This window comes from Pelobates fuscus, chromosome 6, assembly GCF_036172605.1.
Source record: "Pelobates fuscus isolate aPelFus1 chromosome 6, aPelFus1.pri, whole genome shotgun sequence".
NCBI lineage: Eukaryota > Metazoa > Chordata > Amphibia > Anura > Pelobatidae > Pelobates > Pelobates fuscus.
Genome location: NC_086322.1, coordinates 268,893,713 through 269,123,373, shown reverse-complemented (window position 1 = coordinate 269,123,373; position 229,661 = coordinate 268,893,713). Strand labels below are relative to the sequence as shown.

Genomic DNA, 229,661 nt, shown 5'->3' with positions numbered 1-229,661 from the left:
CCCCCGGCTAGCTGTGACAAAATATAGTATAGGGTGGGCGGGAGGGAAGCTGTTTGCTGGCCCGAATCCCAAGTGGCACTGAGGTAAGACCTCCCCCACACTGTCTTACACAGAACATAATCACACCCACAGACTCTTCCCAACCAATCCCATGCATCTATCCCCACACTCCTACATGTGCCCTTGTCCGCTTAGCTGCGCTATCTCCCCAGGGCCTTGTATGTACGTAGTGGGGAATCGCGATGCAGCCTAGAACAAATTCTAACCCCATTAAACCCCCCAATAACGACAGACCACTTAGTATGGATGAAACAGGCCACAGCATTTATTATCACAACTAAATTACTGCATAACACATCCATAACTTTATTTATTGAATCTCTTCTTTTCTGTAACCAAAACATTAGACATAAATAAGCATAAATTAACATATATACATATATAACTCCACCCATAGTGTTATACAGTGACCCAACCGTCCTTGCCAATAAAAACATGGAGTGGTTCCTAATCACCACTCCCTCTCACCTCCCCCCTCGTCATAAAAAATCCTTCCAATGCCTGCCATCAGCCGACCTTATCCACGCTCGATGGGCACGAGACCTCAGGCAACCTAAAGTTAAACCTTTAGAGCAGGGGAGGTTTGAGACCTTAAAAAACTTGTTCATCTCATTCCATCTACTTAAACGTAACCTCAAACTCAATTGGCAAGGACATACCCCCGCCACAACCCCGCTGTTTTACGCCTAAATCAGCGGGGACCCCACCACAACCAGCCATGGCCTGTTCCACCACTTCACGCAGCGCTAGAGTAACAGAGGTCAAGTCCGACCTCCAGCAAGCGCACCCCTCCCTTCAAGATACCCAGGCCACCTTTGGCCAAACCCAAAAGGCGAACTGGAAGTGTTCATGTTGTAGTTGTTCATTTTGTCCGTTATACGTGTAGTCATTTTTGTTATGGCCATGACAAACCCAGAAACCCATCCATTCTGATGACCGACGGCAGCGCACCAGGGCACTCACATTGCGGAGTGCACTGCCAACAGGAAAGGGCGATAGGCGCAGCCTAGCCCCTGGGAACCTCAGGGAAGAAACAGAATGCGTAACATGTCCCGATCGAAGAGCACCCAAGTCCTAAACCCCCACCGACCCACGTCATTCCACCCAGGGATGACAAAAACCCCTGGACCCCATGAGGCGGGGCAGCAGACCCCGTATGTGGAGGAGCCACACCCCCTTCACGTAGCCGGAGCCAGACCACCGAACCTCCGCCATTCGAGCCCTCTGAACCATCGGCGCAGGCACGCCCAGCCTGGCGGTGTCTGTAGCCGCCCCCAACCAAAATAAATGCCCTTTGAATTCCCCACCATCCCTATCCAGGAAGTCGAGCCCCCAAGAGGAACACCCCAACTAGATGGACGGGGGGGTGAAAAAACCCATCTCCGAGAAACAAACCGGGGAGGAGGCCGAACAATCCCAGGGACGGAACAGTACTCCCAACGAAAACAGGCAAATGACGGAACCCTGCACCGCCCCCGATCGGAACGGTATAATACAGACCATCCTGGAAACCCATTACAGCTTGCCAGGACAAAATACAAACAGTATATCTACATATGATACCTCCAAATTAGTGACAATGGCATCTAGATATACCCACACTTATCTGGAGTAGTTACAACAGCCTCTCAAGGTCGTGGCCCAGTTCCCGACCTTTTACAACATATACTTAGACACAGAGGGGAATGAGATACGGCTGTACATAATCTAAAACAGGAACAGAAAAAATAAATAAATAAATTACCTAGTGTAATACCGCAAAAGAAAAGATAATGCGCTGAAACAAGATTGCACTCACAATATCACAGTGAATAAATCACCAGAACATGTGCCTGCCCGGATAAGCTTGGGCGGCTGGACGTCTCCACTCTCCACTGGAACTCCAAGTGGACCAAAAATGGAATGAGACTTCAATAGAGGTAGGTAGAGACTTCCACAGCTTGGTAGGAGCCCAACCATAACCCCGTGCATCCCACCTACCCCAGGAGGATGCAGAAAGTCAACCCTGCAACATCCAAGAATTGCACAGATTCTATCGATGAAACAGCCAAGCTCAACCAACTTACCCTTCCCAATGACAACAGCCATCGAGCTGCGAAACCTGAAGGAAGTCCATTCCAACGCTTACTCAACGGAACCAAACATGTATATTAGCAGTCAAATACCGGAACCCAAAAACGAAACGTACCCACGAGTACGCTCTATAATGAACAAGACAGAGCATCGGCCATCATATCGGCAACCACCGGACAAACCCTGACCAGCCTCCCCTAGCCTCAAACAGCACCGAGCCAGAGTACCAGAGTACCTCCGGGGTATAGGGTACTGTAACATGTGAAAGACAGCCAGCATCACCCCACGATGGTCCCCAGGGAAAACCCACCCCCTTGCTCGTGAACTGGGTACCACATGCCTACCATGCCACCAGAAAGGGGGACCTCCAAGAACACCAGCGTCCGCCAGAGCCAGCGTATTGGCAAGAGGCAGCACACTCCCGAGAGCCCAAATGGCCCAAAACCTGCTGCGGCGGCGAAACAGGTGGAAGCCAGCAGAAAAGGACACAGGGGGCCAGATTGCACAAGCCAGCATTAGAGGAGGCCCAGCAGGAACCCCATACAGTCCCAAGGGCAACCCCAACAGGCAAAGCCCAGCGTACCCCGGAGAGCCCACGGGTAGCGCAGCCGAAACCCACAACGCCCCTCCAAGCCCCCGACGCCTCCTGCCTGATGCCCCAAACCGCAGCCAGGGGCACCGGCGTTTCCCTCACAGGAATTGATCCCACTATCCAGGAGACAAGAGCACACATCCCGACCCACGAATAAGGCCTTGGCCATGGAACTCAGAAACTCCAAAACACTATCCCAAGAAAACCACTGCAACAGCAGAGTGCGTACATGCGACACTGACGGCCCCACATAAGCGACATCGGGAGCAACTTACGTGGAGGCACATAGCCACCCACTTCTGACTATCAGAACACAGCCCAGAAACAACAACTCGACGGGCGTACCGGCAGCAGCCGGAAGACCAATTCCACCGCCGCCTTCGTCAGCAAGGCCCCAGGCCCCGCAGCCCCACCCACGCATACCGCTGCGCCGAGCCACCAACTCAAACCCAGCCCCCGGAAGGAAACGGGCACCTATAACGATTGGGAAGTAAGCTAATCGAGCGGTCTTGGGAAACTGGACCCACACCACTTGAAGGAGCTCTCCCATGGACTGGGGGTCCAGCACCGAGAGCACCCACGTCCCCATCCCGACAGATCGCAGAGAGGACGAAAAAACGCACCGTGCGGAGGCACCAGGTGAAACCTAAGCAAAACCAGAGACCGGAGCCCATCCGGCCCCAGGCCAAGAAGGGTTGCACCGCCAACTAAAGTGCAAAACGTACCTCCACCAACCCAGCTCCTCCCACGGACGATACACGTCCGGAAAGTGTCCTGACCACAGAACCACGCAGCGCATGCCCGGGGAGCCCTCTCCCCGACCATGCAAACCAGAACACAGGGTGCATTTGAACATGTGCCATGGGGTGTAACCGACCAGAGCATGCTCCCCACGACCCTCCTGGAGCCCCTAATGTCCCTCTTAGTCAAGGGACCCCCGTGGCAGGAGGGAACGTCCCTGCAATAAAAGCCCCTCCCCACCATCTGCTCCCTAGCATTGCGCGCAAGCCAAGCGGGCCATATAAGCCCAGCAACACCCAGAGTCACACGAACTCGGGACGCTGCAGGAAAGCGCACTGAAACATACGATGCATACTGAAATTCAAGGGGGAGGGGGAAGCGGCGGCCATGCACCTAAGTACTTGTATTCTATTTCAGTTGTTTACTTCCGCTTCGTTCTTTTTTTATTTTTTTTTTTTTTATTTTTTTTTATAATTGTTGTTTTGCTGTTCTTGTATATATGTTTTGTTTTTATTTCTCTTCAGTGTTCTTATTCTTTTTTTTTTTTTTTTTGTGAACGATCAATCTTCATGTATAAGTCATAGCACTTTTGTCGTATGCACTTTACTTTTCTCTTTTTTTTTTTTTTTTTTTTTTTTGATAATTTATTCCAGTTGGCAATTTACAGTGCATTCTTTTTTTTTTTTTTTTTTTTTTTTTTTTGAGTGTGCAAGAGGACCAGACTGAATAAAGGAAGGAACAACGTATGCACGCGAAGCGCGAAAAGGAGGGGGGAAGCGTACTCACCGGTCGCAGCCTGGCGATCCAAGCCCGGCACTGCGCTCACAGAAGGCTGAGGCGAAGAATCAGCAGTCCCAGCATCCACAGAAGACATCGGCTGTGATCCAAGCGCCACCTGCTGGACGGTCCCTGAACAGCAGCAGTATCCTGAGAAGAAGCAGCAGAGAAGATGAGAGCCCACGCCCCAGAGGAGATGGCCGAGGTAAGTGACCTACACAGGGGTGGTGGGGTGGTGGTGGGGGGGGGGGGCAGGCTAGGAAGAGGGGGGGCAGGATAGGAAGGGGGGGGGGGCAGGATAGGAAGAGGGGGGGGGGACAAAGGGAAGGCAGACAGGGAGGGACAGGGGGGGGGGATAGAGCAGGAAGGGGGAAACAGGAGGGGAAAGGGAGGAAAGCAGAGCAGGGGGGGGGACCACCAGAGAGAGAGGGGAAGAGGACACCGGGCAAGAGGAGGGGGGACCAGCCAAGGCAAGCTGGGCCCCCCCAAACAGAACGGACAGAGCCAACAGGGGAAAGGGGGAGGGGGGACACAGGTGAGACAGCCCTGGGAGCCTTCCTCACTGGCAGAGGAGGCTCCCGACGGGCAAGGGGACCCCCCCTGGACTCCCAACGGCGGTACCCATGTACCCCGCGCGGCCCGCAAGGGCCTACTCACCACCACACCTCCCCGCGGGCCGCGGGGGGACCTGGACCGTCGCCGGGCGGCCGTCTGCCGCCCGGATGGCTGTATCCGCCGCCCACCGCCCCCGGACCGCAATCCAGCACAGGCGGCCGGGGCGGATGGTGTGGAGGGAGACCAGCGTGTAGGCCGCGCGGCAGCCGCACCAGGAGGCCGCGCGGCGGTAGCAGGCCGCATCCCCGGCCTTATAGTAATAGGCCGCGCGGCCTGCTGCTTCCGCCGTACTAGGCAGTACTTCCGCGGTACTAGGCCGCATCCCCGGCCTGGGAGTACCAGGCCGTGCGGGAATGGAGGCGGCTGGCCGCGCGGCAGTAGCAGGCCTCGTGCAGAAGGCCGTGCCACGCGCGCGGCCGCAGAAGGCCGCAAATCACAGGCACTGGAGGTAGGCCGCGTGTCTGGAGCCCCCAGACACGCGGTCCTGGCGTTGCCACGGGCTCGGGCTCCCAGTCCTCAACCGGGCCCGAGGAGTGGGATCAGGGAAGAGCCTGGCAGGCGGTTGGGAATGCCTGCCAGTGCTGGTGCGGCCCCCAGGGGCAGGGACCGCACGGGAGGCAGCAGGGGAGACCGCAGGGGGTGCTCCAGGGGGAGGTAGGCCGCGGGGGGGGGCCCACACCGGTAGCCATACCTTCAGTAATGCCTGCCAATTGCTCCCATAGGTGCCGGCCACCATCCACGCTGCAGCAGCCCTGAGGGAAGCTAGAAGCCTCAACCATCAGGCTGTGTAAACCTGCAGGCCCAGGCAAACAGGAGCTGGAGGACAGGAAGCTGTTTGCTGGCCCGAATCCCAAGTGGCACTGAGGTAAGACCTCCCCCACACTGTCTTACACAGAACATAATCACACCCACAGACTCTTCCCAACCAATCCCATGCATCTATCCCCACACTCCTACATGTGCCCTTGTCCGCTTAGCTGCGCTATCTCCCCAGGGCCTTACCCTTCATTTTGAATGGGTATATAGATTACATGGCTGTAATTTTATTTATTTAATTCTAACACAGCTTCAGAAGTAAAAGGCCAGCATGACGGAAAATTTCCATCGTATCCTTAAGGGGTTAAGAAAGCATTCCTGGGTTTTTAATCCTTTGCTCTTCTTTTGGCTTGTTTGTTTGTTATGGAGAGATTCCAATTTAGAAGCTGGCCATAAGACTACAGTGTCATTCTTGGGTGTAGCAGTTTAATCAGCAAGTACATTAGCATTCATTAAAGTGAGAACTGACCGGAATTCAAACTGAATTTCGGATTAAAGGCCAAAATAGTTGAACTGGAAAAATTATTTGGCATTAAAGTTGAAATTCATTATATACACATGTTCTGGGTTCATCCTCATGAGTCTATCAATATTATTGCTCTCTATTATACTGATTCACACTATGTACTTATGTGTATTATGGGTTTTGGGGGTGTTGTATGTTAAAGCAGGAGCACATTGGAATTATCAAAACTACTTTTAAAATTAAGCAAGCACTGTTTCCTTTTTTTTAAGGTACAATTCAAGCACCATAACTCCTATAGCTTTTTAGTGATCATAGTGAAAAATACTTTCCATGAAAAACCATACTACTTTCTTGATAGATTCTAAAATATTCTGTAACTCGACCCCCTCTATCCGGACATTATTTGAGGAAGAATGTCTTCTGTGCCGGGAAGGTATGCATGAGATATTCTCACAATTTAGATGCTCCAGTGTAGCCGTAGAGCACCAGAAAAGCTCCAAGTAAAGCATAATGACCAATTCAAATAAAAAAATTAAAAAAAATAAAAAAAATTACTGCCTAGTCTCTCAAGGGTTAATTTTAAGCAGTTTTTTTATTGGAACAAGTGCAAAATTTCGATCTCAAAGAAATCTTTCTCAAGTTTCTCTTTGAGATCGTAACGTTGCACTTGTTCCAATAAAAAAAAAACTGCTGCAAAATCAACCGTTGAGTGCCTGGACCCATTGGCGGATCCAGAACCTGATCTCGGGAGGGGCACTTGTAGATTATTTAAATAAATAATCCAGACACAATACCCACTACAGCTCAGTGTAGTGGTATTGGTGTCAATAGTGCCGGGACCCCCTCCCAGAGTAAGTAGTCAAACCGTTTAAGAACAGTATGACAACTTACCTGAGGTCTGCTGGGAAATGGGGCCATAGTAGGGCATTGGAGAAGTGGTGTGTGTGAGTGGTGCAATGTGTAAGGGGTGCAGTTTGTGTGTGAGAGGGGGACAGTGTGTGAGCAGTGTGTGTGTGTGAAGGTTGTAGAGTGTGAGTGAGGGCGGCAGTGTATGTCAAGGATGCAGTGTATGTGTGGGACAGTATGTGTGTGTAACAGTTGCAGTGTGTGTGTGTGAGGATTGCAGTGTATGAGTGAGTGTCGGCAATGTATGTGTATGGGGCGGCAGTGTATGTGTAGGGCAATGTGTGTATGGGGAGCAGTGAGAGTGTGTATTGGGGTAGTGTATGTGTGTAGAGTGTGTGTGTACGAGGGGCAGTGTATGTATATGGGAGCAGTGTATGTGTATGGTGGCAGTGTGTGTGTATGGGGGCAGTGTGTGTGTGTGGGGGGCAGTATGTGTATGGGGGCAGTATGTGTATGGGGCAGTGTGTGTGTATGGGGGGCAGTGTATGTGTATGGGGGCAGTTTATGTGTATGGGGGCAGTTTATGTGTATGGGGCAATTTATGTGTATGGGGCAGTGTGTGTGTATGGGGGGCAGTATGTGTGTATGGGGGGCAGTGTGTGTCTTTATTTAGGAGGAGGGGGGACATTTCTTAGTCCCTGGTGGTCCCAGTGGGATTCCCTGGTGGTCCCAGTGGGATTCCCTGGTGGCCCAGTAGGGAGAGTGAACTCTAGCCTGCGATCCAGTGCTAGAGTTCACTCTCGCGAGATTTGGAGTGTTGCCGTGGTAACCGCGGCAACGCTCCTTGCTCGTGAGAGAAGGACCCGGAGGAGCTGCAGCTCCCGGGTCCTCTCTAATCATAAGTAAAGGCAAACTGCTTGGTAAGTGGCAGGGATTCTGCCGGCAAAATAAAGTGTAAATGGAATCCCTGCTTTTGTGTAACAAATAGTTACCAGAAGCAGAATGCAAAGTATGTGAAAAATATGTTTCGGCGATAAATTACGCCTTTCTCAAGGGCTCATGACGATAAGGGTAGTCCAGCCACATTGTTTAACATACTTTGCATTCTGCTTCTGGTAACTATTTGTTACACAATAGCAGGGATTAAATTTACACTTTATTTTGACGGCAGAATCCCTGCCACTTACCAAGCAGTTTGCCTTTACTTATGATTATCTATCTTCATTTCATCCTTTTGTTTCCAATATACTTACCTCTTCCTGTCCTTTCGATTTCTTACAGCTTGAGACATTTTTTAGGGATAGTTTGAACTGGTATAATCTATACCTAGGTGTATGATCCTTGTCGGTACCTTAGGATCACGCCTCACCAGGGGAACTTTAGGTTTTTATACGTTTCTTTCCACCTATTTGGAAAGCTTGATATACACACCGGACTGTTTTCTATAGATATTTGTTGATGCAGTTGGCTGTTTTTTGCTGTTAACTTTTGATCATACTATGGCCACTATCACTACTTTTCAAGACCCACTGTATCAATTTGTCTAGTATACGCAATTTGAGGCTGGAGTCTATATCTCTAACTGTGTTTTTTGTCCATATTGACTGCTTGATCAGTCCAATGTACCTAGGCAAGTGGTGCTACCTTTACTAATTACCTATTAAACTTGTTTATTATTTTTCTTGTGGTTTGCACCGTGTCAGAGAGACATTTTTAATGTGATTTATATATATTGCTCCACTGGGGTATTGGTTATGTAGGGATTTACTCTCTGGTTAGGAGAGTTTTTCTCCCTCATTTCCTTTATTTTGTATTCTGTGTAGTATTTAGGGCTAAGCCCTGTTTGTACCCCTGTAGCCCGCCCTTGTGTATTCTTTACCTGATTCTTTCAGGTTATGTAAATACACTTTTTTCTCTTTAACTTACACCTACATCATAAGCAGCTCAGAGGTACTGTTTCTCTAAAACACTATATTATTATTATTATTATTATTATTATTATTATTATTATTGAATTTAAGAGAGAACGCTATCCCAGACTTTATGCAGAGGCAACATAACTACTACCATGCACTTAATTGGTTAAGTCCAAATCAGCATTCTTCTTTAATACCTTCATTTTTACATTTCTCTAGTGCTGCTTGTATTTCAGCTGTTCTATATTGAAGCCAGTGTGCAAAACCACAGGCAGCTTACTTGTGAAATATGGACGGAAAATAAATTATATTTCCGTGGTGTGTGAATTTTCACAACTATGTTAGAAATATTTGCTTTTTTTTTAAATTTTATTCTGACATTCCTTTCATCCTTCCAGACTGGTCACTCTTGATTTCGGCAACATGTTTTATTACTGAAAAATATGTTTTCAAAACGCTTCAGGCACTATAAGAATTTTGTACATATTTACAGTCAGAATGGAATATCCAGAAATTGTGAGGGATCCTCTTAGCAGATTGGGCCAGTGTTATTTAATAAAGTGTGAATTATTGAGAATTTGAAGTGAATTTTAAATTTAAGGCTAAAGTATCCAGACTGGAAAAACAGCTGACGTGGAGACATTTTCTAATTCTGCTATTTTGGCCTTAGATATGGAATTGACTGAGTTTGCCGCTACTCACACTTTTGTGAATAAACCCCCATGAGCATTTACTCTGCATACTGAATAGCAATTCTTACATTGATGTCTATGGGAAAATTATTAAGTAAGAAGAGTAAACCCTTAAAGTCCATAATAAATCTCTTAATCCAATTCAAGCTGCATTATTAACTCAAGAAAAAGAGACTAAATATACACCTTGGAAATAAATAGCTTCTTGCTGCTGGCTTGTTTGGTCCTCCATGCCGGTCTCGAGGCTCCATGCCAGCATCCAGTATAGCGGATTTGTGGGAGAGACACTCCAGGCAGGCTTAACAGTGTAAACACTGCCTTTACTAACTAAAAGCTAGTGTTTACAATGCTGCCTACTGCCACCTCTAGTGACTGTCACCCGGTCTTCATGACTGGGGTCCTGCAAAGATTAGAGGACTGATGTTCTGCTTCTCCATGCTCTGCATGGAGATGCTGAATGCTCCCGATAGAGATGCATTGAGTGAATGCATTTCTGCGAGGATTGGCGCAGCATGGACGTTTCTGCGCATGCACACTAGCCTTCAATTGAGTTTTACTGAGTAAATCTGCACGATGCTAAGAAAATCCATCCATAATGATTTATAAATCCATAAATTATAAACACTTTTCAGATATTCAATGATATACTTTTTTTTAATTTAGATATATTACACTTTTTTCCTACAGTGAGAGTAATGACTGAGTAAATATGACTGGAGGTGACTGGGAAATTGCCTATGAATTGCCCTAGTGTTCTGCAGAGAGATCTGACATTGCAATTTAGTTAGAGAATGGGACTGCTTAGAGGGTAGTGTTGTGGTGGAATCTCGGTAAAAATAAATTTAGTAGGTTGAGATTACCACGTGGCATGTGTACGTGCATATGCTGACGTATCGATCAGTTGGTTGCACGAGGCAAGATACGATCAGTAGTGTACGGAGCATGTGCAAGAATACAGGATATAGTATTCCCCTCCTCCATTGTGCTGGACAGGCCATGCGGTCAAGCAGGAAGTTAATTCTTATTTGTATTTGATTGGTCAAGAGAATGTGCGGGTGGAGCTTAATATGGGAGGAGTTATGTGCTTATATAAGGAGCCTGCACTATTGTCCGGGGCTCAGAACTTGCTGTATTTTGGTGACATTAGTCCCTCTGAGTCCCGATCGGTGATCCAATAAAGAATCTCTTCCTTCCTGAAGAAACCTGTGTCCATCTCTCTGTGCTTGGCTTCCGTCAGTTTCTCCGGTATCATTTGGTGCATTGGCCGGGAAGCTCATCGTTCAACGGTAGCTGAGAGGCAGAGGCGTGAGACGGTCTATCTTTGCCCACGTTCTCTACGGCTGCACCCCTGAACTTCTGCGTGGACCTCCCTTCGTCTCGGCGCCACTGGTCTGTTGTCCAGGAGATCATCGGCCTCTATGTAAGAAGTGCTGGGGTGTCCCCGTCGATGAGTGTGAACTCAGGCTCAGGAACGAGGAGGTAAGACAACTGCTGTTTTAGACGGCAGACCCACTAGGGGTATACCGATTGTGCGGTAGGCCCATAAGGGGTTTGAATTGTGTATGGAATCTGCCCCCTCTGTCGGAGGGAAGGAGCGAAGGCGCACCGCTCAATCGAACGCTCTTTAGTAAGACCGTTTGATTTGGTTTGGAGTCAGGCGGGGTTCTGTGTAAATAGCCCTAGCCGGACACCGGTGTCTTGTCTAGACTAGCGTTCTAGGGTGTATATTTTGTTCGCTAGGTCGGAGGGACCGGGAGACTAAGCGGCGTCTGTGTAAATTCGGTTCGCTAGCTCTCAACCTATCTTGGCTAAGTGGGAAGGCGTGTAAATTTGGAACCCACTAGATTTTTGATAGAGTAATCGACTAAGAGGCGTCTGTGTAAATTCGGTCCTCTAGTTCGCTATATGTGGTGCTTGGGCAGTGTGGCTAACCAAAACGGATGTAGATAGTTTTAGGTAGTCCATTCAAGGTACTGGCCAATAGTTTAGTTGGGAATTGTAAATGTGTTAAAGATTGTTAGTAAAGTGTATATCTTGTTAGATAGCGCGAGCTCAGCCGTCTAGCGAGAGTGTTAATAGTGTGTTGCTGTATCATAGTGCACGGTACCATAACCCTGTATATTTACTGACACTGTATATAAGTACTAATCATTGTCGTCTATTGCATGTTTAACACCATAACCACTAATAATTGTATTGTGACCTTAAATTGTGCTTTGACCTATGCTAACCGTACTGTAACCGCTATTTGTAAAAGACTATGTTACTGGGGTGTGTTATAGACGGGTAATTCATACATAGAGAATTATAGCGTGGGTGACTGTATAGTTTCGCCAACGGGCATAATATTGATTATCTAGTGACTGGTGTAACAGCTGTGTGTGTACGGGAATTCCCTGAGTGTTTATTGTGTTATTGTGTACGTTTCACTTGGTAACCGTACCACGTGGTGCTGTTGCCAGAGGAAACGGGTGTGACTGTTGAATAGTACGCGTGCATAGTATTCGTTGTCAACAACGTTCCATTGATAAGTATGGGCGCGTCGGAGTCAACGATTCCGAATCCCTTAGGTTGTATGGTAAAGAATTTTAAAAAGGGATTCAAAACATGTGATTTTGGGGTTAAAATGTCTCCTGTACGTTTGGTCACTTTGTGCACTAGGGAGTGGCCTACTTTGGTTGCGGCATGGCCGCCACGTGGTAGTTTGGATCCAACCCTGATACAGCGTGTACACGTGGCTGTATCGGGTAGGCCTGAACTTTACGGGCAGTTTCCATATATTGATTGTTGGAGACAGGCCGTAAACGACTCGCCAAAATGGATTCAGATATGCCACGAGGAGCAATGTCGCCTCATGGTGGCCAGGACTTGTTTGTCCACTAGGACTGTGGTTAGGCCCATTTTGGACACGCCCCCTGAGTCCGAGATCCCTTTGCCGCCCCCTTACTTCCCTACAGGAAGAGGTGACGCGAGTGCAGGAAGTTCTATACCCCTCCCCTCATTGCCCTCATCCACTTCCGCTTCCTCCTCCAGTACAGAATCCACCCCCCCTCGTATTAAACCTCCCCTTCCGGAACCAGAACCAACCCCCGTTAGATCTAAATATCCTGATTTGGCGCCACTTCAAACTTCCGGTCAAGCTTCTTCTAGCTCGGCTGGGAGTATTCTATTTACCAACTTTTCCCAAAATCAAGCTCCCACATCCTCATGCCCTATTACCCCCCGACTGGAACCCATAACTGACGCCCCTCCACGTAGCCCTATACTAACCCGACAACTGACCGGTACCCAACAACTTAGACATTATCAGATGCCTCTTCGTCTGAATCCCGGGTCAGCCTATCTCGATGCCGCAGGTCAAATGGCACATGCTGACCCAGTCTTCGTATATGTCCCGTTCACTACTACCGATCTCTTGAATTGGAAGACCCACAATTCCTCGTACACTGAGAAACCACAAGCTATGACCGATCTGTTCACCTCGATAGTTCAGACACATAATCCGACATGGGCTGATTGCCAGCAGTTATGAATGACTTTGTTTAATAATGAGGAAAGGACAAGGATTAACCAAGCGGCCATTAAAGCGCTAGAGGATAGAGCCCGTGCTTTAAATCAAGCCAATCCGGCAGCATGGGCCGCAACACATTATCCTAACACCGATGCCGACTGGAATGTTAATGGCGCAGATATGGTTCAACTCAAAGCCTATAGAGACGCTATAATTGCTGGCATGAAAGCCGGAGGGAAGAAAGCCATTAATATGTCGAAGACAGTTGAGGTGATTCAGAAAAGTGATGAAGCGCCCAGTGTCTTTTATGACCGATTATTGGAGGCATACCGCTTGTATACCCCCTTTAATCCGGAAGACGCAGATAATTCCCGAATGGTAAACTCCGCCTTTGTCAGCCAAGCTTACGGAGATATTAAGCGCAAGCTACAAAAGTTAGAAGGGTTTGCAGGAATGTCTATCACCCAACTAATGGAGGTAGCAAATAAAGTATACATGAATAGGGAAACAGAGACAAAGAAAGAGGAAGAGCGCAAGATGCGTAGAAAGGCTGATATGCTAGCGGTAGCGATCGCAGGCGTAGATAGACGGGGCCCAGATAGAGGCGATAGTAAGTGGAATGAGGAACCTCTGAGTAGAAATCAGTGCGCATACTGTAGGGAAGAAGGGCATTGGAGAAGTGAGTGTCCGCGAAGAGAACAGTATGAGAGAGACAGACCCAGGGCAGGTTACGGAAACTTTAGAGGCAGAGCGAGAGGTAGAGGAGGCCCCGGAGGGAGCAATGGTAATAGAGGGAGTAATGGGAACAGAGGAAGTGTAAGGGAAGATAGGTATTATCCAGCAGCGCAAAGGTCCCGCGATAGAGAAGGTAGGGACTTTGTAGGATTGGCTGACACGGTCATGGAGGACTATTGATACCGACCGGGCTCCATCCCCCTTGGTCGAGCGGAGCCTATGGTCGATGTATCAATAGGGGGAAAAAGGAGTGCGTTCATGATCGACACTGGTGCTGAACATTCGGTGGTGACTGACATAGTTGCTCCTCCATCTGGAAGAACTATTACTGTAATAGGAGCAACTGGAAGAAGTGCTGCAAAACCGGTTCTTAAAAGTCGACTCTGTACATTGGGAGGCCACGTAGTAAAACATCAATTCCTTTATATGCCTGAATGTCCAGTCCAATTGCTGGGACGTGATATGCTATCTAAGTTACAAGCGCAGATTACGTTCCTACCAAATGGAACAACATCCTTAAAGTTTAATGGACCTTCAGGTATTATGACATTATCCGTACCAAAGGAAGAAGAGTGGTGACTTTATACAGCGTTGACTAGCCAAAACCCTAGGAGTGATGAATCCTTATTCAACATACCAGGAGTTTGGGCAGAGAACAACCCACCAGGACTGGCCCGCAATATTCCACCTATTAAAATCGAACTAAAACTTGGGGTTTATCCAGTGAGCCTAAGACAATATCACATCCCGCAGAAGGCTAAGAAGAACATCCAATCTTATCTGGATAAGTTCATACGGTATGGTATCCTAAAATTCTGTACTTCCCCCTGGAACACCCCATTGCTGCCTGTTCAAAAGCCCGGTACAGATGAGTATCGACCTGTGCAGGACTTGAGAGCAGTCAATGATGCGGTTGTTAGTATACATCCAGTTGTGCCCAATCCATATAACCTGCTTGCTTTAATTCCGGGCGGGGCTACTTATTTTACAGTCTTAGACCTCAAAGATGCCTTCTTTTGCCTCCGAATTGCCGCAGAAAGTCAATGTATCTTCGCTTTCCAATGGGAAAACGCTGTAACGGGCTCAAAATGCCAAATGACCTGGACAAGACTGCCCCAAGGGTTTAAAAATTCACCTACCCTATTTGGTTCAGCTCTAAGTCAAGATTTATTGGATTTCGAGTCCATCCCAGGAGAGTGTGTATTGTTACAATATGTAGATGACTTGTTGATAGCAGCAGTTACAAAGGAAATATGTCAGCAAGCAATGCACGATCTACTACACATTCTCTGGAAGGCAGGATACAAGGTGTCTAGAAAGAAGGCTCAGTTGTGTTTGCCAACTGTCAAATATCTGGGATTCCATATCTCTGAAGGTCAAAGAATTATGGGGCCAGAGAGAAAAGAAGCTGTGTGCCAAATACCGATACCCAAGAATAGAAGACAAGTGCGAGAATTCTTGGGGGCAGCAGGCTTCTGTAGGATATGGATTCCCAGCTACGCGATACTGGCAAAACCTCTGTATGCAGCTATCAAAGGTACAGAGCACGACCCCTTCTTATGGACTCAAGAACAGCAAACGGCATTTGAAGATGTGAAGAAGGCTTTGATGAGTGCCCCAGCATTAGGTCTACCTGATCACACACGACCATTCTACCTGTATGTACATGAGCAAAGAAGAATGGCTGTGGGAGTATTGACACAGTACTTGGGATCATGGCAAAGACCTGTCGCCTACATGTCTAAGCAACTGGATGCAGTGGCCAGAGGACTTCCACCTTGTCTAAGAGCCGTAGCTGCAGCCGCCCTGCTAGTAGCTGAAGCCGATAAACTCACTCTGGGTCAAGAACTTTATGTACGAGTCCCACATGCAGTACAGACGTTGTTGGATTACAAAGGAAATCATTGGTTTAGTAACAGCCGTATGACCAAGTATCAAGCAATGTTGTGTGAAAACCCAAGAGTGCATTTAGAGACTGTTAATACCTTAAATCCAGCTACCCTTTTGCCACAACCTACTGAAAGTCAACATGATTGTTTGGAAGTAATGGATGAAGTATTTTCAAGTAGACCAGATCTTCGTGATTTTCCCATCCAGAACCCCGATGTTCAATATTACACCGACGGCAGTAGTTATGTGAAAGAAGGGATCCGCTATGCGGGATATGCAGTAACAACGATAGACAAGGTGATAGAAGCTCGGCCACTGGCAAAAGGAACATCAGCACAAAAGGCAGAATTGACACGAGCGTTACAATTGGCTGAAGGTTTAAGAGTGAACATCTACACGGACTCCAAGTATGTGTTTTTAACCACTCATGCCCACGGAGCTTTGTATAAAGAAAGAGGACTATTGAATTCAGAAGGCAAAGAAATCAAGTACGCAGCTGAAATCCTACAACTATTGGAAGCAGTGTGGGAGCCGAAAGAAGTCGGTATTATACATTGTCGAGCGCATCTTAGAGGAGATGGTGATGTAACCAAAGGAAATCGGATGGCAGACAGTACAGCTAAGCATGCCGCTGAATCGGGAAGACAGGAGTATGTGGGGCATATAGCTGCTCTTATACCAACTCCACTGTCTCAATGGACTCCAGTTTATACAGCTCAAGAAGAGGAATGGTTAAAGACTGAACCTGGAAAGTATTTGGAGAACAAATGGTATCAGTTAGAAGATGGAAGAATAGTCATTCCAGCATCACTAGCGGTAGAAAATGTCCAAAACTATCACAACGGGACACATTCTGGGAGAGACAGCACAGAAGAATCTCTCAGAAAACATTTCTACATACCAAGATTGTCCAACTTGACTCAGGCCATTGTACGCAGATGTGTAACGTGTGCTAAAAATAATGCAAGGCAAGGACCAGTAAAGCCACCAGGAGTCCAGTTTATGGGGGGACTCCCCATATCCGATTTACAAATTGACTATACAGTGATGCCTAAATCTGGTGGACATCGCTACCTGCTGGTAGTTGTGTGTACCTATTCAGGCTGGGTAGAAGCATGTCCTACTCGTACGGAGAAAGCAGGAGAAGTTGTGAGATTCCTGCTACGAGAAATAATACCCCGATATGGACTACCCTGCTCTATAGGATCGGACAATGGTCCAGCTTTTGTTCATCAGTGCCTACAACAACTGACTCATATGCTTGGTATAAAGTGGAGGCTTCATACGGCATATAGACCCCAGAGTTCTGGTAAGGTAGAGAGAATGATTAGAACTATTAAGAATCAGTTGGCTAAAATGTGTCAGGAAACCCAACTTAAGTGGAACGTTCTCTTGCCCATAGCTCTATTGCGAATCCGCAGTACACCTACCAGAAGGATGGGCCTCTCTCCTTTTGAAATCATGTATGGGCGACCACCTCCCGTACTTGGTAACTTAAGGGGGGATTTGAGTCAGTTGGGAGAAGGAATTACCCGGTAGCAGGTTGTAGAGTTGGGTAAGACTATGGAGGAGGTACAGAAATGGGTACAAGATAGATTACCTGTGAATATTTATCCCCCAGTTCATAGTTACCACCCAGGAGACCAAGTGTGGATTAAAGAGTGGAATAATGTACCGTTAGGGCCCAAGTGGAGAGGTCCTTATGTTGTTCTTTTGTCTACCCCTACAGCGATAAAAGTAGCCGAAGTGACTCCGTGGATACATCACTCCAGGGTTAAACCAGCAGCAGTCGATTCTTGGCAAGTTACAGCAGATCCAGAGAATCCCTGCAAGATCCGATTAAAGCGCACGACTCAGTCGGAGTGACGAGGAACTTTGTGGATTACAAAATTTTATTGTTTCAGAGATTTGGTAAGTGAGTGAGAAGGCCATAATAAAGCCTGTCCGCTCACCGGCGTATAGTGTATAAGCCAGGAAAAGTCCCGAAGGGACCCCTGTGAAGACGAGCAGAACTCCATTCCCTGCAGCCCTTACATCCTGGAAGCTGAGGTGCCTTCGCACGGACGAAGACTGAGGATGACGACGAAAGATGTGTTCTTAATAATGTTTTTATATGTGTATTTTTATATTCAGGAAGGTAGAGGTACCGACACTCCTAGCTGTGAGGTATGCATTAAGACTACAAGAACAGGTAACCATATTTCCCAAACCCTAATTTGGCATTCACAATACGAGTGTAAAGGAGATGTATCAAGATGTAGATACCTAAATATAGAATATAGTGTGTGCCATTTAGGAGTAGGAGAACCTAAGTGCTTCAGTCCAGAGTATCAACCTCGTACAATTTGGTTGACTCTCAGGAATGGAGATCCTCAGGGGACCCTAATTAATAAGACGGTATTAGAATCCGTACATTCTTCGGGTGTTCTGCTATTTGATGCGTGTAAGGCGATATCAAGTGGTAGAAAGCCGTGGAATGTATGTGGGGATCTTAGATGGGAGAGGACGTATGGGTCTAACGATAAATATATTTGTCCCAGTAGTAAAAATAAATATGTGAGTCCTAGATGCCCAAATAGAGATTATAACTTTTGCCCATATTGGTCTTGTGTGGGGTGGGCAACTTGGGGACAGACAGTAGACAAGGACATGATTGTGACTAAGTTGCCTACCAGCCCATATTGTAAGTCTATGGAATGCAATCCAGTCCATATACTTATAAATAACCCCGACAAGTTCTTAGATAAATATGGTAATTTATTTGGGTTTCAAATATATGGGACGGGTTTAGATCCTGGGACAGTATTGTTTATAGGGATAGAGACTGATACGGTATCCTCCCAGACTCACCAAGTATACCATTCCTTTTATGAAGAGATGAGCATAGATAATAAGATCCCCCATAATGCTAAAAACCTGTTTATTGATTTAGCCGAAAGTATTGCCGGTAGTCTTAATGTTACCAACTGCTATGTGTGTGGAGGTACTAACATGGGAGACCAATGGCCTTGGGAAGCAAAGGAGGTAATGTCCGGTTCTGAGGCAGTTGACCAATTAATATCTACACAAGCCGATTATCATATGAGTGTTAGAGGTAAATCTGAGTGGAGATTAAAGACCTCCATCATAGGTTATGTTTGCATAGCAAGGAAAGGAATGATGTATAATACTTCTGTAGGAGAATTAACTTGTCTAGGGCAAAAAGCTTATGATGATGATACAAAGAATACAACTTGGTGGTCGGCTTCAAATGTCTCAGAACCATCTAACCCGTTTGCTAGATACGCCAATTTAAAGGATGTGTGGTTTGATCTATCCATCACATCTACCTGGAGAGCCCCAGCAAATTTGTACTGGATCTGTGGTAAGAAAGCCTATTCGGAGTTGCCACAGGACTGGGAAGGGGCATGTGTGTTGGGTATGCTCAAACCATCCTTCTTCTTGTTACCTATTGAAACAGGTGAGACTTTAGGTGTTAAAGTGTATGATGTGAATCATAGGAAGAAAAGGGGACCCATAGAGATAGGCGCCTGGGAAGATAATGAATGGCCTCCCCAGCGTATTATAGATTACTATGGGCCAGCCACGTGGGCAGAGGACGGTACCTTTGGTTATAGAACCCCAATTTATATGCTCAACCGTATTATAAGGTTACAGGCAGTGGTTGAGATCATTACTAACGAGACATCACAAGCGCTCAATCTTCTAGCGAAGCATAATACCAGGATGAGGACAGCAGTATACCAAAATAGATTAGCCTTGGATTACCTTTTGGCAGTAGAGGGAGGTGTATGTGGGAAGTTTAACCTGAGCAATTGCTGTCTTCAAATAGATGACGAAGGGCAAGCAATAGCTGAGCTTACTAGCCATATGGTTAAACTAGCGCATGTGCCTACTCAGGTATGGAAAGGGTATAATCCAAGTAGTTGGTTTGGTAGCTGGTATGAGTGGTTTGGAGGGCTTAAGGCAGTGGTAGGTGGAGTCCTACTGATTTTAATGTTGTGTCTACTCCTGCCGTGTCTTATACCCTTAGTAGTTAGGTCTGTGCAAAGCCTGATAGAAAATATAGCAGAAAGGAAGGCTGCTGCACAGATAATGGCAATTTATAAATATAAGGCTCTAGATCAGGGAGAACCAATGCAGGAAGATGAGTGTTGAAGATTCACATCATAAGATAAGTCTGGTCTGGTTCAAGGTAACTTGCGGTGTATGCAAACCAAGGTTAAGTGATGCCTCAAGTAATTGTGAAATATCAAGAGGCATCAAAGGGGGGAATGTGGTGGAATCTCGGTAAAAATAAATTTAGTAGGCCGAGATTACCACGTGGCATGTGTACGTGCATATGCTGACGTATCGATCAGTTGGTTGCACGAGGCAAGATACGATCAGTAGTGTACGGAGCATGTGCAAGAATACCGGATATAGTATTCCCCTCCTCCATTGTGCTGGACAGGCCATGCGGTCAAGCAGGAAGTTAATTCTTATTTGTATTTGATTGGTCAAGAGAATGCGCGGGTGGAGCTTAATATGGGAGGAGTTATGTGCTTATATAAGGAGCCTGCACTATTGTCCGGGGCTCAGAACTTGCTGTATTTTGGTGACATTAGTCCCTCTGAGTCCCGATCGGTGATCCAATAAAGAATCTCTTCCTTCCTGAAGAAACCTGTGTCCATCTCTCTGTGCTTGGCTTCCGTCAGTTTCTCCGGTATCAGTGTTAACAGGAGGGATGTCATATAGAGAGGTCTAGAAGAACAACTAGGACGGCAGGGTTTTTTGTAGATAGAAAGGAAAATAAATTGAGTACCTGGGCCTCTGGCCCCACAGTGACAGGCTCACGATAAAGAGAAGAAATGACAGTGGGGCATGGTAAGAATTTGGAGGACTATAATCACTGTAAGTAGGGCCCATGTAAGAAGTCCTGCTCTAAAACGGTTTCACTACTTACAATGTCTGGATGCCAGGGCTCCTGTGGCACCATAACCACCACAGTGTGCTGTATTATCTATAGTACTTAGCGTTTTCCTTTAAAAAAAGATGGGTCAAGTGAGTCTACGCATCAAAGCAACAGAAGGAGGAATACAATCTCTTATCTTCATGGATTTAGTAGAATTCAAACCTTACATCGAGTGGGACCTTCCAAATCTTCCTCAATATCATTCTTATAATGCTCTATCCAATAGTGATGTACCGAACTGTTCGCCAGCGAATAGTTCCTGGGGAAAATAACGTGTTCGTGTTCGCAATGGCGGGCGAACACATACGCAGTTCGATCCGCCCCCTATTCGTCATCATTGAGTAAACTTTGACCCTGTGCCTCACAGTCAGCAGACACATTCCAGCCAATCAGCAGCAGCCCCTCCCTTCCAGCCCCTCCCACCTCCTGTACAGCATCCATTTTAGATTCATTCTGAAGCTGCATTCTTAGATAGAGGAGGGAAAGTGTAGCTGCTGCTCATTTGATAGGGAAATGTATAGCTAGGCTAGTGTATTCAGTGTCCACTACAGTCCTGAAGGACTCATCTGATTTTTAGGGCTAGAACATCAGTCTTCTTTTTTTTTTCCTGTGTAATCTAATTGCAGTTGCCTGCCTGCCAGCTTCTGTGTCAGGCTCACAGTGGATACTGTGCATACTTGCCCAGTGCCACCACTCATATCTGGTGTCACAATAGCTTACATTTAAAAACAAAAAAATGTTTTTCACTGTAATAGATTGAATAGCAGTTAGTTGTCTGCAAGCGTCTGTGTGTCAGGCCTACAGCATGTACTCTGCCAACCTCTGCCAGTGCACAGTGCCACTCATATCTGGTGCCACAATAGCGTGCATTTAAAAACCCCAAAACTTTTTTTCACTGTAATAGATTGAATAGCAGTTAGTTGTCTTCAAGCGGGTGTCAGGCCTACAGCGTGTACTCTGCCAACCTCTGCCAGTGCACATTGCCACTCATATCTGGTGTCACAATAGCGTGCATTTAAAACCAAAAAACATTTTTCACTGTTATAGATTGAATAGCAGTTATTTGTCTGCAAGCGGGTGTCAATCCTACAGCGTGTACTCAGCCAACCTCTGCCAGTGCACATTGCCACTCATATCTGGTGTCACAATAGCGTGCATTTAAAACCCAAAAACTTTTTTCACTGTTATAGATTGGATAGCAGTTAGTTGTCTTCAAGCGGGTGTGTCAGGCCTACAGCGTGTACTCTGAAAAACCTCTGCCAGTGCACATTGCCACTCATATCTGGTGTCACAATAGCGTGCATTTAAAACCAAAAAACATTTTTCACTATTATAGATTGAATAGCAGTTAGTTGTCTGGAAGCGGGTGTAAGGTCTACAGCGTGTACTCTGCCAACCTCTGCCAGTGCACATTGCCACTCATATCTGGTGTCACAATAGAGTGCATTTAAAACCCAAAAACTTTTTTCACTGTTATAGATTGAATAGCAGTTAGTTGTCTTCAAGCGGGTGTCAGGCCAACAGCGTGTACTCTGCCAACCTCTGCCAGTGCACATTGCCACTCATATCTGGTGTCACAATAGCGTGCATTTAAAACCCAAAAACTTTTTTCACTGTTATAGATTGAATAGCAGTTAGTTGTCTTCAAGCGGGTGTGTCAGGCCTACAGCGCGTACTCTGCCAACCTCTGCCAGGGCACATTGCCACTCATATCTGGTGTCACAATAGCGTGCATTTAAAACCCAAAAACGTTTTTCACTGTTATAGATTGAATAGCAGTTAGTTGTCTTCAAGTGGGTGTGTCAGGCCTACAGCGTGTACTCTGCCAACCTCTGCCAGTGCACATTGCCACTCATATCTGGTGTCACCATAGCGTGCATTTAAAACCAAAAAACTTTTTTTCACTGTTATAGATTGAATAGCAGTTACTTGTCTTTAAGCGGGTGTGGCAGGCCTACAGCGTGTACCCTGCCAACCTCTGCCAGTGCACATTGCCACTCATATCTGGTGTCACAATAGCGTGCATTTAAAACCAAAAAACAGTTTTCACTGTTATAGCTTGAATAGCTTTTAGTTGTCTGCAAGTGGGTGACAGGCCTACAGTGTGTACTCTGCCAACCTCTGCCAGTGCACATTGCCACTCATATCTGGTGTCACAATAGAGTGCATTGAAAACCAAAAAAAGTTTTTCACTGTTGTAGATTGAATAGCAGTTAGTTGTCTTCAAGCGGGTGTGTCAGGCCTACAGCACGTACTCTGCCAACCTCTGCCAGGGCACATTGCCACTCATATCTGGTGTCACAATAGCGTGCATTTAAAACAAAAAAACTGTTTTCACTGTTATATATTGAATAGCAGTTAGTTGTCTGCAAGCGGGTGTCAATCCTACAGCGTGTACTCAGCCAACCTCTGCCAGTGCACATTGCCACTCATATCTGGTGTCACAATAGCGTGCATTTAAAACCCAAAAACTTTTTTCACTGTTATAGATTGAATAGCAGTTAGTTGTCTTCAAGCGGGTGTGTCAGGCCTACAGCGCGTACTCTGCCAACCTCTGCCAGGGCACATTGCCACTCATATCTGGTGTCACAATAGCGTGCATTTAAAACCCAAAAACGTTTTTCACTGTTATAGATTGAATAGCAGTTAGTTGTCTTCAAGTGGGTGTGTCAGGCCTACAACGTGTACTCTGCCAACCTCTGCCAGTGCACATTGCCACTCATATCTGGTGTCACCATAGCGTGCATTTAAAACCAAAAAACTTTTTTTCACTGTTATAGATTGAATAGCAGTTACTTGTCTTTAAGCGGGTGTGGCAGGCCTACAGCGTGTTCTCTGCCAACCTCTGCCAGTGCACATTGCCACTCTTATCTGGTCGCAATAGATTGCATTTAAAACCCAAAAACTTTTTTCACTGTTGTAGATTGAATAGCAGTTAGTTGTCTTCAAGCGGGTGTCAGGCCTACAGCGTGTACTCTGCCAACCTCTGCCACTGCACAGTCCCACTCATATCTGGTCTAACAGTAGCTTGCATGCATAGTACCACTAATCCCCCCCAAAAAATGACAGGCTGAGGCAGGCCATCCCGCAGGGGCCGTAGTGGTCATGGTGCTGTGATTCCCTTTTGCCCTAGAATAATGCCCAATTTTCAGAGGCCACGTGCCCTAAACTTGAAAAGTTCTGAGGACATAGTTGACTGGTTAACACAGGACACCCAATCTTCTACAGCTTCCGCTCGGAACCTTGACCCACCATCCTCCACCAGCTTAGCTTCGGGCACCTCTCAAGATACCACTCACCCGCCTGCCGCCACCACCAACACTAGCACCACAGCCGCTTCACTTTATCTGTCAGAGGAGTTATTTACACATCCGTTTGAAGAAATGAGTGATGCGCAACCATTATTGCCAGAGGATGTAGATAACAGGGATATGTCTCAGTCAGGCAGCATTAAACACATGGACGTACGGTGTGATGATGATGATGTTGTACCCGCTGCTGCTTCCTTTGCTGAGTTGTCAGATACAAGTGAAGCGGTTGATGATGATGATGCGTCCATGGATGTCACGTGGGTGCCCGCTCGGCAAGACAGAGAGGAGGAGGAGACGAGTTGGAAGCAGGGGGAGGTCCTCACAAGGAGCTAGTGGCACAGTCAGACAGCATGCATCGGCACCCGGGGTCAGCCCGACAGCACGCCAATCAACGCATGCTGTGGCCACCACCAGAATGCCGTCATTGCAGAGCTCAGCAGTGTGGCATTTTTTGTGTGTGTCTGCCTCTGACAACAGCGATGCCATTTGCAACCTGTGCCAAAAGAAACTGAGTTGTGGGAAGTCCAACACCCACCTAGGTACAACTGCTTTGAGTAGGCACACGATCGCACATCACAAACGCCTATGGGATCAACACATGAGTACAAGCAGCACGCAAACTCAAAGCCGCCATCCTCCTCCTGGTCCAGCATCTTCAGCCACATCAACCACTGCTGTCCTCCTTGCCCCCTCTCAACCATCTGCCACTCCGTCTCTCGCCTTGAGCAGTTCCCGCTCATCTGCCCACAGTCAGGTGTCTGTCAAGGACATGTTTGAGCGTAAGAAGCCAATGTCAGAAAGTCACCCCCTTGCCCAGCATCTGACAGCTGGCTTGTCTGAACTATTAGCCCGCCAGCTTTTACCATACAAGCTGGTGGAGTCTGAGGCGTTCAAAAAATGTGTAGCTATTGGGACACCGCAGTGGAAGGTACCCGGACAAAATTTATTTTCACAAAAGGCAATCCCCAACCTGTACTCGATTGTGCAAAAGGAAGTAATGGCATGTCTGGTACACAGTGTTGGGGCAAGGGTCCATCTGACCACTGATGCCTGGTCTGCAAAGCACGGTCAGGGCAGGTATATCACCTACACTGCGCATTGGGTAAACCTGCTGATGGCTGCCAAGCATGTGGCTCTGCAGAGGAGTTGGTGACACCGCCACAACTTGCAGGCAGGCCTGCTGCCACCTCCTCTACTCCTCCTACTCCATCCTCTTCTATAACCTCCTCGGCTGAGTCCTTTTCTGTTGCTGCGTCTTGCTCCACATCAACGGCACCCCCCCAGCTCCCCAGGTACTATTCCACATCCCGGATACGGCAGTGTCACGCCGTCTTGGGTTTGACTTGCTTGAAAGCAGAGAGTCACACCGGACAAGCACTCCTGTCTGCCTGAACGCACAGGTGGAAAAGTGGCTGACTCCGCAGCAACTGGATATCGGCAAAGTGGTTTGTGACAACGGAACAAATTTGTTGGCGGCATTGAAGTTGGGCAAGTTGACACATGTGCCGTGCATGGCACATGTGTGTAATCTGATCGTACAACGCTTTGTGCATAAGTACACAGGCTTACAGGACGTCCTGAAGCAGGCCAGGATGGTGTGTCGTCATTTCAGGCATTCCTACACAGCCGTGGCGCACTTTGCAGATATCCAGTGGCGAAACAACATGCCAGTGAGGCGCTTGATTTGCGACAGACCGACACGTTGGAATTCAACACTCCTAATGTTCGACCGCCTGCTCCAACAAGAAAAAGCCGCTAATGAATATTTGTATGACCCGGGTGCTAGGACAGCCTCTGGGGAGCTGGGATTTTTTTTGCCACGTTGCTGGACGCTCATGCGCAATGCCTTTAGGCTCATGCGTCCTTTTGAGGAGGTGACAAACCTAGTCAGTCGCACCGAAGGCACCATCAGCGACATCATACCATTTGTTTTCTTCCTGGAGCATGCCCTGCAAAGACTGCTGAATCAGGCCATAGATGAGCGTGAAGAGGAAGAGGACGAGTTGTGGTCACCATCACCACCAGAAACAGCCTTATCAGCATCGCTTGCTGGACCTGCGGCAACGCTGGAAGAGGATTGTGAGGAAGAGGAGTCAGAGCAGGAATGTGGCTTTGAGGAGGAGGAGGAAGACCAACCACAACAGGCATCCCAGGGTGCTCGTTGTCACCTATCTGGTATCCGTGGTGTTGTACGTGGCTGGAGGGAAGAACATACCTTCATTGAGATCACTGAGGAGGAGGAACGGGAAATGAGTAGCTCGGCATCCAACCTTGTGCAAATGGGGTCTTTCATGCTGTCGTACCTGTTGAGGGACCCTCGTATAAAAAGGCTGAAGGAGAACGACCTGTACTGGGTGTCCACGCTACTAGAACCCCGGTATAAGCAGAAAGTGGATGAAATGTTACCAAATTACAACAAGTCGGAAAGGATGCAGCATTTGCAAAATAAATTAAAAAGTATGCTTTACACAGCATATAAGGGTGATGTCACAGCACAACGGGAATCTAACAGGGGAAGAGGTGAAAGTAATCCTCCTCCTCCCACGACTACGCCGGCAAGGACAGGACGCTTTAAAGACGTGTTGTTGATGGAGGACATGCGGAGCTTTTTAAGTCCTACGCATCGCCACAGCCCTTCGGGTTCCACCCTCAGAGAATGACTCGACCGACAGGTAGCAGACTACCTCGCCTTAACTGCAGACACTCTGAGGAGCGATGAACCCCTTGACTACTGGGTGTGCAAGCTTGACCTGTGGCCTGAGCAATCCCAATTTGCGATAGAACTTCTGGCCTGCCCTGCTTCAAGTGTCCTGTCAGAAAGGACCTTCAGTGCAGCAGGAGGTATTGTCACTGAGAAGAGAAGTCGCCTAGGTCAAAAAAGTCTAGATTACCTCACCTTTATTAAGATGAATGAGGGATGGATCCCGAAGGGACTGACAGTGGGCGATACATTCGACTAAAAAAGGCCTGATGAGATGAGCTGCCTTGGGCTAAAAATGGTGACCCTATGTAGGAGGAACAGTCCCTATTCTGCTCTGTGTCAGTGTGTATCAGGGTCCCTGAGGACAGGTGTCAATCCATATCTGCCAAGTGACCCTATGTAGGGGGAACAGTCCCTATTCTGCTCTGTGTCAGTGTGTATCAGGGTCCCTGAGGACAGGTGTCAATCCATATCTGCCAAGTGACCCTATGTAGGGGGAACAGTCCCTATTCTGCTCTGTGTCAGTGTGTATCAGGGTCTCTGAGGACAGGTGTCAATCTATATGTCAAGGTTTCAATCCATATGACAAGGTGTCAATATGTCATATGCCAGGTGTCAATCCATATCCATTGTGATTTAGGAATGTTAGGTGATTTATGCCCTTTATGGATTAAAACCAGACTCTGCATCAATTGTGTAATTTTCCATGGGAGTTCTGCCATGGATCCCCCTCCGGCATGCCACAGTCCAGGTGTTAGTCCCCTTGAAACAACTTTTCCATCACTATTGTGGCCAGAAAGAGTCCCTGTGGGTTTTAAAATTTGCCTGCCCATTGAAGTCTATGGTGGTTCGCCCGGTTCGCCGGTTCGCGAACGTTTGTGGAAGTTCGCGATCGCCGTTCGCGAACTGAAAATGTTATGTTCGCACAATCACTACTATCCAACTCTTTATGTGTCTATATTGTGAAATTGTATTAACTAGCTCAAAATAAGGGCAACGTTAGTGTTACATTTATATCTCTTGCATAATTTAATTTAGGTTATCTTCATAAGTATGACAAAGGTCAAGTATAATTAAGTGTTAATGTCATCATTACGGGAAGTAATAGTGTAATACTGTGCTAAAATTGAGGAAGCAAATAGGTTTAACAGGAATTAAAATGAATTTACTTGATCACTGTTGTCATAGAGCCCACACACAATGGAGTGATACAAACACACAAGTTGCAAGACAACTGGCACTTATCCACATTAAATGTCAGTTGCCACAACTCTGACCATTTTTCTAGTTTACCTAGATCCTTTGCCATTTGGCTTATCCCTCCTGGAACTGAGCGCAATGTCAATGTATTTTTTTTTTTTTTTTTTTTTTATTGTATTGAAATCTTCACCTGCAATTCCAATGTCTTTCTTTAAGAAAGTGCACTCAGATTTAATGCAATTTATATGGAAAAAAAATATGCAGAGTCAAGTTTACAACTTTACAATTGACAAAGAACGGTGGAGGTCTTAGGGTGCCAGACTTCAAGAGGTATTATTATGCTACCAATGCCGCAGCAGCTATAAAATTTAATTTAGATCATAACAAACCAAAATGGTAAAAAATGAAAATTGATAAGCTGCATTCCTATTCAACTAAAGAACTTATCTGGCTAACCAAAAATAAAATTCCCAAAATTCAGGAGCTGTTTCCCTCAACTGTAAAATCATGTGATTTTTTTATTTTCTCAAATAAAGCCCACTTTAAATTTGGTCAAGAGCTATATCTATCTTAAAATGTTATCAACCAGAAATAGAACCGACAGATTGGAATTCGGAATCCATATATACCATTGATAATTTCTTTGATAATAACTTCCTAATGTTGTTTAAAAAATAAATTTGACGTAATGGATGACATTACAATTACTGAAATGTTACAAGAGAAATTTTATATTGAACACTTAGACCAAAAACATGACAAATTAACTAACTCAAACCTAGAAACAACTTTTTTGTATCACCCAAACAAAAAAAAATGCCCAATTTCTTTGTGCTATGATTCTCTCTTTGTATCCAATGATCTTAAACAAAATGTTATGCTAACATGGGAGTGTGAATTGGGGATGCAACTGGATTTAAAAGAATAGTCGAAAATATTTACGTCTCTTAAAGGGATAACTCAATGTTCAACTCATATAAAAAAAAACATTATAAAATAATATATTTTTATTAATTAATTAATGGGATTTATATGATACATGTCATTATTTGAAAGGTTTTGATTGGTTTATTATATAGGGTGGGTGGCCATACTTGAATTGGACGGCTACTTTCAGGGGAGTCTGCCAGCGATGCAGGTGTGACACATGGGGTGTGTGCCCCCTTCATTCTATTAATAGCATGCTCTCCAAAGCTATCACTGCTTACTAATACCATGCTCCTTGTCCTAACAACTTGAACTCATGTTGCTTTGAGTTTCCTGTACCGTTTATATGGTATCTGACCTTTGGCCTGACCTCTGTTTACAAACCTGCACCGTCTGACATGACCCTTTGCTATTCTGACCTTGGGTCTGCATCATACTTATCGGTATTTTGCCTTGGTTTTTCTCCCTAGTTTATTACCACATTGTGTGCTCTGTCTACTAAACCCTGACATCCAATAAGATCTATGTCAAGGGTACTTACATTTTTGCAGAAAATAACTTACCCTTTTTAATCATTAAATTAGCTTCCTGGACCATTTAGGATCCAACTGAAACTGCTAACAATTACCCCACCATCGATAACTGCACTACTCACTGTATTTCAAACAAATACAACCCATCACATTCCCTTTGCTCTGTGAGTGGCCTTCATTTGACATCTGCTCGTTCTCACACTGCCACTTCTCATCTGCTGTGTGATGGACCGGCTGCCACCTCCGTTAATCGATGCTCCTAGTGCTCACCGAGTACTCCAAGCACTCCAAGCACTCCACCAGACACCATCAGCACTGTAGCCCCCTAGCTGCTGTAGCTTGGCTGGGGGTCTTGCCATCCCTTCCCACCCTGGAGCAGAACTCCTGGAACCAGCTCCCAGTGGAAAGGTCTCTCCTCCAAGAGAGTATAGTTGATATAGCTGTGAAGCTCTTACAAGAGCTAGTGGTTATAACGTGTATAGCAGGTCCCTACAAACACGAGGTGAGGCTCTATGTTGAGGTTAAAGCAGGACTGAATTTTAATGGTGCTATACTGGCCTTTTATGTCAATACCCATGCAAGAGGTACGCCCACATGGACCTTGTTGGGGACAGGGACACAAAATTATACACCAATGATAACACGTTTACAATGTAAGGCACTCCCACATATGGCATACAATCCCTCCCCTCTGCCTAGAAGATAATTGAGTTAGATACTGTACTAACACAATTATTTCCAGGCAGGAAAAACACATGTTTTGCAAAACCTCAAAAGTACACCAAAAACACATAAAATCCCCACAAGAGTTACATCCCCTGATAGTCCTGATCTGGGTGATGAACATTTTAAAAAATCACCCAGATTAGGGTTCAGAAATTCTATGGAAGTCTTATTTTGACCGACCGCAAGCATGGTTTCATGCCCAAAACTGTTCCAGAGAATCAGGCTGTGCGGGTAGTCTACTTCGAGGATTCGAAAGAATGTTCGAAATACCAAACATAGCCGTTCGTGGATAAAGTCATTATATGTTTCTTGTTTGTGGGTTTCTCTTTACCGAACGCTAGTGATGTCCCGAACAGTTTGCCAGGAACCGTTCGCTGGTGAACGCGCGATGTTCGGTCCACCCCCTATTCGACATGGAGGTGGGAGGGTCTGGGAGGGAGGGTCTGCTGATGATTGGCTGGAATGTGTCTGCTGACTGTGAGGTACAGGGTCAAAGTTTACTCAATGATGACGAATAGGGGGCAGACCGAACATCGCGTGTGTCCGCGACTGCGGACACGCTATGTTCGCCAGCAAATGGTTCCTGGCGAACTGTTCGGGACATCACTACCGAACGCCATTCGACTCCCGTTCGAATAGCCGAACATCCTGGGAGGGTAAAGTTTAGCGGTGTTTTTTTTTCCATGAACTCGACAACCAAACACCGCTCATTGTACTCGTGACTTACGATGGCCGCTGCCACGTAGTCGAATTGCACGAATAGCCAAACATCATGGGAGGGTAAAGTTTAGTGGTGTTCACGCCACCGAGGGTCCGATTTGAGTTCCATGAACTCGATAACCAAACACTGCTCATTGTACTCGCGGCTTAAGATGGTCGCTGCCACGTGGTCGAATGGCACTTCGAATGGCTTCAAGAGTTCGGGAATTAGAAGTGCCACTTTGAAAGTTAGAATGGATCCTGTTGCCATTCCCAACAGGCACAAACAGTGATTTAAAACAAGTTTTATCACAGGGGCCATAGTCACAGGGTAAGAGGGTAGCAATTATGCCCCTCCAAGAACCCGTTACAAGGTCCAGTTCGTCATATGCTGGATTTATCAAGGGCTGTCCTGTTCTGGAATACACTACCCACGTCTTCAGACTCTTCCCTAGCACCCAGTCCTTTGAGAAGTCACTGAAAACACACCAATATAGGATAGCATGCCATCTTCCTGGGAGACACTCTTTTTATGACAATTGACCTCCTCAGTTCCTCCGCCTACATAGCCCAGTGTACTCTCCCTCCTCCAATGGTTTTTCCACACACCACTCCTACGAGCTTATTTCGATCCAGGCATAATATTCATCAGTCCTTTGTGTGTCTTTGCCTTACTCAATATTCTGACTTTAGTAAATAGACAAGTCAATATTAACACAACATTAAATTGCTAGATTGCTTTAGTATCAGAAAGACACAATTTTTAATGAATGTATGTTTTAAATTTTTTTTGCAAAGTATGTGTATTGCTAACAAATCAACTCAGGGAACTATACAATTGCTGCTTAATTCAGAAAGTAGCATAGTTAGATAATGATTGTAACAGGTAATGCAACAAGTATGTAAGTAAACAGATCTGCCCAATAATTATGTTTATTAGAACAAATGATGAAAGATATTTTTCAAATTACTTTAATAGTTCCCCAGAAGGGATTTCAAAAGCTAGAGCATTATTTTCACTAATTTGTTAATCTGAATTGAAAGTAATGTAGACAATGTAAAAAAAAACAAGAGTCTTGGAGATATAATAAGATTTCAGAATCTTTATTTTGCGAAGACATGTTAATATACTTGTTCCCATTATAATAATAAATTATAGCGTTTCAGGATAAAATAAATTAATATTTAATTTGACAGCGATTTAAGTGCTTGCTGCCGATGTATTTCAGATTCCTAAAGTTTGCGATGATTGATAAAATTATTATTCTCGCATCGTTGATTATTCTCTTATCATTGATGTAACATTTCTTGAGCACCATGTTTGACCTCCAGTCATGACCAATCCACAATGTTCCCAGTCTGACAGAAATAGGTTGGCATAATGGGGGGAAACTTGGTGCCCATAGCTGTCAACTCAAATTCTCTTTAAGTGAGTTTAATGTTAAACAATTAATTAGTCCCATCACATTAAATTAGTTGTTGAAAATATTGGAAAGAAAATCAAACCTGGATAAAGCTTAACAAAAATTGGAACACTGAAATTAAAAACTAATTCAGATCATCAAACCAACTTGTGATCATTTGTTCAAGGATACTATCATCGTATGGCACTCTATATTCTTTAAGGCAGTTACCAAACATTAACTTTCAGAGCCGGACTGGGACAATTTGGTCCAGGCATTTAAAGATAGAGCATGGATGGGATGGGAACAGAGAGGGGTTGTGAACATGTTAGTTTGCTGACCCTCATAGGGATGGGAACAGAGAGGGGTTGTGAACATGTTAGTTTGCTGACCCTCCAGGGCATCTCATGCTGAAGAGCTCTTGCATGAAAGCAATGCCCTGTGTTTTACACAGCACAAGTAAATCTAATCACACGATTGCAGTGTGTTTGCTGGTGACTATGTGTTAGCTTAGCGGTGATTGTTTGTGGTGTAGTGTGTGTCTTTTTGTGGTGCACTATGTGTGGTTAGGAATTGTATTGTGTATGCGTTTCCAGTGGCTGTAAAGTGTGTGCGTCTAGAGACTGTAAAGATTGTGTGTGTGTGTGTGTGTGTCTGTCTGTCTAATGGTTGTGAAGAGAGAGTGGATGTGTGTGCATTTGTCTATGGGGTTAGTGTATGTAGAGGGTGTACTGTATCTGTATGTATATGGGGCTTTAGTGTGTTTGTGTGAGTACAGGGAAAGTAGTGTGCATGTTAATGAATATGGGCTGTAGTTTGTGTGTACCGGGAAGTGTGTTTGCATAGTGACTGTATTTTGTTTGTGTGTGCATATATATATATGAGAAAGACCCGAATGGGTCGAAACGTTGTCTATTTTTTTATGTTATACCTATTGGAATAAACGACCCCTTTTTTCATTTATTAAGTCCTTGGAGTGCATCTCTTTATTCTTGTTTATATATTCTCAACGTGGGATTGCACCCAGGCAAAATTTAACTATATATATGAAAGGGTGAGTGCCAAGAAACATTTTGTGTATGTATATATATATATATATATATATATATATATATATATATATATATAAAGGGGCTGTTGTACGTTTGTGTATAGGGTCTTCAGTCTGTGTATGTTTCTAGAGGCTGTAGAGAGTGTTTGTGTCAGGGAAATGTAGTGTATATATTTGTCTATGGGGTGTAGTGTGTGACTAGCTGGTGTGTGCATCTAGTGGCTGTAGTGTGCATATATGTTTATAGGGGCTGTAGTATGCATAAGCATGTATTTAGGGGCTGTCATATGCATATATATGGGCTATATCATGCATGTATATGAATATAGGCTGTACTGTGTGTGTACACTACATGGGATTTAGTGTGTGTGTGGCTTTAGTGGGCCTGGGGGTACAGGGGCTGGTGTGTGTGTGTTTATGGGACTTTAGTGGGTATGTACATGGGCTGTTTATGTGTGTAGAGGTTGTATTTATAAGGAGACTGGGGCTTCAGGGTGCTGGTGGGGATATTAAATATACTGGTAGGGGGAGATTTCTAATCTCCTTACTGGCCCATCAAGGGACTTTGTTACACATCTGGGCCACACTCACTGAGCGCTGGCCCTGCATTTACCAGTTGGGGAAATCTTTTGATCTCCCTGGGCGGCCTCGGCCCTTGGCCATCCTGGCCCGCCGGGCCTTTGCCAGATGGGTAGTCCAGGCCTGTTAACCTTTCTTCTATATACAAACACAACTAGAAAGATATGTTTGTCAGAAGACTATACTTGGTCTCTCCACAAGAGAAACTCTACCAATCTAAACTTGCAACTTGTTAAAAGAACACTAAAAAAAACATAAAGCACTTCAGCAGAGTGTATGTGTGTAGTAAACCTCTTTGTTGTTTATTTTATAAAAGTGGTGATGTCAATAGAAAATTGTAATGTTATAAATAAACACTAGCACATCTCCCTGGCTGTCAATGTGGCATCTTGGAGGTGGTTCTTCATAACAGTTTAGCTCTGTGGGGCTAAACCTAAGGGCAGGCACTTACACAGATTGCCTGCCTTTGAAATACTGCCCAGAGAGTTGTGATACAGCTCATTGAATAGTCTGCAACTGGATAGCGATGTACACATGGCTTCTGATTGGTTATTGCCCAGCATAGTTCGGGGAAAGCCAAGATTCCACATACCCACAAAGGAAACATGCAAAAATAAAGAGAGAGAACCTATATCATTTGCATGTCAAATTGATCCCATCCATGAGGGCAGTCCAGATCCAATATGCTGGCAAGTTCCCTCTGCATAATAGATACATCATTTCAGGCAATCATTCTGACCTTATTTGGGTCTTTTGGGCTAGTTGTAGATGATACTCCTCTAGCACTGTGAGCATATGGTCCATGTCTGGGTTACCTTTTTAACTCAGGGATTCCCTAGGCAAATGCACTAAAGTAAAAACAAGGAAGACCAGTACTCCGATAATGGACACAAATGCAAAAAACTCAACAAATTCCCCTTTGGTTAGTCCCCTTTGGTTCTCACCCACTGTGAAATCACAATTATGTGTAGGTTAATTTTTTTTTCCTGACTAGAGATTTTATCAGTTTGTATTTTTCTGCAAACTACTCTAATCCTCAGATTTAATTTAAAAAAATATATATAAATAAATAATAAAATAGGTATGCCACCTGAGCCAGATCTTATGATATGTAAGTTATACCTAGATACCAATATAAAAGCTTGTTTAAAAGAAGGCATTCTCATGATTAGGACAAATATCAATTGTTTCCTAAATGTTGGTCCTTTAAGTGTTTTTTTTTTTAACACAACCCAGCTATTGCTCATCGCTAAGTATCTTTCTTCTGACCTGTGTGTCTGTGAATGCTGAATGTTGAAAATGCAATGACATGATATCCATTGTGACATGAACATAGTCATCCCAGGACGTTGGGTAAAATGATCAGCTTTCTAAACGTGGTCCTTATAAAACACCCAACACGTGCCTTTGTGTTAAGCTCAGACTGGGAGTGGAGTTCCTTACAGACACGCATATGTTCTCGATTTACATGTATTTATGTTCATTATAGGAATTAGCAAGGATGGGCAGCATTCCAAAGCACCTCTGACTGCCACAGGCAGAATATTGCTTAAGAAAAGTAAACAGGTGACAACTTGGCAAACAGCCAGAGAAAAATCCATCTGCCAAGTTTTACAAGTTGTTGGGGCAATTGCTGAGGTCTTCCATCCCATGTTTTTTTGCTTATTTTATTTTTTAATTCTGTTTTAACAGTAATTAACAAGGGTAAAAAAATAGTTCAATAAATTTAACAGGACAAGTAACTAAGAAACTTAGCAGAATGACATTAGCACAGTATACATCCAAATCCTACATCATCAGACAGTATGAGACAAATAGGAAGGTGGAGCCTGTGTCACAAACTTACCTGTAGCCGGTGCCGGCGCCACTCCTCTCCTCGGAACACGCGGGCAGAACACACCACGTGGCCACACTACTGAAGTCCTGAATGCTCCATGTGGCCGTGCGGCCGGAATAGTATACTCACCTTCGGTCCCGTGAACAACTCTCTCTGCTGGTTAGCGGGCCAAACTGCAGCTCCTTAAATAAATTATTCCCATAATGTCACGACTTTAAAGGTACCACGTCATCTGGGCAATGCTGTTTGGGGTCGCAGAGATGAAGTGGACCATTGGGAGCTCTTCTGAACCTATTTAAGGCATGTTCTAGACTTTACTCATTGCCCCGCTGTGTTTTTTTTTCTTTAGTTTAGTTTAGTGCTCCTAGAGATTCCCTTGTGATTTCCAGTGTTTGACCTCAGCTTCGTATTTGACTTGTGATTACTGCTATCCTGACCTCGGCTTCGTATTTGACTCGTGGTTTCTGGTATCCTGACCTCAGCTTCGTATTCGACTCGTGATTTTTGGTATCCTGACCTTGACCTATCTTGACCCTGTTCCTCATTGTATTAATACATTAAGTCCGGCCATTCTAAGGCTTGGTAATACTATTTTAGAGCACTTAATATAATTGAGTAATTTAGAAGATATCATGGTTATCATTATATACATCGGACTTCATGGTGCAAAATGTGGTTATACACTTCACATTTTGCACACCATTCACATTGCATTTTCCTGTTCACTGCACTTATTACCTTTCACTTAGTCACTCACTTGCAGCTTTTCCTTGGCTCTCCTTTATAGGCTCATGTCCTTGAATAACATTTTTGTCTATTATCCTCCATGTACATAGCTGGTTTTTACCTTTACTGTTATTCACTTTATTCACTAGCTTTTGATGCTATTCACTTTGTAGGCATCACACCGGCACTGTATAGTTGTGTATTGGCTTCCTAGTAACCACGCAATTTCCCGCTGATGTCACATGCGGATTCCTGACAATTTCGTGTGGTATCGGTCTGCGGGACATCACTGTATTGTTTAGTAAGTGTATTTGGTATTTTAGTATATATTCACATGATTTTATACACTCTGTAATCTTGAAAAAGACCTGCCCGGGTCAAAATGTCGATTTTTTTCTCAGATGTAATCATATTTCAATAAATCACATTATCTCACTGGAAGACCCGTGAGTGCACCCTTGTTTATAATTTTGCATTTATATATATAATATATATATATATATATATATATATATATATATATATATATATATATATATATATAATTGATATTCTCCTGGGTGCTGTATATTCCTCATTCAAGGCTTGTGAGTCTGAGGGTTCAGCGAGTAGGTCAGCTTTTCCTAGAACAGCACTCTTCTGGATAGCGATCTCAGAAGTCCTACCTGGATCACAGCCCCAAGTGCTCTTATCACAACTGGGATTACTACTGCTTTCACTTTCCACATCATTTCCAACTCTTCTTTCAGCCCTTGGTATGTGTCCATCTTCTCATGATCTTTCTTCCTGATGTTATAATTGCTGGGTATTGCCACATCCACCACCACTGCAGTCTTCCATTCCCTATCTATCACCACAATTTTAGGTTTGTTGGCCATTAATTGCTTGTCTGTCTGTATCTGAATTCATAATTCCATTCTTAGTAAGTTGTTTCCAAGTCTTGACATCCATGGTTACCAGTTCTTCTCTTTGTCAGGTTATTAATTCAGCTGGGTACCAGATGACTTGTAGAGCATATGTATTGATAGCTTTGATCTTATTTTTGCCATTGAGCAGGGAATTCTGGACCAGTCTGACTCTCTGGAGGTATTTGGATGTTGCTGTGCTCATTGCCTATTCCTCATGGTTGCCATATGATTGTGGTAGCCACATGTATTTGTAGCTGTTCTTTACAACTCTAATTTGAGGTTTTGTAGTTAGTTATACACAGAATCGACTAAGACAGCCAGTAAGGGCAGTAAAGACAGCCAGGTCCCCCCTTGTTGCATTACCGACTGGGCAGCAATAGCTGCCTAGTGACTGGTAGTTTTAAATGACAGGGAGCAGCCACTGACTGCTCGCTGTTTAGGTGACATGCCCCTAGTCGCGGCATGCCGTGTGTAGGGGCATGCGGGAGGATTTAACCTCCATTTCATTAATATGTGACCCCCATAGGTTTTAATGCGGGGTGGGGGTGTAGGAATTGTTCATATTTATCACAAGGAGGGAGCTGGTAGCGCTGCCGGCTCCCTCCTTGCTTTTTTTTGTGCCGTGTTATTTTCATCCTAATGGACGAAAACAAATAATTTTTTACAAAACTTTGTCTGAAAAACTAATGTTTTACATACGAAATTCTGAATGGACTAATTTTTATTTAGTACGAATTAATTTGTGTGAAACGAAAATTCCACTGGTGCACATATCTAGTTCACTTGTGTTGTTGTCCTGGAATTGGCTTCTAGAATTGTTTTCCACTTGCCCATCCAGTTCTTGATGAATGGTCTTATTGTCTTGTTGAACTTGTATAGAGCCAAGCATTCCACTACCCATGTGTGTGACATTGTTTCATAGGCTTTCTTGTAGTCAAACCAGGCCGTGCACACATGAATCTGTCTGATCTTAGAATCCTGCGTGACTGCTTGGTCTACCAGTAGTTGATATTTTATTCTTCTGGTTTTGTTTCCAATCCTCTTCTGAGCATTGTTCATGTATTGACTCATTTGCCCATCGATCTTGGAGGCTATGATGCCTGGCAGGACCTTCCATGTTGTAGGGAGAAAGGTTATTGGTCGGTAGGTAGATGGTGTTGTTCCCTTTTGAGGGTCCTTCATGATCAGTATAGTTCTGCCTTGTTTTAGCCAGTTAAGCTGGGGGCATGTTGCTAGTAGCTGGTTCATTTGTGCTGCTAGACGTTCATGCAGTGTTAATTTCTATATCCAGTAGGTGTCCAGTAGGTGTGGATCAGGTCACAGGAAGCTGTAAGACAGTTCATGAATGGTTTAACTTCTTAAAATAAGATGGGGCTCGGGACCTCCAAGCACCATAGCCATTTCATTGAGATAACATTATTGTGAAGTGTGTAGTGAACAAATAAAAATACAGCTGTCCAAAAAAAAGACACAACAAGTTATGCTGTTTAGAGTATCCCTTTAAAGATTGAGAAACTGATATAGCAACTTTGTTCAGGCACAGCCAGGCTAATTATTGCATTGAAGTTAAAAAGAAAAGAAAGGCGTAAACATTGCTTTATTCTCAACAACAACAAATAAATGGTGTAGTGAAGAAGTTAGCATTTACAAGCATTATAAAAACAAAGAAAACATTTTTAACTAATGTGTCTATAAAATAATATCTAGTAATAAAGCTTGCAATAATAAATCCTTAACTAACGTGTGACTTAATACTGTTTGTGTACTGCAATTATTATTAATCGTTTATTATATACTATGAACACAAATGCTGGTAAGCAGCTTCTTGAGGCAGTATATGTTCTTTAAAAGTTGTGTAATTTGTATGCAGAACAAATTGTATTTTGTTCAAATTATAAAACTGAAAGTATAAGCGAAACCACAAAAAATCAAAGCCACTCATCCATCACAGTATAACCAACAAAGGTGTGCACAGCCCATTTCATTAGGGTGTGAACTGGGAAATAATCCCCTATGCTATTAGTTAATGTTATGTCATGTAAAAATGTATTAAAATGATCAGTGGACATGTGGTGTGGGTGTCTGTAAGTGTTGTAGCTGTGTGTGAGAGGTGTGTGTTGTGGCTTTCTAAATGTGTTGTATATTGCTGGCTGTGTGTAATGTTTGTATAACTGTGAGTGGTATGTTTAGCTGTTAGTGATTGGTGGGTAGCTGTGAGTAATGCAAATAGCTGTGTGTGGGTAGCTGTGAGTGATGTGTATGTGGCTGTGATTGAGTAACTGTCAGGGCTGACCTTAGAGCTTAAATAAACCTAAGCATTTTATTGCACCGCAGCCAACTTTCACATTTTACACTTGCACATTTTTCATTTGGATTCACAAGTACCGTATTTTCCGGCGTATAAGATGACTGGGCGTATAAGACGACCCCCAACTTTTCCAGTTAAAATATAGAGTTTGGGATATACTTGCCGTTTCTGTGTATGTGTGCAAAGGATGCATTGTCTTTATGTGTAAGGGTTGCATTGTGTGTGTGTGTGTGTGTGTAATGGATGCATTTTGTGTTTCTCTGTGTGTATGGGAAGCATGTTGTGGTTCTGTGTGTGTAGGGATGCATTGCTTGTTTCTGTATATGTATAGAGATGCATTCTATGTGTGTTTGTGTGTGCGTAGTGTGAAAGAGCTCCCTGTCTTATAGAGCTCTCTCTTCCGTCCCTTAGAGCTCTCCCCTGCCCCTTAGTGGTCTTTCCTCTCCCCCACCCTCCCTGTGTTCTTCTCACTCCCCCCTCCCTGTGTTCTTCTCACTCCCCCCACCTGTGTTCTCCTCATGCCACCCCTCCCTGTGTTCTCCTCATGCCACCACTCCCTGTGTTCTCATCTCCCCTTCTCCCCTTCTCCACGTCCCCCTCCCTGTGTTCTCCTATCCCCCTCCTTGTGTTCTTGTCACTCCCCCACCCTCCCTGTGTTCTTCTCACCCCCCCGTGTTTTTCTCACTCCCCCCCTTGTTCTTCTCACTCCCCCCCGTGTTCTTCTTACTTCCCTCCTCCCTCCCTCCCCATGTTCTTTTTACTCCACCTCCCCAACCCTTCCTATGTTCTCCTCACCTCCTCTTCCCTGTGTAGCGTGGCCGAGCTCCTCTTCCTCCTGTCAGTCCAGTCGGGAACAGGAAACTGAATCTCCTGTACCGCACGGTACCCGGCCGGACTGACAGGAGGAAGAGGAGCCCGGCCACGCTACACAGGGACTCAGGTACTCTATAGAGCACTCAGGCGGCTGCAGTGCCTGCACCCGGCGTATAAGACGATACCCGGCGTATAAGATGACCCCCCACTTTTGACAAGATTTTCATCGGTTAAAAAGTAGTCTTATACGCCAGAAAATACAGTATATACATATAGAGACTGCAATCAGTCACAGAAGTGTTCAATTGGAGATACAGGCACTCAGACATGCACACATACATACAAACACGCACATATACATTATGCAGTGACACACGCATTCACACTGATGCATACATACACACACACACAAATACATATATATATAGTAACATACTCACATATACAGAATACAGACACAAATGATTGCATATTCATGGATATCTACATCAAGACACACACAAATACACATATACACTCAGGGTTATATTTATATGTACGCATGAAGAGATGCAGATACACATACACACATATAAATATACACTTACAGACACATTATTATTATTATTTATGAAGCCCCAACAAATTCTGCAGCGCTGTACAATGGGTGGACGCACAAACACATAGTTGTAACCAGTTCATTTGGACACACAGGAACAGAAGGGTTGAGGGCCTTGGTCAATGAGCTTAAACGCTAGAAGATACACAAGTACACATGATACCGGAGAAACTGACGGAAGCCAAGCACAGAGAGATGGACACAGGTTTCTTCAGGAAGGAAGAGATTCTTTATTCGATTCACCGAACGGGACTCAGAGGGACTAATGTTGTTCAGGCACAGCCAGGCTAATTATTGCATTGAAGTTAAAAAAAAAAGAAAGGCGTAAACATTGCTTTATTCTCAACAACAACAAATAAACGGTGTAGTGAAGAAGTTAGCATTTACAAGCATTATAAAAACAAAGAAAACATTTTTAACTAATGTGTCTATAAAATAATATCTAGTAATAAAACTTGTAATAATAAATCCTTAACTAACGTGTGACTTAATACTGTTTGTGTACTGCAATTATTATTAATCGTTTATTATATACTATGAACACAAATGCTGGTAAGCAGCTTCTTGAGGCAGTATATGTTCTTTAAAAGTTGTGTAATTTGTATGCAGAACAAATTGTATTTTGTTCAAATTATAAAACTGAAAGTATAAGCGAAACCACAAAAAATCAAAGCCACTCATCCATCACAGTATAACCAACAAAGGTGTGCACAGCCCATTTCATTAGGGTGTGAACTGGGAAATAATCCCCTATGCTATTAGTTAATGTTATGTCATGTAAAAATGTATTAAAATGATCAGTGGACATGTGGTGTGGGTGTCTGTAAGTGTTGTAGCTGTGTGTGAGAGGTGTGTGTTGTGGCTTTCTAAATGTGTTGTATATTGCTGGCTGTGTGTAATGTTTGTATAACTGTGAGTGGTATGTTTAGCTGTTAGTGATTGGTGGGTAGCTGTGAGTAATGCAAATAGCTGTGTGTGGGTAGCTGTGAGTGATGTGTATGTGGCTGTGATTGAGTAACTGTCAGGGCTGACCTTAGAGCTTAAATAAACCTAAGCATTTTATTGCACCGCAGCCAACTTTCACATTTTACACTTGCACATTTTTCATTTGGATTCACAAGTACCGTATTTTCCGGCGTATAAGATGACTGGGCGTATAAGACGACCCCCAACTTTTCCAGTTAAAATATAGAGTTTGGGATATACTCGCCGTTTCTGTGTATGTGTGCAAAGGATGCATTGTCTTTATGTGTAAGGGTTGCATTGTGTGTGTGTGTGTGTGTGTAATGGATGCATTTTGTGTTTCTCTGTGTGTATGGGAAGCATGTTGTGGTTCTGTGTGTGTAGGGATGCATTGCTTGTTTCTGTATATGTATAGAGATGCATTCTATGTGTGTTTGTGTGTGCGTAGTGTGAAAGAGCTCCCTGTCTTATAGAGCTCTCTCTTCCGTCCCTTAGAGCTCTCCCCTGCCCCTTAGTGGTCTTTCCTCTCCCCCACCCTCCCTGTGTTCTTCTCACTCCCCCCTCCCTGTGTTCTTCTCACTCCCCCCACCTGTGTTCTCCTCATGCCACCCCTCCCTGTGTTCTCCTCATGCCACCACTCCCTGTGTTCTCATCTCCCCTTCTCCCCTTCTCCACGTCCCCCCTCCCTGTGTTCTCATATCCCCCTCCTTGTGTTCTTGTCATTCCCCCACCCTCCCTGTGTTCTTCTCACCCCCCCGTGTTTTTCTCACTCCCCCCCGTGTTCTTCTCACTCCCCCCCGTGTTCTTCTTACTTCCCTCCTCCCTCCCTCCCCATGTTCTTTTTACTCCACCTCCCCAACCCTTCCTATGTTCTCCTCACCTCCCCTTCCCTGTGTAGCGTGGCCGAGCTCCTCTTCCTCCTGTCAGTCCAGCCGGGAACAGGAAACTGAATCTCCTGTACCGCACGGTACCCGGCCGGACTGACAGGAGGAAGAGGAGCCCGGCCACGCTACACAGGGACTCAGGTACTCTATAGAGCACTCAGGCGGCTGCAGTGCCTGCACCCGGCGTATAAGACGATACCCGGCGTATAAGACGACCCCCCACTTTTGACAAGATTTTCATCGGTTAAAAAGTAGTCTTATACGCCAGAAAATACAGTATATACATATAGAGACTGCAATCAGTCACAGAAGTGTTCAATTGGAGATACAGGCACTCAGACATGCACACATACATACAAACACACACATATACATAATGCAGTGACACACGTATTAACACTGATGCATACATACACACACACACAAATACATATATCTATAGTAACATACTCACATATACAGAATACAGACACAAATGATTGCATATTCATGGATATCTACATCAAGACACACACAAATACACATATACACTCAGGGTTATATTTATATGTACGCATGAAGAGATGCAGATACACATACACACATATAAATATACACTTACAGACACATTATTATTATTATTTATAAAGCCCCAACAAATTCTGCAGTGCTGTACAATGGGTGGACGCACAAACACATAGTTGTAACCAGTTCATTTGGACACACAGGAACAGAAGGGTTGAGGGCCTTGGTCAATGAGCTTAAACGCTAGAAGATACACAAGTACACATGATACCGGAGAAACTGACGGAAGCCAAGCACAGAGAGATGGACACAGGTTTCTTCAGGAAGGAAGAGATTCTTTATTCGATTCACCGAACGGGACTCAGAGGGACTAATGTCACCAAAATACAACAAGATCTGAGCCCCGGACAATAGTGTAGGTTCCTTATATAGGCATGTAACTCTTCCCATAATAAGCTCCACCCACACATACTCTTACCCAATCAATCGAACAAGAACTAACTTCCTGTTTGACCGCATGGCTTGCCCAGCACAATGGAGGAGGGGAATACTACATCCGGTATTCTCGCACATGCTCCGTACACTACTGATTGTATCTTTGCCACGTGCAACCAACCGACCGATACACCAGTATATGCACGTACACATGCCACGTGGTAATCTCGGCCTACTAAATTTATTTTTACCGAGATTCCACCACACACACACTGACAGATACACCACATTAACAGATGAATGTTAGCAGAGTTTAAAAAATAACAGGTCCTGGGCTACTAGCAAGTTTTTAAACCTTTTCGCCCGTAAATTAGCCCTATTTAAATATCACACCACTAGGAAAGAGCATAAAGCACAGAACCTAGGGTTGACGGTCAAAGATTTAGAATTGTCAGGATCGGGACAGGGATCCAACACGCAAAGTACAAACAGGACAGGGTACGTATACCGGACCTTAGAATGGCCAGACTAACGTACGAGAGTAAAGAGAATGGTCAGAGACAAGCCGAGGTCGGGGGAACGAGAGGACAGGTAAGCGAGGAACAAGCCGGGTCAAGGATACCAGAGGAAAACAGAGTAAGTCAAACTAGCCGGATCGGAACCAAAGGAATAACTGAAAACACCAGAGCACTGTGTGACTAGACAGGCTAGAACCACGACAGGGCAATGAGTGAATGGGAGAGACAGGTTTAAATACCCTGGTTATCGTGAGTAGATCCGCCTCCGACGAGTCCTGAGTGGCTCCCAGTCACTTGAGTGACAGTTCGGTCCGGACTGACGTCATGACGTCGGGCAGCGTGCGTGACGTCATAAAATGAGACGGATCCCTCGCGGCCGGCGTGAGAGTGACTAGAAGAGCCGCGAGGGATGGAGGAAGCCGACCTGCTGGAGGGATAAACTACTAAGTCTCTACCTCTTTCGGAGGTAGAGACTTCAGGTAACCTGACAGTACCCCCCCTCTCAGATACGCCCACCGGGCGGAAGGAACCGGGATGAGACGGAAAGCGTGAGTGAAACGCCCTGCGAAGGCGAGGAGCATGAACATCCTCTTGTGGTACCCAACTCCTCTCCTCAGGACCATATCCCTTCCAGTCGACCAAATATTGTACTCTCCCCCGAGAGATACGAGAATCAATGATGGAGTTAACCTCATACTCCTCCTGACCCTCCACCTGAACAGAGCGAGGAGGGGCGATCGTGGAGGAGAACCTGTTGCAGACTAAGGGTTTCAGCAATGAAATGTGAAAGGAGTTAGGGATGCGTAAGGCAGCTGGGAGAGCTAGACGATACGCCACTGGGTTAATTCGAGTCAAGATCCTGTAAGGACCAATATATCGAGGAGCGAATTTCATGGAAGGAACTTTAAGCCGAATATTCCTAGTGCTTAACCATACTCTATCGCCTGGAACGAAAATCGGAGCCGCCCTTCTACGTTTATCGGCGTGTTTCTTAACCAGCATAGAATTGTGTAGTAGAATTTGTCGAGTCTGGTCCCACAACTTCCTCAAATTGGCAACATGTACATCAACCGACGGTACACCTTGGGAAGGAGAGACCGAGGGAAGAATAGATGGATGAAAGCCATAGTTCATGAAGAAGGGGCTAGAATGAGTAGAGTCACAAACGAGATTGTTGTGCGCAAACTCCGCCCCAGGAATCAAACCGACCCAATCATCCTGGTGTTCGGAAACAAAACAACGTAAATATTGCTCAATTTTTTGGTTAGTGCGTTCAGCAGCTCCGTTAGACTGGGGATGATAGGCAGAAGAGAAATTTAATTTAATACCTAGTTGAGAACAAAAGGATTTCCAAAAACGGGAAACAAATTGGGACCCTCTGTCAGATACAATTTGAGAAGGTATCCCATGTAAGCGAAAAATCTCCCTTGCGAATATCTCTGCCAACTCTGGGGAGGATGGAAGTTTAGGCAAGGGGATGAAGTGAGCCATCTTGGTGAATCTGTCAACCACGGTGAGGATAACAGTCTGTTTCTTAGATACAGGTAGATCGACAATAAAGTCCATGGCCAAACAAGACCATGGTTTCTCTGGTACCTCTAAGGGATGCAGGAATCCACTTGGGAGCGTATGAGGTTGTTTGGTCTTAGTACACACCTCACACGCAGCGATGAAATCTTTAATATCCTTACGTAAAGTAGGCCACCAGAAGTCTTTAGAAATCAAAGCATACGTCTTACGGATACCAGGATGTCCCGCCATCTTGCTGTTATGGAGGCATTGCAACAGCTCCAGTTGAAGAGTAGGGGGGACGAAATGTCGACCCTCAGGGGTCTGATTAGGTGCTAGATGTTGCAGCTTAATGATCTCGGCCAGTAACGGAGAATGAATCCTAAGATTCGTATTAGCAACAATCTTGCATTTCGGAACTATAGAAGAAAGAGTCGGTTCAGATACAGTGCAAGGTTCATATTGTCGAGACAAAGCATCGGCTTTAGAGTTCTTAGAACCAGGTCTGTAAGTAAGCACATAATTGAAATGAGTCAGGAATAAGGACCAACGGGCTTGCCTAGAGGACAAACGCTTGGCCTCCCCAATATAGGACAAGTTCTTGTGGTCCGTCAAAATAGTAACCGGATGTAAGGTACCCTCCAATAGATGTCTCCACTCTTTCAAGGCTTTAATGACTGCTAACAGTTCCCTGTCTCCGATGTCATACCTGCTTTCAGGCCCAGAAAGTTTCTTGGAAAAAAACCACAAGGATGTAATGGTTTATCCACCCCCAGCCTTTGTGAGAGAACGGCACCCACTCCTGTCTCAGAGGCATCGACCTCAAGTAGGAACGGCAAGGACGTATCAGGATGGACTAATATTGGAGCGGAGGCAAAAAGTTATTTGAGATTTTTGAAAGCAGTAAGAGCTTCAGTAGACCAAGTCTTAGTATCAGCCCCTTGTTTGGTCATATTGGTAATGGGTGCAATAATGGAAGAGTAACCCTTAATGAAGCGCCTATAATAATTGGAGAACCCAATAAACCTCTGGATAGCTTTGAGTCCCTTAGGCAATGGCCAATCTAGAATAGACTGGAGTTTGTCAGGATCCATCTTAAAGCCTTCACCAGAAATCACGTATCCAAGAAAATCTATCTGGGTCTGGTCAAAACTGCATTTCTCCAATTTACAGTATAAGCCGTGTTGTAGAAGCTTGTGTAATACCTTTCTGACTTGTCTATGGTGGGTCTCAATCTCTCTAGAGTGTATGAGAATGTCATCAAGGTACACAATAACACAATCCTGTTGAAATTCCCTAAGAACTTCGTTAATCAGATCCTGGAATACTGCCGGTGCGTTACAAAGACCAAAAGGCATGACCGTGTACTCATAATGCCCGTAGCGGGTATTAAACGCAGTTTTCCATTCGTGAACTTGTTGAATTCTCACCAAGTTATATGCCCCTCTGAGGTCCAACTTGGTGAAAATCCTAGAACCTTTAAGCCGATCAAAGAGCTCGGTAATCAAGGGAATCGGGTAGGCATTCCTGATGGTGATTTTATTCAAACCTCGGTAATCAATACATGGTCTGAGTGAACCATCCTTCTTTTTAACAAAAAAAAATCCAGCCCCGGCGGGAGAAGAGGATCTCCTAATGAATCCCTTGTCTAAATTCTCCTGAATATACTCCTCTAAAACAGAATTCTCTTTAATGGATAGAGGATATACATTACCCCTGGGGGGCATGGTGCCGGGCAATAGATTAATTTTACAATCAAAGGTCCTGTGTGGGGGTAGTGTATCAGCGTTCTTCTTATCGAACACTGCTTTTAAGTCTATGTACAGATGAGGTATCTGTCTCCCTGTAGACTGGGTAGAACTATCTGGTGTGTTAATCACAGCCAATGGAGACACTCTGCGTAAACATCTCTCCTGACAACCCTGGCCCCATGAGAGTATCTCCCCTAATTCCCAATCGATAATAGGGTTATGTCTCTTTAACCATGGGTAGCCCAGGACTATGGGAACAGAAGGAGATGAAATGAGCATAAATGATAAGTTCTCCTCGTGTAAGATACCAACAGTTAAGTTAATGGGTATAGTCTCACGAGAGATAACAGGCTCAAGTAAAGGTCTACCATCTATGGCCTCAACGGCCAAGGGTGTATCCCTTAACTGGGATGGGATAGTGTGTTTACTAGCAAAGACTTGGTCGATAAAATTCTCAGCAGCTCCGGAATCTATCAAGGCCATGGTCTTTAGCATTCCCTTCTCCCACGTTAAAGAAACTGGTAGCAGAAGCCTGTGATCTTTATAATTATGCGTAGAGGACAAAATAGAAACACCCAAGGCCTGTCCTCTAGAGAAACTTAGGTGCGGGCGTTTCCCGAGCGAATAGGGCAATTCAGACGCAAATGACCTCTGACTCCACAATACATACATAAACCCTCCCTTCTCCTGTACTGTCTCTCCTCCTCAGAGAGGCGAGTATTGCCTATCTGCATAGGTTCAGGATACAGTGAGGTATTGGAATCAGGACTTTGAAATGTAGGGGCTAATTTAAAGGCAGGTCTAAAGTTCCTCTCTCTAGTGTTCTGTCTCTCTCTTAAACGCTCATCAATACGAGAAATGAACGAAATTAAGTCCTCTAAATTCTCAGGAAGCTCCCTAGTAGCAACCTCATCAAGGATAATATCTGATAGCCCGTTCAAAAATACATCTATATAAGCCTGCTCATTCCACTTGACTTCTGCCGCCAGAGACCTGAACTCTAGTGCATAATCCACAAGTGTTCGGTTCTCCTGTCTCAGGCGCAACAGTAATCTGGCTGCATTGACCTTCCTACCAGGAGGGTCAAAAGTTCTTCTAAATGCAGCTTCAAAGGCGTTATAATTATATACCAACGGGTTATCGTTCTCCCATAGTGGGTTGGCCCATCTCAGAGCTTTCTCAATGAGTAAGGTGATAATAAATCCAACTTTCGCCCTATCTGTAGGATAGGAGCGGGGTTGTAGTTCGAAGTGGATACTAATCTGGTTTAAAAAACCACGACACTTCTCCGGTGAACCACCATAACGTACAGGTGGAGTAATACGGGAAGAGGCACCTACAGTGGCTACCTCTAGGCCAGAACTTACAGGAGAGATGGAAGTAGTACGGATCTCTTCTGGTGGGTTATTGGCACGAGATAATAGCGCCTGTAGTGCTAGTGCCATCTGGTCCATTCTGTGATCCATGGCGTCAAACCTGGAATCAGAGGAACCAACCTGACTGTTTGTACCCGCAGGATCCATTGGCCCTGTCGTAATGTCAGGATCGGGACAGGGATCCAACACGCAAAGTACAAACAGGACAGGGTACGTATACCGGACCTTAGAATGGCCGGACTAACGTACGAGAGTAAAGAGAATGGTCAGAGACAAGCCGAGGTCGGGGGAACGAGAGGACAGGTAAGCGAGGAACAAGCCGGGTCAAGGATACCAGAGGAAAACAGAGTAAGTCAAACTAGCCGGATCGGAACCAAAGGAATAACTGAAAACACCAGAGCACTGTGTGACTAGACAGGCTAGAACCACGACAGGGCAATGAGTGAATGGGAGAGACAGGTTTAAATACCCTGGTTATCGTGAGTAGATCCGCCTCCGACGAGTCCTGAGTGGCTCCCAGTCACTTGAGTGACAGTTCGGTCCGGACTGACGTCATGACGTCGGGCAGCGTGCGTGACGTCATAAAATGAGACGGATCCCTCGCGGCCGGCGTGAGAGTGACTAGAAGAGCCGCGAGGGATGGAGGAAGCCGACCTGCTGGAGGGATAAACTACTAAGTCTCTACCTCTTTCGGAGGTAGAGACTTCAGGTAACCTGACAAGAATGCCTTGATATGCTGGTTGACTTGTTGCAGAGCAATGAGGACGGTGGACAGATTGAAACCCAGGAGTACATTTACTCCTCATTTTAAGGACTATAAAAGCATAGAGGTATTCCTGGAAATGGTATGTAGGGACATAGAACGCATTAATCTTAATGACCTGGATTTCAAAACAAACGGTAATCTAACAAATGCCGAAATGAATGCCCTAAAATCCCTCCGTACTAACTCGCACATAATCATTAAACCCTCTGATAAGGGCGGTAACATTGTAATAATGGACCGCTCTTATTATATAGCCATGGTTAACCAACTACTGAGCGATACTAGGACATACCAAACCTTACAGACGGACCCTACGGGGGAATACACCCTAGAGGTGAAAGTGCTGTTGTCCCAAGCATTCAATAACAAATTAATCACCAAAGATGAGTTTGACTTTATGTTTACGAGGCATCCCACGATATCAACTTTTTATAGTTTGCCAAAAATTCATAAATCTATGACGAACCCTACGGGACGACCAATAGTTTCCGGTACAGGAAACTTAACCCAAAACATGAGCATCTACCTTGACAAAATAATGAGTCCTCTTGTCTTAGCACTTCCCTCCTACGTAAGGGACACCAAACAGATGCTACAGACTATGGAGAGCCTCACAGCCCCTAAAGATGCATTATTATGCAGTCTGGACGTGGAGGCTCTCTATAGTTCTATTCCACATAACCTTGGCATTAAGAATTTAAGACTAATTTTACAACAACAGTCTAAATTCGCCCAAGATTATATAGACTTTGTCTGTGCTATTTTGAATTTCATGCTCACCAAAAATGTTTTTCTGTTTAATGGGGCCATTTACCATCAAATTATGGGCACTACAATGGGCACATCATGTGCCCCATCCTATGCTAACTTATATCTGGGCACATGGGAGAGTAATCTGTCAACTGATGTACGCTTGATCCAATATATGACTCAGGTACATTGTTGGAAACGCTATATTGACGATGTGCTGGTAGTATGGTTGGGATCCATAGAAGATTTCAACAATTTTGTGCAACTGCTTAATGAAAATGATTTAAATCTACATTTTACAAGTGAAATTGGGGGCAAACAATTAAATTTCCTGGACATTACACTGTCCTTGCAAGATGACCATATATCCACGACCCTGTTCCGCAAAAAAACTGCTACGAACAGTTTTTTGAACTGGCAGAGCCACCACCCCTACCCTTCAAAGGCTGGCATACCGACCGGACAGTACCTGCGTTTGCGCAGGAACTGTTCTATTGTGGAAGATTTTAAAATTAAAGCAGCTAATCTAAGAAAATCTTTTAAAGATAAAGGGTATCCCAATAGGGTACTAAAAAGGGCATATTCAAGGGCACTAAATTCTGAAAGAAGTGACCTCCTCAAAGATAACAGTTCAATAACAAATCATCAAATCCGCTGTATCGGAACTTTCGATGCAGGTTGGCCTACTATGTTGTCGATTCTCGGCAGATATTGGCCAATCCTGACTTCAGACGAACAGTTAAAATCAGTGATCTCTCCCTTTCCGTCAGTCACAGCCCGGAGGGGTAAAAACCTTAGGGACCTATTGGTACCTAGTCATTTCGGACCAATCGGCAACCCAGTTAAATCATACCTCCCTAAAGGCACATATAGGTGCGGACACTGCAGTGCCTGCCAATTTATATCTAAAGAAACTAGGACCTTCTCGGATAGTTCTAATCAAGATTCCCATTACGTACAATCCTTCTTTAACTGTCGAACGGAGGGGGTTATCTACCTTCTGACATGCTCATGTGGAATTAAGTACGTCGGGAAGACCTTCCGCCCTTTTAAATTCCGCATTAGGGAACACGTGAATTCTGTCAGAAGGAGACTGGAAACCCCCATCTCCAGACATTTGAAGATACACCATGCCAACTCATCAAGCAGGCTACACTTCATGGGTATAGAACTAATACCCCAGACTCAACGTAAAGGTGACTGGGATCGTAAATTGAAACAAAGGGAGTCCTATTGGATCTACAAATTAAAAACACTCTCCCCCAAAGGACTCAATGAAGGGTTCTCGTTTACGTAATTTTTATAGAAATAAGGGTACTCAACATCCAGGGTCAATAGGCTGGTCACCTATTCAGACTACTTTATTTTAAATTGCTGACTGTGTAACGGTGTATATATGTAAATAATAAAGTTTTTTTGTTTTTTGTTCCCTTGAACACACTGTGTATAATCACCAACCCTTCCTGACTATACAGCACTCCAATTGACTACCCCTTTAAATTGGGGTGGCTAAAAATGCAGTCTAATTCATATTCTCCTTTTCTCTAGTCCTATGATTGTTGCAAATGGGGTTTATCTATTGATACTCCTCAGTATGTATTAGCATGATTTATTTGGACAGTGGAGTTATAGATTAGGTTCTGCAGTGTTTGTTTAATTACTTTACAGTCTTGGAGTAGTGAAGAGGTCGAAATTATTCGACCCTCTACTCCCAGGCACTTGTAAGTTTATTACCCATCACACATCAGCCATCGTTAACACCCTATAAGGTGTATATGCGATATGTCATCTTGGTGAGCATTTTTTTCACTGACCGGTCCGTAGTATGTGGGACTAAGCCCCGCCCCTTAGACGGGACCTTACACTCCCACTCGATCAGATCGCTCAGTGATAGAAGACATGTTGTGAGCAGCTTGTCATTAACCGCATCCCTCCTCCTCCCCTGCCCACACTTGACGGACGTGTCGGTCAACCTATGACCGCCGTCGAGTGTGTGATGCAGTAAGGAGAGGCGGACCTTGTGGGATCGACTTTGATTGACCCACATAACCACCAATGCATAGCCGCAGGAGGCTATGACGTGGTAAAGGAGGCGGGACAGAACGGAGCTCACACACACGCCCCTCCAAAATGCTCCGATCAGCTGCAGGACTTTTCGCCCTGATATGTCAGGTATTTAAGAGGTTTGAGTGCACACAGTGGCTGACTGGCTCCTGACGACGGCGTGTATCCACGCTGAAACGCGCGTCGAGCGTTTTTCTTCACTTTATTTTTCTCTTTATGTTTGTTTTGCACTTTATTTAGGTAGCACTTAGGTAGTTATTATTAGGTGACTTTCGAGTTTGCCAGTGTTATCAGGTCGTTAGGTTAGCTGGCCTTAGTCCGGGTGGAAGTTTTCCACAGGCAACACTACTTAGGCAGCAATTGGAGAGTCTTGTTTTTTTTACCTCCTTATATTTCCTATGTTGGGCTACTGATTATCACTACCCTGCTAGGAGTGGTATATTTAGCAAGTTGGGGGGAACTGCATAGGGATACTCTTTACCTGCTTTCTCTCCTATTACTCTCTCTCCCTTTCCTGTTACCAGGCATTCAAGTGCCTTTTCCGTGTCCAAAGCTGCTCCTCAGGATCCCCTTGTTTCAAGGGTCTCCTTTTCTGTGTATTTTTTCTGGGTTACCCCCTATTTTGCAGCTCTGAGGTAGGCCATGTATAGGGTTATTTTCAATATTTTACATTTGCTTTTGTGAATTATTGCATCTACCCTATCCATTTTTTCTCTTGTAAGTTTTAAAACCTCACCACTTCAAATGCAAATATATATATATTCTTCACATTGAGCAAATTCCACCCTCCCCAAGGAAACAGTACCCTCCAGGTTTTGTTTTAAAGCAATGGACCAATTTGCTTCACTAGTAAAGAAACTAGTCAGTTAATCTCTCACTCCCATAACTAGCCACTCACAATATGGCAGACATAGTGACACGCCCAGTCATACCTGAAAATGCACTCACAGATACACACATACAAACACAGTCATACAAACATATACAACTGCACACACGTACACACATATGCACACTCTCAGAAATGCAGATACACAGTCAGTCATACAGACACAATACAGAAGAAACTCATGTTGGAAGTAGTGAAATTTGAATTGAGTACAAAATGGGAAAGGAGATTTAAGTTAACTGCCCCTCAACCCAATACCCCAGCTTCTGTAATTCACCCCTCCCTACAGCATCAAACCTCCCTCAGTGGGGGTTGGTGCTGTAGTCCTGGGTAAAAGGCAGTAGTGGGGGGGGGGGGGTAGGGGTGGTTTCAAAGGATAGCAGCATCAGTAGAGGTGGGTTAGGGGCTGTGGGTGCGGTGGGGGATGGGGCAGTAGTGGACTCTGGGGGGATGTAGTGGGTAGCTGTAGTGAGAAATAGGACAGTAGTATGGGGATAGGGGCTCTAGTGGAAGGATAGGGGCAATGTGGGGTGATAGGGGCAGTAGTGGGGAGTTTGGTCTGCAGCCCTGAATTTGCAGCTGTAATAGGGGATAGAGGCTGCAGTGGGAATAGGGGCAGTATTGGTGATTTAGGAGCAGTTGTGAGGGGTTAGGGGATGCAGTGGTTAGCAGCAGTACTGGGGTTTTAGCTGTAGTGGGAGTGTAAGAGGGCTGAAGAGAAAGATACAAAAAAAAACAACTAAATAGTTTCTCCCCCTCCCCACCATCCTGAGTGGGGAGTCCTTATCCCAGGTGGTCTGGTAGGATATGCAACTTGCCTGCACCCCTCTGATAACCAGGCAGGTCTTCTTCATGATGATGACTGCTGCGGGTGTCACATTTTATGAGTTATGTATTACACTGCTTAGACTTACAGGGGTTGAAACTGCTTGCTAAACATATTGCTTCCGTGCCACATTCGTTTAGTGTGATGAAGCACATTTCCCAGCTTTCTATGTTAGTAGCGGTAATTGTATTACAAATAGCTCACAATACAATGAAAAGATGCCTCCCTTGGATGCTGGAACACCTTTCACAATCTGGTGCCAATATTGTAGATATTAATGGACCCAACCCATGAACGCTCTGTCTAGGGGGTGGCAAAATGATTCAGGAGTGAATCAGTTTATATACAAAACTCTCATGTTAGAAGGATTATGATGTTTGTCAGTTTTTAATAAGCATCTTAATAGTTATGCTTTACACAGTCTTTGGCTTCACTTTTCTTGCTATTTTTTTTTTGCAAACTATTCTCCATCTGGTTTATTATTTTTATTTTAAGTTTTTGTACCTATTTTCAGCCATTTGGTATTTGGCTTACTTTTACATTCTTAGTGTTTTTGTCTCCCTTTTTTCATGTCTTTTACTTGCCACCTACCACCCATGCGCAAATATTTGAGCGATGTACCGCTCTATCAAATGTGAGTAAAGTATATTCCTTTATTTTTATAGAAAATGTACTTACAGTGAGCACTATTTTATATATCTTTGTTTTTTATATAACCTTCAGAGTTTAATATCCATCAGTGGGGATTGTACCTCTGCAAGCAACTTTACTTAGAGATAGTTTAAGCTCTATGAAATGTGAGTGCAATTTCAATCATTATTATTTAGCGTTTTATCTTCCTGCTTAAATAGTCTGCACTATTAACTTTTATTTTGTATCTTTTTACATATGCTGACAAGCACCTTAATAAAAAACTGATACCTATCAAGAATTTGAAAGCAGCTTGAATTGTGATAATTGGACTGTGAATATTGGACATTATACATTTATTTATTATTTATTCCATATACTGTGGGACCTCGGTTTAAGAATTTAATAAGTTCTCCGGGACGTTTCTTATTGCGAAAAATTTGTAAACCGAAATGTGGTTTCCCATAGGAATGCATTGAAAACCAATTAATCCATTCTGGAGGTCAGAAAAAAGTCAAAATGAGCTGGCATGGAAACCAACCCACAATGCAGAACACACAATAAAAGGCATGCAAACGATGAAGCTCAGCTCCACAGATTGAGAAATGCACCAAAAAGTATCAAAACAACTACAAACAATTTCCAGAATGGCTCCAAAACCCGATGCAAAAGCCGCTCCAACACCTCCACACTCGACGCCACGTGCTACCCACAGGCTCCAGCATGCAGGGGGCGGTGCTATAAACCTCCCAGGTGCATTGCATCCTGGGGAAACTTGCTTTGTATTGCGAAAAAAAAAAATGTACACCGAGGCATTAATTTCAATGGATTTTCATTTGTAAACCGAAAATAATGTTAACCGAGGCGCTTGTAAACCGAGGTCCCACTGTATATTTCTTTACTCATTTTATCTTTATATCCATCCATTTACTCAATCTGTTTTTGTGTATTTTATGTTGTTCATTTTTAGGGTTCAATGGTATCCCCTATATCCCAAGTTTGCTGCCTATATTTTTTTCAATTGTTCTTCTAGTTTAGTGCTTATCCCTACCTGTGCTTATCTCTTTTACTTGCATTTGCATTTTTTTACCCACTCACAGTGGTTGCTTGTGACGTTTAAGATAATGGAGATATCGGAGAATATACACCACCCTGGTTATTAGTCTCTGCATTCTTTCTCTTTGAAACCGCCCCCAAAAAAGCAGTCAATCTGATATGCACAAGAGAGGAATTGGTTATAGTTTTGGAAATGCACATGTAGAAACGTAGACTTTAGATATGACCGAATAATTATTCCTGAAATTTAAATTTTGTTTAAGACATCCTATCCTCATTCATGAAATGGTTCAACCAAAATTAGTTCATTGAAAACTGTTTGGGGCAGCATCGGATAAACCAAAAAGAGCAGAAAAATGGGTCAATCAGTGTACTGCTAATTATATACATAATATATATTTGTATCAGTGGTGGCTCTAGACTTTGCAAAACCTTAGGTGAAGCTCATACACGAGGCCCCCACTACCACCCTTAGTGGGAAAAAAAATAGGGGATGGATTGAGTGTGAATAAGGAGCTATAGTAGGGTGGGCTTGCTGTGATGGATGCAGAGAGCTAGTCAGTGTTGCAGTGTTGCAGTGTTGCAGGTGGCAGTGCCGCTGCGTTGTGAGTTGTGAGTTTTCTGACTGTAGTTATAGCATCATTTGCAAACTAAATAAATTTTGCAATACGTTTATACATAATTGCGGGATATAGTTGCATAGTCTTGCAGTCATGTATACATAAGTGCAGGCAGAGTGTAACTAGAAACCGCCAGGCCCCGGTGCAAAAATTTATCTGGACCCGCCCCCCCATGTGTCTTAATACCACCAGCCCTTCCATGTGTCTCATTCTTTCCTACCCAGCCCTGTCATGTGTCGCATACTCCTCCCCAGCTTCTCACCCCCATCCCCTTCATGTGTCTCACCCCCATCCCCTCCTTTTTTTACCCCCCATTCCTTGCATATGTCTCATTCTCCCCCATCCCCTCCATGTGTTTCATTTCCCCCCAGCTCCTTCATGTGTTTCAATTCCTCCCAGACCCTTCATGTGTCCCATTCCTCCCTATGTGTCTCATTCACCCCTTTCATGTGTCTCCATTTCCCAAGAGTACCTTCCCTGTGTCTCAATTTCCCCCCAGTCCCTTCCATGTATCTCAAGTACCACCTTCCCAGTTCCTTCCATGTGTCTCTCCCCATCCTTCTTTATAATTGCTCTCTGTGGCGAAAGTGACCTCGCAGCTGGTTTTTGGAGGGGCCTGTTTGCCAGTCTCCTGCCCTGCGACTATGGCCCTGGGATGTATTGCCCTTCTAGGAACTGATTTGGGCATATTGTATTTTATTATGCTGCTGCTGGCCCTTTAAGAACCATCTGGGGACATACTGTGGAGTTACTGGGTGGCCACCATTTCATGTATCAGAGGCACATGGGGAGAACAATGGATGAAGCACATGGTGAGAACAATGGATGGCGGTCATTTTAACTCACAGACACTGTTTGGACTTTTCTACACGGTGCCATCTCGCTGGTATTTGGTGCACAAAGATATTGTGCAGTAGTTTTAAACTATACAACAGGGGACACATTATACAGTAATTATTTTTCATATAGCCTGTATCTGTTCTACGGAATCTGCATTAAACTGTATCTTCCAAACTACTGAACGGATCTGGGTGAATTTTGGATATGTGGTTCACCCAGATCCCCTGGTTCCGAGTATATACTTTATGGGGTTATTGCATGTTTTGGGGTCCCTGTGATATTTTTTATAATACTGTATTTCTCTGCCTGTGATAATTACATTAACCATTGTGTTCAGTAATCATATCACAGGCAGAGGGGAGGATTTTGTGTGGGAGTGTCTGTGTGTATTGTACGGATTGATTGGTTGTATTTCAAAACCCTGTGGGCAGTACTATGTTTGTGGATTGTGAATAAAAGAGGCTGTATGTGCCAGTACAGTCAGTTCTGCTTGACCCTCAAACAAAGTGTTGTCTCATCATTGGGGGAATTGGATTGTATGCTGATTGCCAGGAGTGTAAGCTGATTGTATGCTTTTCCTGTTCAGCAGTTTACAGCATTCATATGCTTGAGAGTATTCGTATGCTTCTCCGGTTCGCTGGTTGTGGTGCCTGCTGCAGTGCTTGGAGTCCTCAGGAAACGCTAGGAGCATCCTTCAACGGAGGTACCCAGTCGGGGTGCCCGTCGATCCGTTACACTCTCCACTGTCCATGTAGTGTGGCTGAGCAGACCATTGTACCTGATCTGACAGTAAGTGCTTTAAGTGAGGGAAACAGAGGCCCCCTGGTCTACTTGGCTGCGCTACATGCTGGGACCAGCAGGAGGGGAGTGCGGTGCTGGGCTCTTCCCCCCTGCCAGTCATATGGCGACTGCACGCCCCGGGCCAGTGCAGCAATCTAGTAGCCCTGAAGTAATTCAGGCACATAGTTGCAGGGGTTGACAGGGCTGCTGGCCCCCTGTGACACCTGTGACCACAGTAGTTATGCCACTGAATGCAGGTGTAAAACGGTTATTGGAAATTCAAAATAAATTTTGGTTGTGCAAAAAAAATCACTTATAAAGTAATAAAGTTACAGATAAGAAAACAGTGTCACAGACATCAAAATACAGAAGGACTGAAAAAAAAATCAATCTAAATGTACAGTGACATTTTCACCACATATTACATAATCCTTTTATAAACGTAACACTTTTGTGTTTTTGCCCCCATTTTTCAAGAGTTAACCCCTTCAGGACGGAGTCAATAGTGCACGTTCTGATCAAAACAAAACGTAAACAAAAACTGGAATTTGCGCTATATGTCTGTTCACCCGTAGTTCCCCTCTTTCATATTATATGCACCCACACTTATTATATATCATTTTGTTCAGGAGAAACAGGGCTTTAATTTATCAGTAACTATTCATATATGGAACATAATTCATTATGAATAAAATAAAAAAAATTGTAGAAATTGTATTTCCGTCTGACATTTTAGCTGTGAATGTCATAATACTGTTAGGTTTTACTGCACAAAAATGCACATATTTGTAATCAGCTATGTCTCACGAGTACAACAGTATCCCCCATTAACAGGTTTTATGGTGTTTTGGAAAGTTACAGGGTCAAATATAGAACGTTCCATTTTCAAATAGAAATTTGCCATTTTGGTAATGTTACCTTTGAGACGATGTGGTAGCCCAGGATTGAGAATTACCCCCATAATGGCATACCATTTGAAAAAGTAGACAACCAAAGGTATTGCAAGTGGGGTATGTCCAGTCTTTTTTAGTAGCCACTTAGTCACAAACACTGGCCAAAGTTAGCGTTCATATTTGTTTTTGTGTTAAAAAAGCAAATATTTGGCCAGTGTTTGTGACTAAGTGGCTACTAAGAAAGACTGGACATACCCCACTTGCAATACCTTGGGTTGTCTACTTTTGCAAATGGTATGCCATCATGGGGGTAATTCTCATTCCTGGGCTACCATACGCTCTCAAAGGCAACATAACCAATCTGGCAAATTTCAATGTCAAAAAAATGAAATGCAAGCCTTATATGTGACTCTCTAACTTTCCAAAACACCATGAAACCTGTACATGGGGGGTACTGTTATTCTCGGGAGACTTCACTAAACACAAATATTAGTGTTTTAAAACAGTAAAACATATTACAACAATAATATAGTCCATAAAAGTGCCGTCCGTTTGTAAAAAATGCAAAAAACTTCACTTTTACTTAAAATATCATCGTTGTAATACAATTTACCAATTTGAAACACTAATATGTGAGTTCAGCGAAGTCTCCCGAGTAAAACAGTACCCCCCATGTACAGGTTTTATGTTGTCTTGGAGAGTTACAGGGTCAAATATAGTGCATGCAAATTAAATTCTCTGCACTTTCTCCCTGTGTTGTCAGGTATGTCAATCAAATTTTAATTAATCAAATCACCTAATTATGTTAAAAGATTACTTAAATATCCACGTAGAATTTTAATATATATGCATTTATAGGTATTTAAATTCTACGTGTATACTAATGTAATCTTTTATGTAATTATATGTATTTATCTACATATATATATATTTGCGGTTATTTGCATTTTATATATAGATAGATATATATAGAATGTCATTCTAAGTGTATTTTGTTACCAATATATATATATATTAATAACAAAATACAGTTAGAATGAAATTACATATGGATATATAATTTATATTAAATTTTGTTTAAATATTTTATTTATTAATTTTATTATTTTATTAATTTATTATTGTAATTTTACGTATTTATATATATATATATAATATATGTGTATATATCTATTATATATATATAATATATGTATATTATATATATGTAACGTCATTCTAAGTGTATTTTAATACTAATATATGTACTTATATTAGTATTAAAATACACTATGTATGACGTTAAATATATATAATATACATATATATTATATATATATATATATATAATATATATATATATATATATATATATATATATATATATATATATATATAAAAATATTTATTTTATTTTATAACATGTTTATTTTTTTATTTTTTTACGCTACCTACCAGCAGGGGGACTGTCTGATATTTTAGACAGTACCCATGCTGGCAGATCCATAGCCAGCTATAGGGGGCCATGTGATCGCTCTTTGAGAGCGATCACATGGCCCCCGGGGGCCTGATTTGCCGTGGGGGGGCTGCCTGGGCTGTGAGGCAGTCCTCCCGAAGCGGAGCGCCGGGAAGGTAAGTATCCCGGGCACTCCAGGGCTTAAAGCCGTTACGGCGTGCTATGCCGTCGCAACGGCTTTAACCCCTTAAGGACACATGACATGTCTGACACGTCATGATTCCCTTTTATTCCAGAAGTTTGGTCCTTAAGGGGTTAAAGCCCACTAAATGCGTGACGGCATAGCACGGGAAGGGGTTAAACTCACTCAAAGATCTAAGACTTTTTCAATGTACACAAAAGGCCTATTTCTCTCAAATATTGTTCACAAATCTGTCTCATTCTGTGTTAGTGAGTACTTCTCATTTGCCGAGATAATCCATCCACCTCACAGGTGGGGCATATAAAGATGCTGATTAGACAGCATGATTGTTGCACAGGTGTGCCTTAGGCTGGCCACAATAAAAGGCCACTCTAAACTGTGGCAGGATGAGTGTGACATGGTTAGGCGAAGGAGTGTGACAATGGGAGGAGCAGTGGTGTATTCTGGTTTTGGGCTGCCCTAGGCTTAGCAAAACTCGGGCACCCCCTCCACCCTGCTACATTTCTCTTCCTGAGAGACACAGTCATTGTCACACACACTGTTTAACCAACACACAATTTTACTGAAGCACATTCACAAACATACACACTCACTCATTCACAGTTAAACACATTCATCGACAGACACACACATTCCCCAACAGACACACATATAAACTAATTGACAGACAGGCATTAATTGACAGAAATGCATACACACTAACTGAGAGATGCACACTCACTCAGCCAAACATATACTCACTGACAGATACACACTGACAAACACACACACTGACAGACATATATACACTCAGTGTCAGACACCCACATTTACTGACAGACACATACACTAGCTGACAGACACACAATGACAGACATACACATTCACTAACAGACATACACACACCCGAGTGCTGGAGTTCATTTTCCCCTGAGGTCCAGTGTGGCTGGCTGCAGCTCGGCAGGCGGGCAGACAGGCGAACAGTGAGTCCTGCTCAACTCCCTCACGCGTCTCTTAGTGGAGTCAGCACTCCTTCGCTGCCTGCCTACCAATAGAGCAGATGCCAGTCCTCGGGGGCCCCAATGTGGGGCAGCTTTTTTTTCCACCCCCCTAAAAGTGCCGCCCAAGGCAAATTCCTTGTCAGCCTCAAGCTAAATACTGCTGATGGGATGGAGAGGTAAGTATGGCAGGATTTAGGTAGGTTAATCTGACAGATAAATGTGGCATGGTTGGGGTGTGAGTATCACAGGCTTAAGGTGAATGTGGTATGGTTGGAGAAGAGAGTGTGACAGAGAGAGGGAAAGTGAGTGTGACAGAGTTGGGGACGATGAGTGTGACGGGGTTGGAGGGGTTAATGTTATCATTGGTCCTTTCAGATAAAAAAATAATTATAATGTAAGCATATGCAGATGCAGGCACAGACAATCTCATGGACACAAGCACATAATCTCACTAATTCACAGTCTCACAGACAGACAATCTCATTGACATACACAAGCTCACTGACAATGTCACTTATATAAAACACACAAGCTCACTGGTACACACAAATAGGCTCAATTACAGGTGATATTACTTACGCAAACAAGATCACTGAGACTTACAGACAAGCTTACTGGTACACACAAACTTAGTACAAACAAATATATAAGAAAAAAGAGAAGGAATCCCAGACTCAGCAAGAGTGAGGGATTCCAAACTGGTAGATCAATAGCCAATAATTAATAAACAGAGCTAACCATTATATCTACAATAGCTTGGTAGGATAACCCACAATAAGTCCTCCAGGTAACTTATTAAGCACAATGTATCCAAATGAGAAAATACATTTATTGCTGTGCATAAAAATGAAAATATATATATATATATATACAATTGTTCTAAGATTCCCAGCTGGGGAGTGGTGAGCAATTACCTCTAAAAATATGGGGATAATTAACCCTTGACTGTTATCATGAACAGTGCATATCTTCTGGATACTCTTAAATACATCTAGATATTTCTGCCTAAACAGGTACAAAATTGTACAGACACACACACAGACACACTGACAGACACACACACACACACACACACAGACTCACTGACAGACACACATACACACAGACTCACTGACATACACACACACACACACTCACTGACAGACACACACAGACACACTGACAGACACACACATAATTGCTGACACACACACAGACACACACACATACTTTTATTTATTGCTCCTTACCTTATGGAGCTGGTGTGGGGATCTTCTGTATGGAGATCTCCTTCCTGCTCCTCACTGCTCCCTTGCACGGTTTAGTGATGCCAGGTGCCGTCATATTCCATTACATTTTTCTTTTATCTGAATTAGTACAGACAAACTATCTTACATACCCACACACAAGCTTACTACAGACAAAATCATTGGTATGCACAAAGAAGCTCACTACAGACAAGCTCACTACCATACACACACAATGCCCACTACAGACAAGCTTACTGACACACACACGCACATACATGATCATTACAGACAAGCTTACTGACATACACACATACATACATACTCACAACATACAAGCTCTCTGACACACAGAATATCACTACAGAGATGCTCTCTGACACACACAAGCTTACTGACACAAATGCTCTCTATAGATATGTTCTCTGACACACAAGCTTACTCCAGACAAGCTCACTAACACAAATACATGGTAACTACAGACAACCTCACTGACACACACAAATGCTCACTGACACACACACACAAGCTCACTACAAACAAACTAATTGATGCACACATATGTTGACTACAACGAGCTCACTGACACATTCAAGAGATTGAACAGTGCTGACTGGCATTTTCAAGGCTTTGGATATCTTTTGTATATCCTTTTCCATCTTTATAAAGTTCTGTTACCTTGTTACGCAGGTCTTTTGACAGTTCTTTTCTGCTCCCCATGGCTCAGTATCAAGCCTGTTTGGTGCAACAACATTAGAGTTGACAAACTCATTGACTATATACAAACACTAATTGTAATTTAAAGAGCAACAGGTGTGGAAAATTAACATTTAATTGCTATTTTAACCTGTGTGTGTCACCTTGTGTGTCTGTAAAAAGGCCAAACATTCAAGGGTATGTAAACTTTTGATCAGGGCCATAAGCGTGATTTCTGCTATCATTATGATTTAAAAATAAAAAAAAAAGCCAAACAACTGTGTGATAATACATGGCTTCATATGATCACGGTCTTTCAATAAAATACATATTTTCAAAATTAATGCCAAAATTTCACAATTTCTGCCAGTGTGTGTAAATATTTGAGCACAACTGTACATCTTGTGAAGTAGTCAGCCACCTAATATTTGGCCTCAATGATTACATTATTTAAAATGAACTCCTATTTAAAAAAAACAAAAAAAAGATACAGAATACAAAATGCTCAACTCACTATATTCTGTGATAATTAAAACCACATATAACCAATGCATTGACTGGAAGAAGTGTAAATTTGATACCACAGGACAGCACTTATTTTATTTTATTGCTAGGACATCCCTAATTGAGGTAGCTTAAGTAGAAGTTGGAGGAAACCTGAATATACCTTTAAGAATGGTGACCTTTCTCTTCACCCAAATACAGAAGGAGTTCTTTGAAAGCCTATATGACTATCATAAATTACATACAGATCAATTCAAATGATATTGTATGCATCACCTGTTATCTATAACAATTTGTCTCTATAAAGAGATTGCTTGTGATGTGTGTTTAAAGAGGAATAGTAATCATACCTCATTTATATTACCAAGTATCTCTGGAAAAAGACATGACATTGCCACCTTAATGCTATCGTTTATCATCTGTACTTATAAAAATTGTAAAAAATCATGTTTGTAGATATGCTCCCAAAGAAAGCATGCATGCTTTTAGTTATGCATTTTTCATAGTGGGTACAACTAAATACAGCTTGTAAAATCAGCAGATCTCTTGTCTGCAGCCTTAGCAAGCCCCACCCTTCTTCCCTAGTCCAGACTTTTTGTGGCTGTCCAATCACAGACTTCCAATTGCAGCTCAATGAGATGTATTTGCAAGGCAAGTGCTTTATTTAATTACTGCCTCTTGAGTTTTGCTCCAATGATCTAAAACCAGGAAGTGTTGTCTGATTGAAGGCCAGGCAATTTCCGCACTTTGTGCAAAATGAAAAAAAAAACGAAAAAACAAAACAAAAAACACTTCTTACACACAAAGCATTTCAGCAAGCTAACGTGCTTTAGGGTTAGGAATGTCCCTTTAAAGAGCAGCAGTACTAATATTCTGTATCACCTAGGACCCATGGCATGATACATCAATACCTTTTCAAAAACAATACAAAGGAGACAAGTTTTTATTGCTTAGAAGAGACAAGTGGCATCTTATATGACACAACAGTCAAACATTTAAGTGCATGACAAACCAATATCACTTAATATACACCTTACTACTTTGTACAAACTGTACAAAGTTAATGCCAGATCACTTGGAAAATTGGGTTCAGGTCATATGACTACGTATATTGTTTGTGAGGCAGCATTCTCATTAATTCTGTCCATGGAGTGTAGAACATATCCACAGAAACTAACACGCAACCCTAAAATATATAAATAACAATAAATATTAAGATATTTTATTTGATCTCCAAGGTCTAAATATACATAGAGCATAGGTAAATAATACACAAACAAGTACAGACCTAAAACTAACAGGGTTATTCACTAATGACAATTCAAAGTGAATGACAAATTTAAGGCCAAAAGAGACAAATTGAAAAAATTCTTAAAGTCATCCATACTTTCCATGCAGCTACTCTGGCCTTACATTTGAAATTCCCTTTGAATTCTCATTTTAGCAAATAGCCCTGTAAAATAAAAACCAAAATAGAATATATTTATAAAATAAAGATTAGGCATGCAAAATGATAGTACTCCCCCTCCTGGGTGGTGAGGTGTCTCCAATCCTTTAGCCACCCTCCTAAGTCCTTACCCAGAGGCGTAACTAGAAACCACAAGGCCCCGGTGTGAAAATTGCCCTGGGGCACCCTCTCCCCATACATCTTCCCTACCCCTACCCCCCCCCGCAACCCTCCATTTGTATAATATAACACTTACAAATATATACACAGACACACATGCTAATACACAAACACACAGAATTACACACATTCAGATACACAGAATGACACTTCAACATATACAAACACTGACACACATACAGATACACAGACACACTTGCGGGTACACACACACACATACAGAGAGATACACATATAGACAAATGCAGATACACATACACAGAATGTCACGCATACAGATACAAACAGTGACACATATACAGATACATAGGGGCATACACAGACTAACATGCAGACAAACGGATACACATACAAAGAGATATACATACATACAAAGACATACGCATACACACTCACACGGACATACAGATACAGACATTCTTACATACAGACACACATACAGACACACACATACAGACACACAGATATACAGACACAGACATTCACAAACACACACATACAGACACACGGATACAGACACACAGATGCAGAAACACATGCAGACACACACATACAGACATTCACACACACACACACACACACACAACCTGTTAAAAATGTTAGTCACCCTCCTGTTTCTTACCTTTAGGTGCAGGTGGGTGACGTCCATGGGGTCCAGTGGCTGCCTTATGCTGATGGGAGTCAGAGCTCCCACTCTGACTCCCTCCTCTCCCTGCATTCTCCTCCCACACAGCTCTGCTCTGTGTATGCTGGGAGGAAGTGACTTTGTATCAATGAGGCCCAGTCGAGCTCCTAAAGCGCCCCAGCGCTGACGAGGCCCCAGGTAATTCCTTGCCATCAGGTGGCCCCAAGAGCATGGGCTACCCGATGGGTTCCTTCATTGCCGGTCGCAGGGGTCGGCAATGGTCCGTCACTGTCCTTACCTACCCCCTCACCCTACTAATAGTAAGGAGAAGCCATAAAATCTAAAGTCTGTAAAAAAAAAAATTATACTTACCATCAGAAGTTTTTCTTCACATTCTTATTTTCTTCAGCCTCAAAAAAGGCTAAATAAAAATCCACAATTCCCAATGCCACTAAAAAAGTCCAGATTGTAAAAAAACAAAAACAAACACAGAAAATAAAAACCACACCTCAATAAATAATAATCTATCTTCACCCATGCAGGGCTCATTGCAGAATGAGTTCTTCAAGCAGAGAAAGCCCTTTTATAGATTTCCCATACTATCACAGGTATTGCAAAGCATGGGAAAAAAGTCACATGGTTTTCAATATGACCAATTGGTCTCTGATTGGTAGGTAGTAAGCCCACCTATCAGAGCACTCTGACAGCCAAGTCTTACTTATTTCTGTCAAAAAGTGGTCACCGCAGTAGAAAAACGATAGCCCCTAAAAACAAAATTATTTATGGGACAATAGGTTTCCGTTAATATATGCTTTTCCCTGAACAATATTATATATATTGAAAAGAAAACACACACTTTTTGCATCACACACTCTGGACACACTAATTCTTCCCTAGCTACCTTTACATTGATATCTTGAGTTTTTTTTAGCACTTAATAATAAGTAGCACTTCATAATAAGCAGCACTTTATAACAAGAAGTACTTTATAATTGGTTGCACTTTACATCAAGTAACACTTTATAATATGCAGCAATTCATAATATGTAACACATTCTAAAGAATAGCACTTCACAACTGGCAGCATTTTGTCCTTGCTAGCACTTTATCAGTTACGGCACAGCAACTTAGGTATCATTTTAATTCTGACAGTACTTCACACTGCATGTATTGTCCAGCAATTTTCCTTTACTATTGGTAATTTTACCTAACTTATATTTTTATTCATGCAGCACCTTATCTACACTGCACTTGAGACATGTATACCTCTAGCAATACTCCAAGTGAGGTCTCACCAGTGTTCTGTACAATGGCATGAGCACTTCCTTCTTTCTACTGCTAATACCTCTCCCTATACAACCAAGCATTCTGCTGGCATTTCCTGCTGCTCTATTACATTGCCTGCCTACCTTTAAGTCATATTTGCAGGTGTTATGGCTTACTTAGCTGATTAGAGTGGGACACTGTGAGCCTAGAATATTGCACCTTTTCACAATATTCTAATTTACTGAGATTGTGGATGTGAAGAAATTACCCTTCTATTTGTTATTTCTTAATTTTTCCTTTCGGTAGATGGAACTAACGAACAAAGACCACCCCCTGGCTCATTTAACTTCAAAGCCTGCGTCAATTAAACCCTATACGTGTGCGGCCAGCGTTCATACTACCGAACGCCACGTGGCTGAGAAAACCGCGGCCATCTTTTTTCAGATGATTAAAGGCAGCGGGACTTTGTCGTTGAGTGTCTGGAACTAAAATTGGACACTTGACTTCCCGAACACCGGTCTCAAAGACACGAACGCTGGATCTACATGTACCGATTAGCTAGAAGAGCGCTATTCGGTACGGTTGTGCCTACAAATGAGGGGAACAATCGCTGCAAGGAGCCATGGGAATCCATTCGGTACTTTTATTTGTTTTTCTCCTTTTTCTGAAGTGACCGGCAAAACCACCCAAACTTGTGGAACTATTTTGGGCAGCCCACCCAAGGTGAACCGGTCACAGAGTACTTCCATAGTTTTTGAGAACCCCTGAACCGATCTGGGTGAAATTTGAATATGTTGGTCACCCAGATCGGGGCTATCAGGGGGCATATTATTTGTGGGGATACCTCATGTATAAAGGGGTGTTCCAGATATTGGGGAAAATTTTGATTTTTCTGCCTGGAGATAATCAATTACTTTATCAGACTTGATTATCTCCAGGGCTAGGGGAGGGAATTGCATGTTTGTGCTGGGTGTGTTTTTACTGTATGTGATTGGTTATATTTTGTCACTCCCTGTGGGATGTCCCCTTGCATGGGGACTTGCATAAAACCCGGTGTGTGGTAATTAAAGACAGTTCATTTTGTACCCTTCTTCTTGACTTCGGCTGATGTTTGGGGATTCGTATGCTTTACTAAGGGAATTATCTTGTAAAGCTATTTGTATTTCATATGGATTTCGTCTATTTCAACTACCGAACAGAGAGCTATATACACTAGGCTCTGGCGGTTCGGGAGGAAACTACCGAAGGAGGTTTAAATACACTTGGTTTCCTTACAGTGGATTTGGGGTTTTCATGAGCTGTAAGCCATAATCATCACACTTATGACAAATCACGGCTTGAACTATCTTGCTTTGCATGTAATGCATCTATCTCATATATTAGTTCCCCTTTTACATTGCATTACTGAAATAAATGAACTTTTGCACGATATTAAAATTTTTCGAGTATCACCTGTAGTCATAGTGTAGATATTTTCCCCAAATGTTTAAATTCAGTTTTCAATTTACTACACCTCAGTGCTTTGTGAATAAACACCTATATTTGGGGGGGGGCGGAGCTAGCCGTGGAACGGAACGGTCGCACTTTCTGGAGCTCTGCACCAGCTAGAGCACAAATAGCTAATTTTGGGTGGAAATTGGACATATCGCCAACCAACTCCTCTCATCCCTTGCTGGGGAACACAATGGGCAGAAAACACAAAAAAAAAAAACTCGGGAAAAGCCCCAATGCCCGAGATATCGGAGAACTGCTGTGCAACACACAGCAGGCCGCACAACAGGCCGCATGGCAAAATATGGCGCTGGAGGAAGAAAGTTCCTTCTACTCCTCAGACGGCACCCCCTCGGATCTCGGAGAGGGACCCTACAGGGCCCAGCACTGGGCTTGCCACCGAAATGCTCTCCCACACAAACACCAGCCGCGGCACCAGAAGCAGCGGATCTGCTCAAAACCATGTTGGCAGACCTGCGCAAAGACATTGCCGTGGACATGGCCTATTTCAAAGATGCAGCTGAAGGCGCAACAGCCAAGATTGCCCTCCTGGAAGCCTCCACAAGCACCCACGATACCAGACTCACCTCGGTCGAACGACAGATCGAGGACCTACAACAGCAACTTGCAACGGCCAACAGGTTGGACAACATGGAAGACCAACGGAGAAAAAACAACTTAAACATCAGTGGAATTCCGGAATCAGTCACCCTCACCGACCTGCCACACCATGTTAGATGCCTGACCGCAGTCCTCCTACCGCCTAAACAGGCAAAATCGCTGAGACTTGATGGGATGTTTCATCTCCCTACTACTGCAGATCTGATCATTAGGTTCCAGTCCATAAAGGAAAAAGCCATGCTTCAAAACGCAGCACGAGGAAAGACCCCCTTAACCTTTGAGGGGTCTACACTATCGCTGTTGCCAGACCTCCCATGCGCAACCCTCACCTGGAGGAAAACCCTGCAGCCGCTCCTGCAACAGCTGCGCATCAAGGAAATACCATACCGCTGGGGCACACAGAGGGTGATTATGTTCACTTACCAAAGGACCACCTGCAGAGTACACAGCTACCCGGAACTGGAAGCCCTCCTGCTCAAATTGGGCCTTGCAAATCAAGCTGGCAAAAGAACAACAAGACTTTTTCACCTGAACCCAGCCAGGATAGAGGAATTCATCCCATGCCAAACCCAGCGGCCCACATCCGCACAAGACCTGGCGTGAGAAACGGAAGGGGTCATGGACTACCCACAGCACCCGCATAACACCCTCCTTCCACCGCAATGAACTGGCTCAAGTTAAGATTTGCAACACCACCTGACGCTCTAAGTGTTAATTTGTTTTTTCCTTTATGCTGTTACTTTGTGTTATAGTTATGTTAACTACCGCTATTTACTTAGGTGCATCTATTTAAGGCGACCACTATGATACCCACACATATACAGCCGTTGGGTTATAAGTGACTAAGGCCTAGCTATGGCCGCCCAAGGAGGGGATAGTACCCCTCAATGAGCACAACTAACTTTGAGACACCCCTATAAAACAACAAGACAGCTCACAAGAGGGTACTCGCTAGAGCACTTTTTAGTTGCACCCTCCAGGGTCCCTTAGTAAGCTTTCGCCATAGCAGTTTATCTCTCATATTAGGATACAAACAAGAATGCCTAATATAGCAGGTTAATGTGCCCTCTAGGAATTAACACATATGTACACTCTAGACCATGCTTTCTTAATGCTCTGTAGTGAAACAGCTCAATTCCTACCCCCCTAGACCAACGCGTGCTAATGTATGAATGTGGTATTGCTTACTGAAGGGGGCTTGTCTTGCAAAGGGCACTAATCCCGTCGTGAACACAGCAACTATGCCTTACTCCAGCCCTAGAAGACCCTTTATTTACACAATGTTTTAATTCTCACTCATGCATACGAAAAAAAAAAAAAATCTTCAATCTGCATGCCTATTGCTGGTGATGTATATTAACTGTGACCTGTAACATACTCATGACTTGTTAACAAATGCTAACTGTATCTCTGGCATATTTGCAGATTGAGAAACATAAAGAATAAAAAAAAACAAAAAAAGACACCTATATTTGACTTAAAGGGACATAGTGGTTTCTTCTGTCTTGACGAACAGCTACATTATATGTGGTTTCTTCATAAAAATTAATAATAATAATAATAATAATAACAAAGTACTTAACCAGATAAATGAAGCTTATTTCCTATTCAGTAAAAAGCTCACAACGTATCTACAAAACCCATTAACTGATTGCTTCTCTGTTGAGTGTTCCATTCAAAGGCTGTAGTTCATGGAAATTTGAAGAGAAAAAATAGTCCTCAAAAGTGAGTATTAGTTAAATTTGTTTTTCTTTACTTTATTATATGTTTTAACATAATCTCTATGTAATACCTAAAAAGAGCTTATTTGTAACCTAGATCATCACAGTAAGCACGCTCACATACATAGCAATGACTCCCCAGAAGGTGGATATATTATTTTGATGGCATGAACACAAGACAATGATTATCATGAGTATATAATTACATACACAATTTTCTCATATAATGGGTTATTTATTATACTATTTAATCCATATTATTTTAATTATGAATATTCTGCATGTTGTTACTATTTTCTTAAATAATATAACAACCATTGCAGCAAGGTATTTACATAGCAAGTATGTTCCGTTAATGAAATCATATTCCTAACATACCGTATATACTCGAGTATAAGCCGACCCGAATATAAGCCGAGGCCCCTAATTTTACCCCAAAAAACTGGGAAAACTTATTGACTCGAGTATAAGACTAGGGTGGGAAATGCAGCAGCTACTGGTAAATTTCTAAATAAAATTAGATCCTAAAAAATATATATTAATTGAATATTTATTTACAGTGTGTGTATAATGAATGCAGTGTGTGCGTATGAGTGCAGTGTGTGCGTATGAGTGCAGCGTGTGTATGAGTGCAGTATGTGTGCAGTGTGTGTGTATGTGTGCAGTGTGTGTATGAATGCAGTGTGTGTATGAATGCAGTGTGTGTGTATGAGTGCAGTGTGTGTTTAAATGCAGTGTGTGTGTGTGTATGAGTGCAGTGTGTGTATGAATGCAGTGTGTGTATGAATGCAGTGTGTGTGTATGAGTGCAGTGTGTGTTTAAATGCAGTGTGTGTGTGTATGAGTGCAGTGTGTGTATGAATGCAGTGTGTGTGTGTGAATGCAGTGTGTGTATATGAATGCAGTGTGTGTATATGAGTGCTGTGTGTGTATGAGTGCTGTGTGTGTATGAGTGCAGTGTGTGTGTATGAGTGCAGTGTGTGTGTATGAGTGCAGTGTGTGTGTATGAGTGCAGTGTGTGTGTATGAGTGCAGTGTGTGTGTATGAGTGCAGTGTGTGTATGTTTAAATGCAGTGTGTGTGTGTATGAGTGCAGTGTGTGTATGAATGCAGTGTGTGTATGAATGCAGTGTGTGTGTATGAATGCAGTGTGTGTGTGTGTATGAATGCAGTGTGTGTATGAATGCAGTGTGTGTATGAGTGCTGTGTGTATGAGTGCTGTGTGTATGAGTGCAGTGTGTGTGTATGAGTGCAGTGTGTGTGTATGAGTGCAGTGTGTGTGTGTATGAGTGCAGTGTGTGTGTATGAGTGCAGTGTGTGTGTGTATGAATGCAGTGTGTGTGTATGTGTGCAGTGTGTGTGTCAGAGCTTTGGTGGGGGGTGGGCAATGTTATTATTTTTTAAATTATTTTCATATTTTTTTATTATTATTTCTTATTATTATTATTTATTTAATTTAATTATTTTTTTTATTTTATTATTATTATTATAATTTTTTATTTTTATTTTCGTCCCCCCTCCCTGCTTGATGTATGGCAGGGAGGGGGGCTCTCCTTCCCTGGTGGTCCAGTGGCATTGGCAGTTCAGTGGGGGGGAGGAGGGGGGCTGGCAGAGATGTTACTTACCTTTCCTGCAGCTCCTGTCAGCTCCCTCCTCCTCCGCGCCGGTCCGGTCAGCTCCTCTATCAGCTCACACTGTAAGTCTCGCGAGAGCACTTACACTGGGAGCTGACCGAGGTGCTGAACGGACGGCGCGGAGGAGGAGGGAGCTGACAGGAGCTGCAGGGAAGGTAAGTACAGCTCTGCCAGCACCCCTCTCCCCCCAGTCTGTATTATGGCAATGCAAATTGCCATAATACAGACTATTGACTCGAGTATAAGCCGAGTTGGGGTTTTTCAGCACAAAAAATGTGCTGAAAAACTCGGCTTATACTCGAGTATATACGGTAAGTCCAATTTTGTATGTTTATTCCTCCCTATGGTTAAAATAATTGATATCTTTGCTATTTTATATGTAGCTAGTGTTTTCTGTTGTTGATCCTGTTCCTGATCTCATTCCAAATCTAAGTGATATTTAAAAAGACTGATTGCCCCACATTTCGTATTCTGACAAAGAATTGCTGTGGATTTACCTTGAAAATTGCAAATGTCAATCTATCCAGCATGCCATTAATGTTACTGGTTTCATACAATGTCATGCTGTGTCTTCCAGCTAGTATCATCACTGAAGATCAGACATGCAGAATGTCGTAACTTTAGTATTGAGGCTGTCAAACATTTGCTCCCTCACTCAGGCATAGGCAACCTTTGGCACTGCAGATGTTTTGGACTACACCAACCATGATGCTTTGCCAGCATTATGTGTGTAAGAGCATTATGGGGGATGTCGTCCACAACATCTGGAGTGTCGAAGGTTGCCAATCCCTGCCAGTCTCCACAAACGTATCAAATAAGTGCACTGATTCTGACCCTGATGTGGACGTAGACGAGACCTCCAGCAGACCCTTTTTCCAATATTCACCACTTCAGTATCAAGGTATTTGCTTTTACTTTCAGATGAACAGAAACTTTAATATTTTAGGATCCAGCTTTTGGTCATCCATAATTTTAGCCTTGATTCAGTGTTTTTGGATACATTTGTCAAATTATTTAATATTTTGAATAATACTTAATTTTTTTTAATAATTTCTAATACATATATATATATATATATATATATATATATATATATATATATATATATATATATATATATATATATATATATATATATTTATATTTATATAGGATATATTTATGTATATATAAAAATATTTTTAAAAATGTGTCCGAAAATATTTAATCATTCGAAAAGCGTATCCAAAAATATAAATTTAAGGCCTTACATTGATACTTGCCTGAGTAATTGTGACTGCTGGATCCTGAAGGCTGATATTACCAAGGGCTGGCATGGGGATACCTTTCTGCAGACGGTCTATGAAAAAGTAACGGGATAAAAATATTTTGTTATTTTAGTTGAGTAGTGTTAATTTGAATACCAAACTGTTAATTTGTGAAGCAATGGTAATTGAAAAAAATAAATTAAATATATATATATTGTGATAAAGTGAAGGCAGAGAAGCCATTTAACCCCAGGGGGAGTATATGTAGTTTGTGTTTTGTACAACACAAAGCGTTGTTTAGTTATGGGCCCCTGGGGTGGAGTATTTGGAGAGAAGGGAGGGCCAATGCTCCACTCCACAGTTTAGTGGTTTTCATGGGAGACATAGATCCAGGCCAGGGTTTTTTGGACTGTCTTCAACACACTGCTCAGCTGCTGATAATCAGCTGTAGCAGTGGGAATAAACCACTCCCTGCTAGGCAGGTAAAGGGGGATTGCTGGCTTCCTCTCAGGAAGCAGGTAGGAGAGAGGGTGTTCTCTCCAGTAAGAGAATCAAGGAGACCAGGCACTGGGAGTGCTGGCTTGGAGCACTAGGAGTGCTGGCTTGGAGCACTAGGAGTGCTGGCTTGAGGCACTGGGAGTGCTGGCTTGGAGCACTAGGAGTGCTGAGAAGAAGCAGTCAAGGCTGGCTAAAGACTGGAGTGCTGAGAGTGGACAAAGACTCTAGGTTGGTGAAACCAATATTGTTTTGTTTAGTTTAACCCCTGAGAGATAGGGAACCTGATATTAGTTAGTGCTCAGACGAGCTAGGTTTTTGTTTAAAGGGATTTATATTTTCATTTACTGCTGTCTCCTGTGTGGATTTACAATAAAGTTGCCTGGATTATATAAAAGCCAAAGGACTGTGCATGTTTTTGCCCTAGAGGACCGTGCTATCTACAGACAAGGATCACAATATGGTGGAGAATGCGGGCACAGTAGCACATTGAGGGTCTGTGGGTGTGCCAGTCATCCGTTGGTCTGCTTATTGAGGACTTTTATTTTGTCAGACCTGCTAATCGAAAAAAAAAAAAAAAAAAAAACACTGTACCTTTTAAGACTGTTACCTGTGTGGTGCTATAATGGAGGACCTGCTGAAGGCTCTGGTACAGACAACTGCTGTACAACAAGAGGCAACCGCTAAACAACAAGGCACAAACAGTTTCCTGGCTGCACAGGTTAAGAACCTGAGGGACGCTCAGCAGGAGCATAGAGCTGCCCTTACTGAGGATTTGCAGATTGCCCCCTGCAGGGAGCATGGGGACAAGGGACCCTGTAACCAGGCTACTGACATCCTGCATAAGATAACAGAGGCAGTAGAAGAAGTCTTTAGCAAGCTGAAAAGCATGGAGGAAGCAAAGCGTTATGTTGAGAAACACGCAGAAGAGTCAGAAGGCAAGAAGGCTATAATTGAGCCTGAAAGTAGTGATAATGTGGAAGAGGGTGAAAAGGCAGCTGGATCCTCCAAGGAACAAAAAGCAAAAGAAAAAAAGGTAGTAATGAGACCAGCAAAACTAAAGGACCAAGCGGAATTGTCAAGAGGCAGTGATGGTGACACTGATGACATGCGCCAAAGTAGGAAAGGTCAGAGGATTCCGAAGGGAGAACAAGACAAACTGATTACTGAAGTTGACAAGTGTTTATATGAAAATCAAAACATTGCAGCTTCACGTGAAAGCCTCAAACTTGCTCTGAGTGACATCACAACAGATGAAGTCTTAGAAAAAGAGTTGGAAACTAAAACATTTTCAAGCTCAGACACTGAATCTTGCATGTTTCAAGAGAAAGCTGGAAAGGCATTTGGAAACAGAAAGGTACTGAGAAATCTTCCCAAGGCAACGAAAGGAGAAAGAAAGACTGTGACTGAGGCCAGCAGTGTAAAGTCGGTTTGTGCTATAAAGCATGAGACAAGTAAAAATACACCATGTAAAGGTGATAAGACCAAAGCATGCAGAAACATCCTAAAGAAAACTGCAAAGATGAGAAATAAATGTACGCAAGGCCAAGTGTTGGTCGTAAGCAAAACCCACCTGGAAGCTAGTGGATACAGCCAGGAAAAGAAAAATGAAGCAGAAGCCGCTGATGTTCCCCCAAGTGAACAAGTTAAAGGCATGAGAAGCAGACTGACTTGGGGAGCCAGAGAAGACAACAGCGAAGGAGCTGAGCTTAATAGAGAGAAGCAAAGCACCCCAGTTGAGCTAAAAAATACTGTGCACTGTTTAGTAGAAGAGGCTACCCAAAAAGTGCAACCAGCTGTTGGACAGTTTGGCAGAGAAAAGCAAGGCAGAGAAGTAGTGGCAAAACGAAGTCAAAATAAGAAAGGCAAAGTAGCCGCTTCTGATCTAAGTCAAGAGAGAGCGACAGTTACAGAACCAAGCTGTGGTGACAAGATGGGTATGTCTGCACCCAAGCCCAACCAAGTCGAAAGTGACAATGTAGATGACATTGGCATAGCAGAATTAAATATTTCTGAGACACCTGCTGCTGCTACAAGGCCTGGGTGCACTGACTACCTGGAACAGCTGCCAGATTCTGGGAACACAGCCATGGAATTAAAGGCGGAGCTCGGAATGCCTGACTGGCTGTTTGATACCGGGGCTGTCATGACCCAGCGAGAGGCCATGACTGCGTCTCTGCACACCCCCGAGGGAGCAGGGAGACCACCAGACAGCCCAGAGGAAAGCTTTGCTGACATCGAGAGGTGGCCACTCAAGGCCGAGCAAGCAGAGGATACCCCTGGGAAGGAAACCAGGCAAAGGAAAGAGGAGCTAAGCTGGGAGTCTGGGCCTCCGGCAGAAGAACAGTGCTCCATACCAGGCCAGGCCGAGCATGATGGCATGGAGCTGAGATCAAAGGCTGCATTCATGCAGGAGGAAGTTGCTCTAGACAGCCTCCATGGCCAACCCTCTGAGGATATAGAGAGGAGACCTGTAGCATTAACAGTAGAGCGCAAGGAAGGCTCCCAGGAATTCACAGAACTGATGGAGGGTATTGTGGAGCCCTTCATGGAAGGACTTGTTCCAGTGAAGGATGAGCTGGTGACAGAAGAGGTTGAGCACCTGGAAAATTCAGCTTTTGAAAGTAACTTGGACGAGTTAAAGGTGGTGTTCAAACCCAAAATGGATCCAAGACAACTGTCGGTGATGCTGATGTTAGCGCAGAGTAACCCTCAGTTATTTGCTTTGAATGGAACAAAAGCCAACATATATAAGGAGCTTAATCGTATCGAACGCTACAATAAACTGCAAGAGTCCAGTGAAGACCAGCTACTGAGTAATAACCGTGCACTCTGGGAAGAATGGCTTCACAAGTACAGCACTCGGTTGTCAAAAGACCAAGCAACTACTGGGGATAATGATACATTTGTGGCTGAACGTGTGAAAATAATGGACTCTAACAATCCGGCATTTGTGCTCAGAAATTATATTGCTCAAAACGCAATTGATGCAGCTGAGAAGGGAGATTTCAGCGAGGTACAGCGGGTATTGAGAATGTTGGAAAATCCATACGATGTAGAAGTCTCTTTCCAACAATCACCTGATGAGGCAGGCGATGAAGATGATGAGCTTGAAGAAGAAGCTGACTGGATATATAGAAATACTTTTGCAACACCAACAATATCTCAACAGAAAAGCACGGACTACTTGGAACGTGGACAAGTTGGAGCCACCTTCAGCAGGAAGGGTCCAAGCACTATACAGAAGATCAGAGAGGCCCTAAATTTCATGAGGAATCAGCATTTTGGGGTCCCCTTTATTGCATTCTACAGAAAAGAATATGTGGAACCAGAACTTAACATTAATGACTTGTGGCTTGTGTGGCAGTGGGATGAAAAGCGGACCCAGCTGAAGATTCGAAAGCAGAGTCTTATCCGCCATTTCCAGAAGATGCAGGCTTACCAATATGACCAAATATCTGCAGACCCTGACAAGCCTTTAGCTGATAGAAAGAGGCTAATTACACACCAAGCCTTTGTAAAGTTTGCGCTTGAAAGTTACTCCGACGTTGAGAGATTATCAAATCAGAAGCTGCGGATGTGGAAGCAGATGATGATGATTGAGCGGAACTTGGCTGCTAAGGAGCCACACCGTATTGAACTTCAGCCTAGATCCGCTAACAAACATATTAGCGGGGAAACTGGAAAGAAAGGAGAAAACTTGATACTGAGCCTGGGACAATATAAATATGATGGTAGAGTGTACCCAAAAGTCCCATTATGGCTACGAGACCAGACTGAGAAAAAGCTCAGATGCTTCAACTGCCACCTGCAAGGACATATTACATATAACAGTCCTGAGAGTGAAGAGACAATACAATGTGACATAGTATTAAGGGCTCTGCATAGGATTGTATTGACCTGCTTAAAGATGTGTATGGCGACTGGTGGTGATGTTACAGCACAGTTAAAAGTGGTGATGGTGGAAGGGAATTGTGCACAAGCACTAATTGATTCAGGGAGCGAGGCTACTTTGAAAAGTGTTCTGCTTCAGCCAGAGAAATGTGATATAAGACAAATGTTTAATATTGTATGTACACATGGTGACACCCGCACATACCCCAAGGCAGAGGTAGAGTTTGTCACTGAGGTTGTAAATGTTAAATGCCCTGTAGTACATTCAGCTCAAACGCAAGAGCGTATAAGTAAGGCCAGGTATCTGAGTACCTTGGACCTGGTCATAAGGTATTGGCAGGTTCCCCTGACAGAGAAAGCAAAGGTAAGGACAGCGCTTTCTACTACCGAGGGATTATTACAACATAAAGTATGGCCATTCAGGTTGCGTGGTGCACCGGCCCTATTTCCAGTTAGTTGTGAGTAAAGTAAGGGCTGACGGTTTGACCGCTAACACTGCTAAGCGTTATCTGGGATTTGAGGTAGCTAACTATTTTGGTTATCCACTTGGGTGGAGGTTCCTTAAACTACAAGGGAGCAAGGTAGCAGCCATCTGCAATAGGCCACGGCCTGTAACTGAGGAGCAAGTCAGGGCTGGTAAAGCCCTAGGTGACGTGAATGTTCACGGTTTGTGTTTTAAGGCCGCTCGACCCGATGGGTCTGAGCTGGGGGGGAGGATATGTGATAAAGTGAAGGCAGAGAAGCCATTTAACCCCAGGGGGAGTATATGTAGTTTGTGTTTTGTACAACACAAAGCGTTGTTTAGTTATGGGCCCCTGGGGTGGAGTATTTGGAGAGAAGGGAGGGCCAATGCTCCACTCCACAGTTTAGTGGTTTTCATGGGAGACATAGATCCAGGCCAGGGTTTTTTGGACTGTCTTCAACACACTGCTCAGCTGCTGATAATCAGCTGTAGCAGTGGGAATAAACCACTCCCTGCTAGGCAGGTAAAGGGGGATTGCTGGCTTCCTCTCAGGAAGCAGGTAGGAGAGAGGGTGTTCTCTCCAGTAAGAGAATCAAGGAGACCAGGCACTGGGAGTGCTGGCTTGGAGCACTAGGAGTGCTGGCTTGGAGCACTAGGAGTGCTGGCTTGGAGCACTAGGAGTGCTGGCTTGAGGCACTGGGAGTGCTGGCTTGGAGCACTAGGAGTGCTGAGAAGAAGCAGTCAAGGCTGGCTAAAGACTGGAGTGCTGAGAGTGGACAAAGACTCTAGGTTGGTGAAACCAATATTGTTTTGTTTAGTTTAACCCCTGAGAGATAGGGAACCTGATATTAGTTAGTGCTCAGACGAGCTAGGTTTTTGTTTAAAGGGATTTATATTTTCATTTACTGCTGTCTCCTGTGTGGATTTACAATAAAGTTGCCTGGATTATATAAAAGCCAAAGGACTGTGCATGTTTTTGCCCTAGAGGACCGTGCTATCTACAGACAAGGATCACAATATATATATATATATATATATATATATATATATATTACAATTCTATGGCATGCCAGGCTGTCAAAGCTCAGAGGGAATACGATGCAATATATCTTGACCACCTTTCAATTATGGGGGTGAGGTATAGGGGAACTGTTACTTTAAGAAAAAAATTAACATATCCAAAACAGGAAAGCTTTGGTAAATTAAGTAACATAAAACAAATGGAACCAAAATAAAACTATTAACAACAACGAAAGTGTACATAATCATTTTAATATTGCAGCCAAGAGAAGCAAAGCATTTATTTTGACTGAAACACTGAAATAAAATGCATATACATTGATTTAAATTATGTCATGTTTATTGGCTCTCAATGAGCCCTGTAGGAGTTTGGATTGATAACTTTATTACCTTTAAAGACTTGAATCTAATACCTATTTTTTTTTTTTTTTGGATGGGATCTATTATTAACAGGGGGAACCTATTGTCCCTCCAGCCCCTATGATTGGTGGTGGCGGGTACTATATTTAAAATAACAACCAGGGAGAGCACCTGGGGAGCATTTCGTCTCCTTCCTGGTTATTATATTAAGTTTAGCCCCTACCTGCCACCGATGAGTGATAAAAGGGGACTACTAATAAAATATAAAAAGGAGGCTCATATTAGGCTTTATCGCTTTTTTTATTCCTCAGCAGCAAATAAATTGTATTGATATATTCATATATCAAGAAAAAGAAAACCAAATACTCTTAAGGGTTAACCATATAACATTCTAACATATTAACCAATGGGATCAGTCCTTGTTCTATGTCCCCTCATGTGAGTTCTGCTCTGATAAAAATTTATTATATTGCTGTTTTCTTCTTAATACTACTGCACCTTTAATATTGCTTGATTAATTTCTGTTAGTATTACTATTTTCTGCTGTATGGCAATTTTTTGTATTGTATTGCTCTCTCATTTCAGTGCATGGCTCTTGCCCCTCCCCTGGGGCAAGTTCCCCCCTCACCCCCCCTTGCACTGCCAATCGGGTTGATTCTAACCTATTTTTTCCATTGCCCCCACTGTAGGGAACGTCCCCAGGGCTCCCCCCTTCTCACTTCCCCATCTCGTAACGAGCACCCAGCCGCCCGCCGGATCGCGGCCATAAATACCGTTAACGAGGCTGCGCATCGCGGCAGCCATCTTGCAGTTGGCAATTTTGCAGCTATTTCACCCGCCGCTGGTGCCGCTAGTTCAGGGAGGGACGCGAGCTGATTGGCTGGTGGAGGTGTTAGGCAGTTTATCACTGTCCTCCAGGAGTATTTCCTGAGGGAACACTCTGTAAGCTGCCATATTATATGTGCCTTATTACTTGTGCCATATTATTTGTGCCTCTAGTGTTGTTTAGGCCAGTTACATTGTGCCTTACTGATATAAACCACAGTAGGTGGTGTCAGTCTCCCCTGTGTCCCTTTACGTTGGTGCCATACTGACTAGTGCCATATTCAGTATAGCCCCTGTATTTACACATATCTAACCAGCATGCAGTCCCCTGCTGATAGACAGACTACTGCTCCTTCCACCTCTACTAAACCCAGCAGACACGTTACAACGGTCCTGTCTGCAGGCACTGCTGCCATTGGGGGCGTAGAGGAAGCATCACAGGATCACATGAACTCAGAGGAGTTCCAGGCCTCCTGGTGCTACAATGAGCAAGTTGGTTACACAGGCCATTTATAATGCCATGGGAGTGATGTCAGACACCCTGTCACACTCTATCTCATCCGCTATCATGGCATCCAGCTGAGTCTCCGGCGCAGCACCCCCTATAGCCTCTGATAAGCCAATAGCCAATAGTCCCTAGCGGCCACAAGGCTACATGCAAATCGCACCATCTACCAAGTGCTGCCTCCAAAATGAGTATGACTGACAGATGCGCCCTGTTGAGACTGAGGACGTGGTGCTCCCACGTAAAAGATCCCCCCACCGGGCAAAAGCGGTGTGGAATTGGAAGAGGGAAAAAGCCCTACCTGATTAGTCAGACTCTGATTTGGACTCAGAGGAGGTTTCAAATGGGTCCGATGCCATTGACCCTGATTATTCGGAGGACTATTCCCCCGAATGCAGCGAGACTGCACCCCCTGCTGTAGAAGCTGAGCAGTTTTAGACCCCCATATCCACGCTCGGCTGACTGGTATCCCACGACCCACGTGGCCATTTATATAGCTACCAGGGTGAGGAAACCCCTCGATAAGGCCACGATGAGTAAGCTGAGGGCGGAATGCAGACTCCCTACAGTCCCAGACATGGCCTGCGTGACCCCCGAAGTGGACCCCAAGATCACCCAGTTCCTGGGTAAATCGGAATGGAAGGCCAAAAAGGGACTGGACTGCTCCCTTAAACATTGTCAGGACAAGGTCCTAGACATACTCGGGCCTATAGTCAAGATTTTCGACATAGTTGAAACGGCCCTTACTGAGGGGACCCCAATAGACTTACTGCCCATCAGGGGATGGATCCAGAGAGGTATATGCCTGATTGGAAATGCCAACACTGCTTTGGCCACGGAACGGTGAAAAGCCATACCAATGAAAATTGAGCCAAAATGAATAAACCTGGCAATCTCAGAGCCTGGCACAAAGGAAAAAGGTCTCCTATTCGGAGACGACTTTGTTAAAACTCTGGGCAAATATGTCAACACTTTTACGTCACTAGACAAGGCACAGCATAGTATGAAGCAAGTGTTCTCACAGAAGGTTTTCGGTGGGGCCGGCAGACAGCGGGGCTGTCTGTCTGGCCGCCCCTCCCGGACTTCATACCGGGGCTACTGAGGCTCCGCCACAACAAAGTTCCATCCTCCAAAACCTAGGGCACAGTCACCATTCTTCCTGACCAGGGGTAGGTCGTGGCACCCACGTGGAACCAGGGGATCCTCCTATGGCCGTCGGCCTTTTGGTGAGTAATTTTCCTTTAGACACCCTTTCCCTATCACATGTGGGGGGCAGATTGTTCCATTTTCTTGATGCTTGGCACAAACTAACCTCAGATGTCTGGGTCCTAGAGACCATTCTAGGCTACCATATCGAATTCATACAACAACCGATTCAATTCTCATTACCACATCAGATAGTTTTTTTCCCCACGAGACAAAAGTCTAGTATCAGAAGAGATTTGCACACTAGAAGAGAAAGGTGCGATCTACAAAGTCTCAGCTACCGCTCACGGCTTCCTAAGCAACATCTTCTTGGTGCCCAAGAAAGGTGGGGGTACAAGACCAGCCTTTGTCACATACCATCACTTCAAGATGGAAGAGATACACTGCCTCCTGGATCTCCTCAGACTGGGAGACTGGATGGTGAAGCTGGACCTCCAAGATGCATACCTCATGATACCGATCGCCCAGGAGTGTCACCTACCTACTTCAATTCCAATGGGAAAAGACTATGTGGCGTTTCCGATGCCTCCCATTCGGCCTGTCCTCAGCCCCGTGTTGCTTCACCAAGCTGCTGAAACCGGTAGTCGCCCTTCTTCGCAGCAGAGGTGTTCGTATGATCATTTACCTCGACGACATGCTAATCATGGCCCACGACACCCAGTTACTGAGCCAACATCTCTCCTGGGCGCTGGCCCTTCTTCAAAATCTGGGATTCCTAATCAACTGGGACAAGTCAATCCTGCAGCCTTTTCACTCAATAGAGTTTCTGGGTTTCAATATAGATGCAATTCACAGAACGCTCAGTTCGCCTACCACAAAGGTAAAACTCATCAAGAAAGAAATCCGGCGGACACTGGCACGACCGGTCTTAACCCTACGACAGCTATCCAGGATAATTGACTTGCTCTCTGCTTCCATACAACCGATCTTCCCAGGACCCCTCCATTACAGAGCCCTGCAACAACTTAAAGCCACCCACCTACACTTGGGTCAATCATACTCAGATTCTCTACCTCTAGACTGAGCAGCAAAAGAGGAACTGGCATGGTGGCTTCAACACATGGAAGCATGGAATGGCAGGGCAATCTTCGGAACCACCCTGGATCTCATCATAGAATCCGACGCGAGCAGACTCGGATGGGGTGCTCATTGTGGTCCCACCTCTACAGGTGGAAAATAGTCCTCACAGGAAAAGGAACTCCACATCAATGTTTTGGAACTTCTAGCAGGCATTCGCCCTCCGGAGCCTACTCGGAGACATGACCAATTGTTCCATACTTCTGCGCATGGACAATATCTCGTCCGCTCGCTACATCAACCACTTGTGTGGCACGAGATCCACAATACTCACGAACCTGGCAAAATAATTTTGTCATTTCTGCCTGAGCCGCAACATATCAGTACAAGTGGAATACCTTCCAGGACTCTCCAACATTGTAGCAGATTGGAACTCCAGACATTTACAAGACAACAGCACCTGGAGATTGAACCGCACAATATTCCGGCAGCTCCAGCAACTCTGGGGCCCGATGCACATCGATCTTTTTGCCTCCCGGCTGAATGATCAACTTCCCTTATTCTTCAGCTGGAGAGACCCAGACACCATGGCAGTGGACGCCTTCCTACAAAACTGGCCGAACAACTATATGCCTTTCCTTCATTCTCACTCATAGCTTGAACTCTCCTACACCTACAACGCTTCCAAGCATTGCTGGTTTTAATAACACCATTCTGGATGGCACAGCCTTGGTTCCCTTCACTCATGGAAATGTCTATCGATCTTCCCAGATTGATCGCAGGATCCACGGACCTATTATCAGATCCCGATGGGAACTCTCATCCACTTCAGGTGCAAGGACACCTCAGACTTCTAGCGTGGCTCTTCTCTAGGGACCCTGGGCCATGCCGAACATTTCACAAACAACTCTGGACTTACTGGCAGGAGCTTGGGCCCCAAGACTATCCTGTACTCATGCCTGGAACACATGGTGTAGTTGGTGCGTGGAACAACACGTGGATCCCCTACCTGCTCCTGTAAATCATGTCCTGGGTTTCCTTACTGCCCTGTATGATCAAGGTTTGGCCTACCGCACCATAAACGTGTATAGATCAGCGATTTCAGCTGGCCACGGCGGATGGGAGGGTTTCCCAGCTGGGAAACACGTATTGGTTTGTCATCTTCTACGAGGCATTAAATTTACACGCCCACCACAACCCTGATACACGGCTTTATGGGATGTTAATATGGTTCTTTGTTTATTGGAAGACTAGCCTCCAAACTCAGACCTCACACCCAAACAGGTGTCCACAAAATTAGCCATGCTCCTGTGCTTAATATCCTGTAAAAGGGTGTCAGACATTCGAGCCCTGGATATCGACGCACGGTTCTTCACCCCACACGGTGTCTTGTTTAATATCACCAGACGTACGAAGTCGAGAATCACGTCAGTCTTCTACCCCTCCTTTCCTCACAATGCTAACCTCTGCCAGGTGGCATGCCTCCAGGAGTACGTACTGTGGACCCAGTCATTCAGGAACCCAACAACACATGACCTGTTCTTGGCGGTGAGGAAACCTCATCACCCAGTATCCACGGTAACTCTGGCACGCTGGGTGAAATGGATAATGTCAGCTGCTAACATTGACACATCAGTTTACGGAGCTCATTCTACTGGAGGCACTATGGCATCTAAAGCTTTCTCACTTGGTTGTAAATTGGAAGAGCTTCTCCGCACAGCTGATTGGTCTCGAGAATCGACGTTCAAAGAGTACTATTTTCGTCCAGCAGAACATATCTCGTCTATGGTCATCTCACAGCTTTAAACTAGTCTAATATGGGCCTCTGTGTCCTTTAATAAAATTACCAGATTTTACTAATTACATGATGTAAAGTCATGATTTTATTAAGGACACTGAGGCGAGTATTAGCCCGCCCAATGACAGGTCGTACGATTTATCTTCCCACCCAATTATCTATAACAGGTAGGAGTGGTTTGGATGTTCAGGTGAAGTGCTATATACTAATAATGATTTGGTTTTGTCTTTGCTGGACCCAAGGAGAAATGAGTTAGGATATAAAAGTTTTTAAAACTTTCACAGTTCATATGTATGACAACGATATTTGAACATATTTTACCACATGTCTCTCTGTCTCCTACAGCTTAACCCTATAACTACACCGGTGGATACTCACTGGAACCCTCTACCGGAGATTGTTCAAGTTCATCGTTTTTCCTGTTGATGTGTTCAGCTTCGGCATCAGCTAGAAAGAGGGAGTGGCTTAGGTCACATGAGGGGACATAGAACAAGGACTGATCCCATTGGTTTATATGTTGGAATGTTATATAGTTAACCCTTAAGGGTGTATGTTTTTCTTTTTCTTGATTTATTAATATGTCAATAGCCTTTCTTTACTGCTGAGGAATAAAGAAAGAGACAAAGCCTAATACTCGCCTCCGTGTCCTTAATAAAATCATGACTTTACGTCATGTAATTAGTAAAATCTGGTAATTGTACATACCATTGTCCATCCTACCTTTTAATAATGAGGGGGCAGTCTCTGAGGTTAAATAGTTTGGGTGGTTGGATCAAAACTTCTCTCTCTCCCATCCACTCCAGAATCATCAGATCAGCTCTGGGTTTTAACCCTCTGTTTGGCTTTCCTTACACTTATATCATGTGAGTGTTTTTAACTGAATTGCTTTAATAAAGTAAGTGTTCTACAGTTAGCACTATGGTATATTTATCTTAATTGCAGGTATCTTCAGCCACCAAGTGGACTTTTTTGTATATTACATGCAATTAGTTTTTGCTAAGTTTGATTGCACTACATGATTATAGTACTTGCTCGGTTTACTTTAGAAGTATTATATTGGTATAGCAAGTGGGTCTGCTTTAGGTCAATTAAGCATCTGGGTTGTCCAACTGCCACCCCTTATAGGCTGTGGTATTCAGATCTACTTGCTATAGTCACTAAGGGCTCTCAATTCATTAGACTAGTATATCCCTGGACGATTTGCTAGTTTGATACTTTCTGTTTATCATTTTATCCTTAATTTATTTTCTTTATATCTTTTTCATCTTCGCCAGTAGTATATAATTTTAAGTTGATTTTAAGTTGATTTTCTAATATATTCAGCATATTGTTTTCTATTAATGTCTTTTATCTTTTTATGGATTTGGCTATATATCTTTTTACTAATTTGGCTAGTTATCTTAAGGTTTTTATATATTTTATCATTTGTACTGTGATATTCCTTGTAGTCTGAATATTAGCTACTGGTTATTCCATTTAACTCTCCTTAGTGGAGACAGTCTTTCTTAAAAAAGATTGAAGAAAAAAGATCTCCGATAGTAAATATATATTTTTGAAATATATATTTACTCACTCATTATTCATTTTTCTCACTGTTAGGTTGAGTAGGTAGCCAGAATTTTTTATTGTGGTTGGTTAGGGACTTGAGGACCCTCTAGACACCCTGTGGAGGGGACAGAGTGAGCAGAACTGGCCACAATTTTGGAAACAGTGGTATGTCCAACAATATTTTATTAGTAGACTCCATCCACCAACCAAGAGTGGGGGCCAAGGGGACATTAGGTTCACACAGTTATTACAGTTAATACGGCTGTCCAGTTGCTTGTTTTTAATGACAGTGAATGACACTGTTTTTAATGACAGTGTAGACCAGCATTCTTGGCATGTTTTGTTTAAAACTTCCCTTATACTAATGTGGAGCTTATTTTGCTCCCACAGGCTTTTGAACATTTATTTTTTAATTACTAGCAGAACTCCAATGCACATGTATTGCCAGTTTTATCTTAAACAGCCAACTTATTGATCGGATTTAGGTGTTTGAATTTTGGCTGGCAATAAAAACAGTCAAAACTCGAAGAAAAATAATTGTCCAAATACAGCTGATACGTATTGACTATTTTTTTGTAAAAATAATGAACTTGAGACCATAGTTGGGAGATTTCCAAAAATCTGACCAATGATGGGTGTTTGGGGAAAAACAGTGGGCATCATTACAAACCCCATTGAACAAGAAGGATTTGTAATAACTCCATTTCCATTTACGCCCATTGACTATTTCCTTTAATAGAGGGCATCCTCTACCTTGTTTTCAGGGATCACTGGGAAACCCTGGTCATTTTTATTTCATTGGTACCTTTGAAGGAATGCACCTTGTTTCAAAGGCTCAAGCTTGTAGATAGCGTATGTGGCTTTGCTATATTAAAATTGGCTAACTTGGAATCATGCAATGATTAATGCTCAAAATAACACTTAAGACCATATATGTCTAGTTCCGGGAGCAGACAGCCCCCAGCAGATAGATCCCACCTGAGCTATCTCTCCTAAATCAGTCTGTTTCATTCTCAGTTGCAGGGAATTCTATATTTTTTGGGTGAAATGTTATTGGTATTTGAATAGCTCGAAGAATTTGTTTTACCAAGTTCAGTTAATTGCATTTATATGAGCCATATATAAGGTGCACAATTGTATTTTCCACTGAATAAAGCTGTTCTAATGCACACTTCAGATGAAACTTACTTTGAATCAGTGAACAAGTCTAGTTGCTAACTTTACTTGTTAAAACGGTATAATGTCCATCTACTGTTTTTTGGCACATGGGCAAAAAAAAGCTGATGTTAAACAACATAAGAGAAGAGGGTCTCCAATGTCTTATTCCCTTAAAAATAAATACATGTGTCAATTATCAACCATTATTTCCAGAAGAATAGCATATTTGAATATATAAATGTACGTAGACATTTACCATTTATTTCTCGTAGCACAGATTCTCGCAAGCTATGATCCAAGGCACTCTCTAGTTCTGCAACCTGTGAAATAACGTGAAAGGTTTTTTTACAGTTTCATTACTTTTCTTGGAAGCAGTAGGGTATTAAGGGAGGATGGGGGTGTCCCACCCCTGGTGACAGCCAAGAAGGCAGTGCACTCAGCACCCCTCTATTGGCTCTGCACCGATCCAAATATAACAGAGGGTTTTCATGCTTCTCTGTCTGATCTGCAGTGGCTCAGCACTGTCGATTTGCAGAGAGGAGTACACAGGAACCTAAAGTGATATCCTGCCTCTATACCCTCACCTCTCAGACTGTGCGCTGAAATGACATGCCAGGTAGAGGAGCACGAATACACTACCTCAGCACACTTAGTCATGCTACAATCACATTAGGAAGGAAAAATTAACAAGGCATATAGGGATTAAGAAGTGTGAGAAAGGGCAAGAGGGTTCGGGTGGATATACTGAAAATGGGATGGTGGGCATAGTGAATAGGATGATTTAGTGGTAAACAAACTGAGAGTGGAAGGCAGTGGATAAACAGAGAATGAGGGGCGAACATTCAGAGAATAGTGGTAGAATGACTGAAAATGGAGGGGAGAACAGGCAGAGAATGTGAGAGTTGGGGCTAGATATAATGAAAATGGGAGTGGGCAAACAGAGAATTGGGTGTGGAAAGAGATCGGGTGTAAGGGTGAACAGACAGAATGGGTACAAATATGGGGAGACATAAGCATGGGTGAAAAGAAGAGGGAGACACAATTGGGAGAGAGACAAGGAGGGAGATTAAAGTGGTGGATAGAAGGAGGAGGGAAATTCAAGTGAGGGACAGGGCTATAAAAATGATGTTGTACCTATCTGTGTAGTGTGAGCACTTATTTTCTTCGCACCACAACCAGTAGTGCAATACCCATGGTGGATGGTATTTGGAGTGCCAAGGGGCGGGGGTATCAATGCACAAATCTACCCTGAGTGCCAAACACACTAGGTATGCCTTTGTTTTAAAATAAATATTTATTCACATTTACAGATACACTAATTCACTATACAGTCAATTGCGATAAACTGAAATCCAAAATGCAAAACTAAGTAGCTAAAGTGGAAAGATAGATGAATTAAATAATTTTTCTAGTACAGCTATTTCGGACTGCATATATTTGAAAAATTACTGATGAATTCATAATCTCTTTTTGCAAGATTTCATTAGTACTACAAATATACCTTTACTGCCTAGTCTCATAACGTTTATTTGCAGACCATAATCTGATTTGGAGACCACCCAAATGATTTGTAACTTCACTGACAAAAACAAGCTTGCAGTTTAACAAAATAAAATGATTATGTATTTCGCAAGATAGGCTTTACAGTAATGTTACTATAAATATGTTAATTAATCATTAATCCTCCTCTTGGAATCCTGCCATTGTGAAATATTTGTTCTGTTGCCAATGGCATGCATATTAAGAAAGAACGCAGATTCATATGGTAAACAATTAAGCAACAAAAACACAACAAAGAAAATGTGATAAAAAGTAAAATGGGCATTTTCACTTGAATATTGATCATGGGAATTAAAAATGTATTGAAATATTGAAGCCAATGTTGCTGGACTGAAAACCATGCTATGTCTATTGTCAGCAGTTGAGTGGTATGTTCCCTCCCAGGGTAAGCAGTAAAACTGTCTGAAAATGTTTTGACAACGTATTGGGGTCAATTAGGTGCCATTCACTTCCACCAGGAGAAATGAAAGCTCTCTGCTATGAGCTAAGCCCGGCGGTGAGGACTTAGCTTAATGGCTGAGAGCACTCAGTGGATGCTCTCAGCCAATGAGCTGGTTCTGCCCTAAAGGGCTTAGCTCAGGAAAGCTAACAGAAACTCACAAGCTGTAGCTATCAGGTCTCTTGCAGTGTGTAAGATCTCATGTAAGAAGGCAGATCTCATGTAAGAAGTCTAAAGTTAAACTATTCTAAAATGGTTTGACTACCACCTGGGGTTACTAGGGCACTCTTGGCATTATAACAATGGAGTGTTTCATTATACAAGGATCATACATTATTCCTTAGTCTTGAGTATGTTTTTAAGCTTTTACTAAATGGATATTGCCACCTTCACCCCCTGTTCAAGTAAAATTCTGTTTATGGTTTATGAAACCAGTCAAAATGTCACAGTTACGAAGAAAAGTACCAAATATATTCTACACTGAGTATCGGATGTCTTTGAATCCTGTGAGTTCAATTATATTTATGCTAATAACTTTTGTTGCAGTATGTTGTATTTTTCCTTTTATATGTAGACATATCAAATATGGATATTCTAAGCTGAAACTGTGACGGTGTATGTATTTATTTTTACTGTACTTGTATTGTGATGTTACTTTGAATAGTGATGTATTGTAGACATGTGCATTTGGATTCAGACAAATTTACATTCATTTCAGTTTCAGAATTTGAAAAGCTTTCAAATTCTGAATTCGGCAACATCCTAAATTTCCAAAAACTAAAGATTTTGTGACGAATTGACGTGAAAATCTTTGTATCCATTTGCTGTCATAAGGATAGCAAATTTTTAATGCAATCTGCTTAGTAGATAGATACCTAAATTGGTGTAGGTACATGATATTGCCATAATAAAGAATATCAGATTAGGGACATATCTATTTAGCAACTGAAATAGCAAATGTAAGAAAAAGGGTTCTTATTTTTGTTCTTTCAGTAGTTTAGTAGATAGCTTCCTAAGTTGGTACTCTTATGTGGGATTGCCCTATTTAGAATACCAGATTTGGGCAGTATTTAGTAGATGGATCCGCTAATTTGACTCTTATGTGGGATAATAATACCTAGAAAACAAAATAATGGCACTATTTTGTAGTGCACAGTGTGAGATACATCGGCATTTACCCATACATGCACACTGTGAAATACACATTAATTTACCAATACATGCACACAGTCCTCTGCATGTTCATTTACCTATGCAAGAGGGCTGGTGCAAGATTATTTTATACCCTAAGCAAGATCATCTACTTGCAACCCTCACACACAGACACACAAAACATAAGCTGCCAACTTTGTGTCTCTTTCTTCCCCCAGCCCCTTTGTGCATTTCTTTCACTCCCAATGCCTTTGTGAGTCTTTTGGCGAACCCCTCTATGTGTCTTTTTTACCCTCCCAGCAGCTTTGTGGGTCTCTTTCTATCCCTAGCTCTTTTGTATGCATTTCCCCCCTCCCCAGCTCCTCTGTGTCTCTTGTTCCACAGTGTCTTGTATTTCATTCTCCTCCAGCCCCTTTTGTGCCCACAACCACTTTGTGTGTCTCCCCCAAGTCTCCCTGTGTGTCTCTTTGTCCCCCCCATCCCTTGTGTGCATCTTTGTCTCCATGCAGCCCCTTTGTGTGTCTCTTTTTCTCCCAACCCCTTTGTGTGTCTCTTTTTCCCCATCCCCAGCTTCTCAGTGTGTCTCTCCCCCCTAGCCATCTATGTGTCTCTTTGTACCCCCAGTCCTTGTGTGTTTTTATGCCCCTCAACCCCTCTCTTAGTGCTCCCATCAGCCATCTGTGCATCTCTGTGTCCTCCCAAGCCTATGTGTGTCTTTTTGTCCTATTCCCCTTCCCCTCCTCTGCCTATACCCTAAATGTGATGGCAGATAAGAGCCATTCGGCCCATCTAGTCTGGCCAATTTTCTTAATACTTGCATTGGTCTCTTATATCTAGGACAGCCTTATGCCTATCCCATGCATGCTTAAACTCCCTCACTGTGTTAACCTCTACCACTTCAGCTTGAAGGCTATTCCATGCATCCACTACCCTCTCAGTAAAGTAATACTACCTGATATTTTAAAAAAAAATCTTTGCCCCTCTGTTGCCTCCCTTCATGTAGTGTTGCCGAGCGGATCGCATCTTCTGCTTTCTCTACCTGGTCTGACAGGAAGCAGCTCGTTGCTCTCATCTTAATAGTATTTAGTATTTCATAAAGATAAAATCTTAATGGAATGCTCATAAAGACTGTCTGTGAATTTCACATAAATTAAAATTTCAAAAGATAACATCATCCAGTTCAGACAAGGCAATGCCACTGCAAACATTGCAGATGAAGAGGGGAAATAGAAACATCTCTTGTATTTTCTGTGTGCTTTTTCTGTTCTGATTGCTAAGTGCAAAGCACACTGCTTATACAATTTTCATAGCAGGGAGCTAAGATAGAGATGCCAGTTGTAGGATAAAAAGGTGTGGAGTTTTGCATTCAATATAATATTTTTGCATTTCACAGACACTTATTTGTTAAATATAGGAAAAAGTAAACGTAATATCCTGGGAAGTGATATTTCTCCGTTAATTTAGGCATTTGTAACATTTTTGCAACATGGTTTGGGCTTTACAAATACTCATTTGGGTACTCACATTGATATAGCCCACAGAGCTTTTGAATTCGTGAAATTTATACCTATAAAGGTAATAAGACAGGTTTATTTGAGTTAAATGTGTCGTTTCATAGAGCTAAAAGAAAGTAATGAGAGCTGAGTTTATACAAAAGACACCACAATCTGAAAAACATTGTACACATTCTTAAGGGGTTACTCCAATCACCAAGGCCACTTCTGTGATTTATCTGAATATGCAGTGTTTCTGCACGAAAAAAATCCCCTCCCTACTCGCCACCCACCGGCACTGAGCATGCACACGCATCCTGAGCCAGCAATTAGTCCAATCACGTTTCACTGTAAGATGCCTTTGATTGGACCGCATGTGGCCGCAGTGACATGAGGAGGGGTAGTGGAAGGCAACACCAGTTAAGTAAACGAAATTTAGTCTGTTTTTTCATTCAATTTGTTTATGAAATTCGGTTATTATTTCATTGAAATAACGATCTGTGCTGCGGCTGCATCTTGGAGTCGTTTTGTAGACAACTACCTAAATTAGTACCCTTGTGGGATTGACATATTTCAAGGTACCAAATTAGGGAGCTGTTTAGTAACCCACAAAAGGGTTAGAGAGCTATCTACTAAGTAATTGAAATATACAAAATATGAAAAGCCCTACCTTTTCGTAATGTTGGTCTTCCAGACAACTTTATTAATACTAAGTAAAAAAACACTTAGTATTAGTAAATAAGGAGGTTAAATCCTCCCTCCTGCCTCTACCTGCAGTGTCACAAGTTGGGGCATGTCTACTAAACAGAGAGCCAGTGGCTGCTTACGGTTATAAAAAAAAAAAAAAAAAAGCAACAGGTCAGCTATTGCTGCCTAGTCTCTAATCCAATAAAGATGTACCTAGCACAGGTCCCCCATGCCCCCATGATGAAGAACATGCTAAACAAATTAACAGAGTGGAGACATAATGTCCCATGTTCTCCCACCTGTGGTATGTAAGTGGGGCCACTATAATAAACTGGAGCCTTCTGCCCCCACCCATTGGCAAAGAATAGGGGGCCTACGCAATAAAGCGAGGGAAGGGCCTGTTGTCTCCCCTCAGCCCCACTCATTGACAGTGGGTGTAGGCTCTAAATAATGAGGGGATGATCCTATTCCCCATAAAATCTATCAACCCCGCCCACCAGTGACAAGGGGTCCCCAGTCCCCTCCCTATAAAGAAATCCCTACCTACCCCCTCATCCTAAGAATTATTGGGGGAGGGGCATTAAATTAAAAAAGGACCCAATCGCCCCCCCCCCCCCCCAAAAAAAAAAAATTGACATTCTCACTCACCCATACAGATACACATTGACCAATGAAAACACACACGCTGACCCGTGCAGACATACACTGACACATGCAGGGACACACATTGAACCATGCAGACAATCACACTTATTTTGGTGGGCATGGGTGGCTGGACCCAGCGTTAGGTAAGGCCGCTGATGGCCTGGTAGGTTCCTTGCTGTGCCAGCTGGTGGCTGACACTAACCCTTAGCTGGAATAGAGGGTGAGAAATGCAGGGTAGAGTAGAAGAGGGGATAGTAATTGTTTTTACTTGCTTTTCCTGCTCCCTTTTCTGCTGGCTGTCTTCTTTTGGCCCATTCTCACTCCCATGCGTGGAGGGAGTAGTGGTAGTGCCATATTTAAGTCATAGCCCTGCCTACTCTCCTCCGTTTAATGTAGTGTCTCAGCAGACCACCAAAAAGGAGAAGAAGGTGGTCTGTAGTCTCCTTTTCCTGTATGCCGTCTGCTGCATACAATACCACAGCGGCCGACTCCTGCAACTGCTCCTTTGGCATGGGAATGGGCTGGCCAGTAAGGGAGATCTTGGACCTCAACCTCGGTGGCTTTATTTAAAATCCAGCGAGCCCTGGTGATTCATGTCACTGATGCCATTCAAATGGCATTAATGCACACCTTGCTGCATGTCAATTGTCCAGGCCAGCCCATTGAGTGAGGACTGTTTCATTGCTCTACGTGCCCTTAGTGCTCACACTATGCTTATTGGGGAAAAAAATGGAACAAGAGGACCCTAAAATCACGATTCTCCCACTGGAATGTTGTGAATAATAGTCTTATGGAAATCTCAAACTTATTGTGGATCTGAGAATGCCAAATTATCATTTTTTTAAAATACCATTTTCTTTTTAATTGCTTTTTACCTTTCAACAACAAAGGAGACTACCAGGTTCAGGCCTGAGAGTTGCACTTTGTCAGCTATAAGAGTTGCTACCTGGAGGAAGCAGAAGGGGAAATGGTGTAATAACCATATACTCATCAGAAATAACAAGAGGCAGAAAAAATCAAGAGAGAAAGGAGACACTAATAGAAAGAGAAAGGGAGAAAGAGAGATAGGAACAATATGAGAATGATTGTAAGAAGGGGGGGAGGAAGGAAACATGGAGTGTGACACAATTAAACATAAGCAGGGCGAGTATATATTTTAATTACAATTATTATGCATGACTGGATATAAAATAAATATTTATGTTGTACACTTGTCAATTAATTAATTATTTTTATTTTATTATTATTATTATTATTATTATTATATAAAAAAAATATATATTATTCAGTACCCGGTAAAGAGGTCGCCTAATAGGTTTTTATAAAATATTGACACTAAATTCAAAAAGTAATATAGGGAAACAAATCTCACCATATTGACAGAAAATACTTGGCTGGTGACTAAATATGGCAAGACGACCATTCCTTGTAACAGTCCAGTCATCTCCATGGTGATATTCTGAGGAGTCACGGTTACCATAGGAGCCTTTGTAGCGGTTATTACTAGTTCCATAGCCTGTGACTGAGGATAATGGTGCTTTATCTGTGATGTAGACAATAACAGCAATACAATGGACACACTGTCTTTTAGTTTGTAAATATTTTTAGGCTAAGATAGAAATAAAACATATAGGAGGTCAGCCCAGAAAGTATCCAATCATGTAATAGGAAAAATTAGAGACATTTTTTAAAGAAGATACAAAATACAAAGAAACATAGGGCAATGAGGCCTCGGTCCCCTTCAAACTAGGTCCCTCACACACTAATCACATCATCTCTTCCACTGTTCAAAACACTCCGCAAAATCCTTTGGTGGAATCGCCATCAGCTACCTTGTCGTATGTACCTGAATCTCATTGAGGGTCTGAAATCCCTTGCTTTTCAAAGGTAATTTTAGTTTTGGGAAAAGGTAGAAGTCGAGGGGCGCAAAATCTTTCAACATATTCTCGACCATCTTTGAAGCATTTACGCAACACTTATTTGTGCTGCACCTATCGTCCCTGAAAGCCTTCTAAATCATCCATATAGTTTCAGTGGAGAAATGTTCAAGTGTAACACAACATTTAATGCATTTATTACTCTACTCGCTAAGCCATTTTGAATGCGACAGCCACACAGTATAAACATAGAATTTGTCACTTTTATAAATTAATCTGGTTATAGCCCCTGGCTGCCAGACAACAGGCCCTGGTAATTTCTAGTATGGTTAGCTCAGTGGAGCTAAACTCGAGGAGGGCAATTGTCCAGAGCACCTGCTTTGCAAATACTTCTCATTGAGCTGCACTGGAAAGTCTGTGATTGGAAAGTCTGGGCTGTGGGAAGAATAGGGCTTGCAAAGGCTTCAGACAAGAGACATTTGCAAGCTGTTTTAGATATACTTCCAATGCAAAATGCATAATTAAGTGCATGCATGTTTTAATTTGAAGTATATCTACTAAACAGTGATTTTATATATTTATTTAATTTGGGAAGTATAGTGTCCTTTTAAGTAATAAATAATCCTGTTATTTTCCAGTTAGAAAAAAGAACAAATGAGGCATTTGTTACATGTGAGTTGACAGAGGAAGAGGTTCTATTTCAACTGTCAAAAGTAAAGTCAAATAAGTGAATGGGGCCTGATGGAATACACCCAAAGTTATTAAAAGAGCTTAGTGGTGTACTAGCAAAACCATTAACAGATTTATTTAACCAATCATTGTTAGCAGGAGTAGTCCCCGAAGATTGGAAGTTAGCGAATGTTGTGCCCATTCACGAGAAAGGTAGTAGGGAGAAGTCGTGCAACTATAGGACAGTAAGCCTTACTTCAGTAGTGGGGAAAGTAATGGAAACCATGTTAAAGGATAGGATTGTTGAACATCTAAAATCACATGGATTTCAAGATCAGAGACAACATGGGTTTACTTCAGGGAGATCATGCCAAACTAATCTTATAGATTTTTTTGATTGGGTAACTAAAATAATAGATCAGGGTGGTGCAGTATACATTACTTACCTAGATTTCAGTAAGGCTTTTGACACTGTTGCACATAGAAGGCTTATCAATAAACTGCAATTATTAAGTTTGGATTCCAATATTGTTGAATGGGTAAGGCAGTGGCTGAGTGACAGGCAACAGAGGGTTGTAGTCAATGGAGTATATTCGAAGCTTTGGCTTGTCACCAGTGGGGTACCTCAGGGATCTGTACTTGGACCCATTCTCTTTAATATTTTTGTTAGTGATATTGCAGAAGGTCTTGATGGTAAGGTGTGTCTTTTTGCGGATGATACTAAGATATGTAACAGGGTTGATGTTCCAGGAGGGATAAGCTAAATGGCAAATGATTTAGGTAAACTAAAAAAATGGTCAGAGTTGTGGCAGCTGCAGTGCAAGATAATGCTTCTTGGACGTAAAAACCAAAGGGCAAAGTACAGAATATTTAATAGATCAACCTCAACATCTGAGGAAAGGGATTTAGGGGTAATTACTTCAGATGACTTAAAGGTAGGCAGACAATGTAATAAAGCAGCAGAATGCTTGGTTGTATAGGGAGAGGTATTAGCAGTAGAAAGAGATAAGTGCTCATGCCATTCTACCGAACACTGGTGAGACCTCACTTGGAGTATTGTACGAAGTACTGGAGACCATATCTCCAGAAGGATATTAATACTTTAGAGAAGTGTTCAGAGAAGGGATTGCAGGATAAAACTTACCAGGAATGATTAAATTATCTTAACATGTATAGCTTGGATGAAAGACGAGACAGGGGGGGATTTGCTAGAAACATTTAACCCCTTTAGGACCGGACTGTTTTTGCGATGTTGTACATTTGCAGCCAGGCCTCTTTTTACACTTTTGTGGTGTTTGTGTTTAGCTGTAATTTTCCGTTCTCTCATTTACTGTTCTCTCATTTACTGTTTACTGTTCCCGTTGGGCTTTTGGAATAAAGACCTAATATTCTTTTTTGGATAAATCCTGGGAGTGCTGATTTTCTCTTTTCTGTGTCTATTAGTGCAATCGAGCACCGGGTCTACAAATATGTGAGTTGGAGTGCAAGGCTTTTTTCTTTTTTTATATACATACACATATATATATATATATATATATATATATATATATATATATATATATATATATATATATATATATATATACACACACACACGGGTGTAATTTAATTATAACTGTATTTTTATATTAATATACGTATATATTAATATAAAATACACTTAGTATGACATCATATATATATATATGATATATAGTTTTTTTTTATTATTAACATAAACCTTTATTTATTTTTTATTTTTATTTTACACTAGCAGGGAGACTACCTGTCAGCACAGGACCACAGGTTCTGTGTATTTTTAATCTGTAGTTTCTTACACCAGTACAGTTGCAAGAAAAAGTATGTGAACCCTTTGGAAAAATCTGGATTTCTGCACAAATTGGTCATAAAATGTGATCTGATCATCATCTAAGTCACAACAATAGACAATCACAGTCTGCTTAAGCTAATAACACACAAAGAATGAAATGTTGCCATGTTTGTATTGAACACACCATGTAAACATTCACAGTGCAGGTGTAAAAAGTATGTGAACCCCTAGACTAATGACATCTCCAAGAGCTAATTGGAGTGAGATGTCAGCCAACTGGAGTCCAATCAATGAGATGAGATTGGAGGTGTTGGTTACAGCTGCCCTGCCCTATAAAAAACACACACCAGTTCTGGGTTTGCTTTTCACAAGAAGCATTGCCTGATGTTAATGACGCCTCGCACAAAAGAGCTCTCAGAAGACCTACGATTAGGAATTGTTGACTTGCATAAAGCTGGAAAGGGTTATAAAAGTATCTCCAAAAGCCTTGCTGTTCATCAGCCCATGGTAAGACAAATTGTCTATAAATGGAGAAAGTTCAGCACTGCTGCTACTCTCCCTAGGAGTGGCCGTCCTGTAAAGATGACTGCAAGAGCACAGTGCAGACTGCTCAATGAGGTGAAGAAGAATCCTAGAGTGTCAGCTAAAGGCTTACAAAAGTCACTGGCAAATGCTAACATCCCTGTTAGCGTATCTACAATACGTAAAACACTAAACAAGAATGGATTTCATGAGAGCATACCACAGAGGAAGCCACTGCTGTCCAAACAAAACATTGCTGCACGTTTACAGTTTGCACAAGAGCACATGGATGTTCCACAGCAGTACTGGCAAAATATTCTGTGGACAGATGAAACCAAAGTTGAGTTGTTTGGAAGAAACACACAACACTATGTGTGGCGAAAAAGAGGCACAACCCACCAACATCAAAACCTCTCCCCAACTGTGAAGTATGGTGGTGGGGGCATCATGGTTTGGGGCTGCTTTGCTGCGTCAGGGCCTGGACGGATTGCTATTATCAAAGGAAAGATGAATTCCCAAGTTTATCAAGACATTTTGCAGGAGAAATTAAGGCCATCTGTCTACCAGCTGAAGCTCAACAGAAGATGGGTGTTGCAACAGGACAATGACCCAAAGCATAGAAGTAAATCAACAACAGAATGGCTTAAACAGAAGAAAATACGCCTTCTGAAGTGGCCCAGTCCGAGTCCTGACCTCAACCCGATTGAGATGCTGTGGCATGACCTCAAGAAAGCGATTCACACCAGACATCCCAAGAATATTGCTGAACTGAAACAGTTCTGTAAAGAGGAATGGTCAAGAATTACTCCTAACCGTTGTGCACGTCTGATCTGCAACTACAGGAAACATTTGGTTGAAGTTATTGCTGCCAAAAGAGGTTCAACCAGTTATTAAATCCAAGGGTTCACATACTTTTTCCACCTGCACTGTGAATGTTTAAATGGTGTGTTCAATAAAATCATGGCAACATTTCATTCTTTGTTTGTTATTAGTTTAAGCAGACTGTGATTGTCTTAGATGATGATCAGATCACATTTTATGACCAATGTGTGCAGAAATCCATATCATTCCAAAGGGTTCACATACTTTTTCTTGCAACTGTATATTATTACTAGTTGATGTGGAAAATTAAGATCCTGGCCAATCAAAATACCTTTTCGAATCCTATGCATAAGGTTACTTAATAGTTATAGCATAACCTGGGATTAAAAAGTATTGGAATTTGCCGAAATATCATACCTTTGGAATGATTGTTCCATAGTCTCCTGTTCGTAACCAAAATGCATGAGGAAACTGTGAAAAAGAAGTTAAACTGTGAGAAAAGCTAAATAAAGCTACTATAAGACTTTGCAAATCAAGTCATCTTCCTTAATAAAAAAAAGTTACTTTACAATATTTGAAATTATAAAAATGAATCCACAGAATATTTCTGCATTCTTTAAAAAAAAGTGACAAGCAAAAATAAATAAAAATAAGGCAAAAATAACATGGTTATTCACCGTACTCCTAATTTTAGTAAATTATGCTCTCAATCTAATATTTTTGGATAAGCTTTCTGAAAAAAAATATTATTTTTAGATAAACATTTAAATCAGGAACCTCTACTTAACTACGAGAAATACGAAGATAGATGAAGAAACACCGAACTAGAGCTCCAGAGACTTTGTAAACCCTAATCACACTAGTCTATAAGAAGAATACAGTAATTGTTATTAGATCTACCTTTAATGTAACCTATTGTCAACCCGTTTAATCCTGATTCTGTATAAGCTATATCTTACTATGTTGTAAACTCGCTTTAACAATGTATGTTTATTTTCAAAACTATAAAACAATAAAAATTATTAAATAATAAAAAAAAACATTTAAATCAATTTAATATTTGGAAAAATTATTTAATATATTGATATATTTTTATATATGATATATTTTTGGGATATTTTAACATTTTCAAAAACTATTTAAAAAAAAGTATCAAAACATATTAAATCATTGTAAAAAAAGTTTTTCCAAAAATATTAAATTGAGGTCTAAATCTGATTGACAAACATTTTGGCTAAAATAGCTGAACAGTTATAGTCACAGCTTAACTATTTTAGTTTTGTAATTCCTATTAAATTTGCATTCAGTGTTTAGTGAATAATCATAAGAATTGGAAAATTTCTTCCAACTTTCTTGTCTAATTTTTGAAAATCAATTTTACTTCATTTATATTACAATGAAAACACATCGTCTAACCAAAGGTACAAAAGTCACCTGTGATCTTCCACGCATTAAAAGAAAAGAAGGAAATGGTAAAAGTGATAGCGAACCATAAGAGAAAATTATATTCTACTTATATAGTTCGTATCAATAACTCTGTTTAACACTGTTTATCAGGGGTCACTAACCCCCTGGTTAGTTGAAAGCCATGAAAATAACTATCCAGAAAAAAAAGGTTATGAAACCACATACTGCACCCACATAGTGTTCTATCGGGGTCACTATTTAGGGGTGTTAGTTATAACTGGGCAATTCCAGTAATATTAAATCTACCCCACTAGGGGTCACTGTTCCACCAAATATTAATAAATAATGATTACCTTGTCTTTCTAAGTTAATTTTGAATATATGTTATTATTGCAATTATTGTGCTAAATACAAAATAATCATTATTATTTATTTATATTTGGGGGAACAGTTACATCTAGAGGGGTAGATTTCATATTACTGGCATTGCCCAGTTTTAACTAATTCACCTGAACGGTAACCCCTATATATGTGGGTGCAAGTGCGCGGTTTTATAAAAAAAAATCTGGATAGCAATCTTCATGGGTTCAACTAAGTAGTGGGTTAGTGACCCCTGGTGAGCAGTGTATAAACTGCAATTCCTTTTACCAGATGGAATGCATTATTGATACAAATTATACACTTTTCAATGTAGAACATACGTTTCTCTTATGATTCACTATCACTTTTATTATTTTTTCTTCTCTTTTAATGTGTGGGAAGATCACAGGTAGTGATGTACCGAACTGTCCGCCGGCGAACAGTTCCCGGCGAACTTAGCGTGTTCGCGTTCGCCGCGGCGGGCGGACACATGCGCAGTTCAATCCGCCCCCTATTCGTCATCATTGGGCAAACTTTGACCCTGTGCCTCTCGGTCAGCAGACACATTCCAGCCAATCAGCAGCACTCCCTCCCTTCCACACCCTCCAACCTCCCTCCCAGCATCCATTTTCGATTCATTCTGAAGCTGCATGCTTAGTGAGAGGAGGGAAAGTTTAGCTGCTGCTGATTAGATAGGGAAATTGATAGCTAGGCTAGGGTATTCAGTGTCCACTACAATCCTGAAGGACCCATCTGATCTCTGCTGTAAGGACAGCACCCCAAAAAGCCCTTTTTAGGGCTAGAACATCAGGCTGCTTTTTTTTTTTTTTTTTCTGTGTAATGTAATTGCAGGTGCCTGCCAGCTTCTGTGTGAGGTTCACATTGGATACTGTGCCCACTTGCCCAGTGCCACCACTCATATCTGGGGTCACAATAGGTTAAGCTTTAGATTTAAAAGAAATAATTTTTTTTCACTGTAATAGAAGAGCAGTTGCCTGCCTGCCAGCTTCTGTGTCAGGTTGGATGCCTTGCCCATTTGCACAGTCAGTGCCACCACTCATATCTGTTTTTACAATAGGTTAAGCTTTAGATTTAAAATAAATAATTTTTTTTCACTGTAATAGAAGAGCAGTTGCCTGCCTGACAGCTTCTGTGTCAGGTTGGATGCCTTGCCCATTTGCACAGTCAGTGCCACCACTCATATCTGTTTTTACAATAGGTTAAGCTTTAGATTTAAAAGAAATAATTTTTTTTCACTGTAATAGAAGAGCAGTTGCCTGCCTGCCAGCTTCTGTGTCAGGTTGGATGCCTTGCCCATTTGCACAGTCAGTGCCACCACTCATATCTGTTTTTACAATAGGTTAAGCTTTAGATTTAAAATAAATCATTTTGTTTCACTGTAATAGAAGAGCAGTTGCCTGCCTGCCAGCTTCTGTGTCAGGTTGGATGCCTTGCCCATTTGCACAGTCAGTGCCACCACTCATATCTGTTTTTACAATAGGTTAAGCTTTAGATTTAAAAGAAATATTTTTTTTTCACTGTAATAGAAGAGCAGTTGCCTGCCTGCCAGCTTCTGTCAGGTTGGATGCCTTGCCCATTTGCACAGTCAGTGCCACCACTCATATCTGTTTTTACAATAGGTTAAGCTTTAGATTTAAAAGAAATAATTTTTTTTCACTGTAATAGAAGAGCAGTTGCCTGCCTGCCAGCTTCTGTGTCAGGTTGGATTCCTTGCCCATTTGCACAGTCAGTGCCACCACTCATATCTGTTTTTACAATAGGTTAAGCTTTAGATTTAAAAGAAATCATTTTTTTTCACTGTAATAGAAGAGCAGTTGCCTGCCTGCCAGCTTCTGTGTGAGGTTCACATTGGATACTGTGCCCACTTGCCCAGTGCCACCACTCATATCTGTTTTTACAATAGCTTAAGCTTTAGATTTAAAATAAATATTTTTTTTCACTGTAATAGAAGAGCAGTTAGTTGTCTGCAAGCGTCTGGGTGTCAGGCCTACTTCAGCATGTGCTCTGCAGACCTGTGCCAGCATGCTTTGACAGTTGCCAATCATATCTGGTGTCTCTTTAGCGTGCTTTTACAAAGAAAAAAGGTTTCCAGTGTAAGCTAATAGCAGCCAGTCAGTGTCCTTCAAGCGGCTCTGTCAGGCCTTCCCTCAGCGTGTGCCCTGCACAACCCTGCCAGCGTACTTTGACAGTTGCCACTCATATCTGGTGTCTCTATAGCGTGCTTTTACAAAGAAAAAAGGTTTCCAGTGTAAGCTAATAGCAGCCAGTCAGTGTCCTTCAAGCGGCTCTGTCAGGCCTTCCTTCAGCGTGTGCCCTGCACAACCCTGCCAGCGTACTTTGACAGTTGCCAATCATATCTGGTGTCTCTATAGCGTGCTTTTAAAACCAAAATTTTGTTTCCACTATAGTAGAAGAGCAGTTGCCTGCCAGCTTCTGTGTGAGGTTCACAGTGGATACTGTGCCCTCTTGCCAAGTGCAACCACTCATATCTGTTTTTACAATAGCTTAAGCTTTAGATTTAAAATAAATATTTTTTTTTCACTGTAACAGAAGAGCAGTCAGGGAACAGTCCCTATTCTGCTCTGTGTCAGTGTGTATCATGTCTCTGTGGACGGGGAACAGTCTCTATTCTGCTCTGTGTCAGTGTGTATCATTGTCTCTGTGGACGGTGAACAGTCTCTATTCTGCTCTGTGTCAGTGTGTATCATGGTCTCTGTGGACATGGAACAGTCTCTAATCTGCCCTGTGTCAGTGTGCATCAGGGGCTTTGAGGACAGGTGTCAATCCATACCTGCCAAGTGACCCTATGTAGGGGTAACAGTCCCTATTCTGCTCTGTGTCAGTGTGTATCATGGTCTCTGTGGACGGGGAACAGTCTCTATTCTGCTCTGTGTCAGTGTGTATCATGGACTCTGTGGACAGGGAACAGTCTCTATTCTGCTCTGTGTCAGTGTGTATCAGGGGCTTTGAGGACAGGTGTCAATCCATACCTGCCAAGTGACCCTATGTAGGGGGAACAGTCCCTATTCTGCTCTGTGTCAGTGTGTATCATGGTCTCTGTGGACGGGGAACAGTCTCTATTCTGCTCTGTGTCAGTGTGTATCATGGTCTCTGTGGACAGGGAACAGTCTCTATTCTGCTCTGTGTCAGTGTGTATCAGGGGCTTTGAGGACAGGTGTCAATCCATACCTGCCAAGTGACCCTATGTAGGGGGAACAGTCTCTATTCTGCTCTGTGTCAGTGTGTATCATGGTCTCTGTCGACAGGGAACAGTCTCTATTCTGCTCTGTGTCAGTGTGTATCAGGGGTTTTGAGGACAGGCGTCAATCCATATCTGCCAAGTGACCCTATGTAGGGGGAACAGTCCCTATTCTGCTCTGTGTATGTGTGTATCAGGGGTTTTGAGGACAGGTGTCAATTCATATCTGCCAAGTGACCCTATGTAGGGGGAACAGTCCCTATTCTGCTCTGTGTCAGTGTGTATCAGGGGTTTTGAGGACAGGTGTCAATCCATACCTGCCAAGTGACCCTATGTAGGGGGAACAGTCTCTATTCTGCTCTGTGTCAGTGTGTATCAGGGATCATTAGGATAGGTGTCAATCCATATCTGCCAAGTGACCCTATGTAGGGGGAACAGTCCCTATTCTGCTCTGTGTCAGTGTGTATCAGGGATTTGACTATCTTTATTCAGATTGAAAAATTACAATTCCATGTTTACTTTATCGTTTGTTTGATTTTTGTGAACCATATATAAACTACAAACAGCGTGAAAACTATAAAAACTCAAGTGGCCATGCTGATCAAATTAAATAGTATGCTTTACACAGCGTATAAGGGTGATGTCACAGCACAACGGGAATCTAACAGGGGAAGAGGTGAAAGTCATCCTCCCCCTCCCACGACCCCGCCATATCTCTATTCTGCTCTGTGTCAGTGTGTATCATGGTCTCTGAGGACGGGGAACAGTCTCTATTCTGCTCTGTGTCAGTGCGTATCAGGGGCTTTGAGGACAGGTGTCAATGTTAGGTGATTTCTGCCCTTTATGGATTAAAAGCAGACTCTGCATCAACTGTGCAATTTTCCATGGGAGTTTTGCCATGGATCCCCCTCCGGCATGCCACAGTCCAGGTGTTAGTCCCCTTGAAACAACTTTTCCATCACTTTTGTGGCCAGAAAGAGTCCCTGTTGGTTTTAAAATTCGCCTGCCCAGTGAAGTCAATGGCGGTTCGCGCGGTTCGCCGGTTCGCGAACATTTGCGGAAGTTCGCGTTGGCTGTTCGCGAACCGAAAATTTCGGGTTCGCGACAACACTAATCACAGGTGATTTTTGTATCTTTATTTAGACAGTGTTCATTTTTGATAGGTTTTTCATTTTAATATGAATGAATAAAAAGTGTTTTAATTACACAACATTTTTTACTGTATTATTTCTGGGTGCTAAAACCTTTTGGTCCACTGGTGGACCATCTCAAACAGACTGGTTCCACAATCTTATTTAAAGGTATAGTTTTCTGTAAAGGTTATATTACATAATGTTAAAGGACTTCTCACACCCAATAAATGCAGACAGTGGCAGATGTGGTGATTATGCAGGAGACACATTTTACTAGGTCTCGTACCCCGGCATATTGCAATGACATCTTTACCTCCCACTTTCATGCAGTGGTTCAGACCAGTTGCAATGGAGTCCCAATACTAATTCACAAAAGGTCCCTTTTGCATGTAAACCCATTAGCCATGATAAGTCAGATTCATGCTTTTATGGACCTCCCATCCAAAATGTCATCATAGGAGGGGATTTTAATGCGGCAATAAACCCCTCCCTGGATAGATCTGGGTTAGTGACTGGGGCATACCCTCCCTCTAGATAGCGCCTTCTAAGATTCCTTAAGACACCCACAACTTTTATGAAACTGGTGGATCCTAAACCCTACAGCATGGGACTACACATTCTACACATAATATGTAAGAATTGCACCCACTAAACTGTTAGGTCTCAGGCTCCATTCTCTCTGGAGCTTAAAGGTAATTGTACTAAGTTTTTCTCCCTTGCCAGTCCAATCTTGCTGTGGCTGGCCCTACCTTCATGGCTGAAATCATTAATCTTGATGGTCTCAGCCAATGCAACACTGTCCCATAGGAAAACGTTGGAAAGCTATGGCAGTGAATCATGTGCCAATTATTATTATTATTATTATTATTATTATTATTATTATTATTATTATGTTATTTATATAGCGCCATCAAATTCCGCAGCACTTTACAATGGGTGGACGAATGGACACTGATCACACACCTAAAATAACTTATAGCTCAATGTGCAACATACTGAATTTCTTTCTTCGGGTGAATATATGTTGTCAAAATAACTTTATTGCCAACTATCCTATATCTGTTTAGATCCATATCATTGCCCATTTACAGATCAATTAATAAGTGACAATTTGAGGGTAAAAGCAAAAATCCAATATATATATATATATTCAGGACTTAAAATGTCCTATTCTACTATTAAGATATTAAAATATAATTGCCACCTCCTCAGAGGCTATCATAGCTGATGATCTTAGTTCAATCAAGTGTTTTCACAAAGAGGCACTGAGACCTATGGCATATGCAGGCAATCACAGCACTCCACCAACCTGATGCATCTCATAGAGAAGCACTGATTATAATGCGTGTTATAATTATATGTGAGAAGCATCAGATGAGTTTGGCATCATGATAGAGTGCATGAGGACACCGAACGTCAAGAAATCATTAGTTTTTCAGTAGGAACTGCTTCTAGTGATTGTTTCTTTGACAGCCAAAAGAGGTGTTTTCTCTGACAAATGTAAATGTTGCAATTTCTCAGAATCTGTAATGTTTTATATGGACAGAGAAAGGAGGCCACATCTTTGTACCAAATTAACTATATAAAGATATAGTTGTTTTGGTGCTTAGAATGTCCATGTCATATAAGTTCCATAATGCCAAGTAGGTGGCACAGTAATTTTGATCTCAAGACATTCCACAGACATAATTGCAAACCAGTGATGCATTGATGGCAAACCTCTCCAGCTAAGGAGCATCTGTTTTTACCCCCCTCATTCAAATTTTGCAATTTGTGTCACAGTTTTTATGACATCTGCTGGAGAACTTTTTGACTAAATCCAAGTCTATCAAGATCACTCATTCCTCTCACCTGCTCATGTGTGAGAACCAGCTTTAAAGTATTCATTGTAAAGTAGTTTTTCCCTATAGAGTTAAAGAAGTATTCCGACAGTCCAATATAAACCATAGATGTTCTTTCATTGGGTAAATTTATATGGATTTCTGGAAAGAGATCATTCCGAGATGATCCAACAGGGTGAACGGATCCCTGAAATGAAACAAATCTGCTTTAGTGACCTTAAGATGCTTTTGCTATAATAGATTAAAAGGCCAACAAATTAAGGTAGACAAGTCAACGTCACATTATATCTTCAGATACAAACATACATATAATTTAAAACCTTAGAACATTACAACATAAAATATTTATTATTTGGGCAGTGTCCCTTTACACTGGTGAAAGACATGATAAGCTATGGCACTGGACAAGGTTCTGTAGGTTTGGTTTACGGCAGGAAATGATGCTTTCTCTGCTTGTTCCATTATTTCCATGAGCGCTTTGTAATTTAAAAGTTAACAAGTGACTGTCTCTGATAATTCGGAGTCAACTGTGTTACCTATGTCTCCTGGAAGTGTCTATAGATGCACCAAATATCTTTCTATTAAGACATTTCATGGAGTACCTTCATAACATCATAAGGCCACTTATATTTTATGGAATGCCAGATATTCAGAAATCCATGATCTTTAATGAAATCTTGACAACAGTTATATCTTTGATTTACAATCACTGGCCCGAGGTAACAAATCATGCTTAGTTCTGCATTCAAAAATGTATATTTGATGCCCAGCATACAATCCAATCAAGGAGCACAACCGTAAATATTAACAATTTCATTTAGATAGGTCCCAGAACAAGGTAAGAATTCTATGTCATTAAAACCTCAGATGAAACAACACGGGGGCAAGGTAAAATACAAGGATATTAAATTGTTAACTGGATATATTTATTTTTTTGATTACTTGATTTTTCTTTATTAAGTTTGTGCATATAGCGTTGACTATAGAGTTGATTTGCATCAAAGCTTTTTTTTTATTCATACTAATCAAAAACAAATAATTGCAACTATTCTTTTTAGAAAGTGTGGGTTAACATCGGCTGATATTTATCTTTCTGTTATTTCTGTTATTTTCTTTCAAAATCTATGCTCATGTAGGTGTATCATAACATAGATAATTATATAATTCCTATAAGCACCACTAGGTGGCACTATATATTGCCATATAATAATAACAATATTGTGTTTTGCAGCACTGTTTAACCCCTTAAGGACAGAGCTTCAGAAGCTTGTCTTTCACTTAATGACAACGGCATGTTTTGTAGCCCCATGTAGCTAGAGCGCAGCTAAGCGGAAAAAGGCCTTGACAGGGGTTAGGAGGCGGGCTTAGGAGGAAGTAAGCGAGGGTTGGAATTATGGGTAAGTGGGATTGGCTATTTAAATGAGCAGCCATTTTAGGTGAGTCATTCTAACTTCCTACCTGGTCGAGTTTGTGTTCACCTCGGGGAGCGCGGACTTTGCTTGGTCGGATTTCTTTTGTCTCCTCTGCAGGAACAATGGACGACGTGGAGCGTTTGCTGGAAGGGATCAGGTCGGCAGCACGGCATCAAGGTGTGGAATGGCTACGGGCACAGCTTGGCCCTGCCCTGGCGGAGGCGGCGGATCGGGACGGCGATGGCGGGAGACCGGTCCGGGCCCGGAGGCCCCCGAGGAGGCTAAGCCCGGGCGAGGGGCCCGGTGAAGTGGTACCCGGTAGCAGTGGAGTTCCAGTTTCGACCGGCAGCAGGCCCGGGAGCCGCGTGGTCGAGGCCTTGCCTCCCCGTGTGCGGACGGAGCCTCGGATGTGCACTAGGCGGCAAAGGGATATCGTGGACGGGGGCGCGGCTGCTAGCAGGTCGGAGGCGGCCGGGCGGCCCCCTGGTGCTTCGAGACCCACGGAGGGGAGGCCCAGGAGGGCTTCCCCCCCTTCGGACAGCGGAGACGATGAGGAGGCTGGATCCGGGAGACCACATGGCAGGCATCAGGCAAGTGCAGAGGGCTCAGGTCGGGGCCCTCTTGGCGGGAAGGTTGTTCGGGGGAGCTCTGCCACTGGGGGGGGGCGGGAGTAAGCCGGTTGGGGGTACACAGGCCTTAGTGGGAAAGGGGGAGGGCCCTGGGGCCCCGAAGAGAAAATGTGGCTCTAAAGGAGTAAGTTCTAAGGGTGGTAGGGGTTCCCGGGAGGGGGCCAGGTCAGACAGAGGGTCTCCCGTAGGGGTGGTGGGTAGTTCGGGGCCATCGGGGTCTGGCAAGCAAGGGGTCAGAGGTAAAGGGGTGGGGGAGGGGGTTTCGGAGGTAGCTAGGCATGGGCGTAGGGTAGGCCGGGAGTCGGGTCTTTCCGTAGTGGAGGGGCGCAGGGAGGGCCCGGGTTCCAGGAGTAGTAGTGACAGTCCCTCGCCCGTTAGATCTCTGGGGTCCCGGGATGCTCGGGGGCGGTCGGGTCGGCACTGCTCCCCCTCGGATAGCTCAGCAGGGGAAGGTGCGGCAGCCCCTCGGTATGGACAGCAGGGGCGGCTTGCTGGTAGAGACGGGAGGAGTCGTAGCCCCAGGGGTTCCCGGGTGCCACGTGGTGGTAGAGGTCAGCGGGAGGCTTCGGTGCAGAGCAGGCGCTCCCGGGGTCGGGACGGGAGGGGAGTGGATGTTCGTTACCCCCTACCCAGGACTTCTTCTCCTTGTCCTAGATTTCGGAGCCGTTCTGCTTCCTCACAGGCTGGGCACCGGGTGGGCTCCCCGGTCGGCGAGATGGCGGCGGAAGTTCCTCTTCCCGGACGTCAGGCGATCTGTACTGCAGCCCCCACCGCTCCGGTGTCGGGGGGCTTGGCCGGTGAGTCCAGTGGGTCACTACACTCTAGCGCACTAGTTACCACACTTCAGGCACTACTCCACTCATTGGGGGCGGGGGGTGACACTAGCGGCGTTGGTCAGGTGTGGGCTCCGGGTGCAGTGGCTTCAGGTTCTCGGATCCGGGATTCCGCGGGGCCTAGTTCGGGCGGGGATTTGGTGGTGCCGCAGGACGTAGGGGAGGTTGGGAGCGAAAGGGCTGAGTTGTCCGGGGGTATCCCCGACGCGGCTAGGCAGCACGCGTACGTATCTTTTGCGGGCCCACTGGGGGTCCATTTGAAACAGGACGTGAAGGATAAGATTTGGAAGGGCGAGTTCTGTGAGATTTTCTCCCTCCTCCCGTTAGAGGACTTCATTGACCTCAAGGAGGAGGATAAGAAGGATGAGAAAAAAGAGGAGGAGGAGAAGAGGAAGCGGTACCGCAAGATACCGAAGTCCTTCGGTAATTGGTTGCGGGCTTTTTGTGTGCTGGCTAGCGTGCTCGGCGAGAAATCGCCGGGGTTGTGCTCGTCTTTGTTCTGCTATTTGGATGGCATTTGGGAGGCGTACCGGACTTACGGGGGGTTGGCATGGTGGAGGTACGACGAGCAGTTTCGGCAGCGGCTGGCGGCTAACCCGGGTATGCGGTGGGACCAAATGGACCTGCCGCTCTGGATGAAGCTAATGATGGCGCAAAAAGCGCAGCCCTTTCAGAGCTCGGCCGGCGCCAGGGGGCAGTCCGCCTCGTCGGCCACCTTACAAAAGGGCTTATGCTGGCTCTATAACGAGGGCCAATGCAAATGGGGAGCCTCCTGTCGTTTCAAGCATGAGTGCTCCGGCTGCGGGGGAGCTCATGGGCTCAACCGCTGCTTTAAGAAGGGTAAGTCCGGAGGCGCCGGCGCGCCTGTCGCGCCGGGGGGAGGGGGTGCATCCGCTTCCCCTGGGCCTAACCCCAGTGAAGCTAAGCGCGATGGAGCCGTGGCTAGGCCGCTACGGTAACAGGGCGGACGCTGCGGTGCTCCTGGCGGGGTTTGCGGTGGGGTTCTTTATTCCGTTTCAGGAGCGACGAGGGGGTCAAGGGAGGCTGCGCAACCTGAAGTCTGTGGCGGACTTCCCGGATGTGGTTAGGGAAAAGCTGGGCAAAGAAGTCGGACTGGGCCGCATGGCAGGCCCATTTGTAGTGCCTCCGCTGGAGGGCCTGCGGGTTTCCCCACTTGGGGTGGTCCCCAAGAAGGAGCCGGGTAAATTTAGACTCATTCACCATCTCTCATACCCGAAAGGGGAGTCGGTGAATGACGGTATTCATAAGGAATTGTGCTCGGTGTCATATGCATCTTTCGACCGGGCGGTCGATTTGGTCCGGCGGGCCGGGCATGGGGCCCTGATGGCTAAGGTGGACATCGAGGCCGCGTTCCGGCTGCTACCGGTCCACCGGGACTGTCATCACCTGCTGGGGTGTTTCTTTGAAGGGGCCTACTTCGTGGACTTGTGTCTGCCCATGGGCTGTTCCATTTCGTGCTCCTATTTTGAGAAATTCAGCACTTTTCTCGAATGGGTGATACGGGTGGAAGCGGGGAGTCGTCTTATTGTACATTATCTAGATGATTTTCTGTGTGTGGGACCGGCCGGTTCCCTGGATTGCCTGCGCCTGCTGCGGACGGTTGAGTGGGTGGCGGGCCAATTTGGGGTTCCGCTGGCGGCGGATAAGACCGAGGGCCCGACCACGTGTCTGAGTTTTCTAGGTCTGGAGATTGACTCTGGGAGGGGAGAATGTCGGCTGCCCCAGGATAAGCTGGCAAGGCTTCGGGGGGCGGTGGCTGCCGTTGCGGGGGCACGCAAGGTGACTCTGGTGCAGCTACAGTCTTTGATTGGGTTGCTCAATTTTGCGTGTCGGGTCATCCCGATGGGAAGGGTGTTTAGTCGCAGCTTGTCGGCCGCTACAGCGGGGGTTAGATCCCCGCACCATTTCGTACGGGTGTCGGCGGCCATGCGAGCGGACTTGGGCATCTGGGATGCCTTCTTGCGGGATTTTAATGGGACGGTGTTGTTCCGGCAGGAGGGCCAGTCGTCGGCCGAGCTGGAGCTTTTTACGGATGCTTCGGGCAGTATAGGCTTTGGGGCATATTTCGGGGGCTCCTGGTGTGCGGAGCGGTGGCCGGACTCTTGGGGTTCGAGCCCTCTTATGCGCAACTTGGCTTTCTTGGAGTTGTTCCCGTTGGTCGTTGCAGTAGCGTTATGGGGTGACAGGCTGCGGGATCGGAAAGTGGTAATTTTCTCGGATAACATGGCGGTGGTTCACGCGGTGAATCGCCAGTCGGCGGCCTCAAAGCCGGTGGTTCAGCTGCTTAGGCGACTGGTATTGCTGTGTATGTCCCGAAATGTTGTTTTTCGCGCGCGCCATGTTCCCGGCTATTTGAATGAGGTGGCTAATGCTCTATCTCGTTTTCAGTGGTCCCGTTTCTGGCTGGCGGCGCCGGGGGCATCGAAGGAAGGGCTGGCTTGCCCGGACGAGATTTGGCAGCTGGGGGCGTCCTGCTTGGAGGACTCGTGAAGGCTTCTCTGGCACCGGCCACTTGGGCCTCGTACAGTAAGGTTTGGGGCTTGTGGGAACGGTCACTGGAGGGGTTGGCCATGGACAGCGGGGAGGCCCTGCGGGACGCTTTCTTGTGGTACACCTGTCAGTTGCTGACAAAAGGGCCGTCCCCTGCCGTGGTGGACAGATCCATGGCGGCTATGGCGTTTTGGTTTCGGTGGCATGGGAAGGAGGACTTTACCAAGACCTTCGTCATCAGGCAAGCCCTGAAGGGTTATCGCAAGGGGCGCAGGGCGCCGGATACCAGGCGCCCGGTGTCGGTGCGGCTGCTGGGGGACTTGGTGGGTATATTGCATGAGGTTTGTTTTGATGGGTTTGAGGCTTTACTGTTTAAAGTAGCGTTTGTTTTGGCGTTTTTTGGGGCATTCCGAGTAGGGGAATTGGTGAGTGCTAGTAAACTGGCGCAGGGGGGCCTGCAATTGTCGGGGGTCCGTATCCTGGATAGGAAGGTGGTGGTGCACCTTGGCAGGTCCAAAACGGACGTCCGCGGCGTGGGCCGGGACGTGACACTGGGGGCCCTGCCAGGCTCGGCTTTGTGCCCGGTGGCTGCTACGGTGGAGTATCTGGCGCGGAGGCCAGCGGTGGGGGGCTCCTTATTGGTGCATGCTGACGGATCGTCCCTTTCTCGGTTCCAGTTCACGAAAGTTTTTCGGTTGGGCTTGGGCAGGTTGGGGCTTCAAGCTGCACGATTTGGGACGCACTCGTTCCGTATTGGGGCGGCCACGGAGGCCGCACGGTTGGGATTGGGGGACGAGGTGGTGAAGAGGATCGGGAGGTGGGAATCGGTAAGATTCCGCTCCTATGTCCGATTGGGTCTATTGGATTAATGGCATGGGACTGTTTCGTAATTCAAAAAAAAAAAAAAAATGTAGAACCATCAAATTCAAATGGTTTTGTGTTATGATGTGAGGGGTTAATGGCTATGTTGGGTTGTTTCGCTATGTTGGTTGGGGATGGGGTAGGGGTCTCTGTTGGACTTCCCTCATCATTTGTTTTCTCCCCCCAGGGCGTGTGGCATGGATCGTGGGCCATTCGTTTGTCTTCTGGGCCGAGAGGAGGGCCGCAGCTCGAGCACAAGGCCAGCAGCTGGGTTTTCCGAGAGGCCAGTTGGCAGTTCGTTGGTTTGGGTATCGGGGTTTTTGCTGGGGGGATGTTTGTGGGAAACTGTTTGGGATGCTGGCAGCAGGGTACTCGCCAGACGTGCTGGTTTTACATGTGGGGGGAAATGACCTGGGCCTTACGCCGCAGCGCCGGCTGGTGAAGTGGATGAAGCAGGACATTAATAAGTTAAGGGGCCTGCTTCCGGGGGTACTGTTGGTCTGGTCTGAGATTGTCCCGCGGCGCCGGTGGCGGCACGCTCGGGATCTGGGGGCTATGGAGAGGTGCAGGAAGAAGGTGAATAGCTTGATGGCAAGCTTTGTGCGGAAAGTAGGGGGCGTAGTGGTACGGCACCTGGAGTTGGAGGAAGGGTTGCCAGGATACTACCGCTCGGATGGTGTTCACCTCTCGGATGTGGGTTTGGACCTGCTCAACTTGGGTTGGCAGGATGGTATAAGGATGGCTCTGTTTCTTCGGGGTGGCGGAGCTCAGACAGCTTAAGGGGTCAAGGTCTGAGCTTGTGGCGGGACGGGGAGCTGAAGGAGAGGAAATAGGCTCCCCTGGATGAACGTGAGGTGGAATAAACAGATTGTGGTCATCGGTGGTTGAGAGGTTTCGAGTCCTGGAGGTGGCTCAGAACCTGGTGGGGCAGGGGTATCCGGGTATACCCCTGCCGTGGTTAATGGTGGTTGGCACTTTGATATAAAGTTGGTGTATGTTATAATTATGTATATATGTGTTATTATATGGGGGTCATTGCCTTTTGTATGGTAGCCGAAGGAACAGGATGCGAGGGGGCGGAGTATGGGGGGCAATGACCCATGTTTACCTGTTAATTTATTATCGATATTATTATTATTATTATTATTATTATTATTATAATTATTGGTTAATAAAGCTGTGGACAAATTTCCCCATACTACTTAGTGTCTGTGTATTATTGGGTTAGGTTATGGGGGTGGTTTGTCCTGGATTCCGACTGCCCAAATGGCGACTATAGACCTGTCATGTAGCCCCATGTAGCTAGAGCGCAGCTAAGCAGAAAAAGGCCTTGACAGGGGTTAGGAGGCGGGCTTAGGAGGAAGTAAGCGAGGGTTGGAATTATGGGTAAGTGGGATTGGCTATTTAAATGAGCAGCCATTTTAGGTGAGTCATTCTAACTTCCTACCTGGTCGAGTTTGTCCCACCCACCCTCCCTTTGTTTGTTTCGTGTTTATTTAACCCGTTTCTTTCACAGCGGCGGGACGGGGAGCTGAAGGAGAGGAAATAGGCTCCCCTGGATGAACGTGAGGTGGAATAAACAGATTGTGGTCATCGGTGGTTGAGAGGTTTCGAGTCCTGGAGGTGGCTCAGAACCTGGTGGGGCAGGGGTATCCGGGTATACCCCTGCCGTGGTTAATGGTGGTTGGCACTTTGATATAAAGTTGGTGTATGTTATAATTATGTATATATGTGTTATTATATGGGGGTCATTGCCTTTTGTATGGTAGCCGAAGGAACAGGATGCGAGGGGGCGGAGTATGGGGGGCAATGACCCATGTTTACCTGTTAATTTATTATCGATATTATTATTATTATTATTATTATTATTATTATAATTATTGGTTAATAAAGCTGTGGACAAATTTCCCCATACTACTTAGTGTCTGTGTATTATTGGGTTAGGTTATGGGGGTGGTTTGTCCTGGATTCCGACTGCCCAAATGGCGACTATAGACCTGTCATGCATTTTTTGCTATTTGCGTTCAACTGCAATTTGCTTTTTACTTATTCATTGCACCGACACATATTATATACCGTTTTTTAAAGGACAGAAAGGGCTTTAATTTGATGTAACACATATATATATAAATGCTTATTTATTATTAAAAAAATACAGAAATATGCAAAAAAATGAATTTTTGTGTGTTTTTTTTACAGTTTTTGCCATAATAATGTGTACATAATTAGTGCAGGTTAAGGAAAGTAATTAAAAATAAATTCATTTAGTTGTTCTGAATTACAGAATATATAATGTGTCTGGGATTTTCAGTTTTTTTTGGTAGTTACAGGTCACAAAGCACAAGGAGTAAAATACACTTTTTATGTGGAGCGATTTTAGAATTTGGTATGTTTGTCTTGTAAGCCTAATAGCCATAAAAGAAAACAAAATTGCCACACAAAAGTATATATTTATATAAAGTAGACACCCCAGGCTATTTACCTAAGGTTGTTTTGACACTTTCTACGTAGCCATTTTACCGCCAACCTCTGCTAAATATTGGAGTAAAATTGTGTTTTTTGGGGGTTTTCGCACACAAACTTATAACAAAGAACTTCTCATGTGTATTTTGTAAAGTTGGTGTGTGCTATTCCTGTACAAAGTTTTATTATGTGTTCAGTTACTTCTGCTGAGTACAACGGTACCCCCATTGTATGTCTTTGGCACTATTTCGTGAAGCTACAGTGCCATATAGGAGACCTGTCCTTTTCAGTATTCACAGTAGAATTTTGAGAGACGGATTTAATGAGCCTATGCTTCCATTTGGGGTATTATAACAGTCTGTCTGTTCGAAAAAAAAACCCAAAGGCCTACCATTTGTAAAAGTAGACACTCCAGGGTATCTCATAAGGTGCATATTGTGCCTTAACATGCCCCCATTTTTTTACCAATACATGCCAAAGTATGTGGTAAAAAATAATTTTGTGCATTTTTTACATATGGATTGCATTTGTGCTGGGCATTTTGTATATTTCACATGTGCCACTAAGTTCAAACCCCCCAAATTATGTTCAGCTAAGTCTTCTGAGTAAAATGACACCCCCATTGTATGTCTTTGGCACTAGTTCGTGAAGCTACAGTGCCATATAGGAGACCTGTCCTTTTCAGTACTCACAGTAGAATTTTGAGAGACGGATTTAATGAGCCTATGCTTCCATTTGGGGTATTATAACAGTTTGACTGTTCAAAAAAAACCCACAAAGGCCTACCATTTGTAAAAGTAGACACTCCAGGGTATCTCATAAGGTGCATATTGTGCCTTAACATGCCCCCATTTTTTCACCAATAGTTGCCAAAGTATGTGGTATAAAATAATTTTGTGCACTTTTTACATATGGATTGCATTTGTGCTGGGCATTTTGTATATTTCACATGTGCCACTAAGTTCAAACCCCCCAAATTATGTTCAGCTAAGTCTTCTGAGTAAAATGACACCCCCATTGTATGTCTTTGGCACTAGTTCGTGAAGCTACAGTGCCATAAAGGAGACCTGTCCTTTTCTGTACTCACAGTAGAATTTTGAGAGACGGATTTAATGAGCCTATGCTTCCATTTGGGGTATTATAACAGTTTGACTGTTCAAAAAAAACCCACAAAGGCCTACCATTTGTAAAAGTAGACACTCCAGGGTATCTCATAAGGTGCATATTGTGCCTTAACATGCCCCCATTTTTTCACCAATAGATGCCAAAGTATGTGGTAAAAAATAATTTTGTGCGTTTTTTACATATGGATTGCATTTGTGCTGGGCATTTTGTATATTTCACATGTGCCACTAAGTTCAAACCCCCCAAATTATGTTCAGCTAAGTCTTCTGAGTAAAATGACACCCCCATTGTATGTCTCTGGCACTAGTTCGTGAAGCTACAGTGCCATATAGGAGACCTGTCCTTTTCAGTACTCACAGTAGAATTTTGAGAGACGGATTTAATGAGCCTATGCTTCCATTTGGGGTATTATAACAGTTTGACTGTTCAAAAAAACCCCACAAAGGCCTACCATTTGTAAAAGTAGACACTCCAGGGTATCTCATAAGGTGCATATTGTGCCTTAACATGCCCCCATTTTTTCACCAATAGATGCCAAAGTATGTGGTAAAAAATAATTTTGTGCGTTTTTTACATATGGATTGCATTTGTGCTGGGCATTTTGTATATTTCACATGTGCCACTAAGTTCAAACCCCCCAAATTATGTTCAGCTAAGTCTTCTGAGTAAAATGACACCCCCATTGTATGTCTTTGGCACTAGTTCGTGAAGCTACAGTGCCATATAGGAGACCTGTCCTTTTCAGTACTCACAGTAGAATTTTGAGAGACGGATTTAATGAGCCTATGCTTCCATTTGGGGTATTATAACAGTTTGACTGTTCAAAAAAAAACCACAAAGGCCTACCATTTGTAAAAGTAGACACTCCAGGGTATCTCATAAGGTGCATATTGTGCCTTAACATGCCCCCATTTTTTCACCAATAGATGCCAAAGTATGTGGTATAAAATTATTTTGTGCGTTTTTTACATATGGATTGCATTTGTGCTGGGCATTTTGTATATTTCACATGTGCCACTAAGTTCATACCCCCCAAATTATGTTCAGCTAAGTCTTCTGAGTAAAATGACACCCCTATTGTATGCCTTTGGGACTATTTTGTGAAGCTACAGTGCCATATAGGAGACCAAGCCTTATCAGTTTTTACCGAACTTTGAATTTTGACGCTGGGCCTATGTGCAATTTCCAAGCATCTTAGCATGTTTTAAATTCAAACTACCCCACAAAGGCCTACCATTTCTTAAAGTAGACACTCCAGGGTATCTCATAAGGTGCATATTGTGCCTTAACATGCCCCCATTTTTTCACCAATAGATGCCAAAGTATGTGGTATAAAATTATTTTGTGCGTTTTTTACATATGGATTGCATTTGTGCTGGGCATTTTGTATATTTCACATGTGCCACTAAGTTCATACCCCCCAAATTATGTTCAGCTAAGTCTTCTGAGTAAAATGACACCCCTATTGTATGTCTTTGGGACTATTTTGTGAAGCTACAGTGCCATATAGGAGACCAAGCCATATCAGTTTTTACCGAACTTTGAATTTTGACGCTGGGCCTATGTGCAATTTCCAAGCATCTTAGCATGTTTTAAATTCAAACTACCCCACAAAGGCCTACCATTTCTTAAAGTAGACACTCCAGGGTATCTCATAAGGTGCATATTGTGCCTTAACATGCCCCCATTTTTTCACCAATAGATGCCAAAGTATGTGGTATAAAATTATTTTGTGCGTTTTTTACATATGGATTGCATTTGTGCTGGGCATTTTGTATATTTCACATGTGCCACTAAGTTCATACCCCCCAAATTATGTTCAGCTAAGTCTTCTGAGTAAAATGACACCCCTATTGTATGTCTTTGGGACTATTTTGTGAAGCTACAGTGCCATATAGGAGACCAAGCCATATCAGTTTTTACCGAACTTTGAATTTTGACGCTGGGCCTATGTGCAATTTCCAAGCATCTTAGCAGGTATTAAATTCAAACTACCCCACAAAGGCCTACCATTTCTTAAAGTAGACACCCCAGGGTATTTCAAAAGGTATATTCTAAACCTTAGTGTAGGATCATTTTTTTGTTAGTTTGTACCAAGTCTAGTTGCAATTAGCATTTTTTCTGCCTTTTTGACACACACTTGGAGATGTTACTGTATATTTTGCTATCCTTATGTGTGCTACGGCAGTATAACACCTAATATGTTGCTCAGCTATGTCATCTTAGTGCAATGATACCCCCATATACAGAATAGTTGGGGTAAACATATCCGGGGGTAGTACACAGTTATCTGCGTCCCGGGCAAAGCTGTCATGGATTCCGAAACCAAAACACAGACAGACCACAAAGAGAGAGAACACAGAGAGAGAAACTTGTAATACCGGTCCTTAGAATGGCCGGGCTATACAAGCAGAGAATTGTCAAGGTACAAGCCGAGGTCAAAGGAGTAAAGAGAAACGGAACAACGATAGGACAAGCCGAGGTCAAGGATCAGAGAAGACAGGATAAACGGTAGACAAAGCCAAGATTCGGTAACCAAAAATCACACCCCAAAACTGGTCTACTTATTCGGCCTGGGTGTGAAAAATTTTAAAACAATGGCCAATACATAGGCCGGGCTGAGAGGGGCAATCAGGGCAGTAATAGCTGGTCTCAACTCTTACGCCCCTCTTGTAACACACCCTGCACCTTTTCTGGGGGTTTTGTTTTTTAGGGGTTGGTGGAATCTTAAAGCAGAAGTGACCTGCCTCCATTCTTCTGCTAGGCTCCACTGATGGTCTCCTTGTGTGGCATTCTAGCAGCTTAGAAATTAGCTCAAACTGGAAAGAAAGAAAAGTGCTTTTCAGCCCAGCATTTGCCTTTTTAAAAATAACAAAGGCATTGTGGATTGCCATCTGCAAAAGGTATATGCCCACTTTTTTATACCATGCCCTGGTCTTTCTCATGATCAAATATGGCTGCATCAGTTGATCGGACAGGTCAACGCCCCCCATATGCCGATTATATTGCCGTATGCAGACTGGCACCCGTTTATATTCGTCTCTGCCACGAACTGCGACCCTCCGAGTGTTTTCACCATGGATGGTGGTTAAGATGAAAACATCCTTTTTATCCCTGTACTTGAGTGCCAGCAGTTCATTCTGGCAGAGAGCTGCTGTTTCCCCCCTTTTCATTTTTTTGTTCGCTAGAGCCTTTGGGAAACCTGTGCGACTCTTCCGAATAGTGCCACAGGCCACGGTCTCGAAGCAATACAACATTTGTAACAGTGGGATGCTATTATAAAAGTTATCGATGTATAGATGATAACCTTTATTAAGTAGTGGCATTATTAAGTCCCAGACAATTTTTCCACTTGTCCCTACTGTATCTGGGCAACCTGGGGGATCAAGGTGGCTATCCCTTCCTTCGTATACACGGACGGTGTACACGTAGCCACTGCCACTTTCACATAGTTTATAAAATTTGATCCCATATCGGGATCTTTTGGATGGGATATATTGTCTAAACCCCAGTCTTCCCTTAAACTTCATTAGGGACTCGTCAATGGAAATGTTTTTATTGGGGGTATATATAGCGGCAAATTTACTGTTAAAGTGGGCAATTAAAGGGCGTAGTTTGTAAAGAAGATCATACTGCGGATCACCTTTTGGGGGGCACTTGTTGTTATCACTAAAGTGCATAAATCTTAGTATGTCTTCATATCTTTCCCTTGTCATTGTCTCGGCAAAAATAGGAGTATTGAAAATAGGATGTTTAGCCCAATACATCCTAATTGTGGGCTTTTTAATTAGCCCCATTAACATGGTCAGTGCCCAGAATTGTTTAAATTCTGGCACACTGGTTGGGTACCATCTCTCTTTCCTAGAGATAAGAGAGTCTGGATTGCGTGCCAGATATTGCTCCGCATAGAGATTAGTCTGGGTGACTATCTCCCCAAAAATCTCATCCCCTAAGAACAGCTGCATAACATCCAGCGCATTATAGGCAGACAGGTCCGCCTGTATGCCAGGATTGCCTGTAAACACTGGGATGTCTGGGGAAAAATTATTAGGGGGTACCCAGTCATCTGCGCCATGGTCAGCATTAGGGGAATCGTCGATTTCTCCTGATGGTCCTGCAGTATCTGGCACATAGTCCATGTCCCCTGCATCCCCTGCGTCACTCCCTGCTTCACTCTCTGAGGCAGTGTCAGTCGCCTCTGAGTCTGCCGCTAACAGGGCATAAGCCTCCTCCGCGCTATACTTTCTAAACATTGTTAATACAGCTAACACAGCTAACAAAACTCTAACAAAAAAAAAAAATATTTTTTTTTTTTTTTTTTTTTTATACCCTAATTCCCACTAAATTCCACCCACCAAAATAACTAAATCACAAATTAATAAAATCAAATAATAAAATTTAACCCCTTAGGGTTACAAAAAACCTAAAAATTAACCCTTGAAAGTAAAAAAAAAAAATAGATCACAGTAAAGTACTGTGACCTGTATATTGATCACTGCTAGCAGTGATCAAGCAGCAGGGAAAGGGTTAATTTTTTTTTTAACTCCACAAAAGTGAATTTTATACTTAAGTATAACTCTGCAATAAATCAGGGACACAATGTAGCACCGATCCGTCTCTCTCCACTTCACAAACCCACACGAGGTGGAGGGAGGCGGATCAGATATCCCAGCAGCATTGTGACCGCTGTGACTGGCTATCACAGCGATCACATGGGCTGGGATATCCGGATTTGCTGCTGCCGGTCTGCCCCTGACTCGGAGGGACCCAGCAACAGCATTAACCCCGCGATCGCCGGCACTGCGCGATCGCGGCGTTAATTTTAACGCGTGATGGACGAGGTCCGTCACTCGTCATTAACGCATTCCCCCGTGTGACGGACCTCGTCCGTCACTCGTCGTTAAGGGGTTAATGGGTAGAATAACTATAAAGGTAAATAACAAAAAATGTAACAATATATGCTTTCATATCATATTTTATGTCCTATTTTTCTGGTCATCAACAGAAGAATATACAGTTCTATATTATTATATTGTTACAAGGTATCCAAACAAGGTACCGTAATTTTGATCCAAACAAGAGTAATCTGTGATACAGTCAGATGTCAATAATTGTCTGATTACATTTCAAGGAGTTCAATATGGCAGCTCGTAATATTGTATATTTATTTATGAGTAGAATTAGATAGTTACCATTTGTGTTTTTTTTTATTTGCACATTTTTATTTGAAATAGTAATGTTACATATTGACAGAGAAAATGTTTTTTCAGAGACTGTAGAAGGAGTTTTTAACATTGTATTGTAATCACATTGAACAATTATTAGGAAAAACCTCTGGTCCTACAAAGGGCAAAACTCACACTTATTTTTTGTAGATACTTCTAAAAAGGAAAAAAAAAGCAGGAACCTAAATTAGACCAAGCCTTTAACCCCTTAAGGACACATGACATGTGTGACATGTCATGATTCCCTTTTATTCCAGAAGCTTGGTCCTTAAGGGGTTAAAGGACACTATAACTACCAAAACAACTTTAGCTTAATGACGCAGTTCAAATTACAAAGCAGGAAGTTATTTCTGTTAGAAAATTAAACCAGCCAGGGGAGGTGCGATAGGGATGCATAAACCAAAACAAAAAGTGATTTAACTCCTAAAAGGCAGAGAATTGAGCAGTGAAACTTCACAGGTATGATCTTTACACCAAAACTACTTCATTAAGCTAAAATTGATTTGTGATTATAGTGTCCCTTTAACAACAACCCCCCTCCCCCCGGGAAAAAAAATTACAATTGCGCCACATTTTTTTTTTTTTATGTGCCGGTGTGTGTCAAGGTGTGTATATCTGTGCTTGTATGTGCCAGTTGTATATCTGACACACAGATACACACTGGCACACAGATACACACATAGTGTGTATCTGTGTTTCAAGGTGTGTGTATCTGTGTGTCAAAGTGTGTGTATCTGTGTTTGTATGTGTCTGTATATCAAGATGTGTGTGTCTGTGTTTGTATGTGCCAGTGTGTATGAATATGACACGCAAATACACACACTAGCAGATAGTGGAACACAGATACACACAATGACAGATACACACACCTTGACACACAGTGTGTATCTGTGTGTGTGTGTGTGTGTGTGTCTATTTATCTATCTGTGTGTCAAGGTGTGTGTATATGTGTGTCAAGATGTGTGTATTTGTGTTTGTATGTGCCATTGTGAATGAATCTGACACACAGATACACACACTGGCAGATAGTGGCACACAAATACACACACTGACACAGATACATACCTTGACACACAGTGTGTATCTCTGTGTGTGTGTGTGTATGTATGTATGTATCTGTGTGTCAAGGTGCGTGTATCTATGTTTCAAAGTATGTGTATCTGTATTTGTATGTGTCTGTGTATCAAGGTGTGTGTATCTGTGTTTGAATGTGCCAGTGTGTATGAATCTGACACACAGATACACACACTGGCAGATAGTGGCACACCAATACACACACATTGGCAAACAGTGTGTATCTGTGTGTGTGTGTGTGTGTGTGTATGTATCTGTGTGTCAAGGTGTGTGTATCTGTGTTTGTATGTGCCGGTGTGTGTTAAGGTGTGTATATCTGTGTTTGTATGCACCAGTGTGTGTGTGTATCTCTGTGTCAGTGTGTATATGTATCTGAGACACATATATACACACACACTGGCACACTGACACACACCTTTACACACATATACACACACTCAGATACACACAGACACACACATCTTGACTCACAAATACACACACACACTCAGATTCACACAGTGACATACACACACTTGCACTCACAGTTACACCCTGAGATACACACACACAGGCACATACAAACACACTGATGCATACTGGCACATACACACACACACTCTTTGACAGACACACATACACTCTCACTGACAAACACACACACTACATACACTCTCACTGACAAACACACACACTCTTTGACAGACACACACTATTTGACAGACACACATACAAACACATATACACTCTCATTGACAAGAACAGATACATTCTCACTGACAAACACATACACTCACACACTCACTGACAAGCACACATTCACTCTCACTGACAAATACACAAACACATACAAACTCCCTAACAGACACACATACCATTTTTTATTTTTTAACATTTTATTCCACCCAGTCCCCCTACCTTTAGGAGTGCTGGCATGGAGTCCCTAGGGTCCAGTAGGGCTGCTGGCATGAAGTCCCTGTGGTCCAGTGGGGCTGGCTGCAGCTTGGTGGGCGGTCAGGAGGTCTGGCAGACAGGTGAGCGGTGGAGGCGGGCGGCGAGGGAGCTCTGAGCATCATGCTAAGCACCCTCGCGCGCCTCTTAGTAATGCCGGAGCCGGAGTGACGTCATATTCCGGCTCCGGCATCACTGCTGTGCGCACGAGGGAGCTGAGCAGGGAGATCACTGCTCACTGCTCCCTTGCCGCCCGTGGCCATTTTATTTTAATTTTTTTGGGTGGAACCCCAATTTGGGAACGCTGGCTTACAGTGATGTATGTATGTTGTGGACATCAAGGGGTCACTTTGAACCTAACCATAATGAGCCAATATGTTTCCTCTAAATAAGAACTGTCCAAAATGCGGCCCATGGGCCGCTGTGGGATTTTATAAAGCCAGTCTGTGGGTTTAGGCGAAATGACCTCCTGCAAGCTCAAGGGGCCCATACACTTCGGGACCTGGTTAGGCACAGTGGCTCTTTAACAGCATGACTGGAGTCTGGACCCAACTCTAACCCAGCTAGATGCTACTGGAACCCAGAGAAGCCGCCTCCTGCTCCAAAATGTTATGGAAGCAGAGGGGTGGTTAAAAATATGCAAAATGTGTGTATTTGTGTATGTGTCTGTGCATGTATTTTTGTCATTTATGTATATGTGTTATCTGTGTGTGTATCTTTGTGTGCTAGTGTGTGTAAATGTTTTAAAACTCATCTGAACTAATGTTACAGAATTGGTCAGACAGAACATAATGTGGTCACATTTGGCTTTAGTGATTCTGAGAATTAACAGTGCAGTTGGAATTAGGTCATTTTGTTGATTACTAAAGAATGACATTGAGCAACCCTCAAGTTTTATATTCTATAGAGATCAAGATAGGGATATGATCGCGGCTTGTGCTGAAATATCTCTGGTAATCACAATAATCTGCAGGGGCCATTGCAGCCTTTCAAACTCTGAATACCAATATAATAAGTGGAGGTTCAGCTTTTTCTTTTAGTTCTAAGGAGGTGATCATCCTCTGGAAAAATGGGTGACTTAAGTGGAAGTTAAGACATCTATGGTATGATTCTACTGAACTCACTGCACAAATAAACTGTTGTACTTGCTTCATTAGAATCTCCAACTGATTCCAAGTGTAACTCAGTTGCCTGTCCCGGTCTCCCTCTCCAGACTTCATTGCCTTGACATTTTGGTGTAAAACACTCATTTTAGTTTTGGACTCTAGCAGATCTGTCTTCCAGACTCTTCACAACTGGAGCATTGACTGTCACCCTTTGGAGGAAGGAGAAGAGACATCATCCAACTATGTCACATGATAAACTCCATTGAACCATGGTGAGGTGAACAATTCTCCGTCCTCGAGGGGCTCCTGAGAGTCACCTGATGTTCTTAGGGGATGCACACTGCAGGGATCTGATATCAGTCAAACTAATGCTCTCTGGGATATGATTTTTTTTTTGTATTTGAGCACCATCATTTCACCCTGGGAAGAAGTATACAACATATATCCAAGTAGCCTCCAAACGAGGGAAAAGGTGCGTTTTCTGTGAGTCCGTAATGGAGCCCCAGAGTTATGCGTCAAGCCACCCGTGCTCCCCCTTTAAGTGTGCTTTTAAACATGTATTTACATGTCTGATATAGCTTTGCTGATTTAAGAAACACTAGCTAAAACAATAAGTGGATAAAGACAGGCATTAATAAATAATAACTATTAAAACTCAAAGTGAAGTATATAAAACAATTGTGCTATCTCTTTAAACTGCATAAATTTACATGCAAGCAAAACACACTGTGTAAACGTATATGTATATTCAAGTATTTGTGCTATTAAAAAAAAAAAAAAAAAGTGTGAATGTTATTTAACCAATACAGAATGAAATCCAATATCCTTATGTACTACAATAAAAAACACAATTGGTGCACACACCAATACAAAAGAAATAGTAAAATGGTAATAAAAAAATTCTTATTGGGGGCGGAGCCAAGCAGCAGAGCAGAGAAGTCACATGGCGCTGAAGCTCCAGCGATTAAAGCTTAATATCCCTTACTAACCTTGTCAAACCCGTCCAAACGAGCTGCAAAACGAGAGACAAGAGAGCCAATATGGGACGTAAGTCCAAAAAACAGAAACAAGAGCAGCCGAATCGAAACCTCGACATCGGAGAGATGTGGAAGCAAGCCCACGGAGCTACTAGGCCCAAGATGGCCGTCCACGCGGGGACATACTCCGAGATGTCGGATGACTACTCCCTGGGGGACGACACACCCGACACAAGCGTGTCCACAATGCCCACTCCCAGGCCTGTGAACCCCGATGCCGCACCGGTAACGACAGGGGTACTTAAGGCCCTGCTAGCGGACTTACAATCCACGATCCAAACGGATGTTGCGGCCCTCCGCGCTGACCTGCACGGCATAACGGGAAGGCTCGATGCCATGGAAGGCACCTCTACAGCACACGCTACCCACCTTGCCTCCATACAACAGGAGATCGGTGGTCTGAAAAATAAAAATGAGGAATTCGAACGGAGGTTCGCCGCCATGGAGGACTCGCGACGGGCAGCCAATTTAAAAGTCCGGGGAGTGCCGGACGAAGTTCCGGAGAACGAACTACCGCACCTTGTACGCAGGCTCCTGACGAAGCTGCTACCTCCGAAACAGGCCAAAACCATATGCCTGGAAAGCATCTTTAGAGCCACAAAACCGGCCAAAGCCCCAGCAACAGCTTCCCGCGATTTGATAATCCGGTTCCAACAGAGGAAAGATAAAGCGATGACCATAGCAGCAGTTAAAAACTGTATCCCATACAAATTCGAAGAAATGTCCCTCACATTTTTTGCGGACCTTACTGGCGGCACCTTAGCATGGAGGAAATCTTTGTCACCATTTACCACCCTTCTCAGGCAAAAAGGTATACCGTATAGGTGGCGCTACAACCGCTCCCTGCTCATCCTGAAAGGGGAGACTAAGCACGAAATCTATGACCTACACAGCGCACAAGATCTACTACCCACGCTGGGATTGCCTCGAGACGATCTACGCTGCTCAGCACCTGCAGAATCTTCCGCTCAGCGACACAACTGGGACCCTGAAAGAGTCACTGACTTTGTACCACGGCAGCCCAGACGAGGAGCCTTCGACACAGTCGCTACATGAAGGCCTCCCGAGAAAAGGCAGTGGTGACCAACTATTACCGGGACTATTCCACCGTACAGTTATGATAATATAACGCCTCAGTTGATACTTAATGTTTTATTGTTCCTTTGCATGTACCTATTATTTTGTTTTTATATATACTGAAAACCCTCTGCTCGACCTACTAACTTCGATGACAGTGGCATAGGTCTTAACGACATAACCCCCCTCCCCCCCCCCCCCGTCTACGCTGAACATGTAAGAGAGACCACTCAACAGTTAGCCATAGGTAGACGGGTCACACACTAGGCATTTCAGCTGCGTACACATAGACGCATCCATGAGCGACTGATGGCAACAAGCAAGCGCACAACACGCAGCTTAGTACGCTCACCCCTTATATGCACTACCAACTCTAGCGAAAGCAACACTCTATAACCCATTCATTAAACAGAGGCGCAGACTTAGCCGCCACGGACCACTCATAGAGACTCATCTACGCCTATACACAAGCTCAGTTACACCTACGAAACACAATAATATAAAAATTGTGCAATGTTTATGCCGCCATGTATGTTGACTTACCTGCAAACATGTTCGCATCAGCTGTTGTGGCGATGCAGACACAATGTATAATATATGCACGCATAAAATAAAGAATTTAAAAAAAAAAAAAAAAATTCTTATTAAGAAAATGTTCTTGGGCTGCACCTTTAACCCCTTAAGGACACATGACGTGTGACATGTCATGATTCCCGTTTATCCCAGAAGTTTGGTCCTTAAGGGGTTAAGACAAAGTTAAAACAAATCTAGTGCAGAGCATCCATGTGCTTTGCTTCAGGACAATCACTCACATTCTCAGAGTGCAATGAGTGTCACTCTTGCTTTAAAAGTGTTAGCAGGATCAGCTCTTTCTGTGTGATGGATCCAATTAATTGTACTGGACTGGAAATGTGAACTGCTATTTATTAGGAAAATATTTATTGTGAGATCAAATTAAAACAAATAGATACAGTTAAAAAAAACAGAGAAGGTAAATGTTACGGTTGCCTCCAGGCTTGCTGGAAGTTGTACCGTAGAAAAGGATGCTCCTAGCGCTCACCAAAGGACCATCAGCACCGTAGACACCATAACTACTGCGTAGACACCATAAGTACAGCAGACTCCACGAACCACCGCTGCTGGGCTGGTATCTCGCTGGCTGCTATCCACCCTAAAACCAGGCTCCAGGGTCCAGGCTCCAGGGGGATCTCTCTTCCTTCTGCAGAGCGAAGCAGGATCAGGAACAAGAGCTCTTACAAGAGCTCAGTAGCTAAGGGAGTATGAAGAGCATAGCAATCCCTGTAGTGATTATAGCTGCCCCCTACAAACATGAGTCAAGGCTGCAAGTTAGAGGGTCAAGTCATTCTGTTTTATAGGCACCAAAAGAACCTTCTTTTATGCAGGATCCCCTTAGTTAGGACCACCCACAGGGCATTACAAAAGAACCAATCACACATGTACATTACAGAAAACACTCCCAGCAATGACACACAAAATCCTCCCCTCTGCCTGTGATATAATTATGTTACACAAGGGGTTAACATAATTATCACAAGCAGGAAAAATACAGTTTTTCACATACACTGTAACTTTAAAACCATGCATCCAATCATAAAAAATTACATATTATTAATCAGCGACCTTTAAATATATACATAACCAAATATCAGCCAAATCCATCCAGTAGATCAAAAGTTAGGTGGAAGTCCTTTATGACCGACCGCAAGCACATTTTCCTGCCCAAAACAGTTCCATAGATTTGGGCTGTGCGGTCGGTCAATTTCATGCAGAAAAACGACTCTTCGAACGGGACTTAGTCTCTGCAGCTGCAAGTTCAGTATGGGAGAAGGTACGGGTCAGCGGTGTTCGCGGAAATGTGTAGCCGATTTTAGTTCCATGAATTTGGCTGCACATAAAGCTGACCTCGTTCGAATGAACAAAGATGGCCGCCGCCACGTTTTCGTTTGCACGAACAGTGGCCACCCAGCGCTCAGCAATAACCTGCAGTAACCTCACAGCCTGGGAGGTAAATTGCCTGCACACTTCCACTTCTGGGTGGTCCGCCTGTGTGGTACTTGGTTCAGTAAACCCCATTTACTGAACCAAGTGGAAGAAAGCCAGGGACAAGTTATTTTACAGGTCTGGGGACTCCGTCTTAAAGGGGCATTGTTCACCAAAGTCACAATATGTCCCCAGATGGTTCTTAGAGGGCCATACACATCCAATAAAAGTCCATACGTTTTCAAGGGCACAATCTCCCAGGGGCCATAGTCATGAGGAAGGAGGATGGCAAATAGGCTTCTCCACAATCCAGGGAAGCAGGGCACTTTATCATTTAAAGGGCCAGTTACAAATAGCAGTTTGTAACAGTAAAGTCATGTAATTACACAATCTAGCGTTTGTTCAGCTCAAAGTCTCCAACACAAACACTCATACTGATGTAGCCACGTTTCAGTAATGCCTCCTTTGCACAACTCGTTTTACCCCACCACTCTGGGCTTTTTCAAATGCCAATAGAGGCAGGTTCAGTATGTCTGGCTTTATATACACTGTTAATAGGTATTTTTATACTTTTTTACAATTTCTTTTATATTGCTTTTATTATAACTTTGATGATTGTTGTGCTCTGGAGAAGTGGAGCTTTTATGTTTATGCATTGACCATATTTTTTCCTCTTCTTTCTAATATACATCACATTATATATAACAGCTAAAAGTATGCCCTTCTATAAACTGTATCTCTGAGACTTCTAACTTAAGGGTGAAAATATGCATCTTTGTATCACAAAATTCTAAGGTATTGTGGCGAAACCGACCTCGCCATGTATGTACGTAGTGGGGAATCGCGATGCAGCCTAGCACAAAATCTAACCCCATTAAACCCCCCAGTAACGACAGACCACTTAGTATGGATGAAACAGGCCACAGCATTTATTATGACAAACTAAATTACTGCATAACACATCCATAACTTTATTTATTAAATCTCTTCTTTTCTGTAACCAAAACATTAGACATAAATAAGCATAAATTAACATATATACATATATAACTCCACCCTTAGTGTTATACAGTGACCCAACCGTCCTTGCCAATAAAACCTGGAGTGGTTCCTAATCACCACTCCCTCTCACCTCCCCCCTCGTCATAAAAATCATATATTTCCAATGCCTGCCATCAGCCGACCTTATCCACGCTCGATGGACACGAGACCTCAGGCAACCTAAAGTTTAACCTTTAGAGCAGGGGAGGTTTGAGACCTTAAAAAACTTGTTCATCTCATTCCATCTACTTAAACGTAACCTCAAACTCAATTGGCAAGGACATACCCCCGGCTAGCTGTGACGAAACGTACTATAGGGTGGGCGGGAGGGAAGCGGTTTGCTGGCCCGAATCCCAAGTGGCACTGAGGTAAGACCTCCCCCACACTGTCTTACACAGAACATAATCCCACCCACAGACTCTTTTCAACCAATGCTATGCATCTATCCCCACACTCCTACATGTGCCCTTGTCCGCTTAGCTGCGCTATCTCCCCAGGGCCTCGTGTCCTTGCAGGGGGCTGATTGCCCGCCTCTTGCCTTTGGACTATGGACCAGACTTTATGGGAATGTGATACCCCAGATAGCCATACCATGGAGCCTATTCATATAATGAAAGACTATGGGAAAGACTTTAGCTCCATGGCAATTGTACTGTGTGAGTAGGATCTGCGCGCTATTAGGTAGTTTTGTGCGTGCAGATCCCAGCTATCTGGGGATAGGTGAAATGTCTGTGTGTTATGTGTAAATGTGACTTTATGTATTTTAAAGTGTTTTATGTCGTTTTGCAACCATGTGGTTAATGGAGTCTGCCTCTAGTCCTGCATAATTGGATTACTTCTCCAATTAACTCCAGGGCAGAAGGGAGGAAACCAGGGTGCATTGTGGGGATGTTTTTCTGCCAGCCAGGAGGGACAAAAGATACTTTTAGTAACTTTTGAACCCCTGGTCGGATTCATGCCATTTTTTAATATGTTGTTCCCTTGAATGGATTGATTGTGGATATGTATTTTTATGTGAATGTGATGTATGGTTTTAAAGTTATGAAAGTTGTGTAAAAGTATATTTTACACTGTATGCATAATGGGATTATGTGTCACACTAAGGGGAGGGGATGTGTGGGAGGTAACATCTATGTCATTGGTTATTTTATGCCTCCCCCTGGGTGTGGCCTGTATGTGTGAGATGGAAATAAAAGCCGGGCTGGATGAGCCAGTTCAGAGTTCCTGCTTAACCCTCAAAGCGATGTGTCGTCTCGTTCTTTGGGGGAATTGGATTGTATGCTGACTGCCAGGAGTGTAAGCCGATGTCTGCTTTTCTTGTTCAGCTGTTCCAGTGTTCGTGTGGTTCCAGTCGGGAGAACGGTGTTTTCAGTAGCTGCCTGTGCATCTGAAAAGGGGCATATCGCTTAAACCATGTTTTATCCTCTTGTAAGTGAAACGGTCCGTTACAATTGGTGGCAAGCGGCGGGATCGTTCCTACAACCAGAGGGACAGCTACAGACAACACCATTCCTGGATTACAAATTGAGGGCAACGCTAGTACCCGTACAGCGACCCTATCTACGAAGGATTTTGGGAAAATGGGCAACACGCACACCTGGGCAACACGCACACCTGAGGAAGAGAGTGAATTAGAATGGAGAGATAATGCCCGGATAGAATAATGGTATGATGCCCTGGAAGAAGTCCAGTATCAACGGCAGCAGCGCTTTCCTGGTGCCGCATACCAGTTGGAGGAACAAATGGCCTGGCGGATGCCGCTTCTGGGGGACCAACCCGGAGGGGAGCGGGTAAGACAACTTGAGTACCTCGTGGAAAGGAACAAGATTGTATGCAAAAGCCTGCAAATTCACGGCAGCAAATACAATTAATCATTCATAATGGCATATCTACAGTGGTACTAAGTACGATCCTAGTATGGTATTAGACTGATGTGGGGATAGCCCCTGTAGATGTAATAGAGGTGACGATCATTAGTAAATGGGTAACTGTACAGAATTTATCCAGTATCCTCAATACTGAAATCTAGTTAGTGCAGAGGCAGAATTTGCCCGGTAGATAACTATCCGTAAATAGTGTGCTCATGCCTCTACGATTTATACAAACAATAAATCATACAAATATGTCATAACGGCTATACGATATTGGCTGCACAAACAATTCCTAGTGCATATTGTAATGAAAGGTGCAGAGATACAACGTTAGCCTTAGTAACAGGGTAGTCATAAAGGCTGAGACCTCCTACATGGAGATCGCTAATCCGCCCACAGCTATATCTAACCCCTTAGTTAACAGTGTATCAATATGCTAACAGAGTTCGTATTATACAGCTTTGGATGGTGCCTGGTAAAAGCCTTAAATGTACAGATATGTCGGGGATCAATCACGGTCGACAGTGAACCCCAACAGTTACAATTGTTAGAGGTATGATTAGAGATTAGCCTTGAGTATAATGTTTGAGTTAGATATGTGGATCGCCACCATAACAGTAAAACATAAAATACGGGAGGAACTGTTCAGTAGTTTTCAGTGTGCTCCGTATATAAAGTCTGTTGCGCAAAAACGATTTTTTGCTCAAATTACTAGGCGGCCTCGAATGGTGCATAGTAGAAAATCTTATACATAGTAGATACCGGGAAAGTCACGATTGACAAAAACTCCCAGAAATGACAATAATAAGTGCATAAAATAAACAAACTAACAACTGAGTGGGAGGGACATATATGCAGAACCGACAAGGTTGCCTATAAACAGTGAGATGGTGATCACTTATGACGTATCCGGGGACTCCACCAATGAATCCTCGTTACCTACCTTTAAATATCGGTTTAGTTCCCGCACATCGGCTCCCCTCTGATGAGCTGCGGGCGAAACGCGCGCGTCAGGGGCTCCTCGATGATCCACTGCCGCTGCCATTTATTGCTTTATCTCACCTCTCCGTACCACAGTTTATGTGGCATCTGGCTCTCGAGCTGACTTCCAGCTGATTGTTGTAGGGACAGGAACCCACGGCTCACCAGTTTCTGTTACGAACTAGCCGTACCATCTCACTGTTTATAGGCAACCTTGTCGGTTCTGCATATATGTCCCTCCCACTCAGTTGTTAGTTTGTTTATTTTATGCACTTATTATTGTCATTTCTGGGAGTTTTTGTCAATCGTGACTTTTCCGGTATCTACTATGTATAAGATTTTCTACTAGGCACCATTCGAGGCCGCCTAGTAATTTGAGCAAAAAATCGTTTTTGCGCAACAGACTTTATATACGGAGCACACTGAAAACTTCTGAACAGTTCCTCCCGTATTTTATGTTTTACTGTTATGGTGGCGATCCACATATCTAACTCAAACATTATACTCAAGGCTAATCTCTAATCATACCTCTAACAATTGTAACTGTTGGGGTTCACTGTCGACCGTGATTGATCCCCGACATATCTGTACATTTAAGGCTTTTACCAGGCACCATCCAAAGCTGTATAATACGAACTCTGTTAGCATATTGATACACTGTTAACTAAGGGGTTAGATATAGCTGTGGGCGGATTAGCGATCTCCATGTAGGAGGTCTCAGCCTTTATGACTACCCTGTTACTAAGGCTAACGTTGTATCTCTGCACCTTTCATTGCAATATGCACTAGGAATTGTTTGTGCAGCCAATATCGTATAGCCGTTATGACATATTTGTATGATTTATTGTTTGTATAAATCGTAGAGGCATGAGCACACTATTTACGGATAGTTATCTACCGGGCAAATTCTGCCTCTGCACTAACTAGATTTCAGTATTGAGGATACTGGATAAATTCTGTACAGTTCCCCATTTACTAATGATCGTCACCTCTATTACCTCTACGGGGGCTATCCCAACATCAGTCTAATACCATACTAGGATCGTACTTAGTACCACTGTAGATATGCCATTATGAATGATTAATTGTATTTGCTGCCGTGAATTTGCAGGCTTTTGCATACAATCTTATTCATATCTCTGATTTGGGCAAATATCTGTCTTTTGCGCAAATAGATTTTTGTTCTGAGGATACTGTAAATTTTTAACAGTTCCTCTTTTACCAAGTTTGTTTCACTGTTGGTGGTGACCTCCACTTTTAAGGGCTCTATTAAAAGTTATATATTAAATTAACTACTCTTGGGCACTCCTCCTCCTCCTCTCTGTGTATACTACTTTTGTAGTTCCTTTAGGGTTAACCCCTTGCCTGTGAGTGCCCCTTTCAGGCTTCCAGGTCTCTTCTGTTTTCTCCTTTCTAAGCATACAGGGTTTCAATACCCATTTTTTCGGAAGCAATTAACACAATCACCGAACTGTGATATGACCTCCTATCTGAGTAATGTCATTAATCCTAATCTAAGCACCATAGACATCGACAATGTCTTTTCCCTTGAACCTTTGATCAAACACAATACAAATGATATCAATGATAGTTTCTTTGATATCCAAAATTTATACAAACAACACATTAAAGGACATTGGGAAATCACGAGCCTACGCAAATATTTCGAGGACAAGTTAGTCCCTAGAGGGCTTAGGTCCGACATCTCAAGACCAGAAAAAGTTAAAACCGATATCCAAATCCAAGAATGGAACAATATTCTAATTGACAGTTCTATTAGATTAATGGAATTTCTAATCAAGTTAGAAGAATCCCATCTTGAAACTGTCAATCAGAACCTTCAAACTGAAATTAAGAATATTAAAACCTTTCATAATCATTCTGACTTTAAATCTATGGAGACTAAACTAAATAATAATTTGGACAGCTTTAAGAAACACATCAGGGAAAAAAAACACTTGAAGTATCAACGAGATCACAAGGATTTCAAGGAGGGCACTATCTTTAGGCCAAGATACAATTACAGGAAGAGATTCACTAGCAAAAATAATTCTACATCAGATGACAGTGACTGGTCTAATTCTGACTCTAGCTCCCAAAGGCGAGGAAGAAGTAACACTAGAACCACTTACAACTACCAACAAAGGAAAAGTATTTTGAAACCAGCCGATAAAACGGTATCCTTCCCAGACACCCAACCCTCCCATACCTCAGATTCAGTCAGCAACACATCAACCCCCTTTATACCTTCTCAAACAGGAGCGTCTTTTTTAGACCAGGACTGGCCCCAACCCCAACGGGGCAAACTCAGAGACAGGAAAAGATGGGGGTACAAAATAAACAAGGAGGGATACAAAAATCAATGAACCACAATACAATGGATGATAACCTGATCATAAATCTATCCACTTTTAATCTAGAAAACAAGCACAAATCCTTGCTTAACAAGGGTCTGTCCTTTGTTCCATCTCCCACTACCAACAAATTTAATTGGGTAAAAGACACCAATCTCTTTGGACGAAAATTGGCTTTGAGTGTCACACATAAAAGAAAATATATCAAATTAGCCAAAGAGTTGGGCCTCACCTATGAAGAATATCAAGACCTCAAAACAATGGTGTCCCTCCTTGAAGAACAAGATGACAAACAGCCTCTCACTAACTGTAAACCTTTGAGCTGGTACACCCCTAACTTCAAAGAAATGTCAAGTGTGGACTTATTTGTCCAGATGACGACCAAATGTGTAGAATCACTTCCACCACCTGAGCAAATTAGGGATAATTTGACCAGAGCAGAACGGGAAGCATTGAGGGAACTCACTGGCAACAAAGATCTAATTATAAAACCGTCCGACAAAGGAGGGAATATAGTGCTGATGGATCAAACAATGTATCTGGACATGTGCATGGAACACCTGAAAGATACTAACCAATACAGAGTACTCTCTCAGGATCCAACTAGCGTGTTCCTTACAGAACTAAGAACTATGTTAACTAGAGCACTAGAAATGAACATAATTACGAAGGAAGAATTCCAATTTATGATTCCCAACAACTATCCAACCATCTCAACCTTCTACTGCCTTCCGAAGGTCCACAAATGTCTCACTAATCCTCCTGGCAGACCCATTATCTCCGGTAACAACTCCCTGACGGAAAAAGCAAGCAAGTTCATTGAGAAACTACTTCATCCCTTTGTCATCAATTTAGAATCACACGTTCAGGACACCAAACAAGCGCTATTAATGTTGGAAAACCTAGTGGTTCCTCCTTATACAATACTCGCAAGTTTGGACGTTGTATCGCTATACAACAACATCCCACATGAAATAGGCCTGCATGCTACATCTTATTTTCTACTCAAATCCAGCAAATTCAACTCTGATCAAATCAAATTCATATTAGAAATCTTGGAGTTCATCTTAACCCATAATTATTTAGTTTTTGACAGCACCTACTACTTGCAATTAGTTGGCACGGCGATGGGCACAGCTTGTGCTCCGAGCTATGCGAACTTATATTTAGGGTGGTGGGAAGAGACAATACTTAAAGACATCTGCCAATACCATCAGTATATCCACAAGTGGACTAGATACATTGACAATATCCTGTTGTTCTGGACTGGCTCTATTCCAACTTTCACCAACATGGTTAATGAGTTGAATGACAATCAAATTGGACTCAAACTGACATATGTAATCCATGAGACACAGCTGGAATTCCTAGATCTTAGGCTTCTACTCCATCTAGATGGTTCAGTTGATACGGAGCTTTTTAGGAAAAGTACTGCATCAAACAGCCTCCTACATTGGCAAAGTTTTCATCCGCATCGACTCAAGGCCGGGATTCCATATGGCCAGTACTTGCGAGCAAGAAGAAACTGCTCCAGTGACGAGTCCTTTCGATCTGAGGCCAACCAACTACGAATCCGGTTTAAAAATAAAGGATATCCTAACCGGATCCTTAAAAAGGCTTTCCAAAGAGCTCTTACACAAGAAAGAAGTACCAGCCTCAGGTCAACTAGACCAACTTCCACAAATAAAATGATCAGATGCATTGGAACGTTTGATGCCAATTGGCAACCTATCATGGACATCTTTACCCGACACTGGCCCATTTTGCAATATGATAAGGATCTAGATACCAACTTAGTTCCTTACCCAAACATCACAGCACGCAGATCAAGGAACCTAAGAGACCTATTGGTACACAGCCATCTAGAAAGAAAAACCCCTTCTAAAAATTGGCTGACTGCCCCAATGGGGACTCATAAATGTGGCTACTGTAAGGCGTGCCAATTTATTAAAACCTCAAAAGTAGTAAGATGCAGCCAAACTTCAAAAGAATACAAAGTTAAACATTTTATTAACTGCAGCACCACTCGGGTTGTCTATGTGATAACATGTTCATGTGGTACCCAATACATTGGGAAAACGTATCAGGAATTTAGGAGACGTATCCTCCAGCATGTTAACTCTGTCACAAATCCCAACCTAAGTACGCCTGTAGCGAACCATGTTCGCCACCTTCATGATGGCAATCCCAACAACTTGTCTTTTCAAGCCCTAGAGAAAATCACTCAGAACTCTAGGAAAGGGAATTTTAATTTAACTCTCCTCCAAAAAGAATCCAAATGGATCTATGAGTTCAGAACTCTAACCCCAGGGGGTATGAACGAAGAAATTAATTTTACCCCATTTATCCACTAGTTGGCCCGGCTCTCCACACCCCAACCTTTTGTTTAGGGTTGTAGCTCTGTACATCACGGTTCGTCCAATTGAAGAGTCATACACTACTCAAATAGGACATTCCTGTGACCATAGGGTTGGGTACCTCTCTGGTATGTCACCATCTATATACCACATATCCACTATGTGCCCGACAGCCATCTAGCTGTAACTGTCAAAAACACTATCATTTGATCCTCTCCACACATGAGCTAATTTGCATCGGTACCAGTCACACTTACTTAAGCCCTGGGTCTGGCTATCAGTTCTCTAGGATACAAGCAGTATTGTTGTTTATTCTTTATACCCACACCCTGAATGGACTATCATTATATAGGATATAGGATAAGTCACTGAAACAACGATATGCCCGGGTTTAACTGTCTCTCGGGGCATAAATGGTGTATAGTTCCGTGCTCCTATGTTTCTTATTAGTGTTTCCCCCAAGGGGTTAATTGGTCTCTAACCCCATTTCAGTTTCATTATTTCGTAGCCGGACCATTTCAGCTACATCACTCCGTAGCCGGATCATGATTGGCTAATCACTTATGACGTATCCGGGGACTCCACCAATGAATCCTCGTTACCTACCTTTAAATATCGGTTTAGTTCCCGCACATCGGCTCCCCTCTGATGAGCTGCGGGCGAAACACGCGCGTCAGGGGCTCCTCGATGATCCACTGCCGCTGCCATTTATTGCTTTATCTCACCTCTCCGTACCACGGTTTATGTGGCATCTGGCTCTCGAGCTGACTTCCAGCTGGTTGTTGTAGGGACAGGAACCCACGGCTCACCAGTTTCTGTTACGAACTAGCCGTACCATCTCACTGTTTATAGGCAACCTTGTCGGTTCTGCATATATGTCCCTCCCACTCAGTTGTTAGTTTGTTTATTTTATGCACTTATTATTGTCATTTCTGGGAGTTTTTGTCAATCGTGACTTTCCCGGTATCTACTATGTATAAGATTTTCTACTAGGCACCATTCGAGGCCGCCTAGTAATTTGAGCAAAAAATCGTTTTTGCGCAACAGACTTTATATACGGAGCACACTGAAAACTTCTGAACAGTTCCTCCCGTATTTTATGTTTTACTGTTATGGTGGCGATCCACATATCTAACTCAAACATTATACTCAAGGCTAATCTCTAATCATACCTCTAACAATTGTAACTGTTGGGGTTCACTGTCGACCGTGATTGATCCCCGACATATCTGTACATTTAAGGCTTTTACCAGGCACCATCCAAAGCTGTATAATACGAACTCTGTTAGCATATTGATACACTGTTAACTAAGGGGTTAGATATAGCTGTGGGCGGATTAGCGATCTCCATGTAGGAGGTCTCAGCCTTTATGACTACCCTGTTACTAAGGCTAACGTTGTATCTCTGCACCTTTCATTACAATATGCACTAGGAATTGTTTGTGCAGCCAATATCGTATAGCCGTTATGACATATTTGTATGATTTATTGTTTGTATAAATCGTAGAGGCATGAGCACACTATTTACGGATAGTTATCTACCGGGCAAATTCTACCTCTGCACTAACTAGATTTCAGTATTGAGGATACTGGATAAATTCTGTACAGTTCCCCATTTACTAATGATCGTCACCTCTATTACCTCTACGGGGGCTATCCCCACATCAGTCTAATACCATACTAGGATCGTACTTAGTACCACTGTAGATATGCCATTATGAATGATTAATTGTATTTGCTGCCGTGAATTTGCAGGCTTTTGCATACAATCTTATTCATATCTCTGATTTGGGCAAATATCTGTCTTTTGCACAAATAGATTTTTGTTCTGAGGATACTGTAAACTTTTAACAGTTCCTCTTTTACCAAGTTTGTTTCACTGTTGATGGTGACCTCCACTTTTAAGGGCTCTATTAAAAGTTATATATTAAATTAACTACTCTTGGGCACTCATCCTCCTCCTCTCTGTGTATACTACTTTTGTAGTTCCTTTAGGGTTAACCCCTTGCCTGTGAGTGCCCCTTTCAGGCTTCCAGGTCTCTTCTGTTTTCTCCTCGTGGAAAGGGAACTGAGCCTGGACGTCTCATACCGGGCACTGTGGTGGTGCACTGTCCAGCCAGAGACGTGGAGGGCAGAGGACATCCAGCCAGAGGGGGATCACTACACTAGCCCTGGCCTGTTGTGGAAGGCCCTAACAGAAGACGTCGACTTCGGCAGTCCAGCAGAGTCAAGGTACTGGGCTATCGTGCATTACCGGAGTGAGATGTTTCAGGGCCGGGATCTATTGGACTGGGACAAGACCTCCGCCGTTTCGCTGCCATGGAACAAGGGCTGGAGATGGACTATGTAGAACTATTAAATTCTGGCCAGCCGCAGAGCAGGGACGCAGACCGGGAAAACTGGGCGGCAGACCCAGACCTGCTAGCCTGCAGCTGGGAAAACGGCGCCAAGGTACCTCCTGCTTCACTACCAGCTGCAGAAGTGGGGGACCGCATGGACTGGCCCTGGAGAGACCCACAGATGGCCGGGGGAGATGGGACCGAGATCTCTCTACCGGCCCTACAGGGATGCTGGGCAGTCGGCCCAGATCCCCAGCGGCAGTGTGTGTCCCAGGGAGCAGAAGGTGCAGTCCTTCCTCCCCAGCGGCAGTGTGTACTCCAGGGAGCTGATGGTGTCGTCCATCCTCCCCAGCGGCAGTGTGGGTCCCAGGGAGCAGAAGGTGCAGTCCTTCCTCCCCAGCGGCAGTGTGTACCCCAGGGAGCTGATGGTGTCGTCTATCCTCCCCGGCGGCAGGCTGAGTTACAGGGGGCAGAGGTAGTTGTTCCTGCCCCCCAGCAGCAAAGTGATATGCCAAGAAGGCAGTGTGAAGTGAAGGGAGCGGAGAACAGCGTCCTCCCTCCCCAGCGGCAGTGTGTACCCCCGGGAGCTGATGGTGTCGTCCATCCTCCCCAGCGGCAGTGTGTGTCCCAGGGAGCAGAAGGTGCAGTCCTTCCTCCCCAGCGGCAGTGTGTACCCCAGGGAGCTGATGGTGTCGTCCATCCTCCCCAGCGGCAGTGTGTGTCCCAGGGAGCAGAAGGTGCAGTCCTTCCTCCCCAGCGGCAGTGTGTACCCCAGGGAGCTGATGGTGTCGTCCATCCTCCCCAGCGGCGGGCTGAGTTACAGGGGGCAGAGGTAGTTGTTCCTGCCCCCAACAGCAAAGTGATATGCCAAGAAGGCAGCGTGAAGTGAAGGGAGCGGAGAGCAGCGTCCCCCCTCCCCAGCGGCAGTGTGTGTCCCAGGGAGCAGAAGGTATCGTCCTTCCTCCCCAGCGGCAGTGTGTACCCCAGGGAGCTGATGGTGTCGTCCATCCTCCCCAGCGGCAGTGTGTCCTGCAGGGAGCAGAGACAGTCAGTCTCGCACCCCAGCAGCAGGACCAGAGAATGAAAGGGGAGACAGCTGGTCTCCCTTTCCACCAGCAGAGAGAGTGTCAGGGAGAGGAGCCTGCTAAACCCTCTCCCCAGCGGCAGTTCACCGTCCAGAGAGAGGAGCTTGTTACACCCTCTCTCCCACGGCAGCCTAACCCACCAAGGGGAGATGTTAAGCCCCACAACTGTGCAGATGGGACCGTAGTCTCTGCACTTACAGCACCAGGGGTAGGGACGGTCTGTCCTGTCCCCCAGCCACAGAGCGATATATCCAAAGTGACAGACAGTCAATCTCCAGCAACCAGGCTCCAACCAGACTACTCCCGGGGTAGTGCTGGCACCAGGACAGAGTACCGCTGGTCTCTGCACCCTCAGCAACCCACCAAGGCAGCCTACCAGTCCCCCACACAGCCGTGGTAAGGCACCTGGACATGGACAAGATTCTCCCTTACCCAGGTGTAGTAATGGTTTATTGTAGGTGGGCTGTACTGCTGTTTCTGTCTTGTGGGTGGGCTGCTGGACTAACAAGGGCACTGACCGGCAGGAGGTCAAGTACCCTGTTAGTCTGGGGGGTAAAGGGGAGAAGTGTGGCGAAACCGACCTCGCCACGTGTCCTTGGAGGGGGCTGATTGCCCGCCTCTTGCCTTTGGACTATGGACCAGACTTTATGGGAATGTGATACCCCAGATAGCCATACCATGGAGCCTATTCATATAATGAAAGATAATGAAAGACTATGGGAAAGACTTTAGCTCCTACTGTGTGAGTAGGATCTGCACGCTATTCGGTAGTTTTGTGCGCGCAGATCCCAGCTATCTGGGGATAGGTGAAATGTCTGTGTGAAACTTCACAGGTATGATCTTTACACCAAAACTACTTCATTAAGCTAAAATTGATTTGTGATTATAGTGTCCCTTTAACAACAACCCCCCTCCCCCCGGGAAAAAAAATTACAATTGCGCCACATTTTTTTTTTTTTTTTATGTGCCGGTGTGTGTCAAGGTGTGTATATCTGTGCTTGTATGTGCCAGTTGTATATCTGACACACAGATACACACTGGCACACAGATACACACATAGTGTGTATCTGTGTGTCAAGGTGTGTGTATCTGTGTGTCAAAGTGTGTGTATCTGTGTTTGTATGTGTCTGTATATCAAGATGTGTGTGTCTGTGTTTGTATGTGCCAGTGTGTATGAATATGACATGCAGATACACACACTAGCAGATAGTGGAACACAGATACACACAATGACAGATACACACACCTTGACACACAGTGTGTATCTGTGTGTGTGTGTGTGTGTCTATTTATCTATCTGTGTGTCAAGGTGTGTGTATATGTGTGTCAAGATGTGTGTATTTGTGTTTGTATGTGCCATTGTGAATGAATCTGACACACAGATACACACACTGGCAGATAGTGGCACACAAATACACACACTGACACAGATACATACCTTGACACACAGTGTGTATCTCTGTGTGTGTGTGTGTGTTTATGTATGTATGTATCTGTGTGTCAAGGTGCGTGTATCTATGTTTCAAAGTATGTGTATCTGTATTTGTATGTGTCTGTGTATCAAGGTGTGTGTATCTGTGTTTGAATGTGCCAGTGTGTATGAATCTGACACACAGATACACACACTGGCAGATAGTGGCACACCGATACACACACATTGGCAAACAGTGTGTATCTGTGTGTGTGTGTGTGTGTGTATGTATCTGTGTGTCAAGGTGTGTGTATCTGTGTTTGTATGTGCCGGTGTGTGTTAAGGTGTGTATATCTGTGTTTGTATGCACCAGTGTGTGTGTGTATCTCTGTGTCAGTGTGTATATGTATCTGAGACACATATATACACACACACTGGCACACTGACACACACCTTTACACACATATACACACACTCAGATACACACTGACACACACATCTTGACTCACAAATACACACACACTCAGATTCACACAGTGACATACACACACTTGCACCCACAGTTACACCCTGAGATACACACACACAGGCACATACAAACACACTGATGCATACTGGCACATACACACACACTGACACACACACTCTTTGACAGACACACATACACTCTCACTGACAAACACACACACTACATACACTCTCACTGACAAACACACACACTCTTTGACAGACACACACTATTTGACAGACACACATACTCTTTTACAGACACACATACAAACACATATACACTCTCATTGACAAGAACAGATACATTCTCACTGACAAACACATACACTCACACACTCACTGACAAGCACACATTCACTCTCACTGACAAATACACAAACACATACAAACTCCCTAACAGACACACATACCATTTTTTATTTTTTAACATTTTATTCCACCCAGTCCCCCTACCTTTAGGAGTGCTGGCATGGAGTCCCTAGGGTCCAGTAGGGCTGCTGGCATGAAGTCCCTGTGGTCCAGTGGGGCTGGCTGCAGCTTGGTGGGCGGTCAGGAGGTCTGGCAGACAGGTGAGCGGTGGAGGCGGGCGGCGAGGGAGCTCTGAGCATCATGCTAAGCACCCTCGCGCGCCTCTTAGTAATGCCGGAGCCGGAATGACGTCATATTCCGGCTCCGGCATCACTGCTGTGCGCACGAGGGAGCTGAGCAGGGAGATCACTGCTCACTGCTCCCTTGCCGCCCGTGGCCATTTTATTTTAATTTTTTTGGGTGGAACCCCAATTTGGGAACGCTGGCTTACAGTGATGTATGTATGTTGTGGACATCAAGGGGTCACTTTGAACCTAACCATAATGAGCCAATATGTTTCCTCTAAATAAGAACTGTCCAAAATTCAGCCCATGGGCCGCTGTGGGATTTTATAAAGCCAGTCTGTGGGTTTAGGCGAAATGACCTCCTGCAAGCTCAAGGGGCCCATACACTTAGGGACCTGGTCAGGCACAGTGGCTCTTTAACAGCATGACTGGAGTCTGGACCCAACTCTAACCCAGCTAGATGCCACTGGAACCCAGAGAAGCCACCTCCTGCTCCAAAATGTTATGGAAGCAGAGGGGTGGTTAAAAATATGCAAAATGTGTGTATTTGTGTATGTGTCTGTGCATGTATTTTTGTCATTTATGTATATGTGTTATCTGTGTGTGTATATTTGTGTGCTAGTGTGTGTAAATGTTTTAAAACTCATCTGAACTAATGTTACAGAATTGGTCAGACAGAACATAATGTGGTCACATTTGGCTTTAGTGATTCTGAGAATTAACAGTGCAGTTGGAATTAGGTCATTTTGTTGATTACTAAAGAATGACATTGAGCAACCCTCAAGTTTTATATTCTATAGAGATCTTGATAGGGATATGATCGCGGCTTGTGCTGAAATATCTCTGGTACTCACAATAATCTGCAGGGGCCATTGCAGCCTTTCAAACTCTGAATACCAATATAATAAGCGGAGGTTCAGCTTTTTCTTTTAGTTCTAAGGAGGTGATCATCCTCTGGAAAAATGGGTGACTTAAGTGGAAGTTAAGACATCTATGGTACGATTCTACTGAACTCACTGCACAAATAAACTGTTGTACTTGCTTCATTAGAATCTCCAACTGATTCCGAGTGTAACTCAGTTGCCTGTCCCGGTCTCCCTCTCCAGACTTCATTGCCTTGCCATTTTGGTGTAAAACACCCATTTTCGTTTTGGACTCTAGCAGATCTGTCTTCCAGACTCTTCACAACTGGAGCATTGACTGTCACCCTTTGGAGGAAGGAGAAGAGACATCATCCAAATCTGTCACATGATAAACTCCATTGAACCATGGTGAGGTGAACAATTCTCCGTCCTCGAGGGGCTCCTGAGAGTCACCTGATGTTCTTAGGGGATGCACACTGCAGGGATCTGATATCAGTCAAACTAATGCTCTCTGGGATATGATTTTTTTTTGTATTTGAGCACCATCATTTCACCCTGGGAAGAAGTATACAACATATATCCAAGTAGCCTCCAAACGAGGGAAAAAGTGTGTTTTCTGTGAGTCCGTAATGGAGCCCCAGAGTTATGCATCAAGCCACCCGTGCTCCCCCTGTAAGTGTGCTTTTAAACATGTATTTACATGTCTGATATAGCTCTGATGATTTAAGAAACACTAGCTAAAACAATAAGTGGATAAAGACAGGCATTAATAAATAATAACTATTAAAACTCAAAGTGAAGTATATAAAACAATTGTGCTATCTCTTTAAACTGCATGAATTTACATGCAAGCAAAACACACTGTGTAAACGTGCATGTATATTAAAGTACTTGTGCTATTAAAAAAAAAAAAAGTGTGAATGTTATTTAACCAATACAGAATGAAATCCAATATCCTTATGTACTACAATAAAACACACAATTGGTGCACACACCAATACAAAAGAAATAGTAAAACGGTAATAAAAAAATTCTTATTAAGAAAATGTTCTTGGGCTGCACCTTTAACCCCTTAAGGGCACATGACATGTGTGACATGTCATGATTCCCGTTTATTCCAGAGGTTTGGTCCTTAAGGGGTTAAGACAAAGTTAAAACAAATCTAGTGCAGAGCATCCATGTGCTTTGCTTCAGGACAATCACTCACATTATCAGAGTGCAATGAGTGTCACTCCCACTTTAAAAGCGTTAGCAGGATCAGCTCTTTCTGTACGATGGATCCAAATTAAAACAAATAGATACAGTTAAAAAAAACAGAGAAGGTAAATGTTACGGTTGCCTCCAGGCTTGCTGGAAGTTGGACCGTAGAAAAGGATGCTCCTAGCGCTCACCAAAGGACCATCAGCACCGTAGACACCATAACTACTGCGTAGACACCATAAGTACAGCAGACTCAACGAACCACCGCTGCTGGGCTTGTATCTCGTTGGCTGCTATCCACCCTGGACCTACAACCAGGCTCCAGGGTCAAGTGGGGGATCTCTCTTCCTTCTGCAGAGCGAAGCTTACATATTATTAATCAGCAACCTTTAAATATATACATAACCAAAAATCAGCCAAATCCATCCAGTAGATCAAAAGTTAGGTCGAAGTCATTTATGACCGACCGCAAGCACATTTTCCTGCCCAAAACAGTTCCATAGATTTGGGCTGTGCGGTCGGTCAATTTCATGCAGAAAAACGACTAAGTCCCATTCGAATGTGCGTTCGAATCTTCGAACAGGACTTAGTCTCTGCAGCTGCAAGTTCAGTATGGGAGAAGGTAAGGGTCAGCGGTGTTCGCGGAAATATGTAGCCGATTTTAGTTCCATGAATTTGGCTACACATACCACTGACCTCGTTCAAATGAACAAAGATGGCCGCCACCACGCGTTCGTTTACACGAACAGCGGCCACCCAGCGCTCGGCAATTAACCTGCAGTAACCTCACAGCCTGGGAGGTAAATTGCCTGCACACTTCCACTTCTGTGTGGTCCGCCTGTGTGGTACTTGGTTCAGTAAGCCCCATTTACTGAACCAAGTGAGAGAAAGCCAGGGACAAGTTATTTTACAGGTCTGGGGACTCCGTCTTAAAGGGGCATTGTTCACCAAAGTCACAATATGTCCCCAGATGGTTCTTAGAGGGCCATACACACCCAATAAAAGTCCATACGTTTTCAAGGGCACAATCTCCCAGGGGCCATAGTCATGAGGAAGGAGGCTGGCAAATAGGCTTCTCCACAATCCAGGGAAGCAGGGCACTTTATCATTTAAAGGGCCAGTTACAAATAGCAGTTTGTAACAGTAAAGTCATGTAATTACACAATCTAGCATTTGTTCAGCTCAAAGTCTCCAACACAAACACTCATACTGATGTAGCCACGTTTCAGTAATGCCTCCTTTGCACAACTCGTTTTACCCCACCACTCTGGGCTTTTTCAAATGCCAATAGAGGCAGGTTCAGTATGTCTGGCTTTATATACACTGTTAATAGGTATTTTTATACTTTTTTACAATTTCTTTTATATTGCTTTTATTATAACTTTGATGATTGTTGTGCTCTGGAGAAGTGGAGCTTTTATGTTTATGCATTGACCATATTTTTTCCTCTTCTTTCTAATATACATCACATTATATATAACAGCTAAAAGTATGCCCTTCTATAAACTGTATCTCTGAGACTTCTAACTTAAGGGTGAAAATATGCATCTTTGTATCACAAAATTCTAAGGTATTGTGGCGAAACCGAACTCGCCACGTGTCCTTGGAGGGGGCTGATTGCCCTCCTCTTGCCTTTGGACTATGGACCAGACTTTATGGGAATGTGATACCCCAGATAGCCATACCATGGATCCTATTCATATAATGAAAGACTATGGGAAAGACTTTAGCTCCATGGCAATTGTACTGTGTGAGTAGGATCTGCACGCTATTAGGTAGTTTTGTGCGCGCAGATCCCAGCTATCTGGGGAAAGGTGAAATGTCTGTGTGTTATGTGTAAATGTGACTTTATGTATTTTAAAGTGTTTTATGTCGTTTTGCAACCATGTGGTTAATGGAGTCTGACTCTAGTCCTGGATAATTGGATTACTTCTCCAATTAACTCCAGGGCAGAAGGGAGGAAACCAGGGTGCATTGTGGGGATGTTTTTCTGCCATCCAGGAGGGACAAAAGATACTTTTAGTAACTTTTGAACCCCTGGTCGGATTCATGCCATTTTTTTATAATTTGTTCCCCTGAATGGATTGATTGTGGATATGTATTTTTATGTGAATGTGATGTATGGTTTTAAAGTTATGAAAGTTGTGTAAAAGTATATTTTACACTGTATGCATAATGGGATTATGTGTCACACTAAGGGGAGGGGATGTGTGGGAGGTAACATCTATGTCATTGGTTATTTTATGCCTCCCCCTGGGTGTGGCCTGTATGTGTGAGATGGAAATAAAAGCCGGGCTGGATGAGCCAGTCCAGAGTTCCTGCTTAACCCTCAAAGCGATGTGTCGTCTCGTTCTTTGGGGGAATTGGATTGTATGCTGACTGCCAGGAGTGTAAGCCGATGTCTGCTTTTCTTGTTCAGCTGTTCCAGTGTTCGTGTGGTTCCAGTCGGGAGAACGGTGTTTTCAGTAGCTGCCTGTGCATCTGAAAAGGGGCATATCGCCTAAACTGTGTTTTATCCTCTTGTAAGTGAAACGGTCCGTTACAATTGGTGGCAAGCGGCGGGATCGTTCCTACAACCAGAGGGACAGCTACAGACAACACCATTCCTGGATTACAAATTGAGGGCAACGCTAGTACCCGTACAGCGACCCTATCTACGAAGGATTTTGGGAAAATGGGCAACACGCACACCTGGGCAACACGCACACCTGAGGATGAGAGTGAATTAGAATGGAGAGATAATGCCCGGATAGAATTATGGTATGATGCCCTGGAAGAAGTCCAGTATCAACTGCAGCAGCGCTTTCCTGGTGCCGCATACCAGTTGGAGGAACAAATGGCCTGGCGGATGCCGCTTCTGGGGGACCAACCCGGAGGGGAGCGGGTAAGACAACTTGAGTACCTCGTGGAAAGGGAACCGAGCCTGGACGTCTCATACCGGGCACTGTGGTGGTGCACTGTCCAGCCAGAGACGTGGAGGGCAGAGGGCATCCAGCCGGAGGGGGATCACTACACTAGCCCTGGCCTGTTGTGGAAGGCCCTAACAGAAGACGTCGACTTCGGCAGTCCAGCAGAGTCAAGGTACTGGGCTATCGTGCATTACCGGAGTGAGATGTTTCAGGGCCCGAGATCTATTGGACTGCGACAAGACCTCCGCCGTTTCGCTGCCATGGCAGACCCAGACCTGCTAGCCTACAGCTGGGAAAACGGGGCCGAGGTACCTCCTGCTTCACTACCAGCTGCAGAAGTGGGGGACCTCATGGACTGGCCCTGGAGAGACCCACAGATGGCCGGGGGAGATGGGACCGAGATCTCTCTACCGGCCCTACAGGGATGCTGGGCAGTCGGCCCAGATCCCCAGCGGCAGTGTGTGTCCCAGGGAGCAGAAGGTGCAGTCCTTCCTCCCCAGCGGCAGTGTGTACCCCAGGGAGCTGATGGTGTCGTCCATCCTCCCCAGCGGCAGTGTGGGTCCCAGGGAGCAGAAGGTGCAGTCCTTCCTCCCCAGCGGCAGTGTGTACCCCAGGGAGCTGATGGTGTCGTCTATCCTCCCCGGCGGCAGGCTGAGTTACAGGGGGCAGAGGTAGTTGTTCCTGCCCCCCAGCAGCAAAGTGATATGCCAAGAAGGCAGTGTGAAGTGAAGGGAGCGGAGAACAGCGTCCTCCCTCCCCAGCGGCAGTGTGTACCCCCGGGAGCTGATGGTGTCGTCCATCCTCCCCAGCGGCAGTGTGTGTCTGTCAGGATCGGGACAGGGATCCAACACGCAGAGTACAAACAGTAGCCAGATACGTATACCGGACCTTAGAATGGCCGGACTAACGTAAGTAGTACAGTATAGAATGGTCAAAGACAAGCCGAGGTCGAGGGTAACAGAAGACAGGTAAGCGAGAGACAAGCCGAATCAAGGGTAACAGAGATAAGCAGAGTAAGGTAAACAAGCCGGGTCAAAACCAAAAGGGATAATAGAATACACAAGCACTGAGTGACTAGAACAAGCTAGAACCACGACAGGGCAATGAGCTAATGAAAGAAGCTCTGTTAAATACCCTGTTCAGAGCAGTAACCACGCCTCCAAGGCGTCCTGATTGGTCCTGCAGCCATTGACTGACAGGTTGTTCCGGGGGAGTGTCCTGATGACTACTTCTTGCCTAGATGCTGTAAAAGGCAGTCACTCCCTCGCGGCCGGCCTAGCATGACCGGATAGACCGCGGGGAAGGGAGCCATCAGACCGTCTGGATGGAGGAACAGCTAAGTCTCTACCTCTTTCGGAGGTAGAGACCACAGGTACCCTGACAGTGTCCCAGGGAGCAGAAGGTATCGTCCTTCCTCCCCAGCGGCAGTTTGTACCCCAGGGAGCTGATGGTGTCGTCCATCCTCCCCAGAGGCAGTGTGTCCTGTAGGGAGCAGAGACAGTCAGTCTCGCACCCCAGCAGCAGGACCAGAGAATGAAAGGGGAGACAGCTGGTCTCCCTTTCCACCAGCAGAGAGAGTGTCAGGGAGAGGAGCCTGCTAACCCCTCTCCCCAGCGGCAGTTCACCGTCCAGAGAGAGGAGCTTGTTACACCCTCTCTCCCACAGCAGCCTAACCCACCAAGGGGAGATGTTAAGCCCCACAACTGTGCAGATGGGACCGTAGTCTCTGCACTTACAGCACCAGAGGTAGGGACGGTCGGTCCTGTCCCCCAGCCACAGAGCGATATATCCAAAGTGGAGACAGTCAATCTCCAGCAACCAGGCTCCAACCAGACTACTCCCGGGGTAGTGCTGGCACCAGGACAGAGTACCTCTGGTCTCTGCACCCTCAGCAACCCACCAAGGCAGCCTACCAGTCCCCCACACAGCCGTGGTAAGGCACCTGGACATGGACAAGATTCTCCCTTACCCAGGTATAGTAATGGTTTATTGTGGGTGGGCTGTACTGCTGTTTCTGTCTTGTGGGTGGGCTGCTGGACTAACAAGGGCACTGACCGGCAGGAGGTCAAGTACCCTGTTAGTCTGGGGGGTAAAGGGGAGAAGTGTGGCGAAACTGACCGCCCCACGTGTCCTTGGAGGGGGCTGATTGCCCGCCTCTTACCTTTGGATTATGGACCAGACTTTATGGGAATGTGATACCCCAGATAGCCATACCATGGAGCCTATTCATATAATGAAAGATAATGAAAGACTATGGGAAAGACTTTAGCTCCTACTGTGTGAGTAGGATCTGCGCGCTATTCGGTAGTTTTGTGCGCGCAGATCCCAGCTATCTGGGGATAGGTGAAATGTCTGTGTGTTATGTGTAAATGTGACTTTATGTATTTTAAAGTGTTTTATGTCGTTTTGCAACCATGTGGTTAATGGAGTCTGCCTCTAGTCCTGGATAATTGGATTACTCCAGGGCAGAAGGGAGGAAACCAGGGTGCATTGTGGGGATGTTTTTCTGCCAGCCAGGAGGGACAAAAGATACTTTTAGTAACTTTTGAACCCCTGGTCGGATTCATGCAATTTTTTTAATATGTTGTTCCCCTGAATGGATTGATTGTGGATATGTATTTTTATGTGAATGTGATGTATGGTTTTAAAGTTATGAAAGTCGTGTAAAAGTATATTTTACACTGTATGCATAATGGGATTATGTGTCACACTAAGGGGAGGGGATGTGTGGGAGGTAACATCTATGTCATTGGTTATTTTATGCCTCCCCCTGGGTGTGGCCTGTATGTGTGAGATGGAAATAAAAGCCGGGCTGGATGAGCCAGTCCAGAGTTCCTGCTTAACCCTCAAAGCGATGTGTCGTCTCGTTCTTTGGGGGAATTGGATTGTATGCTGACTGCCAGGAGTGTAAGCCGATGTCTGCTTTTTTTGTTCAGCTGTTCCAGTGTTCGTGTGGTTCCAGTCGGGAGAACGGTGTTTGCAGTAGCTGCCTGTGCATCTGAAAAGGGACATATCGCCTAAACTGGGTTTTATCCTCTTGTAAGTGAAACGGTCCGTTACAGGTATCAAACTTGGCTCCATATGCTTTGTAAGAGCCATACAGAAAAGGAAATATATCATGAACTGATAAACTGATTCATTTTGTCACTTATTTAAATGGGCATGCCTCACTTTGAGAAAACTGGCTCATTCAAAAGCTTTAGCTTTGATTGAGACAGTTGCCTCACTCTGCAAACTGAAAAAAAAAAAAAGGTCAATATTATTATGTCTCATGTTTACTTGCTTCTTTGTTCTTATGCTTTCCACATCCACTTTAGGGGGGCAATCAGTGTCCTATCTAACCAATTCCTAGGAATGCTAGAAAAGTGCATTAGGCATGCCTAACAGAGTTACACAAGTGCAGTTGGAAGATCTCTTCATTGAATATCCTGGGGAGATGAGAGAGAGTGATCATGCAGAGCAGGCTTTGGTGTGACAAATGCTCCTTCCCACGAACTTTGCCATGAACTCCTATAAGAATGTGGAAGCTGGCCTCCTGCCCACCGACTGCAGTCCAGGTGTAAGACCCTGTTCGGGAGTTATTGCCCAGCCTCCATTAGCATCTTTCCCTCAGTGCCCCTGGTTCGAAACTTTCCCCTCATTTGAATGGAACTGAATGCTAGCTCCCTTGCGGCCGTTCGCATGAACAAACCCATAAATGGTACTCAGCTGTACGTAACTGCGACTGCTATGGAACCAATTTCAACATGAGGACTTTGTGGTTCCCGGTCACCTCAGCGGTACTTAGCCGCGAATGTTATGGAACTATTTTCGGCATGAGGTAACCATGCGGTTCCAGGAATACTTGGCATGGGGTTTTGAACGACTTTGCGACCCACCATGAGGGCACTTTTTGGAGGTAAGGTACCTGAGACTAAGGGGAACAAACAGTACCTGAGAGCCAGGCAGAGCACCTCGTATTGCGACCACAGAAACTCCCAAATGTTGACCAGCAAAAGCACCAAAAGCCCTGGAACTATTTTGGGCATGTGTGCGGCCAGTCTGAAATTTGACACGGTGGCGTTTCCCCTACACTGCATGGATCTGAGTGCTATTTGGACAACTTGGGCACTCAGATCAGGGCTGTTTGGGGATGTATGACATGTAATTATTATATGTTTTTATAGTATTTTGGGTTACTTTTATGTTTTTGTGTTGGGCTGTCTGTTCCTGGGAAATAATTAGCTTACCAGTCTTTAACTCAATTATCTCCCAGGCGAAGAGATTCCTGGGAAGGGCTTGCATTGTATTGTTTGGAGATCCTCTGCTGGGTTCTTTGCATAAAAGGCATAGTTTGGTTCATTAAAATCAGTTGTAGTTCCATAACTATGTGTTGTCTAGTTACTAGGAGGGGAAAGAGCTAATCACTGCTTAGCTCAGATGGATCTACTGAACACCAACCACCATGTTCCAGCTCGTGGAGGACTCAGTGGGACTACAGCTTCAAGGACTGTGTGTCGTCCAGTTCCTTGGAGGGAATAGAGCTAGTCCCCTATCCTGTTCCAGGAGGGAGAGGGTCCAAGAGGACGCCAGTCAAGCAATGGCAACTGGGGCAGAAGCACTGAGGTTTTCCCCAGTTCCAGCTAGGAAGTGATCCTTGGCGAGGGTACCCAGCAGGGGTATAGGGAGCTCCGCTACATTCGGTATTGGGTTTCACTCTTCTGCTGCTGAACAATGATGCCCTGATTCTGTTATTAGCGAACTGTTCTGAAACTGAAAAGGGTGGGTAAAATGGAGGGGAGTGAAGGCTGAAGAAACTCACCTAACTTCCACTGACCTTAAATTTGAAATTTGCTTTGAATTCTCATTTTTATGAATAACCCAGAGACTCGCATTTACCTTTTACCTAGATTGTGTTATTACAATGTCACTCTCTCACACTGAAAATTTATGGAGCCTTTCATACATTATTTTTTATAGACCCATTTAAAACTGTTAATGTATTCTAATTTATTTTACTCATTACATGTGTTGCATGTGCTATGTTTATATGTATGTATATGTGGATATACATTTATCTTATGGAAACATTTTTAAAATCGATCTATGTGCACTACCACATTAAGGATTGTTGGAGTATTTAAATCACTATTAAGTTGAGCCACCAGAGGGCATTACAGAACTTATAATAATTCTATTTATAGAACAATAAGTAATTGTGTTTCGTCACATGTAAGAAAATATCCAGGATATCCTGCTCATATCTTGTTGTTACTAGTGACATACTGCTGTCTATTTGGAAGGTGATTGATAAGAGGCATATCCAGAGTCCAATGTAGGCACTGGAAGTTTAGCTGATCACAGTACAGCAAAAATAGAAAAGAAAGAATAAAAAAAATGCAATTTTCCCTAACTATCCTTATCATGCCCTGTGGGCTCTTTCTGTGTGACACAAACACCACGTGCTGGAGAAAATGGCGGGAATCTTGTCTCACGAAAACAGGCAGTGGGACTTGGTTTTCGAGTGTCTGGAACTTTAAGATGGGCGCTTGACCTCGCGAACACTGGCAAATTCACATGAACGCCTGCTTCTTTCCACGACAAGCCAGTAGAGCACTGTTCGGTAGGATTGTTTGCATGAACAAGGCGAATAATCATTACTTATGAGCCAGGGGAACCATTTGTCTTTTTGCTTGTTTTGGAACTCCAGAAAATGACCAACCTCTACCACTGATTCTCTGGAACTAATTTGGGCAGGCGCCATGTGTGCGGGCGGTCAAAACTGTACCCCGGTGACGATTTGGCTGTGTTCGTGGGATCTGAACGCTACTTGGACAGCTTGGGTGTTGGGAGTGTTATGCTTTGTCCTTGCTTGAGACCTCCTGCTGGGAGTCTGTGTATAAAAGTGTGGTGTCTGGCCATAACAAAACATTCCTGTTGTACCCTTCATCAAGACTCGGCTGATGTTTGGGTATGTGAACAACGAATCACTTGATTTATTCTCACAAACAGCTTAGATTTCGGGTACGTACGAATCAATGTACTACGCGAACAGGCTATAATCACTAAGTCCCTAGCATTTCGGGAGTGTGCGAACGAACATACTTCACAAAGTACCTGAGGTTCGTTACATGCTCCCACTCCTGTCAGCCATGTCTCCAGTCTGCTTCCATCTCATGTCTGCCATAAATATGTAATTAATTGGAAAAAAAGAAGCTAGTACTAGCATTATGTTAAGAGGAATTGTTTGCGATACGTTTTCCCAGTGATGTGGTCTAATGTCACAGGTTATTTTGACACCTTTTACGTAGCCATTTCACCATCAATCTCTGCTAAATATTGGAGTAAAATTATGTGTGCATGCATGTGTGCTGACATCAAAGGTAAAAATGCACAAAACTGTTATCAGACAGGAGTATTCTAAATGCCAGAGAGGTGTCCCAATGCACAGGCAAAATGTACTTATCTCTGGAATTCTTTATTTATTAATTGATTTATTTTTATAAAGAAAGGCTGCATTCACTGGGTCTTTGCACCATACACACTTCAACAGGATGAAGTGGCTATGGGGCATAGTTTGATCCTTTAAAGGTCATTTTGAAGACATGAATAAAAAAAACACAAATTAATTAAGATAAATTAAAAAACTAGAAACGGTTTTCTTAAAACACAGTATTTCGAAATGGAACAGTTTTTTATTAAGCATCATGTTTTAAAAAACTAAGCTAGATCATCCAATTGTATTCATACGGTTTTAATAAATATAGGCATTATCAGACAAGGTAAATACATTGTCAATTAAAAAGCTAAAGAAATTTAGATATTTTAGGATGTATATATGTCTTTAGTAAGACTGCAAGTACATCATGTACAAAATATATAATATAATCTGAAATCACGATTACCTTTAGCTCCAGATCAATGTGAGTCTTCTCTACCCGTGGAGGATGTACAAGAGAGTAATCAATTTCATTTTTTGCATCAAGTTGGGAAATAACTGAGAACAAAAACAAAATAAAATAAAATTAGAAACACCAATTTTTTTATAGACCCATTTAAAACTGTTAATGTATTCTAATTTATTTTACTCATTACATGTGTTGCATGTGCTATGTTTATATGTATGTATATGTGGATATACATTTATCTTATGGAAACATTTTTAAAATCGATCTATGCGCACTACCACATTAAGGATTGTCGGAGTATTTAAATCACTATTAAGTTGAGCCACCAGATGGCATTACAGAACTTATAATAATTCTATTTATAGAACAATAAGTAATTGTGTTTCGTCACATGTAAGAAAATATCCAGGATATCCTGCTCATATCTTGTTGTTACCAGTGACATACTGCTGTCTATTTGGGAGGTGATTGATAAGAGGCATATCCAGAGTCCAATGTAGGCACTGGAAGTTTAGCTGATCACAGTACAGCAAAAATAGAAAAGAAAGAATAAAAAAATGCAATTGTAACTTTCCCTAACTATCCTTAACATGCCCTGTGGGCATAAAACACCAAAAAGCTGGGAGTACTACATTTTAATTTGAAATATATATCACTGTGGTTCCAAATCAGATCTCTTCGATTCACATTTATAGTGAAGCTGCACTTCAAAAATTCTTAATTTTAGACTTCAGACAACTTAATAAGTTAATAAATCTATTTTATGTTAATTTATAATAAATAAATGTTAATAAACATTGCCTGCTTGACACTGACATTGCATGGCTCTTTTTGTCTGTATGCTTTGTATGTACACTTTGTATGAAATGTTCTTGTTATCTTATGTGGAACAGCGATGGGAAAGGAGGTGAGCTTTGAGAAGAAGGAAGGTAAGGTCCTGACATTTGACAACGAACAGTTAATACATTTTGCAACTTTGGAAATTTAAAATAGTCCGTAATCTTTAAAATAAATATCTGCATAACAATAACATTAGTTCAGAAACAAAGGAAACCAGCCTGGTGTTTGGTTGGGTATGACTCACTATGACATTATGAAATGTACAAATGTACACACATCTTAACAACTGACTTACACCCATGTAGAGGTTATCGTGCCAGGAATACCCTAGAGTTTTTATTGTAAGTAGTCAAGGCATTTTAGAACTGTTTGACTTTTTACCTTTGGTTGGCTATGCATCTCTACTACTTTTGACATAGAGTCAGAAGCTCTTTGTCTGAACTAAACATAGTTGTGCAGGGATTGGCTCACTGGCTAAGAGATATCAGGAGATGCTCTCAACCAATGCAGGGCTGAGCTCAAGATAGCTTCTGCTTAGGAGCTTCCAGCTCTCTGTTGGTAGTAGTGAAGGCCAATGGGCACACTCCTGGCACCATAACCACTACACCATACTGTAGTGGTTTCAGTGCTGGGTTTATTACATGAAGGTATTTCTATAGTTAATTTCAAGCATATGTTTGCAGAGGTTCATTAAAGCAGAATAACAGATAATTACTTGACAACTATTATTCTTTACTTTTTCATTTTCTGTGTATGTTTTCCCTTTTTGCTGTTTTTCGATTATTTTTTTTCTAGTACTATAGTGCGATTATTAATACAAGTGGTTCAGACTCACCTTGAAATGTGTCTAATTCTCTTTGGAGGATAGCAAGAGCTTCATTCACTCTTGGGCACAGCTAAGAAAGTGGCATTTGAAAAAAAAATATAGATGAGTACATATTTAAAGGAACATGGAAATTAAAAAAGCTATAATATCTTAAGGGGGCACTGTGAGAACTACTTAACAAAGTGGTTTTGATGTGTAGACTATGCCTTTGTAGTTTCACTACTCAGTTCTTTGCCATTTAGGAGTTAATGTACTTTGTTTATTCAGCCCTAGCCACCGCTCCCATGGCTGACAGACTCATTAAATGCTTTCGGGAAAAAAAATTATATTTGAAACATAATTTATTGCTCATAGTTTAATGTTGAACCACCTATTTCCTGCACTGTTAGCTGCCTGGCACATCCTGCAGCAATGCCCTTTGTCTGATTAAAGCTTAAATAAAACAGCATGATTATATATTATTCTAAGAACTTGCCACAACCGTATTACTCTATATCGTTCTAAGAACCTGCCACAACTTTATGATTATATGTCATCATAGGAACCTGACACAACTTTATTACTATATATCATTCTAGGAACTGCACAATGTTAACATACTGGACATAATTCAAATTGGCTACTATTAAAGTGAAGAGTTTATAGCAGATGTTTCAGCTTGAGTCAGTCAAAACAATACACCCTGGGGAAATATGGCGATAAAATAAAGCAATATTGTTAAAGACACTTTGTGTTTAAAACCATGGTTTGTGATTTTAAAAAAAATACTGAAAAGAGAGCTCTATTAAGAGACAGATCATGAATGTGATATAGCCAGAAAGTATCTAGCAAATGAAATTTGGGATGAAAAATGGGATGAAATTTCCCAAACTTCAGTTCAGACTAGAGATAGAACTTAATATTGGGACCAGTTTGCTCCAATTATCTAACAAGAGAGGAAATAACATGAGTATCTTCTCAAAAGTAAAATTATCCAATTCCCAATTTCAAACAATGAAGCAGAAATGGTCACTATGACCAAATCTGCTATGTCGTAAACAGAGTAAACCACAAGACCAACATCTGTAAATCCAGTCAGTCCTAAATTGAATTAGGGTTTTATATGGGGCAGCAATAAACTCTTCAATGTATGTTCAATTGCACACTACAAAGGAAGATAGGAAAAGGGGGTACCAAAGTAAAGCGCTCACCCTATCCTATCAGTCTGTCAGTGCTTCAACGCAATCACCTCCCAAGCTTATCTGCGTCCCACCACCCCTGTTATTAAACGCAATAACATCCAACTGTATTAAAACATTGGTATGTGTGACAGAGCTTCGTGTACTCTGACCAAGTACCTCTGCCCAGTCCGCTTCCTAGCTGCTTGCAGTCAGGGCCGGCGCGTCCATAAGGCGGCACAGGCGGCCGCCTTAGGGCGCATCGGCTATGGGGGCGCAAGATTTCGGTGACCGACAGGAGGGACGTTCTCCCTCCTGCCAGGTCACCTTCTGGACCCCCGGCGGGCGGCAGTGTTCTAATGAGAGGCGGCGAGGGAGCTCTAACCTGTCTGCTCTGCTCCCTCGCGCGCCGTGTGCTGATTCTGCGGGAGCCAGAATATGACGTCATATTCCATATTCCAGCTCCCGGCATCAGCAGACAGCCCGCGAGGGAGCAGAGCAGACAGGTTAGAGCTCCCTCGCCGCCTCTCATTAGAACGCTGCCGCCCGCCGCACTGAAGCCCCACTGGACCCCAGGGACACATCCACACCAGCTCTCCAGGTAGGGAGGCTGGGTGGATATTATTATTAATTTGTGTGTGTCTGAAAGTGTATGTGTGAGTGTCTGTGAGTGTGTGTGAGTGTGTGTGTCTGTGAGTGTGTGTTTGTCTGAGTGTCTGTGAGTGTGTGTGTCTGAAAGTGTATGTGTGAGTGTGTGTTTGTCTGTGAGTGTGTGTGTCTGTGTATGTGTTTGTCTGTGAGTGTGTGTATGTGTCTGTGAGTGTGTGTGTGTACGTGTTTGTCAGTGTGTGTGTATGTGTTTGTCTTTGTGTGTGTGTTTGTCTGTGAGTGTGTGTCTGTATGTGTTTGTCTGTGAGTGTGTTTGTCTGTGTATGTGTGAGTGTGTGTATGTGTCTGTGTGTGTATGTGTTTGTCTGTGAGTGTGTTTCTGTGTGTGTGTGTCTGTGCATGTGTTTGTCTGTGAGTGTGTGTCTGTGTATGTGTGAGTGTGTGTATGTGTCTGTGAATGATTGTATGAATGTGTGTGTCTGTCAGTGTATGAGTGTGTGTTTGTGAGTGTCTGTCAAATCAGTGAGAATACGTTTGTGATTGAGTGTGTGTCTGTCAATGAATGAGTGTGTGTCAGATCAGCGAGTCTGTGTCTGTCAGTTACGTCTGTGTGTTTGTCATTGAGTGTGTGTGGCTGTTAGTGTGTATACACCACTGAGTGTAGCGTGGCGGAGTGGAGCGCAGTACAGGAGCTTCTGTTTCCTGTACCTGGCCAGACTGAGAGGAGGTGCGCACTGAGAGAAGGTGCTCACTGAGAGAGCACTTACTGTCAGTCCAGCCAGGTACAGAAAACTGAAGCTCCTGTAGAGGGTCTGCTCCGCAACGCTACAAGACAGGTAGGAGGCACACCAGGAAGGGGAGTGTGACCGCTAAGAGGGTGGGGGGTGCACCAAGGGACAGAGAGGGGAGGGGAGAGAAGAACCAAGGGACAGGAAAAAGAGAGGGAGGGGAGAGGAACACTAAGGGACGGGGAAGAGGGAGGGGCTGGTTAGGAGGCACATAGGTGAAGATGTTAATTTTAGAGGGGTAGGTGGAAAAATGCATCTTCGCCTATGTACCCCAAAATCCTTGCACCGGCCCTGCTTGCAGGGACCCTGGAACGTTTCAGCCTCAGTTGCCAAAGCTTGACTGGGGTCTCTCTGGCGTTTTTCCACCTGATTAGGCTGCAGATCTCCTTTCAGGCAGGTATAGCTCCCTCTGCCTATTCCTCTGCAGCTTTGCTTATAGTGATTGCTATTGCCTTTAGAAAGGCACTTGCGGCTCTCAGGTCTAACTCTTTTGATTAATTCCAGGGCAAGATAGACTGTGCAGCCAGCAAACGGGTACGTAGACTCTGTCAATTGGGATCCCTAAAAATCCACACAGGACACCCAGTTCCAAATTCAATTAACATGCAATACTTTATTTTACTTGGGACTAGCCCATACGTTTGTTCAGTGGCGTACACATGACCCATGGGGCCCCGGTGCGAAAACTGATCCATGGGCCCCCCTATCCCCCGTGCTTACTCTGCGCGGGCCGGGGCCGCAACACATGGCGGCGGGCACCTGGTCGCAGGGGTTGCAGTGCTGCGATCCCTGCGACCGCGGTATGTACGCCAGTGCATGCAGATGCACACACACTTAAAGGACCACTACAGACACCCAGATCACATCAGCTCAATGAAGTGGTCTGGGTGTCAGGTCCCTCTAGTTTAAACCCTGCAGCTGAAAACATAGCAGTTTCAGAGAAACTGCTATGTTTCACTGAGGGTTAATCCAGCCTCTAGTGGCTGTCTCACTGACAGCCGCTAGAGGCGCTTCCGCGATTCTAAGACACTGAACGTCCATAGGAAAGCAATGAGTAATGCTTTCCTATGGGCAGTTTGAATGCGTGTGCGGCTCTTGCCGCGCATGCGCATTTGTAGCTGAGAGGCGGAGGGATCCCCAGCGCCATGGGAGTCCGGCGCTGGAGAAAGGTAAGTGCTGAAGACACACACACACACTCTCACGAACAGACGCATACACACTAGCTAACAGACACACACATTTACTGACAGAGACACACTCAGCAACAGACATACATACACACTCACTTAAAAACATACACTCTCACTGACAAACACTCACTAACAGACATCAAACAGACTGACTAACACACACACAAACACACTCAGTAACAGACACACACAGTAACACACTCACTGACACACACTCAACAGACACACTCACTGACACTCACTAGCAGACACACACACTCTAACACACACACCAACACTCACACTAACACTCACACACACTAACACACTCACACACACACACACACACAAACACACACTAACACTCACACACACACTAACACACAAACACACTAACACTCACACACTATCACACACACACTAACACTCACACACACTAACACTCTCACACACACACTAACACTCACACACACGCACACAATGACACACACACTATCACAGACACACACACACTATCACAGACACACTAACACTCACACACACACACACACACTAACACTCACACACACTAACACTCACACACACTATCACAGACACACTCACACACACTAACACTCACACACTAACACTCACACACACACACACACACACTATCACACACACACTAACACTCACACACACACACTAACACTCACACACACACACTATCACAGACACACTAACACGCACACACACACACTATCACAGGCACACTAACACTCACACACACAAACACACACTAACACTCACACATGTTTTTTTTTTTTTTTTTTTAAATTTAATCCCTCCAGCCTCCTTACCCTTTGGAGTGCTGAGGGGATTCCCTGGGGTCCAGTTGTACTGCTGGGCTCCTGGGGGGCCGGTCACCCGGCGGGCAGGCTGGCTGGCTGGCTGGCACGCGAGGGAGCACTCTCCCCTGAGTGCTTCCTCTTCAGCTCCCTTGCGCGCCGCGTAGGGATGCCGGCGCCGGAAGATGACGTCGTCTTCCGGCTCCGGTTTCAGTGCGGTGCGCGAGGGAGCTGAAGAGGAAGCACTCAGGGGAGAGTGCTCCCTCGCGCGCCCGCAGGATCGGCCGTGGGGTCCCGGAGGTGGCCGGCTCTTGGGCCCCCCAGGAGAAGAGGCTGGCCCAATTGGTACATACCGGATCGCAGGGGCGACCGGGCCCCCTGGTGGGCCGGGCCCGGTCGCAGCCGCGACCCCTGCGACCCTGGTATGTACGCCACTGCGTTTGTTATAAAAAGCTTGTTGTGACACACTATATAAAATACAAATAACCAAAACATGTTAGAAAACATACAGGGAATTATAAATACATAACAACATATTAATAAAGGGACGGGGAAGACAATAACAAGCACAAAATATCTCTACCTAAGTATGCAAATTAACCAGCCTTGCTATTCAGTTAGTGCATATTGCTGTTGCCACCAACAGAGGGTGCTATACAGATTCCATAGCCAATACTGCTGTAAGAAAGTATATGCTTCATCAGCTGATTGTCTGCAATAAGCAAGGTAGACTTCTGGAAGACCACACTAAGACTCTATCCTGCACAGCATCATTTATATTTAATCTAACCACCCTGTACATTTATTTTATTTTATATATCTTATGCGGTGCATATACTACATCCCCATAATCAATGATTGGCATCAGCATTTTCTGTACAATCTTTTCCTTTACAGTAGGGCTTATGCAGGATTTGTTTCTGTGCAGGGCACCTAGTTTTAGATAAAGTTTAGATGCAAGTTTTCTATGTGGAGGCCAAAAGATAGATTGAGGTCTAACAACACACCCAAGTATTTTAAAGAGTGTCATGCTAAAGTGTAGCCCTGTATGTAATTGTTTTATTTACCTATATGCATTCCTCTATTTCCCCTCTGATTTCTGACTGACCTCTGACCCCTCCCTTCTTTTATTGATATGTTAGTTTTTATTTGAATAACCATCCCTTCATATCTGTGCCTAGATAGATATCCATCTCCCTCATCTTCATTGCAAGCCTATCTGGCCCTTATATATCTTTATTCAATAGCCTGATTTTAAAACTATCAAGCCCAAATATTGCTGTAAGAAAGTCTGATACCCACTCTCCCCTCACCAACCAATGCTCATTATTACATTTATAGATTATCTGTCACACCCAAATATTATATAAGTAGAAATAACAGGTGTACACACTGCCCGTTATTAGTACACTCCTGCACTTGCTTAACCCATAAAACTTAAATATTTACCCTACCTTCACCTGCTCTTAATATTCCAATTATTTCCAATTTACTTTTTCCCATCCTAGCAATGATCTGTCTTTTCCTCCTCTGTATTTCCTCCTTCTCCCTCAGTATAAAAATCTCTCCTTACACCCACTTCACTCATCCCTTATCCACTGTTACATATGCCCCCCTCTGCTACACTTCCACCTTCTCTCATCTCACGCTTTGTACTCATTTTTCTACTCTCTCACTCCTACCCACAATCGATCTCATCCTAGACCCCATCCATACAAAACCCATTCACACCTCCTGTCACTTTCTCTCCCCCTGCTTCTAGCAGTGATGTCACTCCCAATCCAGGGCCCTTTACCTTCTCTACACGTCACACGCACGTAAGCGCCATCTTTAATGTGGGCAAAGGCTATATCCTTATTAAAACCGGAGCCACAGCGTCTCTAGGAACACTGCACATCCTGGGGGCCGGGAAGGAAGAAGGTCGAGTAGCGGTATTTTTGTCGACATGACCGCTGTGTTTCTGTGCGGCCACGCCGACAGAATCTTGCAGAACCGTTATAATTCCATCTCTTGATAGATATTTGAAGCAAGTTTGTTACAATTTGTCTGAGCTCTCTTTATATTCATTTTTGATCACAAACCACCTTTTACAAATACTGATTTATTTCCTCTCGATATATCGCTGGGTGTATGGTTTTGACTGACTCAAATTGAAACATCTGCTATTTACTCATATTCTTAATATAAACACTATAATATATGATTATATATATTATATAAAATATTATTATATTATATATAATAGTAGCCTATTATGATCATTATGATATCATTGTGCAATTTTTAGAATGATATATGGTGATAAAGTTGTGGCAGGTATTTATTACATTCAAAAATAAATATACATGATAAAAGTTGAACAAGGAGCTGATTTAGAGGAATAGATATATTCAAATAATGTATTATTACAAATATATGTCAAAGGGCTGCGTCACGATCAATTTGAGCAACTTGAAGATGTCCAGAACACAAGGATTAATGCAGATATGTGAGCGCTCCAATTATAATCACCAGTCTCAGACTGAACTCCAGCGGCAATGGAAAAAAAAACCAACCAAATATAATGATACACTATATTACAGATCTTTGAAATGTGACAACATGTAGTTACACATCTCACGAAATATTGTAAAGAATAAATAAGAGCCTGATCCACTCAAATATAGATCAGCAATAACAAATATATGTAAATGAATAAATTAAGCTTTTTATTTTTGAATATAAAAAGACTCTCAGAGTATTAACCAATAAGAAGTATGAATGTATATAACGACATATATTAATATGACAAACATAGATACCGTAGATATAACAGGTATAAAATCAATACATGAGAACCATATATAATGATCATTTTGTTTATGGTAACGGATTATCCCTTTTTATTTTTTGATCCAGGACATATCCAGTGTATGGGCCCCACACTGAACATCACATACTTGTCCTTTTAGAGTGATTAGTTGAAACTTGCTAGTTTATTATTAGATTAGTGTTATATATGGTTCTCATGTATTGATTTTATACCTGTTATATCTATCTATGTTTGTCATATTAATATATGCCGTTATATAGATTCATACTTCTTATTGGTTAATACTCTGAGAGTCTTTTTATATTCAAAAATAAAAAGCTTAATTTATTCATTTATATATATTTTTTAATGTTGATCTATATCTGAGTGGATCAGACTCTTATTTATGCTTTACAATATTTTGTGAGATGTGTAACTACATGTTGTCACATTTTAAAAATCTGTGATATATTGTATCTTTATATATTTTTTTTTCATTGCCGCCAGAATTCAGTCTGAGACTGGTGATTATTATTATTGGAGCACTCACATATCTGCATTGCTCCTTGAAATATTGTATACAATATGTACAAAGAAGGTTGGTTCATGATCTTTGGAAGATAAGTAATAGATCCTTAGAGAATGTGAACCTATATATGCGAGATCTGTAATTCAAAAAGACACAACTTTGGCAGGGCTGTAGAAATATCTTCTGCAATTCCAGTAATTGCACTGTTTCACAGCACTATTACATTTCAGAAAAAGGTCAAATCTGCAGATATTTCAATGTTAAGGGTATTTTTTTGTTTACAAAAGCCGCAGTTTAGGATCCATCACAGTATCAATAAGTCCTTATTCAGTCCTCGTGGAATTAATTCTAATTTGTTCAACTTATGTATAGTGAAATTTTTGAAGAATTTCCTTGCCTACCTTTCCCACTCACCCTTTCTGATAGTCATCTTTATGCACCTTCAGCCGTAATGTCATTTATGTGACCTAATCCCAACCTGATGGATATAAAATCAAATACTCTCCTTTGTTCTAAATAGTTTAGAGGAAGCACATTCAGTCTGTGAAATGGTCTCAAATATCAACCACTGTAATTGGTTCTATTGTAGATTCATTGTGAATGTATGGAAGTTTCACAAGATTGTTTTCAAAACTAAATGTTATCTAAGGCATGGACTTCAGTAAATAGAAGAGCCAAATTCATATATAGTTTATTCTACCGTATCCGAGGATCACTAAAATAGTATTTAACTATTATGATTTTAAAAACGATGTCACGTACATTCTATGTAAAAGTTTTACATTTCTTGCTTATGAATACGGTTAATAAGTGGGCCGTACTAAGATGAAGTCTGTTCTCTAGTCATAATGCACAATACTTAAAAGACAATTAAGTAAGCACATGCTCTGTAATTAAATTATTTTGGCAGGCTCATTCATAGTTCAAAAATTTGCTAATTAAAAATAATTATAGAAATTGCATCTCCAAAGTGATCATTTGGAAAAACATGTTATCTTAACAAACTGGCACAAGATATTTTTTTAATGCTAAGCATAGACTATGGTCCAAAAGTAAGTTTCACAGGTGTACAAAAACAGACTTAGTAAAATAACTCTTTGATGTACTTTTTCACAGTTATGTGGTCTAGTGTCATGGTGTGCAATCAGTTGAGTTCTAAGCAGCATTGGTGACAACACCATAAAGTCTAGACTCCAACTTTGTGTGGTATTTTGACAGGCACACTTGCCCTGGGTCTTATCTAGTCTTTAATCCGACACACTATTTCAGTAACAATTTTTCCGACCAGATCTTTTATTTTGCCATATTGGTAATGCAGCTAAAACTTTTATTCAGCATTTTCTCTAATATCAAAATGTATTTCTAGTGCAAATGAAAATCTGAAGAACTGATATCTGAATTTTAACATATTTTAAAACTTCATCTCTCATGCTCCGTGCTTTACATCAAACTGTGTAGTACAGGTTGATAAATAGTGTTTTTGAACATGTAACCAATCCATAGGTTCTGGAATTTATCTTTTGACACTTCAACTGACCGTCACTTACCAGATTCCTGTGTTTTTGTGCATGTTTAAGTTATTTTGATCTAATATTGCTATCAGATTAAAAAAAATAAACAATGTACACAATGTGGCTGCTAATTAGGTGCTTCTTAAAGGACCACTATAGTGCCAGCAAAACATACTCGTTTTCCTGGCATTATAGGGCCTCTAGGTTCCCCCCACCCTCAGGACCCCCGTCCCGCCGGGCTCTAGAGGGTGGAAGGGGTTAAATCTTACCTGTTTTCCCCCGCCGGGCTCCCTTGGTGTGGGGAACTCTCCTCCTCCTTTTCGCCGTCATCGGCTGAATGCGCATGCGCGGCAAGAGCCGCGCGCATTCAGCCAGTCCATAGGAAAACATTCTCAATGATTTCCTATGGACGCTCGCATCTTCTCCCTGTGAAAATCACAGTGAGAAGCGCGGAAGCGTTTCTAGCGGCTGTCAGTGAGACAGCCACTAGAGGCTGGATTAACCCATAGGTAAACATAGCAGTTTCTCTGAAACTGCTATGTTTACAGCAGAAAGAGTTAATCCTAGATGGACCTGGCACCCAGACCACTTCATTAAGCTGAAGTGGTCTGGGGGCCTATAGTGGTCCTTTAAGCATGATCATACGGTCAAGGGATTTAGATATTTGACCAAACATTAAAATTAGGAAAATATTTGAGCAATAATATAATTGTTGGCCAGACAAGTCCGTTCCAGCTTCTCATCAATAGCAAACGTACACTAGGATCTCTCCAGTTTATAGAAGATGATTCAATAAACCGTAAGCAGCAGTTTAATGGGTGAAAAACATGCTGTTGATGAGAAACTAAAAATAATATGGCCAAGATAATTTTCGCTTACAGGAAGGTCGCATATAATCCCTCCTCTTTGCATTATATAAGCTGTTTGTATCAAACTTTGGCAAGACAGCAGAACCACACATGCTTCTACTCCTGTTCATTTCAAATTAACAGGAAGATTAGTATACAGTGCACATGAGATCAACTAATCAATGGCTACCTGAAAAGTAAAAAAAATGTCTGGTCTGACAAATCAAAATGCAATTAATTTGGTAAGAACCTAGCATAAACATGACTCCATGAATTAATCCTTTTTTGTGTCAGTCAATCAGGCTTAACAGCGATTGAGTAGTGTTTAACCCCTTAAGGACCAAACTTCTGGAATAAAAGGGAGTCATGACATGTCACAGTTTTTATAAACTGCAATAATTACATTGCAGGGTTAAATCCTCCTCTAGTGGCTGTCCAACAGACAGCCACTAGAGGGACTTCTGCTTTCTTAAACTACGCTTGATGTCCTCACGCTATGCATGAGGGCCTCCAGCATCGCCGGACTCACCATAGGAAAGTATTGAATAATGCTTTTTCGTACGGGGGGGTTTAATGGTCGTGTGCATTAGCTGACGTCGGCGGTGGAGGAGCATAGGCGGAGCCTGACCCAGCACAGAGGGAAATCGCAACTGGATTCTGGTAAGTCACCCAGCAACATTAGGTGGGGGGTGAAAGGGAGGGGGGCACTGCAGGATTCTATAGTGCCAGTAAAACAGATTTGTTTTCCTGGCACTGGAGAGTCCCTTTAATACTAATAGCCTTGAGTGCATTTGTCACTAATTGATAGAACATTTGTCCATAGGATAAATCATTTCATTTACATTTTGTTGTGGTAATAATGCTTTTATATAACTTGAATGCCTACCTTTTCATTTACGTTATGTTTGATTGGCTCTTCTAAAAACCCAGCGAAAAGGTTGTAGAACCAGCTGAAAAGGTACAGGAGAAATGATCAGCATGGAAAATTAAAACTAGCAGTTATAGTGCTAAACTTTCTGCATTCCATTGTTGAAAAGTCTATTTGTTACGAATAAATAAAGTTCCCAATTTAAAAAAAACCTAGTATGATTTTCACATTTTTAATTTATGACAGAGACTAGTATTAAACTTGCAAAGATGGGTGAAAGTGGCTGCCAAAACAGTAAAAGTGGGATAAAATCAGCACGCTAACTTTCCTGCAATCCAGAATTCCAACCTTGCTATAGACATGTGTTTGCACTGAGGTGTAAGCACAATGATATTGTATCAAAAAACACATATTTATTGAATATGGAATCATACAGGATGCATTTAATCTACAATACAGACTAAAATGTTTCAGAGCTCAGAATTTTAAAATGGTGCAGAGAGGCCAGTGAAGAATGTTATTTTTGTTTACTCTAAGGCAGGGGTAGGCAACATTTTAGCAGCACTGTGCCGAAATAGGATTGTGATGTCCCGCAGCGTGCCTGTCCTATTTTTTTAAATTGAGGTGTGTATGTTGCCGTATTCTGCTTGTGTTATTTATACTGCAGTTGCTTTGTATCATTGTATTTGGGCGTATATGGGCTATTATATTGTATATGTTCATGAGTAGTTTGTGGTATTGTGTATGATACATATGAATGTGGGCTGTGTATGGGGGCTGCTTGTGGAATTCTGTGTGTGGATGCATATGTTGATACCGGAGAAACTGACGGAAGCCAAGCACAGAGAGATGGACACAGGTTTCTTCAGGAAGGAAGAGATTCTTTATTGGATCACCGATCGGGACTCAGAGGGACTAGCGTCACCAAAATACAGCAAAGTCTGAGTACTGAATACATAGAGTACATTCCTTATATAGCACTGTAGCTCCTCCCACAATTAACTACACCCACACATACCCTTAACCTATTTAATAAATAGAGTCTAAACTCATCCATCCGGTCTAACCACGTGGCTCATCTGATACAAAGGAGAGGGACGCGTAATTCCAGTTCTTACATTCCTGCACCTGGTCAGTACAGTGATAACAGTATCTTAGCTACGTGTAATTAACTAACTGATACTACAAACACATATACATACATATGCCTTGTGGCAATCTTAGCCTGCTAAACTTGTATTTTACTGGAATTACATCACATTCCCCCCTTTGATGCCTCTGATATTTCACAATTACTTGAGGCATCACTTAACCTTGGTTTGCATATACCTCAGGTTACCATGAACCAGACCAGACTTATCTTATGATGTGAATCTTTTAACACTCATCTTCCTGCATTGGTTCTCCTTGATCTAGAGCCTTATACTTATATATCGCCATTATCTGTGCAGCAGCCTTCCTCTCTGCTATACTTCCTATCAGGCTTTGCACAGACCTAACTACTAAGGGTATAAGACACGGTAGGAGTAGACACAACAGTAAAATCAGTAGGACTCCACCTACCACTGCCTTAAGCCCTCCAAACCACTCATACCAGCTACCAAACCAACTACTTGGATTGTACCCTTTCCATACCTGAGTAGGCACATGCACTAGTTTAACCATATGGCTAGTAAGCTCAGCTATTGCTTGCCCTTCGTCATCTATTTGAAGACAGCAATTGCTCAGGTTAAACTTCCCACATACACCTCCCTCTACTGCCAAAAGGTAATCCAAGGCTAATCTATTTTGGTACACTGCTGTCCTCATCCTGGTATTATGCTTCGCTAGAAGATTGAGTGCTTGTGAGGTCTCATTAGTAATAATCTCAACCACCGCCTGTAATCTTATAATACGGTTGAGCATATAAATTGGGGTTCTATAACCAAAGGTACCATCTTCTGCCCACGTGGCTGGCCCATAATAATCTATGATACGCTGGGGAGGCCATTCATTATCTTCCCAGGTGCCTATCTCTAAGGGTCCCCTTTTCTTCCTATGATTCACATCATACACTTTAACACCTAAAGTCTCACCTGTTTCAATCGGTAACAAGAAGAAGGATGGTTTGAGCATACCCAACACACATGCCCCTTCCCAGTCCTGTGGCAACTCCGAATAGGCTTTCTTACCACAGATCCAGTACAAATTTGCTGGGGCTCTCCAGGTAGATGTGATGGATAAATCAAACCACACATCCTTTAAACTGGCATATCTAGCAAACGGGTTAGATGGTTCTGAGACATTTGAAGCCGACCACCAAGTTGTATTTTTAGTATCATCATCATAAGCTTTTTGCCCTAGACAAGTTAATTCTCCTACAGAAGTATTATACATTATTCCTTTCCTTGCTATGCAAACATAACCTATGATGGAGGTCTTTAATCTCCACTCAGATTTACCTCTAACACTCAAATGATAATCGGCTTGTGTAGATATTAGTTGGTCAACTGCCTCAGAACCGGACATTACCTCCTTTGCTTCCCAAGGCCATTGGTCTCCCATGTTAGTACCTCCACACACATAGCAGTTGGTAACATTAAGACTACCGGCAATACTTTCAGCTAGGTCAATGAACAGGTTTTTAGCGTTATGGGGGATCTTATTATCTATACTCATCTCTTCATAAAAGGAATGGTATACTTGATGAGTCTGGGAGGATACCGTATCAGTCTCTATTCCTATAAACAATAATGTCCCAGGATCTAAACCCGTCCCGTATATCTGAAACCCAAATAAATTTCCATACTTATCTAGGAACTTGTCGGGGTTATTAATAAGTATATGGACTGGGTTGCATTCCATAGACTTACAATAAGGGCTAGTCGGCAACTTAGTCACTATCATGTCTTTATCTACTGTCTGTCCCCAAGTCGCCCACCCCACACAAGACCAATATGGACAAAAGTTATAGTCTTTATTTGGGCATCTAGGACTCACATATTTATTTTTACTACTGGGACAAATATATTTATCATTAGACCCATACGTCCTCTCCCATCTAAGATCCCCACATACATTCCACGGTTTTCTACCACTTGATATCGCCTTACATGCATCAAATAGCAGAACACCCGAAGAATGTACGGATTCTAACACCGTCTTATTAATTAGGGTCCCCTGAGGATCTCCATTCCTGAGAGTCAACCAAATTGTACGAGGTTGATACTCTGGACTGAAGCACTTAGGTTCTCCTACTCCTAAATGGCACACACTATAGTCTATATTTAGGTATCTACATCTTGATACCTCTCCTTTACATTCGTATTGTGAATGCCAAATTAGGGTTTGGGAAATATGGTTACCTGTTCTCGTAGTCTTAATGCATACCTCACAGCTAGGAGTGTCGGTACCTCTACCTTCCTGAATATAAAAACACATATAAATAAACACAATCAAAAGCACATCTTTCGCCGTCATCCTCAGTCTTCGTCCGTGCGATGGAACCTCAGCTTCCAGGATGTGAGGGCTGCAGGGAATGGAGTTCTGCTCGTCTTCACAGGTGTCCCTTCGAGACTTTCCTGGCTTATACACTATGTGTTGGTAAGCGGACAGGCTTTATTATGGCCTTCTCACTCACACCTGTAACAATAAAATTTGTAATCCACAATAATTCCTCGTTACTCCGACTGAGTAGTGCGTTTCAACCGGATCTTGCAGGGATTCTCTGGATCTGCTGTAATTTGCCAAGAATCGACTGCTGCTGGTTTAACCCTGGAGTGATGTATCCACGGAGTTACTTCGGCTACTTTTATCGCTGTAGGGGTAGACAAAAGAACAACATAAGGACCTCTCCACTTGGGCCCTAACGGTACATTATTCCACTCTTTAATCCACACTTGGTCTCCTGGATGATAACTATGAACAGGGGGATAAATATTCACAGGTAATCTATCTTGTACCCATTTCTGTACCTCCTCCATAGTCTTACCCAACTCTACAACCTGCTGCCGGGTAATTCCTTCTCCCAACTGACTCAAGTCCCCCCTTAAGTTACCAAGTACGGGAGGTGGTCGCCCATACATGATTTCAAAAGGAGAGAGGCCCATCCTTCTGGTAGGGGTACTGCGGATTCGCAATAAAGCTATGGGTAAGAGAACGTTCCACTTAAGTTGGGTTTCCTGACACATTTTAGCCAACTGGTTCTTTATAGTTCTATTCATTCTCTCTACCTTACCAGAACTCTGGGGTCTATATGCAGTATGAAGCCTCCACTTTATACCAAGCATATGAGTCAGTTGTTGTAGGCACTGATGAACAAAAGCTGGACCATTGTCCGATCCTATAGAACAGGGTAGTCCATATCGGGGTATTATTTCTCGTAGCAGGAATCTTACAACTTCTCCTGCTTTCTCTGTACGAGTAGGACATGCTTCTACCCAGCCTGAATAGGTGCACACAATTACCAACAGGTAACGATGTCCACCCGATTTAGGCATTACTGTAAAGTCTATTTGTAGATCGGACATGGGGAGTCCCCCCATAAACTGGACTCCTGGTGGCTTTACTGGTCCTTGTCTTGCATTATTCTTAGCACACGTTACACATCTGCGTACAATGGCCTGAGTCAAGTTGGACAATCTTGGTATGTAGAAATGTTTCCTGAGAGATTCTTCAGTACTGTCTCTCCCAGAATGTGTCCCGTTGTGATAATTTTGGACAATTTCTACCGCTAGTGATGCTGGTATGACTATTCTTCCATCTTCTAGCTGATACCACTTGTTCTCCAAATACTTTCCCGGTTCAGTCTTTAACCACTCCTCTTCTTGAGCTGTATAAACTGGAGTCCATTGGGACAGTGGAGTTGGTATAAGAGCAGCTATATGCCCCACATACTCCTGTCTTCCTGATTCAGCAGCACGCTTAGCTGCACTATCTGCCATCCGATTTCCCTTGGTTACATCACCATCTCCTCTCAGATGCGCTCGACAATGTATGATACCGACTTCTTTCGGCTCCCACACTGCTTCCAATAGTTGTAGGATTTCAGCTGCGTACTTGATTTCTTTGCCTTCTGAATTCAGTAGTCCTCTTTCTTTATACAAAGCTCCGTGGGCATGAGTGGTTAAAAACGCATACTTAGAGTCCGTATAGATATTTACTCTTAAACCTTCAGCCAATTGTAACGCTCGTGTTAGTGCTATTAATTCTGCCTTTTGTGCTGATGTTCCTTTCGCCAGTGGCCGAGCTTCTATCACCTTGTCTATTGTTGTCACTGCATATCCTGCATAGCGGATCCCTTCTTTCACATAACTACTGCCGTCGGTGTAATATTGAACATCGGGGTTCTGGATGGGAAAATCACGAAGATCTGGTCTACTTGAAAATACTTCATCCATTACTTCCAAACAATCATGTTGACTTTCAGTAGGTTGCGGCAAAAGGGTAGCTGGATTTAAGGTGTTTACAGTCTCTAAATGCACTCTTGGGTTTTCACACAACATTGCTTGATACTTGGTCATACGGCTGTTACTAAACCAATGATTTCCTTTGTAATCCAACAACGTCTGTACTGCATGTGGGACTCGTACATAAAGTTCTTGACCCAGAGTGAGTTTATCGGCTTCAGCTACTAGCAGGGCGGCTGCAGCTACGGCTCTTAGACAAGGTGGAAGTCCGCTGGCCACTGCATCCAGTTGCTTAGACATGTAGGCAACAGGTCTTTGCCATGATCCCAAGTACTGTGTCAATACTCCCACAGCCATTCTTCTTTGCTCGTGTACATATAAGTAGAATGGTCGTGTGTGATCAGGTAGACCTAATGCTGGGGCACTCATCAAAGCCTTCTTCACATCTTCAAATGCCGTTTGCTGTTCTTGGGTCCATAAGAAGGGGTCGTGCTCTGTACCTTTGATGGCTGCGTACAGAGGTTTTGCCAGTATCGCATAGCTGGGAATCCATATCCTACAGAAGCCTGCTGCCCCCAAGAATTCTCGCACTTGTCTTCTATTCTTGGGTATTGGTATTTGGCAGACAGCTTCTTTTCTCTCTGGCCCCATAATCCTTTGACCTTCAGAGATATGGAATCCCAGATACTTGACAGTTGGCAAACACAACTGAGCCTTCTTCCTGGACACCTTGTATCCTGCCTTCCAGAGAATATGTAGTAGATCGTGCGTTGCTTGCTGACATTTTTCTTTTGTAACTGCTGCTATCAACAAGTCATCTACATATTGTAACAATACACATTCTCCTGGGATAGACTCGAAATCCAGTAGATCTTGACTTAGAGCTGAACCAAATAGGGTAGGTGAATTTTTAAACCCTTGGGGCAGTCTTGTCCAAGTCATTTGGCGTTTTGAGCCCGTTACAGCGTTCTCCCATTGGAAAGCGAAAATACATTGGCTTTCTGCGGCAATTCGGAGGCAAAAGAAGGCATCTTTGAGATCTAAGACTGTGAAGTAAGTAGCCCCGCCCGGAATTAAAGCAAGCAGGTTATATGGATTGGGTACAACTGGATGTATGCTAACAACCGCATCATTGACTGCTCTTAAGTCCTGTACAGGTCGATACTCATCTGTACCGGGCTTTTGAACAGGCAGCAATGGGGTGTTCCAGGGGGAAGTACAGAATTTTAGGATACCATACCGTATGAACTTATCCAGATAGGATTGGATGTTCTTCTTAGCCTTCTGCGGAATGTGATATTGTCTTAGGCTCACTGGATAAACCCCATGTTTCAGTTCAATTTTTATTGGTGGAATATTGCGGGCCAGTCCTGGTGGGTTGTTCTCTGCCCAAACTCCTGGTATGTTAAACAATGTCTCATCACTCCTAGGGTTTTGGCTAGTCAACACTGTATAAAGTCGCCACTCTTCTTCCTTTGGTACGGATAAAGTCATAATACCTGAAGGTCCATTAAACTTTAAGGATGTTGTTCCATTTGGTAGGAACGTAATCTGCGCTCTTCCTCTTTCTTACTTTCTGTATCCCTGTTCATATAGACCTTATTTGCTACCTCCATTAGTTGGGTGATGGACATACCTGCAAACCCTTCTAACTTTTGTAGCTTGCGCTTAATATCTCCGTATGCTTGGCTGACAAAGGCGGAGTTAACCATTCGGGAATTGTCTGCGTCTTCCGGATTAAAGGGGGTATACAAGCGGTATGCCTCCAATAATCGGTCATAAAAGACACTGGGCGCTTCATCGCTTTTCTGGATCACCTCAACTGTCTTCGACATGTTAATGGCTTTCTTTCCTCCGGCTTTCATGCCAGCAATTATAGCGTCTCTATAGGCTCTGAGTTGAACCATATCAGCACCATTTACGTTCCAATCGGGATCGGTGTTGGGATAGTGTGTCGCGGCCCATGCTGCTGGATTGGCTTGGTTCAAAGCACGGGCTCTATCCTCTAATGCTTTAATGGCTGCTTGATTTATTCTTGTCCTTTCCTCATTGTTAAATAAAGTCATTAGTAACTGCTGGCAATCAGCCCATGTCGGATTATGCGTCTGTACTATTGAGGTGAACAGATCAGTCATAGCTTGTGGTTTCTCAGTATACGAGGAATTATGGGTCTTCCAGTTTAAAAGATCGGTTGTGGTAAATGGGACATATACGAAGACTGGGTCAGCGTGTGCCATTTGACCTGCGGCATCGATATAAGCTGACCCGGGATTCAGACGAAGAGGCATCTGATAGTGCTTTAATTGTTGGGCACCAGTCAACTGTCGGGTTTGGATGGGGCTACGTAGAGAGGCGTCAGTCATGGGTTCCGGTCGGGGAGAGATAGGGTATGGGGATGTGGGAGGTCGGTTTTGGGAAAAGGTCGTAAATAAAACACTTCGAGCCGAGCTAGATGAAGCTTGACCGGAAGTCTGAAGTGGCGCCAAATCAGGATATTCGTTTCTAATGGGGGTGGATTCTGGTTCCGGAAGGGGAGATTTAGTACGAGGGGGGGTGGATCCTGTACTGGAGGAGGAAGCGGAAGTGGATGAGGGTAATGAGGGGAGGGGTGCAGGACTTCCTGCGTTTGCGTCACTTCTTCTTAACGGAAAGTAAGGGGGCGGCAAAGGGATCTCGGACTCAGGGGGCGTGTCCAAAATGGGCCTAACACCAGTCCTAGTGGACGAGCAAGTCCTAGCTACCATGAGGCGACACTGCTCCTCGTGGCATGTCTGGAGCCATTTTGGCGAGTCATTTACGGCCTGTCTCCAACAGTCAATATAAGGAAACTGGCCGTAAAGTTCAGGCCTACCCGATACAGCCACGTGTAAGCGCTGTACCAGAGTTGGATCCAAACTGCCACGTGGCGGCCATGCCGCAACCAAAGTAGGCCACTCCCTAGTACACAAAGTGACCAAACGTACAGGAGACATCTTTACCCCAAAATCACAAACTTTGAATCCCTTTTTAAAATTCTTAACCATACATCCTAAGGGATCCGGAATCGTTGACTGCGACGCACCCATACTTAACAATGGAACGTCGTCGACAACGAATACTATACACGCGTACTATTCAACAGTCACACCCGTTTCCTCTGGCAACAGCACCACGTGGTACGGTTACCAAGTGAAACGTACACAATAACAATAAACACTCAGGGAATTCCCGTACACACACAGCTGTTACACCAGTCACTATATAATCAATATTATGCCCTTTGGCGTAACTATACAGTCACCCACGCTATAATTCTCTATATACGAATTACCCGTCTATAACACACCCCAGTAACATCGTCTTTTACAAATAGCGGTTACAGTACGGTTAGCATAGGTCAAAGCACAAGTTAAGGTCACAATACAATTATTAGTGGTTATGGTGTTAAACATGCAATGGACGACAATGATTAGTACTTATTATATAATGTCAGTAAATATACAGGGTTATGGTACCGTGCACTATAATACAGCAACACACTATTAACACTCTCGCTAGACGGCTGAGCTCGCGCTATCTAACAAGATATACACTTTACTAAAACAATCGTTAACACATTTACAATTCCCAACTAAACTATTGGCCAGTACCTTGAATGGACTACCTAAAACTATATACACCCGTTTTGGTTAGCCACACTGCCCAATCACCACATATATAGCGAGCTAGAGAACCGAATTTACACAGGCGCCTCTTAGTCGCACTATCAAAAGTCTAGTGGGTTCCAAATTTACACGCCTTCCCACTTAGCCCAGATAGGATGAGAACTAGCGAACCGAATTTACACAGGCGCCGCTTAGTCTCCCGGTCCCTCCGACCTAGCGAACGTAATATACACCCTAGAACGCTAGTCTAGACAAGACACCGGTGTCCGGCTAGGGCTATTTACACCAGGACCCCGCCTGACTAACCAAATCAAACGGTCTGACTAAAGAGCGTTCGATCGAGCGGTGCGCCTTCGCTCCTTCCCTCCGACAGAGGGGGCAGATACACTGATTCAAAACCCCTTTGGGCCTACCGCACAATCGGTATACCCCTAGTGGGTCCTGCCGTCTAAAACAGCAGTTGTCTTACCTCCTCGTTCCTGAACCTGAGTTCACACTCATCGACGGGGACACCCCAGCACTTCTCACGTAGAGGCCGATGATCTCCTGGACAACAGACCAGTGGCGCCGAGACGAAGGGAGGTCCACGCAGAAGTTCAGGGGTGCAGCCGTAGAGAACGTGGGCAAAGATAGACCGTCTCACGCCTCTGCCTCTCAGCTACCGTTGAACGATGAGCTTCCCGGCCAATGCACCAAATGATACCGGAGAAACTGACGGAAGCCAAGCACAGAGAGATGGACACAGGTTTCTTCAGGAAGGAAGAGATTCTTTATTGGATCACCGATCGGGACTCAGAGGGACTAGCGTCACCAAAATACAGCAAAGTCTGAGTACTGAATACATAGAGTACATTCCTTATATAGCACTGTAGCTCCTCCCACAATTAACTACACCCACACATACCCTTAACCTATTTAATAAATAGAGTCTAAACTCATCCATCCGGTCTAACCACGTGGCTCATCTGATACAAAGGAGAGGGACGCGTAATTCCAGTTCTTACATTCCTGCACCTGGTCAGTACAGTGATAACAGTATCTTAGCTACGTGTAATTAACTAACTGATACTACAAACACATATACATACATATGCCTTGTGGCAATCTTAGCCTGCTAAACTTGTATTTTACTGGAATTACATCACAATGTCACATTGTGTATTTGGTAGTGTGTGTATGTGTGGGGCTGTTTGGGGTATTGCATGTGAGAGGCTGCATGTGGGGTTGTGTGCATGTGTGTGGATTGTTAGTGGTGTTGTGTTTGTGTGGCTTGTGTGTATGTTTGTGTGTGGGCTGTTCATATTATTCATATGAGGGAAAGGTTATTCTGCATTTCTGTGTATCTCTAGTTGTGTGGGTGGCTTCCCTGGGTTCCAGTGGGGACCAGGCTGGCCAGGTACAGGTCAAGGGCAGGAGCTGCAACAGCAGATGTGGGCTGCTCTACTACAGTGTGGAATCCCATTCACAAGTGCTGGGAGTAAGTGATCTGAGATCACTTCCTCTACATGCTGCAATGCATAATTCGAAGATTTTCCTTCACCACCTTTTCGTATTTTCAGATATTTGAAGTTTCACTGGGACTCCTGATAGGCAAGACCCTGTTTGGCTCTGGCAGCCTTGAGTGCCGTGCAAAGACACCTTGAGTGCCATACATGGCACACGTGCCATAGGTTGCCTACCCCTGCTCTAAGGTATCATATATATAAATATATATTTTTACTTTATGGCACATTTATCTGTTTAGTTAATGGAGGACGAGATATAGAATACTAGACATCCTCCCGTTGTAGTTAAATGGGTGTTGTGGTGATTAGGACATGGTTAGTCTAAGTAAGGGTACAGTAATGGATTGATGCAATAAAACATCCAGTAACACATAAACACAGCACTGTAAGTATGATCTCCAGTCTTTAATATTATATATCTGTCTGTACTGTCTATCTAACCTAGCTAATCTGTTTTATATATGTCATCTGTTTTATATATTTAATCTCGCTATCTAAGCTATCAAATCTAATTTATCTATCTAATCTATCCAATCTAATTTATCGAGAACAATTGAGCAGAAGATTCTAAAAAAAGTACTGCTTCCTGAGCCTATGCCGGCAGCATGGTACATTCTGCTGTTATGCTAAGAACAGAAAGGAGATATTTTCACAAAATAAATAATTTAGCAATAAATTTAAATACAAATATGTCAATCATGTTTACATCATGTTTACGTTTCAGCAATATTTCCAAAAATTATGAATAGACAATTTTGGTAGTGAAGGGGTAGGTAACAATATTTGCAAACAAATAGTAAAACCGTAAAGGGAATTATTAATTTACCTGGCACCCCCACTCAAATGGAGTTTAGCATTTTTCACAACAGATTGACAAGCCGAAAGAAGCACGGACGGGCGACCTGAAGAGTCTTTAAAAGTATTCACCTGTGCAGTTAGGTAAACTCCAGAAAGCAAGAGATTAAAACTGCCACTGTCATTTCTGCAAAAACAATATTATAAAAAGATAAACAAATGTTTAAAGTGTCACATATCCATTATCAGGGACATACTGTCAATTTTTACCATAAGGGTAGAGATGTCCTGAATAGTTTGCTGGCGAATAGTTCCTGGCGAATATAGCTTGTTCGCGTTCACCACGGCGGGCGAACATATGCGATGTTCGGTCCACCCCCTATTCATCATCATTGAGTAAACTTTGACCCTGTACCTCACAGTCAGCAGACACATTCCAGCCAATCAGCAGCAGACCCTCCCTCCAAGACCCTCCCACCTCCTGGACAGCATCCCTTTTAGATTAATTCGGAAGCTGCATTCTTAGTGATAGGAGGGACAGTGTAGCTGCTGCTGATTTAATAGGGAAATCGATAGCTAGGCTAGTGTATTCAGTGCCCACTACAGTCCTGAAGGACTCATCTGATCTCTGCTGTAAGGACAGCACCCCAAAAAGACCTTTTTAGGTGTAGAACATCAGTCTGCTTTTTTTTTTCCTGTGTAATCTAATTGCAGTTGCCTGCCTGCCAGCGTGTGTGTCAGGCTCAAAGCGTATACTGTGCCCACTTGCCCAGTGCCACCACTCATATCTGGTGTTGTGGTGGAATCTCGGTAAAAATAAATTTAGTAGGCCGAGATTACCACGTGGCATGTGTACGTGCATATGCTGACGTATCGATCAGTTGGTTGCACGAGGCAAGATACGATCAGTAGTGTACGGAGCATGTGCAAGAATACAGGATGTAGTATTCCCCTCCTCCATTGTGCTGGACAGGCCATGCGGTCAAGCAGGAAGTTAATTCTTATTTGTATTGATTGGTCAAGAGAATGTGCGGGTGGAGCTTAATATGGGAGGAGTTATGTGCCTATATAAGGAGCCTGCACTATTGTCCGGGGCTCAGAACTTGCTGTATTTTGGTGACATTAGTCCCTCTGAGTCCCGATCGGTGATCCAATAAAGAATCTCTTCCTTCCTGAAGAAACCTGTGTCCATCTCTCTGTGCTTGGCTTCCGTCAGTTTCTCCGGTATCATTTGGTGCATTGGCCGGGAAGCTCATCGTTCAACGGTAGCTGAGAGGCAGAGGCGTGAGACGGTCTATCTTTGCCCACGTTCTCTACGGCTGCACCCCTGAACTTCTGCGTGGACCTCCCTTCGTCTCGGCGCCACTGGTCTGTTGTCCAGGAGATCATCGGCCTCTACGTAAGAAGTGCTGGGGTGTCCCCGTCGATGAGTGTGAACTCAGGTTCAGGAACGAGGAGGTAAGACAACTGCTGTTTTAGACGGCAGACCCACTAGGGGTATACCGATTGTGCGGTAGGCCCATAAGGGGTTTGAATTGTGTATGGAATCTGCCCCCTCTGTCGGAGGGAAGGAGCGAAGGCGCACCGCTCAATCGAACGCTCTTTAGTAAGACCGTTTGATTTGGTTTGGAGTCAGGCGGGGTTCTGTGTAAATAGCCCTAGCCGGACACCGGTGTCTTGTCTAGACTAGCGTTCTAGGGTGTATATTACGTTCGCTAGGTCGGAGGGACCGGGAGACTAAGCGGCGCCTGTGTAAATTCGGTTCGCTAGATCTCAACCTATCTTGGCTAAGTGGGAAGGCGTGTAAATTTGGAACCCACTAGATTTTTGATAGAGTAAATAGACTAAGAGGGTTCTGTTGTAAATTCCGCCCTCTAGTTCGCTATATGTGGTGCTTGGGCAGTGTGGCTAACCAAAACGGGTGTACATAGTTTTAGGTAGTCCATTCAAGGTACTGGCCAATAGTTTAGTTGGGATTGTAAATGTGTTAAAGATTGTTAGTAAAGTGTATATCTTGTTAGATAGCGCGAGCTCAGCCGTCTAGCGAGAGTGTTAATAGTGTGTTGCTGTATTATAGTGCATGGTACCATAACCCTGTATATTTACTGACACTGTATATAAGTACTAATCATTGTCGTCTATTGCATGTTTAACACCATAACCACTAATAATTGTATTGTGACCTTAAATTGTGCTTTGACCTATGCTAACCGTACTGTAACCGCTATTTGTAAAAGACGATGTTACTGGGGTGTGTTATAGACGGGTAATTCGTATATAGAGAATTATAGCGTGGGTGACTGTATAGTTTCACCAAAGGGCATAATATTGATTATTTAGTGACTGGTGTAACAGCTGTGTGTGTACGGGAATTCCCTGAGTGTTTATTGTGTTATTGTGTACGTTTCACTTGGTAACCGTACCACGTGGTGCTGTTGCCAGAGGAAACGGGTGTGACTGTTGAATAGTACGCGTGCATAGTATTCGTTGTCAACGACGTTCTATTGATAAGTATGGGCGCGTCGGAGTCAACGATTCCGGATCCCTTAGGTTGTATGGTAAAGAATTTAAAAAAGGGATTCAAAACATGTGATTTTGGGGTTAAAATGTCTCCTGTACGTTTGGTCACTCTGTGCACTAGGGAGTGGCCTACTTTGGTTGCGGCATGGCCGCCACGTGGTAGTTTGGATCCAACCCTGATACAGCGTGTACACGTGGCTGTGTCAGGTAGGCCTGAACTTTACGGACAGTTTCCATATATTGATTGTTGGAGACAGGCCGTAAACGACTCGCCAAAATGGATTCAGATATGCCACGAGGAGCAATGTCGCCTCATGGTGGCCAGGACTTGTTTGTCCACTAGGACTGTGGTTAGGCCCATTTTGGACACGCCCCCTGAGTCCGAGATCCCTTTGCCGCCCCCTTACTTCCCTATAGGAAGAGGTGACGCGAGTGCAGGAAGTTCTATACCCCTCCCCTCATTGCCCTCATCCACTTCCGCTTCCTCCTCCAGTACAGAATCCACCCCCCCTCGTATTAAACCTCCCCTTCCGGAACCAGAACCAACCCCCGTTAGATCTGAATATCCTGATTTGGCGCCACTTCAAACTTCCGGTCAAGCTTCTTCTAGCTCGGCTGGGAGTATTCTATTTACCAACTTTTCCCAAAATCAAGCTCCCACATCCTCATGCCCTATTTCTCCCCGACTGGAACCCCTAACTGACGCCCCTCCACGTAGCCCTATACTAACCCGACAACTGACCGGTACCCAACAACTTAAACATTATCAGATGCCTCTTCGTCTGAATCCCGGGTCAGCCTATCTCGATGCCGCAGGTCAAATGGCACATGCTGACCCAGTCTTCGTATATGTCCCGTTCACGACTACCGATCTCTTGAATTGGAAGACCCACAATTCCTCGTACACTGAGAAACCACAAGCTATGACCGATCTGTTCACCTCGATAGTTCAGACACATAATCCGACATGGGCTGATTGCCAGCAGTTATTAATGACATTGTTTAATAATGAGGAAAGGACAAGGATTAACCAAGCGGCCATTAAAGCGCTAGAGGATAGAGCCCGTGCTTTAAATCAAGCCAATCCGGCAGCATGGGCCGCAACACATTACCCTAATACCGATCCCGATTGGAATGTTAATGGCGCAGATATGGTTCAACTCAAAGCCTATAGAGACGCTATAATTGCTGGCATGAAAGCCGGAGGAAAGAAAGCTATTAATATGTCGAAGACAGTTGAGGTGATTCAGAAAAGTGATGAAGCGCCCAGTGTCTTTTATGACCGATTATTGGACGCAGATAATTCCCGAATGGTAAACTCCGCCTTTGTCAGCCAAGCTTACGGAGATATTAAGCGCAAGCTACAAAAGTTAGAAGGGTTTGCAGGTATGTCTATCACCCAACTAATGGAGGTAGCGAATAAAGTGTACATGAACAGGGAAACAGAGACGAAGAAAGAGGAAGAGCGCAAGATGCGTAAAAAGGCTGATATGCTAGCGGTATCGATCGCAGGCGTAGATAGACAGGGCCCAGATAGAGGCGATAGTAGATGGAATAGGGAGCCTTTGAGTAGGAATCAGTGCGCGTATTGCAAGGAAGAAGGGCATTGGAGAAACGAGTGTCCGCAAAGAGAGCAGTACGAGAGAGACCTACCCAGGGCAGGTTACGGAAACTTTAGAGGCAGAGCGAGAGGTAGAGGAGGCCCCGGAGGGAGCAATGGTAATAGAGGGAGTAATGGGAACAGAGGAAGTGTAAGGGAAGATAGGTACTATCCAGCAGCGCAAAGGTCCCGCGATAGAGAAGGTAGGGACTTTGTAGGATTGGCTGACACGGTCATGGAGGACTATTGATACCGACCGGGCTCCATCCCCCTTGGTCGAGCGGAGCCTATGGTCGATGTATCAATAGGGGGAAAAAGGAGTGCGTTCATGATCGACACTGGTGCTGAACATTCGGTGGTGACTGATCTAGTTGCTCCTCCATCTGGAAGAACTATTACTGTAATAGGAGCAACTGGAAGAAGTGCTGCAAAACCGGTTCTTAAAAGTTGACTCTGTACATTGGGAGGCCACGTAGTAAAACATCAATTCCTTTATATGCCTGAATGTCCGGTCCAATTGCTGGGACGTGATATGCTATCTAAGTTACAAGCGCAGATTACGTTCCTACCAAATGGAACAACATCCTTAAAGTTTAATGGACCTTCAGGTATTATGACTTTATCCGTACCAAAGGAAGAAGAGTGGCGACTTTATACAGCGTTGACTAGCCAAAACCCTAGGAGTGATGAATCCTTATTCAACATACCAGGAGTTTGGGCAGAGAACAACCCACCAGGACTGGCCCGCAATATTCCACCTATTAAAATCAAACAAAAACTTGGGGTTTATCCAGTAAGCCTAAGACAATATCACATCCCGCAGAAGGCTAAGAAGAACATCCAATCTTATCTGGATAAGTTCATACGGTATGGTATCCTAAAATTCTGTACTTCCCCCTGGAACACCCCATTGCTGCCTGTTCAAAAGCCCGGTACAGATGAGTATCGACCTGTGCAGGACTTGAGAGCAGTCAATGATGCGGTTGTTAGTATACATCCAGTTGTGCCCAATCCATATAACCTGCTTGCTTTAATTCCGGGCGGGGCTACTTACTTTACAGTCCTAGACCTCAAAGATGCCTTCTTTTGCCTCCGAATTGCCGCAGAAAGTCAATGTATCTTCGCTTTCCAATGGGAAAACGCTGTAACGGGCTCAAAACGCCAAATGACCTGGACAAGACTGCCCCAAGGGTTTAAAAATTCACCTACCCTATTTGGTTCAGCTCTAAGTCAAGATTTATTGGATTTCGAGTCCATCCCAGGAGAGTGTGTATTGTTACAATATGTAGATGACTTGTTGATAGCAGCAGTTACAAAGGAAATATGTCAGCAAGCAACGCACGATCTACTACACATTCTCTGGAAGGCAGGATACAAGGTGTCTAGAAAGAAGGCTCAGTTGTGTTTGCCAACTGTCAAATATCTGGGATTCCATATCTCTGAAGGTCAAAGAATTATGGGGCCAGAGAGAAAAGAAGCTGTGTGCCAAATACCGATACCCAAGAATAGAAGACAAGTGCGAGAATTCTTGGGGGCAGCAGGCTTCTGTAGGATATGGATTCCCAGCTACGCGATACTGGCAAAACCTCTCTATGCAGCTATCAAAGGTACAGAGCACGACCCCTTCTTATGGACTCAAGAACAGCAAACGGCATTTGAAGATGTGAAGAAGGCTTTGATGAGTGCCCCAGCATTAGGTTTGCCTGATCACACACGACCATTCTACCTATATGTACATGAGCAAAGAAGAATGGCTGTGGGAGTATTGACACAGTACTTGGGATCATGGCAAAGACCTGTTGCCTACATGTCTAAGCAATTGGATGCAGTGGCCAGCGGACTTCCACCTTGTCTAAGAGCCGTAGCTGCAGCCGCCTTGCTAGTAGCTGAAGCCGATAAACTCACTCTGGGTCAAGAACTTTATGTACGAGTCCCACATGCAGTACAGACGTTGCTGGATTACAAAGGAAATCATTGGTTTAGTAACAGCCGTATGACCAAGTATCAAGCAATGTTGTGTGAACACCCAAGAGTGCATTTAGAGACTGTAAATACCTTAAATCCAGCTACCCTTTTGCCACAACCTACTGAAAGTCAACATGATTGTTTGGAAGTAATGGATGAAGTATTTTCAAGTAGACCAGATCTTCGTGATTTTCCCATCCAGAACCCCGATGTTCAATATTTGTCAGGATCGGGTCAGGGATCCAACACGCAGAGTACAAAGAGTAGCAGATACGTATACCGGTCCTTAGAATGGCCGGACTTAACGTATAACTACAATAGAATGGTCAGAGACAAGCCGAGGTCGAGGGAACGAGAGGACAGGTAAGCGAGAGACAAGCCGGGTCAAGGATAACAGAAAGGCAGGAGAGTAAACAACAAAGCCGGGTCAGTACCAAAAGACAAGAAGTAACAAAGCACTGTGTGACTAGGCGGACTAGAACCACGACAGGGCAATGAGTGAATGAGAGAGCCACTGTTAAGTATCCTGGCTAGGGAGAGAAGACACGCCTCCGGCGAGTCCTGATTCGTCTCCCGAGATTTGAGTGACAGGACGTTCCGGGTTGGCGTCCTGACGTCTACCTCCGGTCCTCCTGTTATAAAAGGAAGTAACTCCCTCGCGGCCGGCGTTAGCAAGACCGGGTAAACCGCGGGAGGACGAGGAGACATGCCGTCCGGACGGACAAACCTCCAAGTCTCTACCTCTCTCAGAGGTAGAGACCTCAGGTACCCTGACAGTACCCCCCCCCTCAGATACGCCCACCGGGCGGAAGGAACCGGGGGGCGAGATGGAAAGCGGGAGTGAAATGCCCTGCGAAGACGAGGAGCATGAACATCCTCTTGTGGTACCCAAGTCCTCTCCTCAGGACCATATCCCTTCCAGTCAACTAAATATTGTACTCGCCCCCGGGAGACACGAGAATCAATAATGGAGTTAACCTCATACTCCTCCTGACCCTCCACCTGAACAGGGCGCGGAGGGGCGATTGTGGAGGAGAATCTGTTACAGATTAGAGGTTTCAGCAATGACACGTGAAAGGAGTTCGGGATGCGTAAAGTAGCTGGGAGAGCTAGACGATATGCCACTGGGTTAATTCGAGTCAAGATCCTGTAGGGACCAATATAACGAGGAGCGAATTTCATGGAAGGCACTTTAAGACGAATATTCCTAGTACTCAACCACACTCTATCGCCTGGAACAAAATTCGGAGCCGCCCTTCTACGTTTGTCAGCATGTTTCTTAACCAGTACAGAATTGTGTAGAAGAATCTGTCGAGTCTGATCCCACAACTTCCTCAAATTGGCCACATGGACATCAACCGACGGCACTCCTTGGGAAGGAGAAACCGGGGGAAGAATAGATGGATGAAAGCCATAGTTCATGAAGAAGGGACTTGAATGCGTAGAGTCACAGACGAGATTGTTGTGCGCAAACTCCGCCCAAGGAATCAAACCGACCCAATCGTCCTGGTGTTCGGAAACAAAACAACGTAAGTATTGCTCAATCTTCTGGTTGGTTCGTTCAGCAGCTCCGTTAGACTGAGGATGATAGGCGGACGAAAAATTCAATTTGATGCCTAATTGAGAACAGAACGACCTCCAAAAACGTGAAACAAATTGGGAGCCTCTATCAGAAGTGATCTCCGAAGGAATCCCATGCAAGCGAAAAATCTCTTTAGCAAAGACTTCCGCCAATTCAGGGGAAGTCGGGAGTTTAGGCAAAGGTACGAAATGTGCCATCTTGGTAAACCTATCGACTACGGTGAGGATAACAGTGTGCTTTTTAGAAACAGGCAGATCCACAATAAAGTCCATTGCCACACAGGACCAAGGTTTGTCAGGAATTTCCAGAGGTTGTAGAAGGCCACAAGGAAGCGAATGCGGTAGTTTAGTTTTAGTACAGACCACACAAACCCCGATGAAATCCTTAATATCCTTCCGTAACGACGGCCACCAGAAATCCTTGGAGATCAAAGAATACGTCTTGCGAACACCCGGATGACCAGCCACCTTACTCTCGTGAAGACACTGTAAGAGCTCCAATTGGAGTTCAGGAGGAACGAAAAGTCTGGAAGCCGGAGTCAGTCTAGGTGCCAGATGCTGCAAGTTCCTTATCTGATCAAGTAGCGGAGAATGAACTTTGAGAGTAGTGTTAGCGATAATGTTACACTTGGGTACTATAGAGGACAAAACCGGCTCAGATACGGCAGCAGGTTCATATTGGCGAGATAAGGCGTCGGCTTTAGAATTCTTAGAACCTGGCCTATATGTGAGTACGTAGTTGAAGTGAGTGAGAAATATGGACCAACGAACCTGTCTAGATGATAGTCGTTTAGCCTCCCCAATATAGGATAAGTTTTTATGATCTGTCAAAATAATAACAGGATGCAAAGTACCCTCCAATAAATGTCTCCACTCCTTCAAGGCCATTATAACCGCTAGTAGCTCCCTGTCACCAATGTCATATCTGCTTTCAGTACCTGACAATTTTTTGGAAAAGTATCCACAAGGATGTAATGGTTTATCTACACCCAACCTTTGGGACAGAACAGCACCTATACCTGTCTCAGAAGCGTCAACTTCGAGTAGGAAAGGTAGAGTAGTATCAGGGTGAACTAAAATTGGTGCGGAAGCAAACAGCTCCTTGAGTGTCTTAAAAGCCAGAAGTGCTTCAGTAGACCAATTCTTAGTCTCAGCCCCTTGTTTGGTCATATTGGTGATGGGAGCAATGATAGAGGAGTATCCCTTAATGAAACGTCTGTAGTAATTAGAGAAACCAATGAATCTCTGGATAGCCTTGAGACCCTTAGGTAAAGGCCACTCTAATATGGATTGGAGCTTCTCCGGGTCCATTTCAAACCCCTCCCCAGAAATCACATAACCAAGAAAGGTAGTTTGGGATTGGTCAAAGCTGCATTTCTCTAGTTTGCAGTATAAGCCATGCTGAAGAAGTTTGTGTAAAACCCTTCTGACTTGTCTGTGGTGAGTCTCAATATCCCTGGAATGTATAAGTATATCATCAAGGTATACAATCACACAGTCATCTTGAAACTCCCTAAGAACCTCATTAATAAGGTCCTGAAATACCGCCGGAGCATTGCAGAGACCAAAAGGCATTACAGTATACTCATAGTGCCCATATCGAGTATTGAATGCAGTTTTCCACTCGTCACCGTCGTGGATTCTCACCAAATTATAAGCACCTCTGAGGTCTAACTTAGTGAAAATTTTAGAACTTTTTAATCGATCAAAAAGCTCGGTGATCAAGGGAATCGGATATACATTTCTGATGGTTATCTTGTTAAGGCCTCGGTAGTCAATGCAAGGTCTTAAAGAACCATCCTTCTTTTTAACAAAAAAGAATCCAGCCCCAGCAGGAGAGGAGGATCTTCTAATGAACCCCTTGTCTAGGTTTTCACGAATATACTCTTCTAGAACTAAGTTTTCATTCGTAGACAAAGGGTATACATGACCCCTGGGGGGCATGGTACCAGAAAGTAAATTAATTTTGCAATCAAAAGGCCTATGTGGTGGTAAGGTATCAGCCTTTCTTTTGTCAAATACTGCCTTTAAATCTTGATACAAGGACGGTATCTGTACTTTGGTAGAGTCAGTAGCGTTATTAAGTGAGTTGACACTACAAAGAGGTGACACTTTCTTTAAACAATTCTCTTGACAATTCTGACCCCACGAAACTATTTCCCCTGATCTCCAATCTATAACGGGGTTATGTCTCTTAAGCCAGGAGTATTCCAGAACTATGGGAACAGAAGGGGATGAAATGAGTAGTAGGGATATTTCCTCCTTGTGTAGAATACCAGTAGTTAAGTAAAGAGGTGTGGTCTCCCGGAAAATCACAGGCTCAACTAAAGGTCTACCATCAATGGCTTCAACAGCCAAGGGTGTCTTCCTTAACTGGGATGGGATAGTGTGTTTGGTGAGAAACTTTTGGTCGATAAAACTCTCAGCAGCGCCGGAGTCTATCAATGCCATAGTCTCTAAAGTTCCCTTCTCCCAAGTTAAAGAGACCGGTAATAGGAGTCTATGTTCTTTGTAGTTATGAGTAGAGGACAAAATCGAAACACCCAAGGCCTGTCCTCTAGAGAAACTTAGGTGCGAGCGTTTCCCGGACGGCTGGGACAGCTCAAACGTACATGACCTCTGGCCCCACAGTACATACACAGTCCCTCTCTTCTCCTGTACTGTCTCTCCTCCTCTGAGAGACGAGTAAGGCCTAACTGCATAGGTTCTGAAACCTGTGGAATTTTGGTTTCAGAAATTTGAAATGATGGTGCTAGTCTAGAGGAAGATTTAGCGGTTCTATCTCGAGTATTCTGTCTCTCCCTTAGACGTTCGTCAATACGAGAGATAAAGGAAATTAAGTCCTCCAGATTCTCGGGAAGCTCTCTTGTCGCTACCTCATCAAGTATTACATCAGATAATCCATTTAAGAATACGTCTATATAGGCCTGTTCATTCCATTTTACCTCTGCCGCCAAAGACCTGAACTCTAGTGCATAATCCACAAGTGTTTGGTTGTCTTGTCTAAGGCGCAACAGTAATCTGGCTGCATTGGCCCTCCTGCCAGGAGGGTCAAAAGTTCTTTTAAAAGCAGCTACAAAGGAATTATAGTTATAGACTAATGGATTATCATTCTCCCACAACGGATTAGCCCATCTCAGAGCTTTCTCAATGAGTAAGGTAATAATAAATCCCACTTTTGCCCTATCAGTAGGGTATGAACGGGGCTGTAGCTCGAAATGAATACTGATCTGGTTCAAAAAGCCACGACACCTCTCAGGAGAACCAGCATAACGTACAGGTGGGGTAACTCGGGAAGAAGCACCTACAGTAGCTACCTCTAACCCCGAACCCACAGAAGAAGCAGACGTATTACGCATCTCCTCAGGTGGATTAATAGGGCGAGACAGCAGCGCCTGTAGTGCTAGAGCCATCTGATCCATCCTATGATCCATGGCGTCAAACCTAGGATCAGGAGAACCAAGCTGACAATTTGTACCTGCAGGATCCATGGCCCTGTCGTAATGTCAGGATCGGGTCAGGGATCCAACACGCAGAGTACAAAGAGTAGCAGATACGTATACCGGTCCTTAGAATGGCCGGACTTAACGTATAACTACAATAGAATGGTCAGAGACAAGCCGAGGTCGAGGGAACGAGAGGACAGGTAAGCGAGAGACAAGCCGGGTCAAGGATAACAGAAAGGCAGGAGAGTAAACAACAAAGCCGGGTCAGTACCAAAAGACAAGAAGTAACAAAGCACTGTGTGACTAGGCGGACTAGAACCACGACAGGGCAATGAGTGAATGAGAGAGCCACTGTTAAGTATCCTGGCTAGGGAGAGAAGACACGCCTCCGGCGAGTCCTGATTCGTCTCCCGAGATTTGAGTGACAGGACGTTCCGGGTTGGCGTCCTGACGTCTACCTCCGGTCCTCCTGTTATAAAAGGAAGTAACTCCCTCGCGGCCGGCGTTAGCAAGACCGGGTAAACCGCGGGAGGACGAGGAGACATGCCGTCCGGACGGACAAACCTCCAAGTCTCTACCTCTCTCAGAGGTAGAGACCTCAGGTACCCTGACAATATTACACCGACGGCAGTAGTTATGTGAAAGAAGGGATCCACTATGCAGGATATGCAGTAACAACGATAGACAAGGTGATAGAAGCTCGGCCACTGGCAAAAGGAACATCAGCACAAAAGGCAGAATTGATAGCACTGACACGAGCGTTACAATTGGCTGAAGGTTTAAGAGTGAACATCTACACGGACTCCAAGTATGCGTTTTTAACCACTCATGCCCACGGAGCTTTGTATAAAGAAAGAGGACTATTGAATTCAGAAGGCAAAGAAATCAAGTACGCAGCCGAAATCCTACAACTATTGGAAGCAGTGTGGGAGCCGAAAGAAGTCGGTATTATACATTGTCGAGCGCATCTGAGAGGAGATGGTGATGTAACCAAAGGAAATCGGATGGCAGACAGTACAGCTAAGCGTGCCGCTGAATCGGGAAGACAGGAGTATGTGGGGCATATAGCTGCTCTTATACCAACTCCACTGTCTCAATGGACTCCAGTTTATACAGCTCAAGAAGAGGAGTGGTTAAAGACTGAACCTGGAAAGTATTTGGAGAACAAATGGTATCAGTTGGAAGATGGAAGAATAGTCATTCCAGCATCACTAGCGGTAGAAATTGTCCAAAACTATCACAACGGGACACATTCTGGGAGAGACAGTACAGAAGAATCTCTCAGAAAACATTTCTACATACCAAGATTGTCCAACTTGACTCAGGCCATTGTACGAAGATGTGTAACGTGTGCTAAAAATAATGCAAGGCAAGGACCAGTAAAGAGACCAGGAGTCCAGTTTATGGGGGGACTCCCCATGTCCGATTTACAAATTGACTATACAGTGATGCCTAAATCTGGTGGACATCGTTACCTACTGGTAGTTGTGTGTACCTATTCAGGCTGGGTAGAAGCATGTCCTACTCGTACGGAGAAAGCAGGAGAAGTTGTGAGATTCCTGCTACTAGAAATAATACCCCGATATGGACTACCCTGCTCTATAGGATCGGACAATGGTCCAGCTTTTGTTCATCAGTGCCTACAACAACTGACTCATATGCTTGGTATAAAGTGGAGGCTTCATACGGCATATAGACCCCAGAGTTCTGGTAAGGTAGAGAGAATGAATAGAACTATTAAGAATCAGTTGGCTAAAATGTGTCAGGAAACCCAACTTAAGTGGAACGTTCTCTTGCCCATAGCTCTATTGCGAATCCGCAGTACACCTACCAGAAGGATGGGCCTCTCTCCTTTTGAAATCATGTATGGGCGACCACCTCCCGTACTTGGTAACTTAAGGGGGGATTTGAGTCAGTTGGGAGAAGGAATTACCCGGCAGCAGGTTGTAGAGTTGGGTAAGACTATGGAGGAGGTACAGAAATGGGTACAAGATAGATTACCTGTGAATATTTATCCCCCAGTTCATAGTCACCACCCAGGAGACCAAGTGTGGATTAAAGAGTGGAATAATGTACCGTTAGGGCCCAAGTGGAGAGGTCCTTATGTTGTTCTTTTGTCTACCCCTACAGCGATAAAAGTAGCCGAAGTGACTCCGTGGATACATCACTCCAGGGTTAAACCAGCAGCAGTCGATTCTTGGCAAGTTACAGCAGATCCAGAGAATCCCTGCAAGATCCGGTTAAAGCGAACGACTCAGTCGGAGTGACGAGGAACTTTGTGGATTACAAATTTTATTGTTTCAGAGATTTGGTAAGTGAGTGAGAAGGCCATAATAAAGCCTGTCCGCTCACCGACGTATAGTGTATAAGCCAGGAAAAGTCCCGAAGGGACCCCTGTGAAGACGAGCAGAACTCCATTCCTTGCAGCCCTTACATCCTGGAAGCTGAGGTGCCTTCGCACGGACGAAGACTGAGGATGACGACGAAAGATGTGTTCTTGATAATGTTTTTATATGTGTATTTTTATATTCAGGAAGGTAGAGGTACCGACACTCCTAGCTGTGAGGTATGCATTAAGACTACAAGAACAGGTAACCATATTTCCCAAACCCTAATTTGGCATTCGCAATACGAGTGTAAAGGAGATGTATCAAGATGTAGATACTTAAATATAGAATATAGTGTTTGCCATTTAGGAGTAGGAGAACCTAGGTGCTTCAGTCCAGAGTATCAACCTCGTACAATTTGGTTGACTCTCAGGAATGGAGATCCTCAGGGGACCCTAATTAATAAGACGGTATTAGAATCCGTACATTCTTCGGGTGTTCTGCTATTTGATGCGTGTAAGGCGATATCAAGTGGTAGAAAGCCGTGGAATGTATGTGGGGATCTTAGATGGGAGAGGACGTATGGGTCTAACGATAAATATATTTGTCCCAGTAGTAAAAATAAATATGTGAGTCCTAGATGCCCAAATAGAGATTATAAATTTTGCCCATATTGGTCTTGTGTGGGGTGGGCAACTTTGGGACAAACAGTAGACAAGGACATGATTGTGACTAAGTTGCCTACCAGCCCATATTGTAAGTCTATGGAATGCAATCCAGTCCATATACTTATAAATAACCCCGACAAGTTCTTAGATAAATATGGTAATTTATTTGGGTTTCAAATATATGGGACGGGTTTAGATCCTGGGACAGTATTGTTTATAGGGATAGAGACTGATACGGTATCCTCCCAAACTCATCAAGTATACCATTCCTTTTATGAAGAGATGAGCATAGATAATAAGATCCCCCATAATGCTAAAAACCTGTTTATTGATTTAGCCGAAAGTATTGCCGGTAGTCTTAATGTTACCAACTGCTATGTGTGTGGAGGTACTAACATGGGAGACCAATGGCCTTGGGAAGCAAAGGAGGTAATGTCCGGTTCTGAGGCAGTTGACCAATTAATATCTACACAAGCCGATTATCATATGAGAGTTAGAGGTAAATCTGAGTGGAGATTAAAGACCTCCATCATAGGTTATGTTTGCATAGCAAGGAAAGGAATGATGTATAATACTTCTGTAGGAGAATTAACTTGTCTAGGGCAAAAAGCTTATGATGATGATACGAAGAATACAACTTGGTGGTCGGCTTCAAATGTCTCAGAACCATCTAACCCGTTTGCTAGATACGCCAATTTAAAGGATGTGTGGTTTGACCTATCCATCACATCTAACTGGAGAGCCCCAGCAAATTTGTACTGGATCTGTGGTAAGAAAGCCTATTCGGAGTTGCCACAGGACTGGGAAGGGGCATGTGTGTTGGGTATGCTCAAACCATCCTTCTTCTTGTTACCTATTGAAACAGGTGAGACTTTAGGTGTTAAAGTGTATGATGTGAATCATAGGAAGAAATGGGGACCCATAGAGATAGGCGCCTGGGAAGATAATGAATGGCCTCCCCAGCGTATTATAGATTACTATGGGCCAGCCACGTGGGCAGAGGACGGTACCTTTGGTTATAGAACCCCAATTTATATGCTCAACCGTATTATAAGATTACAGGCAGTGGTTGAGATCATTACTAACGAGACATCACAAGCGCTCAATCTTCTAGCGAAGCATAATACCAGGATGAGGACAGCAGTATACCAAAATAGATTAGCCTTGGATTACCTTTTGGCAGTAGAGGGAGGTGTATGTGGGAAGTTTAACCTGAGCAATTGCTGTCTTCAAATAGATGACGAAGGGCAAGCAATAGCTGAGCTTACTAGCCATATGGTTAAACTAGCGCATGTGCCTACTCAGGTATGGAAAGGGTATAATCCAAGTAGTTGGTTTGGTAGCTGGTATGAGTGGTTTGGAGGGCTTAAGGCAGTGGTAGGTGGAGTCCTACTGATTTTAATGTTGTGTCTACTCCTGCCGTGTCTTATACCCTTAGTAGTTAGGTCTGTGCAAAGCCTGATAGAAAATATAGCAGAGAGGAAGGCTGCTGCACAGATAATGGCAATTTATAAATATAAGGCTCTAGATCAGGGAGAACCAATGCAGGAAGATGAGTGTTGAAGATTCACATCATAAGATAAGTCTGGTCTGGTTCAAGGTAACTTGCGGTGTATGCAAACTAAGGTTAAGTGATGCCTCAAGTAATTGTGAAATATCAAGAGGCATCAAAGGGGGGAATGTGGTGGAATCTCGGTAAAAATAAATTTAGTAGGCCGAGATTACCACGTGGCATGTGTACGTGCATATGCTGACGTATCAATCAGTTGGTTGCACGAGGCAAGATACGATCAGTAGTGTACGGAGCATGTGCAAGAATACAGGATGTAGTATTCCCCTCCTCCATTGTGCTGGACAGGCCATGCGGTCAAGCAGGAAGTTAATTCTTATTTGTATTGATTGGTCAAGAGAATGTGCGGCCGGAGCTTAATATGGGAGGAGTTATGTGCCTATATAAGGAGCCTGCACTATTGTCCGGGGCTCAGAACTTGCTGTATTTGTGTGACATTAGTCCCTCTGAGTCCCGATCGGTGATCCAATAAAGAATCTCTTCCTTCCTGAAGAAACCTGTGTCCATCTCTCTGTGCTTGGCTTCCGTCAGTTTCTCCGGTATCAGTGTCACAATAAAAAAAAACCAAAAAACACTTTTTTGACTGTAATATAATAGCAGTCAGTTTCCTTCACACGTGTGCGTTTCAGGGCCTGCCAGGGCACAGTGTCACACCAGTGCAACTCATATCTGGTGTAACAGTAGTGTACATTAAAAAAAAAAAAAACTAGAAATTTGACCGTGAAATAATACCAGTCAGTTTCCTTCACACGTGTGCGTTTCAGGGCCTGCCAGGGCACAGTGTCACATCAGTGCAACTCATATCTGGTGTAACAGTAGTGTACATTTAAAAAAACAACACTTTATTGACTGTGAAATAATAGCAGTCAGTTTCCTTCACACGTGTGCGTTTTAGGGCCTGCCAGGGCACAGTGTCACACCAGTGCAACTCATATCTGGTGTAACAGTAGTGTGCATTAAAATAAAAAAAAAACTAGAAATTTGACTGTAAAATAATAGCAGTCAGATTCCTTCACACGTTTGCATTTCAGGGCCTGCCAGGGCACAGTGTCACACCAGTGCAACTCATATCTGGTGTAACAGTAGTGTACATTTAAAAAATAAAATAAAATTTTGACTGTAATAGATTGAATAGCAGTTAGTTGTCTGCAAGCGTGTGTGTCAGGCCTACAGCGTCTACTCTGCCAACTTCTGCCAGTGCACAGTGCCACTTATATCTGTTGTCACAGTAGCTTGCACGCATAGTACCACTAATCGAAAAATAATTGACAGGCAGAGGCATGCCACCCCGCAGGGGCCACCGGGGTCATGGTGCTGTGTTTCCCTTTGGCCCTAGAATAATGCCCAGTGTTCAGAGGCCACGTACCCTGAACTTGAAAAGTTCTGAGGACATAGTTGACTGGCTAACACAGGACACCCAATCTTCTACAGCTTCCTCTCAAGTTACCACTCGCCCGCCTGCCACCACCACCAACACTAGCACCACAGCCGCTTCACCTGATCTGTCAGAGGAGTTATTTACACATCAGTTGGAAGAAATGAGTGATGCGCAACCATTATTGCCAGAGGATGTAGATAACAGGGATATGTCTCAGTCAGGCAGCATTACACACATGAACGTACGGTGTGATGATGATGATGTTAAACCCGCTGCTGCTTACTTTGCTGAGTTGTCAGATACAAGTGAAGCGGTTGATGATGACGATGCGTCCGTGGATGTCACGTGGGTGCCCGCTAGAAGAGAAGAAGAACAGAGGGAAAGTGCAGATGGGGAGACAGAGAGGAGGAGGAGATGAGTTGGAAGCAAGGGGAGGTCGTCGCAAGGAGCTAGTGGCACAGTCAGATAGCATGCATCGGCACCTCGGGTCAGCCAGACAGCATGCCAATCAACGCATGCTGTTGCCACCACCAGAATGCCGTCATTGCAGAGCTCAGCAGTGTGGCATTTTTTGGTGTGTCTGCCTCTGACAACAGCGATGTCATTTGCAACATGTGCCAAAAGAAACTGAGTCATAGGAAGTCCAACACCCACCTAGGTATAACTGCTCTGCGAAGGCACATGATCGCACATCACAAACGCCTATGGGATCAACACATGAGTACAAGCAGCACACAAACTCAAAGCCGCCATCCTCCTCCTGGTCCATCATCTTCAGCCACGTCAACCACTGCTGTCCTTCCTTGCCCCCTCTCAACCATCCGCCACTCCATCTCTCGCCTTGAGCAGTTCCTGCTCCTCTGCCCACAGTCAGGTGTCTGTCAAGGACATGTTTGAGCGTAAGAAGCCAATGTCACAAAGTCACCCCCTTGCCCGGCATCTGACAGCTGGCTTGTCTGAACTCTTAGCCCGCCAGCTTTTACCATACAAGCTGGTGGAGTCTGAGGCATTCCAAAAATTTTTAGCTATTGGGACACCGCAGTGGAAGGTACCGGCCGAAATTTCTTTGCACAAAAGGCAATCCCCAACCTGTACTCGATTGTGCAAAAGGAAGTAATGGCATGTCTGGCACACAGTGTTGGGGCAAGGGTCCATCTGACCACTGATACCTGGTCTGCAAAGCATGGTCAAGGCAGGTATATCACCTACACTGCGCATTGGGTAAACCTGCTGACGGCTGCGAAGCATGGAATGCGTGGCTCTGTAGAGGAGTTGGTGACACCACCACGACTTGCATGCAGGCCTGCTGCCACCTCCTCTACTCCTCCTACTCCATCCTCTTCCATAACCTCCTTGGCTGAGTCCTCTTCTGCTGCTGCGTCTTGCTCCACATCAACGGCACCCCCCAGCTCCCCAGGTACTATTTCACATCCCGGATACGGCAGTGTCACGCCGTCTTGGGTTTGACTTGCCTGAAAGCAGAGCACACCACACCAGCACTCCTGTCCGCTCTGAACGCACTGGTGGATCAGTGGCTGACTCTGCACCAACTGGAGATCGGCAAAGTGGTTTGTGACAGCGTAAGAAATTTTTTGGCAGCATTGAAATTGGGCATGTTGACACATGTGCCGTGCATGGCGCATGTGTGTAATCTCATCGTACAACGCTTTGTGCATAAGTACCCAGGCTTACAGGACGTCCTAAAGCAGGCCAGGAAGGTGTGTGGCCATTTCAGGCATTCTTACACGGCCATGGCGCACTTTTCAGATATCCAGCGGCGAAACATGCCAGTGAGGCGCTTGATTTGCGACAGCCCGACACGTTGGAATTCAACACTCCTAATGTTCGACCGCCTGCTCCAACAAGAAAAAGCCGTTTGAGAGGGGGATTGAACATGTTGGATTCTATCTCAATCAGAGACCACGTGAAGATGACTCTCATACAACCTTTGTTTTACGTTTACTGGGTTTTATTCTGTCACACAACTATTTTTTGTTCAACTCCAACTCCAAGTTCTACCACCAGGTGAGGGGTACCGCCATGGGCACAGCGTGTGCTCCATCATATGCGAACCTCCACCTGGGGTGGTGGGAACATTGGATAAGTACATCTGAGAATTTGGCAGAATATCTACCCAAGATTCTATGGTGGGGTCGTTATATTGACAATGTTCTAATCGTCTGGCAGGGTACCCCCCAGGAATTCTCAGATCTGGTGGCTCTTCTTAACCAGAATGAAGAGAACCTGCGATTTACATCCGAATTTGGGGGTCGCTCCATTAATTTTCTAGATGTGACCATCACCCTGGACGAGGGAGGCACATTTCAATCCACACTGTATAGAAAACCAACGGCTACAAACTCGCTTCTCCACTGGAGTAGCCATCACCCAAGACCACTAAAAGAAGGCATCCCCACTGGCCAATACCTCCGTCTCCGCAGGAATTGCAGCGATACTTTGGATTTCAAACTTAAAGCACAACAACTTAGAGCCCATTTTAAAGCAAAGGGCTACCCGAACCGCTGCCTGAAGAGGGCATACAAAAGGGCACTAGGGACCCAGAGAAGTATACTTCTTTGTGATCAATCCGACAAAGATACAACGACGGAAGCCGGCAAAATACGTATGATTGCAACATACGACGCAGGCTGGTCCGAAGTTAGGAAGTCTCTGGATAGATTTTGGCCTCTACTGCGGAATGATGCCCATCTTAAACACGTCCTTGGCCCTCATATTGACATTACGGCCAGACGGGGACGCAACATCCGCGACATGCTGGTACCAAGTCACTTCTCTACCCCTGTACAACCAAGAGCAACCTGGCTAGGCACCCCACCCTGCGGCTCTTATGGCTGCGGTAGGTGTGTCGCCTGCAGATACATTTCGAAAGGCTCAAAAACTATAAGTGACACTACAGGGGGTGACCCTATAAAGATTAAAGATTTCTTTAATTGTAATACTAAGGGACTAGTGTACCTCCTATCATGTTCCTGCGGACAGAGGTATGTGGGCAAGACCTTCAGAGCCTTCAAAGAAAGAATCTTGGAGCATGTAAGGTCCCCAAGGAACCGCCTAGAAACGCCTGTATCTAGACATCTAAAGGAACACCACCATGGTGACTCTAATAACCTCAGATTTTGTGGCCTCGAACTGGTTAAGAGGAATCAGAGACGTGGGGATTTTGACAGAATCCTTAGGCAGAGAGAATCCAAATGGATATATAGGTTAAAAACACTCCAACCTGGTGGCCTTAATGAGGGCTTTTCCTTTGCCCCATTTATTTGATAAGTATTTTGTCTCATTACCTTTTTGGATAGGGACCAACTATGCAGGTCCTCCTTTGAACCATGCCTTACCTTCAGCATATATACCACTCTTTTATTGTACATATTAATCTAATGTATAACTTTTGATTGAACTATTTTAATTTATGTCTCTATTGACACATAATTCATTATGGATCAGAAACTGAAAAAGCCCCTCCTCCCTTATTTGTGTACTTCCAATAGACGATACCAGAAGTAAAGCCCCTGTAAGATTTTCAAAAGTAACCCCTCGTATAGGGCTGACCCGCTCTCTACTTGAAGCGGATCTGCCTCCTTTAAGGGATCAATTGTTCTACTCGACGACTATGTCCGCGCGCACGCGCATAATGAAGTCTTTGCGCATGCGCTGACACTCGGACATGGTTGGATGCATCTGCTTAGTGGAATAATCTAAAGTCGGGAGACAAAGTCCGGGCGCATGCCTGGACGAGTATCCACAAAGAAATAAACTAAAGTTCTCGCGCATGCGCCAATACCTAAGTACGGACATGCGCACACCGCAAGCCGTAATTAAGTACACTCGGCTAGCGGCCCCTTAGGGACCCCCGCCCCCTCCGGAACAGGTAGGGAACTCTGGGTATTTAAGGGAAACAAGGGGAGGCTCAGTATACACGATTGGCCCTTGAGAAAGGCGGTTAGACCGCCGAAACGCGCGTTGGGCAGCTTTATTTACTGAGCAGCTTGATCTACTGCTTTTTGAAATGATCCTGTATCTGGATATAACTTTTGACGACTGCCTTGACAGCTTGCAGGAGAACCTCGCAGTCTTTGAGAGATAATAGAGTGACTACTATGACTCTGAGTTAGGAGCATTTATGGCGATGTAGCCTTCTGTTTAGCTCTGTTTAGACTCAGCCATTTTTTCACACTTTATTTTCCTCTACTATTTTTTATCTCACTATCCTTTCGATTTATTATCCTCTGATTGCTTTAGATAGACCAGGAATCTTTTTTACTGATAACGAATAAGCATATATCCCTCAGGATTATCGGAAGGTGTAGGGAAACCAAGAACAGCTTGGAATAGGAGAATTTATCGTTCTCTTCTCTTGCCTTTTGGCATGTAACAGTTATAAATAGGCTGCAGCTTTGTGGGAGGTTTTTGCCAGCAACTTTGTTTCCTCACTATTGCAATTTTGTTTCATTGCTCTAGTAACAAACTGCATCTATGTGAAGGTTGTTGCTGTCTTTACCCCATAAGGCTTTCTGCCGCACTGTCTTGAAACTGTATCATTGCAGTCGTATGGTTTCATTGTTTTAACCCTCACCTTTTTTTTTGGGTGATATACTAGGTGTGTTAGTGGGATATTATTTGTGTTTTATTAAAGTTTTTGTTATTTTCAATTGACATTGTATATTGGGGGTAGCGGTCGTGAGACTAAGAGCTCCGTTTTTTACGGGGAACTTTTCTCACTTCCTTTTCTCTGTTGAAGAAAAAGCCGTTAACGACTATTTGTATGACCGGGGTGCTAGGACAGCCTCTGCGGAGCTGGGAATTTTTTTTGTCATGTTACTGGACGCTCATGCGCAATGCCTGTAGGCTTATGCGTCCTTTTGAGGAAGTGACAAACCTAGTCAGTCGCACCGAAGGCACCATCAGCAACATCATACCATTTGTTTTCTTCCTGGAGTGTGCCCTGTGAAGAGTTTTGGGTCAGGTCGTAGATGAGCGTGAAGAGGAAGAGTTGTGGTCACCATCACCACCAGAAACAGCCTTATCAGCATCGCTTGCTGGACCTGCGGCAACGCTGGAAGAGGATTGTGAGGAAGAGGAGTCAGAGGAGGAATGTGGCTTTGAGGAGGAGGAGGAAGACCAACCACAACAAGCATCCCAGGGTGCTCATTGTCACCTATCTGGTACCCGTGGTGTTGTACGTGGCTGGGGGGAAGAACATACCTTCAGTGAGATCACTGAGGACGAGGAACGGGACATGAGTAACTCGGCATCCAACCTTGTGCAAATGGGGTCTTTCATGCTGTCGTGCCTGTTGAGGGACCCTCGTATTAAAAGTCTGAAGGAGAACGACCTGTACTGGGTGTACATGCTACTAGACCTCCGGTATAAGCAGAAAGTGCCTGAAATGTTACAGAATTAGCGCAAGTTGGAAAGGATGCAGCAGTTCCAAAATAAATTAAAATACGCTTTACACAGCGTATAAGGGTGATGTCACAGCACAACGGGAATCTAACAGGGGAAGAGGTGAAAGTAATCCTCCTCCTCCCACGACCATGCCGGCAAGGACAGGACGCTTTACAGACGTGTTGTTGATGGAGGACATGCAGAGCTTTTTAAGTCCTACGCATTGCCACAGCCCTGTCCTGTCCACCCTCGGTGAACGACTCGACCAACAGGTAGCAGACTACCTCGCCTTAACTGCAGATATCGACACTCTGAGGAGCGATGAACCCCTTGACTACTGGGTGTGCAGGCTTGACCTGTGGCGTGAGCTTTCCCAATTTGCGGTAGAACTTCTGGCCTGCCCCACTTCAAGTGTCCTGTCAGAAAGGACCTTCAGTGCAGCAGGAGGTATTGTCACTGAGAAGAGAAGTCGCCAAGGTCAAAAAAGTCTAGATTACCTCACCTTTATTAAGATGAATGAGGCATGGATCCCGAAGGGACTGACAGTGGGCGATACATTCAACTAAAAAAAGGCCTTATGAGGGGGACGTAACAGGGATTAAACTGATAAGAATAGTACTACATAACACACCACTCCTATCTGGTGGCATATTAGATTACACGCGCAGTGCCCCAAATTTGAAGTAGGAGGACCAACCAAGCATCTTTTTCCATCTCCCGGTTCCTAAAATCGATGCCATATACAATAGGCAGGCAAATTTTAAAGCCCACAGGGACTCTTTCTGGCCACAATAGTGATGGAAAGGTTGTTTCAAGGGGACTAACACCTGGACTGTGGCATGCCGGAGGGGGTTCCATGGCAAAACTCCCACCGGTTGTTTGCGGTGCGTTAAACAGGGAGTTTGATCTGTCACTGTGAAGCGGGCATAACCCTTACACTACCTGATCGATACAACATCATACCTGATGTTTTAAAGCACGTTATTCCAAACAATTTAGGAATGTTAGGTAATTTATGCCCTTTATAGATTAAAACCAGACTCTGCATCAACTATGTAAATTTCCATGGGAGTTTTGCCATGGAACCCCCTCCGGCATGCCACAGTCCAGGTGTTAGTCCCCTTGAAACAACTTTTCCATCACTATTGTGGCCAGAAAGAGTCCCTGTGGGCTTTAAAATTTGCCTGCCTATTGAAGTCTATGGCGGTTCGCCCGTTCGCGAACATTTGCGGAAATTCGCGTTCGCCATTCGCGAACTGAAAATTTTATGTTCGCGACATCTCTACATAAGGGTAAATGCCATATAAATTACACAAGAAATCCTCCACCTAAATACACATTTATGAGGTTATTGACAAAAGTAAAAACTATTGGGATTTCAAAGTAAATTTCATATATAAAGCCAGAATAGCTTTGGAAATTCTCCAAATGAGCTATGCTTCCAGTTCAAATACTCTGGCCTTAAATTTTAAAATTTTGATTGAATTCCTGGCAATTATCACATTAATGACTACCCCTGACAGATAATATTTTCTCCCCCTTAACTCTCAAAGTGTACTGGCAAGGTAAATAACTGCAAGAGAAAGAACATTAAAAAAAATAATCCAAAACTTTATGTTTACATCTGAAGGGTTAAAACCTGAGGGACCTGGCACTCAGACCACTTCATTGAGCTGAAGTGGCCTGGGTGACTATAGTGTCCCTTTAACCTAATATTTTCTACAACTGAAACATTAGATCAGTGACAAATGATTCTACTGCTACATATACCTGTTCCAGAGACTCATTTGCACTAAATATGGGCATTTCTGCTATAGAAAATAACTTTTGTAGGCAGTTAAGCTAAAGTCTTACATAAGCCAGTGTGTTACTTTCCAGTGCCCATAAACCTTGACTTTGGCATCTTCAACAATAACTTGGACATCAGCTGGTGGAATTGGGGCAGAATTGATGTGAGAGATGTCAAACTCCTCAATGAGAACCCTAGAGAAGATAAAGTATGATAAATTGGCAATGGCATTTATCTTTCGTTATAAGAAGTAACACCCATAGCTGCATTTTTATTTATAGTTGCTCACCCTGTGATTGTGTAATTAACTTTACCAAACATTTTTGTAGAGCCAGTAATGTTTGGAAGAGGTTCTTTCAGGAGCATGTTGCGGAGAACCTCTTTTCCTTCAGACTGAACTGTGAATACAAAAATAAAAATAATTTGCCCAGCGAACAAAAATTACATTTGCAATTGCTCCATTGAAATAGACTAACATTAGATGTATTTGTGTATTTAAACTCACCATAATCTAACCATTTCTGAGACACTCGCATAATAACTGCAGGGCTAGGATGTCCAGTATGTAAGATGGGAAACCAACAAAAGCACCACAACACCCACATCTTCTGGTTCTGTAGAGATCTTTGACTTTTTGCAAAATATATAAAATACACAGCAAATAAAGTGAGAGTAGACTTATTTGGAAATAAAGAAATGATAGCAGTTGAATATTAATATGCCATACTAAAGGTTGCACTATATTTCTAAAAAAAATTATACTTAAGTGGTGTTGTTTTAAAGTGCCAGGAAAAAAAACCTTTACATTTCCTGCATTTGCCTGGTTTCCATATTTTGAACTGAACAGTGGAATTGCCGGTTACATTCTTAGCAGTAGCTACACTGAGCTTGCAAAGCAAAGCTTCATTCACAGTTTTGAAAATAAAGGTGTGCACAGTGATCACTCATTCTCACCTCAAAGTATGACCCAGTCACAGGGCCGGCAAAAGACATTGTGCTGTGTGGATCGAAGGATAAAATGATGCCCCCCCACCCTACCCCCCCAAACCTCACGCACATCAAGGAGATGCAGTGTGTGTATTGTTTGCAGTGTGTATAGTGAATGCATTGTATGCACGTGTATAGTTGATACAGAGTGTGTGTGTGTGTGTGTGTGTGTGTAGTGGATGCAGTGTAGTGCATGCAGTTTATTTTTTGTGAATATTGTGTAGTGGGTGCAGTGCCGGTGTTTGTGTAATGGGTGCAGTGTCTGTGTAGTGGGTGCATTGTCTGTGTTTTTGTAGTTGAAACAAGGTAGTGTGTGAAGTATTTGTGTTTGTGCATTGTGTAAAGTGTACTGGATACATGTAGTGTGTGAAGTGGATGTAGTGTCTGTATGATTTACTGTATTTATTGTGTAGTGGGTGCAGTGTCAGTGTTTGTGCAGTGTCTGTGTAGTGTGTGTATTGTCTGTGTTTGTGTAGTTGAAGCAGTGTAGTGTGTGCAGTGTCTGTGTTTGTGTATTGTGTAAAGTGTACTGAATGCATGTAGTGTATAGTGTCAGTGTGTAGTGCATGTAGTGGATGCAGCGTCTGTGTGTAGTGCATGTAGTGCAGGTAGTGGATGCAATTTATGTGTGTAGTGCATGTAGTGTGAGTAGTGAATACAGTGTCTGTGTGTACTGCATGTAGTACATGTGGTGTATGCAGTGTATTTGTGTAGTACATGTAGTGTATACATTGTTTGTGTGTAGTGCATGTAATGTATATAGTGTCTGTGTGTAGTGCATGTAGTGCATGTAGTGTCTGTGTGTAGTGTATGCAATGTCTGTGTGTAGTGCATGTAGTGTATGCAGTGTCTGTGTGTAGTGTGTGAAGTGGATGCAGTGTCTTGTGAGGGGTGATTATTTTTTTTAAAGTATGATTTAGTGTATTCCTAGTGTATTCCTAGTGTATCCCCCCCCTCCCTACCTTTTACCTGTGGTCAGGGAGGGGGAGAGTAGTTTCCATGGTGGTCCAGTGGCACATTTTGCTGTGTCCTGTGGAGTGGGGGCACATGAGCCGAGTGAGTGTTGCAGCAGGTTGCTATGGCACCGCCTGAGCATTGCCATGGCAACCCGCGGCAATGCACTTGCGGTGTTACGAAAGGAGATGGCAGGAAGCTGCAGGAGGTAAACATCAGACTTCTGGGACCCCTCTCCACAGGACAAGGTAGTGGGGGCCCAGAATTGCATATATATGTAGTAGTAATCGCTACCTGCCGCCCCTGTAAAAGTTCCGCCTGGAGCCATGGCCCCACTGCTGCCAAATGACAGAGTCGCCCTGCCCAGTCATGGCTTAGGCACTTTTACAGAAATTGTCAAAGAAGGTAGACATTTGAACTGTGTACCACCTCCTTGCACATATACACTGATGAGTCACAACATTAAAACCACCTGCCTAATATCATGTAGAAAACAGTTCTGATGTGTCGAATCATGGACTCCACAAGACCTCTCAACCTGTCGTGTGGTATCTGGCACCAAGAAATTAGCAGCATATCCTTAAAGCGCAATTTGCAAGATTGGGCCTCCCAGTATGCAATAGATTGGATCGAGTTTGTTGTTCCAGCACAACCCACAAATGCTCTATTGGATTGAGATCTGGGGAATTTGAAGTCCAAGGCAACACCTTGAATTTTTTGTAATGTTCCTCAAACAATTACTGAACAATTTCTGCACTGTGGCAGTATGCATTATCCTGCTGAAATAGGCCACTGTCATCAGGGAACACCATTTCCATGAAGGGATGTACGAGGTCTGAAACAATCTCTACATAGATGCAACATGTCAAAGTAACATCCACAAGGTCCAGCAGAACATTTCCAATAGCCTTACACTGTCTCCACCAGCATGCCTTCTTCCCATACTGCATCCTGCTGCCATCTCTTCCCCAAGTAAACTATGCACACTCACACAACCATCCACCTGATCTAACAGAAAACATGATTCATTAGAGCAGGCAACCTTCTTCCATTGCTCCGGGGTCCAGTTCTGAAACTCATGTCTCCATTAAAGGCACTTTTTCCGGTGGATAAAGGGTCATCATTGACATTCTGACCGGTCTGTGACTACACAGCACCATACACACAAACGGCAATGCACGGTGTGTTCCGAAACCTTTTTATCATGGCTAGCATTATGTTGTTCAACAAATTGAAATACAGTTGCTCTTCTGTATGATCGGATCAGCCAGACAAGAATTCATCACGTGCATCAATGAGACTTGGGCACCCATTACCCTGGTGCCGGTTCACCAGTTGTCCTTCCTTGCACCACTTTTGGTAGGTACCGATACTGAAAACATCCCACAATGCCATTGCCATTTATAAGATGCTCTGACCCAGTCGACTAGTCATCACTATTTGGCCCTTGTCAAAGTCACTCAAATCTTTTCACTTTCCTGTTTTATCTGCTTCCAACACAGGAAATTCAAGAATGGACTGTTCACTTGCTGCCTAATATATCCCACCCCTTGACGGGTGCCATTGTAACAACATAATCAATGTTATTCACTTCACCTGTCAGTGCATTTATTGTTGTGTGTGATCAGTATATACTGAACAAATCTTTGGATAAACAGATGAGCAAGTATAAATTCCTCTTCTAATTTTGTTACAGAAGTAAATCAAAATTACTAAGTAAATATTACCAGGGAGCTATGGGCAGGGCACTTCCTTTCACTGTACAATAAACAAAAGATGTTGCAGTACTTGGATTGCCCATTTAACCAGAAAGACAAGTTTTCACTGGTTTTCTTGTATATCCTTTATCTATCTATCTATCTATCTATCTATCTATCTATCTATCTATCTATCTATCTATCTCCTGGGATTCTGAGAATATATATTTATCTTGCTATTAATGTATTCAGTTTGTAGCAAATAATAATTGATTAATGCAAAAATTCTCAAAATTATTTTTTTCTGTCCAACGGATTGCTGCACAAACAAGATTTTTTTTTTAGAGAATCAGTTGATACTGTTTTGCAACGTTTAACCTGTATTGTACAAGAGTTTTCGTAGTTAACACAATCCACAATTCAAGGATCAGCTGACTGTTGAGGATGCTACCAAATTTATAAAAACGTTTAAAGGTTTAAAACCATACCTAACTCATGATATTCTTGTGAATCTCTATAAATCAATGTTGCCTCTTTTGTGTTGTGATGTTTGACTACAAAACAAGTTTAGGGTTATTGACAATTAGGTAATTTGGTTACGTTGTAGTGTGTGTATCTAAGTTAGCTCTAAACAGACAGGTCAAGTATTGTATAATTGTTATGTTGCTAACTAGAGTTGTGCGAACCCGGACTGTAATGTTCGGGTTCGTACCGAACATTCTGTTTTTTGGACCCCGGACCCAAACACTGACATATCACTGTAATTTAATGGCGCGTTTTAAAAGGCTGCAGGGCAGCCAACCAACAAGCGTTTGACTCGTGTGCCCTTAGAAGCCATCACAGCCATGTCTACTAATGGCATGGCTGTGATTGGCCAGTGCAGCATATATATATATAAGCTGGAGTTGCATGGCGCCGCACGCACATGAGCTCTTATTAGTGTAGGGAGAGAAAGTTGCGGCTGTTAGGGACAGATTAGGAAAGAATTCTGGTGTTGAATCTGCAAACTACAGCGATTATTCAAACAGCAGTGATTATTTTTAAATTTTTGTACCCTGCCCTGAGCCCAGTGCCACAGAGAGTGCAGTGCACTTGCAACTGCATGGGTTCCAGGCACATTACTTTAATCCTGTTCTGGTAGCTCAGTGGGCAACATCTAGGCATTTTTAAATACTGCCATTTTTTGGATGCTAAATAGTACATTTGCGTACTGCATTTCTTGCAGCCAAATAAAACCCTTAAATACTACTGTTACGTGCGCCATAATGGCGGTCCCACGAGACAGAGCCTGCGAATTCCAGGGTCACCAGGGAGAACTCTCGGCACCATGGAGATGCGACCTACCTCACTCCCAGCACACCTCTCCAACCTCCAGGGGCGGCATAGGCTGAGCAAAGAGGACTGTGTTGGGGACCGGTTCTGACTGTAATGGCATGACACATGCCTTAGTGCCATCATGATTTACTTGGTCCTAACAACCATTACGTCTGCCTTCCACCCCACATAGCACACTGTCTTAATGTCAGGTATTCCTGCAAAAACAAACAACGGATTATAATCCCTAAACGAGACCAAGCTAATTCCACGATTGCCTAGCTTAACATGTTTTAAACTACTATACTAATGTCATAAAGCAGATTGTTCTTATGTGTTTTCTATAAAAATGTGCTGTCTACTCTGCCACGCTTTAAAACGTTAAAATGTTATGAGACACATTCTCTACGCCTGCTCTATGAGTCGGCTTTATAAGCCTGCTTACTAAACTTATCTTATCAGCCTGATTTCCAAGCCTGATCCCTAAATCTGATCTCTAAACCTGACCACTAAGCCTGACTCATAAGCCCGAGTCATAAGCCTGTTTTCCAAGCCTGATTTATCAGCCTGTTTTCAAAGCCTGTTTTATACGCCTGTTCTTCATGCCTGTTTCATCTTAAATATAACTCAGTTAAACTAAACGAGAACAAACACTGTTAACATGTAGATCTCTTTAACTTAAAAAAATTGTGCTGTTTTTACATATACCATGATGATGTCTTTCCTTACTGTCATTTTTGCACTTGCCCATGCTGTCGTGGCTGTGCAAGGTCTTTTGTCATAACATGCACAACAAAAATAAAGAATTAAAAAAAAAAAAAAAAAAAAATACTACTGTTACATTGTTGGTTTAAAAAATCAAACTTTTTGGTGCTAAATAGTATATTTGCTGCCTGCGGTGCACTTCATATCTGAGAGTCAAATAGAACCGTCAAATACTGTGCTTACATTGCAGTTTTAAAAATTCTAATTCTTTAGGTGCTAAAAAGTCAATTTGGTCCCTGCACTTCATATCTGAGAGTCAAATAGAACCATCAAATAGTGTGCTTACATTGCAGTTTTAAAAATTCAAATTCTTTAGGTGCTAAAAAGTCAATTTGGTGCCTGCACTTCATATCTGAGAGTCGAATAAAACCATCAAATATTGAGCTTACATTGCAGTTTTAAAAATTCAAATTCTTTAGGTGCTAAAAAGTACATTTGCGGCCTGCAGTGCACTTCATATCTGAGAGTCAAATAGAACCGTCAAATACTGTGCTTAAAGCACATTTTTACAATTCTTTAGGTGCTAAAAAGTCAATTTGGTGCCTGCCCTTCATATCTGAGAGTCAAATAGAACCGTCAAATACTGTGGCTATATTGCAGTTTTAAACATTTGAATTATTTAGGTGCTAAAAAGTCAATTTTGTGCCTGCACTTCATATCTGAGAGTCAAAAAGAACCGTCAAATACTGTGCTTACAGAGCATTTTTTAAACATTCAAATTCTTTAGGTGATAAAAAGTAAATTTGGTGCCTGCACTTCATATCTGAGAGTAAAATAGAACTGTCAAATACTGTGCTTATATTGCAGTTTTAAACATTTGAATTCTTTAGGTGCTAAAAAGTCAATTTGGTGCCTACACTTCATATCTGAGAGTCAAATAGAACCGTCAAATATTGTGCTTACATTGCAGTTTTAAAAATTCTAATTCTTTAGGTGCTAAAAAGTTAATTTGGTGCCTGCACTTCATATCTGAGAGTCAAATAGAACCGTCAAATACTGTGCTTACATTGCAGTTTTAAACATTTGAATTCTTTAGGTGCTAAAAAGTCAATTTGGTGCCTACACTTCATATCTGAGAGTCAAATAGAACCGTCAAATATTGTGCTTACATTGCAGTTTTAAAAATTCTAATTCTTTAGGTGCTAAAAAGTTAATTTGGTGCCTGCACTTCATATCTGAGAGTCAAATAGAACCGTCAAATACTGTGCTTACATTGCAGTTTTAAACATTTGAATTCTTTAAGTGCTAAAAAGTAAATTTGGTGCCTGCACTTCATATCTGAGAGTCAAAAAGAACTGTCAAATACTGTGCTTATATTGCAGTTTGAAACATTTGAATTCTTTAGGTGCTAAAAAGTCAATTTGGTGCCTACACTTCATATCTGAGAGTCAAATAGAACCGTCAAATATTGTGCTTACAAGACACTAGTGGTTTGGACACTGTGCAATCAGAGCCTGAAGTGAGGCATAAACGTGCTACACCTGAGCACAATCTGCATGACCAGGCATCTACATGCAAAGCACGAGCTGCAGTGGAGTAAGCACCTCAAAAAACAAGAAAGGTCTCAGGCTCCTCCCGCTTCCTCTTCTTCTGCTGTCTCTGCCTCTTCCTCCACCTCTGGAGGGACAGTGGCACCTGCCACCCCGCAAACAGAGGATGTGGCAGCAACGCCACCACGTCCGCCACTGTCCCCAAGCATCTTCACACTGTCCCATGGAAGCGTTCAGCTGTCCATCTCCCAAACACTGGAGAGAAAGAGGACGTACTCCCCTACCCATCCGCAATCCCTGGCCCTGAATGCCAGCATTTTAAAATTCCTGGCCTTTGTAATGCTGTCATTCTGTCTGGTGGAGACAGACAGTTTTAAAAACCTGATGGCGTTATTGGACTGCAAGAAATGCACCGCGGGCCACAAATGTTTCTTTTTTTATATGTCCCAATATTTTGGGGGCTACCCCAATTAAAAAAACAAACAAACAAGAAAATAAAAAACAGTGTTGGCTACCTCCTCCTCCACCGCCGCTTCCACCTACACCGCCACGATCACCACCTCCTCAACCTATGGGTCACTTAGTATAAACTATGTACACAATAGCAGAGGCTTGTGAAGGCCTTTTCTCCATGCATCAGGAGTTGAGCTCAGTTTGAACAATGAAAGAGAATACCCTGCACTCCAACCCTCTCTCAAACGGATAATTCTGGTGATCCTCCTGACATCCATGCTTTAGATTTTGCTTTATGTTCTTCCAAAGCTAAAATCAAAGATTCCATCTAGTGCTATTTTATGGCTCAGCTGTATTTTTAATTTTAATGTATTTTATGTTATTTAAAGTGATTTTCCTATCCACATTTGTTTGCAGGGCACCTGTCCGACTCTTACCCCCATTTGACTTCCTTTTGCAGCCCTCTAGCCCGTTCCAGGACTTTTTTAGAGCCATTATTGTGCCCAAAAGTTCGGGTCTCCATAGACGTCAATGGGGTTCGGGTTCAGGGTCAAGTTCGATCCCGAACCCAGACTTTTTTCCGAAGTTCGGCCGAACCCGCCGGACCCGAACATAAAGGTGTCCGCTCAACTCTATTGCTAACAACTATGATATATTGTAGTTACAGTGCATATTTATCTTAATTGGCCTAAACAAATTGATTAACAAGGAATAATTAGTGCACGTGTCATGTCAGGTGAGGTATTTGTGTCATTCATTCTTTCATTGTGTAGCAGAAATCATTTGGGTCCCTGGCTAAAATTCTAGAAGCGAGATCTTACATTCTCTCAAGACAATTTTGGTGTTAAATTCACTAATACGTTGATGAATCCATTCCGCAGGACTGTAATCACTTTTACACTAGTAAAATGTTGTTGAAAGGTGTAGTAACAGTGAGATTGTGAACACTTGAAGATTGCTAAAGGCTCGTCAGAAGCTGTTAACATGGTTGCTAAATATTAGACATGAGGTTTTAACATTCCCCCAAAACTGAAAAACTGTATTACAAAAAAATCTACAGAAAAAAAAAAACCTGACCTTATGTGGATGGGATTCTCTTGGCAGGGTAATGGTTTACTCCTCGTATTGAATATCAATTCCTCATTGAAATCTATTGGAAATGGGTAATCAGTAAGCAATTGAATCTCTTATTCAGCTAAGAGAACCCAGCCCTGTGAAAGCTCTTGTGGGAGGCAAAAACAGACAATAAACTCATTGATACACAATTTCATTTTTTTATGGGATTCATGAGCATGATTTACAAAAGCACCAACAAGATATGCCAAATAATCAACCAGTTATCTGAAAATACCACTAAATAAAACATTTTAAAATAACCTATAACTTGTAATAGCTTTTTAATGTGAGTTATTAGGGGCATGATAAAGAATTAGCACTAACATTATTCAGTTGATATCCCTGGCACACAATGTATTAGAGAAGAAGAAACATGAACATTGTAAACATGAATAACAGGGAGCCAATATGGAGGCAAAAATAAAAAGGATGCGTAAAATTCTGGGACAGAGTCTATCTTGGAACAGAGCATGGAGTGGATTTATATACTACACATAAACACATAGGACTTGATTACTTAACAGTAACTGTTTTTGAGCAAGACACCTAATGATATACATCCACCTACCTTAAATCCTCATAGATTGTAAGCTTGTTTGAGCTCAGAGTTGGAGAATTTGACCAATCAGCCAATCGGTCCAAATTCAGACAAATTGCAGTATTAAATTATCAATAGTTCAAATTCAAATACTCATATATCTATAAAGCAATATTATAATTTAAATGAAACATTATACACAATATGAAAGCACCCAGAAAAAGTTAATTATATAAACAATTTATACAACATGTAATTTATTACTGATTGGCATCAATAGTGAATATTATGGTAGTTTTAAATCTAGACACAATATTTCCACATAGTAATCATGATAATAAAATATTGCATCAAGAGTGATATACATATTTAAAAGGGAGTGCCCTCTACACAACCTGTTTATCGTAATCCAGAGAAATATAAGAGATCTTCCTAGTAGAAAATACAGAATTCTAAAACATAAAGGAATGTAGTAATTATGTCCAGAGCTCCATACTTATTAACACCACAAAGTAACTTTTTTCCCGATGATTAATCATAAGCTATTGGCACATGTTATCACAAACTTAAGCAATGGCAACTTTCAACATGTGCATTTTTGTAAAATAACCTTTGAGCCTGGGAAATCAGTTTGTATGGTCAACACATATATACTATGCTAGAGTCTATATTATAAATAATGATGTCATAGTTGGGTGCGTGCATCAGTTTATGGTTTATAAAACATGTATTCCTTTGAAACTGAAACCAAACAACTCACCTCTAAATCAAACTGGATGTATGCATATAACTCCCAAACTACGTTCTTTTTAAGTTCTTTGCAACAAACACTTGTTTTATAATAAAGTTTTATTATCCACCCACAGAAATATGATCAAGGTATTTATTTTATCAGGGATTAAGCATGTAGATAGAGGAATGTGCTGTGAAAAATTGGAAAAGACTCAATTTAAAAGAGGAAGAGAGGACTTTAAAGTGACACTGTCGCTGTTTGGGGACTTTATGAATTTGAAAGTCCCCAGACGATGACATCACCGCCTTTGGTCCAGTGGAGGGGAGGAGCGGGGGGTAGGTAAAGATGAGTTTTCTTACCAGAACCTGTTCCGCCATCTTCATCCGGTAGGGTCCTCTTCGGCGCTAACATCACTGCTGTACTCTTGCGCATGCACAAGAGTACAGCATTGCGGTCTATAGAGGATCCTGCAAGGACGTGGGATCCTTCATAGTAGGGCTGAATGGGGGTAATAAATCAGCCTGGGCATTTAAAAGCCCAGGAGAAGGGTTTAAGGACAGAGTGGGGTGCGTGTTATGTGTTCAACAATCGTGCGCATGCCACCTCAAAGTGAGTAGGTAAGTTTGCTGTCCCTCCAGGGCATCTCATGCGCAGAGCCCTGCTGCAGAGCTCTTGCATAGGAGCAATGACCTGTGTTTGTTTTACACTGCACTGCTTTACATTTGCTGGTGACCTGCCTCTGGTATACCTATAAGAGAGATACCAGAGAACAAAAGTAAGGTTTGGCCAGTAAAGGGTGTTGTGCATGTATGGCTCTCTGTGGTGCTGTTTGTGGTGTAGTGCATGTGTGTAAAGGAGTCTGTGGTGTACTACAGGTGGCTAGGGATTGTAGAGTGTATGTGTTGGAACTAAATATAGAGTGTGCCTAGGGACTGTACAGATTGTGTGTGTGTGTGTGCCTAGAGGTTATAGAGAGAGCGTGAGAAAGCATGTGTGTATTTGTAGTGTTTCTAGAGGGTGTAGTGAGCATGTATATCTATAGGGGCTGTTGTATGCAAGTGGGTGTATCTAGGGACTGTAGAATGTGTATAAATGGGCTGTAATGTTCTTGCTTATGTTTAGAGGCTGTAATTTGTGTATATAGGGTAGTTTGTGTTCGTATAGTGGATGTAGTTTGTGTGCACACGGTAGGTTGTGTTTGTATAGTGTATGTAGTTAGTGTGCACAGGGTTGTTTGTGTTTGTGTATGGGCTATAGTCAGGGCCGTCTTTAATGCGGGCAAACAGCGTAGCTGCCCAGTTTTTCCTGGGGGGGCCCAAGGCACCTGCCCCATGGGCCCCGCTGCCCTCATCAAATTATTTCCCCCCCCCCCCTTCCTCTGATTCCCATCGGGTGGCCCATGCACTTAGGGCCACCCAGTTGGCTTGTATCAGCAGGCCCGGTCGGGCGCTGTTGCCCTTTAACCCCTTGCTTTCCGGCAGCCGACTGGGAGGAAGTGACAGCAGCAAGTCACTTCCTCCCATAAAGAGAGGAGCTGCACGGAATCTGGAAGTCGCTAGGGAGGGAGGACGAGGCTGCAGAGAGGATGGAGGATCCTCACTTGCATGCCAAGGAGTGGGGGGCGAGGGCGGCAGGGCCCAGGGGGCCCAAGCAAATGCTTGCCCATGGTCCAATCATTATTGAAGATGGCTCTGGCTATAGTGTGTGTATTTAAGCACTATAGATTGTTTTTGAGTCTAGAGGTTGTAGTTTATGTGTTTGCCTCTAGGGTGTAGTTTGTGTCTAGAGGGTGTGTGTACATCTAGAGGCTGTAGTGTGTGTATACATGCATTTACCGTGCATGTATATGGGCTTTAGTGTGTGTACAGGGGCTACAGTGAGTTTGGATTTGGGCTGTTTTTGTGTGTCGGTGCATAAGGGTTCAGACTGCCGAGGGGAGGAAAATATTAAAATTAAATAATTTCATTCAAAAAAATGTTTAAATCATTGAACAAAAATGAATACATATTAATTCCACCCCTTATTTTTGTTATTTTTGGCTAAGGGAGAGGGAGACATCCTGGTGGTCCAGTAGGCACAGCCCACTCTTTGACTGGAGGCACACTTACTTTTGACGAGCTCCTGCATTACTGAAAGCGTTGCTATGGAAAGCTACGGCAATGCTCTCAGCCACCCCACTGGGAGATGAGAACTGATGCTCCATGCGCCGTTCTGCCTGTCTGAGTAGTGGGCCATGAGGGAGATTTCCGATATACCCACTGATCCATTAAGATGAAGAGACTTTACTGAGCTCACGGAGCATCAACCCTGGATGGGCCAGCTGGGGAGATCCTTTGATCTCCCTGGTTGGCCTCAGCCCTTGGCCTTTATGGCCCACTGGGTATTTCCCTGCTTTCACCCATATTCAGTCCATAGACACAAGCAATTCCTTGCAGCCATCACTGATGACGGCTGCATGGATCGACTTTGTAGTTCTGTTTTTGTCAAAGAAAGTCAGACGGAGGAGAAATACAGAGAAAAAATTAGTCCCTACTTTAAACAATTACTAATTTTATTTTTGCCTCTATTTTTTTTTTTTCATGGGAGGTTGACAGTGCCGCTTTAAGGAGCAGCATGAGATGCTTCTGAGCCAAGTAAATAAAATGACAGATAATCATAATGTACAAGCTGAGCTTACATTAGCATTACATTAGTAATTATGGGATTAACCAGGGGATCAAACATGCTCTTACTTGAAAACGTTGGCAAAATAGCTCTAGTGTAAAAAAAAAAAGATGACATTTGAAAAGCATTTTTCAAACATACAAATAGAGTTAAAAGTGTTACCTTGCACTGGGAGTTAACCCATACATTGTTGTAGTTGTTATGATACCACTTTCATCTGTTTTTTTATTTAAGAGTTACTGCAAATTTCAGTTTTTTTTTAAAACAGATAACTGAATAAAATAAATAAATAAAAGTGATGAACAATGGCAAAACAGGTTTCTTTTGATCAATAATCATTTTTAGATTGGAGCCAGAATGTGGAATTGCATTAAATGCTGTATCACTAGCTGTCAAATCTCCCATCAAGCTTTGTCTGCTAGTGAGGATCAGATCCAGTGACAGTGCCAATTAGTTTGTCTATATTTCAATAGGGTGATTTATTTTGTTAACATATGTGGCGGTCTGTCAAGATATCACCGCCATGGATACCCTTTTCCCATAAAAATACACCAATAATTCACAGGTTAAAATATCGCCGGTATCGCATAACCCCCCACACATGAGCCAAGGCTTAATGCTGGGAGAAGACGGATTTATGGGCAGTAAAGAAATCACATTTATACAGTCAGGAAACTCCTCCTCTGAACCTGGAAGATAATCGAGTCAGGAACTGCACTAAACTCAATTATCTCCAGGCACAGAAAAATATACAATATTGCAACACCCCAAAAGTACCCCCAACATACATGGGAACACCTACAAAAGTCACATCCCTGGATAATCTGGATCTGGGTGAACAATATATCCGAAAATCACCCAGATCCGTTTGGTAGTTTGCGATCGGCACCGAACACTGGCCAAAGTTAGCGTTCATATTTGTTTTTGTGTGAAAAAAGCAAAAAATGAATATTTGGCCAGTGTTTGTGACTAAGTGGCTACTAAGAAAGACTGGACATACCCCACTTGCAATACCTTGGGTTTTCTACTTTTGCAAATGGTATGCCATCATGGGGGTAATTCTCATTCCTGGGCTACCATACGCTCTCAAAGTCAACATAACCAATCTGGCAAATTTCAATGTCAAAAAAATTAAATGCAAGCCTTATGTGTGACTCTCTAACTTTCCAAAACACCATAAAACCTGTACATGGGGGGTACTGTTATTCTTGGGAGACTTCAATAAACACAAATATTAGTGTTTTAAAACAGTAAAACATATTACAACAATAATATAGTCCATAAAATTGCCATTTGTTTGTAAAAAATGCAAAAAATGACACTTTTACTTAAAATATCATTGTTATAATACAATTTACCAGTTTGAAACACTAATATTTGAATTCAGGGAAGTCTCCCGAGTAAAACAGTACCCCCCATGTACAGGCTTTAGGGTGTCTTGAAGAGTTACAGGGTCAAATATAGTGCTTGTGAATTAAATTCTCTGCACTTTCTCCCTGTGTTGTCAGGCATGTCAATCACATTTGAATTAATCAAATCACCAAATTATGTTAAAAGATTACTTAAATATACATGTAGAATTTGAATATATATGCATTTATAGGTATTTAAATTCTACGTGTATACTAATGTAATCTTTTATGTAATTATATGTATTTATCTATCTATCTATATATATATATATATATATATATATATATATATATATATATATATATTTGCGGTTATTTGCATTTTATATATAGATAGATATATATATATAGAATGTCATTCTAAGTGTATTTTGTTACCAATATATATATATATATATTTTAATAACAAAATACAGTTAGAATGAAATTACATATGAATATATAATTTATATAAAATTTTGTTTTAATATTTTATTTATTAATGTTATTATTTAATTTATTTATTATTGTAATTATACATATTTATATATATAATATATGTGTGTATATATATATATATATATATATATCTATTATATATATATATAATATATATACATATATTATATATATGTAACGTCATTCTAAGTGTATTTTAATACTGATATATGTACATATATCAATATTAAAATACACTTTGTATGTCATTACATATATATAATATGTATATATATATATATATATATAAATACATTTCTAGTTTATTTTAAACATGTTTAATATTTTTTTTTAATACTTCCCACCAGCAGGGGGACTGTCTGACATTTTAGACAGTCCCCCTGCTGGCAGATCCACAGCCAGCTATAGGGGGCCATGTGATTGCTCTTTGAGAGCGATCACATGGCCCCGGGGACTTCTTTTGCCGTGGGAGGGCTGCCTGGACTGTGAGGCAGTCCTCCCGAAGAGGAAGCGCTGGGTAGGTAAGTATCCCGGGCGCTCCAGGGGCTTCAGCCGTTACGGCGTTCTATGCTGCCGCAACGGCTTTGAAGCCCAATTAAAGCGGGACGGCATAGAACGCCATAATGGCGTTAAGGGGTTAACTATCCACAGACTTCAGGTGGCAGGGCTTTTCAATAACAATTTTTTTCCCACCATAACCTTTTTGTTTTTTGTTTCCCAAGCACTGCCAAGCTTCAATAAGCAAACCAGTAACCAACCTCATGGTGATGATTTGCATTAACAATGAAACAGCTGTCCATGAGTGGTTCACTGGCTTTGCATATTTTCCTAAGTTGTGTTTCAAAGCTGTTGTATACAGCAAACACAGAATCAAAGGAATCCCTGTTTAAAATGGAATGAGGCAAAAATGTGATTCTTTCTTAAACTAATTTGCATATGCCCACCCAGAATGCTTTGCGGTAGTAACATCACTGCAGATTTGTGATTTCTGTGGGAAAAGCAAGTCTTATGGCTTGACTGGTGTGCAGAATTTTGTCTAACATTAATGGGTATTAACTACCCACAGACTTCAAGTGGAAGGTTTTTTTAATCCCTTAGTGACCAAGGACGTATCAGGTACGTCCAACAAAAAAATGAGAATTAGAGCACTGGAAGTGATCATGATCACTTCCAGCAGCTCTAGTGGTATTGCAGCGATGTCTCGACATAAAAAAAAAGTCCTTAAGGACCGCGGACGTACCTGATACACCCAATGGGAATTAGAGCGGTGGAAGCAATCATGATCGCTTCCAACAGCTCTAGTGGTATTGGAGTGATGCCTCGATGTCAAGGCATCGCTGCAATACCCCCTCACTGCCGGGCCAGCAGAGAACCCGTGGCTTTTCCTGTTGCTGTTTGGGCATTTATTACAACAAAATAGTACATTTGTTCATTCAGCCCGCGTTGGGCCACGCTGTCCCTGACATTCAACATGTATTCGCCCCATGTTGAGCCTTTCACTAACTAGGGAGGCAATTGCAGTTCAGTCCATATTCTGCCCTCATTCGGATATGGCGATTTTAACTACTGAAGCAAATTTACCCTATTTTAATCATACATAGTGATACCTCAATTAGGTTCATGCATTCTGCTTACTGTATTTTGCACTCATTTGGCCATATTAATTTTATCATATGCAATTCATTTAGTAATTTTAATGTTTAATGCCATGGCATATATTTAGTTTTTCATATTTGCAGATTATTTTTGGTTGTACTTGTCAGCTTTGAACAGATCAGCATTTGTTACTTATGTTCACCCAGGCTCTTCCAGCCTTAGTACCTATATGTATTCTATATGTCTGCCATCTGGGTATTCAGTCACTCATTGGGCCTACATTGTTTAATAAATATATGGCTAGGTGTTGCTACTGACTGTCTAAATTTATGTCCGGCCCAAACTTGGGCCTATACATGTGGTTAGCATTTATGGTACTGCCTGTTAATAATCTTATTTCACTGTCCATCACTACTTACACTGCTTAAAGGACCACTATAGGCACCCAGACCACTTCAGCTCAATGAAGTGGTCTGGGTGCCAGGTCCCTCTAGTAGAGTTGAGCGAACCCGAACATTAAGTTTTTTGGACCCCGGACCCAAGGTGAGCGGTGGGTGGGGGCCCTAAATAACAATAGGGGGGGACCTATTGTCCTCCCCCCAGGCCACCACCCCTGAGCGGTGGGTGGGGGCCATATATAAAAATTGGGGGGTCCTAATGTCCTCCCCCCAGCCCCCACCCCTGAGCGGTGGGTGGGGGCTATAAATAAAAATTTTGGGGGGACCTAATGTCCTCCCCCCAGCCCCCACCCCTGAGCAGTGGGTGAGGCCCATAAATAAAAATTGGGGGGGGGGACCTAATGTCCTCCCCTCTGGCCCCCATCCTTGAGCGGTGAGTGGGGGCCATAAATATAATCCCTCCCAGGAGACTAGGGGTCCCCAAACCCCTAGTCACCCCCGTCCCCCCAAAAAAATGACCCCTAATTATGAGGTGCAGACCATTAGCTTAGTACCTGTTAAAAAAAATAAAACTTACCATTTAATGTTTTCTTAGTTCTAAAATCTGATTTTTTCAGCCCCAAAAAAGGCCAAATAAAAATCCAGAATAACCGATGCACTTAAAAAAAAAAAAATCCTTCTTCACCCATGGAGGGCTCCGCGCAGACTGACCTCTGCAGGGCGGGGCAAGGCTTATAAAGCCTTGACCCGCCCTGCAATTAGGCTCAGAGCACTCTGATTGGTGGGTTTAAGCACTATTTGGTTGTTTAAGCTCTCTATTTAAGCACTATTTGGTTGTTTCTGTTCTCTGAGTTTTAGACATCCCTGATCATATATCCCACAAGCCGGGATTATACCGCTGTATGCGCTTTACCCTAGAGCTGGATTGAAGCTCTTATAAATGTGAGTTCTCTACCATTACTCCAATTTTATTTCATCTGAGCTATACATATTGCACTATTGGCTTTTCTCCTTTTTTATCTTCTATATTATCCAAATTACACCTGAAGACCTTGTTCCCGTATTCAACATTCTTGGACGACAGTGAGAACATTTAGGTTGGACTTTCTTTTATATTTGTTTACACTATTGGAATTGGATATTGTTTATCTATTGCGGCGCAGCCCTCTTTTATATTTTGTTTGTAGCTTGTTTTAAAGGGTTTAGAGGGATTTCTTTTCTTAGGGTTGCTGCCTATTGGTTAATTAGCACTGCCTCTCTCTCTTATTTATTGTAAGTCTCTAAATTTACCTGCACAGCACTATGATTGGTTGGCTTGAAATCCACCAATCAGAGTGCTCTGTGTCATTTTACACAGAGTGGGAAAGTTCTTTGGAATTTACCCATGCTGTGTAAAATGACACAGAGCACTCTGATTGGTGGATTAAGTAACCAATCAGAGTGTTATGAGTCAAATTACACAGCTGGATTTCAAGCTAACCATTTTACACAGTGTGGGAAAGTTCTTTGGAATTTTCCCACGCTGTGTAAAATGACACAGAGCACTCTGATTGGTTACTTAATCCACTGACAGATTGGTTACTTAATCCATTGGTTACTTAATCTCACTGACAGCCACTAGAGGCCGCTTCCGCGATTCTCACTGTGAAAATCACAGTGAGAAGATGCTGACGTCCATAGGAAAGCATTACTCGTTATTAATGCTCGCGGGGCTCAAGTGTCTCATCACTATCATCTCTAATTAACAGTCCTACCTTTTGGGCCTCTCACGGGTCAAGTTGGTTATATCACGTTGTGATATGGAGCAGGTGTGCAATTTTGCATCACTGTATAAATGGCAACTGCTCCACAGCTCAACAACCACTAACCAACCCACATCATAACACTTCATACAACTGCTAATTCTCATACTGCCCTTAAATGGCTACCCTGCTACTCATGAATCGTAATGAGCTCTCTCGACCTTCTACTCCTATACTTTGCCACACAGATCTCACTAAGCCTTCACTGACATAAGCTTCATATGGTCCCAGGTGGGCTTACAGCTACAACTTATGTTTGGCATTCCTGTCGCTCGGTGGTTATAGATTGCCCTATTATACATGGTTTAAGTACAATAATTAAAACCAGATCGAATACAAGAGCATCCCTACTGTCCATACACAATTCACAGTCCATTTCTACAACTTTGGTACAATTAACCTACATTTGTTCATGCCGTAATCATTACTTTACATACACCCTATTATACACCCGGCAGCTCGAGACTTACATTTGGCAATATTGGCCTACCGCTGCAATACCTCTACACGCGGCCCTCACAAGGCCTTCACTCCATATATTACATACGGCCTTCTGTGGGCAATCCACTGTGACACAATTTCTGCCACACATTTTGGAAATTACATACATTTCCAGCTGTACAAGGGTAAACATCATCCCCGTCATACCAAGGTTCCCTATTCCTCTCAGCCTTGTTATGCCCAAGCAATTCCTTCCTTTATGACCCTCTCTCTGCACTATTGAGAACCAAGAACCCCTCATTACACATTTAACCATATTCAGGCCTCCTTGGTCTGTCACGGTTTTACCTAAGCCTTACATAATCCACAAATCTTGTCACAGGCACTTACTAGATCTTACATATGTTGCTTCCTGCTAGTAAAATAGAGATGTTTCGATCTTTCTCGTACATACTTCAGGTCCTTCTTGTGGAAGGACGCACAGTGGGAACTCATAATTAGACATAGCACTAGATATTCCTTTCATATCCATATAATTCTATTATTATCTAGGTTTCTACTATCCCTACTTATCATCATGTTAACATTTTAATCCTTAACCACAACACATGTACTTTATACCCTTACCTCTATAAGTACTTACACCATACTGGACATATTTCCATTAACATTCCCATTGTGTCTTTAGGTTCCTCTCTATGATATTCCTTTCTCAAGCTCAACTACAGACTAGTTAGGCAAGATACGTACGTTCCAACATACTTTTTATCAATTCATTACGTTTTTATTCCCCTACATTACTTAGATATAGATCAACTGGCTGTTAAGAGAATTGGTACGTGACATGTTATCGTATATTTGTAATTCAGTCAAGGCCTACACCCATCCTCAGGTATTCGTCCATCGGCCCAACTCATAGCTAGAACATTGCTCCTACCTCTCTAGGTTTTAGATAGGGCCTCACATGTCACAGCCACTTCTTTGAATCTCTCACTTGCCACCGAGAGGCCAACATTCCCGCCACGTCATTGGGTGGCCTCAGTCCCTCAACCAATTCATAGCTAGAGCCTCTCAGAACCATTTGTCAATTAGTAGGGCCTCACCGTTCCCTCATTTAGATATTTTTTTGCCGTTCGGCACTATGCTAGTCACCAGTTGTTATACTATCACCTACATGACTGTCACATTTACTCTACATGTAGATATTGCACACCTCAGAACGAATAAGATATTTCAATCCAGGCTTCCCAGCCAAACCATTCACCCCACCTAAACCATGCACTCCAGTCGTAACCCAGGATACCCCAGCCCCAGTTCCTGGTGATCTTGTACCATTCCACTTTTACCGCCGAGCTCCGACATATAGGCATGCCATTCCCTTCTTTGTCACGGAAAACTGTGCTGTATAGATTCCGGTTTCTAGCTCTGGGCTCCCCTACCTTGTGTCTGCACCCAAGCTGGAAACACAGACAGCATGACAGGGACGTAGGCCATAATGTCTCCCATCCTTTCATCCTTATGAACAACTGTTGACACTAGTGATGTTTAGAATCTCCTGACTTTGGACGTCTTACTCTCCCATGTAATACCCTACGTCATGCTCCTTACTTCCATCCCCTCAGTGTTCCACCGCCAGTTGCTATCCAGCACATGTTTCCTCGTCTATTGTTATCAGCACAGTAAGTTTTTCTGTCCTTTCTGTCCTACGGGACTTGTCAGTAGTTAAAATCTAGGGAACGCAGATGGTGCAATCTCACTGTTCCATATTCGTACTTGCCTTTTGTCACTAAGAGGCATCTTCCTCAATACTCACACTTGCCCTCTTCTAGATGAGTTTCTTATTACAGGTTTCACAGCAGGTTTCCGAACAAGTGTCAGTTCACTTTGATCAGGTATTATGGTTTGTCCTAACCTCCAATCTACTAGTTAAGACTCATTCAACTTAATTGCTATTAGTGGCAGAATTAAATATTGGTTTCTTGCTGGGGCCCTTCAGACAATCTCTTTATTTGCATGTGCACCTACCAGATTAGCCTAAGTAATGGAAATACACTGCTCAATTTTATTATCGGCTACTTGTTCTTTAAAGATCCCAGCATTAGGCCATTGTATTTGCCCTATCTTAAGGGCCACAGAAGCAGCCTTACTAGGAAAATGACATATATTCCTCATTTTCAAGTTGCTCCGAGTGTATCGGTCCCAGTGGCATTCGCACAATATTTAGTGAACTGAGCATTCTACTTTGCCACCTGTCTTACGTTTGGAGCGGAGAGATGCCCAAACTATTCAATATAGTTGCATAATCCCTCTATAGGCTCCTCTTGTACCTCAGTATTGACCCTCAGTAATACATTCTCTACATGAGTGTAACGATTATGGAACCGAATGCCATACTCTGCAGCAGATGTGTCTTTTGTATCTGGTACATCCTTTGGAACTCTGCTGTCTCAACCTATGGTCCCTACACCAATTTTAAGTTCTGGAAACACATTAGACTTGATTTCATTGCAGTTCAGCCTCCCCGCAGACTAAGTCCAGCGTATCAGGGAAAGGGAAAATCCTTTCTGGGCAACGATGCCTGTTTCCCATATGGTTCTCCAGTCTCTCCTTGGTCTTCTGAACTTTATCACGCACCTTACACAAGGGAGCTAATTAATTTTCCATCCACTCAACCAGGTTTACCGGTCAACAAAAGCAATGTTACATTCGACATATGCTTGAGCAGTCCTGTTCATGTTACTCAACTTTCTATCCCACCAGAATAGGGAAACCATGTTCACTCCACCATTGTCCCTCATTTCTGAACTAATACAGCCGCCCACACTGGATGGCAGCCAATTTCATAGTTAACTGGGTCTGTGACCCATAGTGACACAGAACCTACCCTCTTTTAGTAAATCAGCAGCATGGAGATTATTACTGGTCATCACTAACAATAATAAGGTTGATCAGGAAGAAATCTGTCTGGCAGCATCACAGAAACTCTTCTTTGTTCACATACCAGGCTGTCACAACATAGCAACTGATAAGGTCACTCAATCACAATTTTTCATAGTCTTCCGAACTCTCCCCACGTTGGCCAAACGACCTACCAAACCCGTACACACGCAATACTCTCTGCCAGTGCCACCTGTTCATATGCTGGGCCATTTTCAATAAACTCACTTCCGCATATCAAATCATCAAACCATACTCATTTGATTCCATGGTGGCGTTCACCTATTTGTTGCCTCCTTAACCTTTAACTATATTAAAACTTTAGCATTTTCTCATTTATCATTTTTATTGAATGTTGTTGAGTAATATATGCAACACATATCATGTTGAACGGTTTACATTGCATCTGCACAAGCATCATTAATAAATAACATCGGTTTGTCCTCTGCGGCTAAACAGAATGGTAGAGCGTCAACAGGCGACATCGGATGTGATGCATATAACTTTGAAACACTTTATGTTAAAGTTTTCTAACTAGGTGGGGAATAGGGTACAGAAAGGAAAAGGGATGGGGGGAGGGGGTTCCCTGGATTCACTCCACAGTCTAGCATCAATAAGATCTCATCAACCTAACTTCTTGGTCCCTTAAGTTTTTAGTTCCAGTTTTGCGCCTCAGTTTCTATTAGTTACTAAGTAGCTGCCCAACATGCCCATTCTTGGTCATACTTTTCCAGGCTACCTCTCATCTTGCTGGACATCCTCTCATGTGCACTAATATCCTCCATTTTAGCAATTATAGTTTCTATCTGAGGAATCTGCTTGCTCTTCCAGTTGCTCGCTAGAGCTACTTTGGCCACCGTCAAGATATTTAAAATGACTTTTTTGTGAGGATGTACATCTATATTAGGAATAACGTGCAGTAGGTAGATGTCAGGTTGCAGAGGGATGTTTGTGTCAGTCCTACTAGAGATCAGGATTTGAATTTGCTTCCAATAGTCATTAAGCAGTGGGCACGCCCAAAACATGTGGAGCATGGTGCCCGTGTTTAACTCACATCTCCAGCATAGGTTCGCGACCCCGGAGTACATAGTCGCTAACCTCTGTGGCACCAGATACCACCTCATAATTATTTTATTGTAGGCCTCCCACAGCGAGAGACTGCTCGATGCCTGTTTAGTGTGTTTCAGTGCTAATTGCCAGTCTTCTGGAGAGATTTGGCGACCTATGTCCGTTTCCCATTTTGTCATGTATTGCAATTTTTCTGGTGTATTACGTGTGATGATTGCATTATAACAAATGGAGAGCGGTTTCGCTAATTTATTCAAGGATAGTTGGTGCGGTTGGAGTATTGGTGACTTGATCCCAACCTCCGTGAGCCTGCCACGGGTTAGCAATAAGTTTTTAACCCGTAGGTATAGAAACATATCTCTAGAGGCTAATCCAAATTCCCTCTGCAAGTCAGCGAATTGTTTTACATCGTCGTCTGACATTAAATCCCCCACTCGCCTTGCACCTTTGTTCAACCAGTTACCCATTTGTAAACCCGGAGAGTAGGCTGCTAATGCTACGATTGGTGCTTTCCTAAAGAGTTGTGTTGGATCCAGCACTAGCGGGCTCCATGCTTTCCACGCTTTAAGCATGTTGATCGAGCACCGTATGGTCGGGCTCGGAGATTTTGGGGGCATGGAACATGTCCACAGATAGTGGGTGGTATCGTGCGTTTCAAGACATGCATTTTCTAATGACAACCAAAGTGGGTTATGTGAGGAGTCATGATTCCTAAGGAGTCTTATTCCCTGTGCCAAGAAGGATGCCTTGTAATATGCATTGATGTCAGGCATACCTAGCCCACCTTTCCCATGAGAAAGTCCCAGGCATCCTTTAGCTACCCTTGGAGGTTTTCTCTTCCAGATGTGTGCATTTACTGTGCTCTGGAAAAGTTTAAGCAATGAAGTTGGGAGGGATATGGGCAAGGTTCTGAACAGATACAGGATGTGTGGCAGTGTCATCATTTTGATTAGATTGATTCGGCCTAGCCAGGAAGTCTCTAAGCTGTCCCATTTTTCAAGGGTGTTTTTAACCTTATTAATCAGAGGGTAGTGGTTCTCTTTAGTCACTGTCTGGAGGGATTTAGCCAGCTTGACGCCTAAGTATTGTAAAGATCTTGTGCGCCATTCAAAGGGGTGTTGCGGTTTTAGCTTTCCTAACACCATGTTTGGCAAATTAATCGGCAAGGCTTGCGTTTTGGTGATATTATTTTTATAGTATGAAATTTGTCCATAACCTACCAGCATTCTCATAAGTGAAGGCAAGGAGGACTCTGGATTTGTAATGAATAAGAGTATGTCATCTGCAAACAAAGCTAACTTTTTGGTGCCCCCCGGTGTGCTCAACCCCTGTATGGTGGGGTCCTGTTTTATTGTCCTTATGAGCGGTTCTAAACAGAGAATAAAGATGAGGGGGGATAGGGGGCAGCCTTGTCTAGTGCCATTTCGTATGGCAAATCTTTCAGAAATGAAACCTGTGCTAAACACCTTTGCCGAAGGGTTTTGATATAGTGCCATAATACTCGATCTGAAAGCTGGAGGGAAACCCATTTTGGCTAGTGTGAGCAACATATACCCCCAGTGTAGTCGGTCG

The 229,661-nt window shown here is 43.4% G+C and overlaps 1 protein-coding gene across 1 annotated transcript; it reads right to left on the bottom strand.

Annotated features, from left to right (window-relative positions):
- Positions 1-74,322: 74,322 nt before the first annotated feature.
- On the bottom strand, positions 74,323-198,774 carry LOC134566159 (bactericidal permeability-increasing protein-like). Its single transcript, XM_063425863.1, has 12 exons — positions 198,746-198,774; positions 181,068-181,223; positions 169,724-169,787; positions 158,618-158,678; positions 156,940-157,031; positions 108,268-108,444; positions 100,714-100,767; positions 95,969-96,139; positions 95,472-95,542; positions 93,296-93,338; positions 88,877-88,940; positions 74,323-74,423 (listed from the first exon to the last, which is right to left on the bottom strand). Exons 1-12 carry the CDS (start codon positions 198,772-198,774, stop codon positions 74,323-74,325), a joined length of 1,083 nt encoding a protein of 360 aa, XP_063281933.1.
- Between the last annotated feature and the right edge of the window lie 30,887 nt (positions 198,775-229,661).

Bases quoted from the DNA above. Each gene is read 5' to 3' on its own strand.
- LOC134566159 (XM_063425863.1), bottom strand. From the start codon at position 198,774: ATGTGCCTTCGCAGAGCAGTTATACCTAG. The intron at 100,768-108,267 runs GTGAGAGGAATG...TCTTTTTCACAG, and splicing joins TGGTTCTCACACATGAGCAG to TTTCCTCATGCATTTTGGTT. The intron at 96,140-100,713 runs GTATGATATTTC...TCTACATCACAG, and splicing joins ATGGAACAATCATTCCAAAG to ATAAAGCACCATTATCCTCA.